A 209363-nucleotide genomic window follows, 5' to 3' on the forward strand; every position below is an offset into this window, starting at 1 on the left:
AAATATTCTCAGTATTATTGACAAACACCACCTACAAATGTGTTCCTCTCCACATCTCCTGATGTGCGCTCTTCGTTTTGTCGCGTAAAACCCTGAAATCCTGACTTGATATTTACCATAAATGGCTCCAGGAATTAAAAAAGGCAGGATTTTAATTGGCTCGCCGGGTTAATTAGATTTCGGATGGCTGAAAGCAGGTGTGTGTGTGTAAAAAAAAAAAAAAGAAATGGCAGCACATGCAGGGCGGGAGTGTGTCCTGTGCAGGGGTGCGGGCAGATCTCATCTGATCTGCTCGTGTTAAAAGAGATAGCCCGCGCACTGAAGGATACATCTGCTGCTGGGCTGTGCGTTCACACTGTCCCCGCTGCTGAGCGCACAAAGGCGGGCTCGCCGCGGACAAAAGATGCGTTGTGGCTGCCGTCGAAATATGAACCACCATTTTGATAGTCATAGGCTGTAGACCGACATTTCCTGTCGGTGCTATAATGGCTCTAGCCTGCACGGTTTGTGTTCAGAGAGACAGATAGACGGCGGGGAGAGGAGGCAGCCTCGCCTCGCCTCGCCTCGCCTCGCCTCGCACACTGCGGTTCTCTCCATATTTGGCTGCGACTCGATGAAAAGTGAGTCTGCAGGAGCCGCAATGGCGACAGCCGTACATGAATAAACAGTGCTGGCTCTGTGAGAACATTATTGGCTCTCTGGTTTCTGGGCAACTGCTGCACACAGCTCGCTGTTCACTGTCCTACTTTACCGGGGCGACATTTTTGTGCTGAAGGTGGCTCAGACAGAAATAACAAAAAAAGACACAAAACCATCGAGCTTTAAAGTGTGCACGAATTAGACAGCATCCTTTCTACAACCCCCCACCTCCACCACCACCTCACCACCAGCTCTCATTTCTCACTATAACTATTCTGGGTTTTTAGGTGAGGTCTATTTGTGTTTAGATAAAGAACTGAAAGCAATCCCTTTACAAAAGCCTTTATTTGGAGAGAAACCCAGCAAAGAGATCTCACAATTAACGGCAGCCTCCTTTCATTTTTTTATTTTTAATTTTAAAACATCTTTCTCTTGAGAACCATTTGATTTTGTGAGTCACAGGCCTCCGCCGGGTCACACAACAGGGCTTTAAATCAGCCAACCGATCCCGCTTGGTGACACGATCCTGCGAGGCTGCACTGTGTGTAAGCGACACTGTGCAGGCTGCTGGTGGGCACGATGATAAAGGGGGAATGTGAAACATCACACTTGGTCTATAAATATGTCCCCCTCCTGCCCAACGATGTTTCAGTTTCCTACTGCTGCTTGACTGACTCGCATAGTTGGTGCACGGCCATCAAAGGCCCACAGAGATACAGCCGTCACACACACACACACACACACACACAGAGAGAGAGAGAGAGAGAGAGAGAGAGAGAGAGAGAGAGAGAGAGAGAGAGAGAGAGAGAGAGAGACGTGCCATATCGAGTGATATAGTTTTGGAGAAAATGTGTGAAGTAATGCGTGGCTGTGGCTGGCAGACAGTCTCCCAGGGGCCCGTTTGGATTAATGTCGTATTTTTTTGCTCTTTCTAGACTCCAGCAGCTCACACATCCCAAATAACAACGAAAATGCGTTCTTTGTTTGTTCATTCATACATTTATTTAGGTTATAAAGTGGACACTGTCGGCGATATTCGTAATGTAAGCGGGTTATTCTAATAAACGAGTCACAACAGAGAAGAAAATGAGTTCAGATGTATTTATTCAGCGGTGAAATGAGTTTAAAGGTCGAGAATGAGTCAAATGTAGAAGTTAAAGTGATTCTTGTGAAATCTTGGATGATATTCAGATCTTTTAAAGTAATTGGCCTCCAGGAGCAGAAAATCATTTTCTTTGAATGTCGATTTTTACGCATTTCCATGCCAAGGAAACCTGCAGACGCAATTTCTAAGAGAAGTGACTGAGCTGGCAACAAAATCCAGATCACAGAGGAGTTCAGAGAGAAGATTTCGTTTGGAAAATAACTGGAAACGCTCGAAAAACTGTGGCGTGCTTCGTTTCACTTCAACTCCTGAAGCAGCACTGGTGATTTATATAATTTAGAGAGTGTGACTCAACATGTAAAACACTTTACTCCTTGTTTTATTACTTGTAAAGATTTCCCTGTCCGCATTCTTTGATAGGCAACTCCCATGACACACACACACACACACACACACACACACACACACACACACACACACACACACACACACACACACATTCCTGGGCCTTTCTATCATTCAAGTCATTCAAGACTGCAGCTTGAGATTCCAGTAGAACAGCACAACAAGTTATGTCTGCATTTCCACAGACTCCTGCAGCCACAGGCCTTCCGACGATCCTCCCAAATACTGAAAGAAGGTCACACGGCATTTGGAAATGTCATGAAAAGTCTATTTAAAGATCCTTCACAAAGGCTGAGCCAGTGTGTGTGTGTGTGTGTGTGTGTGTGTGTGTGTGTGTGTGTATCTGCGTCTTCAAGGTCTGAATTTTACAGTTTGATAACCATGCTGGGAGAAGTGCTGTGTCATGGTGACACACGCCTTTTAACGAGAAAAACAAAGCCTTTTATAACAACTTACCCAATGTTCTGGACATGCCACGAAGCATATTGCAGACACATTATATTTAAATGGCACATAATTGACGCCCTTCCCTGGCGCATTGTGCAGCACTGCGCGCACTTGTAAAGCCGAACATTCACCCTCCATGAAGCCCTTTCTTCTCCATACAGCCTGAGAATTGCATAACGGCCTTCCCCTGCCCTCCTCCAGTGATGTTGTGTGTTTACATTCCTGCTCGGGGTCGAGCTACAATAGAAAAATAATGCATGGGCAGTGTTTTAATAATACAAGTGGCCGGTGCAGTTACGCAAGACAGAGGGCCCTTTGTGCAGGATCGTTTGTGATTATGCAACTTGATCTGTTTTTCCTTTTCATGGTTCACAACCATGTAAGTTTTTCTAGTGTTTAATGTTCCATTCTTTGTCTGTAGGGCTTCAGAACAACTGCAGGAACAATGATACATAAATCTGTCACTGGAAGGCTGGAAAGTTTTTGTACATTCAATATATCAACACACAACATGACCAGCTGTGACAGCCCTGTGGCCAGGATAAAATGTCAGTTAACCAGTTCACAAATGTGCCATGTCATGTTCATATTACATGTTTTTTTTACCTGCCTTTTATACTAGGTTGTTGTGGAGTCACATGTGACCAGGCAGCCAAACGGGTGACCTCAGTTCGAGTCTGAGTTTCGACATTTGCAAGTGTGAAACCGGGAAGTCTAACATCTCCGATCGTGTACGTGGCAACAAAACCAGGTGTTTTTGACGAGGTTTTGGGACAATTTCCAGCCATGCCTGTGGTGACAAAATGTAGATTTTTTAGAAGGGAAGTTGGACCATCTGCAGCACATGTTTTGTGGCGACAAATCCAGGTGTTTTTTACAAGACTTTGGGACACGTCATTGTGGTGTCCAAAAAAAGAGATTTTAAGCCAGACCATGATGTTTTACTAACCCTAACCAAATGTTTTTTGTGCCTTAACCTGACCAGAGCATAAGCACAAGCATAAGAAATAGCAAACTGAGCCTTAAAGGTCCAGTTTGCAAGAAAGTTGATTTTTTAATCGTATTCTCAACTTCTCACATCCTTCCCAAAGCTTCAGAATCTTACTATCTGGAAATGAGGCTCAAAAATCAACTTGTCTTACAAACTAGATGTTTAAGAAAAGTTGCAATGTAAAGAAACATACTACATATTTAAATGTAAATGTACATATTTATTCCAGTAGTTGAGTTGGTTTGCACCCACCACATATCAATGCAACAACACGTCAGAGGTCATATCTCATTCTTTATTGTGAAACATACCATCCAATAAGCTGTGCCAACGGCAATAAGTCAACCAACTCGTGGTATAAGATCCTTTATAACAATCGTTTCGAACCAAGTGCAAGAAAGAAAGAACAAAACAAAGCAAAAGATCAACAAAAAAGAGCAAACAGACCCAAATTATCTTTCAAAAAGGGCAAATTACTTGCAGCTTCTGATGCAAAGAACATCTTGTCAAGTTTTATGATCAAATCAAACATAAATATGCATTCTTCACTTTTATCATCATAGCTTTTTAGCATTCTTACTGGTTTTGTATTAAATGTGCATGGAAGGCAATTTCGACTCAAATGTAGGTTACATCCAACAGCTTTGACGTGTGAATTTTCAGCAGCATAATCAGAACAGCCTGCACTCGTTGGATCGCTTGTAACAGTATACAAAAGTCAGCCTCGCAACTCACATTTAATCTGCATAACATACTCATTAATGACCCTGGTCACCTTTACTAAAGCAAGTAGCATAACGTGTGTTTCAGATCATATAATGAGCTTCATTAGCAAAATGAGATGAATATCGCTAATCTGTTTCACATTAGGAGACTCCGAACAAGACTAGCATGTTTTTATTAAAGTAACTCCAGCAGTGTGTGAGGTCAATAATGAATGAGGTCATAAATCACAACCTAATCATGGTATGAATCAATAAGTTGTCCTAACGGGAAGTCGCACGTTTTGATGAATGACATCATTTTCTTAATGGCGACTGACCTTTTAGAAAGTACATGTCGCGTGTTAATCCATGAATGTTTGCTAAAGGTGAAATGTGCAATATACAGTAGATCAGGTTGCAACAGCATATTCACTGACGGCTTTGATGCACCTCAAGAGAAAACATTATCTTAAAGGTTGTTGACATGGCATAGTGTGTCCCGCAGTTTGTGTACGCTGTATTCAGACACACCTGTAACATAATAAACCTTCCAACGATATCTGTCTGGAGTAACAATCAGTAAAATAAGACTTTAAGGGAACAGCTGTTTCAACACTAGTAATGACACAAACCAACGTATGAAAATGTAATTAAGTGCTTTCATTTGATCTTCGATCACATATACCCAACAACTTCCTTTCTACCTTGTATCAGGACCAAAATAAGTGATATTATTCATACAAAATATGTATAAACCTTCATACATCTCAGATTATAAGTTTGGTACAGTTATGAAACAACAGCAAAAGTATCCCATTAAGCTCCATCTGACATAAACAGATTTTTTTGGGGGGGTGGAATACATCCACCTGAATGCATTCGCTCAAATCCTCGAGGGCACTTTCTTGGCTACAACGTCATAGAGTTACAGTATAAAACATTATAAGAAACATATTGAATTTGAATGATAAATTATAAATTTCCACATATACAAAATTCTGATGTTTTTACATATGCACATATTAACAGGTAGTCCCATTTTACAAAAAAGTTTCTCAGAAAGACACATATTCCTTGAAGGTGACGGTGAGACTGTTCGTTGTGATATCAGTGATTATGATGTTTCCCATAAAAGGGGAGATTTTTTTCACAGGTGCTTTTGTAGATTTCTCTGTGGATGGCTCTGTGTCTTCTACCACAGGAGGTGTGTCTTCGACAGCAGGCTCCGGCTCCGGCTCCGGCTGTACCTCCGGCTCCACCTGCTTCTTAGTCTTTGGGCAGCTGAGATCCATCGGCTCCTCTTGGCTGCCAGAGTCCTCATATGTACATGTACTGCTGTGGCGTGGGCCACTACAGTGGAGGTCCATCGGTTTGTCCTGAGGCGGCGTGAGCACAGTGCTGGGGACACTGAAGCTTCTGGAAGTCAGGTAGGCTTTAGAAACACCCCTGTCCTCGGTTGGATCCGTTAGCTTTCGCTTGCGGTCGTTGGGAAAAGAGGGGATCCTGATCTGGTCGACGACTGTAGGGGTCAGGATATTGGAGTCGACGGACCACGACGTCATGGGTGAGCTAGCGGTCAGCTGAAGGGGTAGATCGTCCGGTAAATCCGCCTGACCACGAGCCACCTCAGTGTTGTATTCCTCTGCTGTGCTCGGTGAAGGTTTGGAGAAATGTCTGTCCTTTTGGGAACACTTCATAGGATGGTCTGCAGCAGGGAGAGAGCTGCCGTTACAGATCTCTTTGGGGATACCGTTTTCCAGGTACTCCAACATTTTGGTCGTGTGCGCTGGATTGTTCTCCGATGGTTTGGTGTTTTGGGGTTTCTCTTCGCTTGACGATTCCCCGTGTTTACCCTTAGCTCCCTGAGCCTTGTTGTTGTCCATATATTTGCTCATGACAATAACAATACGTCCATTCTTGTTCTTGTTCTTGATTATCTTCATTTTGCTGCTAACAGAGCTAGGTAGGGTTGCGTCTTTAGGATTAGGCTTAAGGGCATGTTCGCTCTCAGCCTCTTTAACAGCTGGTTTCCTCACCTCCACTGCCAGCTCTTTGACCTTGCTCAAGCAGCCTGTGTCTTTGTCCCGAACCCATTTCTGCTGCAGGGCCAGCGGTAAGTTCCAGCCAGGATTTGCTGGTTTACTGGCCGGCTCTTGAACTTTGACCACCTCTTTGAGCCTCGAAGCCTGCGCGTCGTACATATTTAGGTGAGGCTCGTAGTGGTGGTGCTTCTTGCTGTTAAGCTGGTAGATGAACTTCTTCTTGCCGTTGGTTAGCTGTTCAGCAGGCACCTCCTGGCTGCTGGGCTGGTACTGATGGTGCTTCTTGCTGTTCAGCTGGTACTGTTGAGGCTGGGGGCGCTGGACCTGGATGGGATCAGACTTGACGCTACACTCTGCATCCTGAGATGATTCCTCGAAACCTGCAGGGATACTGGATCTTCTGGCAAATGAGGGCACCTCAAAGAAAGAGACGACACACCAAGTTTAACATGTTGTCATCAAAATCTTACTGTCAACTCAGTATAATAGGCCAAATAAAGAAAACTTAAGGAAAAGAATTGACATTCTCAGATCTCTTTTAAGGTAGCCTGTGAAGTTCTTGACCACTAGTAGCAATATGAATGCAAGGCTTTTATGAATGGGTACCCTTTTTCTTTTCTCTTTTTTTTGCACGAGGATGCACGTGACACAATACACATTCCTGTCAATGGTTTTACCCTATTGCACTGATCCACAGGTTGGCAAGAAAAGCAGAATTCTGCCTGCAAGGCAGGGAGGAGGAAGACTGCTAGCAAGTAAACACGTGTGCAACCAGTTCAGGTTTCAAACTTTCAATAAGAACAGCCGTTTGAGAATGATTTATGATCACGGAAATGCATTCAATACATTTTTTAAAGATTCACAATGCCTTTTGACTAAAGTGAAACAGAAACTTTGTTTACAAGAAAACCCTACAGGGCACCTTAAAGGTCCTATTTGTAAGAAAAGTTTATTGAGTCTCATTCCCAAATCATCAAAAACTGATGCTTTGGAATGGCAGCCAACCCAAACTACAATCCCAAAGCATCAGTATTTGAAAAGTTTGGACTGAGGCTCAAAAACAGTTTTCTTACAAATTGGACCTTTATCCTTTAATATAAATAAAACGTGGCCATGTCTTAAAGTGGTACTCCAGCGACTGGGTATTCCATAAAGTTGGGGGGCTCACAGGAGACCGATTCATAAAAGAAAATTTGAAAATCAAATCAACAGAGGCCATCAGGGACATCCCAATTTTTAGGCAAAGTATATATAAAGCTCTTAACGATCAAATCCAACATTTCCCATGATGCAATCACGTGCACCAATCTGTTTGACCCTCACTACCTGAAAAATGCCAATGTCCCGCAAACTCCTTGTCACAATTTTATAAAGGGCATCATGGAATAATTTTGCGGTCTCCCAAGTCAAAGCTGGAAAAAACCTGATGACATCACTATAACATCATTTATCAGACTTCAGAGCCACCGGATGCAGAGCACGATGAGTCAACTGATTTTTTTGAGTAATATATTTCGTCGGCTAAAATATGCAGACCTGCACGCTCAAGTTACAAGATAACACTTTTTGTGAGAAATTGAAATAGACTATCCAATAAGTGCCCGGCTTATGACCTCCCTCCCATCCGCCTTGCCTCATCCCCCTCCTCCTCCCCCTGTACAGACTGACCCCTCGGGCCGTCAGAGGGGCACTGCAGCGGAACGCTCAAGACGCTTTGACTGTGACCTGAGGTCAGAGAAGTGCCACCAGACATGTCACGCTTTATCCCTGATCGCTGGCCACGTGTCACTCTGGCAGAGTGGTATGCCTCTTAAGGAGTGACACTGCATAGCAATCAGCTCCGAGTCTCTGGAAATATATAATCACATTTGGCTCAGAGTACAGTCCTGTAAAGGCCTCAGCTAAGATAGTCAAAGCGCTACTACAGGGCTACTTTCAGCCATCTATTTTTGTCTTGGAAAAACATTTGCAAACAGGGAAATGAAAGAAAACATTCCCTGGATAAAGATTCACTGGGTGCCTACGATAATACACTCTCTCTCTCTCAAAAAAAGTAAAGAAACAATGCATATAAAGCTATTGACTAAAGAAATAATGAACATGCTGATAAAAATGAAAGCACTCAAGCAATGCTAGCGTAACCTCAGGCAACAAATCCAGTTTCACAATGAGTGTGGAGAGAAATCCAGCTGCAGAGCCCCATCCTCTCTTTGGCTTTTACTCCACCTCTCTCATCTAAAAATAACCCCGACCCAAATGACGGCAGCTCTAAAACACCTGACAGGACCCTTACCCTCTTGCCCTCTCACTGACTGAAACTTACATAAAGGCTCAGGGAAACCAGGACATTTTCCACAGAAGCTATTATGTCTGCGGTGACTCATCGATGATGAAGAAGATAATTACCTGCAGTAAAAGATGTTTTGGTTTTGGCCCCCGTTTGCGGTATCCCATCAGCTGCTCCTGCCTCTCTCTGTGAAAACAAAAAGATAATTACATTTTCATGCACCATGTTTACCTTCTATACAACATCTCATTTGACAGACAGTGATTCAACGCTCTACATGAAAAATCTAATTAAATCTGATAGCAAATTACAGGTTTGACATTTGGAGTATTCATTCGTTTTCTTCAACCTGTTCAAGGTCAAAAGTGGAATTTTGATTCGAGGACTAATGAATGCCCACGTGTGACCTGCTGCAAAGCATTATGGTCCTTATTTGCATCGCTCTCCATGGTAATCGGCCCATTCCATATTCTCATTATCCTGGAGAAATTCAATTAAGGCTCCAGCAGGGAGATTCTCTCCCTGTCTTAAACACCCTCCCTCCTTCAGCACGCCCTGCCTCTTCTTACGTTCAATCTCTAATTAGGGTCATGAGGTACGGATAATATGGGATAAAAACAACATTGTGGAGGACTTCTGGGATGCATGCTGCTGTTGAAAACATGCAAACCACCACTGCTTGAGCAACACGACGCCTACGCTTCGATTAATATCCAACAAACATCTCATGGAAGAGTTTTGATTGAGGGAGGAGAGAGTGAGATGTGTTATTGTAGCTGTACTGACTAGACTAAGCACCGGGCTGTCTCTGAAATATCCCTGATATAAACCTTGACTCATCATTGGCTCATAAATAACCAGCGGTGGCTGAAGGCCGCCTGCACTCAGGCTGCGCCGGGCATGCGTAAAGCCCAGCCCATTGTTGGCCTCTTGCTACAGATGTTCAAACTATCAGGGCTGCCAGAAAATTGCCACAATAAACAGTCGACATTTTAATGCTATAATGTGTGCGACTTCCAAACAGCATCCAACGGGGTGACCCCCTATTCACAGAAGATTTGGCAATTACAGCCTCCCTTGTCGGATCCCCTCCCCCATCCTCTGGGAGCCGAGAGGAATCCACACACACAGCGCAGAGGCAGCACTCCATGACCATCACACACACACACACACAGCCAGGCAGGGAGGCAGGCAGGCTGTGGGGGAATATGAGAGCGGTACACTGGAAACGCTGGAGAGCCCTGCGTGTCAATTAGCCTTTTCAGAAATGCGAATTCCTTTCCCCAGCCATCATGTCTTTACCCAGAGCGGCCTGATGGCCTACAGAGAGAGCGTACATCTCACAGGCCTCATGGGTCCAGACGAGATGTGGCAAAGCGAGCGCCACGGGGCATTCGTATTCATTGGCGTCCCAACCTTTGAGATTGGCATGCATTATGATTATTTCGCAAGCCTCCACTCTTGACCCAAGACTGAAAGCAGGTTGAGCATTTTCTGCGTCTGCTTCCACAAAGTAAACACTGCCGTTGCATGTCATGGTTTTTTCTTATACTGATAATGATGAGGATCCCAAGAGGCAGCAGCTTGACCTTCAAGAAGCTCAAATCTGATCATTAACAGATATTTGTAGCTTGATCCGCATGAGGAGCATTGCTCATTGGTCCACCATGCACCTTCTGGCAAAAAAAAAAAAAAAAGGCAGCTACTTGAGTTTTCCCTTTGAAACTGGGTCAAGGCAAGGCTGTCTAATTCCTGACGCAAAATCACGCAATGAGACCATAATAGTCGATGATGTACATCCATGCATTTTTCCGCCGATTTAGGAATTCTCACCACCTACATCCCCAAGCTTTTCCCCACAGGAGACAAGTCCTGTGGGGAAGGGGGGAAGAGGAGGAGGAGGAGGAGGAGGAGGAGGGGGCGGGGCGGATCAGAGTCACTGGAGCGCCCCTCCTCCCATGCCCATATATGGCCATGGCTGAAGTGGGGAGGCTGCGCGGGCCTAGTCCGAAGTCCACATCTCTCTCACCTGTGTTGAAACGCGACGAGGAGGCGCGGGTCAAGGATGTTCTCCTCTGGCTCCCATGTGTTGTATCTGGCGGAGAGAAGCAAACAACTGTCAGAGAGACATCACGTGCACACTTCCTATTTTGTAACCGACACACAGGCCTCACACACACACACACACACACACATACATGCATTCCCACATCTTCGCCCATAACTGTGCAGTCGGAGCAGAGTGCACACAGGTAAGGCAGTCCGGGAATTTAACGTCAGAAGATGCAGATGTTTATTCACATGCACATAAAGGACATAAAGACCAAATACTATCCCGCGTCCCCGCGGTTGAGTGCGTGCAACTGCGGAGCGAGAAATGTCAAACAAATATTGTGCGTATATGCTCTCCAAGCGGTCCTCCAGCACCAACATACAGTCGGCCATTTTAGCACCACTGTCTCGTAAATTCGCTGGCAGAGCAGAAATAATTAAAACGGGATTACATGGCTGTGCCTACCCCCTTCCCTCGCATAAATTAGTGAAGGCATCCGCGGATACACTGAAACACATACCGAGCGCGCTCTCCCGGTACACACACACACACACACACACACACACACACACACACACACACACTGTGCGCGCACGTCCTTGATGATTGGCATTTCTAACTAACAACATTTTCCCTGCAAAATGACGCGTCCGTTCATTGCACTGATTGGGAATGTTGCATGGAGACTTACTTGGGAGACCATCCTCGCCACTTGACCAGGTACTCTATCTTGCCCTGTGATGGTGGAGAAGGAGAAGAAGAAAAAGAAAAAAATTAAGAATTGAGGCTCATGTCAAACGCCGATATCTCAACGTCCGGAGCGCGTTTGCAAAAACATGCTCCCTTCTCTGTTACCTTGCGGATGCGCTTCTTTTCGATGCCCTCCACCGCAAAGACGTGCTCTCCGGCGGCGGGGAGCTCCATTCTCGCCTGGATCCGATCGCAGGGGGACGACGACGGGGGGAGTAGGTGAAATGTTGGCTACGGCACCCGTCGATGTGCCTTCCGCTCGGTGCGTGCTGTGCGCGCTTGGTAGTTTTCCAGTTGTGTCCAAATCCAACTGTATTCCCTCCACCTCCTCGCTCCTCGCTCGCTCGCTCTCCCTCCCTTTGCACACTCCACAGTGCTGGCTACGAGCGTACAGATATTCACAGTGGTGCGGCTGCGAGCAGCTCTTCTCGCGCAATAGCTCCAGCTCGGTGCATGACGTCAGGAGGGAAGGGGGAGGTGGAGACCTTGCACAGAGGTTGGGGTTTATCCCGTGCGTACTGGACTGCAGGAGGGATGTCTGGAAATTCAAATCAGCCGCTACGTTACTGTCAAAGCACAGATGCATAAAATCCACTCGTGCAGTTTTATCGTTTGTTTCGATGGCGGAGCTGCTGGGGACTCCTCCTCCTCCTCCTCCTCCTCTCCTCCAACAAAAAATACTCTGAGTGGTCATGTGTGGATGTTAATTAATAGTGCAATAGATTCATACTCTGCTATTAACATGAACATATGGAGAAGAATCTGTTACAACTGCTTCAGGCATTTTAAAGCTGCACAACTGCACCTGAGGCGACTGGAAATGACTAGTCTTGTTTAATCTTCAAACCCACCTCCACATCAGTGGGAAACACTTTTCAGGAGACTTGTTCAACAATGCTCCAACAAAGACACACCACTGTGTCACCAAAGCTTGTTTTTTATCACTTCTAACTGAGGCTGACGCGCTGATGAAAGACTAGTTCCCCTTTTATTTCCGATCCCCTTAACGCAGCACAGTTGTAGACTCGGCTCTTGTTCGATCCGCTTTACCGCGCTGTGCAAATATAGGTCACAGTCTCTGATCGTCAAACCAGTGCCGTGTCCCCTGGGCTCAACTGCCATTAATCTGACACACGGCTTCAGTCTACCTGTGGCAACTTTCTAAATGCTCAACTCCTTCACTGCCAGGGCGCTCAGCTTGGGGTCCCCTAAAAACCAACATTACAGCCTGTTCCTGCTTCTAATATCTGTTGTCTCGTCTGCAGCTTGACAATTTAAATCCAATAGCATAAACCACAACACCGACGAGTGTGTACTCTGTGCTGTAAATGTCACCCAACATTGAGTCAGCTGGATTTATGGGCGCTTAATTAGAAACATGAGGACAAAACTGCGTCCCAGCGCATCAAATGCGTGTTTCTGTGCGTAAATTGCGATCCGTGCGCATGGCTGCCATCAAAAAGGCGCAATTCGTTCGCGTGTCTCGCAGCGTGGGCTTCAAAAGGGGATTAAACAGGCGAAAAACCGACGTTTTTACTCGCTCTAAAAATAATTCAGCACCACAAGGGTTAAAATGAAGCCTCTAAGCAGAGCGGCAGCGGCCAGCCTATTACACACAGGCACGATATATCTCTGCCCTGCCATATAAGGCAATGGACAAAAAGCGCCCAAATAACGCATTTTGCACTCATCCATTCCCGAGTTTTGCTCTTGAATCGGGTACATGAGGGGGTTAGGAGTGTGTGGGTCGCGCACATGCTCGATCAAAACTCGTGCTTTTCGCCCTATTCCTGTTTTTTTCCTGTGCCCTTCAGCCGCGGCCAGGGAGCGCATACGCCCTGCTTCCCTAGCAACAACAGCATGAAAGGAGAGAGAGGGAGAGAGACGTAGAGAAAGACACGGAGAGAGAGGAGGAGGGGGGGGGGGGGGGGGGGGGAATTTAAGTTTGTGACAAACAAACGAGCTCTTGATAAAATGGCACCACGCAGCCGTCGTTTCCTCCAACATTTCGTCTTTTCAACAGATCTAATCCAATCGAAAATGCAAAAGACAAACAAATGAGAGCCTCACAATGCAACACCCCCCCTCTCCCAAATTTTTTTTTTTTTTAAATGAGTTGGAGGTGTTCACAGTCAGCGCTGTTTACTCAGCAGGTACCCAAAATACAAATTATGGATCATTATGTGTTTGTATACTGACGGGAATGACGCTTGTAATCTGCGTCAAGAGGGAGATCATCATTTGGAAAATCCTCTGACTCAGACTGTCGGCGGGATTTGACCAGGAGAATAAACACGAATATAATTGGAAACACCTCCAGAAATCGATAGAGTTTGTCAGAATGGGGTTTGAATCATTTTTCAGTCAAGAAAACGCAGCATGACGAGGTTTTTTAAATTCATTTACAGACTCCAAGGAGGAAGGTTTGAGGAGTTAGAAACAGATCCATCGCTCTTAAATTAAATGTTTAGTCGTCTATATATGTGTGAGATCTCCATGAGAAGTTATCACATCACAGATCCTCTCTACAATATGTTTTAAATAATATTTACAGTGCTGTCGATCCTCTCAGGAACGCGCTCAGGTGAGTTCACGTCCTCCTCTCTGCACTTTGTTCACCTGCGACTTTTTTTATGGTGATAAAAGCTGCTGCCTGCACGGTGTGCTGCTGTTTTTTGATTTTCTGTTTTTCGATAAAAGCAAAAAAAATCTTCAGGCGAATTTTAAAAAAAATCAAATCAACAAAAAATCAAATAAAAAATGAGCGCGATCTTATCAAAATCGACCGTAGCGATCAGTTCATTTGCCTGAGAAAATATCTGTGAAAACTTCTCAGCCCCGGCTCAGAGTCGCTTCTCCCGCATTCCTCCAATTCCCCCCGCAGTTATTTGCGGTGTGAAAAGCCTCTAAACTTTATAAATGTCCGCATATCTCTCAGGGCTGTCCTTGTCTTCTTCTTTCTGCGCTTGAAATCGTTTTTTTAACGCTCCGTGAGTGCTTTGGCAGGAACCCTCTCCACTTTTATTTCGTCCTTGCTGCAGCCTGTCAAGGTCAAACGAGCTCTTATCTCCAACATGAGGATAAACTCAGGGTCAGCCTGGCTGCTTTTTTATCTGCTGCTGGAGGGGGGACTCTTTGCAAACAACCTATGGCGTCATTTTATTTAGACACCAAGGCTGTGCCATTATTTGGACACGTGAAAGCAGGAATATTGCGAGTTTTTTCCCCCTTTTTCTGTGATTCCTTGCGCAGTTTGGGGTGCATGAAAGTGTCTTCGTGTGGGTGTAAATGTGCGTCTGCAGGAGGTGCAGGGTCAGGTAAAGAGCCCTCAGCCTTGTGACCTTTTATTCTTCACTGCAACACCACTTTCTCCCCTCACATGAACACAGCTGGCTCTCACTCGAGGAGCGATCCACAAAATGGTGGCTCAGGCCTCCCCTCCTTGGCACCCGCCACCCACAGTGCCAGGAGTGCCAACTGAGGGAATGGAGAGATGAGATGGGGGGAGCTTGGGAAAGTGTGATTGATGCAGATAGGGGGGAAAAAACGAAATGAAGGTGTGGTGGGAAGAGGAGCAGAGAGTGGAAAGAGCATCCGATTCATTCCTCCACATGCAGCGATGGAAGAAGAAAAGAGTTGATTGGTTTAAGGGACATAATGCAAGGAAGGAGTGGAGAGGAGGAGGAGGAGGAGGAGGAGGGTGTTACAAAAATGTTAAGAGGGCCCTACAGCCATTCTCACGGCGCTCAGCGGGCGGTCATTAAGCTCCACTATCAAACAGGCTGATGATGGACCCGCACATGAAACACGCAGGGAGACACGAGGAGGCTCACACTGTTGCTGCAAAACAAAAGATTGGAAACTCACACTGAAGCCCTTCAACGCAGGCTCCTTTAATTAGCTACTGTAAATACATGCGCTATGATTGCAGCGTACAAGTCTACTCGGGCTAATTAAGCTGTGACAATAGACGATCCGTTTTGCACTGGCTTCTGCTTCAGGTGCCAACACAGAAATCTCCCGTTTCCTTTGTCTGCCCCTGACATATGTTTAATTATGATAATTGTAACAAATGAAAGCTATTAGGAGGCCATTCATCTTGGCGCTGCAGATTTTTTTTAATGCACTGTGAAGATGAGGGTGGGGGGGTGAGGGTGAGAGCGGAAATTCCTCCTCCAGTGTCATTGTCACGGCCATTGTTGCACCGAGGCGACAGGTCTGCAGAGAGGGGTGCTCCTCTGCCAGGGTGGGCTCTCCAACCCACCCTCTCCCCTTCTCCATCCCTCCCTCCTCTGCGCCCCACCGCCTGCTTGCCTGCAAGGCTGCCGTCGTGTGGGGTTCACCCCTCTCCACCACCACCACCACCATACGCTTCCCCCCCCCCCCCCCCCCCCCCCCCATTGATCCCCCTTCTACCCACGAGCGAGAGCAGGAGGTGCGGGAGGGGGAAGAGGATGAAGGGGGGCCTATAGGCAGAGCAGCAGGCTTACAGGGGGCGAGGGCCGAGGCCAGGGGAGGAGGAAGGAGCTGGTGCAGTGGAATTCTTGTCGATACTGTATTGAGCTGCAGAGGTGGAGGAGAGGCATGGATGTTTGCTGAGAAAGGGGCTTCCTGTTCCTGCGCGCAGCACGGAGCTGCTGCACGTTGAAATTATTCATCCGCAGCCATCAATGATAGATACTCCACACACAGCTCTGTGCAGGAAATCACAATGGAGAGCTTGTACATGACGCACAATAGTGAGCACACAATGGTGCGCCTCAGAGAACAATGGCTGAATAATCCACTGAATAACTGTGTGGATTTTTCCTCCAACAGAAGGCAGAAATGATTCCCTCTGTGTGGTTATTCTCATCGGCGTGGAGACCTCGCAGCAGCAGACACAGCTCCTGCTAAACGTGCCCCTGACCCAGCCTTCAGATTTAGCTCCCTCCAGTCTAATGCCATGCTAATGATGAGTGACGCAGGCCCCTTATCCTGAGAGCCCTTGCCTCCTCTCCTCCTCCTCCCCTCCTCCCCATCTCCAGGGAACAGCCTATTTGCCTGTTTTTAATTGCGTTTTAATTTACATGTAAGCCTGGAAGCACCATGATGAGGAGCCGGCTTTCTTCCCCCCACTCTTGTTCTTCCCAGAGCAGTCGCCAGGGTAAAATGTTAGCAGTTAACCTTTCTGCTAATCAAAAGGTCCATAAGTACGTTTGTGTAACATATTGACATATCACATGATGTTTATTACCTGACTTTTAGGCTGCCAAACCAGTGACCGCAGTTCAAGTCTGCGTTTCAACATTTGTAAGCTTCACACCGCTGGATCGAAGAGCTCGTGATAATTTCTATCCGTCTCTGTGGCGACAAAATTGATATTTTTGACAGGAAGTCAGGACATTTCTGTTTGCGTTTGTGGCAACAAAACTGGGTGTTTTTAACAATACCTCAGGACATTTCCATACGTGTTTACGGCAACAAAAAATGATATTTTTGATGCGAAGTTGGAACATTTCTATCCGTGTTTGTGGCGTCAAAACTGTGTTTTTGATGAAACCTCAGGAAATTTTCATATGTGTTTGAAAGAACAAAAAGACCCCAGATACTTTTGATGGGAAATTTCTATGTGTTTGTGGCAATAAAGCCGGGTGTTTTTAACAAGAACTCAGGATATTTCCATACACGTCTGTGGCAATAACCTGTGGATATTTTTGATGAAAAGTCGGGCCATCTCCGGCCATGTTGGTGGCGACAAAAACAGGTATTTTCAACAACACCTCGGGACCTTTCCAGCTGTGTTTGTCGTCACAAAACCCCCTAGATATTTTTTAAGGGGAAGTCGTGATCTGTCATGATCTTTACCTAACTCTAAATGTTTTTTGTGCCTAAACCTAACCAGAGTATACGCACAGAATTGTCACAAGAGAAAAATTAAAAAACTGAACCTTAAGAAACATACAGGTGCAACATAAAGAAACGTAAAGTTTGAACTTTACTGTGGTTTTGCAGGAGCATACTTTGCGATTGGGTTGCAGCACCTTCTTCCACTTTTTCCTCCTCATGGAACTGTAGCTTTTACAGGAGGAAGAGGAAGGAGAGGCCAGATTGAGCAACCTCGAGATTACAAATGAACACAACAAACCGTGGCAGGAAAAGAAGTGGTTCCTCTTTATGGGGTCAGCACCGGTTCAGAACCAATCAAGTGGCCGGGGCAGACAGAGAGAGAGAGAGCAGGGAGAGGGGGAAGGGGGTGTTGCAAGTTGATGATGTAGATGAAGCGGCCATCTCGCCATCAAAATGTAATAAGCGGAAGAACGGACAGTGAGCTTGCAGATAGACAAGTTTAATGTGCTCGTCTATCTATATGGAAATGCAGCCACGCAGGCGTTCATTCGACTGCTGCTGCTTCTTTTTTTTTTTTATCATAATTCACTTTGGGGTTTTGATTGGCTGCATGAAGAGCAAAGAGAAGGAGCTTCAGAGGGGGAGCTGAGAGATAAAGCCAGCTTTCTTTACTTGAGCAAAAGAGCACAACGGGGATTTTAGATTTGTATTAAATTTAGAGAGATAATCGAGCTGCCATTTTCTGCAACAACAAAAAAAAGGAAAGAAAAAAGCGGTGACAATCACTCAGAAACTGCCATGCACAGCACAATATAAACAAAGACTGCAGCTCAATATTATCTATTGTTTTCTCGCTCGTGCTCTTATTCCTTCTGCCGCTCCTTTCCCCCCCATTTTCTGTACATCCCTATTTGAATAAAACCATCCGACATTATAGAAACTTTTCAGACTATAAGCCGTAGCGCCCGCCTGACTGTCTAATCACCTCTCACTCCCACACTGATGGCCTAAGGCGAGCCTGTCAGGACTCATAGCAGGCAGAGTTGGGAACCTGCGTCTCTCATCACCCTGCCACGTGCACCAGACATCATACACTCAACACAGGAACTCGGTGTGTCACAGGTACTGCAGCTCACCACATCAGAGCCACACAGGCCTCTTCCTGAACACAACAGCACAGACAGCCCTTTGTCTGCTGCATGTCCTGTACTGTCCCCGTCACTTGTTGTCACTGCACCGTGTGTACAGTCACACATTAGATGATGGGCTTACCCTAACACGGATACGTCAATGCATTGATTCAATGTGGAGGGAAAAGCTTCTGCTGACACTTTATATTAAAGGTGAAGCTCAAACAAGAATGAAAATGTAGTCATTATCTACTTTAACCGAGGTAAATGGGGACTTGTTTCGAACGTAAAAAAAACCACTTGTAGAAAATATAAAATGGCTCCTCACAGGTCATCCATTGTAATCCAAGTCTCTTTAAGCCCTGAGATCCCAAATTAATTTGAAAAGAAGTTATTTACATCCGTTTCAAAGATGAAATCTTCACTGTAGCTGCTAAGCTAAAATTGATAGCGTGCAATCCGTCAGTGGGGTAAATAACGTCTTTTCAAATTAATTTGGGATCTCTGGGCTCCCAACGACTTGGACAAGCTGTAAGGAGTTTTTTTCTGTTGTTTTTTTACATTTTAAAACAAGTCCCCATCTAACTTCAGTTGTTTAGGAGAATGCTGCAATGCTGTTTTGCTGTGAAGCTCCAGAAATGTTTTGAGGAGTGCAAAACTTCAAATGACTTTCCGTCGGCATGGGGGGAGAAGATGATGACTAAATTTTGGTTTTTGGATGAACTTATCCTTTAATGTCCTTGTAATAAACGTTAATTAATAAATATATATAATATAATAAACGGTAATCAGGCCTTTATACGTCCTTATGAGATGCTTATAACATAAACACATTTATGTTGGACTATAAGACATTTGTGAGCACTTGTTAACAGCTGATAGACTGCTTGAGAACATTAATGCCTTATGAGTTTCTTATAACTGATCATGTTCGCATCACAAACAGTTATTGAGTTTTACTCACTCACCCTTCATGTCATCGTTAACTTTTAGCAAGCTTTTTTAGTTGCTTTGTTAATATTAATATTGCTGTATTATGTGTTTATTAGCAATTAACTGAGCTTTTTGCAGGCATCTGATCCAAAGTAAAATCGATGCCTTATTAGGGTTCATACATTTTTTATTATGCACTTATTAACAGTTTTTTAAGATTAGTTTTTGTGCCTTTATTGGAAAGTACACCTTAAGACAAACAAGAGGGGAGGGGAGACAGGGTATGACGTGCAGCAAGGGGTTTTATGAGTAGAATTGAGAATCGTACTGAATCATCATAAGTTCACCCACCCACCACTTTCTCGATGTGAACACAATTACTTTCAGTATGTTGTATCTGTCAGGTGAAAAATGCAATGCTGGAAAGTTTTTTGTTCCTGATGAAGGACTTGAAGGCTGGGGCTATTTTCTCAGTTTGACACATACATGAGCACACAGTTTTCATGCCATAAAAAACAAGAAACTTATTTCTCATTAGAGATTTCTGCCTGTGAGATGTTGAATCTGTGCTCCTCTGGCTGGTTTGGCTCAGGTGGTTAAAGGTGACGTCATTTATGTCTGTGGCTTATTTAATAATAATTCATATTTAACGTTATAGAGAACCACGTTTTCTGGGGACTTACATGTTTCTGTTCTTCATATTTGGGTTCGTTTGAATGAATAAAAGCTTTTAAAAGCCAATTACACAAACTCAAAAATGCATGATTGTCTGACTAAACCAAAACTTGTTTTTTCGTTCTTTATGAAAATCTGTCTCTTAAGAAAACCAAGCTGTAAGCCATCAGAACCCTGTGAACACTGACTTGGTGATTTTCAGGTCAAAAACACATTTTTTCCTCTAATTTAAAACTGGGAAGAATTAGGTTGAAAAGTGAACATTATTAGACGTCTGTGTGTTTTAACAGCATTTCATTAAAGGATCACATTAATCCAAGTCTGTCTTAAAATACTCACATGCCCTGACGTGCATTGAAAGAGTAATTGGTTGCCGTAATTGTTTCTCCTCTAAATACTGGCTCTGAAGGGAGTTAAATCCACAGCGAGAAACCATTCTTAAGTTTATCCACAGCTAATAGAAAAGCTTCAGCAGTCTGAGTCAATTCAAGTGGGACTCTTCCAAAGTTAAAGTCTTTTTTAGTGCAAAAGTCCCTCTTTTGTCTCCAGTGGAGATACAGTGACACAAATATTGCAGTAATTTTTGGAAGATGCCCATTTTGTCACGTGTAACAAAAGAGGACCCAAATACAGAACTGAGACAGGCAGGTTGAAAATAAAAAGTCCAAAAACTAAAATCCAAAAAACAAGTAACAAAAGAAATGCAAGGGAAAGTCCAAGGGAAAAAAAAAAACTAAGGATGAATAAAAAACTGAGGACAAACCAGAACACCACGAGGAACAAATCAGGAACACAGGGATCACACGAGGGCTGGGGAACAGGCACAGGAGGACAGGAGACGCACAGACGAAAACTTTAACCAACAAAGAGTGAGGGAACAACACAGGCTTGAATACAAACTAAACTAACAGGGGGCTGAGGTGCAGGTGGAGACACACTGGGAACAGGGCAGTGCTATCGAGGCTGATGTGAGACAGGTGTGTGGGGAAATCAGACGGGGGAGGAGCACAAGGAACACCGGAGGGAAACAGAACACTGGGAGCACAGGTGAGCAGGAAGTGACAATTTAATTTGACCAATCAGACCACTGAAGCCTTCTATTAGTTTTTTCTGCATCTCTTTTTGTCAAACTACTTTTTCCAAGGTCAAGAATGAACTTTAAGGCTTGAATTGAGCCCCCCAGGTTTAAAAGCCGCCTACATCACCAAAACCACTCACTGGGTCATGCGAACACATGCGGATTTATCGGCGGAGCCTCGATGTGAAGAGGAATCCCTCACAACAAAACCCTCAGACGAGGCTCTCTAGAAAAGCCTGATTCAGCAAAGCTTAGGATAATTCACCAGCTCCGTCTTTGTCAGACAGAAGACACACGGTGAAGATTGCCGCGCTTACAGCAGGCGTCCCATGTGTTCCAATTCGATATGGTTTCTCCATGATATATCTCTCTTGTCCTCATGTGATGGTTATTTAAAGGGAGAGCCATGGATTTTCTCCCCCATGCAACATAATGGCAAATCAATAACGCAGAGCATACGGGGGAGAGTGGGCATTTCATAGAGCCGGTTAAAGGATGGGAGGCCAAATTGGAGTGGAGTTCTGGCAAAAATGAATGGATGGATTTTTAAACTGCATTATGAAAATAAATGTTTAATCATTTGGATGCAAAATTTCTCATCATCATGATGCCACACAGTGAGATTCGTGAATAAACCCGCAGCATCACTTATAAAAAATGTCCTCAATGGGCTTCCTCTGACGTGAGTGAGGTTCAATTACAGCTGTGGTTGTGTATTTAGTCTGTGCTCACACACATGTGGAGCGTGAGGACGAGTGCGCCGTTGTGCCTCGAGGCCCCTGTGGTGTGCGCACACACACTTAAACACACTTATGCATGTTTTTCCCATGGCAAGACCTGTCAGCCAGCAGACGTCTGACATCATGCTCTGAGCGAGGAGGAGGTTTTCCGCCGCCAGTGTTACAGTGTGTGTGTGTATGTAGGAGGAACACGGTTGTTATCATGACTTATGGATTGGACAGCAGTTTCCTACTGGGCAGAGAAGACAGGAATGGTTACACAGAGGAATGCAGCAGAGGAGGGCTCTGCAGGAAGGAACGAGAGGATGACAGGAGGACAGAATTCAAGGAAAACAAGGAAATGAATCTCCACCAAGCAGCAGCAGCAAAGGCAAAAAAAAAAAAAAACAGGGAGAAAAGATGTCAGAAGACAAGACGCCCGGAGGTCCTCTGTGTTTACACTTTCCACTCTGTCAGTCAGTGCCTCCTCCATCGTTTTTATCTCTGACACAGCTGGCAATCCCTCAATGACTCACTGCTCTCTGAAGTGCCGCGAACCTCATTTTGCTTGGGGAGGAGGTGGGGAGGATTGAGGATCGACAGCAAATCCTGCTTAATCATCCCCGCCACCACCACCACCACCACCACCGCCGCAGCCAATAGCCTTTAGGGTATGACAGGATGTGGATGCTGTGAGTGGGAAACACGGGAGTAACACTTCACATCCAGACATGGTGACAGCTGAAGTAACAGTTTGTGACTGCTCGGCTTTACCCACGCTCCCACGCTGACAAAGGGAAGGTTGTCTTCCTTGTGTCCCCGAGTTGGAGAGCCATCGTCAGGGCGAAGCTCCAGCCAAACTGCTTGGATTGGGACGCCTTCAAAGAGCCTCTTTTGTGTCGGTGCAGCCTGAGAAGACAAGCTGTCAGTGTTCTCAGTGCAGTGTGATCAGATGATGGGACTGGTTATGGCTAAAACATGCAACATTTCTGCACATGGAATCGAGCCTCACTCTTCTCAAACCATACACACACACACACACACACACACACACTAACACAAACACACACACTCACCACAGCGGCGAATGAAGAGCTGAGGTGTTATTTTTGCATTGAGTCACTCTTCACACCTTTGCAGAAGCTGCACGCATGCATACACTGTGTGCAGGTGTAAATTCATGCAGACACACAGAGATACTCATTGGTGCTGCAGCTAAAAGTGAATTATGGAAGAGATCACACACACACACACACACACACACACACACTTCCCTATAGGTTTTGTACTGCCTTGGGTGGGTCTATCAGAGCAGTGGATGAGAGAGGGCTGGGATGTGCGATGTTAATCTAACACTTTTGAGCTGGAGAGTGAGGACAGTAGCTGATCTCACACTCACACCTTTCTATCTTCCCGCTGAATCTGACTTATCACATATACTGGCACATGCACACGCACATAGAGGGCTGCTCCTAGTGTTTTTTGTTGCTCAGGTTGTCATTACTCAGCCTCAGTTGCCAGGATAAAATGTTAGCCGTTAGCGTTTCTGCCCCACCACATATGTTCACATTTGGCCGCGTACCATGGTGACTTTTGCACAAAACTGTGTTTCAGCATTTAAAAATGTGAAATTAAAGGATATTTTTGATGAGGGACCTCAGCGTTTCAACATATTTGTAGGCGTGACACTACTGAATATTTTTATGGTCAATTCCCAGCTGTGTTTGTGCTGAAAAAATAGGTGTTTAAAGGCAAACCATGATGTTTTCCTAACCCTAACCAAATGGTTTTTGTGCATAAATCCAATCAGGGCATATAACACAATGGGAAAATGGGAAAATTGAACCTACAAGACCATAAAGTTGCAACACAAAGGAACTTAAAGGTGCAATATGTAAGAATTGGCCACCTCTTGAATTCATACTCTCAAAAAAATAGAGAGAAACCACTTAATGCTGTTAACTGTAGCTGCTGTTGGCTAGTTAGCTCAGTTAGCCGTGCAGTAAGCAGTCTGGAATGGTTGCTTACTGTGGTTTTACAAAAAGGAACAGGCCGGGGCTAGCTGTTTAGCATGCTAATATCAGTAGATACCTCTGCAATACAATACATAGTTCTTTGACATGATGTTAAAACCCCTATTTTATATTTTTTTGGCATTTTGTTGATCATTTTGGCAGATTTTGGACATTTTTTAACTAACATTCTTACATACAGCACCTTCACAGTTTTAACGTATCTGCAGTTTTGCAGAAATGTACTTTACCAACATTTATTCTGGCAATTGGGCAGCATTGCTCAGTGTCAGTGGGGCAGAAAAATAGCTGGTTGAAAATACACAGCCAAATTTATGCAAAGAGCTGGACGAGCATCCTGCTGTATCTGGATGCAGCTCACTGATTGAACTGAGAGGTGTGGTGTAAAAAACTCCAGGCAAAATTGCACACACACATCCTGCAGGACGATTGATTCAGCTGCAGAGAAACAACCAAGCAAATGGAGAAAAAAAGGTTTCATGCAAGGGGGGCCCCCCAAGATTAGCAGGACCCCGAGGCAGACCCTATCCCACTATCCATGCCTGCACACTATACACACTACAAACACTTAAGTCTTTGTGGCTATCAAGCACACAAGTGCAAACACACTTCTCACGAACACACACACGCCATCCTCTTTATCATACGAGTTGTCATCTGCTCTCTCATATTTCTGCAGGACTGCCAGATCGTGCTGTTTATACCGGCTCAGCTCGGCACACACACACACTCTGAGCTACGAGCACATGTTTGAAAGCTGCAGAGAAGAAGACTGTGTCAACGCCACATCACACACAAGTCTGCTCATTTTCTGCAGGCCTCTTTGAAAAGTCAAAAGCTTCCAATCAGAAAACCAACGCAGGCTTTAAAGTTGTGAGGAAACAGAATGATTCTGCACACGTTATAATTATTTCCACAGCCGCTCCAACCGAGTGATAATATCTCAGTCGAACGGCTTCCTCAAGATGATAGCAGCCTTGTAGATGTCTCCCTGAAGTCCCTTAATGTGGCTGTTTTTATTCTAAGAGGGGCTACTTCGGAAAAACGATTGCTGTTAAGAGCAAAAGCGGGAAGGTACACCACTGGGAATGAGATTAGAAAAAGTGTAAAACTAAAAGAAAACATGGCAACTATAATGGATGCAGAAATACAGCAGGAGGGACTTGGGGAATACACTGAAATAGATTTTTTTGTTTGTTGATTTGTTGGTTGGTTGGTTTGTCAGCAGGATTCCAGAAAATCTACTGGAAGGATTTCCACAAAACTTGGATGGAGGATGGATCTCTGCCCAGAATAGGCCCCATTAACTTTTGGTGCAGATCCAGATAAAGGAAAGGTTCCCTGGGGCCTTGGCAAAGGTATTCACTCTACTGCCATTGTAGTCATATTGGGGATTTATAAAAAATATAGATACAAAAAAATCTGCTACAACATGACACCAGGCACAGCTGAAATAATAATTAGAAAACGTAAGCCAGAATTATCACTGGTACTGACCAATGACGGAATGTAACTAAGTACTATACTTGAGTTTTAAAATTTTAAAATTTTGTACAAATATTGCCAGATAATTACTTTCAATACAGATTTTGTCCCCCCCAGTGCGGACACCATGGCTAGGGCCCTGCATGAATCAGTCATCTGTTAACTTAATCCGAAAGCTCACTGACTGAACCTACAAAAGTAAAGGCAACTGGCACGTTTTAAAATTGTACCTAAGTGGTGTTATTGTTGGCGCAGCTGTCGCAAAAAAACAACTGGATCACTTTTTGTTTTCCTCTGGGACTAACAATTACCACCAGCACAGTGCATTTCAGTGTAGAAGCAATTAACACCATTTTGGAAATAAGAGAGAAGAAAGAAGCATGTTGGCTGAAGAAGTGAAGTGAAATTGTCATAATTTTAAATGGAGTATTGCTTTGTGCAAACAAGTAACTACAGCGGGGGCTGAAGCAGAAGAAGGAGGGGGGAAGTAGAAGAAAACAAAGCGTCAGTTTACTTATTCGTTTAGTCTATAATGGAGACACGGAAGCAGATAGTGTTGTGTCATACATCATGTCTTCATTTTCTCAGGAGATTTCATATCTGGTGGCAGACAGAATTTGCATAGTGAAAGCGAAGCATATAAGAAACCAAACTAAACGCAGGCGGTGTCATCACTCTAGAGCCACTACACTGCGCTGTGAAAATGTACTTCATAATGATGAGTTAAAGCAAGAAAGAGAACTGTTGCTGTTTTTTCTGCTTATCAGAAACAACTTTGTATTCGTAAAAAGTCTGAGGAGCTTCATGCTGTTTCTGAAGCTGCAAAATGTTTGTGAATAACCCTCCAACAGAAAGTCCGGTCTCTACATAAAATCGAACAAACGGCCCAATTAACCAACAGATTGATAGTAAATAGCTGGTAAACTCCAGATAGTAAAACGACCGGTCTAACGATGCCATAAAACTGTTGTTAGGCCTTGGTCGCATGACCCCGGAGTTTGACTGCATTTATCTTGACGTTATTGATTAAAATGGCCACATGAATGATTGCATCAGTTGGATTATTGATGGACACGTGGAGAAAGAGTGTGTAATTAAACCATCCCTCGTGTGTGCTCCGGTCACCCCGATGGCTATCAGCAATAAACACAAGACGGACACAAAGAGGACAGAGATCAATGTCTGGGTCTTAGATTTCAAAACAGGATATCATGGCGTGTGACATGAGTTCATGGAGAGCAAGGTCCATTCTGGGGGTTTTCTGGTGTGTTATCTCGAGCAGAATTTGTAAATACGTTAATGTAAATCTGAAAAATTCAACGTGTCTAGAACTAATTTTCCATCATGTTTTCATGTCTAAATCTTTTTCCCTCCGGGCCCGTGTGCGTTGACCTCTTCCATCATCTCCAGCCGAGAATGACTTTGATTCCCATTTCGTCGCCTCATCCCATCCATCTCTCTCGAGCCCTCCATTGTCTGAGGCGCGCATTTAAATGACATTGATACATACGACACATTACAAAGACAAAAGGTCGACAAGGCCCCAGTTTTTGCTCGCATTAGAAAAAACACACCGTGACAATACCTTCCGCCACGGCTCGCCCTCGTGCTGCTGCATAAAAAATTCACGCGGGCCAGGAATTTTATCTGCTCCCTCTTTAACGGCAGCATCCGGAGACTTAGCCGGCTGAGGTGTGTGCGTGGATCCCATTAAAATGCACTACAGAAAATGAGATTTGGGGGAGCCCTGTGAAAAACCATGCATGTAATCATCTCTCTTCCCCTCTCAGTTTATCTGCGAAGGATTTGGAGGAGGCTTTGGTTCCCCACCCTCAACCTCCCCCTGTACCACACATTAATATTCATAGAGAAGATTCTCTCCTTGCTGTCTGTTGCTGCCTGTAGCCCACAGACTTGGCTTATTAGGACTCTAAAATATGGCTAGCTGACTCTCTGTTGGGAGAGGCTATTGTGTTTTTCATGCAGACTTATAATGTGAAGGCAATACACGGCACAAATCAAGCGAATCTTCAGTTTTAGTAACAGATTGGACTTTATTTGGCTAATTAGCGCATTTGTGAATGTGTCGCCTTGTGCTGAGCGATAGCAACTTCACGAGTCAGTGCTGCAGTGCGAGTTCACAGAGTGACTCGGTTGATCTTGTGGCTTGTTTTGGTCAAAGCCACCATGGTGGAGTGAGTCAGAGTGAAACTGAGTGCTCCACTTTGCCTTTCCTGCTCAGGTTCATCATGAACATTAAAGAGAGAGAGAGACAGAGCGAGGAGGTGACTCATGCCTACCACGAACAGCCTCGGTAATTACATGCTTAAAGTCATTAAGTCCACCTTGCAGATCTCTGAAAAACAAGCTCCACAATCACTATGTATTACAGAATTTCCTTTCCTCTCAGGGTCACTTTCGTGTTGTGTATTTTCTCCACACTCACTGTGTAATATAAGTGATTTACAAGTTGACTTCTCTCCTCAATTCTTTGTCTTTCTTAGAGGATCAGGTGTGACAGGATGCCAGATGTTGGCCTACATGCAATATGCAGAACTTCCACCTGTCTCACACTCATAAATACAGCACACACACCATATGTTTATATATATTCACATTAAGAAAGGTAACACTTTAAAACAAGGTACAGAAAAAATGTGAGTTGTTACTGAGGACAGAGTATGAACCAGGAATGAATCAGGAACAAGTTGATATTGAGTAATTCATGCATTACTGTGATTCGAGGATAATGATGAGTTAGCAAAGAACAAAAATGATTACTTAATCATTAATTCCTCTTTTTTTGCCCCCACAAGTAAAATGACACATCATACTGATAATACATAATGACTCATCTTAGTAACTACTCAGTTTTATGTTTGATTTAATGTAAAGGTTCAAAAGAAGAGTTACTAATGATTAAGTAATTGCTAATTAATGAGTCTACTTAGTAACTACTCAGTATTCAGTTTCACTTTACTTGAGGATTACAAAATGAGTAAGTAATGATTAAGTAATTAGTAATTAATCATTTACTTAGTAACTAGTCAGTCTCATGTTTTACTTTACTTGAGGGTGGACAACAAGAGTAACTTGTGATTAAGTAATTAGTATTTAATGAGTCATCGCTGGTGCCACTCAGGAATAACTCATTTGGAATTGGGTCAGTATGTCGATTTACAGATATTTATGAACTAATCATCACCTAATGATTCATGAACATTGTATCTTCCAGTCTGTTCTCCAGTAACTCAAGATTATCTACTATATAGTCCTTGAATCACGGTTATTCAGGACTTACTCATTAACAATTTGGTAACTATCAAGTTGTTCCTGATTCATTCCTCACTTGCTCCTTCGTATTGACTCTTTTTGTGTATTATTGTACAGTGTTACCATCTCAAAAGATCCAGAACTTTAAAAATAAAGCAAAGGATTTTAAAATGCATATTTCCATGAATACAATTAATAGAAATGGTTTTAAAAGCTTTTCACAGATTTTTGGGGGCATTTGACACAAACACGTCAACAGAGGAAGATTGTGACTACATGGTGAGTGTATCTCAAGCTACAAGCCACACTCAGAAGTGTGTTTATGCACACTTTTGGCTCAAACTGGTTAAATGTACTAAAGTTGTTTTATAAGTGACTTACTACAAGTCAGAACCCAGGTTCATAACAAACGTAGATGTACATAAATGGTCAAAATGTTGGTCAAAGCTTCTGCAAACATTTGCCTGTACCCTATCTGACCCTCTTCTCCAGAATACACTAAAGTGAGTAGAGTGCAGTCTCCCCCTCTCTCTCCTCTTTCACATGTAAATTAGTCTTTAATCTCCGCTGCTCTAATAGACAACCATGGCAACGGAGGCAGGCCTAATGAGGCAGAGGCGCAGGTTAAAATCTGCCTGCATGCTACCACCATTTGCACGATCAACAGTTCAAATGAACGCACACTCTGTCATGCGCACGCACATATTCTCACGTGCACGCAATTGCATGCATACTGCATTATCGCCGTGCACAGGAGAATTACAGTTCAACATGAATGGTAAACTTCTGTTGCTCAAAAGACAGATCAGAAAGCCCCAGCAGCTTTCATAAATGTTAATGTTGTGTGCTATGAACTGAGCTTCAAAATTCAAAGCTGGAGCCTTTAGAAGCTGTTTTTGCATGAAATTAATCATAGACTGACTCCGTGCGATGCGTATGAAACAAAGCATGAAGCGTTTGATGGAAAAGAAATCATAACAGGAAGTGAACCCAAAGACATGACAGAAAAAGTATAACCAAAGACATAACTGACCACAAACACACTGAACTGAGATGACTGATAGATGCTACAAACATACGCACGCCACTGATAAATCTTTGAATGCAGCGTTAAAAGCCACTCAAGTTGTGCTCATTTCCATGTGAGTGGTACTGATGCTCCAGCACTCTGTTGACTGTAATTTACAGCCATATTAAATCCATTAGACAACATGTGTTTTCAGAGCAGTTCAGCCCACAGACAAGCATCTCAGCGTGCTGCAGTCCCAAACCTCAGACTCACACACGCTTCACGTAGGCAGCAGCGAGTTAAGAAGAACATTGGGGGATGTGTGGCTGTGTGTGTGTCTTGCATGAGAGCCACAATACAGCAGAAGTGTTATGCAATTATTTGATTGTTGTTCTTAAAAACAATCCTGTTTTACTGGTTACACGTGGAACAATCTGTTTTCAGCTTCACAGGTTTCCTGACTGTCACTTAGTCACATTAAGGTCACACTGTCTCTGTATAACCAACAGTCTGTACTGTATGGGACATTTGTATATAATTATAAAATGTATTGCTGACCTGCTGAAGTTGTGTGTGTACACAAATTTTGACATGGGTTTTCCCCATATCTTCAAAAAGTTCCTTTCCTTTTCCTGCAAACCACAGATATATTGTATTGTAACGTTTCACACTATCATATGAAGATTTCTACTTTACGTATCATATTACGTTCAAATCACATGTACGAGTTGCTTATCTCACCAGGAGGGGATCGTGGTGGTGTGACAGCCAGGCGAGAGAGGTTTGAGTCCAATTCACCAGACAAAATCCAGGTAATTTTACACAGTCAGGACATTTTCCAAATGTTTTTGTGGAGACAAAACTGGATATATTAAGCCAAAACATGATCTTTTCCTATCCCTAAACAAGTGTTTTTTTTGGCTAAACATCACCAGATCTCAAGCACAGCGCTGTCACAACTTATTACTCAAGTAATTAGTTATTAATGAGTCTACTTAGTAACTATTCAGTATCAAGTTGAATTTTACTCGAAGGCACGCAAAAAGAGTAACTAATGATTAAGTAATTAGTAATTAAACTTAACCAGACCGTAAGCACAGCATTGTCACAACATAAAATGGAAAACTGATACGTAAAGAAACTTAAAGTTTCAATCAATCAATGACATCACAGGGAATATATTGTGGTTTTGTGTGTGTTTTCATTGGGTTTTTTTGTAGCTCAAAATACATTGCTGACCTGCTGAGCATCTGTGTGTGTATGTGTGTGTAAATTTGGACATGGGTTTTCCCCAGACATTGCATTAGCTCATCTTCCTGCAATAGGCTTCTTTATTTGTTATTGCTTCATATGACCTTTAAAGCAGTTTTTAAAAAAAACCTGCACAGAAATCTCATTAAAAAAAAACATACATGCAGATGTAAAATGATGCAAGCTGTAATTAATAATGCAGGTAGCTATTGTATGAGCTTTCAAGTAAAAGAAGAGGAATGTATTTCATGAACAAAAAGGCTCATGAAATTTAATATTCTCTCAGTTCTTGCTCTGAAAATCTCTGTATCAACTATGGTACCAATAAAGAACAACCTGTCACATCTCTGAGAGCTCCTCTCACGAACCTTTTCTTGTCTTCCAGCCACACGGGGAGCAGATGTTGACACGCTCCTCCAACACCTTTCATTGTAATTATTCTGTGTACACCGACACAGTGCTATCACCTCACACAGGGGTCTGTTGCTACACCAGCCTAATTAGCAATTAACAGTCATATAGTCATGAAAACACTGTCTTTTGGGATTCACTGGGGGATAAAAGCTGTAAATAAGAAAAGAGGGAACATTTGAACCAATGAACAGCATGAATATCCTTTCCATAATATATAAAATATATAATGAGTAATAATTAGTGTATTCATGAAGGAGATGGAGTGTGTTTTATGATTGTAGCATGATTGTGGCATTTTGTTCCCATAGAAAGGCGTAGGCTGCTGAGAGACAGAACACACTCTCTGTCTGTCTTTGGTGCAATGTTATTTTTGCCCTGAGGCCCAACACAATTAACACCCACTGCCAACTGGTAGGCTCTGTGTATATGTGTGAGTGTATGCATGTGTGTATGTGTTATAAGCACGTGCACGCATGTGTGTGTACAAGTATTAATGTGTCTGCTCCAGATACATAAACCGGTTTAATTTGTTTATTCGTTCAGGCAGAAATTACTGTTTTTTCTGACAAACTGTGCCTTTTGCCGTAATTACAAACACACATACATGTCTGCAGATACACCATGAGGGTAATTTCCATTTGATTGATTTAGATTTTCATAATTTCCGGCTCCTAATTAATTGCTCTTCAGAAGTTAATTTCTCAGTCAGTGCAAAATAAACACACAAGAAAGCTGTGTTTAATTTGGCACACAAAGAGGGAAATTGCAGCCACGCGCTCGCACACAAACATGCTCGGCTTGTCGAACAGCATCTGTTAAAAAAGCACAAATCTCCCCCAGATTGATCACTCACAAGCAAATCAATGGCATTTGGACATTTTGGAATGTATCAGTAAATCAATTCAACCCCCCTGCAACAAGAAACAATAAACCTTTCTACAGAGGTAATAAAAGAGTACAGCCCATTCCATTAATTTATTGCCCTCCTTCTGTGTGTGTGTGTGTGTGTGTGTGTGTGTGTGTGTGTGTGTGACTGAAATATGAGTGGATAATCACAGGCCAGGAATTCTTCCGATGGTCCGTCAGGCAGGTCGGTATGCCGCGTGGAGGAATGCGGAACCTGGTAAGTCAAAACAATGTCGGGTAATGGAATGAGGAGGAAAATGACGAAGGACGTGAGGAGGACAGGAGCGAGGGAGAGGGGGAAAAAGGAGTGGCCAAGAAGTGGTGGAGGGAGGGGGCGGAAAAGGGAGGAATGAAGTGGGGGGGGTTTTAATCGCACTGGAATGAAAATATTCCCAACCTTTTTGTGCCATCCAAATCTGTCAAAGTGAGAGTCCAGATTTGACAGTCCTGGAGCCAAAAAAAATCCACCCTCCTTGAATGAACATGCTTTTCAGGAACTAAAGACATGCTCTGTTTAGGTGTTCTGGTTATTATGAAGCTCCAAAAATCCCCCCATAAAGGGGGTTTACCACAATAATCACTCCTGTTCTCCACCTTCTCCCTGCCTCAAACCTCATCCATTTTTTGTAGCCTCCCCTGGCCCTTCCAGAATCGCTCTAAATCTGTGTAAATAAGGAAATGCTCCAATTTCGATGCAAGCCACAGAAGAAAAGATGCATGAAAAGATGCGTGAGCCCCGTAACACAATACAATTCAGAGGTGTGGAAATCTCCCCTCCTTAATCCAGAAATCAACGCTGTGGAAAGAGGGATTTGGGGCTGTCACTGCTAAGCTCCTTGTCCCTGGTGTATTATTGGAGCTGTGGCATAGAGGAGAAACACTGGGAGGATGATGCCGCCGCTCGCTGCATTGTAAACAGGTTTCAGTGTTTGGGAAATAAGCACCTTGCCATAACAGAATTTCCAGGAGCGACGTGGGAAGAACGATGGCATCGGCGGCAGGGGACCCTTATCTGTGTGCTGCATCTGCGTGCATGTGCAGCTCTGACTGACTGCTGAGCTGCAATCTTTGGTTGACAATACAGTATGTGGTGGTGAAAAGTGGGAGAAAATGTGTGCAGAATGCAAATGAGTGTGATTATTTATTAGTTTGACGTTGTCTTTTTCAGCTCGAGCAGCAGAAAGACGATGCACGCCACCTGGGATGATAAACTGTGCTCACATTACTCAAGAACTTTTGACAATCTGCACTCAAAGCATCATTAAATACTTGATATGGTTTGTAATTCTCTACAATAATCCTTAAAGAAACTAGGTATCGTCGCAGAACAACAGGAGAAAAAGCGTTTGAGAGATTCTACATGCATAAGACATGAGCTATGTCGGGGAGGTGAGTGGGTCGCAGCTCCAACCCTGAGCTATTCATAGACCCTGCCGATAACAGGTTGACTTCTTTGGGAAAGCAGCAGGCAGGGAGAGGGGGAGGAGGGAGAGGGTTTGGTAGATGAGAGACAAAGGAGGGAGAGTGCTAGAGAATTCACCTGTGGAAAGAAACAGAACAGAGCTGCAAAAGAGAGGAGGATGTTTTAGGCTCGGAGCGAAAGGATGAAACGGAGGATAACGAGGAGGAGGAGGAGGAGGAGGAGGAGGAGGAGGCATCCTTGCATCCACACACAAACACCTGCACATGACAGCTTCACGTGTGATTCTCAATGACAGCGATGGAGGAAAGAGGGATTGCCAAAGAGAGGGTTGAATGGAGTGGGGAGAAAAATGGGAAATTGGTGAGTTTCCATCCTAACAAACATCCTCATGTCTGCTGCATCTCAGCGCGTAGGCCCGGAGGAAAAATGCTCCATCGCTCCGTAATGTGCGAAATAAACTTGTGAAATCACATGACAGCGACGCAGACACATGCCACATGTCAAACCGGCCTCAATCAGCCGCGGCTGCAGTCATGTGGCCCGGGCGTGACTAACTAATATCATGTCATCCGTCAGCCCTGAGACTACACCCAGTTTGCCTGCAACATATGCTCCAATCTTAGACCTGAAGACAGGATGGAAAAGAGAAACAAGAAATACAGAAAATACTTTTAATGAAGCACTTAAAATGGTACTTTTACTTAAGCTAATGATCTGTGTGCCTCCTCTACCACATGTGCAATGCCGATCCTGCATCCATCATCATTTATACTGTCTCAGTTCTAGTCAGGTAGTCTGAAAACCAATGTTAGAGAGTGGGACCCACTCGCCAGACATTTGACGTAGCAGCCGTGTTCGTGGCACAAAACTAGATATTTTCAGGACATTTTCTAGCCGTGTTTTATTCTAAGCCCAAAGATGACCTTTTCCGAACCATAACGGAGTCATGATTTTGCCTAAACCTAACCAGACCTTAAGAACAGCGCTGTCACAGCATAAAATTGAAAACGGCAACAAAAAGAAATGTAATTTTGAAATGTAAAGAAATATAAACTTAAAATGTAAACTTGAAATGCAAAGAGATGTAAAGTTGAAATGTAAAGTTGACATGTAAAGAAATGTAAAGTTTCAACATATTCCTGGTTTGCAGAAATGTACAATACCAACATTTATTCTGCAAACTGGGTTCCTCCTCGACCAGTGACGTCACCTTTAATGATTTTTTTGGTTCCACACTGCGTTCCTCACCTCCTTCAGTCGGTATCGCAGGGTCCACGGTCTCCCCACGGAGGACCTCTGCCAACGTAGCCAAGCCCTGATGCCAACGGAAATGGCTGCCTCTAATTTAGCTGAACCGGCTGCATTCCTCGCCTAAAACAAAGCCGTTGCTGTTCACCATATTAAGGCGATCTTGCAACAGATACCAGCTCCATGTTGAAACGGACTCTAATCCTTCTTTTCATGCTGGCCTCTTGGTTCTCATCCAGTTGTGCTACAATTGACAAGTGAACTCCCTCGGGCACTATGCGCTCTCTTTTCTTTTTTTTTGTTGGGCCTTACTAATAATAGTGATAATGCATTTTATAAATAACACATGTTTCATTAAATGCAAATCTCAAAGGGGAAATAGGAGGGTAGAGCCACTCCGTAATTAAAAGCAGGTAAAACAACAGGGAAAAGGCCAAATCTAAAGCAGTGGGATCAGAATTAGCGGTTGGATTTTTAGTAACTTCAGATTGGAGTGATAATTTATAAAGAAATGTTTTAGGATTGCTGTAAATGAGTGTCTGATGTGCTGTTAGGTGGTCGGGTCGGTGTGTTCAAGCACTACAAAGCCGCTCCTCTGGAAGTCGAAACCTCCTGTGGTTCATGTTAGACCTCGAGGCCTGAACCTGGTGGTGCAAATGGAGGTTTAAAAGGTTATTTTCTTCCTTTCCCTCATGCTTTAATCCATCTAGCTAAGTTTCACCCTTATTTCTCCTATGTACACTTCTCATTTTCCTTCCCTACCCTTTCCCTCTCAGTCTCTCCCACACTCTCTCTGCCTGAGCCTGCCCTGACCCAGACGTCTGTTCCTGTCTGAGCTCCTGCCAGATTCCTGCAAGGGGAGGAATGTGCGAGAGGGCCTCGCCGAGCCACAATTAACATTTCGTCGGTGCAGCGCCCACACCTATGCAGGGTGCTTAATGATGGCATATTCATGAAACGCAAATATTTGCACAGAAAAGCTGTCTCCCAGCGACCGCAGAGAGGTAGGGGAAGATAATTGAAAGGAGCTCGCGGCACTTCTACAAAAGCGAGAAGGGGAGATAAAAAAGGGAAAGGAGAGCTGAGATAAATGGAGGGCCAGGCTTTAAAGAGACTGTTTGGTAGCAGGAGGATACCCTGTGAGGAGTGTGTAGTGACAGGAGAAAACCCACTCTGTGGGGGGACAGCGGCTCATGCTGTGAGGACACCAGCAACAGTGAAAAAAAAAAAATCCTGTGGCGAAGGAAGATACAGAGAGAGAGAAGGGGGAGGGGAGGGGGAGACAGGTAGGGTGAAATATATGTTTTTGAGCAGATACAGTACAGCAGGGTCGTGCTTAAAAAAGCAAAGAAGAAGAAATTCACAGCTGACAAAGGGAAGAGAGAGGGGAGAGATGATACACTGACGGTTTTCCAAGAGGAGCAGACTGCATACCGTCCTCCATTTCCCCAAAGAACATCCCCCCCTACTGCTGCCCCCAGCTGGGAGCGCACACACACGCACACACACACACGTACGCACACACACGTACACACACATCCATCCAGCCCGGCTGTCTGGTTGGGGGAGGGGTACACTGAGATGCAGGGAGAAGGCGAGGGATAGTGATGGAGAGAGGAGCAACAGAGAAGGATGCAACAAGAAGGGGAGGAGGCGGGATAACGGCAGAAAACAAAAGAACAGAAAAATTATGTTACACACGGCGCCTCTGCGTATGTGTGTGTGTGTGTGTGTGTGTGGCTCCACCTGCTCTGCAATGCTTACACTGTAAATCACCAACCTGACTCAGCATCCACACACACACACACCTCTATTCATCATCCATGTTCCCCTGCCTGCCGCCGCCACACACACTCAAAAAATTCCAACAAAATCCCCCTGCAGAGAAGTAATTCAGGAGTCAATAACACGTTACACGTGCACACACTCTCCCCCCTCACACACACATGCACCACCCCCCATCCAAACACACACATATATGTACACACACGCGTGCACATGCAGTCCTAAACGAGACAGCTGGAGCTATCAAACCAAAGCCTGAGAGAGCCAGCTTTCTTCAGATGGATTTGAGATGTGGGCTTTACCGTATCATCTGCCAGCACGCTGCTGGGAATGAGACGTCACATTCATAACAGCCTACTGCCTTATAAGGCAATTATCTCTCTCTCTCCCCCCTCTCTCTCTCTCTCGGTCGCTCTCTCTCCCCTACAGTGGGGGGAGGGATGAGTGGTTTCAATTATGTGCGACAAAGACCAAATTAGGCACCTGGCAATTTCAATATGGCCCCTTTCTCTGCATTAAGTTGATAGGATGTGGTTTTGATGGGGAGGTAATGTGGTCGCATGCATCTCGGTGAGCAGCGATAAACACATTGCTTTAGAATTCATGAATAACAAGAAAGAAAACCTTGCAACGTCTCGCAGACAAATGGACAAAAATGCTTTACATAAATAAAAGGAGATGTTCTTTTGTTCTTATCAAGCAAAGCAAACACTGCTGTGCAAATTCCATTATGCCGGTCACACAAAGGCCCAGTAGCAGGCCGTGATCGATCCGTCCGCAGCAGCTTTGAGGGCACATTGAGACTATACTCTCATTGACTACTTCACAATCAATAGCAGCTGATTACTGGCTGGAGGAACTAGACGGGGTATCTGACGCTGCTCTGCTGCTGCTGCTGCTGCTGCTGCTGCTGCTGGTGCGATCGTGCACTCTCACACAGACCACAATGAACACAAGATATACAACCAGTTGCTGCTCACAAAACACACTGCACACTGCAGAAATGCACACTGTAATGTAGATAATCTCTCTAATGAGGGATGGCAGGTTGCAGCTGCATGGAAGCTGTCATCTGTCGGGCTGTGAGGCCTGCACACAGGCCCGCTGAGATAGAATGGCTGCAAATGTATGAATGCACTTTCATTTAAATTTTCCTCAGTTTAGTTTAGCACCATCCACCCGCAAAGCCGGCCATTATCTCCTGACACCATATTTGAACACCCCCAAGTCAAGAATGGAAAAATCAACTCTTCATCGTGTGTGAGTGTGCACTCGACCATCCCCTTCTTTCCATCTCCATGTATGGTGCTGCTGTGTAGCTGCAAGGGGACCGGCGAGGCTCGCTGTACCTCACAGGCAGCCTCGGCTCTATAATCCACTGAGCTGCTGGGGAAAGAGTGCTGACAGTGCCCTTTTCCACCGACTATCTCCTAATCCAGCTGGCTTCGGGTCTGGGGGAATAATCCAGGATTAGGTATTCCTCCCCATGGAGCGGCCATAGGGTCCCTCATGGGGGCCCCCCCGTCACAGTCAGCTGTGCCTCGAGGCGCCGCGCCTTTCACATCGTGGGAGCACATAACAACCAATCGGAAAACAGGCAAACAGTGTCTGATTAGGATTGAATTGCACCAAACCTCGCCTTGTCGCCCTGAGGGTAGCTGTGGTGCTTATTGGAGATGAATAATAGTAAAGAGGGATCATGGCGGTTAGGTCTTGTGATGTTACAAGCGCTTTTCATGTGAGGTGACAAAGATTTGGATTCAAGAACGGCAGGAATTGAGCCCCCAACGAAGCACTTTGTCAGCGCCGGATACACTCTAATTAGCGCATTGTTGGAGACGACAGCTATTGTCTTAAAGAGAGCACTGACGTGTGTGTGTGTTCTCATCTTAACCTTCAATGTCAAAAGCTAAATCAAAACGACCTGAAACGACTCATTACACAGTCTCGGTTATGACAAGTGGCTTATTTACGCACATATCAGACATACCTCAGCCCTGAGTCGGATACAAACATGGCTGTCAGACAAATAAACATGGTACAAAAACAACTAAAGCTGAGTTGTTCACAGTTCGAGGCGACCAAACCGTCTGCTGAGAGGCCACAAAGATTCCCCAGACATTAATAAGGAGTTGATCCAACACAAGAGAGCTTTCATGATCGAATGTGTCAGAGCCACAGACTCACTTGGCGGCAATAAGAAGCAGAAGTCATCCACAGCACAGGCAGAGAGCAGAGCTGTTAGATATTAAATAACAGGAGAGTTAACATTTCTTTAAATTGATCAGTAATTAAGGTGAAAGGCTATTTTCATCACCTCATATATTGAAATCGATGGCTCGCTGCCGAGCACACGCAATTAAATGCAAATGAAGGTTGGAGGAGAATTTTCTCTGCGTTTGTATCTCATTCACCAGATTGATCCAGAGCTGAGAGAGTAAGGACACAGAGCGTTATCAGCGTCAACCGGCCGATCAGTAATCAACAGGCTTTTTCCTCTGTGCACGTGACGCCCTCCCTCAGCACACAATCACCGGCTTATTTACCAGCACGGCTGCCCAGAGAGAGGAGAGCTTGCGTCAGTGCACATATCCCACGGCCCCAGTGAAGCACAACGGGGGACAGCAGGGGAGGTTTAATGCACCGAGACATCGTGGCAACATCACTAATGGTTGTCAAGATGACTTTCAGCTCCAAGCTTTGAATTTCACATGGACATTGTAAGGCTTATGTCAAATAGGTGATTTTGTTTTCACTAGCTCAATTAGCTCTTTTTGTAGCCATACCCACTGGTGTTATTTTATATGTTTCTTACAGAATATGCCAACAAATCCCACGAAAAGATGAGAACCAAGAACGTGTTAGTTCACCTCTCAGTTCTTTCTGAAGCACATTCTTTCTTTTTGAGGACATAAATCTGAAAAAACAGTTCAACAAGGATGAGTGATTTCAGCTGGGCACTGTGGTTTTTAAGCAAAGCTTACTCAAACAGGAGTAACTTACAGTGAAAACCACAGAATCAAAAGCAGAGTTATTGCACGTAATACTGAAAAGCTCTACTTGTCTTGTTGTTAGAGGGTAAGGCTGAAAATAATTCTATATTTTTCATGATAATTCAAGTCTGTCTAGATAGATAGATAGATAGATAGATAGATAGATAGATAGATAGATAGATAGATAGATAGATAGATAGAATAAGCTATAAAATATATAGGTATCTAATAAAAATATATATGGGTGTGCAATGTGCAACAATGCTACCTGTATTATTTAAAACTATAGAAACATATTTAAAAAAAATTTAAAAAAAACATAGAATACAATATAATACTGTTACTGTTTGACTTTCTTACCCTGTTTGTAGCACTCAGACTAATTGATTCTACTGAAGATGTATAATTTGAAAGAAAAGGTGAATGATTTTCTCAAACACCTGGGCATTGTAGTTTTTAGCAACCATTACTCAAAAAGGAGAAAATAGTTTGTTAGGGACTATTTTCAGCAGCGGATTGATACACATTTGGTACTCTGGTGAGTGTTTACAGCAGCTGGACGGTGAGTTTGAGCTGGAGTCAAACTAAACTAGAGTGCTCCTGTTCATCATAATGAAGGAACATGTCATCCAGTGTGGCTCACTGATGTTCTTTTAATAGTTTTCTGGCAAACGACGGAGCTCTGTGGCACAGAGGAAATTGTTTAAGCATACTCTATATTTTTATTACTAATTTGATCTGTCTCTCAATACTTACCAACTTCCTTGCCCTGTTTGTAGCACAGAGCTTGGTGGTCTTCAAACCAAGCTAACAAACATAAAGAGCAATTTGAAGAAAAGGATGAAGGATTCTTTCATAAAAGCTGGGCATTGTAGTTTTTAGCAAACATTACTCAAAAAGGAGTAAATGGTGAGTTTGTTAGGGACTATTTTCAGCTGCAGATTGATACACATTTGGGGCTGTTGTTTATCATAATGAAGGAACATGTCACCCAGTAAACGGTGTGGCTCACTGATGTGTTTTTAATACATTTGAGGCAACAATGGAGCTCTGCGTCACGGAGGATAACACGTATCAGGCTTCGGAGAAACAGACAACACTTGATAGGAGGATCAGACATTGCCAGATTTTTCCTTTCATACATCTGAGCAACAAAAAGCCACAAACGTACAGCTACAGAATAAATTCAAAGCACAGGGCAGTCCCACAGTATGTGATCAAAGCGTGGAGCAGCAGCTGTTAAAATATATTTACATAACTCGTTGTTGGGTTTTTTTGGGCCGCGATATTAAAGGTCATGTACATAACAATAAAACATCTTCCATAAGTTGACTTTATAATGCAAAAAGCATCATTTCAGTCCTCTATGAATCATAGAGCTTTTATATTAAGAGAATAAATGCAAAGCTGCGCCTGACTCATTCATTTCCTCCCTTGTTCTGCCTCCAACAAAATATGCAAACACTCACACGCACAGTGTTTCGCACACACACCCTTGCAGCGAGATCGTGCGAGGGAGGGGCCCTCGGTCACACACAATAACACAGATGTGTGTTTGCATTCACAAGCACACGCACCTGCACCATCTATCTTTCCGTGTGTCTCTCTCTAACACTCACACGGTGTAAACCAGCATACCACGCTCCAATCCATCATAACACCTGTGACATATCTCAGAAGCATTCAGCACGGCAAAGACTCAAAACAACCCGTGAGCTCTAAAACACACAGAAAGTCAGAACATATATCTTCACCCCTGTCACCCTCAATCCTCCGAGCCTCGCTCCTCTCCCCGGCTGCCTGCAGCTATTTTGAGGAATGCCTCATTTTCATTTCAATCTCCTGCATGATATAGAGAACGGCTGCCATAAGCTGACTCCTTCACCTAAACGCCGCTAACAGTTGAATAGAGCGCAGACGAGACGGGCTTGAAAGAGCGACTATTGTGACGATAAGAGGCCGAGTCAATCCATTTGCATTCGAGGGTGCAGAGACATCTATTTTTGTGTCTTGTCTCATGAATAGAGAGAATAGAGCGGAGGCGACATGAAAGCAGTGATCTGTGCACACTTCATCACTTAGTGTGTGTGACGATCAGGCGTGGAAGACCTATTCAGGTGCTTCACTTAAGAAATAGTGCCGATAATACACTGTGAAAATACTCGACTACAAGTGAAAGTATGTGAGTTTTATCAGAAAAATTGACTTGTGCACTACGTAGTTTCGGGGGAAGACATTTTAGTCAGAAGAGAAAGATCTTCATTGACTGATTTTTTAATGCCTAAACAAACAAACTCTTTGTTTTCATGACTGAATAAACTGAATAAACAAACTGACCTCAAAGTTCAACACATTTTCATACTGTTTTGCTTTGTTTATATTTGGCGGACCCTGCCACCTTTCTAGCTTCAAACAGTGTTCTGGGGACCTTATTTTCCTCTGAGAACAGCTTGTTTATTCAGTGATGGAAAAAAATAAATATCTCTGAGTTTGTGTCATTACCTCATTATTATTTTAACTATTCAAATTCTGAGTTTGAATTTCGTCTTAAAAACTGCATAGTGCCCCTTTAAGGGTAACATGCAGGTTGATTTTTTTCTGAAATTTACACTTGACCTTGTTTGAAAATGAGCAAATCTCCTGAAAACATCGCGTCACACTTCGTTAAGCTGAAAGGCTACATGACGGCAAACCTAACAGTGTTGTGATGTGAACGTATGGTTAGCTAGCTATAGATAATGCTCATAGATACACAGTATACAGTATATTCCAACTGATATATTATATAGGCCACACCCTAATGACACATGTGATGGAGATCAGGTAATAAACTACGACGGTGCTTTGAAAGCAGGTAGTGACAGGATACAGCTGATCAAAGCACTCCTAAAGTGAAAAGAAACACTGCTTTGTTCAACATGCAGAGATTCAAATATTCATGAATACCTTCCAAAATGTTAAGATAGATTTCGAGTCCACTTCCTGCGATCAGCACCTCAGGCTGGCCTCGGTGTGTGTTACTTTCCTGTGGCATTTCTCTGGATTTGTTGAAAACATTACAAATCATCGTTTTCATACATTTTAATGGAGTAGTATTATATCTTTAAGTTTGCCCATTTAAGTTTTAAATGTCTGAATATGGTCATTATATTTTTTAATGTGGTTATGTGCAAGGATGTCACTTTGTGTTGAAAAGTGGTGGGACATAAGGGATTAGAGAAAATGTCACTGACAACCTCAGTTAATCCTCAGTTCATTTTTAACACAAAAAGGATTGATTGGTTGGAATGATACAATTCAAGGACTTTGTGAGCACTTTTCAAAGCAAATTATTTCAAAATTGAGGTCTAATAATTCATATAGATGTTCACATTCACTGTTCTAACCCAGCACATTACACAGTGACATCACTTTGTGTTGAAAGTAAGGGCTCAGATGAAAATGTCTTCAACATTTGCAATTTCAGGCAATTTAATAAGGGAATTTTGCGAGGTCAGTGAAGACAACTAAAGCAAAAATAATGCTTTTACAAAATTGGTTATTAAAAAGAGTGACGGGGACTGATCTCTGAATCATCTCCTGAACTTCACATCAGAGTTAAAAGCTTAAAAGTTTTGATCATAAAAATGTGTAAATATAATGCTATATATCTATACTAGCAACAAGCATTGCAGTCTGAACAGCAGTGCAGCATGACGCTCAACACTCTGATGGATCAGCCTGCTCACTGTACCCCTGAAAGGCCCATTAACACCTCCAGAGGGTAGAGCCCAGCCCCCTCCATAAACAGCCCAGCCGGAGGTCCATCCTAATGGGCTAAGCTCATTCCCAGCCTGGCCTGCTCCAGGTGTGGAAGCCGAGCCCTGTAATTGATAATTAGGGGGCAATAACCCAGCGTTCAATGGCGGCCTCACGACAGGAGAGTAGGCACACCGTCACTCAGGAGCGGGGAGAGGATTGAACAAGAGGGGGGGTATCGGTTGGGGGGTTGAAGGGAAAAAGGATCTAAAAACACGTGCACACCGGCAGGTTTTAGTGTGCGATGCACGTGTAAAGTCTGATACGGCAGAGTATTTGACTACAGCGTATGCTCACTGATAGCGATGCTCGCCATGTGAGGTTGTAACCGGGGACAAAAGGTTGGGCATTTGTCTTACTGTTAAACCACAGACCTTATCAATCATAATGGCGTCCTAAAACTCCTCTAATCTCACGCCCTGTAGAAATAAGCAAAGTGCCTCCAACGAGCGCGGCGGCTCACTTTCCAACAGGGTGAAGTTTTTATGCGTTGCTCCATCATCCACACAAGCAGTCATTTGGTTTTCTCTGTGGGTAAAAACTGCATTAGCCTCTTGAAGAGCCCAAAGATTTGAGTAATGAGAAGTGGCGTTTTATTCATTTATGTATTTATTGTCATTTTCCCTTGATCTCGTCCTCTGCTATAGCGATGCATTAGCCCTCAGAGAAGCTATCAATCAGGGGCTAATGGGTTGTAATTGCAGGCAGGCAGGGCCCCACATCAGAGGCAGCGGGGTCTCTGGATGGCAGACGTACAGTAGAGAATCCCCGGGTGATCTCAGGGGGGTTATAGGTTGAGGTAATTTCCGACTCATTCTCCTTTTGAAACCCATTATTCTCATCCCAACGATGTCTTGCATTAATCAACGAGGTTAATATAGTGAAAAGGTTAAAGAAGAGACAAGACAGTCATGAAAGGGCGTATCAGACATCAGTAGGGATAACAAAAAACTCCTGGGTGCTTAGTCACTGGATACCAAAGAACACACTCACTCACTCCAGAGAAAAATGGTTCTTGTTTTGTTTCCATGTAACTCTGAATCACTAAACCAGAATACCTGCACCGCAAGAGCTGTTCCCCAAAGACGACCGCCAGCTCCAGTCTTCTTTCTGCTTTCAAAGAGCCAGCCACCTGACGATGGTGTCTGATGCTATCGCCGCAGCTGTCCGTGACAGTCAGTTGATGGCTGTCAAATGCCTGAGCCAGCACACACACACAAACACACACAGAGCCACAAACAAAACAGCACAGTCTGATAAGGCTGTGCTAGATCATTTAGGGTTAAACTCTGGGAAACACGCCGTCTGCTTTGCCGACTTCTCTCATGGGAGGTTTTACATTGTTTGTCAGAAAACTGGAATGAAAATCTCCCCATGGGGCAGAATTCACACCTCATCGTTTTCATCTTGGCAGATTTAAAGGAAGACACGACACAAAAATACATCTCAGTTTCCGTCAGGGGAGTGTTAGTGGTTTGGATTGGAGGCACCAAAGCTGGTCAGGATTTCTGAAATTTGGGAAGTGGAGTAAAACATTTAAACTGGCAATGGACACGTCTTTGTTTTGTTTTGTTTTTTTTTTTGCTTGCTTGAACAATTATTAGGAAGTGAATGTTGATTACACAATGAGCCAAAAGACTGTTTCCTTATAAACTTCAATTTCACTATAAAATGTTGTGCATTTGCCATTTCTATCTGCTTCACGTCTCCATTATACAATAAAAGAATGAATTAACTCACGCTTTGTTCTGTGTTGTTGATGGTTGCCTCTCTGGAGAAAAAGATTCAGCTGTCTTTGTGACAGCGGCACCAACAATAATACCTCTCTCGAAAATGGTTGTCCGTTTCCACTTTAACTACCACTGCATTTAAATAATCTTATGAAGACAGCCTGCTTTAGGCTTCATATATATTTTGTTTTCAGCAGCTGAGAGCCAAGGAAAGGTCTCAATTTTCACACAATACAATCTACTTACATGTGATGTTTAAAGAGAGATTAATACATGTAAAGTGCTACAAGTTGTTACATAGAGCCTCTTTAAGGCTGTTGTTGTTGCCTTCATTGAAAGGGAATTTGATTCTATTGAATTTACAAGTCGAGTCTCATTATATCAGGATGAGGAGCAGGGCGTGGGTCCTCGAGGAACAGGACTGAAGAACACTGTGTAGGAGCTGCCTGTTCATATGTGGGCACCCTCCATAGGCGGTGAGGGCGCTACTATAAGTTGGTGCATGTGGGTGTGGTGGGGAGAGGGCACGTACAGCAAATACCGTCATTGACCTCAGCCTTACAAGTCATTAAGTTCAAGAACTCTGAAAGACCTGCATCTTGTTTCCATGTTACATTTACTTTAAAATGAAGTTTCAACAGCAGTCGATGGTGGACGCTCCCCGGGTTTATTTATCGCAAGAAGGCTGACGGGCTGCACCCGTCCTCTCCATGTGGCAAAACCAAAAGGAAAAGAAAAAGGGTCGGGGAAAATCCCAGCTTCAAGTTTTTTGCCACTTCAACACTGTATTCAGTGATGAGACATGAGACAAATCCTGCATCTGTTCCACATTTTGTGAAATATAGAACAACTTCCTGGTCTGATATTTGGGACATTACTGATCTCAGTTTTGGGGGGGATTTCCCATTAAAGTTGTTTTTTTTACAACATACAGTTAACTGAACTTTTGGTGACTGAAGACAAACAATGTTGAAAAGAGATGAAAAATATCTTTATGGCTACAAATTAGTAGTACTCATCTTTTTATTGGCAGCAACAATGATGTAGCTTCTGCATATTTTATTCATTGCCTACAATAAAATCTTACTAGCATCATTAAATCATTGATACTTTTTGGTATATTCTGAATGCGTTTCATTTTAATTTGTCATTTATGAAAATCTATTCACATCAATCATTTTCATGATCTTTCTATACTGATCATGGTTTCCATGTTGCATAAATTACAAAACAACACACAGACTTTCTTCTGTTACTTGAGCAGTGTTTAATGATGAAAAGGTGGTTTTGTAAATCCCAGCATTGTTTTTTTTACTTGGTATCAGATCACAATCACAAGTCATTTATTGTCAGAAAGGCATTTATAAAGTGTATGCTTGGTACATTTTGGTGTTCAGTAAACCATTTTCTTGAGATGTTTCTTCAAAGTATGACTGTGTTTTTTTTTTATTAATACCAAGAATAGGCTCTTTTTTCTTAAATCTGAGATGTGTACATTAAAACATCAGCATATCATGGACCTCAACAGCAACATTGTACATTCAGTGACGACTGATCGAAACCCCTTTAAATAGGAGTAGTCATTAATTAGGCTTGTGACTTACAGTGCCTGTGCAGACAATGTGATTCCAATGAGGATTTTAATAAAATTCATGAGTTTATCCAGGCACACACACACGCCACACGCACGCACACACACTTCCATTACTTTCCCCACGTGCATCTCCAGACTTTGCTCATTTCCCTGCAGCCGCCCAATCTTCAAAACTCTGCGGGCATTTCCAGCGAGCAGCTGCACATGATAACTAACAGGGAGAAGGAGCAGTTATGAATGTCATTTGCAGAGACTGCTTGCTGAGTGAGAGAGCGAGAGAGACCACGAGAGAGAGAGAGAGAGAGAGAGAGAGAGAGAGAGAGAGAGAGAGAGAGAGAGAGAGAGAGAGAGAGAGAGAGAGAGAGAGGAGGAGAGGCTGATTGAAGGTCTTAATGTTACATTTTAGCAGCGATTTGAAGATGTTTTCACCCCCCCAGGAGTGTCACTCGAAAGCTCTCAGGGAAAAACCTCCGAGTGGAGACCGTCTTTACATCTGGGACTTGCAAATCACAGAGGCAAGATCAGTACATGAAGCCTAAATCGCCCCTTTCCTCTTCGTCTCATCCTTTTTTTTTTTCTTTTTTTTTCTCCAGAGAGTCCCAGAACAGCTTTTTCGTTCTTTCTTTTCTCTCCCAGGTTCTCCCTCATGATGACTGCTATAATTAAAGAGACTGGTCAGGGGGAGGGCGGGAGGTGGTGGTGGGGGGGGGCTTCTACGGCTGCTCTCCAACTCATTACCAGATGTTCAGAGGTCACTCAAGTTTATACATAAACCCACGCACAAAAAGAAAAGAAAAAACCCCCTGATACATTCATGTGGACTGATTCTTAGTGTTGATAGTGTCATTCATTGTAAGGTGAGAGTGGAAAGGGGAAAAAAGAAACTCCAAAGAAACACTGTATGATGACTTTTCACAACCTGTGAACACAGGTTCAACACAGAAGACAAAACTTCAAGTAAATCCATCAGTTTCTCTTTCGGGATAATCACACGATCTATGCTTTCTTTGGAGGACAGCGCTGTCATATCCATCCAACACCTCAGACGGGAAGCTTACGTCTTACGATGGTGACGTGTAAATGATTGAGCTCGACAGGTAAAAATGAACGTCTGCGCCTGACTTTATCAGGAGGAAACACACGCCTAGCTCCCTCCTGCCTGTCGGGAAACACCATTTTAAGGGAGAGAAATTATGAGAATGTTCCTGACCACAATCTGATGAGGAAATATGCGGAGCCCTGTCATGATGTGTTTGTCATATAAACACATTCTCACCTCTGTTTTGGGCTCTAGTGTTTTCCATAAAACATGTTGCGCCCTCTATAATGTCAAGAATCGCTCATGCAAGGATATAATATTGCTAAATATTTGTAACTTTGCTGATATAAACGCAAACATTCACTTGTTTGAAATGAAATCGAACGAAACTTTAAAGTTGTTATAATCCTATTTGTCTTTGTTAACACGGAGGGTTTGGATTTCATGTTAAAAATGTCCTGCTCAGACTTGAGATATGCACATGTAATTTGATATTCACACAAATATTCCATTGTGAGAACACAGGAACAGTTTTTTTTTCCAAGTTCAAGTTCAAGTCCTGTGAATGAATCTCCAGTTTCATTTGACCCGCAGGTCAGAGTCTGCAAGAACTCAGACTGGTTGCCTCAGACCCTGATGTGACCCCTGCCCACAAAGCTCGTGGAAGTATGCCAAGCCAGCAGCAGACTTGAACCTGAAGTAGCTCCAGACCGACACGGCGCCTGGTGATTGTCCATTCTGCTCTAAGAGGAAAGCAGCCTCTTGTCTTCTGGCTCGTCCAGCAGCGAAACCGTCCTCATCGCAGATTCACGTGATGCCGAACGTTGTAAATAACATTCTGGTAAGGCAGTGTTCCACATTGCACCACAAGAAAGGATCAAGTGACAAACATCCTCAGTAAAAGTGAAACTAGAAGCTGTTGAGAGAGAGGGGGCAGCAAATAATTCAGGAATCCAGCAGATGGATCCAAATATTTGCTGTGCTAACACGAGCCAAGACCAGCAAAGCTCCCCAACGCCTCCGCCTCAGGACTGTTTCCGGAAGGTGAAAATATCCCGCGTTTTGGAGCCTTTCTTGCCCAGAGGTGGAGGCGTGGTGGTGGTGTTTGGTGAGGGCGAGGGCGTTGACGACGGGGAGGGTGAGGAGGGCTGCGGGGTGGAGGTGCCTCCATAGGGGCAGCTCTGCGAGTCTGGATGTTCACCAGAACACTCCACAGTGGGGATGTAGCGGCTGTCCCACATCCCGGGGCCGCACAGTTTACAGAGGTCGTGTAGGCTGCACGGGATTCTGGGTAGGAGGCGGAACTGGTAGAGGAGGCTGCGAGCCTGGAGGAACAGGACGAAAAGTGGCAAGATAAACTCAAATATGCAGCAGATATCAAACACAGTGGATTGAGACATTAAAATAAATCAATACCCCGGACTCTGGGTTCAAATTAAACAAAACAATGTCAAGGTCAGCTCTGTGCCGCGTTACCTAAAGCTAAAAAGCCGGCATGCCCGCCCTGGATGCAAAATCTCGGCCAAACAACAAAAGGAGTTACACCAGCTGCATGCTAACATGAACTCACTGCCTGTGGTTGCAGCAGCACTAACACAGCATCCATAAACATGAGGACACAGACTCAGTAGCAAGGATGCAGATCATAAATCCTCGGCATGGCACGGCAGCATCCCATTTAGCACCTCAAGGCCTCCGTGGGCAGGTTACAGTATATCAGAGCTGCTTTGCTGCAGCGATGGGCAGGGCTGCTTCAATGCAAACACTCTGACTTAGATGAAATGCAGCAGTCTGTGCTCACAAATCACTGACTATTCAGATGATGGATACCCATGTACTTTGACTAACTAAATGCAGCAACGTAAACACAATCGTTAAATGTCACTACATGTCATAAAAGCAAGAAAAACCCTGAGCATTTCACTGTGATACCTTGCGTAGCACCAGCTCTCCATTCATGTGCATGGAGAGGTTACTGAAGTGGAGCAACATTTGGTCGGTGGCGAGCTGCTGCTCTGTCACATCCTCCCCGTACAGAACAATGATGGCCACGCACAGGAACAGGTGGAAGTAGTCCGTCTGTGAAGAGAGGGATCAAGGGTTGGTGAGGGGGGTGATACTGGAAGACAAACGCTCATCTGAGGTGGGTGCATGAGCTCAACCACACATGAAGGGTGTGAATAAAGTCTTCAAATCAATTTGGGATTTTAGGGCTTCTGCAGACTTGGATTAGACCGGATGAGCTGTGTGGAGCCATTTTATGTTTCTTTGTTTTTAAACGTTTTAAAACAAGTCCCCATCTACTTCAGTCATTTAGACTTTTCAAGTACTTTTTGGGACTTTCCAGGCCAAATTCCCTCAAATCTGAGATACGGATCAAGGTTTTTTTCTGTTACAAAGCACAGAATTTCTATGCTGAGAACTAGCTGACTTTACAGAAGCTAACAGATAATGAAGAGAGGCATTCTGCACAACATTTAGAAATTCAACTGCTTTTTAATTATCTGTGTCTACTTATGCATATTTTTCAAAGACTTTCAAAGCCTCGATTTTCACCCTGAAATTCACACACTTTAGAGGATTTGAAGGATCAGTGGAATGAATATCTGCAGATTATCAGATATTTTAATCCAAAATCCACTGACGACATGGTCTCACATGTATTTAGTCAAGCCTTTGCTGCAGGGGACAACTTGAAGGTTACCACAGATCAAAGAGAGCCAGAGAATAGATATGCAGAGAATGCGAATTCACACTGAAAGCCAGTTCAAGGACAATGCAAATAATTGTAATGTTTGACAATTTTAGCTTAAAGACAAAAAGTAAATAAGGGGCTGAGCAGGACAAAGAAAGGTTAAATAAATATTTAAAACCTGGATGAGTGCGACTTTGTAAGTGTCAGTTAGTCTAAATATTTAACACAACAGGAGCAGTGAAGAACGAACTATTGTGGCACAATATCACAAGATGCCTCCCTTTTCACAGAAAAATCAGATATCAATCAGAAATTGTTGCTTCTGGTCCGTGTGACATTCAACTGTCTAAACCGAGGTTTCGGTCTGATATCTCCTCTATCAGCAACTGTAGCTGAAGATCACAACGTGTAGCAGGGAGTCTGAACAGATGTCATAAAGAAGAGAAAGACTGATATTTGACTCTGCCTCAGCGAGAAGTGGTGTTAAGCGCTGTGCCGTTGCGGCGAGCACGACACAGATACAAGCTTACTGCACCCTGAGACAAGACAGACGGGCGATTGATACTCGAGTTCGCCTGCTTCATATATACACTGTATGTTTTACAGTATTTAATGTACATTTGTCAAGCTGTTATGCTTTTAAGAAGTACTGAAATATATCAGTTGAAATGTGGGATTTTATATATGTTAAATCATCTCTGTAGAATTAAACCATTAAACCCCTCCACAACCAAGAAGTAATAAGACGTTTTAAAGGGATTTTAGGAGGATTACAATAGTCTGTGGTGACAGGATTTGAAGGAATAACATGGACTCTCTTTATTGGAGACAATGTTAGCACATTTCTGCACAGCCGCTGGAGGTTCATCAAGAATTTGGTGCTGTAGTGAAACAGCCAAACGCCTCTGTGTGCTCATTTATGCAAAGTTGTTCTCACAAACTTGTGTATGCAAAAAAAGCTGCTCGGACTTTGCCCTGACCTGATAGTGTGCCCAGCAGGCCTCCCACATGCGCAGAGCCTCGGTGTCGGGGAACTCTCGTTTGAAGCAGAGCAGGATCCAGCGGTGGCAGAAGAGCAGCTGGAGGCCGTCCTCCCCCAGTCTGGTCAGGTGCTGGTGGAAGCGGGGCATCATGAGACGCAGCAGCTCCCGAAGGTACATCTGGAGTCGGGGCAGAGAGAGTACGCACTGCCTTAACAATGCAAATATTTCTTAGACACATTTTCATATTCTTAGGCTGGAATTATGCCTCTCCAGGCTGCACGTAAGTGAACGTACACAGATGTTTTATCCTTTAAGGATTAACTAGGAAGCAGCGTCGCTCTTAGGAAACCACGATGAAGAAAAAACATAGAAAACATCAGTAAACTGAAACTAATTTCTCCCCGGTGACAGTGTAACATCTGTTAAATACATGTGATATAATTTGAATTTAATAATGTAAATGGACCATGACAAGAAGATCGACGATTTTAACTTGTAGTCATTTATTTTCCTTTGATCTGTCAGAAGACCACGCTTGAAAAAACAGAAAACTTCCCAACAGGAGTTTGCATCAATCAATTATAGAAGGTGACACAATAATCCAAATCCACTCTACGGTTTGAGTTAAGATTTAAAAGGTCACGATTAGATTCCTTTTCCAGTTTAAACATTTTTTCAGTACTGAATGTCAATATTTGACTATCGCATCCGGATTTGTATAGATCATTAGATCAATGGTTTGAAGAAGGGCGTTTCTGAAGCTATTCGACCAATCGAACAAACACCTTCATGTTTATTTTCTTTGGAAGCATAATTCCAGTACAACCTGACAATTTTGCTCCACATAGAAACATCCTACCAGCTGCCTCTCCATGTCTTCATCTCTTGGCGAGCTGATGAATATGGTGTTCTCCATGAGGCCGACGAAGCACCAGAAGGTGTCGCTTTCATCCTGGATCTCAGTGAGCAGCGGGGCCACCAGGTCAGACATGCCCTGGCAGTAGCCCATGTCTGGATTAAAAACTGCATAGTTGAGCAGAATCCGCCTGTGGAGAGAACAGCCGCGGACGTTTCAGTGCAGAAAACCTAATGCAAATTGACAACTGAGACTCATAAACATTACAATCTTTAGCCTTTTTTTTGGGTCTCTAACATAGAAATGTTCACGACCCTTGAGCTCGGCCAAACCACTGAACTGAATGGTCCCACCCAAACACTCTGAATGATCCAACATGTGTTTCAGCATTACTGGTAATGCCCAGGAAAACATGACAACTAGCTGCGGTAACCGGGGAGCTAATTAATGATCTGGCTTTTCTTTTGTGTATGGATTTAAACAGCAAAAATGGATGTCATCTGGAAAAACTAAGGGGGGGAGCAGACTTTGCAGTGGCTTTGTGTCTGAAATTAGAGATAAAAATGAGAAGAAGATCATGAATGACAGAGAGAAGGTTATCTGTGACATATCAGTACAATAGATGTGAGATATCTGAAGAGGCGTGAGATAAGCGCTGGTATCACCCCCTGCCCCAGACGCAGCATAAGACATAATACCTGCACAAATACCAGGAGCCTCGATGAGAGTCACTAAACTAATATGCTATTTAAATCCTCCTGCTCCTCGTTTAGAAAGCCATTAGCTCTGAGTATGCATCAAAAGTGCTCAGACGGCTTAGTCAGAGTCAATAAAGCATGAAACTCATTTGCGGCTCCCCCAGGGTTCAGAATATGAAATGAATAGGTACGCCTGAGCGTCGGGCTGAGGAATGGGAATGATAAGGATGGATGGGAGAGAAGGTGACAGACGGAGATAGAGATCGAGAGTGGGGGGGGGATAAAAAAAGAGGAGGAAGGGGGGAAATGAACAGAAATAGTCTGACCTCATGATCTCCACATTGGGGTTGTTCTCTCCTCTGAAGAAGTGGTTGCTGCGGTCTGTCCTCACCACGTCTTTGTCCACTGTGAACTGGACTTTCCTCCAGAACTCGCTGTGCTCCTCCGGGCTCATGGATAGCCTGAAAAATACACAAAGAAACAGTTGGAATTGGAAAAGTTAGACCGCGCTAAAGAAGACTAGTTTTCCAAAGTTGTGACTGGTTAGCAAGACAGAAACTTGGGAAAGTTCTGCTGCACAAACTCTAGGGAAATTAAGGTAATTAGGATAAGAAAATAAAGCCACATCAAATAATCTTTACCTCAAATGTTACTCTAGTGTAAAACACTAATGGTTATATTCAAATGAGTTAAAAATGTGGGGGTGGGCGAGCAGTGGACTGAGGGGGTTTTTCACCAGCAAGCGCTCCATTGAGGATACTACCACAACCATAAAACCCCTCTAAATGTTAGGCACTATATTAGGAATGTACTCTGTGTATGGCACTAATGTACTCAAGTCCTAACAAGCAGAGGGGATTTAATTAACACTGTTTGTTTTCCATGTGGGCCCACCAGGAATAATGAGCGCACACCTGATGCAACGCCACGCAACTGTTTAGTTTCAGAGCCGAGTGTTTGTGTCGTTGGACCCTCCCGAGCCGCCTCTCTGTCTCTCCTGAGAAAGACACTCAGGAGTTCAGTACATGTTTTCATCACTTTTTATTTCTGAGGCTTGTATGGTAAAGGAGGAATATAGCTGGAAACATAATAGTGCCACACGCTGCACTAATAGTTTATGTTTATTGGTTTTATTTCCTGTTTGTTCTTATAGGGGCAAATAAAGGGATGACGGCCAAACCACAGCGTTTAAGTGAAGCACTGTTTGTGGATTTCTGGGCTGATATCGATGTTTAAAATAACAATTTAGCCGGAAGCCGATGCTGATACCGATGTGTCTTGTTTTTGTTATTTATTCCCCATTTTGTGACAGGTGGACAAACAAAAACTGAACAGTTTTGAGTCATTTGGCCTTTTAATTACACTATCTCTGAAAAAGCGCAGATTCAATCACACAAATTTATGAAACAACCCCTAATATAACCTTCTTTCACATAAAAAGTATTTCTTTCGAGTGACAGCTACCTTTTCACTGATAAGAATTCTTCAATACCTTCACAACCTTAAAAATTGATGGCAGGGATGTCACGAGCCAGGAGCTCATGGAAAATTGACACAACAAATAAAAATCAGCCACTGCCATCTGTGAGTATCGCCTTTGTGCTCGATAGCAGTCAACAAGGAGAATATCGGTCAATACTGATGATAAGCAGATACAACGGTGCATCGATACGGTGTTCACAGGCTGAACAAGATACTTGATATATGCAAAGGTGTTTTTCTGAACAAAGATCATGTTACAGTCAAAGAGAAGTGAACTCTGAGGCATAAATAGAGCTCTTTTGAATTTTAGGCACTGGTGCAAAAATGAAATATAAGCACTTCCTCTTTAAGCCAGTCAGAGAGGACATTTACTTATGTTAGGCATGCAGCATGTTGTGCATCACCAGGAAACTCACTTACCCAACCTGCTTTTTGTGTTACAATTGAAAAACATGAAAACTAAAGAAAGAAAAAGAAAGATGATCTAAAGGCTGCCATTCATGATATCCACAATAACAATATCCATAATATTCACTCTGCCTGTCGACCTACATCTGCAGTCACCCGGTCTTTGGCTACTCAAAAGTCTATTTACTAGTCCGAGCTGCATTTCCTCCACTTAGATATCACAGCTAAGGAAAGGACACACGGTTAGGAGACAAGGAGCAAAACCACCGACATGTATCCTCTCTCCTAATGATCAACTAGTGGCCCTGGAGGCTGCTCAAGTCAAATGGTCTTTAAAGGAATCCACATCAGAGTCAGAACAAGGGCTCTAATTACCTGACTTGCAGAAGACCTTCTGACGTACTCAAAATGTTAATAGGTCGTACAGATGAAACCTGTCCAAATATCATATTCATTATGGACTGAGCTGCACAATGTGTGAAAATACGAGCACACTCGACCTTTCGGTGGCGGGGTGAAGACAAACAGACTCGGGATGTGCTCCTGGGTGTGTATGTGTGTGTTTTTTCCTTCTGAGGTGAGAGTATTATCTGATAAGCACTGACATGTTTTTTCTCCAGAGACTTTTTTATTTCACACCCGGCACCTCCCCTTCACACTTCCCTGATTGTGGGTATTGATTGCTCAGCTGCTGCGACGAAAACACTCACATATGGTTGAACGTTTGACTGACTGAGCGTTTGGCAGCCGATGGTGCAGCCATGTGACAGTTCATCTGCCGTTTTGCAGTGTCAAGAAGACTGCTGCATCTTTGTCAGAATTTGTTTTCGATTAATTGATTTCCCTTCCCCCCCTACTTCTCTATAAACACGCATTTATTTCTTTCTCCCTGTTCCTCACCTCCTCTGCTGGATGTCATGGTAGTGGGTACGTTTTTGCAGCCTCCAGGCCTCCCTCTCCTGAGAGGAGGAGTCATAGCTGTAGTAGTGCAGCAGGAACGGCCACACCTCGCCGCGGATGGATGGGTCAATACCACCGAAGAAGATGGCCTAGCGGGGAGTGAACATACAAAAGTGAGCGCAAAAGGTCGAACAGGGGGTGCTGTTCTAGCAGATGAGAACAAACTGTGCGCAGTGTTGCAAAATGCTGCATAACCAAATCTCCTAGAAGAGAAACAAACACTGTGTAATGTGCATGTCCAGCAAAAACAGAGCTCCTCTGTTCTGAGGAAATGTCTTGGTCATAGTCTAACTGCCACTGAGTCATTCCGGTAAGATGGTGAAGCTTCAACTGAGTCAAACCGAGACAACTTAAATGAGTCACAGCAGGGGGACACTGGCCAAAACCAGCCCGCTCATTATTCAGAGACTGGGTGTGCTGATTAAAACTGAAAGTTGTACACGCTGGGGATGAGTTTCGAAATGACTTTCAGTTTGTGTGATTCAGAGGGAAAATGTTAAAACAATTTTGACTGTATGGACAGAAGCAGGGGAGACTCATGTAGACCTGAAGACTGAAAAAGTATGCACATGAACAAAGACATACCTTACGTAGTTTATACTCCTCCTCCACCTGCCCGCTGTGATTGAGGTGACGCAGCCAGGTGGTGACATCCAGCCGCCGATAAAGCTTCTCCTCTGGGTGGGTCTCAGCAGACGGCAGGGTGGGCCTCTGGATGGAAAACTGCATGCAGGATTTCTCAACTGACACCTGACGGAAAGAGTGAAAATCTGAATAGAAAATTCCTTCGTCTCTGAGTAAAACTAGACTCAGAACTGGTGTTTCTTGGCTGTACCCCGACCTGGTCTTTAAGCTGAGTTTCCCTGCAGCACTTCCACTGCTGGAAAACCTCGCCCAGCTTGTCCAGTCCAGCATGGTGGAAGTGGAGGATCTTATATTGGCTCTCTCTGCTGGCGATCACCAGCTGGCCACTGGTGCACGCCTCATCGCTGCAACGGCACGAGAGAGAATGAGAAAGACGAGACACTTGTGTGTTAACAGACCATTTTTTACTCCTTACCGAACACATTTCTTAGACTATTTCTAAGGTCATTGTAGGTTAAAGAAATAAATAAATAAGATTTTGTTTATTTTCTTGTTAATTAAACCACTTTGATCTCGAGGAATATCCAAGGTTTGTTTTCCTCGCAAATTAATGACTTTTGGTCTCGTCTTGTGAGTTTTTTTGGTTAAAAGAACCACAATGCATCACTTCGCAAAAATAATCAGAAATTTTAGACTTTTATCTGGGAAATTCAGAGTGTTTTCACTGACTATAACCCCACTGCCCATGGCTCTGTCATTTTTTCCCCTCCACTGTACATCTCTGATCATATCTACAACTAATTTTCCGGTTATCATCAAAAAAACCGAAACATGTCCTGAAACCTAGCACACTGCACGAGACACTGCACAGTAGCGAGACAGCGTGACCCCCTCGTGACTCCCAGCTGACCTGAAGAAGAGCCTCAGCGACCTCATGTGACCCAGGTCCACCCTGAAGACGCCGCACAACTGCTCCAGAGCCAGCACCTTCTGCTGCTCCTCCCACCGCGCACCATGTGACTGGCCGCCGCTCTCTGAGGGGGCGTGGCTGTCCAGGCTGGAGGCGGAGCTTGCGGAGTGGGTCATGGACTCCTCACACAGCTCCCTGCCGCAAAAAACACAAAGGATTTCCTACGAATTACAATTTAATTTGAGTTTTTATTGCGCTAAAGCTAACTGAGTCATGGTTTTTTCCCAATGAAATTCAAAAGGAATGGGACTCTCTCCTTTTCTTGTGCCTCACGCTCAGACACGGAGCCAGTCTTCTGTGTGGAACATTAATAATAAACATCATGTAGACGGCGGCCGGCGGTGTTTAGCCCAGTGATAACTGTGCAGACATGTGGGCTTAACCCGAGCTCAGCTCTGCCCTGTTGTTTTGTGTCTCAATACGGCTCAGCAAAAAGGCTCAGAATGGGAGGAATGCATGGAGGCTTCTGAGGACACACACACACACACACACACACACACACAAGGAAATCTGTACACACACAAATCACACTGTCTGCCGTCCAATTTCCCCTGTCATTCCCCCCATGGCCAGCATGTTGTTCCCGGCACTGAAACCTGAGCCGAGGGTTCCTCTGCTGCGGGAGGAGACACACTACACATATATGTCCAGAAACACACACACACACACACACACACACACACACACACACAAGCGAATGGACCGTAGCTAATGACCATAATGCACTCTCTAACACGTCTCGAGACTCGCTAACGCTGAGAAACAGGCCAACACATAAATGCGTTAAACCCGCTGACATTTGAGAAGCGGACGTCTAAATGAAGTTGTTTGCTGACTGCTGACTATAAATGCACTTATTGCCTGTTTAGAAAATGTACATTTTGTGTATTAAATCTCTAGAGTGCGTGTGTAAAAAGACACGCACAGTTTCTCTCTCTGGTTTGAGTGAATTATTTGTGTAAAATGACATCTCTTCCCTCAGAAATGTAATATCTGTTTAGAAATATTCTACAGGCGGCATGTTGGTGCAGTGAAAGGGAGAAGGGAGGAAGGCCGAGCCTGATCTATTACACCCTGGATCAATCATGTCTGGCTAATCATTTCCCCCGTTAGCAGATGGGAAAATAACAAGGCTGATCAATCCAAGCTGCACAGTTTCCTCTGCTATCTAGTGATTTACTGCTCTCTGTCTCATGTATCATGCCACAAACCAGACTGGGGAGCACAAGGAGACGGGGAGAGAGGCGCACAGGGCTCCGGTAAGACTGCACTGTACTCGCTTTTTCACGAGTCCAATGACTGTCAGGCTCTGGGTGTTAACAAGGCCTACGAGCCCATTTACAGCACACGTTTCCTCCATTCTTGCATGCTTGAAGTACAAGTGCAAAAAAAAAGGTTTTTGCATATTTTTCCACATGGAAATGAAAGTGCACAAACCATGGAAAACGCGGCGAGAAACCACATGACTCTTGGCATTATAGCGCATATTGTCCGCTGTGCTGCATCCAAGCGGAAACCCAACGACTGATTAACAGCATCCGTCAGTGTCGACATGTACTGTACTGCAGGCAGCAGCCAAGCCGTAAACCGTGCAGAGAGTACATTATGTAAACAAGCTGTTTTGATGGAGTCAGGCTGCTGCAACCGGCATATCCCACCAGGCCAGGGTGAGATCAAACTGCCCTGAGGCCCCTTCAAAACACCTCTCCCCCCCCGTACATGAGGCTTTGCCCTGGGGGAAGGTGCTGCCAGGTCACCCTGAGAACCAGGACCAAGGGCTGCATACAGGCCTCCAGGGACTCCCAGGCCCTTCAGCTAATCCCCGGGGGCGCGAGGGCAGACAGATGAGGGAGGGGCTCGGGGTAAAAGGCGCAAGTGGTCAGTGCAGTTTGGAGCTTGGGAGAAAAAAACATCACAATTATCTATGATATTTTTATAATCCCAGAACTAGAACAGCCTCGAAAGAGATTGCAAGATGACTGATTGCTTAATCAAAAGTTAATCGAGGGGGGTCATTCATTTTATCTATCATCTGTTTTCATAGTGACATTAAAGGCTCTTTTTTTGTTCATTTGAGTTAAACAGAAAAACACAATTAAATGTAAGGCTGGGCAATATGGCCTTAAGATAATATTGTTACATTTTTAGTACGTAGAAACGCTTTGAAAGGGCTCAGACTGAGAGACACAATCAAATATCACGATATATTTGACCAAATACCTCGATATCAATATTGCAACAATATTAACACAATGAGATTTTTGATAAATAATCATCAGTAATGTGGATATAATGACTGAGTATTAGAACAGGTAGAACAGTCTTGTAAGTTTCATCACTTTACTGTAACACAGCCTTTAAAACCAGGAAAATACAACCATTATACTGTATATCAATGTAGAGTATTTTAATTTTCTGCCACTTTATACTTCAAATTAACAACATTTTGGAGGCAAATATTGTCCTTTTTACTTAACTACATTTTTTTGATAATTTTAGTTACCAGTGGAGGAAGAAACTAATTACAACTACTTTTTTTGCTGGGGGGTACTTGTACGTAACTATTTTTTTAAGTCTGTAATTTTATTCATACTCTTTATTCATGCATGCATTATAACATGTGATCTACTAAGTTACTTTTAAAATCATAGGCTCTCCCATCAAAAACGGGTAAATTAGACTGAAGAGTCAGAGAAACAGAAACCTCTTTGATTGAACAGATGCTATTGATAATGCACTAAACATCAATGACCAATAAGTAACTAATACTCTGAGTAGTGTTTGAGAAGAATACTCTATACTTTTACTGAAGCATTAATACCAGTAGTTTAATCTGTAATGTAACTGTCCTCATACTTGGGTGCAGATTTTCAGTACTCTCTCCACCACTGGTCTCATCACAATAACAGTGATGAAATGTACATTTACTCAAGTACTGTACTTAAGTACAGTTGAGGCACCTGCACTTTACTTGAGCATTTTCATTTCATGTCACTTATACTTAGAAAAATTGTACTTTTACTCCACTACATGTGTTAACTTTAGTTCCTAGTTACTTCTGCAGGTTGCATGCTGTGTCGGAGCCAAAGCTGTGCATTTTTAAATGAATTTATTTTATCAGCAACCAGATACAATACAAAAACAAAAACATTGATTCCAATAATCAAAAAAATGCTAAATATTGGATCTGATAATCTGCCAGGTTGATAATCGGTTGAATGCTCGCATGCAGGATATAAATATACTGTATGTAAATGTATTTATATAATTTACTTTTGATACTTACATTTAATATCAAATACTTTAAGACTTTTACTCAAGTACTATTCACATGGGTGGCTTTCACTTTTATCAAAGTAACATTTTAAAACGATATCTTTACTTTTACTCAAATGTGACTTTAGGATACTTTTTACAACACTGATGATGACGATGTAAATCTTTGAATCAGTGTTTTAAGTTCAAAAAGTTCCAGTGGGAGTCCAGTGATTGTTTGGCACTATAACAAAATAGTAAAGCAGAAAAAAGCTGTTTCTTGCTATATAAAGTTATTTCCTACTACTTAAACTTATTATTTATGATTTTTTAAATCTTCTTCAGGCCTTTAAATATTGTATATAAATACAGGAGGGAAAAAACAGTTTATAACCAGTGATAAGTGGCTGGAAGAGGACATTTTAAAGGATTTAAAGGCCTCACAGGCCAAAAATACTAGAAACCTCTTATCTGAGATATAATCACGTACTGAAATTCTGCAAGCAACGCCCCAGGAAGGCACAGTGACAGTCGACAGCGGTTTCATAAACTTCTGTTAAACTTGAAAGAAACTTGTTAGGAAGCTTGACAGAGATTGCTGTGGATTTCTCTCCCACCGCTCTCCTCTTTCTCCCCCCGCCTCTTTTCATCCGCTCTCGCTCTCCCATACGCCGTTCTTTCTCTTTGAATGATTCCAAGTGACATGTTTCCAGTTCCTGGCCCCTTAACAGTGTCAATTAAAGCAAGAGAGAGAGAAAGAGAGATTGAGTGGGTTCCAGGGTTTTGGCTGCTGCTCGGCTCTCTTCAGCGCTCTAATCCGGAGAGCTGACATTCAGCCCAGCACAACAACCCCGGGAGCACTGGGAATCAAAGGGCTTCACACAGACTTTAGGGGAGGGAGGGGAGACGGGGGAGGTGGGCGAGATATTTGAGAGGTGGGCAACAACGAATGAAACAATATTGAGGAAAAACTGAGAGAATGAGCAAGGAGAAAAGATGCAGAATACAGTGGGAGGCAGAAAGAGAGAGAGAGAGAGAGGAAGGGAAAACAGGGAAAAAGAGAGGATCGATATGAGTGCCAGAGAGACAAACAGCGAGCAGAGCACAGAGCAGTGGAGGAAGAGGAGGACAGAGTAAAGGTTAGAAGCTGTGAAGCAGAGAGCGCTGCCAAGTCACACACTGACTGCACTTACAGCAAGCCGGGCTCTGAGAGCGGTTAAACACACACTGACTCCCTCTCTCTCTCCCTCTCTCTCTCTCTCCTTGACACACACTGACACAGGCTCACACATTCTGGGCAACATGTCAGGCCAACATAGCTGCGTGAGGAAACGACCACGGAGGGAATCATAAAGTCAAACGGCCGTGAGGTCTGAACAGCAACACAATCGCTGTCCAGATGGCTCGCTTGATTAGAGAACTGTCTCTGGAAGAGCTGAGGTTTTGGGTTTTGTGGGATTTGGGGACTTATTTAGGGCCATCTGTGATATCATAAAACATTTAGATTAAGAGCTGCTTTAAGTCAGTGAACCCGTCTTGAACCTTGATAACGTTTCATGCCTCCTACTGGAGTCATCTACCTGCTGTCCCACCCAGGGGACATTCAGTTGTTGTGCAGTAAGCCACCATGTGGCCTCCGGGCGTAAAACACCCCTCATGCAATCAATTCTTTTCTTTTTGGCTCCACCTTGTGGTTGTTTAGAGTAACTGAAAGTGTAACAAAGAACCATTTGGGTTAGTGTGCTACAATGGGCTATTACAGCTTGTCAATCAAAGTTTCTCAGATGAAATCTGCTGATATTTTGTGTCAGGAAGTGTGGAAGCAACTGAACGTTAGCTCCTCAGCTAATGGTGCAGCTGAGGGCAGATGTGAATATTGACTTATGTGACAGTGTGGTCAGTTGAAGATAAAATCAAAAATAAGAAGATCGTCAACTGAGAAATCTTTGTCTTTGTAGTATTTGAGTTCAGTTGTATCATAACTGAGGGAATAAAGTGTGTAAAGAACACACACACAGCCCGCTCACTCTTAAAAAAAACACACAGTCTTATTTTACAGCACACACAGATATATAAATGTCTTCCATAATCCCTTACATCTGTTTGACAAAAACGCATCCTATAAATCACAACTACGGCTGCAATCAACGATTAACTTCAGTATCCACTATTCTGCAGATTATTTTCATGATTAGTCTGTGAATCGTTGTCAAAGAATTGTAAAAAATGCTTGAAGCGATTCAAATTCAAATTTTTTCTTTTGTCCAACCAACAGTCCAAAACCCAAAGACTCTCCGTTTACTATAATCAATGAGAGCAAATCCTCACATCTAAGAAGCTGAAACCAACAAAAAATGTTTGACATTTTTGCTTGAAAAATTACTAAAACGATTATTCAAATATCAAAATAGTTGCCGATTACATTTTCTTTGGATATACTCATCGATTAATCATTTGATTGTTTGTTGGAGCGATTATATATTATGCACCTGAACCCCCAACATCTCCCTTTATGGCAAGGTGTCTAACCTTGACATGAAACCCAATTTACTTATTTACACAGTTTCATAAGAATATACTGATGACCAGCATTGCTAAAGGAACGTAGGTAACACAAATGCTAACCTGAATCCTTGAAAATAAAAGTCTGTGGGTCGATTTATATCCAAACAAGGGACCTTTTTCAGAAAGAATAAACTTAAAGGGGCACTATGTAGTTTTCGAGAAGAAATTCAAATTGAAAATTGTATTATTTACAATATGAATGAGGTAATAATACAAATCTTGTCCATAAGTGAATAAACAAGCTGTTCTCAGAGGGAAATAAGGTCCCAGAGAACTGTTTGAAGCTAGAAAGGTGGCAGGGTCTGCCAAATATAAACAAAGTAAAACAGTATCAAACTGTGTTGTCCTTTAAGGTCAGTTTGTTTATCATGAAAACAAAAAGAGTCAAAATTTAAAATTAATATTCCTTCCCCAAAACGACATACTACAATTTTAACTCTGCTGTGTAAAATGAAAAATACAGAACGTAATACTCTCACTGACCTGCTTTCACTGTCCAGGAAGACTGAGCCGCTGCTTTCACAGAGGGCCTCGCTGACGGGGGAAAGGCAGAAGGGGGAGGAGAAGGTGTCCGAGTCCGAGCCCATGGTGCTGTCCCGACTCACTTCGTCCGACAGCTCGCAGGAGCCCTCGTCGCCCTCCTCCCCCGCCAAGGGCAGCTGCTGCTGCGGGTGCAAGGAGGGATCAGCTCCTGCCTCGACCGCCAGGGTGTGACTCTCTGCTGAGGTGCTGCTGGTGATGTTCCTCTCTTCATCCTCATCTTCCTCCTGGGCTGCTGGGTGACGGGAGTGGGGCCTGGAGGGAACAGTATGATGTATAATAATAATATAGAGCTGCACACTTTATCACAAATGTTTCAGTGTAACTAGGAACAAGGAGCGTTCTTAATCGATGTATCATGAAAATAACATTAAAAATAATTTTCAAAATGTTTCTGTGGATCCGGTACACATTTTATATAAGAACTTCTGTACCGTCGGCCTCGGCGGCGTGCGTTCCTGCGTACAGGGGAGCTCTCTGGCGTGATGTAGCGCAACGCCTCCTCATCCTGCCTCTGGATGCGGGAGTTGGGCACCCAGGTCAGAATCAAAGTGGTGCCCAGGCTCTCATCCTTCTCCGTGTGCACGCACAGGTAGCCTGCAGGGGGCAACATTAACCACAGTACAGTTAGGAAAGATTCAGTTGAGGGAAAATCAGGTAAGGTAAGAGGAAACATCGAGGCTTTTTATGAGCAGCAGACAGTTGAAACCCTAAGGCAAACATGAAACCTGAGAGGAGGTAAAGACACAAAGACATGACGACACAGAGGGAAACTTAAGAGGTGAGTTACGACTTTGCAGATCGCTCACACAGACAAAAATGAAGGATCGCGGAAGATAAGAGATGGAGGAATTAAGGAAATGCTATTGAACACAAAAAGGCAACTAACGTTCACACTAGGCCAGAATCACACACCCTTCACATGCGTAAAGCAGGTTTAAATAATTTTACTCTGTGCTGCAGCAGTGTTAGTAGCAGGAGGAATCTTTATAGTTTGACGGTAGCAAAAGTGAGAGTGTTGCAACAGCCTGAATGATGCTGACAGCAGAACATCTGGCCAACAGCTGTAACTATGCCCTCTGTTTTAGACTCATTTTTAATCTTAGCCTTTATCAAACTTGACTTCTGTATATTTGTGTTCTGTATGCTGGTTGTTCAGGCTGCAACTAATGATTATTTTCACTGTTGATTCTTCTGTCAATTATTTTCTTAAATAATTAATATGTTGTTTGGTCTGTAAAACGGTGGAAAAGCTTCTAAAAGCCCGGGTAACGTCCTTTAAAAGGAGCACTACGTATTTTTGGAGAAGAAAATCAAACTAAATATTTACAAAATTAGTGAGGTAATAATACAAACTCAGAAATATTTATTTTCCATTTTTTCATAACTGAATAAAAAAGCTGTTCTCAGAGGAAAATAAGGTCCCCAGAACATTCATTCATTATACAGTTTATTCAGTCATGTAAACAAAGAGAGTTTGTTTATTCAGTCAATGAAGTTCTTTCTCTTCTGATTAAAATTTCATCCCTAAAACTACATAGTGTACCTTTAATCTCGCGTTTTGCCCACAACACAGAAAAAGATTTAGTGTACTGTTATAGAAGAGTTAAAAATCCGGAAGATATTCACATTTAAGAAGCTGTAATTGGAGAAAATTTACTTTTTTTCTTAAAATACTTGCAGATTAATATAATAGTTGACAGCTAACCAATTAGTCGATTAATCATTGCAGCTCTACTTGTTATTCTGTATTAATATATATAAAGAAATGTGTAAATGTGTAAATTGGAGGGAATTCACACCACAAAGAAATCCATACACACTCCCTCCATCAGTCCGGTCATACCTGGGTGGTGCTCTGCCAGGCCGGGCAGGGGCTCTGCCGGGTGCACACAAACATTATTCTTGGAGAAGATGATCTCGCCGTCCAGGCCCGAGCGCAACGATGTGCCCCCCGCCCCGGGGTTAAAGGTCAGGAGGTCGGAGGCCTTGGAGGAGGCACGCCGCAGGAGCCGACCCAGAGACATCTCCTCAGGCACCGGGACGCTGGGCCCATTCTGGGAGCAGAAAAGGGAGTTTTAGGCAGCGCAGGGGAGGACGGTCCATGATAGAAATGGAACAGGAGTATGAAAGAGAGAAAGAGAAAAGAGGAAACATGACAGGTTCATATTTTAAAGGACAGTGTGACGAGGCTTGACTGCACAGATCCTCACCTACACTTCACCTCCTCTGTCACACGTGTGCCTGTATTTACTGCAGTGTCCTTACTGCAGAGCACCCTCTCCCCTCTGTACTTGTTCAGCGTTTCACTGTGCCACTTCTTCTTTGTCCCCACCTGCACCCACTAACACAAACACATTCACAGGATCCGTGGATACTGTACTGGTGTGTCACTGAACGCGTCCCACCTTCTGTAAACAGCACACGCACACATACACCGGTGTGTACACACGAGGAGAGATGTGCAAACACACTGCACTCCATCCGTGTGAAATTCCAAGCAGTTATCGGTAGCCAACAGATGTCGTCTGAACTGGGATCAGCATGTCACACCGGCAGAGTTTAACTTGTCGGCTTCAGAGGGAGAGTCTGCTGTGATGAAACAAACTTCAAATCAAGTGAGAAGTAAAGCGGCTCGTTTGATGTTGTGTTTCTGAGGGCTTTCTTCTTTTGAAAGGGAATCTTACTTTTACAGCTCAAAGCACTAAAAGTCAAACTCCTTCTGCTCACCTCGCACAGATCTCACTTATTCATTCCCTTTATCTTGGCTGTCTGTATGTGTGGATCATGTGTGTGTTGCCTTGTTTTCTCGCTGGCTGAACGCCCACACGTACTCCCCACTCCATCTGAGGAATGTTCCCTCCTTTTTCCTCACAGGGCATGTTTACCTCTGCCTGATTAAGCAGGCACCCCACTTCCTGATGCCAGGCCCCAGACAGGAAGTCTGCTGGCACGACACCCAGGCTAACCTCGGAGGAGAGACTTACCGTAGGCCATCATTTGGCTTACAGTTGAGAAAGTGGGTGGTTTATTTTTGTGCATTTTTGTGCAGCACATCTTGTAAAAAAAGGGGGCCGCCATTTCTTGCAGATGTCAGTAATCTTGGGCTTTTATCATTTAGTCGAGGGCAGTAGTTAATGAACTTAAACTATATAATACTAATAATCAAATGTAATCATAACCATAGCAAAACTTTGAAAATTGACAATAACTTTTAAAGCTGATTCTAGTGTAAAGTTCTTCATGTGATTTGTCCAAGTGGTGTTGCCGTACCCCAGCTAAGACCACTGCTGAACTGCTGAGGGTGTGTACAGTTCATTTCAAAAACATCAGCACTTGAGTAATGAGTATACAGCATGAGTGTCACATAACTTATATGACAGACACCTGTGGTAGTTTTCCAAAGGTTTTTTGGAAGTATGAATAAAATAATAATGTCATGCTAAATTCCTTTCAGAATGTTTCTCATCAGTTGTTGATGCGACACTTTTAATGTGACACCGTACCAATAATAACACCTCACGTCAGCCAGGACATGCATGAAAAGGTAACGTTGAGGTCAATACGTCATTTTGTGCTGGGAGTAGAAAAGGGAAAAAAGAAAAAAAAAAAGATCAATGTAATAAAACACCCTATTAGACATTATTGTAAATGAATAAATAAACAGAGTTAATCCTTTGGTGTGTGGATTTTTAAATATTTATATTGAAATCTGAGGACACCCCACAGCAGATTCAGTCCCCTAATTTTGACTACATGGCTATTAGCTATGGCCTGAGTTTATTCCAGGGGTGACCAAACGTTTTCCTTTCAAAGGCAAAAACTGTCCGACTGCCAACCATGATGAGAGTATGAAAAATAAATAATAAATAATAAGAGATCCTACATATTTAAAGAGCATTTTACCTCACACAAAACACAAAAACAGTGGTGTACTTTATAGTTTTTTGATTATTTTTTGCATTTTTTTCGTACAAACATCTGGCAGGACAACTCAGCTGTTACAGTGGGCCAACACTGGCCTGCGGGCCCCACTTTAGGCAGCCCTGGCTTATTCTATTTATTGTCAAAAAACAGTGAAACAGTCTAAAATCCAAAGATGTTCGATTTAAAATGATACACACCAAAAGAAATAGAAACTAAGGCCAGCAAATGTTTGGCATTTTTACTTGATAAATGACAAAATTCTATTGAAATGCTGTTAAATTTTCTGTCTGTCTTTTTAATCTTAATAATCTTAATAATTCCCAAGGTAGACTGCACTGATGTTGTTTTTTTAGACCTATTTCTCCAAGTCTGAAAACCAAGTATTTGGTGGTCAGGTAACCAAACCCCTCTGCTATCTGCAAACCACAACATTAGACTACTACCTAACATTAGAGGCCACTGGGCTATTTGCATGCTAACTGCTTCAGACAACATTAGACTAATACTTATGTAAATATGACTAACGCCGTGTCCACACACTCTGAGTCTGCATTCCTGCAGGACACTCGCTCTGAAAAACACGCCATCTGAACATGATGTGCGTAATGACAGGCTGGTGTCCTACACATGACACACAGCTGTTTCCAGTCGCCTCACGACAACAATAACATATTTGCTGCTGTGCTTCCATCCAGTGGTTATTTTGGTCTGTATGTGATTACAGGGACACTCAGGTCGGGTCAGTTTGATAGGGCTCCCTCGGGCTGGCTGTTAGAGGGCGTTCATCTTTTATTCTGTCAACACCTCAGTGTGCTCACACTCACACCTCTCCCTCTCTGACATTTTATCAAATCACAACCATGAACTCGTCCAGTCTCACTGTGACCTGCAGAGAACTTTGAACAGATTCATTCCCCGATAGAGAAAACATTTAATAAGAACTTGAAACATACACCACGGAAATGTAGCTGCGAGTATGAAAGCCACAAGCTTCCAGGGTCTCAGCTTCTCACCTCTGGGCTAAATTAATTAAGTTGTCACGCTGACATTTGAATAGAGGAGCCAATACTGAAAACCCCCTTTACATCTGCGCTGTACGCTGACGTGCCTGGGGCAGCTGAAAGGAGAGCGGCCACAAAGAAGCCTGAAAAACAAGGTTTTTGTGGACCCTGCAAAGGCTGGCGAAGTTCGGAGGAAACTTTAGTGTTTAGTGACTCAGTGGGAGTGTGTGTAGACTTTAAAGGCTTTATTACATCTGAAGATACATATTAAAGCATGTAAAACTTACTTCTCTGTCAAGGGAAGTGTTATATTGAGCTTCGTGTCATAAAGTGATACACTGCGTGCCCTAAAATTTAAGTACACCTGAACAGGAAGTTCAAATAACCTGTTAAAACACACATACCTCCTGTAAAAGCCAGCTGGTTTGGAGCTTATTTGATCATTTCCATAAGCAAAGATGATTATATACTTCTGCTCCTGTGCAATTGTGCCAACATTTTCTGATTACACTTCTTGCCTTAAATTGTTTTACACTCAGAAAACTAACAAGAGCCTGATGGATATATTCTCTGGGCGGATAAATCGGCCAATATTAGGCGAGCTATCTCAGATATATCAATATCAGCATGTATTTCAACTGATAAGCTACAAGAAATGCTTGAAGTAGTTATGATTTCGGTTGTCTTGCCAGAGAGCACTGACAAGTTTATCTTTTAATGATGAAACGTCCCAATCCATAAATTTTGTAGACTGAATTACTTCATGACGAAATGTAAGGGATCAATGTGGAAGTGTTTGTTTATGGCACATGTTCACGTGAAAATAAGAATATCAGCCTTTTTATAATAACTCTCAAAAATCCTGCTTCAGATAGGCCATCCACCTCCACTTCGTCTACGTACGTTGTAGAGAAAAGTACCCTTGTAAGACTTGGGTGCAGCAACCAAGTTGTTTAGGGCACCACCTAAGCCAAATAAATGTTAAATCAACATGGAGAGCATCAAAACTAACTAAGCAACTTTTCCAAGATCTATTAGTTTAAGTCATTAAGCTCCTGTGTTGTTCAGAGATGTACGATATATATCACGGGGATAAATGATCGTCTCCATATTGGGAAATTTATATTATCAGCTTTATATCATATCGGACAGATTGTATCCAATAATACAAAGCAAAATCGCTTTCACTGACCACAGCGCAGCTCACATGCTGCTGCAGGGAAAAGCCTCCTGGTTTGTACACAACAAATCTTATTAGAGTTATGAAACATTAAATCATCCATCGTTGCTCACTACATCCCTTCTTACCCTCATGTGTGAGCAAGCTACAGGTTAGGAACTTCTTTTAACAATATAAAAAGGTGAAATCATCAGTGAAATTATCAGTATTTGCCAGGAGAAGCAGGTAATTATGGGTAGAGCCTGACCAGTATGCAGTTTTTGGGGCCAATACAAATATCGAGGATTGAAAAATGACACACTTTATACACATTTTTTGCAGTGATCCCTAAAATGTGGTTATCGAACACAAAAATGTACTGATTTTTACAGTTTAACAATAAAATTCAGTGTCTTCACTCAGAATCTAATCAAAATAAATCACCCCAAGCATCGTTTTGGCGCCGTTTTCTTTTCGTTGACAACATGTGCACCAACACCAATATATCTACGATACACCGATATCGTCAGCCAAACGATACATCGGTCGGGCTCTGACTCTATACTTTGTGCTCCCCGAGGTGTTAATTCATGATCTGCTCTCGCTTTTTAAACTTGTTTAGCACACAGATATAAAAATGCTCCAAAATGATGCGTAATTGCATATTTACACAGAAAATTTGAGGGATGACCCTTAAACCCCCCCTGCAAACTACATGCACACTAGTATACACTGCCTATCATGCAGCTCAGTCAGTGTATACTAGTGTGAATATAGATGTAGGGTGTAGGTCAACTCTGCCAAAATAAAAGGGCTGGTTGCAGGTGGTGTGTGCCTGTCCTGGAGGTGCCTGTGTGTAGTAACAGAGCAGCCTGTGCAGCAGAGCAGAGGCGGGCCGTAATGTCGGGGGCTCCACCAGCCCATCATCGGTCTGACAGGCAGCATCCGCCTGACAGGAGAGGAGGGGAGGATGGGACAAGGCTTCTGCCACCGCAGCACTATTCCCACACACAGGCCTGTCCTAATATCCTCATGTGCTTGTGTGTGTTTTCGGCCCAAAGGAAGGGGACTCTCTATCTGTACCACCTAACATACAGCATTAATATTTTAGTTTAGCTGCCGACACCATTAGCTAGTTGCAGCCACGGTGTCCGCCTTCACAGCCAACTTTAAAGTTTGTTTCACCGCAGAAGGCAAATGTTAAGGTCCTGGCTCGAGCCGGACAAAATGTGTCTTTCTGCTGCTGTTGGCATGCACCTGTTCAAGGAGGAGAAATGAATGAATAGCGGCGGCAGTATGTAGAAGGAGAAACGGGGCCAAAGCGGCTCACCTTCAGTCCCGCCGCAGAAGTCTACAGCCCATGTCGGACATCCATGTCAGCGAGCAGCCGGGGACCGAGCAAGCGTGTACCGGCGTCCTTTCACCGCCTTTTCTCCCGGATTCAGCTGACCTGTTACGAGCGGTAGTCTTGTTTGTATCCTTGTGTTTTCCGACAGTGACACCACACGTTTGACTGCTGCTCTCTCTACAGCGAAAAAAAAAAACACACTTCCGGTTTTAATTTTCAAAATAAAACCTCCCCCCTTTGAAGAGCGTGTTGTCAGCGCTTTAATTTGTAAGCCGGACTTGTCCTACTTCCTGTAACTACTCGGTCGTGTGGGTCTAACTTGACTAACCAGACCAATCCCCCAAATTTCGCTGCTTCCGGAATATCAAGGAATTTTCTATCACACACACAAGGAATTTTAGATTTCAGATAGAAAACACGAGCAGCACCAGGACGTGACAGCAGTTTAAAATATATATTATATATTGTAAATATATTTACAAAAGTGATCATCCTGCCTCGAAGATATGACCCCTTTTCATCATTAGTGACGTTTAAGGGTCACTGGGAAGCGCCTGAATGCATCATCAGGACCAGAGCTGGAGTCAAAGCATCCCGTCACACAGCAGCTGAAGGCTTCACCTCTCCATTTAAACACCTGATTTAGGCAGTTCAGGCATTAAATAATTGCCCCAGTGCAATTTATTACCTGAAATGGAAAAAATAAAAATAAAAATAAATAAATGTCTTTTTTTTTTCTTAAAGAAAATCCTGTGAATTTTTCATTAGTGGTAAATTTGACGATACAAAAACTCATTTATATATTTATGTACATACTGTACAAACTAAAAAACTGTATGATGAACCTGAAGCTAATACAGCAACAGTATCCTCATCATATATTTGTTGCCAAATAACACATTTTTTCCCCACAATTTTGTCAAACTGTTATTTACATAAAAGTAATATTTAAGTTGGTGAAGAGAAAACCTACAGATCATCTTGCAATGGGATCACACCAGCCACAAACACAAACATACAGACTCACAAAGTGAAAACATCACCAGCCGACACTGTTGCTGCAGGTAATAAATTAAAACAGCATGAAGACGTATTTGCAACATCTTAGGAGAATCATTGTAAACAATAAGAAAACCGTCTAATGAGCACTGCAGACAAACAAATCTGTTTTCATCATTTTTATTTATAATGCACTAAAGTATCAATTACACATAAACATGATTTCAAAAATACAAAGTTTTCTCAAGCTAGTGTAGCAGTTAGCAGCAAAAAATGACCTGGCAAGAAAAAAACTGATACATCAAGATGTTGTCTCCCTTTGTTTGTTATCACCACCTTTTATAAAACCTGCTGCTTACAAAGCTCTACTTTCTGATTTGGACAAAGAGGCAGAGCAAGCGTTAAGTGCAACTTGAGTCCTGGGATGGTTAGGACGGCTCAAGGAAAAATCAGCTGGCATTTATCAGCAGCAGAGAACAATCCAAAGGCTTCCAAAGCGTTTACTAATAAAGTTCAGTGCATCAGAGAGCCCATTGGACTGTAAACACCTCCGACATGGGCAAAGCCAGGCTGGTCACTGTCAAAACCTGAGGGAAAAGACACACAGCAGTAGACATGATGAGTAAAAACTGAAGACAAACACACTGATACTAATCTGCAGAATGACATCAGTATCTTTCTGAGAAGACAAACAACAAACGAAGTGGTGCTGAGTCACACTGAACTCACCTTGGTGTCACTGCGGTATGTGAAATCCCTGACTTTGTCCCCATTGGCTAACACATAAAGTGGTGGTGAGGGCACCCCGAACACCTGCAGCCCTCCCAGCACCAGACCGTCAAGGGCACCATTCAGTCTGAGAGGATCACTCACCACCTGAGACTGGAGAAGAATTTAAGGAGCTTTTATATTTTCCTTTTGTCTAAATGTATCAAAGCAAGAGATCAGTAAGCATTCAAACATAATGATATCATTCAATAAATGGACCTGTGAATGAAGTAGTAAAATGCAAAATATCGCCTCATCTGCTTTCCCAATGCAAATACCACTCGTCTCGTCCCTACCTGTCCAGCAATGAAGATAACGTAACAATAATTTCCCATTTCGAAGGTGTCAAGACTGTCCCCGTCATCCCAGAACAAGTCGCCCCGGGCCCAGCCACCTGCTGACAGTGCCACCGTCAGGAAGAAAGGGTTTCTGCGTGAGGCTGTGGTCGTCAAAGCTGGCTCCTTCACAGGAAAAGGCAGATCAAAGAAAACATGAGGAAAAAATGATGAAATCAAGTGTTTCAGCTACGTTTCAACTTTAAGACATCAGTCAGAATGTCACGATAGTTGATAGTTGACAACACTTGATCTTACACATCCACTTCTGAGGTTGACAATGAATCGATTATCAGACAAAGCCTAAAAGTGTGAACAGATGTGCTGCACTGATGACAGTAATGTGATGTAATATGCTTGTTTATCTTACACCGGCCTCAAACATGATTAAGTTAAGTAGAAGTAGAAATTGGAAGTAGGACTTTGAAGCACTTGTTTTACCTGTTTCAATTATATATTGCAGATTTTTCCCATCCTCAAACATTTTATTAATAATTCACCTCCCACATTTTGTCTCCTACTGAACCAAAAATTATACAGAAAGGGCTAAACTCAGCAAAATGAGGAGCTGCATATTTGCAGTTTGTCCAGAGTAGATACTCACCTGCTGGGGGATAATGTGTCCCTCCCTCACATGGACGTTGATGGTGTCCAGAGGGGCGGGCAGGAGCAGGTACTGACCCTTGCTGTAGAAAGGCTGACCCTAGAGCACAAAACACAGACGACCAGGGGACAACTTCAATCATGCCATACAACATTAAAGCCTCAAACCCAACAGTAAACAAACAAAAACTGATTTGAACTGTATGATGAATTTTGACTTAAAGGGTTCCTTTGGTATTTTTCTACCTGTACCCTATTATTTTTCTATGCTTTTGTGTCCAAGGGACTATTGGGGGCAACAATTTTTGAAATTGGTCCAGTATTGAGCGAGACTGCTTCAACCAGCAGCTGCGAAAGAGGCTGCAGAACGATGTCCATCTGTGCAATTGCGCACCATCAAAGTACGTCCACTGAAATGGCCTGTGCCTGACAAGATTATGAAAAGAATCCCCAAAGAGACTGCCCTTTTTCTTAGAGTAAGATCCTTCTTTATCAGAGACAACACATCGCTCTCACCAAAGCCAAAGTTAACCTTTGAAAGTGCAATATGTAAGAATTTTCAAAAACTAAACTAAAATTCATGAACAGAATGTAAAAAGTAACAGTTTTGACGTCATGATGTCTATGTGTTGTTGTGTTGCAGAGATATCGACTGAAGTTAGCATGCTAACCACCTAGCCTCTTCCCATCCTGGACCGAAGCTCCTGTGCTATCGGTGTAAACACTAACACTTCCCCAGTGCACCGAGCTCCCAGGCAGGACTGCTAGTGCATGGCTAACTGAGCTAACTAGCCTCAGTTAGCAGCAGTAAGTGGTTACTTTGGTTTGAGAGTGTAATTTCAACAGGTGGCCAGTTCTTACATACTGCACCTTTGAGGCTCCTATGTGCCAGTGGATTTGTGAGATTGTGGTAACTCACATTCAGCAGGCTGTACCAAGTGCCAGGGGGCAGGTAAGCAGCCAGCTCTTCCGCCCCTTGCTCTAAAACTGGGCTGATGAGAAGTGAACTCCCCCACAGGAACTGTCGGTCTATGGTCTGACTGTTTGGGTCAGTGGGAAACCTAAAAGATAATGTTATAGAAAATGAAGCATGTGGTCGTATTCATTTCATTTCAAGAGGATAGAGAGTAGAGGACACATACTCCATGAAGAGAGGCCGGGCCACAGTGTCAGCAGAAGTGTGTGCATGATGGAGGAGTGTGTAGAGGAACGGGAGAAGAGAGTAACGAAGGTTCAACGCACTCCGCATGGCTGCCTGGGCCTTCTGCCCAAATATATAGGGCTCCTGAGGCTGCAGGACACAGACACATAGAAACACAGAGACAATGAGGACATATAGAGTTACTTCTATTCATAATACATGAAACAGATGGACTGCTCTAGGCGCAGTGGAAAATAACATCAAGAGTCGACCCCTTTGTCTTTGTCTCACAGCGTTCAGCCGGTCATTATGATTTCTCATAAATGGGTAGAAGGCCCCGAGCTGCATCCATCGTACACACAGCTCCTCAGTGGTGTTGCCTCCGAAGCCACAGATGTCCGCCCCCACAAGAGGCACCCCGAACAGGCTGAACTGCAGCACCGCTGAGGGGGTGGGGGGACAAGTCCAAAAGGTCAGTCAGAATCTATCAGATGATCTGTGGTCACTTCAAAAAAACAGATCTGTCACATTCAGATCTGTCGAAAAAAACTAGATCAAACTGAATAACAACTAAAGGATCACATGCTTTCAAACAAAACAGTGTCATGACCTCTGAGGAACTTCTCACCAGGGATGGAGTATTGAAGCTGCTCCCAGTCACTCCTGACGTCTCCTGTCCACACTCCAGAGAAGCGTCCGATGCCAGAGAAGGAGGAGCGAGACAGGACGAAGGGTCTCTTCCCTCGTACTTTCATAAGAGCACTGAGGATGGAAGCCAGCCCCGGGGGGGAAATGGTGGACAGCACAAATAACAAGAGCACAAAGATCAACTTGGTCCATATGTTCTGTGGTGTCACACTGGGCTCAAAATTGAAACGGTTCAGTCTAACAGCAGTAGCATAACCACTACCTTACACCGCTATTTTACACTGTGTTTTGTTCATCTGACCTGTTGCGTCGATGTTGACCTACTTTTAAGACTTTTTTTAGCTTCCACCCGAGACACAACTGCTCTGAATCAGTCCAACAAGAATCCTCTAAAAACAGTTCGACTGTCTTTAGATGAACTGTCTACACAGGGGTCCACTACCTTGTATTCTTTATTACTATCCGGATAGTTTGTTAATAACGCTGATGGCTTGCAGAAAATAGACATTTTTGCTAATTGCTGCTTTTGCCTTATTGTAGGGCTGCACAATTAATCAAAATAGTATCAAAATATCAATATAACGCATATAATGCACTTTTTTGATCAAGATAAAATGTGAGACAAAACAGCATTAAAATGAAGTACTGTAGTGCTGCAGATTGCCCTGGCTGACAGATTTTGTTCTCCAGATGTAAGAAAACATGTTTGGTACAGACTGAATCATGTCGCAATAAATTTCAAAATGAAAGCAATATGATTTTTTTTTTTTTTTACCATATTGTGCAGTCCTTAATACTTCATGTTATTCTGTTACTAACCATGAAATAACTCAAGCTCTGCAGGTTGCATTTGATCGAGGCACGGTGTTACCTGTGCGTGGCGAAGGCTTCTGTCAGTCCGTACATGTTGTGCAGGTTGTAGTGAGTGGACAGCTTCTGCTGAGCTGACATACAAAGAGTTCCTGAGTTCAGCTGGCCTCCAACCACCCCTGTTTGTATGACAATCAGAGAGACATGCAGGAACTAATTAGTGAAATATAAAGTATGTTATGTACCTAAACTATATATATAAAGCAGAATTATAATCGCATGTTTTTGGTCCCATGTTTCACAAGTTTAAGTAAAAGATCTTTTTCTGTGCACACAAAAGGCAAATTTTGAGAAAAAAAATGTGTTAAACTATGCACTTCTTTGCCAATATGAGTAATAAGAGTAATAAGCCTTTTGTGTGCACAGAAAGTTTTTGAAGTGGTGCATTTATATTTTTGTTGAATGTATAGAAACTGATTATAAATGTTAAACCTATAATGTTTGTATGCTTGTAAGATGCAACACCGATCCAGTACACTCACTGGGTGTGTAGGGTGGGTGCTCAAGATCACCCTCAGGACAGCCCTCCACTGAGCCTTGCACAAAACTGGCTGGTTCATTCATATCCTGGGTGGAGCGTGAAAGAAAAACAACCAAGGAAAAGTTCTTCTTTATGTAATTTGAAGGTGATAACAAACTTATGACACCATGGACATGTTTTAGAACTGAAAACCTGACATACCTGATGCCTTAGTGATAGGATTGGTGGATAAATAACCTCTGTGCATGTACATAAATACTCACAATCCACAAACCATCCACAGGAACTTTAGAATGAAAAGCTCTGATGCAGTCCTCCCACCACTGTCTAGTCTCTGGGTTGGTGAAGTCGGGAAAGGCTGTTGGTCCAGGCCAAACCTGGATATACAGTATGGGATATGCATGAGAAACACACCTGACAATAGGAAAGAAAAGCATATATCCCCAGAAAAAAATAGAGTCTTACCTTCCCTATCAGGATGTGTCCTGTAGCATTTTTAATGAAGACGTCTCGTTTAAGTCCATCATCAAAGGGAGGGTAAGTTCCAGGAGGGCTGGTGCTGCTGATCCCCGGGTCCTTCAGGCAAAAACCAGCAGAGCACAACTCAGTCAGTCAACAAAGAAAGTTAAGAAAGTTTTGCTGCCATCTACTGGAAAAAAACATTGTTAATGCTCACTTCACACATCATAATAACCAATTTAAACACATGCACTACGTGTGCATTATGTTTTTCCTTTTTGAATTAATAGTTAAATCGGCCTCATCTGTTTGTTAAACTTAAAGATGTCACACCAGGATGAGGATGTACTTCATGCCTCTATCGTGGAACTCCTCCACCATCTCGGGTAGGTCCCCAAACCGCCAGGGGTCAAAGGTGAATACCCTGCGCTTATTTGCATAGTCCAGATCATTCCACTGCACATCCTGATGAAGAAAAAAAGCAAAACACTTTCAGAAAACGAAGTGATCACCTGTATGCTCTAATTTTAATTTTAATTTCTAATTTTAACTTCTATATTATAGAGCTTTGTGAATATTTCATTTACCAGAGGAAATTTAGCATTGTGCATGCGTTGTGCCACACGGCGGGTTGTATTAGTGGTGGTGTAACCCCAGCGACACAGATGAAAGCCCAGTGACCAATAGGGAGGCATCATAGGATATCCTGGTGAAAGACAACACAAAAACACCATTTTCCAGCACACATAATGACATTTCACAGGTGTGAAAAACTAAACGTCTTTTCTTGCCATGTTCATTTGCCTATTGCCTTTGCTACCTGGAGATGTGTAACTAAATAGGGTGAAGATACGTACCAATGACCTGCAGGTACTGGCGTGTGACACTTTGAGGGTCAGGACCCATGAAAACGTATAGGTCCAGGATTCCTCCGATAGCCACCCAGGTGAGAGCAGGGGTCGGCTGCAGCATCACCCCTACAGAGACATTTGGAAAGATATTCAGCAATAATAAGCATTCTCATATGTTAGAAAAGTTCATTCTGTATGAAAAATGGGATGGTGTGTGTGTCTTATAGGAACAGATAGCTTGGTACCGACTGCATTGCTGTTGAGAAGGAACACTCCATGTGCCAAGCCGTCCTCCTCCTGTACTATGTAGAATGGGTGGGAGCCATAGAGGTTAGCATCGGCCTGTAGAGAAAGACAAGTGTCAACATTAATTTAGGATTATAACCCTGGTCCCGACTCTCACGTTCAGATCCACTGCAACAGACTCACATGAGGAGCCATGTCTCTGTTCCACAGAGTCAGAGAAGTCCAGTTCAGGTCCAGGAGGAGGGAGGTGTAATGCTCCCCGAGGCCAGACACAAGGGAAGAGGCCAGTGAGGTGGACAGCTGCAGGTACTGGTCAGCAAACAGCAGAGGAGCAACCGTGGTGTTCATACTGGACGGACAGGACACAGAACAAACAAACATGCACTATTATTTAAGTGTTGTGTTAACTACTACAGGAGATGGGAAGATAAAATATTTTATTGTGGGTCATTATAAAAACACTCATTAATTCTACATCTTTTCATTATTGGGACAATCGTGAATATCCTCAGGAGTGACTTGAAAAAGCTGTCTAGCTCAATAACACACAGTCCTATACGGATTGCCTTTATTTCAACTTGCCACAAGAGGGAGCCTGCATCCTTCCAGTTGCTCCTTAGCCAGTCTCAATGGCTGAAGACTCATCTTGCACATTGAATCCCCCACAAAAAGAAGTTAAATGGGATGTGTGGAAATATCAAGTATTAAAAACACAATAATGACCATTTATTTACTCTTTATTTATGCGAGGGACCTTATGGTCAATTATTGCTTTATTTAAGATTTTTATGATGATGCTTCAATGAAAGTGCACGGTATCGGATACACTGAGGTGCATCAGCGGTGCTATTTACTATGTTAAATTAAATATAAAAAACTGAATGTATGTTACTATGTTAGAAATGTTAGAAATTACAGGCATCAAAATATATATTATTAATGTGAAATTGAAAGAAAACTAAACTGTGTTAACTGAACTGTATGATGTGTGATCACACTGCAACTTGAAAATGGCACAATAACAGTCGAACTATTCACAAGCTGACTAATTCACATATACTTTTTTTATTTATTAAAAAATTTATTAAAACTTAGCAGAACTCACATCACTCTTCCATTAGATTTCCGCCGCACTATGAAGCCAAATGGGTCAGACTGGTACTCAGTGGTATAGAGGGCATCTTGGGAATCAGCTTTGCTCTGAGGGACACCACCTGGGAGCTTAACTTCATATCGCTGAGATGATGGATCCTTTAACTTGAGAGAAAACAGATGTCAGGTCAGGTTTTTACATGCACGTCCCAATGAACACTGTGTATGGATAGTTAGGGGTCTGATATGTGGATCTCTTACATATGAATGAATAACTCATTCAACTTCTAATTGGCTTACAACTTACCACAAATTCATATATACCCAGTGCTGCATATACATTTTTCAAACAATAACACAACTTTCACCAGCAGATCTTTATTTGTGTACAACAAAATCATAAAAGACTTTCTACAATATAATAATGGAAATCCCAGTAATTACTAATTAAATCATGTGTTCTTTTCCAGGAATTCAGACAAAGTTAGCAAATGTAATCAGATCAAAAACGAACAACCATTCCAGTTTTTGGTCACTGTTTACCAGAATATTTCAGGGGTTTGTTGAGCCAATTTATGGAGAATTAATTATGTTAAATCATCATAGAATATACATTAGAAATGACAATAAAAAGACAACCCCACACATTCTGTTTTTCTCCTGAATGTTTTCAAATCTGTCTTTTTCAGTGGTTGCAGTAGAATAAATTGAGTATTGTGGGTACTTACAGTGAGGTGTAAGCAGCCTGCAGCCTCCTCAATGACTTCTAGGTGCAGAGTGGAGATATCTCTGGGGAGATAGGAGGGGGTGGCACGAGTCAGGGTGGCAGCCTGGCCTCGTGTGGTGGGTGTGAAGGGACCCATTTTGTAGCCGGGGTACAAACTGGGATAGAAGCACCAAGGTGGTCCTTTGGCGTCAGGCAGAGGGGCGTAGCAGCATCCCCTCTCTTCACACTCTCTCTGGCTGAGAAGCTGGTCCCTGGCACAGTCAAACCGACTCTCTGGGGCCATGGTGCATTTAATATCTCTGGAAACATCAGCATCTTGGGAGTTTTCTGGATGCACACCCCCTGTCCCCACTGAATGGTTGTGTGGTTTTGCTGTATTATTATTGTTAACAAGCCTTTCATGTGCTTTGGTTATATTTTGCTCATCATAGACTGATCTAACCAGTGTGGCCTCCTGGTTATACAAGTGGTTCATGTGCACACATGTTGAAAAAACAAAGGCGAGGAGGAGCAGAGCCACAGTAAAGCTGGACAGTCGACCCATAACTTCATCACAGGTCAGAGGGCACTTAAGGTGAGCGCTACATTAAACGTCCTGTGACTCGTCTGATGTAAATATTCAGTAGCAGAGTAACTTATAGTTTTTTATAGAAAGCCATCATGAACAGATAGCTAATGGCGAAGCATTCACACTCACAGTTTTGTTCATTTTGTGGATGTTGAACCGTTTTTTCATTACTGTTAGCTAGCTCAGTGGTGGCTGCATTCATAGAGATATGTCTATGGCTGAATTAGCTGTTAGCTAGCAATTAGCTAACGAACAGTGAAGTGTCGGAGCTATTAGTCAGTATTTACCTCCTAACAAATAACGTGCGAGCAGTGACAGAAAATAGTTTCTGTTCAAGAAGCGTAACGAGCAGAATTTCAGTGGAATAAGATGACTACATCGAAATAACATGTCTGTAGAAGACGACAAAGTGCAGGCTAATATCGAACTATGCTAACATAAAACTAGGGCAAGCCTACTAGGACAAAAGTGCTCAAAACCTACCACTGACACTCATCCTATTCATCCTCCTCCTTTCTCCTCTGCTATTTGTTTCGAATGAACCACAAAAACAACGTTTTAATCACATTATTTCAGTCATAAACATTAAAGTTTCAATTATGTAAATAGTATATAGACTAGAATAAGAATTGCTGTCAAAATTAATGAAATCCAGATCTTTGTGTTTATTTTCCTGATACACAAATGACAACAGTAATGTAGTTTCCATCATTTCAGACTAAATATTATCAAATATTTTGTGTGCTGTTGCTCTAAAATTGTGTAATGCTTCATTCTGAATTACCTACTGATGATCAAGTTCTAAATGTAAAAAAAAAACAAAAAACATTCACATATGTTGCAGCATTATTATGTGCCATTAATAAACACTATTTGATTAGTCAACACCTATAAATCTGATTATTTCCCACTAAATAAATTGAGGTATACACAATGACAGAACATTCCCTGATTTGTTCAAACAAAATCAAAATCACAACCTCGAAAATCTCAAAATTAGGCTGTCTTTATATCACTCTGCATTGAAATTACATTCATCCTATATTTATTTACTACTCAATCACAAAGTCCGGTGTCCTTGTCCATAATTCTTTAAACTTGAACTGAAATCAGACAGCCACCATTGTGCACAACTTTCACTGGTTTTCAGGTCATTTTATCATTTCTAAAGCTACATGGTTTTGCTCCAACAATATTGATACCTATCTAGTATTATGATAAAGAGATGAGCAGACATGGCTCTTTCAACTGCTCTCATGTGTAAAATAAAAAGATAATGAAGCAGTTATGGTACAACTTTAAAGAAAAAAGACGACAATCACATTATTTTCAGCTGCAATAATTTTTTTAAGTTACTTTTCCTGAATTTGCCATATCATGTGCCCATATAACCTTTAGCCTATAAAAAATATTCAACTCCTTTGGCTGTGTATAATGTAGTACAAAAACCTTCATTCATTTTTCAAGTATAAGCCTAACAACTCTGACATATAAAGTCTGATAGTTGCTGCACCGTAAACTCATATCTTCTGAAATTACTCTCACCATCAGTTGAACTTGGAAAGTTGAGATAGTTTGTTCAAGGAATGACAACATGAAACTAATCGAAGAAAAGATGATTTATTGTGTTAAGTGACATATTTTATGTATTTTACGTAATGTTAACATGGTCAAATATTTCTTCATCACAAATCCCATTCAGTGCAAGTATATAAAATAATAAAGCACATTCATGCACAAGAGCCTGACTGACTCCATTTGTTTTTAAGTAGAAATGCTCAGTTCATAATGTATTTTCCATATCTATACAACTATAAAATCTATACCACACACATTTTTCTGTTGCACACCAATATGTAAATACATTGTTCTCTAACTGTACAATTGTTGCTGTTTAGCTCTTAATACATTTATTGTTGAAAGTGAAACACTGATTCAATTCTCATGAACATAGATGCATTTGATTCCATTCATTTCTACATTGTATAATGGAAAATAAAGAGGAGTGGGTATAAGAAAAAAAAAAAAGATCTACAAAAATGTGAACAGCAGTCCATCTGAACTTGAAAGGTCAATGTATTCAAAGAAAGACAACATTAAACTAAAATTAAAGAAACAAATAGTTTCAGCATTAGTTTTAATTGCATACATGTTTTACATATATTTAAGAAGACTTTGCATGGTCAAATACTTCTCCATCACAAATCCCATTCAGTGCAAATATATTAAATAATGTAAAAAAAACCCTCTTTACTACACATCATAGAAAATAAAGAACAGTGAGTACAAAAAATCTACAAAAAAGATCAACAAAAAATGTGAATTGCAGTCCATCTGAACTTGATTTTCAAACAATCTAAAAAATGATAGGGTAAACAGGTAAAAGGTCTAAACAGGGAATTATTTTCATATATACACAAAAAACTTTTTTTTTTCCCTTGTGTACACAAAAATATGTGGCTATTTATATATAAATTATATATATATATATATATATATATATATATATATATATATATATATGTATATATATGTAAGTGTGTAAGATGGAAAAGTGAAAATTGGAAATATCTCTTACATATATATCTTAGATTTTACAAAATAAAAATCCTCATAGCGTGCTTGAACATTTTTAGTTTTGTCTTCTACCTGCTTGACAACTGTTACAAGAAGGCTTGTGTCTTTTCAATTGATCTTGATCTGTTTTTGCTCTTAAAAATGAGTTGGATACCAGTCCAATGCTTCAGCAAGCTGGCATACAGCCATATGTGACATGATCATTGTTCAAAGACAAACTACTTTTTCACAACGATGTTGCAGGCAACAGGGCCTCTGAATGTAAACCCCAGGTAGAACGTGATGTTTTCATTACCATGAGGCACTGAAGGTACATGAAGAGGCAGGATATTGAACTTCTTTTTCTGAGGTCCCTCAAGGTACACCACTCCATCTTCAGTCCATCCAGAAACACGTTTCAGTATCTTAGCAATCTCTGGCTTTTTCCATGCCTCACCACTAAACCATTTCATGCGTTTCTCCGAGACTGAGAACACCTTTGTGAGTCTTTCAAACTTTCTCTTGTGGACAAATTTATCCAATCCATTCCCACTGCCCAGAAAGAAATGGGTGTACAGCCTTCTCTTTCGCTGAGGAATGTCCTTCATCTTAGTCCAGTAGCCTTTTTCCAGGTGTTCAACAGCCGACTGCACAATTTCATATTTCGATTCAGTCTCAAGTTCTGTGTCATGATCCTCGGGCCAGAATAGCAAGGTAAGCAAAAACAGGGCACTTGGTAAGCATTTCTTTTTTTCAGATGGGAACTGACGGCAAAGTGCCTGCAGATCTTTCAGTGGAGCGACCTTCTGAGTCTGTGGTGACAGGCAGTTCAGAGAAATGTGGGCCACTATATAATTGACAATATCCCTTTGACCAAATTTGGCCTTTACTGGATTGCTGGGGTAGAGAGACAGCATGCTCTGTAGAAGAGGTACTACATTCCTCTGGTCAGTTAGCTTGGAGAGGATGGATGTTACGTTCCCCCCACCAAGGTGATAGATTACCATGCGTTTTTGGAAAGGAGTTAGATTGGCTGGGATTGACTTCCCTTGTTTTAGAAGTCCAGTGCAGTAAGATTCACTGAAGTACTTCCCATACTCTGAAGATTTTTTTGCCAGCCATGTCAGTGGATGACTGATCTTCTCCTCAGGACTTTCAGGGGTCTCTTCTTCATCTGCACCAATGTCTGTCTGGAAGTAACTGAGGTCTTCTGAAATCCATTCCAATGCATCTTGCATTGTCTTGTTTAGTTTTTTCAAACGGCCATGAAATGGTTCCCAGGGACCTTCAACTTCCTCTGGAATGTAATCTGTTAACAGGTACTTCATACACTCTGAATGACCATTGGCTCTGTTTGCAAAAACATCCAATGAAGTGATCAGTTTGAGAAGGCTGCATCCAACCTCAACTTCAGAAAAAAATCCTGAGCTGTTGACATTGTCCATGTCTGCCTCAGCTGCTTTCTCACATTCCTGAAAACACTCAATGGCTTTCAGTGCAGTCTCCACAGCACCTGCTGTATTTTGAGCTGTCTTTGGTATGTTGTCATTGTCAATGGCCTTGCATTTTGCTTGGAACCATTTTTTGTACACCTGCCCTTTTGTGTCGAGTATGTATGAGTTGTTGGGCAGCTGTTTAGCTGCTGTCTCTGCCCAGTGTTTTGCCTCTTCAAACTTTTCATAAGTATAGTGAAGACGAGCAAGTTGTTGTGCAAAGAATGGATCGTTATGGAAACACTGGAAGGCTTCCTTGAGTAACCCAATTGCTATGTCTATGCGTTGCTCTTGACAACACACATGTTCAATCAAAGGGGAGAAAAAACTATCATATTTGTCCCCTTTGCTTATTCTGGCTCTCCGAATGAAAAGTGCTCTCAAAAATGAGAGATATTCGTCCCTTCCAAATCTGTGCTCAAAAAGCACATTCTCGTGGAGCAAATCCATGGCCAAACTGCTTTGGGTCTGTTGGTTTCCCAAAAGTTGTTGGAGAATTTCCTTTGCAACAAGTGGGTGGATGATTCTGATCGATTCGATGTGCGTCTTGTCATCTCTGAGGTGAAAGAAGACTAATTTAGCCTGAGGGCTGAGTGATTTCTCAAACTCATGCTGGTGAAACCTTTCCAAGTGAATGGTTAAAGCAAGCAGAGCTTCACAATGGGACTGAGAGATGAAAGAGTTCTGAACGTAAGTGTTCAGCAGTGCTACATAGAGAATGAGGCGAGTGACAGCAGATTTATGCTCAATGCCTTCAAGCAAATGTTCCACAAACTGTTGAACATAATCCACATTGAATTCTTCACTCATCAAAACAAATGTCAGGATGAATTCGTGCTCATATCGCTTCTCAAGCATCTGCCGTTTTCCAGAAAACTTTCTCTTCTCCTTAGCAGACAGTTTGTGAGTGACAGACACATTCTGTAATGGAGACTCCTTGCATTTCTTCTCTGGCTCATGGGATCGTCTGCAGCTCAACAGGATGAAACACAGAGTTCCAAACTGGATTCTTTTGGTGTTCACAGCAACCTCTAGTTCATTCCTGAGATCATTTAGGTATTCTTTCTCTGAGTCTTCAATGAGGAGCAGCACAGGAAGACACCTCTGTGGATCGTTTTCTTCATATTCTCTTAGTTCAACTGCATGTTGTGCAACAAGAGGAGCTGAGTATGAAGGCTTCACAACTGCACACCTTAGATCTCTTCTGTTGTTCCACAGCACTTGTCTTGCCACAGTGCTTCCACCACTTCCTGGGTGATGGTAGATGTTTATATTGTTCACTGGAGTTTCATCTGCATTCCATTTCAAAGCGTCATGGAGAAGTTTGGAAACTTCTTGATAAGCATCTCTTTCGATGACCTCCCCAACATACTTGTGCTCAGCAAGCCAGAAATTCAGCCAGTTCACTCTCCCTCCGCGGTAGAACTGCTGTTCAATGTTTGCTTTCTCCTCATTGATGAAATCTTCGCTTGTTTCATCACAATGATTGACTGTCACAATTTCCAGAGAATACATCTGTTCCTCCACCTGTGTTTCAAGAAGACATGTCCCTTTCACAAAGACTGGCAAGTGTTTGCTGGCACAGGCTTTAACAGGTTGTATCTGCTGCAGAGTTGCATTAATGTGACTCATTTTCATCCCAACAACACTTGAATTGTTCACAGTTTCTGTTCCACATGAGCCTTCTGCAAAGCTTTGCCACTTCTGGAAGTTTTTCTGTGATTCACAGATGCAAATGATGTCTTCATGGCCTTCCATGTCTCTGAAAAACTCATAAAAGGTGTGCAAGAGTGGTTTTTCAACTGGTGATGTGAGAAGAAAAAGGACCTGGAAAGTCCCCTTTGGCAAGATTTGTTTACAGATTGAAGACACAGCTTCACTGAAGAAAGTCATTTTTGTCTTGATCCAAGTCATTTCATCACAAGGAGTTTCATTTCCTTTGAAGTCAGTCCGGCCATTACAAAAGATCCAGCTAGTCTGCTCGAACAGATGTAGGTTGCTTGTAAATTCTTTGATGGTCATGTCACCTGATTTTCTATAGCTCTGCAGAGAATGCATGTTTGCAGCGTGATGCTCAAGGTATTTACTGCAAAGACCTGATATCTTTGAGTCTGGGTCAAAGTCAAACACACAGAATATGTTCATGTTAACCAGCCAGTCAATGTTGCAGAGGTCTTCAGGTTTAAATCTGTTGGTGACGAGAATGAACCATTTGTCCTTTTCCATGAATTTTTTCCCACTTGTCATTAGCATTGTGAGTTTTCTTCCAAGGTCTTTGCAGAAGTCTGGGGCACTGAGGAACTGATTCTTCTCTGCTTCTTCTCTTAAGGCATCCCGATCTTTCAGTCGCTGGTAAAAGTCACTCAGGTCTTTGTCACTCACTGGCTCTGTTTTTGAGCCTACCCTCCGCAGAATAGTCTCTTTCTCATATTCTACTTTGTTAGTTGACTCCTTGAAGTTTGGCAGGCGAACTGCATACACCTTGCTCTTTACAATACTTAACAAAGGCACAATGTCAACCTCAACCACGTACCTCTTTTCTGTGCTTTCTTGATCCATAACCTCAATGAACCTTGGTGGCCGCACACACTGGCGCACATGCTCCTTGTCAGAAGAGATGCTCTTTTCAATGTAGTCCAAAGCATCTACATAGATGTCTTTCTCTTTTACAGGGATACCAATTATCTCACCATGCACATATCCTGCATCCTCCTTGCTGTCCATCACACCAAAGTGTATTGTGCCATTTGATCTGATATTCATACAGCCACAAGCAAATTTAAGAACCTCCTTCGCAAACTTAGCTTGGAGTCTTGTGCGATCCAAACCAGCAGCTAAAGAAAAAGACTTAAATTCATGGCATGGAGACGTCAGGTTAAAAGCACCTGATTCGGGCTGCAGGACTCGGTGCTTTACATAAATGAAATCGATCTCTTCTTGATCAAATGGTCGTGGTCTGCAGTCTTCCTTTGATGTCAACACACATTGTCCCTGAGCAGTTTGGCTCTCTTTTAAGGCATCTTGATCTCTGTCAGGAGTCTGTGCTGGAGGACCTTCACTTGTCGTAGGAGGACTTTGATTCTGATTGTTTTTCTGCTCAAACTCAGTTTTGGTGGGCTTTTTCTTCTCTTGAGACTTTTGCTTGGGGTTGATGAGCTCATCTCTCTTTTGAATTATTAAATGAGCAGGCCCTGATTTCATGCAAATCTTTGTCTTTAAAAAGTCCTCATTCAGTGTAACAAGGATATGTCCATCTACTTCTTCCTCATAGAGTTTATCTATGTACTGCTCCTTCACTCCTATAGACCTTAGCCAGGTGCTTACTTGAGATTCAGTCCAGCTCTTGGGGGACTGGTCAAGTTTGTCTGCTGTATAGTCGGGGGGGGAGAGAAAGAAGCAATACGTTTGATCAGAATCAAAGAAGCACTATAGTTCTTTTTCACACTTAAGGCATTTGTGGTTTGCAGTACATAGTTTAAACGTCAACAATATTATACATTTTCCATTTCGTCAACAAATCCCATTAAGTCTAAAACCAACGTGTCACCACGAATCTCACTACTTTTCAACTCCACTATGTATCATCTCTCCAAACACCTGCAATAATTCCGATACTAAAGAAACCTGGTGCAGGTTCCAATTTCAAACATACCTTTTCTCTCTTATATACTTGAAAAAGCAGTTGCTACTCATGTTCACAACCACTTGACTGACAACAATCTGTTCGAACAATTTCAGTTTATTTTCCCCCTTTTACAGTAGAGAGGCAGCCTTGGTAAAAATCACTAATGATCTGCTGATGGCAGCTGACTGTGGGCTTTAAACCATACTTGTCCTCCTTGATCTGAGTGCAGCCTTTGACACCATCTCACATGCCATCACCTGAGAAAGGCTAGCTTCTATTGGGATCTATTGCCATTTTTCCACTAGCACTTGTGGCCACGCCAAGACAAACCATTACCAGAAAATGCCACATTTCCTGTAATGCTGCTTAATAATAAAAGCTTTTAAATGACTTAATAACGGGGGTCTCATTATTGTGAAGAAGTTATAGTAAATGAAATGTGTAACTGAATTAGTGGAGCCACTTTGTTAGCAGTGATTCTTCGATAGTACTGCAGGGATTGGATAAGCGCGGCATTGGTTTAAGACACACCTTCAAGCAGGTAGCCCAGTTGTGATGGAAATGCAAAGCCCCAGCTGCTCTGGGCTGCCGTGCCGAGTCAAACCAAGTAGAGCCAGGCCGGCAGATGTAATGGAAAAAACAGCAAATGGCACCTCTCTTGACTGGTTCAGATCCTACTTCTCTGGCTGCACTGGGTTTGTTCAACTTAATTTCAAATCACAGTCCTTTCCAGTATATTTATTATTTACTTTCTATCTCTTTGCCTTATATTTAGAAAATGTGATGTTCCTTTTCACTGCTACATTGCTGACCCAGCCATCAAGCCTACCTTCACTCTACTGCGCACCTCCCTTTCTGACTGCCTACTGGAAATTGAATACAGGTTTTCTCGCAACTTTCTCAAACTTAACAGTGATAAAACTAAGGTTCTCCTCACTGGCTCAAAATACACTTTGGCTAAAACTGACAACTCCACAGTACTTCCTTCCCCTCAGATAAGGAGTCTGGGTGTGATCCTGGACAGCACATTATCTTTCAAACCACACATCACCAATGTCACTCGGCCTGCATACTTCACTTACGACAAATATTAATCATTTTCGCACATTACTTACACAGAGCAGCGCCGACATTCTCATTAACTCCCTGATTGCTTCCCATATTAACTACTAAAACTCTATTCTCTTTGGTCTCCCTCTCAAGTGTCTTCATAAACTTCATTAAGTCAAAAACTCAGCAGCCTGTATCATTAACATAACCCCCTCCATAGTGCATATCACTCTGTTTCTTCAACCGCTTCAAAGGGGCAAAATGTGAACATTGACGGGCGTCGCAGCTGGTCTGATCCTGTCGCAAGATAGTCCCTAGTATGTTGCTGTGCTAAATCTTTTGTTAATGCTGCTGTAACATAATATTCCACACAGGATCAATAAAGTATGGCTGTCTGTTTGTATATCTATCTAAATGCAGACAGTTCAAACTACTACAACTACTTTCAAATACTGAAAAAAGGGCATTTCATGAAAACCAACATGTCACTCCACTCACCCATGATCTACTGTGTCCTTTCCTCACATCATCAGCAATTACTTAATTTCAACTTCCATCTGCAAAAGACAATGTTACACAGTTACAGTCAGTCCATTGTGCATGTCCAGTTTCATGGTTACACTACTGAAAATTAATTATTATTGAGCAAATAATATGAGTTCTCCCATAACCAGTTAAACTGATGAACACATCAATACATTAGTATATTATTCTGAAGTTTTCACTTTTATGTTTCGGAAAACTAAATGATAAACTATTTCTATTTTAATTGAAGATATAAGCATTTAAGCACATATAAGCAGGTCCAAACTTGACAAAACCCGTCGCAGCTGGTCTGATCCTGCAGAATGGTCTCTAAATGCACAGTTCAAACTAGTACACTACCTTTAAAGTATTGAATAAAAAAGGACTCACCTATGATTTACTGCATCCTTTCCTCACATCATCAGCGATTACTTATTTTCACCTTCCATCTGCAAGAGACAATGTTACACAGTTACAATCAGTCCATTGAAATCTTGCTTACGGAATAGAGGTGTGCCACACCCTATTGTTCTCAATATTACTGGTATAATTTTTTGTTTTATGGTTGGTTTGTAGAGCTTTGCTAAAATCACCAACCTGCTGCAGCCAAATAAAATGCTAGGAGAGCACTGAGTTAACTATAACAGTAAAGTTATGGGTTGAAGAACCAAAATAAATGACTTAAAAGAAGGTTTAAAGACCCATAGAGCTCAGGTGAACTGCCAACATGGACAGACAATTCTGTTTATCACCATGAGCAAACTCTCTAACATGTAGTCTGTGATTCATTGTTAATCGTAAATGTATAAATTCTAGCCATAGCAGTCATTAGGCCTGGGGGTCTGAGGCTACAGCCGCACATTTTTTAGGAATAGCCCAGGATCAAGAAAGAAAAGATAAAGAAGAAAAACAGCCTCAGGTCTATTCATCTGTCATTCTGATCAATTAAATCCACAAAAATAATAATATGATATTGTTGATCAAAAACAAGAACGTTTGGGGTCCTCAGCGTGTCATTCAAGCAAATCTACTTCACACTACTGGACACGCATGTCAGCACGCAAGAGATGAAGAGAGAAAGCAAGAGAGGGTGCATCTGGTGGTAGATTGCTATGTAATTTAAGACTTGAAGGCAACAGATAGAAGAAGCTTCAAAAAGGAAGAAGGGTGATGGCAAAAAGGTGCAGACGAAGCTCGAGGAGATGCAGGAAGGAAGTGAGTCAGGACGTGAGAGCACCGCTGTCTCATCTACAGCTCAGGTTGGTGAAGTAGAGGGCTGTTTAGATGTTTCTAGTTCAGTGGTTCTCGAACGTTTGCAAGGCATACCGAAGTATGAAGTATTTCCTAGGTACACCTTTACATATAATTACAACCAGTGGTGGAATGTAACTAAGTACATTTACTTAAGTACTGTACAATTTTGAGTTGCTTGTGATTTAACTGGGTATCCATACTTTATGCTTCTTTTTTACTCCACTACAATTTTTTGCTGCGTGTCGTCGGCCTCTCACTCATCCCGTTTCCTGTCCCCTCTCTTAACTATCCTCTCAAAATCTCCTCAGGACAGTTTATGTTACTGTACTATTAACTGCTGACTGGAGCTCGAGGGGAAATGTACTTTACCTCATGAAAAACATTACAGAGAGGAGAGGGGGAAAGAAGAGAGAGAAGCAGAGTCTCTGGTGAGTTCCTGAATTTAACTACACACCCACACTCTGTGTGTGCTGTTGTTCACATTAGCTCACAGCTACTAAATTTGCCCACTTCCCTATCTTGGAAGTAGCGTCCACAGCCAAATGAAACACACTGTTACCTGGAGTAAACTTGTGGATTTCTCAGGGTTTGAACATTATTGCAAGCGTTTGGGAGGTTCTAAGTACAAATGTACAAAAAACAAATACAAAAATATAACAAGTGGTTTTTAGACATTTCTATGCAGAATACATATTATGTCTTTGATATATATTCTTCTGAACTGAGACATTCTGCAATGAATACTTATGTACTTTTGGTACTTAAAGTATTGTTTAATGCTAATAGCACGAATGAAGGCTACTTTTACTTAAGCTACAACTTTTACTTAAGTGAAAATCTGAATAGGCCAACTTCTTACCCCACTATTTATAGGTAGGCCTATGTAATTTAAGCCTTCAACTGGCAGGCTCCCAAAGCATATCAGTATGCAGCAAGTTTGAGAAACCACTGGTCTGGATAGCATGCACTCACTGATCTTAATGTGGAGCATAGGAAAGAAACACAGAAAGAAAGTAGGATGACCTGTGTGGAATCACACTTATATTTTTAAAGTGAGAGATACTTTTTTTATGACCAGGACAGGTAAGACCGAGGAGATGAGACACACAGATGAGACACCAAAAACACCAAAAGAGCTACCAAAGAGTTGAAGAGGAGGAGGGTGTGAGATACAGTCCTTCCAGAAAAATGCGGAGTTTTTTTGGTGATTGTTGTGGGCATTTATGCGGCGTCTTTGAAAAAATGCAGCCCCCGCATAAATGTGCGGACTTTGGCTGATTATGCGTTGAATTATGCGATCGTATAATCGCGTTTTTCTGGAGGGACTGGAGATAGATGAGACATTACATTAACACAGTTTGTCAGAGCATAGTGTCTCATATATTTATCATTAAAATAACTTCAAAATCCTACCCGGACACACTGAAACATCCATAACACCGAACTCATTTGGTCTATATTTACGGGTATTTAATATAGTCCAACCACAGAAAATCGTCGGGCTTTATGTCAAGACATTTGTTTTTGTACATTAGTATTACCATGAGTGAGGCGAAAACCACGACACGCCCTATAAACATTGAAAGAGGCAACCATTGTTCTTACCTTGGATAACTGCTGAGAAGTCGGCATATTCGTGCAGTGAAATTTGTCAGTGCCTGTGGGTGCAAATCGCAGCAGCTCCTCCAACTTCACCAGACCTCTGTCGTCTGAGCTCACGCTGCAGGACGGGAGCTACTGCGCATGCTCAGTACCTCCAAGTTTCATTTTTGAGAAAATGGGAAATAAGGCAGTTTCAACTTGCAACTGGAAACCCGAGGGAGTCATGCACATAAAACAGGGATTCATCATTTAGACTGGAGGAGTTAATGAGATGGGGAGAAAAAAAGGTCAGGGTTTATCTGAGCAGCACCACCACACCGTGTTATATAACTGATGAGCCACATATCAGCATTGACCACAGAGAAATGTGCCAAGTCATTGGGTGTTTACAGTTTTAATGAAACATGAGATATGTCTCATGAAGGGTGGGGCATCCTCACCAGGTAGCTGGGCCACTTCTACCGACTCCTGTTTCCAGCCTTTGGGAACAACTTACAGTATGTTTACATATATCACAAACCTCCTGCACTGAATACAGAGATAGGATAGGGATAGTGTTTCACTTGATTGTTTATTCTGAATTTTATTTTGTGTTTTGTGAATATTTTTGAATATTTTTTTGTACGTGCGTGAGTAGTGTATTTCCCTCTATGTTAAGAGTGTTCCCTTTTCTTTGTTACTTCCTGGCTACATCCTGAAATGAGAGTCTGGTTTTTCCATATATTTACATGTTCGTATGTTGGTGTGTTACTGTGCTGGGTTTTTTTTGGCAGAGGCCTGCTGCAGTTAAAATTCCTGATTTTGTTAAATAATGCACCAAACTCAGAAAAAGGTTACACTGTAAGCTACTCTAACAAATGTTAACTGGAGCAATAGATGACCCAGACAACACATTGCACTGCACACCAGCTCCTCTGAGCACATGTAAATAGAGCTGCAAGATTAATCAATTAGTTGTTAGCTATTCAATTAATCGCCAGCCATTTTGATAATTGATTAAGAAAAAAGGGGTCGAAATTCTCTGATTACAACTTCTTAAATGTGAATATTTTCTGGATTCTTGACGGTGTTGGCTGCAAATGTGAGAATATAGAATATAGACTCATCTGGTGATGTAGAGGGCACTGACTCAGCAGGCTGTGAAGAATGTGTGGGTTCATGAGGGTTAATATAAACACTTGTAAATCTCATGACCTCCCACTAAATAAACTGAGGTACACACTGACAGAAAATTCCCTTATTTGTTCAATCAATATCCAAACCACAGCTATTAACTTTGGGAGACATTTTTGATTCCTTCTGATAAGTTGTTTACCCACTCTTAGACATGAAATCTGTTTTTATATTAATGTGCATTTAAAATATATTTATCCTGTACTAACTCATCTCAATCACTAAACTTGCCAAACCATTATTCTTTAAACAACTAAAATCAGACAACCACCATTTTGTACAACCACCGGTTTTCATGTCATTTTAAAATTTCTAAAGCTGCATGGTTTAGCTCCAACATATCTAACAGATATTACTCTGAAGAGATAAACAAACAAACCTCTATTGACTGTACCTATGTATAAATAAAAAGATAATGAAGCTGGAAAATATGACCCTTAACCTTTGGAACAACTTCACAGAAAAAAATAAACTTGTATTTTCACCTAAACCATAAACAGTGCAAAGTTGAAATGTATTAGCTTTTTTATTTGAAGTTACTTTTCTTGAATTTACCATGTTATGTGCAAAAATGTTCAAGTTCGTCAGACAGTTATAATAGTCGAACAAAAACTTGATGCAAATTGTCAATTTGTTTGTTTTCCAAGTATAGACCTAACAATTCTGCCATATAAAGTCTTATCTTTGCTGCACTGTTGACTCATGTCTTCTGAAAAGACTATCACTATCCGTTGAGCTTGAAAGGCAATGTATTCAAGGAATGATGTAACTAAAATTGTAGAAAAAAAAAACATTTATTGTATACAATATGTTTTACATGTATTTAAAATAACTATTGTTAACATGGTTATATATTCCTTAAACATAAATCAACATAAAATAATAAAAAAAAATAAGGTAAAGTAAAAGTATAGCAGTAAAAGCACATTTATGCACAATAGCCTCACTGGCTCCATTTGTTTTTTCATTTTAAGGACATGTAGAATTTCATAGTTTGCGTTAAGTATTTTCAATTTCTATACAACCATTAATTCTATAAACACACATTCTTCTGTTGCATATCAATATGTATATACATAGTTCTTCAACTGTGCAAAATGTTGCTGTTTAGCTCTTAATTAACTGTTGAAAGTGAAACACTGATTCATTCCCATGAACATAGATGCATGTGATTCCATTTCTTTCTATATTGTATCATGGAAAAGAAAAAAGGGTGAGTATAAAAAAGATTTACAAAAAATGTGAACAGCAGTCCATCTGAATGTATTCAAAGAAAGACAACATAAAACTAAAATTAAAGAATCCAAGAGTTTGTTGTATATAACATGTTTTACATATATTCCAGAACAATGGTCATGCATGGTCAAATATTTCTTCATCACAAATCCCATTCAATGTAAAAATATAAAATAAAAATAATTTAAAAAATAAATCATGTAAAGAAAAAAAATAAAAGTATAGCAGTAAAAGCATAATTTATGCACAATAGCCTGACTTGCTCCATTTGTATTTTCATTTGAAGGACAAGTAGCTTTTCAGATTTTTAAAGTATTTTCAATACCTATACAACCATTTAATTCTATACTATACACATTTTCTGTTGCATATGAATTACATTACATTTTACATTTACATTCACATTTCGGGCATTTAGCAGACGCTTTTGTCCAAAGCTACTTACAATAGGTACATTTGTCACAAGAAAGAAACCACAACATATCACCGTTGATAAAGTAAGAATGAAAAAATAGAAACAATTTTCAAGCCCTCGTCTGAGCATAGTAGCTGCTATTTATCAAGGATACCTTAAGTACATGAGTGCTATGATTTAAGTGCTAAGGGTAAGAACATCCAAGTGGGGGGGCTGACAATTATGTCAGTCCTTGTTCATATATACACAAAAACTAGTTTTTTCTGACACTTGTGTACACCAGTGCTGTATTTTTTCTTAGCACACACATATGTAGCTTGTATACGTATTAGAGGGAAAAAATGCAAAAGTATAAGAGTGTAAAGTGCTAAACGTAAATATCAAACTATCTTGCAAAACAATAATGCTCCTAATATGTGCTTACAAATATTACCTGCTTGACACTCTGTTACAAGAAGGCTTGTGTCTTTTTAATTGATCTTGATCTGTTTTTGCTCTTAATAATGAGTTGGATACCAGTCCAATGCAAGCTGGCATTCAGCCATATGTGACATGATCATTGCTAAAAGATGACCTACTTTTTCACAACGATGTTGCAGGCAACAGGGCCTCTGAACGTAAACCCCAGGTAGAATGTTATGTTTTCATTACCATGAGGCACTGAAGGTAAATGAAGAGGCAGGATATTGAACTTCTTTTTCTGAGGTCCCTCAAGGTACACCACTCCATCTTCAGTCCATCCAGAAACAGGTTTCAGCATCATGGCAATCTCAGGCTTTTTCCATGCCTCACCCCTCAACCATTTCATGCGTTTCTCGGAAACTGAGAACACCTTTGTGATGCTTTCAAACTTTTTTTTGTGGACAAACTTATCCAATCCGTTTCCACTGCCCAGAAAAAAATGGGTGTACAGCCTTCTCTTCCGCTGAGGAATGTTCTTCATCTTGGTCCAGTATACTTTTTCCATGTGTTCAACAGCCGACTGCACAATTTCATATTTTGTTTGTTTCTCAAGTTTTGTGTCATAATCCTCGGGCCAGAACAGCAAGGTAAGCAAGAACAGGGCACTTGGTAAGCATTTCTTTTTGTCAGTTGGGAACTGATGACAAAGTGCCTGCAGATCTTTCAGTGGAGCTACCTTCTGAGTCTGTGGTGAGAGACGATTCAGAGTAATGTGGGTCACTATGTAATTGACAATATCTCTTTGACCAAATTTGGCCTTTTTTGGATCGCTGGGGTAGAAAGAAAGGATGGTCTCTAGAAGAGGTACTACATCCCTCTGGTCAGTTAGCTTGGAGAGGATGGATGTTATGGTCCCCCCACCAAGGTGATATATGATCATGCGTTTTTGGAAAGGAGTTAGATTGGCTGGGATTGACTGCCCTTGTTTTAGAAGTGCAGAAGAATGAGCTTCACTGAAGTACTTCCCATACTCTGAAGATTTCTTCGCCAACCATGTCAGTGAATGGCTGTTCTTCTCTTCAATAGGTTCAAGGGTCTCTTCTTCATCTGCATCGATGTCTGTCTGGAAGAAACTGAGGTCTTCTGAAATCCATTCCAATGCATCTTGCATTGTCTTGTTTAGTTTTTTCAAACGGCCATGAAATGGTTCCCAGGGACCTTCAACTTCTTCTGGAATGTAATCTGTTAGCAGGTACTTCATACACTCTGAATGACCACTGGCTCTGTTTGCAAACACTTGCAATGAAGAGATCAGTTTGAGAAGGCTGCATCCAACCTCAACTTCAGAAAAATACCCTGAACTGATCAGGTTTTCCATATCTGCCTCAGCTGCTTTCTCACATTCCTGAAAACACTCAATGGCTTTCAGTGCAGTCTCCACAGCACCTGCTGTATTTTGAGCTGTCTTTGGTGTGTTGTCATTGTCAATGGCCTTGCATTTTGCTTGGAACAATTTTTTGTACACCTGGCCTTTTGTGTTGAGTATGTATGAGTTGTTGGGCAGCTGTTTAGCTGCTGTCTCTGCCCAGTGTTTTGCCTCTTCAAACTTTTCATATGTATAATGAAGACGAGCAAGTTGTTGTGCAAAGAATGGATCTTTATGGAAACGCTGGAAGGCTTCCTTGAGTAACTCAATTGCTTTGTTTGGGCTTTTCTCATTTTCAATTGCTTTGTCTGGGCTTTTCCTTTTTCCACACACATGCTCAATCAGAGGGGAGAAAAAACTATCATATTTGTCCCCTTTGCTTATTCTGGCTCGCCGAAGGAAAAGTGCTCTCAAAAATGACAGATATTCGTCCCTTCCAAATCTGTGCTCGAAAAGCACATTCTCATGGAGCAAATCCATGGCCAAACTGCTCTGGGTCTGTGTGCTCCCCAAAAGTTGTTGGAGAATTTCCTTTGCAACAAGTGGGTGGATGATTCTGATTGATTTTATTTGTGTCTTGTCGTCTCTGAGGTGCAAGAAGACTAGTTTCGCCTGATCACTGAGTGATCTCTCAAACTCATGCTGGTGAAACCTTTCCATGTGAAAGGTTAAAGCAAGGAAAGCTTCACAATGGGACTGAGAAATGAAAGAGTTCTGAACGTAAGTGTTCAGCAGTGCTACATAGTGAATCAGGCGAGTGACTGTAGACTGATGATCGATGTCTTGGAGCAAATGTTTCACAAATTGTTGAACGTAATCCACATTGAATCCTTCACTCATCAAAACAAATGTCAGGATGAATTGAGGCTCATATTGTTCTTCAAGCACCTGTCGTTTTCCAGAAAACTTTTTCTTCTCCTGAGCAGACAGTTTGTGAGTGACAGACACATTCTGTAATGGAGACTCCTTGCATTTCCTCTCTGGATCATGGGATCGTCTGCAGCTCAACAGGATGAAACACAGAGTTCCAAACTGGATTCTTTTGGTGTTAACAGCAACCTCTAGTTCATTCCTGAGATCATCTAGATAGTCTTTGTCAGAGTCTTCAATGAGGAGCAGCACAGGAAGACACCTCTGTGGATCGTTTTCTTCATATTCTCTTAGTTCAACTGCATGTTGTGCAACAAGAGGAGCTGAGTATGAAGGCTTCACAACTGCACACCTTAGATCTCTTCTGTTGTTCCACAGCACTTGTCTTGCCACGGTGCTTCCACCACTTCCTGGGTGATGGTAGATGTTTATATTGTTCACTGGAGTCTGATCTGCATTCCATCTCAAAGTGTCATTGAGAAGTTTGGAAACATCATGATAAGCATCTCTTTCGGTGACCTCCCCAACATACTTGTGCTCAGCAAGCCAGAAATTCAGCCAGTTCACTCTCCCTCCGCGGTAGAACTGCTGTTCAATGTTTGCTTTCTCCTCGTTGATGAAATCTTTGCTTGTTTCGTCACAATGATCAACTGTCACAATTTCCAGAGAGTACATCTGTTCCTCCAACTGTGTTTCAAGAAGACATGTCCCTTTCACAAAGATTGGCAAGTGTTTGCTGGCACAGGCTTTAACAGGTTGTATTTGCTGCAGAGTTGCATTAATGTGACTCATTTTCATCCCAACAACACTGGAATTGTTCACAGTTTCTGTTCCACATGAGCCCTCTGCAAAGCTTTGCCACTTCTGGAAGTTTTTCTGTGATTCACAGATGCAGGTGATGTCTTCATGGCCTTCCATGTCTGTGAAAAACTCATTAAAGGTGTGCAAGAGTGGTTTTTCAACTGGTGATGTGAGAAGAAAAAGGACCTGGAAAGTCCCTTTTGGCAAGATTTGTTTGCAGATGAAAGACACAGATTCCCGCAGGAAAGTCATTTTTGTCTTGATCCAAGTCATTTCATCACATGGAGTTTCACTTCCTATGAAATCAGTCTGGCCATTACAAAAGATCCAGCTAGTCTGCTCGAACAGATGCAGGTTGCTTGTAAATTCTTTGATGGTCATGTCACCTGATTTTCTATAGCTCTGCAGAGAATGCATGTTTGCAGCGTGATGCTCAAGGTATTTACTGCAAAGACCTGATATCTTTGAGTCTGGGTCAAAGTCAAACACACAGAATATGTTCATGCTAACCAGCCAGTCAATGTTGCAGAGGTCTTCAGGTTTAAATCTGTTTGTGACGAGAATGAACCATTTCTCCTTTTCAATGAATTTCTTCCCACTTGTCATTAGCATTGTGAGTTTTCTTCCAAGGTCTTTGCAGAAGTCTGGGGCACTGAGGAACTGATTCTTCTCTGCTTCTTGTCTTAAGGCATCCCGATCTTTGACTCGCTCGTGAAAGTCACTTAGGTCTTTGTCACAAACTGGCTCTGTTTTTGAGCCCACCCTCCGCAGAATTGTTTCTTTCTCAAACTCAACTTTGTTAGTTGACTCCTTGAAGTTTGGCAGACGAACTTTAAACACCTTGCTCTTTACAATACTTAACAAAGGCACAATGTCAACTTCAACCACGTACCTCTTTTCTGTACTATCTCGATCCATAACCTCAATGAACCTTGGTGGCCGAACACACTGGCGCACATGGTCCTTGTCAGACGAGCTTCTTTCAATGTAGTCCAAAGCATCTACATAGATGTCTTTCTCTTTTACAGGGATACCAATTATCTCACCATGCACATATCCTGCATCCTCCTTGCTGTCCATCACACCAAAGTGTATTGTGCCATTTGATCTGATATTCATACAGCCACAAGCAAATTTAAGAACCTCCTTCGCAAACTTAGCTTGGAGTCTTGTGCGATCCAAACCAGCAGCTACAGAAAAAGACTTAAATTCATGGCACGGAGATGTCAGGTTAAAAGCACCTGATTCGGGCTGCAGGACTCGGTGCTTTACATAAATGAAATCAATCCCTTCTTGATCAAATGGTCGTGGTCTGCAGTCTTCCTTTGATGTCAACACACATTGACCCTGAGCAGTTTGTCCCTCCCTTACGATATCTTGATCTCTGTCAGGAGTCTGTGCTGGAGGACCTTCACTTGTTGTAGGAAGACATTGAACTGATTTCTGACTTATATCTTTCTGCTCCAACTCAGTTTCAGTTTTTTTGCCACTGGTGGGCTTTCTCTTCTCTTGAGACTTTTGTTTGGACTTGATGAGCTCATCTCTCTTTTGAATAATCAAAAGAGCAGGCCCTGATTTCATGCAAATCTTTGTCTTCAAAAAGTCCTCATTCAATGCAAGAAGGATTTGTCCATCTACTTCTTCCTCATAGAGCTTTTCTATATAATTCTCCTTCACTCCAAAAGATCTTAGCCAGATGCTTACTTGAGATTCAGTCCAACTCTTGGGTGACTGGTCAATGTCGTCAGCTGTACAATGAGAAAAAACAGAAAAAGCAAAAAGTTTCATTTTAAATTACACAACAGAGAGGCACTATAGTTCTCTTCCATACTTCATGTATGTTTCATAGAAGCGCAAACCTCAAAGGTACAGTGTGTAATAAGTTTCTTTCTCATTTCGTCACATTATCAACTTTGTTGTTTACTTATTATCACCTTTCATCTGCAATGAAAACATTACAGAGTTACAATCCAATACATTATCATCTATACAATACCCATTCAGCCCACAGCTTGTTCACCATGCTGCCCACTGGCAAGTGATACCGAGGCATCCCTCAGAAGTATCCATAATCAATAAGCTTCTTTTCACAAGGAATATGCAATATACAAACACACACACAGTAGGGTAGGGTCAGAGATCACTTGTCAAAATATCTTTTTTTTTTTTTTTTTAATATAAGACTATTTTTCATTACAGATAAATTGGTATGTCCTCCCTTTGCTTTAATGACAGCATGCACTCGAGCTGACATGGACTCCACAAGTTCTCTTCCATACTTCATGTATGTTTCATAGAAGCGCAAACCTCAAAGGTACAGTGTGTAATATGTAGAGGCATCTAGCAGAACAGACTTGGCAGAAATAGAATATAATATTTATAAGTACGTTTTAATTAGTGTATAATCACCCAAAAATAAGAGTCATGTTTTCATTACCTTAGAATGAGCCATTTATATCTACATATGGAGCGGGTCGCCATGTTGCACTGCCATGTTTCTACAGTAGCTGACATGGACTCCACAAGTTCTCTTCCATACTTCATGTATGTTTCATAGAAGCGCAAACCTCAAAGGTACAGTGTGTAATATGTAGAGGCATCTAGCAGAACAGACTTGGCAGAAATAGAATATAATATTTATAAGTACGTTTTAATTAGTGTATAATCACCCAAAAATAAGAGTCATGTTTTCATTACCTTAGAATGAGCCATTTATATCTACATATGGAGCGGGTCGCCATGTTGCACTGCCATGTTTCTACAGTAGCCCAGAACAGACAAACCTGGCACTAGTGAGAACTTTTCGTGTTTTTAAATTTAGTGGGCGGCTGCCAGAAATTCACCAGTTAGAAGACGAAGAAGACGAGCGAGTGGCTGCTGTTTCCTGCCAAACAATTTGTATTGTGAGAAGTTTGAAACTACAGTCTGATCAAGGATGGATGATCATATTTATTTTTCACAAGAAAAATCATAGTCAGCTGTCTGCTGTCACCTACTCCAAAAGTGTCCCGTGCCGGGCTTTGCGCGAGCTTCACAGTGATAAATATGGAAACCCATTTACACAAGTTAAAGAAAAGTTGAAAACAAAGCTTGATGAAAAAATATTCCCATGGTTAGTCATGCAGGTGTATGCATGCATGAGCACGTTTTAGGTGCGCTCCGGTACGTAAACAAATAGCACTACGCCCCTGATTACAACCGACCGTAATATATACTTCCCCTGCTGCTAATGGTACAAAACCTAGATAATCCATCCATCCATTGTCTGTAACCACTTATCCTTTTCAAGGTCAAGGGGGGGCTGGAGCCAATCCCAGCTGACATTGGGCGAGCGGCGGGGTACACCCTGAATAAGTTGCCAGTTCATCACAGGGCTGATAGGGACAAACAACCATTCACGCTCACATTCACATCTATGGACAATTTAGAGTAAACCTAGATAATGTACAACGTATATTAGCAGTACATTAGTTTCACTGAAAAGTAATGCGGCCAAGTGTAACATTAAATATTAGCACACTGTAGCCTCGGTTTGTGCCTGGTGGAGCTGGTGGTAGTGTAGCATTAGCAAGATTTATTTAGATTTATTCCTTGTCCGTTGCAGTAAGACAACACATGGAGAGGTAACTAAGATAATTAGGGCAGGGAGTTTGCCAAAGACAGTCAAAGTAATGACAAGTCTGTATTTAGAAAATTAGTTTCTTGTCCGTGAGGGCCACTGGAGCTTCTGGAGCTTCTCCAATGTCTTCGGAAGGGTGAGCGAGGTAGTTTTGCAATATAGAACTTCACAGCTAGATGTCACCAACACAATACTCGATATATTACACAGTGTACCTTTAAATGTGGACAAATATGCCGAAAGTCAAAACCAATGTGTCAGACCTAGGGTTAGCCATTGTCTACTGAACTGGCATGCGGCAATGTCTACAGTGAAACATTGTATAGGACAATGACATCTTTTATTTAATTTTTTTATAAAGGTATTATAACTTTAAAAGCAGTAAAAGGGTGATATCGACTGCACACAGCTCAGACCGCTCAACTCCATTGCAATCCAAGTTCTGAAAAAAGCTGTCTTATTACTCACCCATGATTTTCTTTGTCCTTTCATCTCATTTTCAACTTTGTTGTTAATTTATCACCTTCCATCTACAAATGAAAACATTATACAGTTTCAAACAGTCCATTATCATCTACATTCCATTCCATTCACAGCCTGTTCGCCCTGCTGCCATCTGGCAAGTGATGAAGAAGTAATCTCTGCCTTACCACCAGACTACATGCATATCAAATCTCATATAGAAGACCAAATTATAATTCATAATACAGTGTTTGTAGAGCCAAACCTGTGGTGCACGGGTAATATTTTATGTAATATCACTTTAAAAGCAGAAAAAAATCAAGATAAATTTCAGTGCACACAGCTTAAACTATCACACTATATTGCAAATACCTAAAAAAAAAAAAAGACTTGTCACTCACCCACAAGTTTCTTTCTCCTTTCGTCACATTATCAACTTTGTTGTTTACTTATTATCACCTTTCATCTGCAATGAAAACATTACAGAGTTACAATCCAATACATTATCATCTATACAATACCCATTCAGCCCACAGCTTGTTCACCATGCTGCCCACTGGCAAGTGATACCGAGGTATCCCTCAGAAGTATCCATAATCAATAAGCTTCTTTTCACAAGGAATATGCAATATACAAACACACACACAGTAGGGTAGGGTCAGAGATCACTTGTCAAAATATCTTTTTTTTTTTTTTTTTAATATAAGACTATTTTTCATTACAGATAAATTGGTATGTCCTCCCTTTGCTTTAATGACAGCATGCACTCGAGCTGACATGGTACCACCTGTTGACTCATGTTATCCCAGCACGATTTGAAAGTTTTCCACAAAGCCCCCATCAATGTTCAGTTGGGTTGAGGTCAAGTGACTGTGGAGGAAAGTCCATGACAGTCACTCCTTGGTCTTCTTTGATTCCTCAATTAGTTCTCGCAAAGCTTTGAGGTGTGTTTGGGAGCCTTAGGGTGCTTTTCACATCAGGGACTTGGGCCCGGATCCGAATACACTGAACCCCAAAGTCCAATTTGTTTGAACACAAGTGTACCGTACCTGGGCACAGGTCGCAATCAGTGCTCAAGTACGGTGCACTATGCAGGTGGACTCGAGTTAGGTCCATGTGTACCTGGGTACGGTTTGCATCAGGTGTAGAAGGAACCAAAACACGGAAGTGTCTGCTATGACTGTGTTGGAGACACAAGTGTTTGCTTCTTTTTCTTGTGTATATTGGCGGATTGCAAACCAACTAGCTGCATACACAAGTGTACTCAAATACGGAATAGCGATACTAATGTGAAAGTGGACTGGCAGGGGAGAGGGGAGCCGATCGTACTCAACAATCCTACCTAATGTGAAAACACCCTTAAGCACTTAACTTTCACTGACTTTGCTGAATTGGCAGATGTTTTGCAGAACTTTGACGATGAGCAGTTTAAATGCCAGAGCCAAGAAGTTTGCATCGCCTGGTACCCTTGTCAAAAAGTATGACATTTAATGATGTATTTCATGTTGTAGAACAAAAGTGTAAATATCTTAAGCCTGTGGTAACCACATAACTTATTTCAGGCATTTAACCAGAAACCCATTCAGAAACCTAATAGGCTTTGAGACGAGGGAACCAGACGTGCAAAAATACTAACTGATTTCCGTGTTTTAGGACTACAAACTACACCACTCTATAGTGCAAACATTTATGTTCACACATACAGCTCCTCTGGGTAAACTCTGAATAAATCCAGAGTTACAGTGCATGCGTGAAAGGGGCTTTCAATAAAGAATCAGTTCTATTAGAAAATGTCAGATCTTAGGTGGTGATTTAGAAAATGTATGTTTGTGAATGAAAAACGTTATATAGAATAGAATAGAATAATGATATCAATCAGATATTCAAGAGTGCCAGCATCTGGATAATCATTGTTTTTTTTGTGTGTTTTTTTTAGGTTTTCGGGCATCCCATTGTAACCCTTTATTTCACGTTACAATGCTATGAACTGTGGGTAATTCCCTCAGGCAAAGAAATGTGGACTTTCCGAATGCCCTTGTTAGATCCATGGGACTTGTGACAAGTGTCATTAAAGGGCAAAAAATTTCTGAGAGACAGCCCTTGTGCAGTCGACGATCTAACAGAGCCCTAAACCCTCGCGGACTCACGCGCTTCAGGGTGTGGATATTGAGATAGAGAGTCGAAGTCATGCCCCTTTCAGTTTCCCTCATGGGACCTTATTTCAGAAAAACTCCGCTCCACTACGCTTTTCCACCGAAAATGATTGGGTCTACACAGGTCTTTTAAAAGTGGGTCAACCTGCTAAAAATCGCCTACTGACCCCATTCCCACTTCCCGCAGGCAAGGCTGCCCGTCTGTGATTTTTATCTTCAGCGTTGCGTTGTACGTCACTGACGTCATGTTTCACGTCACGAACGCGCCGGAAACAGTTGTAACAAGAGCGGAAACAACAATAGACCCATTGTGAAAGAAGCATCTGTAAAACGATGGATAAATTACTTTGACCCTGGTGTAAATGCCGAGTTTACAAATTCCCATTGCACAAAAAAGTCTGATCTTAGCGGGTTCAAGTGGGATTTTTTGACCAGTGGAAAAGGGTTATATGGTAATGAGTGGAGAAAGACAAATAGGTTTTGTCAATTGAAAAGATCATTTTTCAACTTGAGAAAGTCTCAGTTTGTCATTAAACTAATGAAATATAAGACTGTTAAAAATACGTGATTATGAAAACTACATAGCCAACAGTCGCGTTAGTGACGTCGTCTCGTTGAACGGACCCCTACATGAACGGGTTGGGGGGAGTGGGTACGGCCCGGACTGGACTTGGACCTAAAGTTGTACCAACAACTATAGACTATAGTTTCAGTTATGCAACTAAATTGTCCGTTATCAGGTCACTAGCTGTAAGTTCAGTGAGTGGGACAGTCTGGGTCAAGCTCTGAACGACTCGGTCAACTAATATTTTGTCGCCAACCATCGTTTTAACAACTGAAAAGAAAGAACCGTTTTGCTCATTACGAATCAGCAAGGCAAAAAATAAACACTTACAAAACGATCATTGTCCTTACCTTGGATAAATGCTGAGAGAAATCAGCCATTAAACCTTTTCTGGTCTGGATTTTTTCAGTCAAATTGTTCAGAAGCTGTCAGAGGAGCAGGACTGCTGTAACTAGTTATCTCTCTGACGTAGTTACCTACTGCGCATGCTCAGTTCCTTGAGTTTCGTTTCTCCCGCAGGGCGGAAGCAGCAGCCAGGAGATGGACTGCTGAAACTCTCCAGATCACTTCCCAAATTCTCAGTTTTTCTGTTAAACTAACTTAAATCACTTAAATTAGTAAATAACTGTAAATATATACATTTATGAGTTATTTCGAAACATTTTACCCTGATACCTCTGATTAGTGATATCTATATATGTACCCATCCGTCTGTTACCTTATTTTATTTTGTCTTTTCTTTTTGTCTTTTATCTTCTTTATTTTACACATATTTATTTGTATTGTCATTGTTTGATGTCCTCTATGTAACCTTACTTTCACTTAAATTTGATTATATGTGCTACTGTTCAATTTACCTGAACTTATTGTAAATTGTTCTTTCCTAAATAAAAGTTTATTATTAAAAAAAAGGAGATGGACTACATGATAACACTCTGAGCCTCTCATTTACTTACCTAAAAGTAGCAGTACACTACAACCACAATGTTAATCCTGTTCTATTTAGAAGGTGCACTATGTAGTTTTTGGGGAAAACATTTTAATTAATGGAGAAAGATCTTCATTTACTGTTTATTTAGTTTGTTTAGGCATAAAAGTGAATAAACAAACTCTTTGTTTTCATGACTGAATAAACTGAATAAACAAACCGACTATAAACAAAAGGACAACACAATTCTATTACCTCGTTAAAATTCTGAGTTTGAATTTATTCTCCAAAACTACATCATGCCCCTTTAAAGGTCCAGCAGTCAAAAAAGCAACAAAATACCTGACTTCTGTAATAGTTTATATGGTTATTAGGGCCCACAGAAGAAGAAACCACAGAGCTTTTGAAGTTGGAAGGTAAAGGAAAAGGGGGGTAGAAGAAAAAAGCTCCATGAGAGCCACATATTAATCAATAATGAAAGTTACCATAACTGCAGTCCTACATACTGTATTAACAAAAATATTTATTAAATGTACATAGTTTCTTTAAGGCCCCCGCTGTGGTTCAATATATATACACATGTACATATTTTCCCAATCCCCATCTTGAGATGCAGCAATCAATCAACACACAATGTTAGTATAAAAAAAATAGAATTTAATGTGCAAGTCATTAACTTCACTTTGACACCCTTGCAAAGTTATTATACATGAGAGTCCTGCAGCCTCACCTCTAACCTCGTCTTTGACTACATAATCACATGAGAATAAAATCACCTACTGTATTCAGAGGCCACCCTGAACAACCTTTGGAACAGTCCACTCTTACAGAGTCAGCACAATAGTCTTGATTGACAAAAGAGAAGCAGTCTAGCAGCATTAACTGGAATCAAGCACATTTAGCATAGTCAATTTTAAAAGATCTGTACCCATACAGCACAGTGATATTTTTTTAAAAAAAGGCACATCGGCCACATTAAATGATTCATCAACCATGATCCAAATTCTGAATCCCTCTATACAAAAATATACATACAGTATCTGTGCAGTGAGCAGGCTCACTGAGAAATACAACATTGCACAATAAAACTACACAAGTGTTCAACAACATCCAGACATGTTTCCCACAATAGAGGCCAAAACATTTCTGGGACAAACACTTTTTTGGACATGCCGTTATAAAATAAAAAGTCCTGCTACAAGATAACGTCCAACAACACCCTGTTGGTTATCTGACTTCCTCGAGGCCATGGACGGTTCTGTCGGGTAACGTTAACCCAGGTGAGCAGAAGGCACTTAACTAAGGGCACAGCTGCTGCACCTGGCAGTGGATCCCAGGCACTGCAGGCCTGGTCCTCACCAGCTCACGGCGCAGCAACTGAGTCCCACTTTGTGTCCACTCTCGAAGGCAATGCTCCCGTCTGTGCTGGCTCCATCTGTCTCTGCTCCTGTTCACACTGGTTCATTGTCCAGTGTAGAAGGATCTGCCAGTGTGTTTCTCTCAGGCTGGTTGGATTCTCCGTGCCTGAGAGGATCTGTAGGTGATTCTGAGGCAAATGTGGGGTTCACTGTTTGACTGTGGAGGTCAGTCTGTGTGGACGGTGCTGGCTGCACTGTCTGAACTGGCAAATGTGAGGATACAGGCTCGTCTGGTGATGTAGAGGGCACTGACTCAGCAGGTGTTGTGTGTGAAGTATGTGTGGGTTCCTGTGGTTGTGAGGGGGGTGAAGATGTGTGTGTTGGCAGCGGTTGAGTGCATGGCTCGTTTAGTCTTTGCGGCCCGAGATATGTGTGCTGGGTCTGTGTTTTTGCAAGCTGGTCTGCGGCGGAGTAATAAGGCAGGAATGGCCTCTCAGATGCACAGGTCCGCATGGCCAGGTAGGTGTGCATCAGCAGGTGAGGGAAACGGGAGGTGAAGTAGGACACAAAGTCATCAGGGATGGAGCCCAGAGTCTCCTGTACCTCAGCAGGCAACTCTCGGTAATGGTGTTTCTGTTGAAGGAAGGTCAAGAGTTAACTCTAACAGGAAAGACCAGTTTTCTTTAAAGACATAACGTGAGAATTCATTCCTACCTTGTTTCTCATTGCACGCAGCAGGTCTCTGACTGATCCACCTTTATAGGAGCGAAACTTCCGCAAATCTGCCAAAAGAAGTGAGAGATAAAGCCTGATGCGTCAACCACAGAATAATATCCCTGATTATTATCCAACAAGGAACCATTAAACAGGAAGTCCTGAAATAATGCACCTGTTTTTGTGTCTGTGTGTGTGTGTGTGTGTGATTATTATTTTAACCCTGTGACTGAGGTACGCAAACATGGACTGATCAGTGCAATTTTGGAAATATAACAGAGGTGAGAACAAAACAACATCTTGACATCTGGGCCCAGATGTATAAAAGATGCGTTCACACAGAACAATGCAGAGACTGTTTCGCAAACATAAATTAGTATTCATAAAAGAAGAATGTGCAGTGAGAATGTGTCACCTCATACAGACTTAGACACCTTTTCCTTGAGATAGCTGCAACTGATATTCTAAGTGTTGATGAAATATCAGGTGAGAGATGCAAACTTTTAGTAAAAACAACTTGTCTAACTTGCACTTCTTTGTTTTTCTTCTCAGTGACAGGTCAAATGAGTGGTGGCACAAGTATTGATATGCCAAGGATGTTTCTACATCCATTTAAGTCTAACTGTCGAGGTGGAAAAGAAGCCTACGACAGTGCGTCCAGCTCCACAATGACTGAGATTTATAAAAAGAGAATCAGACGCACACATGACTTTGTAAAGTCAATTTGATTTGGTTTTGCCTGCAGTCTTAAACACAGAGTTTTATGCATCCAACCCCTGGTGTCTGACTTACTGACTTAAGTGACTGACAAACAGTCAAAGAAGTATGTCAAACTGTTAGTAACTAGCTTGTTTTTAAAAGGGTAGTTGTTTTGTAAATGTAAAAAAAAAAAATAAAAAATGGCTGACTCAATGCACTACTATGCCGTTTGCTTTAATGATCAATTAAAAGACCAAAGCATTGTGGTTGTATTTCTCAGCAGGTGACAATGCTGACAGGAAACAGCAGGCTTATTTAACCACACACTGCATCATTTTATGATGACAGGATACAGCGTTCAGTGCAACTATGAACATATGCACGTTGTGTGAAACACAACCTGAGTCAATTTGTGGAGTGTTGTCCTATAACATCATAAGATTCAAAAACAAAACGACTATTTTACAAACCAGACTTTGCCAGAAGCTTCTTTTTTTTATCATTAAATTTTAGCTGATGTCATACCTGTCTGCAGTGGCACTGTGATGTGCTCTCTCCAGTCACCCTTGACAACAGCCCTCCCTCCCCTCTCCAGCTGTCTCACGATTGGTCCGTCCAGCGGTTCCTTTTCAATTCTGTCACTTACATCCTGCAAGAAACCGCAACAAATGTCAGTGAAATTCAACTAATATGCCAGGCAGCCATCATATCAGTACACATAAAACACTCTTATTATAGAAGTGAATGGGTCTTTTTTGTATAAATCAGGATGCAAGCACAGCCCCATGTGAGGTGAGTATTTGGATATGACAGACAAATCTATTATAAGTTATGCAGGTTCATTTGGCTGTAAAGACTTAATGTTTGCATGTTTTGAATGGATGGTTTTCATACATACTACATATATTTGTAATGAACGTCCCGAAGAATCATCTCTTAATATTGTCCAGTAAAGACAACCTGGTATTATTGCCCAAATCATAATTAGATACTAAAATGTTCTCAGGTTTGACTGCATTTGTGATGAAGTTTATTCATAAAAATTGAACAAAAATGAGAATATATACACAATTACAAAGTTGTTGAGTGAAGTTCAAGAGTGTGTGTGCAAGGACCAGTCTGTAACAGCACAGTACACTTGCAGTCTGTACTGCACTAAGATGTGGTTTGAGTAAGAAGAGGTTTAAACCACATCAGGGGCAGCTGAGATCATGTGATCTTTATAATAAGCAGTGAAATTGTCAGGTAAGAAAAAAAAAGAGACAAAAAAAAAAGGCTGACCTGAAAGAACTGCAGCTCCTTCTCCAGGCTCCAGAAGAAAGGGTGTTTGAGGACACTCTCAGCTGAAGGCCTCCTATGTGGCTCCATACTCAACATCTTCTCTATTAGATCTCTGGCTACAATGTCTCCTAAATGACACAGACATGCTGGTTTTCACGGTGTGCTCACAAGGTATGATTTCACAGCATATTTAGTTAAAAAATAACTTTTTTTACTTAAAACTGTAAATAACTGTTCAGAATTTAGAAATTTCCACCACCATATAACAATCCTCACAACTGTACCTTCTGACACCCAATCACACAATCATCTTCACCACCTGTCCTTAGTGATCTAACTACTTCACTATTTTTGTACACCTCAGGAAGTGATCTGGGGAAAGAAAAGCAAAAGTTAAGTCCTCACCGTGTTTGTCGGTTTGCAGATGGTCGAGGCTGTATGTGCCCAGTAGGATGTTTGCCTGCCTCTGCAGAGATTTGCCAAAAGGGTGACTTCCCTGAGACACCACGTAGTAGAACACACACCCAGCAGAGAAGATATCAACGACGCAGGTCTACAAGGGACAAGAAAGGGGAGGACGGATGTCAGAGTGTGGAAAATAATGAAACACACATAAACCACCAAGAATGTGTGCATGCAGTGGGCATGTATTGGTATGTGCATTAATCCTTAACAGTTACAGGTATAGGTTGTTCTGTTAGCTACGCCCTGTGACCAAAACAATTACTGTCAAAATAATCTATTTATGTTCGACTCCTCGCACAAAAGGAACATTATGAAGAAAGATTTGGCAGCGCACCAGTTGTTGTCCATCACCTGTAGAATGCCATTTGGCTCAGTCAGATTAGTCAAGTTCAAGTGCTGCCAGCCAAATGTCAATTCAAATGAGCAACGAGAGCTGGAGAGTCCTCCCATGACATTCAAATCCACAGTATGGTAGCATTACAGTTTCCAGTGGACAAAGATTAGATGATCTGACAAAACTGTCAACGAAGCTTATTTCTCAAAATGAGGTGACTGCACACCTTTTCAAAAAACATAGAACTTTGTGTTTATGTTCTGAATCCTGACGACCAACAACGCTTAAATCCACAATGAGAGAGCTGCTATTCTGCCACCGTCTCACCGGGTTGTCTTTGCAGTCCTCACTGAGAACCTCGGGGGCGATCCAGCCTTCAGTGCCCGGTACCCCAGACCTTCTGCTGAAACTGTGGCGGCCCACTGCCAGCTTCTTACACAAGCCAAAGTCTGAGATCATGGCCCGGACTCGACCGTGGGCATTGGGCATGGAAACCAGGATGTTGTGTGGTTTCAGGTCTCTGTGAACTGAAGGAAAAATATGAAGGGGAGAGGAGAAAGAACACACTGTTAGATACCTTAATGGTGTAGATTTTATTACAGTCTGCTTTGATTTACCAAACAATGAGAGCAAGAAAATGGATCTGTATTCAGTGATGCATACCTATGTTGAGAGAATGCAGATGGGCCAGTCCTGACATGGTCTGCTGAAGAAGCATAACTGGCTCTAGTCCATGACGATCGAAATCCTTCCTCTCCACATACTAGAAAGATGAAACCGCAGTTGGTGAAGTCCATGAATGAAATAGGGCAACTCTTTTTCACGTAGACTGAAGATGTGTGAAGCATCAAATTAATTTTAGCATTGGGAAGTGCTCCATGGTCCCAGTTATTTCCTCCACTTATTGTCAAACTTTAAAAATCACATGGAACACTTAGCTTACAGTACAACTGCAAGCTAATGACACAAAAAAAGGTAATGCATCATTAAGGAAACTAAATTAGCAAAATACCATTGTTTTGCCAACAGCAGAACACCACACAATTAACTCAACTTTTCCCAGACTAAATGGTGCTGGAGTGATCTATCATTCATTACCTCCTGAAGTGAGGCAGCACACAGCTCAATGGCGATGTACTGGAACTGACGGTCCCTCTCGGTGCAGAAGTAGCGGATGACATTTGGGTGCTCGTCTGACTCCCTCAGGAGCTGGACCTCCCGGTCTGCAAAGCTGAAGCATTCTGGGAGAATTCTCTTCACTGCCACTGGACGGTTGTCAAACTGACCCCTTGTGGAGAAACAATGGAAATACAATGTTGTAATATTTCTTTAGTATTTTACAAATCAAACATCATGAATAATTGTTTACTGGTTGTTCAGACTTACTTGTAGACGATGGTGCCCTCAGCACCATGACCCAAGACCTCTTTTGAACGGAAAGTTATGTTGCCCACTCTGACAATATTGGAGTCTTCCTCTGATAAAACAAACACATCATTTTAACAATGAAACATAAGTTAAATTATTACCCAGGTGTTTAACAAGCACCAACAAAGAGTGTGAATGTAATTTTATTTTGCTTAATCCTTACCTCCATCTTCGTGCTCATTGGCAGAGCTTCCCAGCTCTGACACAGACAGGTTAGAGTGGTTGGAGGCGCGGGGGGTGATGTTGGGGCTGCTGTGGTCCGAGCATTCGGAGCGAGTGCGGGCCACCTCCAGATAGTCACTGTCTGGGACCAAGCCCAGGCCCACGTCTGCAGGGGGGAACGGCTGCTGCCTCTGGAGGAGCTCCAACCTCTCCTCCATCTGCCTCTGGAACTCCTGGTGCTGGAGCTGCTGCTGCTTGTGAACGCTCTGAGGTGAGAGGAAGTATGTATAAAGCTTGAAGAATAACAAAACTCTAAGATTATGAAGTTGCTGATATGTTGGTATGATCCATCCAACACTTTGATATCGCTTGAAGTCTTGTTTCTGCATATGACAGATTTTCTGTTATCAATGGGTAGTTGCAGGCACTCAACAGTCCACTAGGTGGTGTTGTTCTACTTACTTTGGGGTAGGTAATCACGAAGGCTACCCAGCCAGCCAGGAGGAAAGTGGAGAAGATGATGGTGGCCATGTCTTTGAGCATAGTGTCCACAGGGGCCTCTGGACGTGCAGGGCGACCACTGGTCCCAGGTTCTTGAATCGATGTTTCAGGCAGAGGAGAAGGTGGCCCATCATCCATACCACTATCATTCACCTTCTACAGCAGGGAGGGAGGAAGAGAGTGAGAAAATCTGCACAGATATTTTAATGAAAAATCTTCTAAACAAATGATCTCATCAGTCACGCACCTCCTCAACTTTCTTATCAGTGGTCGGTGGGATGACGTTGCCTTGATTGCGAGGGAAGCTGTCGGGGAACTTCTCCAGGATCTTGGTGTGAGCTTCAGGTGGCGTCTCATGATGACCTGAAATGCAGAAATTAGTGAACTTTTTAAATCATCATCATGAGAATCACAGCCATTCACAAAAACCAAATACTACTTAAGCAATGATATGTATATTATTTATAGTTTTCTGTTTAAATGGCAAGTTAACACTAAACAATGTTTTTAAACTTACAGTATAATCAAATGATTAATTTTATCCTCCAGCAGAGGGCAGTATCAGTGCAAATGTCATTCAAGGCAAAGAGGTACTTTCAAGGCCCTGATGCCTCATTTATAAACAGGTTCTTATATTCATACTTGAACTTAGTCTAACGGACGGCTCGTGACTTATCTAATGCCAGCACAAATGAGGGTTAAGTCAGGACTAGCCTTGGACCAAAAGAGAAAATCAAACTTTTTGGAAGATGAGATCACAGCGATGGAAGGAGTTTGAAACCAGGCAACACTTTTTATTCAGTGGACTAAAAAGTGGGTTAAAGCCAAACACACACGCATATGCCTTCCAAACTGCAATTCAGTCTACCAAACCAGCAGGAAAATCACTTACGCCAGATCTAAGCTGTGCTTAGAGATCATTTCCTGATCAAAGTAAGGTTTTATAAATAACTAGGTATAAGTTGTTTTCTACTTGAGGTTAAAACCTCATTGTGCGTTTTATAAATGACACTCCTTGACATTAAACTGCTCAGAAGACTGAACAGTACTGAGCATTCTTAGTGCATGACTTGTTAGTGAAACTATGACTTCTTCATTTTTAGGTGCTGGCCCTGAAACCCCCCTCTCTCTCTCTCCGTCTCAGGAAAGGTCACGTGAATCAGAATATTTACTTTTTTAGATATTACTTTAAATTATGTACAAATGTAGTACCTATGAGGAGCAGGTAGTTCCTCATGAAGTTGATACGGTTTCGCTCCCGGAGTGCAGCATTGAACTTGACACTGGTGCTGGGTGTGATGACACACTCCTTGTCCTCTTCAGTCTCCTGGCTGTCGGGACCCTCCAGCATGGGGAAGGTGCTGCCACGAGGCTGTGCACACACACACACACACACACACAAAAACACACATGGGAAATTACAGGATTACATATGAAAAATTTACAGGGTATCTAGAAGTAGAGGTAGGTTTTATGTAGGAGTGAGTTAGGTTGAGTTAGGTTTTTGCTTTTCTGGTTCCCTCATCTCAGATTCAATGGGTTTTTTTGAATGGTTTCCAGTTAAATGCCAGATAATAAGGCTTAAGATATTTACACGTTTTAATCTACGACGAATATGGAAGAGCCTTTTATTTATAAAATTGTATTGAAGACATTTTAAGACTTTTTAAGGCCCTGCAGACACCCTGACTGAGCCTGGCCAGTAAGGCAAAGTGACTTGATCTTGGGCAAGCTAAGACACAACTGGAACAGGATGTATTCATGCAAACTCACTGGCATGCCTTGCAACCACTAACCAAAAACGAAGGCGGATTAAGAAACCATGACAGTAGATAAACTGCAGGGAACATTTGACTCCATACAAAACGTACACATATTTTAACGGTAAACCTTCATGCTTTATGTTCATGTCTCACTGATAAGGATTGTGTTTTGCCTAAATGAAGATATACATGTAACGGTCACTCACCACCACAGTGACTCCATCGTGCACCAGGGAGGGAGAGGCATACAGGCTGGTCGAGTATTTACCCACATACAAAGTAGCCCTGAAAAAAGGGAAAAAAAGTTCAATTTCCAGCTTACTTTTAGAAATACAATTATGGCAACACATGTGGAGTGTGTGTACCATTACAGTGAACTTTCAGAGTTCTCCGTTACCTCCAAACAGGCAAACATTTAAAAAAGGATCAACCACTGAAAGTCCCGTTTGTTCTTTTCAACAGAAGCAGGTGTGAACACAATGAATATAAAAATAAAAACAATACTGTAGTGTGAAACCAGAGCTGAAAGCAGGCTTGTCGGCACCCACTTGTTAGTTATTACATGTCTAGACACCATCTGAACATTAAGCAATCTCACATATTACAACAGCATATCTGGATTTTATCCACTCTGTATTTTATGATTAATAGGCAGAAGGTTTGAAAGAGGGTTTGGCCAGTGTTTGTTCTCTGAATGGTATTATATCACAAGTCAAAAACTAAATGAATCCTTCTTTAAAAAGGCATCAAAAAGATACATGTCAAAGTAGTACCAATCATCAATCATTAAAAAATCCACCCTGTGTGCTTACATGAACTTGTTTTTAGGCTTCTTCTCTTTGGGAAATGGGTATTTCCATTGGGTGATGCGGCCAACCTCTCCAGACATGAAAGTGAGGTAACGCAGGGTTTCCACAGCCACATTCGTGTGGGCAACTTTGCGGAGGGCCTCGCGTTGCCAGATATACATGGCCACCACTGGAGAGTTATAGTTCTGCACCCACTGAACGTCTCCTGATTCGCTGTCCACTGTCACCACAAGGCCGTCACCGTTGGACACAAAATGAGCCATCTCTGTGTGGGAACAAAGAGCAAGTGGTTACCACTGTGTCAAAAACAAAAACAAAAAGAGCCAGAGTGTTTATTTATCTTACTGTATTTGGTGTCATCATCAGGAAGGGTGGAGGCGTAGTCAGAATAGGTGGCATTCCAGCGTAACTCTCTGCTCTTGGTGTCATACATGGTGATGGTGTACTCTGACAAGGAGGTGAACAACAAGAGCATATTCACACAGGAAGATATATGTGTATCACATTATTCTCCTTATGTAACATACACAAAAGCCAGGCATGAGTATCCATTCCTGGGAGTAAATACTAAGTGGTGTTGAATTTCTTTTGCTTTATAAAACGGGAAACAAAATCCAGCTGTGAGTGTAGACTTGACACCCAGTTAAGGATTTATAGTATTCACTATGCAGGGATCTCATGTTTTAGATCCTGGTCTACAATTACCACCCCCGGCTTCTCCAGCCTTAAGCACTACAGCAACAGACTGGGGGGGTGGGGATAACAGGAGCTGAGCAATAGGTAAATAAGGGTTTGCCAACACTTTGGGGTTAGAGCATGCAAGACAAATAGGTCTGTTGATCAGCAAAGATTAAATCAGCAACTGAATGGGATGGGGTGCAACGATGATCTGATTAAGATGAGACTGGCCAGGTTAGGATCGGTTTGTTTGTTTACCTGTGCGTCCCAGATAGAGAAGAGATGAGGAGGGACACAGCATCTCAGCAAAGGAGGAGGTCAGGGTCTGCTGCTTCTCGCCAGTCAACAGGTCCACCACATACCACAAGTCCTGCTTCTTACCTGGACACGAGAACATAAACACACACAGACAAAACAATCATCTTCTGCCATGATTACTGTTTACATGCTTTATATGTTACTAAACTTAATGTATTCTGTATTTGTGAATTCTGTTACTTGTACTTTTGTCATCTCTACAAATGTGTTCCCCGTCTCTTTCAGTTGCTTTTACAAGCTTGTGGGCGATTTGTTGCAGTTGTTTAATGCTGCTGGAGTCTGGATTTCTTTGTAAATGACTCAGGTCTGATTTCCGTGACAGTCCAAAGAATGTGATTTTAATGCACATTCTCGAATGCCTCACCTGTGCCTCACTCTGCTAACAAAGAGCAACAATAGCTAACATTAGCTTAGAAATGGAGACCGCTAACATAAACCAATGACCGGCACCTAACACACAACAAAGTTCCACAGAACCCCTTTAAGTGAGTATAGCATCTAATGATTATCAAGACAAATTTGTGATCATGAACATGAAACATGAAATTACATGAAATCGTCAAAATTACCAAAAGGTGCACTAGTGCAAGCCTAGTCAAGCAGAATAAAATGCAGCTTTTTAATCTCGACAGTGATGGGTGTTACCATTCTATAATTAAACGACCAACCCACCATGGTTTCTTTGTTTGGGCATCTCACTTATTTTATCAATGCAGGGTGCGGTAGTAATACCGTAATCATAGATTATTATAGATGAATGCAAAAACCATGAATGCCTGCTTCAAATCAGAGAATCCAGATGATGATTCATACATGAACAGATTTAGAGTGCGAGAATTCAAGTCTGTAGCACTCTCAGACCTTTTTCTTCTCCATTATGCTTTGTGCCAGCAGCAGCTTCAGTTGAATGAAAACAAAAGCTTCACTGATAATGACTGTGGGGAGGCAAATGTCACTCGCTTCCCTTTAAACAAAGCCACGCAGTCTCTACGGTAGATTACCTTTCTTTCTTAACTGTTGTAAATTCAAAAGAGAACAGGCTGCGACCGCTGGTTGAGTGGAATTGAAAGGTGCTGGAAGATAACACCAGCCCATTTAGGGGAGCAGACAGACTGGGACAGGGACTGCACATGTTTGTGGAGAAGAAAACTACAGACAATGTGTCAAATCAAAAGGTTTTATATAATCCCCACTTGAGTTAGCCTTACCCATGTAAAGGACTCCATCAGAGCTGCGACAGGGAGAGGCTTGGACCAACTCAGGAATAGTGAACGGTAATTTCTGTTTGAGAAAAAGGAATGAATGAAAATCTGATAACCTTTACATGCTGCATGCTTTGACATATGGCTGCAACTTCAGAGTGATGGTGCATTATTTTAGCATTGCTTAAATACACACACACAATATGTGGTGAGTGATTATGGTTTTTTTTCTGTAGAACAGGGAACTGAGTTGTGTTTCTTAAAAAAAGAGGGTAGATTACGGGTTGTGATAAAAGTGATTTCCTCTTACTGTGAGGCCTTCGTTGTTCTTTCCTCCCAGAGAGTACAGGCTGCCATCATTGGGGTCAGGCAGAAAGGCTGGTCTAGAGTAAAGATTTAAGAAGATGCATTACATTTATAGACCAGTAAAGGGAGTGACAGATAAGACAAGCTCAACCGGTCACCATCTTTTGTTACAGACAGGTGCAGTACACCCATGTAGAAAAGAAACTCAAAAGGTACGTACTCTGCCACATGTGTGGGGACCTGAAGAACTGGATCTGTAAGGAGGGAAAGAGCGACAAAATGAAGTTCAGGACTGACAACAATTTTAACCAACAATGGAGAGCACGGCCAGAAGCTGTTGAGTAAGAGTATGACATGAGCAACGGTTACATTCAACTGCACAGTACACAAGGTCCAAACAAAAACGAATTGCCCTAGGGCAAACATGCAAGGAAAACAGTCTCTCATGTCTGCAAACAACATCAGGCATGTAAAACCAGTGATGGGAACAAACAAAAAAATGACTATTTGATGAGCAAATACTGGATCATATCCTATAAAAAGTGATAGAAAGTTTTGATCTGTTCATGAGCTTCAGTATGATACCGAATGTCCATCCAACAGACTAATTAAAGCAGAAGCAAATTATAATATTATCCTGGCACAGTAAAAAAAAAAAGAAAAAAAAAAAAGAAACACATTCTGCTCTGTATTTAAATATTAGAAATAAATATGAAAAATGACATGGTTAAAATGATCTAACTATGCTGTGAATTTTCCTCCCCGAAACGCCTCCCGGGGACAGGTGCTTTAAAGGACATGATCATGTTTTTGCACGTTTAAGCCCATTAATTACAACGTTTTTACATTTTACATGACTGCCTACCATTATCCAACGCATGCAATCATATTCCTCCCCTCTGGGCAGCTATTAGCTTCCGTTCAGCAGAGAATGAAAATGAGATTTTGGCTGAAAATGAACTTAAATAACTGGAAACTTGTTTGAGATACAGTATGTTAAATGTAGGTGATCTAAAGCTTTTAGATTTTGACTGATCTTGAAGGCAAGGAGATTGTGGTATTTAATGTCCTCTTACTTCTGTAACCAAATTTCACATAACCACATTGACTAGCAAATCTGCAGTATTTGAAAAAACCAACAGAGTGAGTAGCGGACCAACGCTACGTTGAATGGACAAATGACTTCACAGGGATCTTCCCTGGTTGACGTAATTACTGCAATGTGAGATATAACAAGCAATAATGCAATATTATGTTTTAATGGAGCAAATGGAGAAATTCATCAGCTTTTTCGGTCCACCACATTGAATGTTATTTTCATACCATGTGGCATAATTAGCAACTACAGTAGTTCTTTAAGCCATGAAGGCCCAACTGTCATTGCTACAAGACAAACACACCTCCCTACAGTGTGAACATACAGGGCGTGGACCAGATGGTGCTGATCTCTGTGGAGGTGCCTGAAGGGGTCAACAATAGGAAGGGGTGGGGGGAAGCGTAGGATTACCTGAAGGTGGTCAACAACTCAAGAAGCATCAGCATTCATTATGTGTAATTGCAGGGGGTGAAAAGAAAACAGTGGTTCTCTATGTTGCATAGAAAGACACTAACTCTGCTTGGCTAAAATGCAAATACATGTTTGCAAACTCAACATAGAGTGAAGAGCAAACAGTAAGAGGATATACTGCACAGGTGAACTGAGATGTCTTGGTCCAGGGAAAAAGATTCCCGCCTCCTCCTCATTATGTGGGTGCACAGTAGCCTGAGTGGATCAAAACAACAGGTGTGCGGAGCCTGGTACAGAACTGGTCAAATTTATATTCAGCAGTTCTTCCAGAAAAACAGATGATGCGGAGGAAGCAGCCTCTGCCTCTGATTATTATTAATGAATTGGGTATTAGGTCCACCTAACCAGCGCTCTTAGGTTCAAACTACAGTAGTTTTTATTCTTCTTAAAAATGTGAGAAAATATATATTTAGAACATGTCTATGTGTCTTACTCTAAGAAAGATACACTTCACCAAAAAAACTGTAAATGTCTTTTTCAGGACAAGTTTTCCATTAACCCTTCAGTGTATCTTATCTAGCCTAATGTATAGTGCCGACATTAGCACGGTAACCATAGTACATGCTGTGTGTGCAGGTGATACTACAGCTAAGTTGCTTACCCTTGCCAACTCTGACCTTGATTACAGGCTATATTTGCCCCTCTCTCAGTTAATAATTACCCAGTTCTCGTGCCTAACAGAACATCTACCAGCATTTTCCTGAGCTTAAGCCCAGAAAACATTTCTTATAAGACAATAATACCAGTAAAAAAGCCCCATCAGCATTTGACCAGATTAATTACATGTATATGCTTTTAAATAATCAGTAAGTGTTTTTTGTTTCTCAACTGGTTATAATTATAATCAGCCAATTTTACTCCTATGTTTAGCATTATCACGTTTAGCGTTATAAAAGTAATATGACTTTGGTTTAATTCTTGTCTATTATTAATGGTGGTAATGCATTTGAATCCTTGGTTAAAAATGTTGTGGTGCGAACACATTTTTAGGAACACAGCAGGTACTTTTAATTAAAATCGACTGATTAAGATAACAGTCAGTCAGTGGCACAGTCTTGATATGGACTCAGACATGTGGCCCCCAATTTGTAAATTGTTAAGTTAATTACAGTGTTATTTTTGTGTTATACTAAACCTTTCATGGCATAAATTAATGATGAAAATAACAAAACCCAAAATGACTTCATTGTGGTTCAAAAACAGCAGTGGGACCTCGTTGTTTTCCCTGCGGCAACTCACAAAAGCACTTTGTTTTTGCTAATGTAACCTGAATAAGGAACACAAAAAAAAGGCACACAAACAAAAACTCTAATCAAATCCATCCCTCTCCTCTTACCTTCTTTCAGAGTCCATTTGATAGAGCCTGACTTCTTGCTAACAGCGTGCAGGTTTCCATCCAGGGTGGACACAAAGAGCAGGCTTTCAGGAAGGGAAACTGTGCTGGCACTGCATAACCCCTGCAGAAACACAACACAAAAAAATCCATGTGATGTTCGGTAATGACCACATCTCTCCACTATCAGACAAACTTATTAATAATGCACATGAATCAAAGTGATATTAAACTCATACATAGGCAAGCAGGCTGCATGTGTGAGCATGCATGCCCCCATTTAACTCACAGGTTAGGTCAAAGTGCTGCCTGTGCTCCTGCATTGAGGCTGTGAATAATGTCATCAGCAACTAATCACTCAGACATTAAGTATTCCTCACACACACCTGGACCAAACATTCATAATATGTTGAATAATAGCATGCTTATTATTCAAATTATTCGCACACTGATGTGAAGAAATCTGCAGAAGATGATCCATTGTCTGACAAAAAAGGAGAGGCCTGTTCTCATATTCACCCCAGTATAGTTAGCCTTTAGCTGAAAGGGGTTGGGGGTAGTGGGTAGCCCCAGGGAGTGTGTCACCACGGCCCACTTTACAAATCAATACCTCACAATAACAGCTGAAGATCAAAGTAGGAGGGGGCTGACTAGCTTGCTAACAGAGGGCAGGAGCAGAGGGTTGCAACGTGGTGGAAGGTAAACAAACTGGGCACTGGGCTGAGCACATGTACATGTCCTGGACTTCAGCATTACACTTGTGCTATCACCCAGCAGGCCTTATAAGGTTGGTTTGGCTCCTTCTTAATTTAAAATGAACAGAGTGAAGAGGGTGCTTCAACTCCTCTCTGCTGCACAGATGAATAGTGGGCCGACGGTCCATATGGGAACCTTTCTTTCCAGAACCTTTTACTCCCACGCAGAAATGTGGGGGGGACATGAACAGATACGGGAACACTTGGACTGGTTCACTATATGCCAGACAGTGTATGTGACAAAAGCGCCGTACAATGACAGCCACCAGATATACAAAGAGAAAACTCAGAGGAAGATGCAGTAAATACAGTGAAAACAATTAGGCCCCGTAACCACAACAGCAGCTACACGACCCGGCCTCATGACTCAGCTTAAGCCAGAATTAACGGCGCTGTGGGTGATGTGTGCTCCACTCACCCACTATGGAATTCTAAAAACGCCGCTCTTAAAAACCAAGCTGTGGGCTTCGTATGGTTTCTGGCACCAAAATGCAGGAAGAGCTCCAGTGGGGGACGCGTTTGAGAGCTCTGACTGCCCAACAACCCCGAGAAGACTGTATGAACTCAGCTTGACCGGTCTGCGTGCTTTGATATGAGCTGCAATGATTCATCAATTATATCAAGTTGTTTCATTACTCAAACTAATGGATTACCAAAATAGTTGGTTATTAATTTAAGTTGGCAACAAATTAATTAATTAATTAATCGTTGCAGCTCCATTTTAGACTGTTGGTTGATCAAAAGAAGACATGACTCTGGTCTCTGGAAAAAAATTTATTTGATTTACAGCCATTTTTAATTTATTTCTGATGGAGCCAGGATCAGGGTCAGACTGGGAATGAAAAATCGGGGCCGCAACGAATAATTATTTCATATTATAGACAAAGTGACGTCTCCAAACTGCTTCTTTTCAACCAACAGTCCAAATCCAAAATACTCTTCATCTACTGTCATAAAGGTCAAAGAAATGCAGCAAATCCTTACATTGAAGAAGCTGGAACCCGCAGATGTTTGACTTTTTTTTTTTTTTTTCAAAATGGTTGGCAAGGAGGAGTCTTACAACAGCTAAGCAGCTAAGACAGACCTCGTTTTCCTCCTAAACCACAGTGATATTGATCAACATCCCGGACTAATCCCCCTGAACAGCTCCCTGGGGGCAGTGCAAATAGCCCCTACATAGAATGCAAATCACCAGTCCATAATCATGACCACACTCTTCTGAGCATTTAGCCACTTCTGGGGAGGTAAGGAAGGTGGGGGTTAAAGTGCTCTTAAGTCACACAAACCACCAGTGTGGAGGGCAAATGCAGTCACTATCCCTGAGTCACTCAGGATTTTCCTCATGGTCAACTTGCATTTCCTTACAAAACCAATAAAAAATGATCAGCGCATGACAATCAGAGAGGACCAAGCTGTTATTTTACATCTCTCATTTCTTTCTCCCTCAACTTAAACTGAAAACAGGAAAACACTACCCTGTTGTAACTGACCAAACAGAAACCAAGGCCAAAACAACCCCATAAACTGAAACTTTCCCATTTGCCTACTGCTCCTCTGCTGTAGTCTCACAACTTAAACAAGCATGTGTGTCAATATTGTGCACCTGTGACTGTTCCCACTGGGCTGCAAACTCCCGAGCATCACACAACTGTACTGGGAGATTCATAACCAGCTTGTTTTTGGGCCCCCTGTAACCTCTATCAGGGTTCTTGGTTTCGCAAGCAAATAACTTTCTTAACATCTGTTAGCCTCCTCGTTTTGGATGAACGCTGTTATTGAACAACTGTAGAATATTCTATAGTGTTAGGCCTCAGGAGCATCTGGTTTACAATGCCTGGCTGCTTTAAAGCTTTGTCAGAATCACACACACATGTATCGGGAAATTTACCTCTCATTTCCTCTTTCTGTGTAACAGAAATGTTTAGTTGTTGCGTAAGCGAGTTACATAATACGACAGAACTGGGCGAAACCAGAGTCTTGGCAAGTTCTGAGGTCTTCACTTTCCTGTCTGCAATGAAGCCAGGCATAGCTTAAAGGGACACTGACTACAAAGCTCATGATCTCACTGGTTACAGTAAGTCTGGAGTCCTGCATGGCAGACCAACCTGAACACAGGACAGGCTGTAACTGCCAGCTTTTCCACGGACTGAACACAAGCACTTCAGTAGTACACCTACATTATAACCACGTTGTCAGATACTGCGATATGCTGTCAACAGGATGGTGACGTATTACATCATAAACCGACAGTTGGTGGTATTGGGGTTTGAACCAGAGCAACTGGGCAAAAGCTGTAAATTTGCTATCACTTGTCAGAAGGAGAATTGCTAGAGTAAAAAGTAAGAGACCGATAGACAGGGTCTCTTTACATGAGGGAGACTGGATTCATACAGGAGACAGAGTAAGGGGACAACTCGGGAATGAGAGGAAAGTAAAGATGTAGAGATGCTCCAATTGATAATGCACACATTAAACAAAGATAAACTTTTTAAGTATCACTTTTATGGTGCATCAACATCATATGACAGTGTAAGCACCATGTCCAAAACAGACTTTGTGCAGGCTCTCATTAAGGTCTGCGACTGCGAACTGCAAACAGAAAGACAACATCAATGATGGACCAGATGAATTGGTAGTTTCATGTGAAACACTGAGTCAGTCTTGTTTTTGAATGTTTTACTGGGTGTGTGACAAACACAAAATTTTCATTTATCGCCTGACCGTTTAAAAGCATAGTATGTCATTTCTGCAGCTAGGCGTCTCCCAATCAAAAACAAAACAAAAAAATGGCAGGGTCGCTTATGTAGGATATTTCTGTGGAAATGCTTAAAACAGGAGAAAAAAAATCAATTGTTGATTGGGATTGGAAATTCTAATGACAGTAAACAAGTCTTCATATGGGCTCTAAAAGGCCTCAATACAGTGGGACTTTAATAGACAAAAACTGATATCTATAAGTGAGACTATTATTACAAAAATATGTTTTCTAGTCTGAACTCTTGCATGTATTAATTGGGCCTAAACTACCGGATACTGCTTTCCTGTTGTAAAGTGGAACACTCTCCTAACACCAACTAGTTTGCAGCCAATAGTCTGTTTGCAGAAAACCAACACAGGAACCAACAAATACTTATCTCACACCTCATGGGAGGTGTAGAGCTGCAGCAACAGCTTCAAGTCGTCAAAAATATGTTTTGAAAATCAATCTAGACATCCCTAAAAAATGCAGCTTTAAGAACAGCCTTAAACTCCTACATTAAAGCAATCATTAGAGGTTTTCCTTCAGGGTTGTATGAGGACGACACAGACAGGTTTGATTTTCTTCACTGCCTCAAACACAAATAGGAGATTTGAATGATACCATAGTAAGACAGGTGGGGGGTTATACCTTGGGGAGATAACTGTCAAACAATGTGTTGACACATTTTTAAATTTAGCATAGGTTCGAGAAACATCTTAATAACCTTTCTTGTCAACACTGTGTATCAGCTGCACTCTGCATGGTGTTGCTTCAGTGGGGAGGATGTCACGTGTCGGCTCTCGTTCAGGCACACTCAGTCAAAGCACAGCCAATCTACTGTTGTGATAAGATAGTGTATGATCACAACTTTTTTTGTTTTTGAAGCAAATCGACATGCCTTAGTTCAATGTGAATCATGTCTGCACAGGCAGGAAAAGGAAATAAAATACGGTCAGCGCAAGAGAGCAATGGAACAAACTACCACTGAGGAACTTTAGTCAATTATCAGTCTTATAAGGAATATTAGTGATGTTATAAATGGCCTACGGATGTGTGAACAATAATAGCTGCATAGTCGCTGACACATCTTTATAATGGAAACTGTGAGGAAGAGACAGTGACGAGAGACACATACGAGTCATTTTCTGTTGCTCTTTCATTGGTATATCTCTCTCTCATTCACACACACACTCACACCTCTGTAAAAATCTATAGATAGCCTATCATCATTTGGAGCCCCCCACTGCCCCGGCAGACGGTCTAACAGGCTAAGAGAAGAACCTGAGACATGATAGGGGATTAAGAGGCTACTTTAATCTGCTGCTTAGCTTAAGTGCTTCACTAGCCTGGCAGTTAATGTCTCTGCCTAGAGATTTTCTAGGGATCTGGCTCAGTTTCAGCAAGTTAGCTAGCTTCATTCTGTGCCAGCCACTAATACTAGGGAATCCATTCTCTATTTGGTAAACAACACAGAGCACCACAATGGGATTTATATTTTATTACAGCCTTCCCCTGCAAAGTAACTGGTACTTCACAGACATAATGTTTGGGTATCACACCACAGAGGCATAGATGTTTGTATGGTCAGTTTGTACTACTCTGGCGCAGGTTGTGCATGATTTAATTAACTTAACTACAAAGACTTATTGTGCACAACAATGCCATGCTTTGGCGTAAAAGTTTTTAAATTAGAGACTACAGATAAACTCATACACATACTGCATCTGTCCTGCTAACTTCAAATGGTTGTAGAGATCTAATCAAAACACAGAGGAGGGCTCTCATGAAGACAGATATTGGTAAGATCTATCTAAATGTGTCAAAACTGTTTCAATCACATTTGCACAATGCATTTTGCAGGACCCAAAAAATACTAAATGAGTAGTTTTAATGATGTTCAGTCTTGTGAAAAGTTAATAAGTATTGTGCTAACATGAAAGTTAGGATGGGGGGGATATAAGATTTTGTTGCAGATTGGGACAAAAACACTATATGCTGATTTATTTTGAATTGCCACAAAGGAGAGCCTGCATCTTTCCAGTCATTGCAAAATCCTAAGCCTGTCACCATGGATGAAGGCTTTGCTTTCCCTTGTATCTCCCACAAATAAAAGTTACAGTGGATATGTGTAAATACTGGATTTCAAACTAAAGAACAACAGGATTATGAGGTGACCACCATTTATGTATTCTTTATTCATGCAGGAGTAACCTATGATTTATGACTACCTTATCGTTACCTCTTTTTAAGACCCATTTTCATAAGAACACTGCTTGCTTATGAATGTTTTCTCTCATTGTTTTGGTAGGTTTTACATGTTTTATGCATTTTATTTTGCTGGTTTGGGTGTTGTAATTGCATACATATTTTATTTAATTTCACTGTACAAGCACCATGTAACCAAGTGAAGGAAGGTGCCATATAGATAACGATTATTATCATAATTTGAGGATGTTTGATTCTTTTTCACAAAATGTCCTGTCTGTAATATAATTAAAATATTTGTTTCTTACCATAAAGTAATTACAGTATGTTTTGTGGGTGGTGAATTGCAATTATTATGGGCATGATAGCTGTGAAATAACACTGTCACATCACCCCATATCTACATGCAAACAATGGGAATATTAGCATATTACCAAGCCTAATCAACACCAACACACTGACCTTTTTATAAAAAGGTACAAAGCCTAAGTTTCAGTTCAGTTTTCTGAAATTCACTACTTTGTTAATGTGGTTCTGAGATACGTGGGGGGAAGTTGATGAAATTAAAATAATAATAAGGTTGATGAGAGCCTCGCTTCAAAGCAAAATAGCAAAAAATACAGCTAACACACTCATGAGCAAAACAAACTCTCATAGCCCCCAAATAGGGAGACGTTTATTACAAATTCACCTAGCTACCTAAGTGTCTCATCAAGGCTGGTGTATTGGACATGTTCAACGTGGACACTGAAATGTTGGTGAAGTTAATAAAAAGGTTTCTGGAGCACATACTAGTTAAAAACGAGTGCTTTTAGCCGCCAAGCTAACGTTAATGTTAGCTTACTTCTGTCATGTCAAGACAACACGCCGCATGCAGACACAGTCAAAGCTCCGCTGAGTGACACATATTGTAGTTTGGACTTCTGATACTTGTGGGGCTAAAGGCTGGAAATCATTAGCGCTGACTGAAAAGTGTAGTTTAGCGTCTAACTCCGAGCTAATGTCATCTAACTTAAGCTAGCTTATCCAGTTAGCCCCCCTCTTACCTTTTGTGGGAGAGCAGCGCAGCAAAGCAACGCCAAAATGCACCACAGCCGGGTCCGACTGCTCACTGTCCAGTCCATGTTTTCTGGTCTCAAACCGGGATAGACAGCTGGTCCGGACGGCCGCAGACTACATAGAAAACGTGTTTAGGCTAACAACCAGACGTGACGATTTTCTTCTTCTTGTTTTTTAACAACGTTGCAACATTAAAAAAAAGGCACTGAGCCAGCAGCAGCAGCAACGAGCACAACGTTAGATCCTCTTCTTCCTGAAATGATGAAAACTGTGGGGGCTGGACTTTGGGATAGATATCCACGACGAGTGGAGGAGGGGAGACGTAGCGCCGGTGTCAGCCAATCAGAAGAGACGTACAGACAACCGGATGTGGTATAAATCACATCCGGGTGACATTTTCTTCTGAGGTCCGGTCCGCCCCGTGAGAGCATGCTTGTTGCAGTCATGCGCCGAATATCTCCATTTAACAAGACTGGGAAAAGATTATACATTATTTAATATTTATATTTTTATATAGTAGCTGCATCTTTTTTTTAAGAGTTTAATATGAAACGTGAAATGACTCCCCACTTTGGAGCATCCTTGCAGAGGGACTAGGCCGCACCGGCGTGGAAATGTGCAGGTAAGTTTAAAGTTTCACAACATAAAATGGCAAATTTGATGCATTATTTTGCTCCTACTAACATATTTTATGTTGTTTACAGGCCGAATGATTAACTCGGATCGATGCAGTGTCTTTGAGTTGATTGCACGTCCACACGTGGGCAGAAGGGTGGTGCTCAGATGAAGGCCAAACCAAGGCCCCTTTGATTCAAGACAGTGAGTATTAATGCTAAAAACCCTCCTTTAATCTCGTGCTTTTGATTCATGAGTGATGATTTTAGTGCGTTAGACTTCTGATGTAAAAATGAAGTCAACATTCAAATCTGACTTGACCCAAAAACTCCAGGATGTTTTATGTGTTTTTTAAATAATCAAATTAACAGATATTTTCTATTTGCAGGAATGCAGTAAATGGGCTCTGTTGCAGAATGATCCCAGGATTATCACCATAGTAAGTATCTGGAGTGAGCAGACAGGCTTGTAATGGTTATGAATGATGATCATGATGCGTTAGACTTCTGATTTAAGACTGAAGACAACTCAGATCTGACATAACACGCATCCACTCTGACATGGATGGTGTTTCAATAAATGAGTTTACTTAAATTTGTTTTATTTCCGCAGAAATCGGACTGTGACGCTGAAGGAACGAACACGCTGGTGTCAATTTAAAAGGTGATATAATAGGTGTGGGTTTGCTGTAAGTGTGTTTTTGTACCAGAATATTTATTTTTGCACTGTAGGATGTATCGCGTCCCGTCTAAATAAAGCATTTGTCAACAAACACAGAATTGTTGTCCATTTCATTCTTTTATTTGTTGTATGTTTTGGTAGATAAATTTTCAGGCACTTACTTTGAACCTGATTGGCCCATCTTTGCCACTCAGGTCAAGAATAGTGCAAGATCATCATGTCTTGTTATAACTGGAGTTTCTTGGCAATCTCACCAAGTTGCTCTTTTAAAGCAAGACACAGAATCTGAAGACATTTCACAGCCATAACTTTGTGCAAGAAATGCACTTGAGGTATGCACAATTATTGTTTATCAAATAATATTTAGTTTTGGGAGTGAAGAAACCAGAAAATATTCACATTAAAATTGACTCTTATTTAAAAAATTGCTGAGAAATCAATTAATCTTTACTGCTGAGCAATCACATGTAAATAAACTGTACAAATCAAGAGAATACAATTTTTAATTTGTACCCATGTAGCTGATTTATTTGCCAATATTGAAAATATAAAGAGCTGCAACAATGTATTGCCAAAAAATTACTATTCTGATAAATTGTCTTTTTTCTCCCTTGCAAAGTCACAAACGGTCCTTTTGCAGTTCCTTTAATGTGAGAATTAGCAGTTTTTGGATCATATCTTTGTAAATGGAGTTACCTTACGGTATTGGACTGACTGATGGACGAAATAATATTTGATGACATCCGTTAGGACTTCCTGAAAAATGTTTTCTCACTTTTTATAGACAAATTTAATCCAGTAGTTGGAAAAATAAACGGCAGAATAATCAATAATGAAGATAATTGTATATGGAATGCCATTTTAGTCAATATTAAATAAATACATGAATAAATATGCTTTTATCTATTTAATATTGACAATAATGGCGTTCCATAGCCCTAAACGCAATTTAGAAAAGTAAAGAAATCTGACACACAGATCGATGCCTCGTGAGTGAGATCTGCTATCTTCTAATTTTCTTCCTCTTCCCCTTACGACCACAAGACAGCACAAATTGTTTCCAAGCAAAAGGTTTTATTGATCCACAACGATCAGAACCAGAACATTCTGTGACATCACTGAACACAACAGCAATGTTTTCATATTTTCATCACTGTGCAAATGAACAACATCGAAAAAACCTGTGAAAACAAAGGGCATGTCCTGACAGACACATTAATGGCACAAAGACGTTTTTCTCTCTTTGATCCTCAACTGAAGCAACAAATGTGGTGGCTCACCATGGAGGAATGTTTGATTATTTTAAAGGCACTTTCTGCCTCATACACTTTGCCAACACACATTTGAACGAAATGCATGTAAAAAAAACCAACAACAACAAAACACCTGTAAAGCAGCCGGGTTGTCTTGGCAGATCACAAAGTTACTTTTGTAGTTTATTGTCGTTTTACAGAACAGCAAACAACAGCAAATCAATAAATAATCCAACAAATAAGAGCATTCATTAGCTGGGTGTCTGCTGTCAACATTAAATAATATGGCTAATATCCAGTATGTTATTTATTCAAATAAAACAGGAAGAGAGGGCATGTTTCCCGCTCTTTTCGTGATTTTCACAGAAGGGTTTCATTCCCCTGCTCCACAAAAAAAATCCTCCCTGCAGGTTACATCTTCATCAGGTGAATTCCCAGCTACAAATATCCAAACTTTAGCTCTACATCGCCGCCTCGATAGGAACACAAGATAAAGAACCGATTGCTTCACACAGTAGCCTTCGAAGAAGAGGACTGAAAGATTGCTTTGGCAATAAAAACAGAAAATTATTACTTTTGCTCAACTCTGAATATAACATGAAGAGAAGTCTTGAAGCATGTCGCGTGAAAGCACGTCGTCAGTGAATGAGCTATTCCTCGCACAGCTAGGGAGCTGCATTCCTAATTATACATTCATCAGACCTAGGCAATGTTCAGCTGCTGTGTTTGCAGATATGTTTTAACTCACCCCATGTAGTCAGTTTTTTAGCTCTAGTCCCTACGGTTAAACGGACACAGGCTGTATGATGATGTGTCCATAGTAGATTCACCAGTATCTCCCATGGACACAGCGCCGTTGATCAGTTGCATATAGGTACCAGGCGGCTGGCACAGGCAGCAGTGTGGATGGGTGGAAAAAAAAGAGTCTTGATTTCCCTGTGAAATGTGTTTTAACGGACGCAGGGGCTTCCAGCAAAATCATCTTCCAGTTCTTCCTTCAAACGTTTGCTCACTCAGACATACGCACTCTTCATCGGCGGCCTCAAAGTTCTCGTGGAGTTGTAGCAAACGGTAAACCGCTCGATTAGAAAGGTCGCACAAAAAGTCGACACTGTACAACTATCATGTTTGGTGCAGCTGTACATCACAGGTATTATGGTTCTTCTAGTTGAATCTGATGGCTATTTGTCTGGTTGAACAGTCTCGACATGCCCCATGTGGAGTATTTCATCAGAGAGTTAGTCGTAGCGTTTGACGTCACACAAATAAAGCTGTGTGATTGGATGGCAGTCTATGAGTCACAGCTCGCCCCAACACTTCCAAGTTTTGCGAGTGCACTTCATGACTGGTGCAACAATGGGATTGGACCGTGGGTAGAAATATTGGAGGGTTGGCCCGGCCCTGTTGCTGCACCCATGGGTGCCTGAGGGCAGGAGCAGGGGGTCTTTGTCATATTGCCACGGTGATAAAATGTCCGTCTGTCCATCAGTCTTCACATGTCCGAGACCTCAGACTCCTCAGGTTCTGGGTCCTTCAAGGCATCATTTGTCACAGTAACCAAGTTGGCATTTGAACGCGTGTCCATGGCAGAGTGCATTATGGGTAGCCATAAGTCGTCCATGTTTGGCATCACGAATATTTTCTGTGGGAGGACGAGAACAGCAACAAGCAAAGTCATCTTCAAGTAATAAAAACACGGAGAGGATACTGAAACGCAACATTTCAACATTCCTTTTTTTATTATTATTATTTTTAAAAGAAAATCAGTGCTCATACTTTTTTAGAAATTTGGCTTGGAGCACTGGGGGAATGTTGGTGTTCATGAGGTAAAAAGTGCTAGCTAGTTAGCATGTTAACTTCAGAGGATATCTCTGTACCACAATATGTAGATATCTCTGACACATCAAATATGTGGTCCCTTCACATTCTCTTGATAATTGTAGTTCTCACATGTTGAGCCTTTAAACAAAGAAAATATACCTGTTCAAAAGCTATTGTGTGTGTGTAGTGGAGGAAATGGAGCAGAAACTACTATGTAGTGTCAAATAAAGACAGTAGCATGAGAGTATATCTGTTTGAAGAATTGCTAAAATCGCCCCAAGTAACAACACCCCATGTGAGTCCCGCATTTATTGAAAGCCAGATGTACACACTCACTCACAAATGACAACAGTGTTCACTGCAGCACTGTATTTTACCGGAGGAAAGGTTGAAGGGGGGCGGTACATAATAATAACCCTCAGAGGAGTCGGACAGGGATAAATGTAGATGTGTGGTAGACCTGACAGGGACACGGTAGTTTGCAGGTGTGCCTCAGGGCGGTTATATAACAGCAGGCGTATCATTACTTTGGATATGTATATATGAGGGGTGGGAAAGCCACAGGCTCACTGCTTTGAAGTGTGTGTAGGTGGGCAGCCATAAATGAATCCTCTTTTATCACCTGAATTTTCACCCTAAAACATCTGATGGGGGGCAATCTTTGTCCTTTTGAATAAACATTTGCATGCACAGTTTCCCGTTGTTCTCACCTGGAACTCCTGGTCCAGTTTCTTCTCAATCCAGTCAGTCACATGAACCAAAGTGACCTCCCTCTCACCCAGTTTAGGCCGAGCTTTCAGCTCTAAGTGAGGCGGACTCCGGAAACCGTACCTGACAGCCAAGAGGAAACACTGACAGTGAAAAACCAGATAATTTTATCAAACTGATTTGTATTCTGCATTATTGGACTCTCAGAAAACAGGCATATTTTCTTTATTCTACTAAATTCAATTTGTTTTCTTATTTTACAAGATGAGACACTTTGTTGAGGAAATGGTAGAAACTGATAAAAGATCACGATGATGCCGTAGATCAGTGGTTCCCAACATTGTTTAAAGGGGCTCAATGTAACAATTTGTCACTATTTACATGTATTACTCACTTTTTTTATTGACCACATGTGGGATTCCTCGTCTGGTACAAGCCTGTGGACAATTTTTTTAAGTAAAGCTGCTGGACTGTAGATTTCTTTGTGAAGGACTCCGCGACAGTCCATAAAATGGGACTTTAATGCATAATTTAGGGAACAAAGTATGCATAATTTTCTTTCTTTCTTAAAGGTGCTGTATGCAAGTTAGCTAACTAATGTTTTGCTTCTCCTTTTGTCACTTCTTTCTTTGCTGCCGAACGTGGTTTCTTGCCCTCAGTGGGCTATTTCTTCATCCTCTCAGACTAGATCCTACAGTAACTAACCACCATAATATATGGTATTACGAGGCAGAATTTTAGTTAATTTTTAATTGTTTTAAACTTAATTTTGTATATATAGCTCCTTTAATCTTTTAATCATCTGGTGACACTTCTGATTTGTATTGGTCCTGACTCACAGGTTGGGAATCACTTAAGTAGATGCAGATGAAAGTGATCAGATTAATTAGGGTGATTAGATGAATTCGATATTCATTAGAATTAAACTTAGTGTGTACTTAAGGATTTAATATTCAACATCTTTAATGAAAATATACCTGTGTGCCCTCATTTTAAGTGTAATTAGTCCACTTGTGATTAAACATTCTTGTTATTTTATTCACTTTACACCCAGCAGAGGGTGCTGAGTTATATCCTCAAGCCAGGAGCCCTGACTTCATCCCACAGTCTTGACTGCACTCCTCCCTGGAAGTGAACGTACCATATCCTGTCCGTGGGGGGAGGTGGGATGTTGACAGCCAGCGTCCCGCGGCACTCCTGCACCTCCACAGTCAGCAGCAGCGGCGTGTTGGACACCTCCTCCATCTTCTTCTTAATGAACTCCGTCTCTGTGGCCTTCTGGAAGTACTTCGACTTGGCTATCTTGTCCACGAAGCGCATGATCTTGCTGGGCCTGTGGCCTCCCACATAGCTACGTGAGCAGAGGATGGAAACAGAGGAGGGGGGGAGGAGGAGAAGGAGGGGAGGCAAGGAGTGAGTCAGGTTCATCATTTATTCATAACAGCATCTCTCGCTACTCAGCACCCACGATGGAGGGGAGTGACCAGGTGCTACATTAAATCAGCAGCGAGCTTTCGAACGTGTGGGACTGAGTGGGCGGGTGGGTGGACTGAAAGGGCAAAACATTCTGCTTCAACACATCAGTGTGAATCTGTTTCTGCCCATTTTCAATTCAGACGCTGTTGTAGAGAGACAGTCGCTCACCCCTCGGCTCCAGGAGGAACGGGCTTGTCACTGAGGAGTTCTGGGGGATCCTCCTCATCTGATGAGCCAGCACTGGACGATTCCTCATCGCTGTCTGCCAGGCAGTATGTCCGCGGCCTGGGCCTGTCACACACACACACATAAACACACCCTCACTGCTGCAAAGTCTAATGGCTTTACCCAGAACCATTAAGAATTAGAACTAAATCCCATTAAATGCATCTGATATAAATCACAGGAAATGAATCTCCAGTGCTTCTACAATCCAGAACAAAATGTATTGTTTCAGTGACAGGCATCCGTTCCAAAACTCACCAGTCAAATTGGACAAATCCACAGTGGAAAGCATCCAGAGAGAGGATTAGTAGATTAAGAGGAGGGAGGAAGAACCAACAGAAAAAGGGTAGGGATTGTGAAAAAAACAGATTGGTTCTACATGCAAATCTACCCAATTAACATCCACTTCAGAGCTGTTTGTTTAGCAAAAAAAGTTAATCCTTCAAACATCCACTGAGAATGTATTATATAGACATTAACAAGAAAAATGAGGACAAGCTGTGAAAGATCACTCACAAAAATCTGTCAGATAGTTTAAAAATCAGGCTGAGCTTCATTACAAGCTGTAAAAGAGGAAATTACTGGGTGTATTTGAAAGCCTCACCACTCTTTCCCGTGCTCCCCGAGCCCCTCGCCTTCCTTCCCCAGACGGGCCAGGTTCATCTTAGTCTCTAGCGTCATGAGGAAGGAGCCCGTGTAGGAGACCTCCAGATCAAACCACAGACCTAGACACAGACATGTATTGTTTTCAATATTAATAAAAGCAGCATCATAGATGGAAAAACTCTGAATGAGCTCCTGCCAGGTTTCTAATTGCCGTGAAGTCCCCCACAGACCCGCCAGGAAGACGACCTATCCTCTCGCAAACACTGAAAAGGTCAGCTCTATTGGCTGACTTCATCAGGCTACTTCCTGTTTACGCATCACACTTCTCGGGAGGCGACGGGAGAACTATTCAGATTTCGATCCCCCTGCTGTTTCCTCATTGAGTGCTAACCTCTGCAACTGATAAGTGGTGTTTTATTAAACCTCTCCCTCGCTCCTTCCCCCACAAATGCTCATTGATTTGTGTGTGTGTGTGGCAGGCGGCCGCGTCAAAGAGGCGCTAAATGACGGCATTAAGTCAAGTCGTGTTAGACGGTGTCCCGTTGTCCCTGTCTAGAAGGAGACACACAGGAGGGAGAGACGGTCTGCAGTGAGTCAATATAAATAAGCATGTGTGTGTTTCTACATAGAACTGGGAAATATATCATAATAACTGCAACATCATATGAGACAAGATATTACTTTGAATCTAAGTTATTGTAATACACACCTTATATGTTGTTTTTTAGCATGCTCACACTAAACTGAGATGGTAGCAGTGGTAAACGATGATAAAAACACTGATGATGTTTAAACTGCACAGATGTGGCAACCGTTACTTTACATATTACAACACTTCATGCCTTAACAGTCTGAAAATGACTTTATTTGACCTCTCTGGCTCATTTTTTACATCCAAATGGCCCTTTATCAGATTTAATGGTTTGGTTTTCTGTTCAATAAGCGTTACTGTCTCACAGAGCCACTAGTGTGACTGTAGATCCCACTTTATGTTCAATCTTCTCCATAGTCGAGTATAATGGATAGTCATACTAAAAGTGGTTACATTATCAATGTCTAGGTGCTGGATAGAAAAATGATATGTAATTATATCAGCCGTGTGCGTTTAGTAGTTCCTGGAGCACAGGCTTTATATTATAAATCAGCTCATATATTCCCATCGTTAATGAGTCAGGAAGCACTCTCCCTCTCCTCCTTCTCATCAGCACTAGAGCAAAGAAATATATGCAAGATACGAAATTAGGTGTGTTACTACCGCAGCAAACGCCTCCCGTCAGGTTCACGCAGGTTTACAGTGCAGCACTTTCAGAGACACCGTTCCCACAGGACTGATTATGTGCTGGGATCAACCGATGATGCTCTGTGAGTATGTTTCTGTGGGTGTACGGGCTCAGACAGAGCACATTAATGAGCTTTGCAGACTCAGCCGTGGAAATGTGGCTGACAGGAGAATGACTCATGACTGGCTCGTTCAGCCGAATAGAAAAAGGTATCACGTTGTCAATGCTCTTATATCTTTAGACGCGAGATCAGATTGGACGAGAGCGTCTTTGGAAAAACCCTGAATATTTCTAAAATAAAGACGGAAACCGCTCCTCCCTCACCCTGCGCTCTGCTTAAAAGCACCACTAATGATTGAAACACACCTCCCACGACCTGTTCCCTTTCATCCCCTTCTTAAGCTTCTCTTTCCACATTTTCTGTCCAAACCAACCACCACAGTAGGAATTAATATATCCATCGTGTCTGTATTGTCTCTGTGTGGCAGACCAGTCTCTTCGCAGGGGCTCAAGGCAGGCGGCAGGCAGGGTGAGTCAGTGTTTCAGTAATGGATGTGGGGGACGCGAGACGTGAAGTTTAATTACTGTGGCCTAATAGAGCGAGGCGCACAGAGGGGCTGGACTCCAGAGGAGAGAGGAAGAGAGGGTGGAAGGGAGGGGAAAATGTCTTTATCCGGAGACAAGAAGAGCAAAGCTTAAGGAAGATGGAGGGACGGTAGGAGATGGATAGATTGAGCTGAAAAGTAAAGTTTCTCTATTCTGTCAGAAACGCGAGAGGGGGAACTGATAAACAGCCTGGGTTATAATGAAGGATAGCAGGGGAGGGGAAAGACGACTGGTGGCAGGAACATAATAAATCTCCATTGTAGCAGACCATCCAGAACACACCTACCTTGGTGGTCCACAGATGGTGAGGAGGCATGGAGGATTTTAGGAATGGAGAAGCCCATGTCGAGCTCCGTCAGGGTCAGCTCATTCATAACATACGGCAGCTGAAGACCAAAAAATACAGAAAGAATACAGAGAATCAAAATTATCTCTTGAGCTGATCACACTTGTGATACGGCAGATTTGTGTCAGATAGTACGAGTACCCACCCTGATCTTACTGAGCTTCATTTGGATCTTTTTGGAGACGACGTTGGCCCAGTACTTCTCTCCCAGGAAGTCCCAGAATATCCTTCCAAGAAAAGCATTAACCCAGGCCTCAGGCTCCACAGCCTCCTCTGAACTCCTGCGTATCTGGAGGGCACATATACAGGTTTGTTCTGTATCTTTAATCTTTCTCACATAAAATTAAGTTGATAGGTTCAATTCAAGTATGATAACAGTCTATTTCACATGGCCGGATTAAACTGTTAGGGCACAAGCTTAATGTTGGGTACCTTTTGCCTGAGAAAAGGGACTGGGAAACAGTCATCGACACCATTTTCTTACAATTTATAGACCATTATTCGATTAACCGAGAGGATATTTGACCGAGTTTCCTGGGTTTCCTGCGTCCTTCCTCTCTTTCCTACCTTTTTGGTAGTTTTGGGGCTGCTCTCGGGACTTTGACCAGGGCTGTCAGTGGCAGTTGGGCTTCTCTGTGGTGCCTGGGGGTTGACGTATTTAGCCATGTAGACATTATAGTCCAGCAGCATCTTCTGCTTCATCCCTCCAGTTGAGCCACAGGGGAGGGCAGAAGAGGTCTCTCTGTGGCGAGGCTGAGACAGCTCCTCCAGGCTCCCTCGGCTGCTGCTCCTGCTGTCCGCCTCCAGGCCTCCGCCAGATTGGGTGCTGCTACTGCGGCTGTGGGAGGGCAAGAAGGCTAAACGTGGAGGGTGGAGGGGAAATGCAGGAAGGGATGGTTAATGTGACACGATTATGCATCATTAACATTTTGCCGTAATTCCAATCGAGGCATCATATTTCACATACATAATGTATCATCAAGATTTTTTTTTGGTTTTTCTCGCAACTATGACACAGCGCATCATCTCTCTGACTCATATTAGCACTGACATACTCATTTTCAACATAATTGCTATGTATATCCAGGAAAACAGCTTGGTATTTAAATCATCTTTCCAGTAATCCTGTTCACCCTTCCAACGCCTTTATCACCGGACCCGCACAGTGCTAGTGTTTCCCTTTGAATCGAGCCTTATCCTTACAGGCTTATATCCCACAGTGGAGACCAATACTATAATATGCTGCTTCTCTGTGCATGTAATCCTGCTGACCCATTCACACTCATCTGTTCGCTCAGTTGAGGGGATTGGCAGTCCCTAAGCTGGGGCTTATGCACAGATCTGATGGCTGTGCAGTAACATACTCAAGACTAGAATGGCAATTCTGACTGCGGGAAGTGGTTTGTGTCTCTAAACCTACTGTACATGGCCCAGTCTTAAACTTACCACTCTTGCAAATGCCAGACAGACTGCCACCTCTCCCCTCCGACTTCATCCGGGACGCCAGAAGAAATCTCCGGAACCACTCTTCCTTTTCCCGACCCGTCCTCCCAAACAGGTAGATTGTCAGGTCCCCGCCTCCAGAGGTCGGTCTTTTGGGTTCCTCCGCCGATCCCGATACTTCAACTTTCTCGCATTTGTCCGTCCGTTCCAGCTTCTCCACCAGCCCAGTTAATTTGTCCTCCCCGCCTTCAGGCTTCTCTCCCTGGGCTTTGGACATGAAGTCCTCCTGCTTGGCGAGCTCAATGCAGATAGGGTACTTCTTGTTCCAAACTCTCTTCCGAGCCAAGCTTTGGGGCACCAGCTGGATCTTTGGGGGGAATATAGAGCATGGTCAGATAATCAAAAGTATGAAAGTGATGATGTTATCATGCTGTTGTTGTTTTCGGGGGGCAGCAGAATGCCCACATTGAAATGAGGACAAAAAAAATGTGGAGAGCACGTTGAAGCTATAAATACATCGTATGTGGCAGACTTGCTCGAGGGTGTGAGACAGCAACTCAGGGCTAAAAATGGTTTGAAAATAGAACAAAAAAAAGCAATGCAGGGAGGATCGCAAGTGCAAGTGACTCATCTATTATGTATTTATATTTATCTAACCCAAAGCTCAATTTGCCTTTGACCCATAATGTAAGAACGTGTCTTTTGTTTTGTTAATGATGAAAGCAGCTGGCAAAGTAGCTAGCAAAGTAGTAGTAAGGGGGCAGCAGATTACTGTGTAACAGACAACTACTGCTCTTTGCTAGCTGTTCTTGGCTGTAGTTAGCTACTATTAGAAAGTGCTACAAAGCGGTATTACAAGACAGGATGGGCCAGGGCTAGCTGGCTAGCATGCTAACTTCAGAAGATAACTCTGCAACACAGTACGGAAACATCTGTGACATAGCGTCAACACTGTTTCTTCACATTCTGTTGATGTGAGTTCATTTTTTTAATGCTTTAAGTTAAAATCCTTGCCATATCTTACAAAGTGCCCCTTTAAGGCTTAAAGTTATGCATAGTTAATGGTATTGTGGCTTTCAGTGACAGCTAGCTGCTAGTTGTCTAGCTAGCCGTCAGCTTCATTTGGCCTGCCTCAGCTCCACCACGTTCCACATCTTCACACCAGGTGTTAAGCTGAGTCAGGCGCTGCCAAGATAGTGATGGCCGGAGCCACCACACTGAGCTTCACATTACAATATTTCATACGGTCTGTGAGTCAACACAACTCTGCCACAGATTCTATCACCAAAATAACAGCATCACATGGTTGTTGTGTCAAAAAATCCAAGCTTGACTATGAATGCATGTTTGAGGACACTAATATGCGTAATCTGGCGGCTAAAAACATAGATAGCATTCAAAACAGCCTAAACATCCACATTAACGATGGTGAAATGACATTAGCGAGCCATTCAACTCCAGAAGAAAGAGAGCACTGTAGTTGCATGGTGAGGACGACCGTGATGACCTCTTCCCTCCATGATACAATGACATGAGCGATGTCCTCTTACTGTCCTGCCTTCAGACTCACAAAACCATGGAGTCAGCACACAGTTGTGTGTACAGGGTCAGTGACCTGTGATATTCACCCCATGTTTACACACAATATGTGAGTCTGAGTAGCTTTGTCACTGAACATGACCTATTAGCAAGCATGCACTGAGGCAAAGACAAATATGAGGGGACGTGTGCTTGATGTCACTATCTGTTAAGCACACAAATACACTGGAGCCAGCGGTGACACACACACACACACTTAACACATTAATGCCCCTCTCATTGTGTCCTTCTCTGACACACATGACAAAGCTTTCCAGCATCTCTCATTGCCCATGACCACCACACCTTGCTGTCAGTCAGGTCATAGATCTTCTGGCTGATGTAGGTGACGTCGGGTTTAGGCTCGTTGTGTGTGGCACGGCGGGAGATGTTGCGGTTGGGCTTGGACAGACGTAGGACGGAGCCTTCCAGACGGACGTAAACAGAGTGGGTCAGGGTGGCGTGGTACATCTCCGGGTCGTAGCTGTGTATCTCATTCATCCAGCCCTGAGAGACAGAGGGGGTGGAGAGGGGTAGAGTTATAAATGACAGTGACTCAAAATGTATTCTCATCAGACTCCCAGTCAAAGTCAGGAGAAAACTTACTAGTTGACTTTCCATGCCGTTACTGTTCAAAGATCTATTGTTTTGTTGTGTTTTTTGTTGCATGTTAACCCAATTACCATGTTTTTATGTTTGTACTTTCCTCTGTCAAATGTTTATTTGTGATACGTTGTCTGAAGGACGACAGAAGGTAATAAGGTTTTCTTAATATCAATTTAAAATTTTGATTCGATATGAGTATTAACCACAATGGCACTCAGAGAGTCCAATATCAAATAAAATATATTTAAATCTGCTGGATCCAGATTTTTATTTGGCTCAGAATCTACTCACTCATAGATACCAGCCATCTAAATAATGAAATGTTTTAGAAAGTCCCTGGATCCATCCATTTATCCGGATCCGCACCACAAGTTAATGGGGTCTATTCTGGGCTGAGACCCATCCTCCATCCAAGTTTTGTAAAAATCTGTTCAGTAGTTTTTGTGTAATCCTGATGACAAACCAACCAACAAACAAGCGGACATGGGTGAAAACATAACTGAAATCAAAACTGTTATTCCTCCACATTCTGATGATTTTGAATGTTCTCAACCAAATTTCTTACATATTGCACCTTTATTGTGGATCTCCCCACAAGAGTAGAGCCACAACAATAACAATAATGGATATGAAGCTAAAACCAATATTCAAAAATATTTTTAAAAATCTTATAACAATATACATCCATGTTATTCTTTATCACAGAAAAACATAAACGCACTAAACCAAACTAAACTATATTTTATAAGGACCCCTTAAACGAACTATGTAATGGCGACCACAGACATCTTTGGCATTCTTTGTGCTGCAGTTTCTTGTTAACTATTTCTTGTTAACGTATTTGCAGAAAGCTTATATATCTGTGACAATCTCATATCATTGTTGGGCCCTTCTCGTAAACAGAACTGATGAAGCCTCTGCGAAGTGCAGCAAAACACCTCCAGGACCAACAACAAGTCGACTTAACTTACTGTTAAAACATGAAAAAAAGTGTCAGGATTCAACAATTTCTGTAAATATCCCTCCTCGCAGTATTTTCAACAAAACACAACAAAAGATAAAGTAGCACATCTGAAACAATCTTTGTTGATCGTCAGAGGAAATGAAAGATGAAGAGAGAGAAGAAAGTTTGTCCCCACTGCTGCTGCCCTGCACTTGTGTGCTCCAGGGTCTATCATTCATCTGTGTGTATCATGTTCTCCTCCTCTGGAACAGCTGTGCCCTCTAGTCATAAAGCTCTCCGATGCAACAGCTCGGTACCCACTAAGGCACACACACATACACACAGTACACATCCTTACATAACCCCCTCAAACTGCTGAACATTTCTCTTCTGGGAGAGCTTCAACATCACGGAGAGAGGTTAGCTGAGAACAAGGGGGGCAAGTGTGGTCATGCTCTCATCTGAATGTCTCTGATTCAAAGCTAAACTGTGGTCTACAATCACCCCAATCCTTACTGCTGGTCCCCATGAGGCTGCATCGAGTTTAACTCTCATCCAAACTCCCACCTTATCAGTCCCAAAGGAGGCTCTGAGAGCAAAGCCAATTCAATTGAAACAACAGGGGAAATTTCAGTGCTTGGCTAGTGCGAGAGGATGTTAAAATGCGAGAGCGAGGAACATGTTGTCAAAAGATACAAAACAAAAGCTCTTGGGGACAACAGTCCAACCTACTTCAATTTAGCTAGATAGTAAACAAAAGAATTGGCATTTTCTGTACTGTAGCATTCTCACTTAGGGTAGTTTCTCCAAGGCACAGTAAGACAAATGCACTGCACTCACCTTTTATCTAGCTGATGTTATCAACTACATGTGTAAAACTTCTACAGTCAAATCTAATATATCTAATCTAGATTAGATTGACTCTTTGGATACAACAAGGCCCATTCATGGCACGCTTTGTCTCACCTTGAAGATTCCTGGTTCTTTGATATCCAACTGGGCCACATTCCAGGGATCCATCCTCCGCCTCCCTGTTCTCGTCCCCGATGAGGAGCGTCGAGGAGAGGACAGCCAAAGGACCAGCAAGGCCAACATGAAGCCAGCAACAATCCCGTGCACCACCGCACCTACATATGGTGGCACTGGAAGGACTAAATACCAGTACACCAACTGTGCCAGGAAGATGAGGCCAGTCACAGGCACAGTCTCAAACTCCTCCTCCATTTTCTCCTCCTCCTCTGTGTCAAGTTCACTGCACAGCCCAGTGCTACCAGTACGGGGCAGCCCGGACCTGGGATGATCCCCATCTGGTGTTTCTGTATCGGTACATATTTCAAAGTCTTCATTGTACAGTTCACAGAAGTCCTCGTCTTCCTGCCGAGCCACCAGGGCCGACATAGAGCAACGGCCCAGAGTGAGAGAAGGAGATTTGGGGAAAGTGGAAGCCTGTGCGAGGGCTGAAGCTTGTGCCAGTGAAGGGAAGGAGAAAAAAACGGAATCGGGGCCCTTTCCCGTTGGGGTTTCTTCCTCTTCTTCCCCTTCTGCACCTTCCTCCTCCTTGATGCTATAGTTGTTACCTTCTGCGTGTCCGTTTACTGCTGTCACTCCACTGAGCTCTGACGCACTGGAGGACAGCGATTTGGCACGATGAGCCGCAGTTCCAACAGCTCCCACGCCAGACTCATCCCCCATGATCTTACTGAAAAGCTGCAGGGGGTCTGACATCACCTCCGACAACCGCCGCTTTGTATCTTCTATCCTCGCCTCCACCTCTTGGACCTTGAAGAAAGACCTACCATCTGGGGACATAATGGGGGACGAGGGTGCTGTTTTGGAGTCTCCACCCGCGTGAGTGACTACGACGGGGCAGGAGGTCAAGCGAGGCTGGGAGAACTGTTTGAAGAGCTGCATGTTGCGAGGTGGCCGCTGGGAGGACTGTACTTGCTGCTGAGGGGGGTGATGAAGGTAGTGATGAAGATGCCCTTCCTGATGTTCAGCCTTTGAAGTGTCAGTAGAAAGAGACTTAACAAAGGATTTCATTAAGTGACGGTGGCGTGCGTGCGATGGCGCAACAGAGGTTGGCGCAGGAGCAGTCTCTCGAGACTCGATGTCATTGGACAAGGACCTGACCAGGCTGAGGAACGGTTTGGAGGAGGATAGCGTTGTGGACTTGCAAGGGGAGGAGGTGCTGGAGCTTGTGGATGGGGGTGTGGCTGATGGACGGTCTAAGGGCCAGGAGGAGCTGGCAGGAGGGTTGGAGCTCAGGTGGGAGTGGGTAGTAGGAATAATAGTCATGGCTGCAGAGGGTGTGTGTGGGTGAGAGCAGGAGGGCTCCACAGACAGATCGGTGGAGGAAACAGGGAGCACAGCAGCTCCTGAGGAGGTCTCCACATTTGCAGATTCAAACAGCAGCTCCTCTTTTGCCTCCAAGCCCGTGGCCACAGGCTGGTCATCAGCCCCCGAAGCTTCTAGACCTTGCAGTCCCCCTGCACCATCAAGCCCAGATTTATCCCCAGCAGCTCCAACCCCGTAGAGCTCCTCTTCCTCGTCGTCTTCCTCCTTCCCCAGAGCAGAGAAGTGGATGGTGATGGTGTCGCGAGAGAGGGAGCGCTGCACCTGCAGCTTGGGTCCGGGGGCCTGGCGAGGGGGACGAGTGTCAGCATGCTGGCCACTTCCCTTGCTGCTGCTGCCCTGACTGCTCATCACCACCCTGCACAGGGCTCACAGCCTGGGGGAGAGAGAAACACACTGTTGACAACCACAGAAACACTGAAACATTGGAAAGACGTCAGGAACATGACTGAATAACTTCCGAGATTCTCACATTCTCTACACACCCTCCATGCACACACACACATAGGACAGAAGAGAACAGCCTCGCAGCTCTTTATTCATCCTAATGTGAGTAGACTGGACAGGTATGTCCAGGCTCCCCAATCCATTAGCCCTCATTATGCAAGGCTGTAGCTGACAGACAGAGTCGCTCTTGGGCCTGGCCTCTCTCTGTCTTACCAGCATCCTACTCACTCACTCACCCCCACTATGGCAACATGATTAATGGGTTATTTCAGAACACATGAGGCTCAAGGAGCAAGGCTGTATTTAACTCCACCCTCCACAGGGGGCAGCAGCCTTCAGCTGGCTAATGCTGTGAGGTGCTGAAGATGAGAAAGGAGAAAACAAGGAGGGGTGCTACTCTGACTAACAGATGAGAAAATCAGCATTTTTTCAGGGGGGATTATTTTTTGTATTTATTATTATTATTATAATTTCTACTTAAATCTGCATTAGTTGATTAATGTGTCCACTTGGGGGCAGCACAACAAGGAGAAAACATAACTGACATATCACCTTCTAAAATTGAACAGTTGTTGCTTTTACTAATGCTATTGCCGCTAAAACTGATTCTAATTTATATTCACACATCCAGCAGCAACATTAGCATTCGTTCAGAGTCATGTTTCTGGCCACCCGGTGAATCTAAGTCCAATATTCCCCTGTTACCTCTCTGTTTTGGTCTCTTCCAACTCCTGAGGGAAATATCTGGCTCTTTAGCAGATGAATACTGTGGATGTATGTATCAGCATACTGTCACATATCAGAGCTCCACTGAGGAAACGGTGATACTGAGAGCCCTGTAGCCCTGAGCCAATACAGTTAAGTTGTTAAACAAAACAATGAGCTGTAAGATGCTAAAATGCTCTCACTCTTCACATCATGTATAATCACTTAACCCCTTGTTAAAAATCCTGACTTGTGTGTACTAATTCATTTAAAGGAGAAATATCAGTACATATTAGGTTCATCATTTTATTTTGGTTACAACTAGAACAGGTTTACATGCTTTAGTGCTCAAAAAAACATCAGTTTTCTCATACTGTCCAGTGCTGCAGCTCTGTATTCCCCCTCTGTCTGAAACACTCTGTTTTAGCTCCTGTCTCTTTAAGGCCCCCCTCCTGAATACCCAGTCTGCTCTGATTGGTCAGCTCACACACGCCTGAGCCAGCACAGCTAACAACAACTGAGCAGCTGTGCTAAATCATTGTTACATGCCAGGCATCAATTATGCAAATGTGTGAGATTGTGTGTGCAGATTTTGACCTTTTAAACTTCTGAATGTACAAAAACCTGTATAAAACACTAAAGGGAAGGGAAAATAATGAAAAAGTATAATAGGTCTCCTTTAAAATGATGAACCTCAGGGGCTAGTATTCATTTTACTTGTTTATACTTCTCAAATATTGTTCTGATGCTGCTCATTTCATTTGTTGTATTTGTCATTCAGTCGTTAAATCTAGTCTTTCACCAGGCTGTGACTGTCATGTCTTGCATTATTTCTGTGCTTTATGGCATCTCTAAAAGACATAAACATATACATAAATATAACAAACCGTCCCAACCCACACAATCATAACGATATGCAGGACATAATCACACCACAAAGAGGCTGTTAGGCTCCAGTGATCACAGGAACAAAGCGTCTATTGTACAGTCTCAACACAGCAGAACCAAAGTCATTCATCATGCAGTGATTTCACTGAATGTGGCCTCCACTTGTTATTGAGTTATTGTGCCTGTTTATTCTTCCACATCGTATAGAGTCCATCCTCCCTGGTTAGCATTATCAAACAGGCAGAGCAAATCAAATACACACTTACACACACACAAGCTGTCTGCACACACACAGAGTCACTCAGGCTTGATAAAAATGGCTCGTAATGGAAGAAGGAGAGACGGAGGGAAACAACAGAGCAGTTAGTTTGTGTGATTGTCTGCATTTCTGAGAAAGCCCCGGCGTCCCTCGGGGGCTCTCTGGTTGGCACTGCATCTCCAGAGATTGTGTTTGCTGGGATGAAATAACAGAACATTTGACTTTCCCAGCCAGTCATTCACTCGGCTGTGCTACAATGGGTTTTGTGTGCGTCATTTTGAGTATGTGTGTGCGCGCTGCTCCTGCCATGGCTGTGCTAGGGGCACGGCAGATCGAATAAAAACACGGAAAGAGACAGAAAAAAAGAGCAACAAAAAAGAAGAAAGATGAAGAACCCCGGGGGGTCTGTGGAAGCTGCAGACGACCTTTCAGAGACTGGCTTTTTGAAGTGGAATTCACTTAAAGACGGCAGAAACGGAGAGAGAAAACAGGGAGGGAGACACAGACAAGAGAAAGTGTCAGAGAGGAGGGAGGAGACAAATGAGTGGGGAGACTGAGCCATGGAGATGGAAGTGGTTGTTGTTGTCATCAAAGCCTGAAGGACGGATTCAAACATTGTGGAGGTCGAGAGGGTGAGCAGAGAAGGATGGTTCCAAGTTTTATTGAGTCAGGTATAATGAGGACGCAGAGACACAGCATCTCAACCTCAAATTATAGGACTGTCTGGTTAAAAGGATACTATGCAGGACAGGAGTGTTGAGCCTTATTCCCAGGTCGTCACATATGTGGCTCGTGGCTAACAGTCCTCCACTGATTATCTGTTAAACGTACAATATGTACATTTGTAGAGTGTTGTGTGGAGGGCCAGGCAGAGCTGGGGGAAGAGCTGCTGCTCAGCTGCTCAGAGTCGGCTAGAGAGTTGGGTGCATAGCAACACCTATGCACAGTCATAGGAGAAGAGTTCAGAGATTACTTTTGGGATCAAAAAGTGGATTTAGCTTCACTCCTGTTTATTAACCTGACTGCAGAAGACATGTCTGTAAGTACTACTGTAATGCAGACTGCTGACTGGAGCTGGAGGGGAAATGTACTTGTGCCGCTGCTCCCCAACATTAGCTTACGGCTAATGTACAGTGAAGTAATCTGGCTGTTTGGGGCGGATAAACACTGCGTGAGTGACCTGAATACACACAAATGATCGCTTCGATTGGGGTGAACACACCATTAAACAACCACCACTGCTGACAAGAATCTAACGTGACTCAGGCATAAACATTCACAGACGAGGTAAGTTTTATTCATGTTTCGTCTTGTTTGCCAATTTCCCAGCCCTGAATGTAGCAATGACCGACACACTGAAACGCACCGTTACCTTGAGTAAACTTGAGGGTTTCTCTGTGTTTGAACATTGTTAGAAACATTTGGGATAATGTTTACACAACTCAACAAAATATATAACAAAGGTCTAGTAGTTTTGAGACATTTAACTCCTATATATGCTCATCCTATTCTTTATGAGAGCTAAAAACATAGATGACACATTGGGAAACATGTCAGGTGCCTCTCAGGTTGAACAAAGTCCAACATCCACAACGTTTGCTGACACAACCACAGATTTAGTCATTTCAATGCACCGCTGCCATTAAAAGGCCTCTGTTTGCTTTAGCTGATTCTGGATGTGGAGGAGAGGAGGGGGAGAGAGGAGAGGAGAGGAGAGTCTGGCACGGAGACAAGGCTCATCCAATTAATCAAGGCGAGCCGTGCCACTCTAATCAGCTAAAGCCAGCACCCCAGGAGACGAGAGAGGAGGGGAGGGAGGTTAAAAGCAGCAGGGTAAAAGAATGATATAAGAGGGGGAACAGACGGTGGAAAGGGAAAGGGGGCAGACTGGAGAGAAAATGTAGAAAATGGCACAGAAAAAGCTGCACGGTGAACTAAATTTTAGATCCTTATCCACAATCTGTAATCCCTTATATTCTGCTTCAACTCGAAGTACATTGACACCATTAAAATGTACATGTGTCTTCATAATTGGGCACAGACGGGGAGAAATAGATGAGAATGAGTGGTGAAGAGGAGGGAGGTAACAGAGTGGGCATAGAAAGAGAGACGGGGATGTATTTATGGTCAGTTTGTGCCGCCTTCAGCATATCGTGTCTCTCCTCTCCCAGCTGAATGAACCACTGAAAAGCACTAATTTAATCACATTTTTAAGAGCCAAGAAGCGCTCTTAATTGATTTAACACATCCAGCTGCGCGTCAAAAAAAGCAGCATTCGCCACACTCTCCTTTATTTTCTGCTCGTTTCATTCCAGTTGACATACTGGGCGTGACAGATGCTGAGACAGATTCCATATGCGCCTTCTTTCAGTCTTTCTTTCTTTCTTTTTGTGACAGAGCCTCACCTGCTCTCCCTCTCCTCTCTCTGCATTTGATGGATGGGTAGATACTTCTCGACTGTCACACACCCTGACAAATATCAGGCCCCGAGGAGGCGTCTGCAGCGGGAGGGGTGAGTGTGTGTATGTGTGTTCCTTCTTGCCCTGTGAGCACCCACAGTCCTTATACAAGAGTCACACAAAACCACAGAGCATGGACCAGGGTACATTTTTACATTCATTATGGATTATGGCTGTTGTGATGGTTAGAGGAATGACGGGAAGTCAGGTGGAACATCTGCAGAATTGTAGTAAATTTAAAGCAAAAGTTAGTAATTTTGGGAGCTATTCTCTTTCTGGTGGAGAGAACAGCTAGCACCTAGTTAGCATAGCTTAGCACAGATAGTGGAAATAGGGGAAAACAGTTAGCCTGGCACTACCAATGGTAATAAAATCCACCTACATGCACCTCTTAAATACAAAAACTGTGCAAAAACTAGTTTTTTTAACGAGCAGGAGAGATAATAGTATAATAATAATAATAATAATAATACTAATAAAAATAGTCATAATAACAATGTTTATCTGGGTAGCACTCATCAAAACTGGTGTTAAAAAGTGCCTCACAAAATAAAATACACTGTAAAAAAAGAGAAATAAAACGTCTAACAATGGATGATTATAACAATCCAAGGACAAACCCACTTGGGACCCATTTTTAAAAGCCCTCAATTGACCCATATGGGGCCCAAATGGACATGTTGGCTGGGATTAAGCCTCCCAATATGCTGCCAGTAGAGGACTGAATAACAGCACGTACACCATGAGAGAGAAAGGTGAAAGTAAGAGTGTGTAAAAGAGTACTCCACCAATTTAGCATTGCACTCCAATAACATTGTCTGATTCACTATAGAGAGTCAAAAGGATCCGAATAAATGCAGAAGAAGCAGCAATAGTCTGTTAAATTCCCATAAAATGAGTTCCCCTCAAAAGACCTTTATAGTCATTTAGCACAAAATGGTGAGATATCTGTATTTCTGGGAGTTATTTTAAGTCATGGATCAATACCAGTGACTCAACAGTTACTTTTGCAGGGGCTTAGATTTTTGACTTTGAAAAAGCAAACCTCCAAGCCTGTGCTCTGACTTGGAAATAACACATCCTTAGCCCTGCAATGACATGGATGACATGGGCTAAGCAAACCACAGTCAGAGAGGGATCATTTGCATGATATTTGATAGATTTTGCTTCAAAGAAACTTCACCTTTCTGTCTACTTATGTCATTGTTTCTCCTTGTTTGATACAAATCCCAAAGTACTTCTCTTTAAGTAACAGTCTGCTGATGTGATTGGATGCGTCAGCAGGGGGTCCTGGACAGACTGACACGACCTCAGCTGAAGGATGTTAATAAGTAAGCATGCCAAATTCGCACAGGAGGAAGATCAAACAGAAAAGTCAAACGAGGAGGAAGAAATGAAGGCTGGCGTCTGGAGCATACCCCCCAAAAATGGGGCAGGAGGAAAACGGAGAGCAAGTCAAGTAAGAAGCAAGTCGGCGAGGCATTAAAAAGGGGGAGGGTGACAGTGGGAAGACAGATCGGGTGAGACAGAGAGATGAGGGATGAACACAGGATGCGCAGAGAGAGAGCGAGAGGCTGACGGAGCAGTCGATTAACAGCCCAGAGAGATGAGCTCCTTGGTCACGTGATGCATGCCGGTAATGAGCAGAGAGCACCTAAAGCAGGTAGAGAGGAAGGAAAGACACAAACGCTGAGGCCACAGACACCAAGAGCACATAGACGCGCCACAAGTCTTATATTCTCATGCTTCACTGCTCTCTCAAGGGAACACTGGTCCCAGTCACCCTGGTTACATCACACGCATGTACAGTGCTGTATATGTAGATGTACTGAAGACTAATACCAAGGAATGAAGCAAGGGAATAAGAGGAGAGATGACAAGGAAATACAATGTTCAATGGTTGTTTTTATTGTTTTTAGAAGAAATCATCTTGTGACACAAAGGCCAAACTACACCCTCTCTTATTTACCACAGAAAGAAACTCTGACCTGACTCTGACAGTGAGGAGGCAACACAGGCAGCAGTTCTTAAAATAGCTCCAGGGAGGGTTGTCGAGGTGTTAGTCCCCTAACACTGAGACTGGCCACTTAAAGTGCTCGCTGGAGGACAGATGGATGGAGGGAAAAAAGAGGAGTGCAGGAGGAAAAGTAAAGTAAAGGGAAAGGACAGAGGCTCGAGGGGAAATGACTGACTTTCCAGGAAAAGATGAGAACGTTTTGGGCACGACTGCACAGCGACACGTGCCGCACACCAGCCAGTGCTTATTAACGTTTGATTAAAACTGGTTTTTAATTAAGTTGCAGGACAAAATTCAACATGAGGGCTGCAAATTGTGACTATTTTCATTATAGAGTAAACTGTTTTTCAATTAATCAGTTAATTTATTACTAAAAAACATCCCATTCCTTAATCTGAAAGTGTTCACATCAATGAGACCAGAGAATTGTTGAATTAGTGATTATTTATATAGTTTCCAGTAGATTTTTCTGATTACTAAAATATACAGCCCCTATTTCAAAAAAAGTCTGGATGCTGTGTAAAAAATAAACAAAACAGCAGATAATTTGTTAATCCTCTCTGACATACACTCAATTGATAACTGTACAGACAATAAGACAATATGTCCAACGCTTTACTTAATCAACTTCATTGATTTTTGTAAATATATGATGAAAAAAAAAACACCTGTTGGGAACACTCCACTGGTAAACAGGTCCATTGGTAACAGGTGATAGCATCATAACTGTGAATAAAAGGGGCATGGGCTTAAGGCTCAGTCAGGATGGAGTGAGGTTCACCACTATGTTGTATAAAGGACATTACGACATGGGCCCAGGAACACTTCATTACACAGCGTTCCATCTTATTTGGTTGTTTTTTCTGTTTTACTCAAATCAATCTGGGATCTCAGGGCTTCCAGACCAGGCCAGATGAACTGTATGGAGCCATTTTAATGAGATTAAAGGGGCACTATGTAGTTTTGGAGAAGAAACTCAAACTGAAACTGTGTTGTCCTTTAAGGTCAGTTTGTTTAGTCAGTCGTGAAAGTGAAGAGAGTTTGATTATTTACTTTGTTTAGGCATAAAAACAGTCTTCTCTTTAACATGTCTTCCTCAAACTACATAGTGCACCTTTAAGCAGAGAGGAATCTCTACTGTTGAGCGTCTTTGATAAACAATGACTAATACAAAACACAATGAAACAGTCAAAGTAAGCACAAAAAGGCAAAGTCAACATCACATCAGGCTTCATCAACGGTCTGTTTTGATGTAGCTGTTCCAGGAGGAGACCTCCATCATATTGACAGTGAACAACACTGACTGCCCGATACTCAATATTAATGTGTGGTGTGTCAATAAGCCTGTTGGACCAATACATTTGCCTGGCAGCATCACACACATGCACATGTGAAACTGTGCACAGAGCTGCCGCAGGCTCTGAGCCCATCGATCAGAGCTCCAGCAGCATCAGAGGAGACACGGAGCCGAGGTTTGATGGTTGAACATCACTGCTCTGAATCACGCAGCCCTCTCTTAATGAAAGGAGAATAAAACAACAAGAAAACAACACTCTGCGCTGGATCAAACCGGTTCCCCTCACCTCTCTCTCTCTCTCTGTAACCCAGAAACCACCGTCAACACGTCAAACATCAAACCTCGGCATGCAGATCGTCGGGTTGGTTGCCATGCCAACAGAGAAGCTTTCATCTTGTTCCACGCTTATCCGTGCATCCTTTTGTTCGGCAGGGCAGCTTCTCCTCGCTGTGTAACCTTGGTCTCCTAGGATGTGTGTTGAGTGTTTGTTAACACAAGATGTTCAGTGAGGGGTTTTCAGTATGTGTGTGTGTGTGTGGGGGGGATGCGTAGGTGCCGATCCAAAGCGCAAAATAGAACGTTGAAAGCTCAGATCTCCCTCTTTGAGATGGGTGAGAAAGTGTGTGTTCGTACATCATTCAGCAGCATCTCAAAAGATGAAACAGCACCTGATCAATTAATAACCTCTAATTACAGTTGTCAACATCAATACGCTCTCTCCTGACAACTTCAGCTGTTGACTCCGATCTTCTCTGCGAGACAGAAACGCTCTCGTTTTCATCATTATGAGCGGCTGATTTGCTCAAGCAGTGCCATACGGGTTTTAACACTTCACTTCAATAAATATCGACGTCTGGCGCCGCCTAACGCGATTTGACAGTTTAGAGATCAAAAAGGTGGATGAACGCTCAGTCCTGACTGAACACACACAAACACACAGGCATCCAAATATATTAAGCAATTTATAATCTGTGTAAAAGCTGCTTGACAGCCCGCAAACAGCCGGTGGGTTCGGTATTAGTCATAATCCACCCAATTACATGATGAATGGAGTGATGGAGGGAGGGAGACGTGGGGGGCAGAGACAGAACGATGGAAAAACATCAACCGTGAGCGTATTTACAGACAGAGATTAATATTAGAAATGTTGTCACGCTTTACTCCCGTATGAATACCAGGAATAAGAGGGCTGTGTTACTTTTATTAGAGCTGTTATGCAGAATTGTGAGAGCACAGGGAATTCAGTACAAACCTGTGGCCATAAAGAAAATAAAGGAATCTCAAAAATAATATTTAAAATGTGTATTCATGGATCACAGACCGACATCATTAGAATATTCCAGGCCACTGAAAGTAGCTCAAAATATCAAAGCCATTTATATTTCTCCCCCCTAATTTATTTCTTTTTTGACAGCGATGTGCCACAAAATAGAGGCGTCAGCACCAAGACAGAGCAGAATTAGCACGTCAGTTATATGATCACACAAAGTCAGCGGTGCTGGTGGTAAGTGAGAGCTGGTCGACGCTTTTCTGAAGCAGAAAAGCCACAGCGATCAGATAGTAACATCTGAGGTGATACAAGATGAGAATCTCACAGGAATCCACCTGATAAACCTCATGAAACTAAGACAGATGCAACAGCACTGTGTTGGCATACAATCTAGCTGAATGGTAGTTAATGAGGTGGGTGGTGCAGGAAGATAATGTACATAGTCAAATAAGACACGGACACTCAAGTTTCATATACTGTGTCCTGTGTTTGTCCATGAAATAAGATCTCAGGATACATAGACGGGCGGCTGTAGCTCAGGATGTAGAGCAGGTTGTCCAGTAATCGGAAGGTTGCTGGTTCAAACCACCATGGCTGTTGTGTCGTCCACCTCTCAATACTTCCTGACTTCTGTGACACTCAGCTGCGTAAATCTTTTTAAAAAACAGGGGCGCAAATATCTATTCAAATAAAAAAGTTATTTTCTAAAACAGCTGGGCACTGTTGCTTTTAGCTAACGTTACTCAGACAGGAGAAAACTGCATTTGTTGGGGACTATTTTCAGCCGTGGTTTAATACACGTTAGGTGCCCTTGTGAGAGTTTACAGCAGCAGGACCTAGTGCTCTTGTTGTCAACATGCCAACAGTACAGTGATGTGGCTCACTATTGTGTTTTTAACTGTTTTTTTGAACAACAATGGAGCTCTATGGCACAGCGGAATAATACATACCACGCTTTAGCAGAATGCATTGTTGGTTTTGCTTTGGCGAGGGTGAAGTGCAGGCCCGTATCAGTTAACCAACAATTGCCGTGTGTGTGTGTATACCAAGTGTGTATTCAGTGTGTATGTCAAATCTGTGTGTGTGATCTGGTAAACAGAGACTTCCTCCTTTCTCTCTAACGCTAACTTCCTGTTTGGCGAGATAGCCGCAATAAGAGGAAAGCACCACCCATTACTCGCTCTCTCGTTAGTGTAAGCACAAACAGATGTATCTCCAGCAGCTGTGGAGTAAGTGCTTTGTCAGTGCTCTTTCATTAAATTCATATCCTGGTGAGTAGTGGGTCAATGAGTGCACACAAACACACACACACACACACACACACACACACACACACAGACACACAGACACACACAGAGTCACGGCAGCATCAGAAGCCATTAGCTGTGACACTTGTGGCTGCTCGTCACGGTGACAAGCGCCAATGGCTACTCCATTTAAACAGTTAGTGTCATGTAGGATAATGTGTATGTACAGCACATGTGTGGACGCATTCACGCATGTGTGCACGTGTGTCCTTTCACATCGAAAACAGCGTTGTGTATCTGTTATCTTCCGAACATTATCTATAAGCAAATTTTCTGCAGCACTCTCTCATTTATCTGATCACATTTGCATTTTTGTCACCAGAACTCTGAGCACAGACACAAGACGTGGCCAAAAGTATGTGGACAGAAGCAATAAGCAGCAAGTAGCAATTGCTGTTAAGTGAAACACTTGCAAAATCTTACTTAAGTAAAAGTATGTAAGTATTAACAAGAAAATGTACTGAAAGTATAAAAGTAAGGAGTACTCACTATGCAGCCAAAACTGACTCTGTCATTATGCCCTGACAACATTTACATTTACATATTTGTCCAGGTGGCTTTTTGCAGCTTAGGGTTAGGCTAGTTCAGATAGTATGTACCAAAAATAAAGATTCCAGAGTTCAACAAAAATGATCAACCTTCAGTGATTCAACAGTAAACAACAGAAGATAGTAATTCAGTAATTCAGTTTGTCGCAAGTAAACCATCTTCCCAAACAAATCAATGAAAGATCTTTGGCAATCACTTTAGTTCAGTTCAGTTTTTCCCTAACAAGTGAACCCTCTTCTCGAAGGAATCAATAAAGGATCTCTGAAACCTTCTGTTATCTTCATACCAGTTGCATATTTTTCTTCAATGGTCGTCGATACTGCATTTGAATTCCGGCCAGGCTTGCAGAAGGGGCAGCTCATTGGATGGGGTTTAGGTCGGAGCTCTGTGCGGACAACTTATTCCACGACAAACCAACATTACATCATGAACCTTTGCTTTGTGCATGGGGGCATTGTCATGTATAAACAGGAAAGAGCCTTTTCCTGAACTGTTGCCACAAAGTTGGAGGCACACTATTGTCTAAAAGTATCATTGTATGTTGTAACGTGAAGATTAGAAACTAAATTTGAACTAAAGGATCAAAAACTGCCAAAGGGCCAAAGATACAGAAAAGTATCAGCCTACATACTTTGGATGATTGTGTACCTCCAGTCCAGACAGAGCAGTTTAAAGACAACAAACTAATGCCAGCAGGGGGTTAATACTTCACAACATCCTGCAAGAATCTGCTTTCAACCTTAGATCAAGACAAAAATTAGATTTAATTTCACCTTTGAGGACAAACCTCCTGTCTGGGAAAGAACATTTGAAAATGACAGTGACAGTTGGCTGCAGTTTACAAACTCATTTCGTTATTCATAAGGAGAAGTTGAGGTCTATTAACAATGAGAATGCCGAAACACAATCTTAACTTGTCATGTAACAGGAACAATACACATATCCGGTTCTCTCTAGTCTAATTCAACATCTTCTACTCTGTCCCCCTGCCTCTGATGATTCTTCACACATACATTGTTTTATCTGACTCTGCTTCATATCTGCTGACATCCTACCCTATTAGGAGGAATACCCCTGGTAGTTATAGATATCTAACATGTAGTGAGCTGCAGCAGCTACTTCTGGCACCTTCCTCTTGTACAAATTGCTACAAACGTTGGACATGTCACCAATTTGTCTTATTTCCATATTTCCTGCTTATGGTACAGCATTATTGTAGTCAAATCAAGTATATGACTTTCAATGTCATATACAGCATCACTGTACAATCAGATTATTTACATTTTGGTGGTGGTAGAGCGAGTTAGAGAGTGAATGAAGAGAGGGAGCAGCGTTAGCAAGAACCAAGCAGTGAATGAGTGAAATAAAACATCCGCACAACCCTCCAGATTTTGTGTGAATGTGGCTGAATTGCATTCTGGCCACTTTTTGCCTCTGTGCTCTGTCTGTGTGTGTCTGTGTAGCTCAGCCCCACCCTCGGTCAAACACACAGACTTGCAGCTCTTTATGACAGAGAGATACAGCAATTGTAACCTCTGGCTACTTTTTTATAGACTCCCGACCTCACAAGCTGCACATTGTTATTGGCTACACACCCACTGCCCAAAGGTCGATACCCAGAAATGACGCGAACACAGTAAAATCCTAAGAAAATAGAAGATAGAGGCAGAGAGCAGGGTCTACAAACACTAGTGGGTCTACTGGAGATTATCGATTTTTTTTTTCAGGAAAATCCTGCAAACTGCACTTTTCAAGTTAAAAAACATGCCAGCAACACCAGCCACTGTTGAAACCATGAAGGGGGAATATCAGGGTCTGCTGAGTCAGGCAAGACAACTCTGGGCTGGATTATTTTTAACTTTGATCAACTTGCAAGTCCACAGTAGATTGATTTTTTCTTTGTATTTTTGGCTTCTCTGTGACTCTCCAGTGTGCCATCAAGCCCCTCTCTTTATCCTCAAACAATAGCTCATTCAGATGGTTCAGCTGCCACTGTTTGTTTTTACCCTCACAGCAATTTGTCTAATTAGGCTAAAGAATGAGTATCCCCTTTAGACTTGCTGACACAAGCCCCCTTTTCATCTACTGACAAACCTCAGTGTTGGACAAAGACGTCGGCATAAGGATAAAAGTCGTGCGGAAACGTGAACATGCACAGAAAACACACATCTTTGAATTCAGACAGATGATGTGAGGTGAAGTAGAGATGAGGGAGACACTATTAAGTGAGGCGGGGAGCAGCTGATCAAGGCCATGGATCAATTCCAACACTACCACCTCACACACACACACACACACACACACACACACACACACACACACACACACACACACACACAAGGTCAAAGGAGGAGAAGTCTTACCTTGAGATTTTAGAGGCATTCAATCTCCTCTTGCAACACAGCCTGCACCGACGCACTGCACACCAGAGCCACGGATCATGGTGCGAACATGCCTAGAAATACAGAGACAACAACCGTTATCTGTTCTGACATCTTACACTGATGTTGCAAACTTGTGTCTTGCATGTTTCGGACAGCCGCAACTTCCGATTTGAGGGGGCATCATGCAACGTTTTCCTTCTACAGAAAACACATCTGACCAATCTTTAAGCATATTAGTCCACACATCTGTATCAGAAGCCACCTTGGAGCTCTTTAAAGAGCCAGTTCACATGAGGACACTGGGCTCAGTCTCTCTAAATGATCTGTCACACAGGTCTACAGTGATCTATCCCTGGAATAAAGAGGCGGTGTAATTAGGTGACACAGATGATGGTCTGAGTGATCAATGTCTTTTATGGCTGTGATGCCGTGGGCCTGCAAGTAGGAAGGGAACCAAGAGGAGAGGAGGGGCATGGACACTTCCTAGAATAAACCCATTTCACATGGATGTATTAGACAACATGATCCAAACAGTGGTGAGGCTTATGAAGCCTAAACAGCCACAGAAATGTGCTTTAATCAGGAAGTACAGCCACTGTGATGAGGCGTCCTGACAGCTTTATCTAACGTGGCTGCTGTGAGCAGACAGGAACATCTCTGCTCATGCTTTCCTGTTCTGTTAAAGCGAATAATACAGAAAATATAAAAGATGCGGCTCCATCCGCCCCTTTGTCCTCCGCGCATCTCCATCCCTGCGTCTGTTTATAAACCATCCGTGGGGACAACAGCTGATACTGAAAGCAAACCGACAAAAAAAAAGAGATAAAGAAAGAAAGAAAGAAAGAAAGAAAGAAAGCAAACGCACCTTTAATCTTATCGCATCCTCACGGGCAGGCTTCGCTCTGCATCCAGGCTCTGAATCTGCGTAATGCGATCAGGATCCCTGCGTGGAGCGGCGCGCAGCCCGGAGCCTGCGGAGGGACGGAGGCACGGCGGGCTGCCGAGGGGCTGACTGACTGACTGACTGACTGAACTGGCTGGATGGGTAGATGGACGGATGGGCTGACTTGGCCGGCCTGTGCACCCAGCGAGAGTCGGGCAGCAGACAGTGAACGAGCTCCTCTCTGGGCGTGTGTTGCTCCTGGTGAATGGGACGGTGAGACAGTCAGCGCCACACCCCCTCCTCACCATTTAAATGACATTTACACCCAAAGATCCCACCGTCGGTTCTGTGGCGATTCATATTTTATTGTGTTGCAGCAGCGGAGTGTGAGTTGCGTCATGGCGTTGCGGTACGCCTGGAAGACGCGGGTTCCCCTCCGCAAAACAGCGCTGACAGCTCCCTTACATGCAGGCTGCAGACAAGTGGTCAGCTGGTGAGAACAGAGGAGCTCATCACACACTGATGGTTGTTTTGGATACAGTGATGGTTTTTATTTAAAGGAAAACTATAAGGTGAAACAACCTACCGCTGGATCAGATCCACCAGGTGCTCGGTGTGGCTGGTGGCCGGCGGAACCATCCGAATTTCGGCTGATTTAATCTGATTATATTCGCTTGGACAGGCTGCCACCTACCGGGCTGGCGCGATTACGTCAGGGGAAACTGTCCACGTGAGTCCCCGCATCTCCTCAGGGAGTAGGCCTGCAGCAGAGAGTACATCACCTGATATCACCTGGGGGGAAACAAAAAATAAATAAATAAATAAAGAGGCTATTTATGTACAGATCCACTGTTTTGACTGATCTACAAGTGCTGGTCGATGCTTCTGAGATGATGCTCAGCTGAGGTCCAATCTGGGTGGTGAAGGGGTCCATCTAGTGGCACATACAGCAAATCTCCTATATTCACACTACTCAACATGAACTTTGGGGATGTTTTAGTATTTCACTTGTTTATTCTGTCACATATCTGGATTTAAATTTTTTGTGTTTGGTGAATAGTTTTGGTCCACACACCCCTGCCAACATCCCTAACTCATTTTGAGGAGTGTATATTTTCTGACAGGAAATAAGAAATGTAATTTTTCTGCATTTTCTTCTTGATTTTCACTTTTGTTTCCCCCCTGCTCACAAAATGTTCTCTAATTAAAGCGACCAGCACCCTAAAATCAATCAAATCATGAGTATAGACCTGATTAAAATGTTTTTAAACACAATATTTATCTAATTGTATTACTATTTATTTTCTACTCTTAAGATTAAATAACAATATGCAATAATGACTGTATGTTAATTAGCACCAAAAAAGCACTTTTTTTTGTTGTTGATGAAAAAGTGTGATAACACAGAAATAACAAGAAAACAACAACAACAGACAAAACAAATAGAAAAAAAAACATACATTACATTTACTGTGATCAATAATAATATTTGATGGGGTCAGGATTATTTAAATTAGGTAGGTCATGTGTAGTTAGAGTGTGTGTGTGTGTGTGCGTGTGTATGTGTGTGTTTGTGTATTTGTATGAGAGGCAGTGACATGTTTGGTTCATGGTTGGTGAAAAAAATCTTTTTGAATCATCATCAGTTTCTTGTTCCAGTGAATGTGTTAAATCTATTGAAAAGCCTTTCAATTTGAGCGCTATTACAACTGTTTACTTGAGTATTTCCATTTCATGCATCTTTATACTTCCACTCCATTTAATCTCAGAGGCAAATATTGTCCTCCACCACTACTCCACCACATGTGTCTGACAGCTTTAGTCAGCCAGATTACGAGTTTTTATACACTTGCTTGTCTGGCGAGAACCAATTATCTCCAGGAGTTTTTCTTCTTTTTTTGTGAATTGATTTTGACAGATAAACTGAAGGATTAATTGTTTACAGTACTTCCTCTGTAACTGTTTTGTAGCAGCGACGGCAGTGAGTCATTTTATTCCACTTTCATCCCTGTTGGTCTTCGTTTTGGTTCCAGTGCTATAAGTGACTGCGGAGATCATTTGGTTCATATTCTGTTACGTGATCATAAAGGACTGCTTCTATGCACTACTCCTAATGTGTGTGTGTTTTTTTTTGTATGTTTGCTTTGTTTTGCTATCTAGATCATAGTAATGTTCAATTTCCCACTCTATCTAGCTGTGGTGGCCCACCACTCCTGAATGGATCTACAGAAAAACACTCCTCCTACTTCTTAGATTAAATAAACTTAATTAAACTGGATTAGCTGGAAAATGCATTGTCACATGGTTCTCACAGTGACGCTACAAACATGATTTCACAGAATATGATGCATGCAGATTAAACTACCCACCAGTACATAAAGTAGTTTAATTACCTCAACCTTAAACATTTGGTAAAATGCAACATACACATTATTACAGCAGTAGTATTAATCCTAAAACATCAAATATAATAATAAAACACTGACAGGAAACATTTTACCCCACAATGAGTACTTTTACAGGGTGTTGTTGGTACTTATTCTTTACAAGTATCTGAATACTATTACAAGGTTTGCTCGTCAAACCTTGTTTCCTGGTATTTGGATCAGCAGCACCACCCTCAGGCCATAGACAGCCATGTTTATGAGTGTGAATATCAACATGTTTTTTTTGTTGTAGTTGTAGAGAGTGAAAGTAATGAGATTCTCGAATCTTTCACAGTTTGTTGTCCACATCTGACCACTGATGCTTCAGGGTGTAAGCAGGACACTGTCCCGGCTGAGAACAAAGACTCGTTATCTGCTCCTCACAGCGGACACTCGCTCCACTTTTAGAACAGGCCACATGATCTAATAAGAATTAAACCAGTCGCACAAATCAAACATGACGAGAGAACAGCTGTGTTTCATTTTCTTGTCTTGTTTTATGTCTGTGTTGACATTTTTAAAAGCATTTTTGGGCATTGTTATACACTTATGGAGATAATTAATAACCAAAGATCAAATTAGGCTGAACCATGCATTTATGTTGAATGTCAAAGGTCATTCTTGACTTTGGTAACCGCAGTTGAGAATATATTTTTTTCAGTTTCATGACAACTGGGCCGACTCCATCTGTTGATGAAGATCATGTCAGATGATCAAACACTGCAGAACGGCTCCTAAATTGACCTTTTGGGAGATTTTGTGTTAGCAATTTTAAGAATGAACTTTGAACCTCAGCTTTCAAGTCAACAAGTCTTTAGAGAACTCAGAAAAAAATTCAAATGTGACCTTTTACAATTCCCAAATTCATCTGCCGATGAAGGTCATGTGAGCAGTGGTGAGTCTAGAGTCTGTTGGGGCCCAAGGCCAAAATTAGTAGAATTTTCAAATATAAAAAAACATTAAAAACAACAATTAAAGCCTGAATTAATAACTTAACAACTTCAATGTGGTCAGGATGTAAACAATCCACAATACAAGGCCAGTGATTGTCAACGAAGTACATGCCTTCATGTGAGGTTTAAGGAGTTTGTCATTGCAAAATACGCCAATATGAGTTACCATCTCATATCATATCACATGCAGAGGAGCACTGTCAGAAGAGGCAAACCATGCAAATGTCTGGGGCCCCTCAAAACATTTGGGAAAAGGGGCCCCAGACATTTGCGTGGTTTGCCTCCTCTGACAGTGCTCCTCTGCATGTGATATGTTTAAAAGCTCAAGAACACCTGCTCAATGGTCCTCATGACAGTTTTCACAACTGTTATGTCATGTATTATTAAATCCACGATAGTAAGGTTGTCACGATGTACAAATTTAAACTAACAAACTAAACTTGATAGTTCTTTCGTTACAAAAAGAAAAAAGTAGGCAACACATTTGTAATAATATTAAAGGTGCACTATGTAGTTTTGGAGAGGAAATTTAAATTGGAAGAGAAATTAAACACTTTTTTTTTTCTCTGCAGAAACAAACTGACCTTAAAGGACAACACAATTTCATACTGTTTTACTTTGTTTAGATTTGGCGGACCCTGCCACCTTTTTAGCTTCAAACAGTGTTCTGGGGAGCTATATTAAAATTGAATTTCCAAAAACCACACACTGTCCCTTTAATATTGGTCCAGACTTGGATTGAAAACCCGACTGTAAGTCTTTTTTTTACTTAATAGCTACGGTACTTCAATACTATAAAATGTGGATATCGTATCGTTTCTAACACGTGGTATCGAAAAATATCGATTCGTTTGGCGACCTCATGAGAGAGCGAGTGATGTTTTGATGTTGTACCTGATGACGTCTACATGATGGGTACATCTGTATTCATGTGTTGTTGTCCCTAATGTGCGCAGGAGGTGTTTAAAAAAAGAGGAAATAAAGAAAGAGAAAAAGAAGTGGTTCAATTATCACTTATATAACAGGGCCACAGCCTTTTGTAAGGTTTCAGTAGCTCCCGCCACCTCTCAAAAGTTATTTAACAGTATGATTCACATCAAAGCACCCGGGACCCCTGCTGCTTAACTCAAAGGCCAGACAGCCCATCTCCACTCTGACGCTCTATTAACCATCCCTTTATGAAGTTCATAAAACCCACTCCTCACTAGATCACTGCAGATGGTGGGGCCAGGCTAATAGCTGGAAAAGTAGCACCGGCCGCCACCTCGCTTGGACTCCTTTGAACTGAACCGTGCGCAGATTGAACAGGGGGGCAACCATATGCATGTTTCTGTGTGTATTTGAAAGGACTCTGAGTGTATACGTGTGTGTGTGTGTGTGTCCTCGTCCTTATCCTGTCACAGCGGGGGAGAGACATGAAAGCCTTTCCACAGTGTTTGGTAATTGCAAAGACCTCCGTTCTGCCTAAGCAGCATAAGAGACGACAACCTCATCAGGACACGGTCGGATCCACACGTACACACACATTGTACAGATGTGCACACACCTTTGGGGCAGCTGACCAATCAATAGTCTTGACTGTGTAAGAGTACACAGAAGAGTGTACAGGGTGCTTTTTCTTTTCCACACAGGCCTTTCTTTGTTGTGTGTAACCTTTTGATCTAAATGAGAAAAAAAAAAAGGAGGGGGCTTAGGTAGGCCGATGTGTTTGAGAGGGGAGGTTATGCTAAAAGGGGTAGAGGGGGGTGAGTTGCCACCTTTTCATCTTACCTCTCCTCTGTTCAGCTTTATAACGAATGTCAACGCTGATAACAAAGCCTCATTTGCATATCATAATCCCCATCTCTCGACCTTCTGATCAGGTGTACTTGGAAGCACGGCTGTGTTCTTTCAAAAAAGAGAGAGCGAGCGAGCGAGAGAGAGAAAGATAGAGAGCAAGAGAGGAAAAAACTCTGCTCACTTTGAAAGCTGTTTGAAGTTCTCTGCCAGAGTTCAAATAACACTAAAACATGTGCATGGCATTGAGTGGCTGATTTGTATTAAAAAGAAGAAAGGCGGAGGGATGGAGGGATGAAAGGAGGTCAGGGAGGGTAGACTGAGGGAACTTTCTGGAGCTCGTAAGGCCAAAATCCTCTGGATCTCCTGTCACTACACATACAGAGGAGCGGACCCTTTTACTTTCAGGCTTTGAACTTAAAGGTGCAGTTCGCCACAGAATCACGAATACATATTTTCCCTCTTACCTGTGGTGCTATTCATCGACCAAGGTTGTCTTGGTGTGAATTGCCGATTTTTGGAGATATCAGCCGTAAAGATGTGTGCCTTCCTTGGTTTGTGGGGCTCAACAGCTCAACAGATATGATGACCCAGTTACACAAGATCATCCTAACACCTCGTTGTGAGCAGTTTCATGTTTGTTTGTACCAAACGGGATCACCACGCAGGAGGAAGCGTGCATCTGCTCACGGACGAGAGGCTAACTGAGCTAGCTAACGTTACGGCTCAGCCTCTTGTCCATGAGTAGATCAGTCTCCCTCAGCAGATGTAGACTGTTGGTAACAGAGTGCTGTAGGGATGAAGTATTTTTTGTAGGCTAACCCGGAAGTTAGCATTGTCCCGGTTCCTTCGACAAAAAGCCAAGGGATTTTTTAATTGGATTTTGGGATATCGCCGAAAATAAGCTTGTGATACTTCAACAATTTGTTCAGCAAGATAATCTTCACAGATAAACACCACTTTCATGATTTTTGACACGTACATTCAATCGCTAGAAGTGAAAGGCTAACGTTAGGCTATAAACAGACACTACACTGTGGTCGCATGATTCAACGTCACTAACACCAAGCATCTTAGTGTACACACTTTATTATAAATTGATAGATCTATAAATTATAAAGTTAGAGTTGGAACAGCTCGCAACTAAAGTCGGCCTGTAAAGACTAGTGAATAGATGAGTCTCCGTGTCCGGCATGACAACGTCCGTAGTCTAATTTAGCCTCTGGTTAGTGTAGTGGGTTGGAAATGCCACATTTTAAGTTTTTGATGTAAACAGACACCCCCCTAATTTTTTTTGTAAACATTTGAATGATCTAACACTGGTTATACAGACTTTACCTAAAGTTATACCCAAACTAGTCAGTAGATGGCGCTCTGGTGCTACTGTGGATCTGCTCTGCTCATGCGCAGCTCAGAAATAAACGAGCACTGGCTTGAGCAGAGATGAAAACTTTTGTCCTCTCCCTATATCATCCACAGGTACGATAAAACTTGTTTTTCTATGTTCAGCTCTGTTTGGTATCTAATATCAATACTGTAGTAACCGTTCTTGAACGTTTTTGTATGTTTTGGAGATGTTTACAGCGTGTACACAGCTTAAGTGTAAAGCTTCGTATCGCGACGGGCGTCGCCATGTTGGATATGTAGCTACTGTCTGTGAATTTCAGATGTCTATAATAGTTTTTGTAGTAACAGACATAAGTATCAGATAACGTAATGTTCAAGAGTGTTAAGAGTTTGAGCCAGCCAGTTGTAAGTAAACGGTGAAGAAGGACACTGTTTTCAAATGAGTTCGCTTTTGAGTTGCTAGCTAACATGTGTGGGGTCACGCCACACGTGCTAACCGCGGAAGTTAAGTGCAAGTGTAAGAGAGCAGTGTGTATGTGGTAGAAAGGTCTTGAGTATATGAATCAAGTGTAAATGAGTGTGAATTAAATGTATGTGTTAAATATGAATGAATATGAGAGTTTAGTGAATGTGTATGTTGAGTTATATTATTTTTGTACATCTTAATATATTTAAGTTAAGCCAATTCTGGTTGTGTGGAAAATAAGTGAGATTATTTTGAGTTCATGTGTACTTTTGTGTACTTCTATTTCTTTAGGCAGAATGTTTATGGCGTTTGTTGTCAGTCTGGTGTTGACATTTGTTGTTTTATTTGTTATGTGTTTTAGTGTTGGTATGAATGTAGTGTGAATTTAAATCAGAAAGCTAGCTGATGTGAGAGTTTTATGTTGAAATGTCAGAAATAAACGAGCACTGGCTTGAGCAAGACGATAACTTTTGTCCTCTCCCTATATCATCCACAGACAATGTTTATCGGCTACACAGTGCTTCCTAGCCTGTGTATGCTTTGCTACTGGTCCAGATTTCCCCTAAGTCTGGCGCCGGTAACATTAGCAACCACTGTTTTTGAGTCATGTAAACACTTTATAATTCAAATGTTAAGTACATTAACTGATGTATTTTATGTTACGGCCAATACCTTCAAAACTTGGCAACTCACAATCAAACAATGTACATAGATAAATAGCACTAGAGGTAAGAGGGGGTGAACTGTCCCTTTAAACATGACAGATCCAGGACTCCAACCTCAACAAAATCACATATTTTTTTCGTCAAATTTTGTGTTTTATGTTGCATCAAAAATCCTGGCTCTGACTGAATGGCGGGGGACTGGCGGTTGAAATGTTATCTAATGTTATCTTGATCATCACAGCAGCTCCTTTTCCTTTGTGTCCCATTCAGGCCTGACACAAACAGCTGAGCAAAACTCCTCCGCCAAGCTTCAAAGGAGCTGCTGCCGGGTGATGGCAGGCCGGGAGAAGGAGGCGTGGACTTGTGGCACGGCTTACTGCAGAGGTCAAGGTGTGTGTGTGTGTGTGTGTATGTGTGTGTGTGTGTATGAGTGTTATTAGCAACTCTGCATGTCATAGCAACAAATCCAAAGGTCACGGACCACCCCAACTGTGTGTTCACACACTTCATCATCTACCACTGCACTGATCAATAGTGGCTGGACTGTTCGTACAGAGCAGAGGGTTTGGATGGAGACCAATACGCTATGTTTCTGTCCGATACTCCTTCTTGGCTTGAACACACTGTTCTCAGCAGCCTACGGTTTCTGAATCCCGCTTGTGAAGACCAGACGTCCTTTCCCATGAGTGAAGAGGGCCTCCAGCAGAGCTGCTTCAGCTCCTCCACATTCTCATAGTCGTCCGTTTGGCCGGAGTTGTAAAGCTGGGCCCTGGGAGTCGCCCGCCTCCACTCTGATCCACTCAGCCCGGCTCTGCAGCAGAGGCTGTCCTGCCAGCTCCTTTATCCCAGCTACCGCACACCCAGGGCGGGCAAAGCCAGACTGACAGTCCCCCGCTGCCTCCAGAGCCTCCGTCTCATTTCCCCCTGTAGCCGCCCACCGCCCCTCTCAGCTTTTCAATCTTCGAAGCAATTAGAAGGAGATCCCTTTCTTTTGTCGTCTATCCGTGGAAAGAAGAAAAGCGAGAGAATGAGAAAAAAAGGAGAAGGAGGGCCAAGTTGTTGGTGGTGGTGGAGCTCAGGCCTAGCCAGGAGCCACTTGTGAAGCCCTGGGTATTAGGACTCACATGGTTTGTTTGGAAAGGCTTCTCCAGGGGCCAAAGTGGGATTACGTTGCAGATTGCAAGTTCCCATGGAAGGGGCCTATACCAGCGAGGGCTTTGGTGGGTGGGTTTCAGGTTGGGGGCCATAGAAGAGGTCTTTATGAGTTTGGGGTCTGTCTGAATGGAAAGGGCCAACTCCCAGCATGCTAGCCCTCCATATTAGATGGACACAGAGAGGCTATTGAAGTTACCCAGACATCCCCCCTTTATTTCTGTCCTTTTCTCTCCCTCTCTCTCTGCTCTTGAAGGCTTAGCTGTTTGCCAGTCAAGAAGAGAGTAAAGGACTGTTCTGGGAGCTGAAATGATTCTTGTGTTCATTTTTCGGATGAAAATACCATCTGTGATTTTGAGCAAACATAATATGATATGACTGATCAAACCGCAGTGTCTGACGTTAAAGCCGTGGCTTTTACAGCACAAGATCACTGATTTCAGATGAATTTAACTGAGATTTATTGTCTGAAATCTTACAATGATCTTTTTAGAAAAGACTTTAAATCCAAAAGCTGACCCCTCAGTAATCCAAAAAATGCTGGTAAATAGATAATTACATCAAAAATTACACCAGTTTGAAAGATTTATCACTCATCCAACTTTCGTTCTTCAACAATTGATAATAGGTTTCAAATATGGGTGATATTTCTCTTGCAGCTAAGCATGTTGTGTGTGTTTTTTTATTAATCAAGTACTAAAAAAAGCCAATGTTGGATCACATTTCAGCTGAAAGAACCTCAAAAGGAAAAGAAACAAGCACAACAGACAATCGTATGAAGACAGAACAAGGATGAGAAGGACCCGAGGGACCCCGGTGAGGCCTTTGAAGCTGCATCATACTGTTATTTTTTCTAATATGTGATCAGATGCCGGAGAGCATCATTTAAAAACTGTGAAAGAAAAACAGAGAGCCTTTAACGTGATGATTTGGGTTAACATAAAGCGCAGCGTTTGGAAACAAGACCACAGAGTCCAGATGTAGTTGTGTGTAAGGCTCGACCTCCGGTAGTGTCGGATGCATCAAACTTGGTGGCGTAAAAAAAAAAAAACTGACCTTAAAGGACAACTTCACATTGTTTTACTTTGTTTATATTTGGTGGACCCTGCCACCTTTCGAGCTTCAAACAGTGTTCTGGGGACCTTATTTTCCTCTGAGAACAGCTTGTACATAAACAATGAAAATTTCTGAGTTTGAAACTACATAGTGCCCCTTTAAATTGATTTTGTGAGCTCACTGACAGTCTCCCAGTTTGTCTACTCATACATGGATTTAGTTTTATATAATCTCAATCAAACTTTATTTGTACAGTTTAAAGTACTTTACAGGTGACTGACAAGCTTTAATATGACAAACAGAACAGCTTCACAAAAATACAATGATCTTTTTTTAATCTACCCTCTCAGTATATAATCAGTATATTGGGTCTTCTACCCTCTAGTGTTGACTTTTGGTACTACATGCTGGACACTTGCTTAAACTGAGTTTCTTTCAAATCAAAAGCTGAAAACTTTACTTGAGTATATCCATTTTATGCAACTTTATACCTTTACTCTGCTACATCTCAGATTCAAATGTTGTACCTTCACTCCACAACATTTGTCTCACAGCTGTAGTTACTAGTTACTTTACAGATTACAATTTGCCCTTCATGCCAAGTGAAATCCACACATTTCCACATGTTCCCATTTGGTTTTGATTTAGTTATTGTTCCCTGTTTTATTTTGTAAGGTTCGTCCTTGTGTCATTTGTGTTACTTCCTGTCTTCCCCTTGTTTTCCCTCCCTTGTGATTGTCCTGATGAGTCTCACCTGTCCCTCATTAGCATCATGTGTGTTTAAGTCTTCCCTCCTCTCTTTATCAGTTCGTCTGTTCTGTATCCCCACGTCAGCTCACCTCCTCTGTTTTGTTCCTGGTTTCTCTGTGAGTTTCTGGTTTGTATTTCTTTTGTTTGTTTTTTTCATTTCTCTTACTTTTTTTCTTTTTGTGGATTTGCCCCTGCCTGTTTTTGTTAGTTTTGTTGCTCGCTTTTTGGACTTTCGATTTTAGACAACAGCTTCCTTATTAAAACTTACTTTTTGTTTTCAGGCTGCCTGCCTTTGTGTGTCTTGCATTTGGGTCCTCGCTATTTTTGTAAACTCTAACACCATTATTCTTAATAAACTGTTTAAAAACCCTCTTGGATAAGCTGGAAAACACATTGTCACAAAACTGAAAACAGGCTGTTTCTGTCATGAAAAGTTGACTTTTTCAAGACATGTGGTTCTCACAAAACAGCAAAACTACAAACGTGATGATCTTGTAGAATACGATGATGCATTGCTGTCGATAAACTATCCAACAGTATATAAAGAAGTTCAAATGAGCTCAGCCTTTGACATCTACAGCAGTAAAATGCAGCATTATATTAATTTAAAAAACATCCGACAGGAATAATTTTACTGAATAGTAGTAGTACTCCCAGTATTTTTACAGAAGTATAGGATCTGAACACTTGTAAGATGTGATTTGTAATTGAAAAAGATGATTTTATACCCTCACACTCTGATGTTGCTCTTAATCTGCTGCACTCCACATATTAAGCAAACTGCTTCTTCAGTGTAATTATAATCAGCGCTTAGGAGAGCGAAACAGCTTCAGTATGAAGTGACAAACCCTCGTGAAATTATGATGAGAACGTTTCATTTCATTTAACCTGACTATTAATTTTTGTGTGAAACGCTCCCGTTCAGGCTGACTATGTGGAAGCCCTCAACACTCGAGCTTATGAATCAGCATCATCGCTCTCCAGATGTCTCCCTCCTGCCCTTCAATCTCTCCTGTCACCTATAGACTGCTTTCCAACCCCCCCAGCACCCCATCAGTCTCTGTCTGCAGACCAAACAGCTTCTCTCCCCTTCTACTCTCCCCCAACCCCCTCCAGCCATGTCCCTTTGAGCTGTGCCGCCGCAATGCATAAATACATAAATCTGGTGTCAGTGTATGCATGTGTGTGTGTGTGTGTGGCGGGGGATGTCGACATATAGACGACGGGACGGCAACCCCACAGGCAGACCCCCTTTCATGTGTCACCAGATCACAGACGCTCAATGTTTACACACCAGACCCATCCAGACCCCTCCCAACTCTACCCCAGCCGCGTCCCCCAGAACCTGTCACCCTGGCTGGGGAAGCTCGGGGGACAAAGGCTGGGAGTCAACCTGAAGGTGGTGGTGCCAGAGCGGCTCTCTGATCTGACCGACTGCCACGGACCTGATGGGAGATACGAGCGGAGGTCAGGGGTCAAAGGGGCCATAAAAGAAAGTCAGCTGACCTCCTATAGTTTGGCTCCATCTTCAGCTGCCCTCCCCCAAAACGAACTTGATTTAATGTCGTTAATGTCAGCGACTTGAATTTCAAGTCCCTGACAGATGTCACAACACTGAAACGCATCATTATTCATGTGCGATGTGATTCACAAAATATTCTCAGCACATTACACTTGATAAAAGTGTTTATCGATGGTTAGCCTGTTCTTATTCCTGGAAATGCATGTAAAATTATCTGAAAAAGGCTATCTCAGTGAATTCAAACCATTTGCAGTACAGGCATGGTCTTGGGCTCTTTTGAAAGTTATAAGCTGAACTTTTTCCCCAAGCTGTCAGATGCTCAGTAAGTGCTTCTGGCATTAATCCATAGGAGTGTGAACACTGAATTATTTATTTATTTTTCTCACCTACATTTTTTCAATGCTTAAATAAGCCTGTAGTATAACTGTAACTGCCCCTTTTAGCTGGAAAACACAATGGGTCCACATCATACAGTCTTACATGGTCCAAGTTCAAACTGAATAACATTATCACTGAAAATGAACACTTAACACTTGATTTTCTGAGATAATATCCAGGCAATTGCAAATGCAATTCATGACCTCAAAATACCCGTCTGAGATTAACGGGCAAAAACTCATCATAGTTCTATATTTACATTTTAACACTAGCTTTGTGCGTATAAAATAGTCAAAAACAAGCGTGTAGGTGGAAAAAACAGCCAATTCAAAGAGCAAAATGCATAAAACTACATAAACTTGCATAATTTCTGAGTTTAGGGCTTTAAAACCTGATATATCTGGAGGCTGGCATGTAAGTGGCTCAGGAGAGAGGAGAAAGAAGAGAGAGAGAGACTCACTTGTCTACACGGTCACTTGTTGGCTGTTGTAGGCTCTAGTGCGGGCATAGAAGCTCATATCTGCTCAAATGAGCTATAAATTAAACGGCTGCCATCTCAGGATCTTCAGTGTAGAGTTTTTTGTCAGATAAAACAAGAAAAAGCACGAAACACTTAAATGGTGAGTTGGCTAAACTTTGTACATGCTAGTTTATAAGCTTGTTTTTTTGTTGATTGTACCTTGCTGAAGTGGTTTTATCTTGAAATGGTTTGCATGGATGTAATCACGAGAATCTAAGCATTCTAACGATATATGGCACGACTATACACTTAAATTCAGGCCTTTGCCTATTTGCTTAGCCGTGTTTGTAAAGTTTAGCAAATTAGCCGCTAACTTTTGACAGGTTAATAGAAGAATGTGATCACAACGATGATTTGAACAATGAGCTTCTTTTAAAAATGTTGTCAACTTTGACTACTTTCACACATGAAAGATGTATCTCTCCATCAGCGCATTCAAAAGCTATGAGAGAAAACAAGAGAGGATCAAAATCGAATCACGACAGCATGAAGATAACATCTCCACGGATTCATTTCTGCTCTCCATAAAACAGCTGAATTCAACTTAAAGTTCTGCCGTAACTACCGTGAATCCTTTTTCTTCCAGCCTGAGACAAAAACAAAAAAGGTGAAAGAAAATGAGACGAAAGGGAAAGAGCAGAAAACAACAAAGCTGAAGGAAGCATTTTATCCTGCTGCGTTAAATTGGGTGTGACTATGAACGATTGCGAGGCCCGGAAAAAGGATGAGAAAATACACCCACACACAAATGCACACACACACACACACACACACACACACATGCACACACACAACAAAAACAAATTAACATCTAAAATGCTCCGGCTCGTTTCAACTGTTCACTTCAAACCGTCATCAGGCCTCTAATGGGGGCCAAGTTCAAAGCTCCACTAGACTCCCGCTGCTTTGCTGAGATGGAGGAACAACACTTCCGTCTCCCGCTCCCTCCCTATGTTTGTTTATCCTTTGCTTTGCTCTCTTTCCTCTCGTTCTCTGCTTCGATCTCTCTTTCACTGCTTCCCTGCTTCGTCTTTCATCCCCCTTTATCCCCTCACTTTATTTAGCATCAGCTCCTCTTCTTTTTTTCCCCCTCGCACTGTCTCCTCTTATTTTACTTTCTATATTTAATTCCGCGGTACATTCGGTTCTCCGCAGACCCTCTTCGTTCTCTCCCCCTCTTTGTATCTCAATCCGGCTTTCATCACGCATGCCAGTCTTTCAAATCTGACAGACATTGATCAGCACGCAGCAGTGGGGATGCTGTCCTGGTGCAAGTTTGTTCAGAGAGCCCAACATCTAACCCTGGAAATCCAAACAGAGCCTTGAACAGCGAGCTCTCAAAAGACAATCGCTGGTCCGAGATAGACAGTTGCTCAGCACTGCCCTGCAGATATCTGCCAGGATCAAAAAAAAAAAACCTCCCCTCCTTCCCCTCTCGCCTCTCTCCCTCTCCTTCTCCCCTCCTTTTTCTCTTTCGAAGATGGCACTTCCACAAATGTTTAACTCCAGCTATCTGCTCATTAAGAGGTCTTCAAAGCCTTTCATTGATGTAAAAGCATCCATTTGAATTTGTAATCACCCTTTGCTGTACGGCTGCTGCGCTCAGCGTAATTTCCCCCGGATTTTCTGATAGCCGGCTCAAAGAGCTAACAACCCGTTTTTCTCCTCTCTGAGTAGCGGGGGAAAGAAAGAAAAGGAGTTTTATCGAACTTTTGGAGGCAGGGAGGTGCGTATTTGTGAAGGCCTTGGGTTTGTTTATATATGCTGACAAAGAAAGTAAGAATATATAGAAATTCAGTCTGCCGACAACGCTTGAAAGAAGATAAGAGCGGTGAGAAAAAACCACTAGAGCTGGATAAGGTTTGTTTGAAGATTAAAGTTCTGTCGTCATCACAGAACAGGCTATTTTTCTTGAAAGGCACTTAAATGGCCCAGAAATTGGTGTGTCTATAGGGAGCGCCTTTAACTGATATTGACTTTAATGGTAGGTGTATTTTTTTTATATTCCACCGCGCAAACTTTAAGGTGTCTGCGGCTGTGAGGAAACACACTTTGCCCACATGATACATTTTAAAAGAATGCCAAGCAACACATTCGGTAGCGACCTGCATGCATATTTAGCTCAAACACCCTCTGTGTGTTGAGATGATGGAGAGCCAAACTCTGTCACTCCGTCGCGACACCAAGAGGAAGAAAATATTGAAAAAAAAAAAAAAAAAAGTGGCAGAAAAAAGAGGAAGAAATCCGTCAGATCCTCGAGGCAGAAGAACATACCTTTACATCTGGATTTCCTCACAGGAAGGAAGTGTTTGAAATCTAATACATAAACATTATTCCCCCGACTCGTCGGTTTTCCCTTCACCTGCAGAAAAACAGGCGCTTCTTCTGAGCCACTTTGGGGAACTTTTCCACAACACAGTCCTCCTTCAGTAGGTTCAATAAGAGGGCTGACTGGGATTTGGCTCCTGCCATGTTTCATCAAACACACTTGTCTTCAGCCATCGCAGGCCTGTCTGTCAGTCAAACAGCTGCTCATAAATAGCACTTCCCTCAGGTTTCCACTGCTGTCTTCTGAAATGTGGATATTAAGTTAAAAAGAATTTACAGTTGAATTCTCAGGACTCAGAGCTATAGACGACTGGGAAATATGCTAATGCTAATACAGAACTACTACTCCTATGCTAATACAAAGCTAACATTAAAAAAAACTCTCTTACAGCATTGGCTTTCTTTTGTGGCTTGTGGGAACGTTGTACCTTAAGGTAATTTCTGAGGTCTCGGGGTAACAAAGAGCGGTCAGACGATCATCACGGTTTTAAACAAACCTCCAAGCTGGTAAAATGTATTTGGAAGAGAAAACAAAGGTAAGCGGTCAGATTACATCCCACACTGCCCACAGTAAACATCCAACACAGTTTATTGGAGACTCTTGACAGACAAGTCGAGGGTCAAGTGACTGATGAGGGGAGCCAAGCAAGCATTGCTGCTACCCAGCTTAATTTGCTAGCATGCACCGTCAGCTGACCACAGTGACTGTGAGTTTTGACAATGTTATTTTTAGTTTATACTCTCTTTCAAAAGGTTACAATGAATACATTTCAGTATGTTTTGTTTTAATACAGTAACACAAATGGCAAAAATACTCATAAATGAAAATAAACTCATAATGATGCTAATACCCATCCAACATGATGTCCTGCTAATAACAAGTCACCTCCGGGTAGACAGCTGGTGGTTGATTAGCATTGTGGAGATTGTAGAGATTTCTGTGATCATTTTCAGACGTAACTGTAACGTTTTAAGTTATGTAATATAAAGCAAGGATCTCTGTCTGTCTGTCTGTGGTTCGCATATCTCAAGAACCGTTCATCCGATCTACTCCACACCTGACATGTTTTTTGCTGACGATCCAAGGAAGTGCAGGGTCAAATTGGTGCTATTTGAACATGAGACACATTCAATATTAATACATTTTGAACACCACTCTGTACAAAAGCTGGGGCGTGGCTTCAACGCTCTAGCTACATGACTCTACAAACAAACAAACAATCTGGGCTCACACGTGATCCCTCTCACGTGATCTCATGGGGAAGCAGACATAAACAAAATGCAGATTAGCTAGCTGCAACAACTTCTTGTAGTAACACGTTGCTGTGAGAAAAAACAAAAGCAGAAGGTTGAACGAGTCTGGATGAGTAGGGAGAAGCAGTCAACACAGGTTTAAGTGAGAATGAGAGGTGATACTTTAAGTCTCTGTCAACAGTAGTATGCTAGCTAACATTAGTTTCAAGGGTTAGAAGTTTACCGTAAACAAAGTGGTGTTTTATGTGTTTTTTACGTACTTTTATTGTGTCTTTGATTAACTAAATCTTCCCAACAGATTTAGTTAATCATCCCAAACTTCGACTGTAAGGCTCAATGCTAGATTTGGGTAAACTCAAGCTATCAGTTTCTTTAGTCTGTGGCCCAACAGGTAAATTAGGTCTGCATTTTGGATGAATGAAATGTATACCCTTTGAAATAATCATACAAAACAGCCTGTGCAAGGGAAAGCCATATGCAGACACTTTAATGTTAATACTAATTTGAATACTAAAACGCCAATACATGCTTAAAATAATATAAATATTCATATCAAATGAATGCTGTTGCTAACAACAGTCTAAACACTGATGTTCTTTTGACTGTGTGTGTGTGTGAAGTGAACTGGTGGCAGACATGTCACCAGGACCATTGACTCCAGTCTAATCCCTTCCTGATGGCCTTTTCTTCAGGCGCAGATGGAGAGTAGGGGCTCTTGACCTTTGACCCGCACCACTAAATCACATCAGTCGCTGGCTGCGAGGGCCACAGGGCCCCAGGACTCCACCAAACATATGGGCAGCTGCCCCCACACATACACACATACAACTACACACATTTGTGCGCTGCTCTGACACATACAGAAACAGAAATGCTTTCATGCACGTATCTGTATACGGCCACGTTTTCACATATATGACACACAAGAAAACACACACAGGTCAATACGCTTTCATGCACTTGAGAGATACAGATCGATGGGCGTGCACACACAAACACACACACACACACACACAGATGCACACAACACCACTAAATAATGTTCTTTTTTCTTTCTTTTTTTTTTAAAGTATTCTCTGTCATCTGTGTCCTTTTACTCAGCCACATCACACGCTCTCTCAAGCTCTCTCCTACACTTTGTTTGAAACTTTTCTTCCCTTCTCTTCTCTTCTCGTCTCATACTCCTCTGGTCTCCCTCTGATGTGGCTTCTCTGTTTCAGCTGAGTAAAACACAGACTAGAAGAGAGCGAGGGAGAAGAGAGACATGTCGACGGCAAAGACACAGAAAGACTACGAAAGAAAGAGAGAGGTAGAGAGTGAAAGAAGAAGTCTCCCTTTTTTTATGTGGTAAAAATCAACAACACAGCCCACCCTGCTATTCTTTGTTACAAAAATATGCCTCGACTGTGTCAGATGAGGTCACGTCTCTGCAGAAAGTTTCCGTCATGAGCAGTTTGTTTTTCAGTAAATCGGCTAATCTTACTGCATGAATTTGCATTGTAAATAAATATTGTAAATAATATCAGGCGGGTTTTTTTAGAAAGCTGGATAATCAACACACGTTTCCTGCTGTCACATGGTGCCTTGAGGAGCCTCACACGGTGACAAACACACCTTTGAAACTCAACTTCGAGCGCCTGCTTTGCATGAGAAGCAGGCGAGCGGGGTTGAAATGTGGGCTGGGCTCCCTCACACCGACGTGCTGCTTGCCCACGCTGCGCTCCTACGGAGGTCCTCCTCACTTTGTTGTCCTCACAGCAGGCACCTGCATTCCTGGCATAGCTGTCTCCGAAGTTTTCAAGAGCAGCTCACTATCTCTCTGTCTGTCTCGCTCGCTCTCTGCGCTCAGACCTCCATTGCCGTGTTGCCTAGAGACGAAAAGGAGCAAGAATGGGGACAACGGAGAGAGAGGAAGAGGGGGCCTTACCAGAGGAGGATGAAAGCGGAGAGAGATCAGAGGGGAGGACAGGCCAGCAGGGGAGTGATGAAGTTTGTTTGGGATGCTTTGGATTTTTACGGCCATTGTGTGGTGCCAATATCCTCTCTTTACTCCCTGGCTCCCAGCTGAAAGGGAAAAGGGGTAGTGTGCAGGTGCTAGTTTACATTTTTTCAAACAAAAAAGGTGGTTTAGACGATAGACGGCAATGTTCAGTTTTGAGTCGTGTGTGGATGGATGTCGCGTGTTTAGATATCAGATCACAAAGAAAACAAAAAATATGGATGACGAGCAAAAGGGCTCATTATCGGCCACTGGAACCAACAAAATCGCCCAAATAAGTGTTGACATAATGTTGATACTTTGCATTTCTTGATGTTGCAACTTTGTGTTTCTTTAGAATAATTGTTTCTTTTTTAATTTTATGTTGTGACAACGCTCTGCTTATGATCTGGTTTGGTTAAAGCACAAAAACCACTTGGTTAGGGTTAGGAAAAGATCATGTTTGGGCTTAAAATACCTGTTCTGGTAACAACAAACAGGGCTCTAGATGTCGCAAGGTCTCATTAAAAATATCCGCTGATGTCATGCTGACAAATGTTATAACACCGTGGCCCCCTGAAAAAATTGAGGAGCTTCCAGTCATATCTCACGGTCTTCTTGGCATCAGAGATCATCTGGAACCAGAAGCATCATCAGATGTCTGAGATTAACTTGTTATTAACGAGCATTTGTACGACTAAAGACATCAAAACTGATTATTTGAGTCACATAGCTTCGAAAACACATTTGTCTAACAATTTCTGTGACTTTTCCAAAAAAACGATAATCCAACCTCACTTCACACTGTGATTGGCCGGCTGTGCGCAGGTGAAAACATATTCCAGAGTGCTTTGAGTTATAACCTTGTTTTCAGGCCTTTGTTATTTCAGCTTATCCTGTGTTAGATTGGTGCATTTTATCAGTATTCTGATAAAGTTATCACACACTACTTTCATTTGCTTAACAGTGCATAGTGTTTTCTAATTTGCAGAAGATTGCTGTGATATACAAACTCCTGTAAAAGCTGATAAATAAACCTCAAGTTTAGAATATTTTCTCATATTGTTTCACATCAAAATGGTGCAAGATTTTACATTCCTGGGTCCATTTAGTTGTAGAAAACTAAAAAAATTAGGATGTTTTCATCAAAGCTACAACGAAAAATTGGTTTGGGCAGCCCCGCAGAATGAAAGCACAAGGACTTCAGCAAGTATTACAAAATTAACATCCCAATCTCAGGGCATGTTACAAGGCATTCTGGGAATTGTTGGAAACAGGAGGACACAATGACGGCAGAGGCAAATGGTTTTAGATCAGAAAAAAATGAACATTAAAGCTTTAGGATAAAGTCAGACTGTGAATCTGTAAAAAAGTTGATTTTACTTTAGGATACAAGCCGGCACTCCCATGAAAGAAGGGTTACTAGGAGATATACAGTACGGCCGGATCGTTTGCTGTGAGCTGATTTCTGACTCGGAGGCAGCAGAGTCATGATGTAAAACATACGCTCTCTACTGGCACGCAGCAGTGGAAGAGTTGTTGTGAAAGCCTGTCATTTTGAAAACAAATCCATAACAAACTTCTAAAACTCATGTTCCATGGTTACGAGACACACACACACACACACACACACACACACATGTCTGTTTACCACTTCACTCCATCTGAACTCGTGTGTGTGTGTGTTTGTGAGAGAGACACAGATTTTCCCTTTTGGAATCTCAACATTCCCGTTTCCTCCTCGCCTCTCTTTGTGCAGCCGTCCTGGCATATTTATCTTTCCCTCCTATCCCAAACACGGGAACGTTCCCCGTCGCTCTGATCTCGCCTGCCACCCTGATGTGTGCACACACCGACCCCCTTGAACCCTCGTGCTCTCTGTTTTTCCCTCTTTTCCTCATTAAACCTCAACCCTCTTCTGCGTCTTTGTTTTTCCTCCCCCTTTGTGCTCGGAGAACTGCTCTGGACTAGCGGAGAGGTTTGGTTAAATGTCCTGTGCCCTGTCCTGTGTGACGTCATCGGCTGTTGTTCTCTGTCACAGCGCTTGAGGTTTTGCCTTTGAAGCCAAAGGCTGCTCGTGAAGACGCATCTGATGGCTTTTGCCCTCTCTTTCATTCGCCTGCTTTCATCCCTCTGTGCAGCATCAGACATCAAGGGAGATTCCTAACAAGCATGTTATTTAGACAGTGATGTCATGGCCACGGGGATGTTGTGTTATGTCTGAGGCCGAGCTGCACCGGAAGGGAGAAAACACAGGATTTAGACGTGGTTAAATCTGGCTCTAGCATCCAAAATATAATGACAGTAGACGGTTATATCATAAACTGCTCAGTTCAGCCTTTTTATTCCGCCATCTCTGAAGTAAACGTGGTGAAGCCATGACACTAAAGCTGCAGATAAAAGTAAAAGCTCACGTGCTGCTCCGACTGAAGTACTTTTAAGTAACTCTCAGCAGCGCTGTGGTCTTTGCAGGGCAGCCGCCCATGTCCAGATCACAGTCTTTGATAGAGCGCCGGCTGGATCAGCAGTGTGCCCACCCTGAATAAGGCCTCTATTGTTGGCTGCAGGTGTGTGTTTGTGCGTATCAGTGGTACTTGGCAGAAAGGGAAGGGAGCAAAGCGAGGAGGGTAAGTGAACACCTTGAGTCAGCATGTGCAGGTGAGGGGTCAAGAGGGCAGAGATGGAGAAAAACCTCCAGAGAACGACTGGAGATGAGACGATGGGAGGATAACGCTGATGTGTACGTGTGCTAGAGATTTAACAAACATGAAGAACCAGGAGGTTATCTATTTCTCTTTCTCTGTCAATGTCCTCTTCGGTCTCGTCACCTCTGCTCATGATGTCCGTAGAGGCTGCTGAGTCTGATTACGTTGCCAGCTCAGGTCCTGGTGCCCAATTTTCAGCTCCGGACCCTGAAAACCTCCTCTCAGCTATCCAAAGCAGTTGTGCCAGCGGTGTAAACACAACACTCCTCGTAAATCACAGAGTTATAGTGATAGAAACTTAGAGAAATGATGACCAAACCTACAAAAAATAAATAACCCAAGCTCTTATAAACCTGAAACATCCTCTAAAGGCCAAATACCAGTGTTTTTTCACAGTACTGTCATGTAATCCATCATTAAAGATAGCGTCTGTTTTACATTTTCCTGCTTGGCTGTTCCTTTAAACACTTTATGTGCCGAGGTCTGCTGTCAGATAATAACCCGCCAAAGCTGTATCCCATATGTTTCTGCGTCTGCTGAAACAGAATGTAAAAACACAAAAAAGTACAAACACTGAATCGGATGGCCCTTTCCTGTAAAACTTCATAAACAGCACGTACAGCTGGACTGCAAGCATGCGCTGTGAGATACGAAACATGAAAACAGGTCTCAGGAACAGATAAAAAAGATAAAGAGGATATGTTTACAATCCTGCGGAGAAGAATCAGGGCCAAATATCTCCATGTAAGCGACACCGAAACGTGTTGAAAAGTGTGCTGCTGAAACTTGGTATGGGCTGGCCCGGAGGAGGAGGAGGAGGAGGGGGATAGGGGGACTAATTTGAGAAGATGAGAGGTGACAGTCATCCTATCTGGCCAAACAGGTCTGGCACTGCTGCTGACACACATACACACACACACAGAGGTAATTAAAGTGTTGGGTGACAGAGTGTCGCTTCCTTTGGCATCTCAAAGTTGGAGCCGCCATTGGACGCTCTCTCCGACTCTGCCTGTCTTTTTCAATTCTACGTTTTCCAGAGTTTGGAGTGTCCGGTTTGCTGGCTGACTAAATGTTTGTCTGGCTGCCTGTCGCTGATCAGTCCAGTGACTGACAAGCCGACCGACTGTTCTTTCTGCCTATCTGGCTGCCTGTTTTGCCTGTTTCCATCGTAGTTAGTTTTTATGCACACTTTGAAGCATCGGATTCAGAAAGGCTGATGAAAATTTGCGCTTGCTTGAGGTGTTTTTCAAATCCAAAAAGTATAATTCAACTTAAAGGGGCAATATGTAAACATTTCTAGTTGAAAAGTAAAAAAAAAATACAGAAATTACCAACAGAAGGTAAATAAATTGCAATTTTGACTTTTTTTTTTTTTTACACTATGATGCATTTGTATTATGTTGCCGAAATATCTACCGAAATTAGCATGCTAACAAGCTAGCCCCAGTCCTTTCCAGTCCAAAGCTCCTATGCTGGCCATGTAAATACTTCCCTGGTCCCCGAGCTCGCTAGCTAACAGCTACAGTTAGCAGCAGTTTGCAGTTAATCTGGCGATATGCTCCTTACATATTGCACCTTTAAATCTGCTTGTATAGAGACAGGGATTAACACATGTAAACTGCTATGAATTGTTACTTTAATGCGCTTATGGGAGCTGGAAACACATTTCCTGAATAAGTTCTGACGGAGCCAACGTAGGGAACCTTTAACACACATTACTGATTAGCTGAAGAGGCTAAACCTCATTATTTTTCTCTTGCAGACGGCAAGGTGTCTGTTTTTGTGTCTTCATATGGTTTCATTTCCAGTGGGCGAGCTCTACCTCTTCTACACTGTTTATTACAGCTGTGTGCGTAATGTAGCAGATACCGCCAACTTCTGGAGAAACTCAATGCGCAGCCTCGTTGGAAATGCGTTTAATCTGCATTTTCTTGGAAACGTGGCTATTGTTACATCCGTCTCACCTCTACTGATGATTCGGAAAGCTGAGAGCAGAATGTATGCTTCCTTAAAGGCTTAAGAATTTGTAGATTTTTTTGAAGGCGGAGGTTGTGCCAAGCCCCAACCTGAGCCAAGCCCTCGAGCCAGTGTATTCTCACATTTCAGCCACTAGGAATGGGCAAAGGTGAGACAAGAGGTAGATTCACTACAAAGAGTTGCATGTGTGTGTGCGCACATTTGTGTGTGTTCAGTTTGTAATCCAACCCTGCCAGATAGCTCCAGGGAGAAGGACATTCTCTGTTGTTGTTTCCCCTTTCCTGCATTCCTGCCTCCTCTTGACGTGTGGCACCAGAAAAAGTGAAGGAGGAGGAGGAGGAGGAGGTGGTGGAGGAAGAGATGTAACAGGTTGTTTCATGCCAAACTGATCGCCTCCGTGCTCCCTCCCAGCAACGAGTCACATTCATTCCAGCAGGCACCTGCTCTCATCAAGGCCTGAAAAAACACACACAGACGCGTGCACACACACTTGGTCTGCAGTGCCTCCTTTGAGCCACCTTCCAACCACACTGCTCCGCTGTCAGGACTCCGAGCAAACAAGAGTCTGCCCCGCTCTGAAGTGAGAGCAACACTCTATTTCTGAGTACAGTGGATGATGATGAGGCCACACAGAAGCTTTGTGCCAAGCGCTCAGGGCTGGGGAAGCCAAGAATATACAAAATAAAAGCAGAGCGTGACAGCAGGAAAAGAAGGTATGCTCAGGTATTGTTTGGAGTCGAGCCTACTGTGTGTGTGCAGCGGATTCAGAAGTTTGTTACAAAGAGCAAAGTAACTCTGCTCCTGCGGGAAGCTCTACATCAGCCTGCCTGCACTGAATTCTAATATCAGCCTCTTAAAGTATGTAAATACACTACATACAGCTGCAAATAGTATTCAAACTGTGCACATACTACGCCCGATGTGAGCAGACATGTGAAATCTAACACCATTTATAATCAGGGAGCCAGCCAGGATTTTAGAGATACTGAGCTCCCCACCTCCCTGAGAAAAACGTAAATCTGATTGGTATTATTATATTGGAATCATTCATTTAATTGGCATTGTTTGTTGTCGTCTGTTCTGTTGACCTGGTTTCCTTTTACCTACGTTCGTAAAGCACTATGGTCATGTCGTTTTAAATAGATTTTGTACATTTCATCCTACACTCCCTAAAGATTAGGCTTTTTTTTATTCTGCAGCGGAGGATTTGTGTCCAGCCCCATTATTCACTGCCTTTGTAAGATCCTTAACGTCATGCTTCCTTACCTATTTAGCTGGTGTCCCCTTAAAACAAAGGAATGTTAAGCCTTCTGTATTGCGACCACTTCAACCATTTTTCTTTGATTGGTAGCCATTTTTTTTTATGGTAGCCAGCTACATATAATCATGGATTTTCCGAGCTTACTGCTCGAAAAATGAGGAGGAAGAGGAAGCTAGCGTTTGTCCCTGAATAGTAATGAAGCCCCTCTGACATCACCATAACCCGTTTTAAGATGGCCCCCAGGAGTTGGTCCATCTTTGATGTTCATTTAAAGTCATTTAAACTGGTACTGGATACACAAATTAACATAGTTTGTGACTGTTGGAAAGGTACATGGGAGAGTAAAGCACCAGACTTTCATGCAGTAGACTGGAGTTCGCATCCAGTCACAGTCCGACTGTTTGTGTTTGATCACAATCTTTTTCTAACCTCAGGTTGGTAGAGTGGTCGTCCCGTCCACCAATCGGAGGTTCGGTGGTTCGATTCCCGGCCCCTGCAGTGTACATGTTGAAGTGTCCTTGGGCAAATTACTCACGGTGGCTTCTTCGTTGGAATGGGCGAATGACTCGTGTTGTAAAGCGCTTTGAGTGGTAAAAAACGTTAAATAAATACCATTCACCATTTCCATTTTAACTGTACTGTGGTTGCCAGATATTGTAGAAATAAATCGTTCTCCAGTGTATGGATGATAAGAAATGTTGTCATTAACGCTAATCTTTTGCAAGATAAAGTCCAATATCGAGCTTTCCTGCCAGTTGGCTTGTTTTTTGGCCTTTAACAGTCACATTTAAAGTTAGAAAGAGTATCAGAATCAGCTTTGCAAACCAATACTGTGTAATTTGTCTTTAAATGAAAAACATGAACTTTCAGAAACAGTATATGTAACAGTAAATATTCATGAACAGAGAGCAATAACCAGATTTTTTAATCTGTTTTACATTAAAATAAAGTTCTAGTACAGCAGCTTTATTCTCTTAAATCAGAAATAGGGACGCTGTATTTGTGGAGGGGGTTGTTGGTGTTGGAGTCATAGCTTTGTGTTGCCGAGTTGTGGCCTTGAGTCAGACGAGACCTTAGTATGTGTCCCAAACACACACACACACACACACACACCATCATCACGCCTATTGCCCAGCTTTCCATCCAGGGTTTAGACGAGCTTTGTTAACATGATGTCAAGCAAACTTCAAAACAACCCCCATCTCAATCCTCTGCTCTCCCCCACCCCCCTTCACGCACACACACACACACACACACACACACGGTCTTCCTCCTCTCTCTCTTAATCTTTTCCTCTCACACACACACTCTCTCTTTCCTTCTCTTTTAAGCGTCACTGTCAAGAGAAAAAAAGTGATCAGAAGCTTGCAAGAAGAAAAAATCATGGCAAAGACTTCTGCTCTCGCGCTCTCTCGCTCTCTCTCACACACACACACACACACACACTTATGTCCATTGGCACATACACACTATATAAATCTCAACGCACACACTGAGCATGTACGTTACAGTAATTAAGTCACAGACATTAGACAGCTTGAGAGACAACCACAGTTTGATATCTATCTGAAGCCACTCGAAAAGTAGGAGGTTGTAGTGTGTATGTGTGTGTGTGTGTGTGTGTGTGTGTGCAGTGTACACTCTCCTACGTTAGCTAATTAAAGCAGAGCGTGCTGCAGGGGGTCAGCAGACCTGTGTGTCGCATCCCTGACATGATTGATTGTGACTGTCAGGGCTCTCAGCTGGGTGTCTCCCTGCGTCGGGCCCCGAATAAAGGATTACACAGGCCCTTGGTAACCTTGGCTGGCTTTGTGTGCCTGGGTCCCGCATCAAAGACCCGGCGGGAGACATTAGCATTTTTAATGAGCGGGCCGGGCCCCGTGCTGGCACAGGATGCCTGATCACTTTCATCAGAGCAGCACAGAGCGGAGACGTGATTGAGTCCAAGAAACTACATACATGCAGGCAGACAGACACATAAATGTATATACTTAAAACCACATCTTTCCTGCTCATCTTCATCGCCTGATCACCACAAAGACATTAATAAAGACATAAAGCCTCACATCTCCCCATGATTCAGTCCTCTCCCCCTCCTCTGTTCCTTGGAACCACGCTACGAAAGCCTCTTCTAGCAGACGTAAAGCCAGGATGAGGCCCGTTTTGTCTCAGAAAGTGCTCCATGTTCAATTAAGCTGAGACCTCTGAGTGGCCTTCGAAAAAGTTCTGATAAAGACGGAGGCTGATCTGCATGTACTTAACTCTTTAACCCAGTGGTGGAGGCGTCTAAAACAAACACATGCTTCGCCATTCTTTGGGAACAATAAGCTTGAAACAGACTGGAGTTTAAGAAAAGCCTGGCAGAAGAGAAAAGTTAGAAAGAATGACGAAAGGAAGCGCCAGATCGCCTCGAGCGGAGGCTATATGTTCAAAAAACACTTCCAACATGGTGCCTAACTGTATTTTGCTCATTTGCTCGGGACACCAACACCAGAACCTCTAGGAAATGATGAATACATGCATGTCGTCTACCTTCTCTCTGGCTGAATACTGAGAAAGCAGCAGCGGGGGCAAACATATGCCATTTGCGCCATGTGACAAGCACATTAAATCTTCATCACAGGAAAAAGCCTCTTTATTGGCAGCTGCAGTTTCAGCACGACGCCAAGAAAAGCCAGAGGACAAAAACAACGAAGAGAAGAAGTAAAGACGTCACCAACGACAGCCGCAAAATTGATCATAAGCAGCAGCAGCTACATGGAAACAGGAAGTAGAATATGAATAAGAGGAATCGTGGATCAAATTCAAATCCAGTTAGGTAACATCATCAGTCTATCAGTCTTTGATGTTCCCTTTTTGCTCTCAGTGGTGCGCTATCATCACAGACTCCTCGCGAGCCCGAGACAGCTTGGAATAAACCCTAAACAGTTGCTCCAAAGCCTGAGATGCAAATTCGCCACAATAGCGAGGATAGCGGCTAAATCTCTGCCCGTGAATAGCCCGGCGAGAGACTTCCAAGACTTAATATCCCTTTAGAAGTCTATTATCTCTGCCTGGCAACTTGCATCTCGACAAAACACACAATCCCGGACGCGCGGAAGTTTAAAGTAAACTGCAATCCCTGCATCTGGCACTTCTAAGTAAGTAAACCTTATCAACAGCTAAAACAAAGCAGGCTGTTTATATGTCTTCATGAGCTGTTTTTATTTTAGTTTCTCTGACACACATACACACACCTCCCCCAGTTTTTCCTTTGAGGATGACGTTTAGATATGGACATCGTTTGATGTGACTCATCAAAGCAGAGATCGGGGTGTGACAGGAGCGTCTCCCGATGTTTGCCTCGCTCTCCCGCTGTCAGCCGAGCGGACACACAGTCAGGAGCCGGGAGTTGACCACTGGAAACTTTTCATTTGATCAACTGATAGGCGCACACAGAGCCTCTCCTCGGCTCAGTTCAAAACAGAAATCAAGGATACGGACATGGCAGGACGCATATGCAGAGAAAGGTTCCCTGATGGGCTCCACTCCGTACGCAGAGCATAAAGGTGATAAGGACATGAAGGTGTGTCAGAGCTGTGTGTATGTTGTGGTCTTTTCACAACATCTGTGCTGGTCTGCAGTCTCTCCGAGGGGAGATAGAGGGAGATGAAATGAGAACAAACAAGTGCAGCAGAAGAGAGGCAGCTCTCAGCAGTATCCTGCCTGTTGGACTTTAAAGAGCAGGAAAGAGACTGCTCGGCCTTTTCTCGCCTGCTAGCTCCTACAGATAAGGAGAGACGCACCAAAAGGAACATGAGGGACAGAAAGAGGGAGAAAAATAAACTGACAAGCCTGTGCAAGATGATAACAGTTGTGAAAAAAACAAAACAGACTCATTAATCTGTCAAGAATCCATGATGGTAATTACCAACAACGTTTGTGTTCAATCGGTGTGAGTAATCAAAGATGCTGCTTGGAGATTTACAGACATGCTAGAAGCTCCGTGAGACTGTAGGCACAGAGCTAGCATGCTGATGCTAATTAGCTATGGGAAGTGTTAATTTTAAAACATAATAGGTTACAGATTACTAGTCGCCCTGTTAGATATGTAATGAGCAATGTAACTATTTTAAAGCTGCCGTAAGCATTGTCGCTGTTTTAGCTAACTTCCTGACCGTTTTGTAGTTCGCAATCTCCGCCTTCCTCTCTACGTCACCACACGAATGCACAGTGGGAATCACCAGACGTAGCAGCAAACAGGAGGATCCTGCTCCTGACAGGACCGCCTCTTTATGGAGTTCTCTGTCCTGATTGGATGAACCGGGCAGGGATACCAGAAAATGAAGAAGACATTCCTGCACAGCGAAAAAATGCAAAACAAAACAAATGTTACAGTCTACATATATACTTTTTAACATAAAGAATTCACATGTAACCCCTTTCTAACCCCCTTTGTAATTAGTAACTGTAATTTTAATTTAATATGTGCTTATTAAATTACTCCCCAACAATGTCTAAAAGGGTAAAATATTTACAAAGTGCACCATCTTAGTTTAGCTTGTTAGCATGCTAGCATTTGCTATTTAGCATAAAAAACAAAACACAGCTGAGGCTGATGGAAATTTTGATAGTTTTGCTGGTATTGAGTCAGAAACCAAACAGCTGGACATATACCAAATTTAATGGCAATCCATCCAATTTCACTATAAACTACAAATTCCAACCTCATGGTGGTGCTAAAGGTTGAGGACCTACATCTACTGGGGAACATGAATGCCTGTACAAAACTCCAAGGCAAACCTTCCATTACTTGTTGAGATATTTCAGTCTGGACTGACCAACATTGCCATCCACAGAGCCACACTGCTAACAGGGGTTAAATGAATAAACCTTTCTTCAGTCCATTTTGGAAGTTGTTTACTGCAACTACATTAGATCGACTGTCTTTCTCCGAAGGGGAAAAGTTGAGCCGAGCGACATCATGTTCAGACCAGTTGTCTGTTTTTCCACATCAAAGGCAAACCCCTGCTTTTATAAACGGTGCCGAGCGCCTTCGCCCGCTGCTATGCAGTTAATGTGGCTGGTGTGATGGTTTGTAATGGCAGCAGCGATAGGGCGACAGGCAGCGCAAGGGCAACTTTAGCTAGTTGAGCTAAAGTGGTGAAATGACTGCAGAGTCTACAGCTGCAGTTCAAAGCCTATCAGCGTTTGAATCTTAACAAGAAGGAAAAAAGGCCCCTGTGCATAGGGAGAGAGGGCAGAGCCTGGCTTAGATCTTCAACCTCTGTGCACACACACACACACACACACACAAACACACACACACAAAGTCACGGCTCAGGCAAACTCATACTGCGACATCAAAACACAAACATTAAAGGGCACACAGACAATCACATCAAGAAACACAGCAAGAGCCACAAGAGTGCTGACACACAAATATACAAAAAGCAAACAAGCTCAAACGCACACATCAAGAAATCACCAAACACACACACTCACACTCGGCATGAGCCCTGTGTTCCTGGCTGGCCAGCTGTGGGAGGTCACACAGACATGACAGTTCTGCTATCAGGCCAGCATTAAGGCCTGCCGCTTTAAACACAGCCTTTTGAAGTCACACCAAAGTCAGACACTAGGATCTCTCATCTCCCATCTCCCTTTTAACACTGCAGTGCCGACATTTCATTCTGCCACCCCTTTCATGCTCCCAGCTTTGAATTCTGCCTTTTAAAAGACTAATTTTAACTTCTTCAAGGCTGGAAAAACAGGCAAAGGCGTGTCGTTAAGATTCTTCCGCCTGACGTGCTTCTTTTTCAGCCAAGTAACGAGTGTTCAAAGGTAGCCAAGGTCCACCAAAGTAACGCCGTGCCTCTGATGTTCAGTGTCAGCCGGCTGATAAATGGAGCATTATGCCTTCACAGGTTTTGCACATCAGCTTTAATCTTGAGGGTATCACGTTTAAATTATTGTGAAAATAGTCGTGATACCAAAGCGTCACAAGAAAATATCCTCACAGAACATTTAACAAATGTGATAATGAAGGATTTCTTCTGTGCACCACTGGCTTCATTATTCAAAGATGCAGCGCAGACTCAACCCAGGGCGTCAAACACCAACGTTTTGTCACATCTCACGCGGCAATGTGAGCAATACGAGACGATCGGAGCAACTGGTCGACCCGATGTAGCATACAGAGTCACAAGAGGAGTGGAGGTAGGGGTTGACCTTCACCCTTTGGTTGGTGTCCTGTGTGAAACCGAATGTCAACAATCTTTTTCCTAGACCTAACCAAACTGCTGTTAATTTTGTTCCGGGATTGCGTTTTAATGCGGACAAGCAGACATTTGGAAACGATGACACAGACACCTACGCCACAACATGTCTGTTCTGATTCGTCACGCACCTAAAGACTCATATATGCTCCCTTTACGTACGAAAATAGATATGTCCATTTCAAACGATATAGCCATCACTGCCCTCATACCTCCATGTGTCCTTCACGTTGGCATGGATGTTATGCAATGCAACCACTAGAGGGTGCCGCTCAGAGTCTCACACGGACCTCCGCTTGTACTTCGCAGCGGTCCATTCTCCTCCCAGCTGTTCTGTAGCAACTGTTTGTCTCTGTGCCGGTGAAGTAACATAATCCAGATTAGTACAGATGATACCGTTTCAAAAAGTGCCGCCATTTTTAAAACTTGTCCTGTGGTCATGTCTCGTCTTGTACTATTGGTGACACTGCTACACCGCCCCCCCATGACTACTGGAGGTACTGCTCTGTTGTTTCGTATCCGTAACATGATGCCCTTTTCCAGAAGGAAACAACAACACTACTACATTCAACATGATAATGATTTGCAGGCATTGCTGACCTATTTGTCATACTGAAAATGAAGTTGTGGTTTCTGGCGAATGGTAAAAAAGATCTACCTGTTGCCTCGTCTGATTTTCTATAACGCTGCTGGAATAGTAGCTGCTCCACAGTAGAGATGCAGCATGGATTGCTGCCATTCAAGAGAGAGCGGTCAGTAAAAATGCATCTTTAGACTCAGCTGCTAGCCATGTGAGTAGCCACTATGTCATCAAGCTTTCAGCACCGTCTGCTTTAGAAGGGTAAATGAATCTCACAGTGCCACTTTCTGGTCTAAATAAAGCTTAAAACTGTTATGAAATGATTTTATCTTTCCGCACAAAGGAGCCCAAAGTTGACTGATGACAGGAGATGAGACCACAGGCTGGATGAGATGTAAATGCATAGCTTGGTGTTCAAAATGAAAAAGCCTGCTGTCTTACCTTCCCACACCTTACTGTTTGATGTGACATCCTAAAATCTTAGTATGATCCATTCACCTTGATCTCCTCCTTAAGAGTCCTGAAGTACCAGGCAGACGGGGTCAGCACGGAGCCAAAAGTTCACTGTGATTGGCTGTTCAATCAGAGCACCAGAGGAGTGACAGAAAAAGAAAAACCCTTGAGCCTGTCGCTGTAATATCCATGATTTCACCCATTTAGCGCGGCTTCTCCTTATTCTTTGCCTCCGCCAAGTGTCATTTGCAACTTTTTATCAGACGTACAGAATGCCTTGAGCGGTATTAGCAAGAGCAAGAGCAGTGTGAAAAATACTGCGTTTTTATAACAAGACCACAATCTTTCAGTTTCCCTTTTGAATGACAAATACAGACTATACTGCTAAGTGGTGGTATGGAGTGTTTCCTCTCACGTAGTTGGCTGTCGGGGCTCTTCCCAAAGCTGCAACGATGCCCCTATGGTAGATGGTAGGCATGATATGATACTGAGCGCTGGTGGTGCTTTATTAATGTTTTTTGACCCTGCTCCTCAAACACGCCACTGGTTCAAGTGCAGCCTTTTGGCTTTTTGGCAGCTTTCATCACCACTTGTTGGCCCAAACATTGGTTTAGTGCGTCTGGCCCTAAGTATTGTAAGATGTTACAAAATGAGCAAATAATGTTGTTTTTCTGGTGAGGACAGTCCCCATAAACAGATTATAGGAGATATATATATATATATATATTTACAGGAATCCGTCCATTCCCCTGGTAGAATAACTTCCTTGTCTAACTCAGAAGGTTGGACGGCGCCGTATTTCATTGAAACTCCAAATAAGAGACGACAGGCTGAGTTTGAGGTGTTGAAAAGTGGTCATCAGGGAGCAGGGTGAGAAGCCTCGTCCGTTTGCTTTTGGGTTGGAACAGCTAACTTGTTTTGGTGTGTATGTTACCCCCCTCCCTACCAAACACACACACACAGACACACACACACATACCCCTCCACAGCCCTCCTCTGTAGCTGACCCAGTCTAATTTTTCTGTTTACTCCACTCAGTGTTTCACAGTTGAACAGATCAAACGTGCTGCTAAGCTGTGGGTTTGTTTACTCCGGCTCTGACCCACGCCCAGCCAGGGACGCACAAGCACTGCAGCTCTTTTTCCACATTTGGCATTTTTTGCTTTTCATCTGGATCACAGCCCTCTCCTCCCTCCCCTCCCTCATTCCTACTTCTGATGACTCCCCCTGCCCTCTTTGCCCCTGAAAAGTTTTGTTCGGCTTGTTCACCCACCGTTTCAGTTTTAAATGTAATCGATAACCCCTTTTTGCTTCTTCTTCTCTCGTGCACCTGTAGAGCCTTCATCCATAGTCGCACTCCTCATCTTTCATCACATCTAAGACGTGTTTTTTTATTCAAACACACCCTCTGCTTGATTTTTCCCTGCCTTCTCACACGTTCCCTGTTATCCTTTCTAATTCTCTGCTTTGAAACAGTTCTCCCCTCTTTGTGCGCTCTCCCAGTCACGCACAAGTGCACGCACCGCCTTGCAAGCAAATGCGCTCACATGCATGCTCACACGTATGCTGATGCGGGCTGTGTGTGATGTGAAGCCAGGTCCGTTCCTTTCCCAGGCAGACCAGCAGGAGCGAGGACCTCCAGCTCACAGCTCACCTCCCTCCCTGGCTCCTTTTCTTTCTCCTTCCTCCCTTTCTTCTCTTTTCATTCCAACAAGGTAAAGTCTGAGGACGGAGTGATTACATCACTGAAGGGGAGTCCAGGAGGACGTAGAGCTGCGATATAATGAGAGCCAAATAACCAGCACTGATGATTGTGTAAGGCCACTTGATAATCATGTAATGACTTTGACCTTTATTATTATTCATATTAACACGACCAGCACGGATCTTTTTCAGCTGTAGTATAATCCTTGGATACAGGATTAAGACAGGTTTGTACTTATGGTTTCTACAGCTCAAAAGAAAAGGTTGTCGTCCAGGAAAATTAGAGAAAATTGTAACTCCATGAACACTTCTTCTGTCTTAACCAGTGTTTCATATCCATTTTTGCACATTCACATCTAGGGGTGTCCCTAATCTTGTTGGGATAGAGGCGTAGGACGAAGTGTTAGGGCTCCTGTACACAGCGCTCCAAATGGACGTTTTTCAGCGCGTTAGGAATAAGGGTAATTTTCTTTATAATTAGCATAAAACAATCACGCCTAGTTTGCTGATGTCTCTGCAGCTAACTAGCTAACTTTACATCGTAATTGCTGATTTGCTCCACATTTTGATGTATTTCCAGGCTGCAATCCTGCCTTAGATGGCATATGACGCCCGAAATGTAACCAAAGTCCAGCAGCGAAGTTGCAAACGATCCAACGATAGCCGATGGGTTCCGAGATTGGTCTGTAGCTCAAGAGCAACGAATGAAGATGATATATGAAATGAAAAATGCAGCTGAGGGGACTATAGTCATTGTGGATATTATATTAAACTATAGATATAGATATAGATATAGATATAGATATATAGAACTTTAATTCTCCATATGTATTGAACTGTTTTGTTGCCGATCGGACAGATTTCTGTTATCAGTCCAACATACATTAGCTACTCATAATAGTTAATTAACTGCAAGTGTATCACTGTCTAAATGTTCAGTATAATCAGTTCCCAATTACTTAATTACTTCCAGGTATCTTCCTAGGAACTGATAAAGAAACTACAAACCTATAAAATAGAGGATTACTGAGATGATATATCCTGATAAAACACTTTACAATGCACTTCTTGTTATGAAAAGAATGTATTACTTGAAGTCATTGCCCTTGCATCTTGGCCTTTTAGTGTTTTGGGGGTGTGTGAACATGTAAAACAGCTCATTACCCAGAGGGCTTTGGAGTTGTGGGTGGGTGTTGCTTGTATCTAACAGACTGAAGGGGGGCTGTGGTTTGGTGTTCGCTTGCTTCACAGTATGACTTTACTACAGTACATACTGTAGTGAATTCACTGAGCCCAGAGGCTTCATGCTAATATGCTCCCACACAGTTACAAGCACCGAGAAACATCGCAGATATAGAATATTACAAAGGAAATGTGATGGATTTGTAATGTGAGAATGTGCGACCGTACTTCAGTGAAGGGTTTCGACTTCCTGATTTGAAAATGAAGAGCTGATTTTTTGAGATCCCGCTGTGTTTATGGATGGGGGCATGAGAGCATCCTTGTTGTTTAATAATCAGTGGGATGTTTAGATTGTAGATGCAGGTTGGAGCAAAGAAAAGCCAGACTCACCATCTCTGCATGCAGCGCCCCAAACAAGAACCACATGTCTGAGTCCTGGTTGTTTAATTCTCTCTCTCTCATACCCCAGCTTCACGCTCTCCGCCCCGTCCTCATGCTACACACTCTCCCCAGCCCCTCAACCCTGGGAAAAAAACGAAAAAAAAAACGTGGAAGCTCAAAGATTCAAAAACACATGTGGTTAGCCATAAAACTTCACATGCACTCTGTGTACCCTAACCCCTTCCCCTCCATCCCCAGAACCCCACGCTCCCATCCCCTCCAACCACCGACACACACATCGACCTACAAGGAGGAGAAAAGTCATACATGAGAGGAGACGTGGAAACAATGGGACAAGGAGGAAGCAACATCAGGCAACAATCTGAGCTGTCTGTGGCGGGGAGCAAAAACAAAGACGTTTTGGGGGGTTGGTGGTGGGACAATGGCGACAGTCAGCAAGAAGGTGACTGCAGGCTACCATTCCTGCACGGGCCCAGAACAATGCCTATCCTGTGGCTTGGTGGGGCAGCGCTGTGCAGTAGGTGAAATTCAAGACAAACGTAAACACCAAAGAGAGGACAATGGCGCTCACTCTCTTTTTACAAAAGATGGTTTTCCTTCAGCTGCAGGGAGGATGCACACAGAATCCCCCGGTGCAACCTGGCCAGCTATCATACCTCACATCCTCGGTGCCCTTTTAGCAGCGCGGCACCCGACACCGCCGCGCTGCACCGGCGGCAGATCGGGTTTCTGGCCCTCGATGTCAAAACTTTTCGTTTCCCAAAGCATTTGTGAGATAAATAATCTCTTCAGATTCTTGCCATGAAATATAATGCCCTTGTTTCTATCAGTATGCTGTTGGAAAGAAGATTTGTTTCAACCTTCAAATGTTTTGGTCACATATGTTGGTCATTAGGCGTTTGTCTTTCTAAAAACAGGAGCAATCAAATGTATTGTTCAAGCTTATAGACATCTCTAATGGTATCCTGTACGACCTCGCTCTCCTTTAATGCATATCCAAGTGATGCCTATATGTCTGTGTTTCCACAATAATAACCCTGTTAATTTCTTTTTGATGGATACGTTCTGGTTCGTCTTGGCCAGGCAGCTGTCATCTAAACATGTCAGCAAATTTGGCATCGGTTGATACAGAAGGCGCGGGAGTCTGTCATTGGTTAGAGCAGTATATCAGACGTTGTAAGGTCACGTGATTGGTCACATGGTAGGGGGATCAGCTACCACAGTGGCGCCTGGCCAGCTTCCAGACGAGGCCCCCTGGTTGACCACAGTCCCATGGCTGTCTGGGTCGATGCCTGTGTGGAACAACTCGCATGGTTGATCCAGGTCCCAAATGAAGGGGTTCAGGACCCAAAATTGGGGGTCTCACTTTCTCATATCCGTCTATGGTGGAATGATTGGAGTGTATTTAAATGAGTTTGAGGTTCGCGGTGATGGACAGTGAGCAAAGTTTTTTCCCATGTCTTAGACGCTCAGCTGTGCTCTGGTTTGATGTTTTAGACTCTACATATAAGGATCACTTTGTAAGAAAGTTGATTTCTGCGTCATATTCACAAATCATCAAGTACTGACGCTTAGTATGGTATTGTAGGTCGGGTTGGTCGATTCCAAAAGAGTCCATATTTGACGAGTCGGGAATCAACTTTCTTACAAATTGGACCTTCAACCTGTTTAAATCCATATTGCCGTGTCTATTTTTGTGATAAAACCCCTCATAAATCAGTTTGTAACTTCTGAAAAAGCCATCTCCGTTTCTTTGTGATGGATTTTCTTTGATGGTGGTCAAGGTCACGTCTTTTGTACCACAACAGCCCATTTGGAAAGCAACTAGCACAGGAATGACTGCATTATGGACGTCAAAGCCTTGCCTCCACCAATCAAAGCGCATCTGTGTGATCCTGGTTCCACTTCCTGTTTTCCTGTTCCTGTGTGCGGTTGTTCACAGTCAGAGCCTTTGATCTCGCCTCATGTGGGCGGGACAGGTAACAGGCGATGGATATCATCGGGGGGGAAACAATAGCAGGCAGCAGAGATGTGGACGTGAGGGGGCTGAGGTGGCAGGTTGGCACAAAGCCGTGCCAATTCATTACCGACCGCAGCTGATTTCTTAAAGCGGTGAACAGTCAGAGGCTCGGACAGCTGTCAGTACGTGTTGTATAAGACGAGTGCCTTCTGAGGGTGAGAATGTATGGATGTGACATAAAGCTGGAAACCACTGTGTGATTATGGTGCTGACTGAACTTGCAAATCAGACTGACTTGCTTTAGCATTTCTCTGGAATGATCTCAAGGTCAATTTGCAAGCTTTTTCCAGAGCTTTCAGCTGCATCCAGTGGTTTTTATCAAACCATTCAGTCGAACTATGTAGGGCTGCAACTAATGATTATTTTCATGATTGATTAATCAAGTTAAAGAGTCTTTAAAATGTAAAAAGAAAATGTGAAAAAGGCTCATCACAACTTCCCAGAGCCTTCATTGACTATCATAAATGATGAAGAGAAGCAGCAAATTCTTACATTTAGAAGCTGGAATCGGCTAATGTTCGGCAAGTTTTGCTTGAAAAATGCACCCTGGACCGGTCGCCAGTGAAATGATTTAATCGACTCCATATTAGTTTGGAACGTATTTTCTTTTTTTCTTACTAACTGATTAATTGACAAATGGGCATTCCGGCGCTGAAGGCGGAGGAGATGTTTTCTTCTCCCGATTGACTTCAGTTTCTTTTACCAGCTGGCTAATGTAGTGGTAGGCCTCTCCTAATGTTGATCTAATTGTCTGAAGTCAGCCCATGATGGATGGTGATAGACAGATATTTCGTCCAATCACCTGCCAAGGACTTTTTGAAAGTGCCTTCCCTTTTCCAAACAAATTTCTAGTGGGTCCTTTCCAGCTGGTTTTGTGCAAACTGTACAAGGATTACGACTATGAGATTGGTTTAAAGCTCTGGAAAAAGCTTATTTTGTCAGATTTATTTTGTGTTTTCTTTTTTTACCTCTTTGCTGAAAAAAAGCAGCAATGTGGGCAGCATATCAGAGGACTGAAACCAGACTTGGGAAGATATTTATTCCTTTCGTACACTGCTTTTGCTTTGTGTGAAGAGAGTCCTTGATGATCTTCAACACAAAAGTGAGCACAGAAACAGCTAAATAATGTTCTGTAACCTCGTGAGTCATACGAATAAACTCCTCTTTGCCAAAGCCACCCTCAAATCTTAATGCCCACCCAAAAAGCACCTGCATGTTTGAATAGCAGTCGAGAGTCTACCAAACCGAGAGCACTCTTCAAAAAGATGACCCCATCTAAAATAGCCCTCTATACAAAGATCGGTTCACAAGGTTTTCTGACAGTGGAGCGGCGCTGAGTGAGAGCCTCTTAGTTCTAAAGAGTCCAAAGGATGGCCTTCAAGTGTATGCACTGACCTTTGCTGATGAAAGGGCTGAAAATGGTATTTTAACAATATCATGATGCCCTTTCAATATGAAAGGCGGCGTAAGCAACACTCTTAGCCAATGAAACTTAAAAGGAGAGAGGGTGGCCGAGGGATGTGAGCCGGCAAAATGCGTGTGAAGATATCAGTGTGCACGTGTGTGAAGCTATAAGCTATTACATATTTAAAATTCAATAAGGTATCATGTGATGTAGCCTGGTGTCCACTGTGATCCTGGCTTTATGTCTCACACAAGTGCGTAAGGGTCTCGGCTGATACCGCACAGAGGAAAAGACTGACAAAAAATGGATGGATTTAATTTTGTTTTCTTTGTTGGCAAGAAATCCAATAAAAGCCAAAAGACACTGATCCCTTTAACAAGTGTGTGGAGCCAACACCAGTCCAGATCATCCCTCTGTGCCATGAACCTGCATTTGGTCCAAAAACATGTCAATGAGCCTCATTGTTGCTACTCACTAATGTACCAGTGTATTAACACACATCTGAAAATAATCCCAAACAAATGCATTATTTACACGTGTTTGAGTAACATTTACTAAAAACTACAGTAAAACAAAACTTGTTTTAATGTTAAAATGATCACCTAATTGTTGTTTTAAGACAGGTTTGAAAATGTGTCAACCTATACTTTAAAGATTTTGAGAATATAATCTCAAAACGTTTTACTCTTCAGACTCCCTGATGGTCTTTACCTGTAATTTACAGTCATGCAGCAGTATGTGTGCAGCCTAAATGAGTCTGAGCTAAAGACCAAATTACTCTGACACACAGTTAAATGATTAACTGTGTAAATATCTGGTTTGGAATGTACTTATGGCATATATTTGCAAAATGTCTCATTAACACACACACACACACACACACACACACACACACATAGATACACATCCTCTCTCTTTCTCACACTAAAACACACAGAGGCTCTGGTGGCCAAATTACTGCTGCATGTTTTAATTTCCAACAGGGAGTAAATTAAGAGCTGATAATAGATGCAAATCTGGTGGAGATTTCTCACTGGATCCAACGAGTTGCACTCTCCGCAGCGGGGTGTGTGTGTGTGGTGAAGTTTGTACAACACACACACACACACACACACACACACATCCTAACATCCCAATTAGAGGTAGACAAATCCATACACCCCATCACAAGACACACACAGACACAAAACCATAGGAAGCCATTTGCTAATTTGAAAAATAGAACATTTTAATAAAGGCTACATCTCTTCATAATTACAATAATTAAAGTACCGAGGCATCTTTTCAACTGAGCTCTATAGAACGCATAATTTACAGTTTACAAGTGTGGAGCCGAGGAAGCCATGAAAAATATTATAAAACATAAACATGATGAAACGGATACTAAAAGGCATAAAAATATCTTTTCAACATAAGGCCCCTTGTAAAAACCAAGGGAGTAATAGGACCCTGAAAACTGGGTAAAACACGGCAAGAATCCATGTAGGCACAGCTACTGTACTCAATTAAAACACTATGGACATAGTGTATATCACCACCATCGTTATCATCTGCAGCTCATAGTGCAGGCTTCAAATACACACAGAGTAAACCCTACTCAAAAGCAACTCAATCACACAATCACATAGGTAAGCACGTTGGGGAGCACATTATAGAGCTTTTTGTTGGTAAATATTAATATTGGTGTAAACACATTTCGGGGACTCGAGGAGCTGTACGGGGCAGTTTCCTCTTAGTAAATACGTAGGCTATTTGTGCGATGCCTGCGCCACTGAAACAAAGGCACTAAGACGCGACAGATCAAGGCTAGCTGGGCAGAATCCCAGAGTTGGGAATTAAACATTAATAGCATTTTTTCTCCTTTTTCATCGTACAGTCAGGGCCCTTCAGAGCAGATGGGGACACAGCCACAAATAGCACTGCAGTAGTAAATATATTATCAAACTTTTAAGTGATAAGAGAGCCATTCTCAAAGCTTCAGCAGTAAGCTCTCCAGCCAAGAGATCAGAGATGTCCCACTAAATCTCCAGGAACAGGAGTGAAGTTTTTGAAGAGGTATTTTTGAAGTTTACAGTTCAATATGAGGGGCAGAAAATGAATAGAAAACTCATTTCCTTTTGCTTGAGAACTGACGCTCAGACGGAGGGGGGAAGAAAAAACAAAAAATCACGGATGTGGAAAATTGGAGAAGTTTCTCCAACTCCAAGCAGCTTGTCCATGTAAGAAGAACAGGGTTGGGGCAGGGATATTTCCAATAAATAGCAATAGAAATCTTAACACAGCAATACGAGCATCACGATACAATGCAATGTACATGTATATCTGCATATACATATTAGCGGCAGGGTCAGGTAGGCTGTCAGTCTCAGATTTTAACCCACCGCCCCGCTTCTTTGAGGAGTGGTCATTCACCTAGAGTCTCTAGAGTTTTCTCTTCCGGAAACACGGAGATGTTTCAGTCCAGCAACACACAATCTTTTATTTTCTTCACTTCAAGGCGGGCTGTTCACGTGGTAGTCCTGTAATAGCGATAACTTGTCCTCCTTCCTTTTTCCATCTTGTCAACATTCCTTCAACAACATCTCCAGTCCTTCAGTCTTAGCTTAAAAGAGTACATCCATGGAGGTGTGAAGTGTCCGTCGGAGAGTAATCCACAACACAAGCAGGTCCTCAGTCCATCCTCTCCACCTTCCCCAGGATCTTGCCCTCGTAGGTGGGCAGCAAGGAGCCGTCGTCGGACACCTCCTCAAACACCGCACCACACTCGAACTCATCGCTGGCCTTCTTGAAGTAGTACCTACAAGAGAGAGACGCGAGAGAGTTAACATCCGAATAAAGTCTTTTTCAAGATACATAAAGGCTTAGAAAAGGCAAAAGAAAGACCCTAAAAGTCAAACAGCTTGTTGTCAGCTCTTTTGTTCGACCTTTTTAAACATCAGGCCTCATTTCCGCCGGCCATGAAAAGCCACTCGGTACACAAGCAGCCGAGCCTGCTGCGCCTACAGACTCTGGCTTCTCAGGGTGGGGTGCAACCTGCTGCTAAAACGTCTTGGGTCTAAAATAAGAGGCTCGCCCTCTGCATCCCTCCCTCGCGTCCTTCTCTCCATCATGTTGTTGTGAGTTTTGCCCCGGCTAACAGGGGCCAATTAGGCCAGCGTGCAAATGAAGGGGTCCTTTGACAAAGGCTGAAATTTTGGGTGCCTGCAAGTCTGCCTGTCATTACCGCCACCAACCCCCCCCCTGACTCCTACACACCCGCACGTTAGAAGACACACATGCACGGGCTTTCACTCGCTCCTCATCCCCGTTTCATTATTACAGGACAAAGAAAAGAACAGAGACAAAGTGGAGGAGGAGAAAGAGCAAGTACACCGTGTCCTTCCTTCTTACCCCCGTTGATAGCACGAGCTCTCGCTGAGTGCTATAGGAAGGGCAGCCGACGTAAGGAGGGGCTTCTCGTCAGCCATGACTTCACTGGGCCATTAATGATGCAACCCCCCCATCCTCAATTTTTAGAGGAAGAGAAACCAGCAGGGGTGGATTGGCTAGGAGGGAAGGGGGGGTCTCAGAATTCACTCATTAACTATGTAATGGAAAAATGCCTCGGTTTGCTCCATGTGTGGGGCGGCTGGAATGCGGGTATGTTTGTGAGCATTTGTTTTTAATGAGATGGGAGGCTGACGAAGTCGAATATGCAATACTTTTAAATCTCGCAAAAAGGTGCCCGCGTGCACATGCGCCAATTAGCGAGAAAGCGGTCACTGATAAAAAGCAGTTACATTTAAAATACAGGAAGGAGTACAGGAGTCCTCTTCTGTGAGTAAATAAGACAAATAAGAGGACATTAAAGCGAAAGACATGTCCAATAATTGTATCCTACTTTTTTATCTGGAGGAGGAAGGAGAGAAGAAAGAAAAAGTCAAGCTGTCCTGCTGTTAAAAAAAATCTTCAAAGAGCCCTGATCTTTTTTGCTGAGAGAGACAGACAGAGACAGAAAGAGCCTGAATTTCCACTGGAACATGTTTTATGTGGCTAGATCTGTTTTCCCCCTTCTCCCCTTCTCTCTCTCTCTTTCTCTCTCTCTCTCTCTTTCTCTCTCTCTCCGTTTGCACTGACATCTGGCACCAATATCGTCTGGCAGGGCCCAGCAGTACTGTTCTTTGTTGAACCGCTGCCATGTTGAAATGACCCAACTCCACACATTCTCTGGCTGCTATTAAAGCGCCGCGCAGCTCTCTTTCCAAAAAATGTGGATGGTATGACACAGGAACTGAGACAGCGAGCCAGAGAGAAAAGAGGAGAGGTGGGGGCAAACAGACAGATGTGGAGGACTCGCAGCTAAGTGTTTGTCACATTTGTCGATCCAAAAACGCAGCGCACATCTGGACAGGAAGAAGTTTCAATCAGTTCTTGTGCTTATTTTCCCCTCGAGAAACAGTTTGATACCTGTAATTATTAACACAATACCCAACCCATGCTTATCCTGTCGGCCACGGCAGCCTAAACAATAAATGTTTGATCTTTTCCCTTTAATGCCCACTGGAAAGGAGCAATCAAAGTAAAATCTCGCTCCGCAAATACACATCGAAGCTGCGCGGCCTCAGTCAGGGCCCTGAAGTACAGCAAACAAGCGAATCTGGCGTTTAACAATCTGCCTTTCAAAAATATCCATAAAATGATTACAACATGTGTAAACATTGTGCGCGTTCAACACGAGCACACATGTACACACACACACACACCAGGGAAGGGAAAAAAAAGGAGCCCCTGATAGCATCAGTGAAGAATTTGCACGCTGGCCATTTGTGTGAGTCTTTGTTGGTTGAAATGAAAGGGGCCGGGGCTTCAAAGCCATGTGTATTAAGTGTGCCTTAGCATGGAAATCAATACCAGATGGGACCCAAATCGCTGCAGTTCAAACTCTTCCACTAACCCCCGCACCACCCACCCTCCCTCGCTCTTGTCCTTTCCTTTTCATTGCACCCCCCTCAACACACACACAAAGTACAGAGGCCTGAATCTGACTGCACACACACACACACACACACACTTAGAAACAAACACTGATAACAGTGCATAGACATAGACATGGATAAAGATAATAAATGTGGAGAAAACACATGAGGTCACACAGGCACTGAGCACAATTCAAAGTAGCCTGTAGCTGCTTACATTAGATGTTCCCGCTTCAGTTTATAGTTTCCTTTAGTCCGGTCTTGTTTTCTTAAATGTCACCAGGTTTTTCTGAGCCTTACAGCACCCATCTCCTACCAATTCCTTCACTTCCTGCATGTGTGATTGCCACTTTAGGGTTTTGTAGTTTTGTTTCATAGTATTTTAACTTGTTTATAGGTAAAGTTTAAAGTGTTATTATTAAAGGTGTCACCTTTTGAACTGCAACCTGTAAACTGTCTGCAAGAGGACTTGTGTCGATACGGCAAGAGACGGTCAACTAATAAATTGCTTGCTCTCAAACATCAAGGCCAATGAACTGATAGCGTTTTATTGCCGACATTTGCAATGTCACAGAGGCGCCGATGGCAAAATGTCACGTCCGATTTCCATCTTTACACACCTGTAGTTGCCCTTCTTGCTGAGCTGCTCCTTGAAGTGGCCCAGGGTGAGACTGTGGCTCTTCATGGTTCTCCGGTAGGGGATCTCCTCACCACAGAAGAAATACGTCACCACTGTCTCGCCACTGCACATCCCGTGGCTTCCTACTGCCTTTTTACACTCCTTCATCCTGAAAGTAGACGGAGCAAAAGGCTGCGTTAGAATGAGCGGACATCCTCGTGAAGAAGAAGAGAAATCAGAGAAAAAGCCTCTAACCATCAATCTACTACTTCCAGCAAGAGTGTACAGAAGACAGTACTAGACTAGAAATACAGTAACAGCACTCTGACTGAAGAATAACACTAGTGAGTGAGTGAGAGTGTGACCCAGTGCCATCACTAAGTGTGTACTTGTGTTGTGTTTGTGTGTGTGTGTGTGTGTGTGTGTGTGTGTGTGTGTGTGTGCATGGAGAAGGGGCCCAGTATTATCAATTCCCCTTCAGCTATGTCCAAGGCTTTGTAGGCCCACTTCAGAGGAGCTCTCTCTTTGCTAAGCTCTGCTCGCCCCAGCCGACTGCCAGCTCACTGAAGGACAGCCAATAAAAATGATACATATATATGAAAGGGATGTCTCAGTCAGGTGGTGCGGTGGTGACTACACACTCCCCACACACAGCACAAATACACAAGATTCATGCAAACCGAGGCAGAGCCAGGCATCTGTGCACAAAGCTTAAAATAAGCTCTGTAAAAAAGGGGGTCACCTTCTCTTTCCAGTGACTGTATGTGGGCATGTGTGTGCACACATGACAACATGTCTGTCTCCCTACATGTGCAGGTGTCAAGTAGAAAGAGTTAAAAGGGTAGAAGTACACTGCAAGGTGGAGGCTATGGCTGAGAGGAGGAGGAAGAGGAGCAGAGAGGAGGAGAGGAGAGGGAGGGCAGGATGGTAGAGGCATCGTACTCTTCTGATTGCAGACTGGTCGTGAGGAGGCTGGGATTGGCTAGAGACGGAGGGACGGAGCCCTCACTCTGGACAGGCACTAGGTGGCTCTTCTCTTGCTGAAGACCGGACATTGAATGCCTGCGAAGAGATATTACAGAGACTTTATTACATGGATCAACAATAAAAGCTGAGGAAGCTGAACAAAGCTAAGAGCAACATTCATCAACTACTCTCTCGTTTCTGTGTACCTTTGCTTGGTGGTCTTGGTGGAGACCTCCTCCAGTCTGCGGCAGGCCTCCTCCAGCTGGGCCAAAGTGTTGGGAGGGGGCAGGGGAGGCATGGCTGGGTCCTGGATGAATGGCTGGGCTGGCTGGTGGCTACGTAGGTGGCCACAGCTTCCACCACCACCCCACGTGTGCGTCTGGGTAGAGGAGCCTCCAAAGGATTTCTTGGTGCTCTGGTTACTGTGAGGGAGAGAAAAAATGAGACGACATGCTTTAACAACATGCAATGGTGGCACATAAATTAAAACATTTTGGACTAAAAATAAAACTCGTGTAAAACCAAAGCATTCCTGCTCACCTATGAGACTTGTGCCTGCCTTGACGTTTACTTTCCAGGATCCACTGCAGCACGTTCTGGGTGGGGTCTGTCGTGTCGCTGGGCAGCTGTACGGGCCCACCGTCCTCCATACACCTCTCTGCAACTCCATCCTCAGCCCCTGAGCGACACACACGCCTGGACAGAGAGCTGGAACGCCTGGAAGAAAGAGAGAGTGTTAGCAATGTTGATTTTTATACAATCGAAATGAGAAAACAGGAGATTACCGGGACATGAAATCAAAGAAGAGCTTGGAACTGACCCCGCACTGCTGTCTGCTGAGGTGGCCCCACACATCTCTCTGCCCAGGCTGCGGCTGCGCTGGTAAGGCTGGCAGGGCTGGCACTCGCCACTGCTGGAGCACATGCCGTGCACCCTGAGGGCTGCCTCCCTTTCAATCTGCTCCTTGGTTTTGGGACTGGCGTGATGGTGGATGTAGTGGTGGTGGATGTGTTTTGTGCTCTGCCTGCTCACAAGGGTCCTGCTGGGGCCCAAGGCCAGAGTGATGGCCCCTTGGTCAGGACTGGACACCAGGGCCTTCATCCCGAAGCCTGCCCGTGTGAAGGGCTTGTGGTCTGGGGAGGTGGAGCGAGGTGAGTGGCGGACAACAGCGGGGGATTGGCAGCCGGGGGTCTTCAGGACACGAGAGAGGTGATCGTCCAGGATCGCCTGGGGGTCCTCATCGGAGGAGCCAGGGAGTAGGGTCAAGGGATGGGGAGAGAGCTGGGGAGCACTGACCACAATCTCTGTGTCTTCTCGCTCCTCCTCCTGGTAACAAAGCACACAAAGTCATCAACTGAGCAATAAATAAAAAAATAAAATCATGATTGACCTTTATAGTAAGAAGAAATCTCACACAAACCTCCTGAATCTGCTGCAGCCTCTCCTCCAGAGAGTTGATGGTGTCCTGTTTTCTCTTCAGGCTCTCCAGGCGGGAGATGAGCTGGGCTGCAAACTCTGCTGGCTCCATTGGGACCATCTCCTTGGGAGGACGGCGAGTACGCTTTGAGGAGAAGGCGATAAATTAGCCATTGTCATCCCTCCGTGACCAAGCCCCAGCCCTCCGCAACATCTACAAAGATACTCCTTTCCCCTCATCTGTCTACATTCATGCACTGTCCTCTACCAGCGCCTGCTCCACCACTGGTGGCACTGATCAGGGCACTCTCATAGGCACCCAGGGCTACGGGGTTGTTCCAAGGGGTGGCAGGCTTGGTGTATGGTCATGCTGGGCTAGGCCTCGGCTGGTTCCCCCTGTCATCATCAGCAGGCCTCTTTAAAGTCAGCTCACTTCAAAGGCTTCCTCGTCAAATATCAAACACTCAGTGGGGGGAGAATAGGATGGTGGAGGGAGGGATGGAGGGATAGATGGATGGGAAGCAGTGGCTTTACATCTTCGAATAAAAGCCACATATCGACAGGGGGTGGAAGAGAACTCCAGGGAGGAAAGGACGAGGGATTAAAAAAATAGGGAGAAGTTGAGATGCAGAGATGTGTGCTCGCAGGAGGGCAAAGAAAGAGAAAATGAAGAGAGGGAAGGATTGGAGGAAAGAGATAAAGGGCCCAAAAAGGGTGGGAGATCAGACAGGTTGCGGTAATTTATTCCCCCCCTTGTCACACTGGGCACCTTTGAGGTACAGTATAGTTACAGTATGAGAATCTGTGTGTGTGTGTCGCACACATCTTAAATTATTTGCATTTTTGCACTGGGGCTTTCTTGATTTTTCTTTTTCTTTTTTGTTTCTCCCATTCCTTTGTAGTCGGGATGAAGGGGAGAAAAGAGTGAGTAAAAGAGGCGCTGTCTGATGGAGCCTAGGGCTGGTGCACCATGGGAATGGCAGCCATTGCCAAAAATCAGACGGGAAACAAAAACAAGAATAAAAGCGAAAATAAAGCAAAAGCAGGACAGTGAGAGAAGAGTGGCAAGAACCAATCTGTGGATCTTTTCCTCATACAAGTAACACTTGCTGCATGTCTCATAATGTTGAAAAAAAAAAGGGGGTTACATTGAGTTTATTTTAACAAGCTGCTTCTGTTACTACTACTACTTTTGCAAGATGTTCCCCTGACTTCTTTTCCTGTTCTTCTCTCAACCTGGAGTTCGCCTCTCTAAAGCCTTAAGCTACCAGCTCCCCTCTGACCCACTGAGAGCTCACATGACATGCTCAAACTCTTCCCCAAGATCCCTCACTTTTAGGGGAGGGGGGCTGGCTGAGTGTGTGTGTTCATATGTATGTAAAGGGGGTAGGGTGGGGTGGGGGGCTGCAAGGGAAAAAAAGGGGGCCAGCTCTGTTGGAAGTTGTCACTTCCCTGTGCATTTTCTCCATTCATCCTTGGATCAAAGCACTGCGTGTGCGTGCATGTGCGTGTGAATGTGTCTGAGTATCTTTGTGTTTTTGTTGGGAACCGGGCTGATTTCAGAGCCCTCGGGATAAAGCGGCAGAGATCTTCCTCATCTCTCTCTATTCTCCATATTTACAGCATCGGTAGGGAAGAAAAACCCTGGTGTGTTCCGAGCGCTGCGGCGATAAACAGCTTAGAGACCTCCCCGTCTCCCGCAGACTTCAAGGAACCCTAATGGGGGTGTAGGTGACACCAAAGGTAGCGAGGGGGCTCATGTTTGTATGTGTGCATGTGCGCTTATGTGCAACTGTGTGAGTGTGTGTGTGTGTGTGTGTGTGTCTGAGAGTGGGAGGCTGGATCTTTGACGTTACTCTTCAGATCTTTGCTGGTGTTGTTGAATTGAGAATGCCGAATACAGTTTGTGCGGTACTATTCATAGAACCAAGAGAGACCCGGAACAGAGGGTGGTATGGAAATTACACTGTGGGACCCAGGTTCAAAAAGACTTCAGAGCGTGTGTGTGTGTGTGTGTGTGTGTGTGTGTGTGTATACACTTACAGGGAAAGCAGGCAGAGAGACTTGGCTGTTCATCCTCATGTTACGCTGCATCTCTCTCTGTAGATGTTTCTTGGAGCCCAGTTTGTACGGAGGGATGCCATCTCTAGGGGTGTGCAGAGAGATCACAAAGGTCAATTACCCAATCAGATGAATCATTTAAGACCAAACAGCCATTCAGGAAGGAGCTTGTTAGCCAACTGCGTAGATCAAACGCAGTCCAGGCAAGAATAAATCTAATTTATTAATCCTATCATCAATTTTGTTTTTCATCTTTTAGACTCAATTTGGGAACAAAAGAGACACTCAGACGCAAGTCATGGCAGCGTTTCACCAGTCTTGTTCATGTGTCGGAGCACACCAGGTTACATGGCTCTGAGTGAGGTGGAAGAAGGTTTTGTTTGCCCTAGAAATGACACTCATATTCAGCTCCGGCTCCAGCGCAGCACTGGGAACGCTGCTGGCCACTTCCTTTCAACGACACACACACACACACACACACACACACACACACACACACACACACACACACACACACACACACACACACACACACACACACACACACACACGCACACACACGCACGCACACGCACACGAACATGCTCTGCAGTCACTTGCACACGAACATGCACTGCAGTCACTTAGTGCTCTGCTCTACTGGCCAGAAGTAGTGTCAGCATTAGCATTCCCCTACTGACTTTAATGTTGTACTGAGGACACTGTTAGCATTAGCTGCTCATTATACTTATTCAAAGAGTTACTGCAGGACAGGACCCAAGGGTGTAGCTAACCTGGTTAAATCTATCTGAGGGACTGAACGGCTGACTGGCTCAAAAAATTAAATCAAACAACAAACAGCAAAGCTCGAGCTTCAAACTGAAGCACTTGACAGTGTAAAACAGTGTCTTTTCTCCATGCTAAACAGCAGTTTCCTGGTGACCTAGCCTAACTGAGGAGCACTTTTCCACTTTTGCTTTGAAATGCCACAGTCATGCGCATAAGCACCCCACCCCCCCTCCTCCC

General features: G+C 42.7%; 8 protein-coding genes, 1 long non-coding RNA gene and 1 other non-coding gene across 10 annotated transcripts in view; 2 read left to right on the forward strand and 8 right to left on the reverse strand.

The window, feature by feature from the left end:
* Positions 1 to 3868: 3868 nt before the first annotated feature.
* Positions 3869 to 11961, reverse strand: cbx4 (chromobox homolog 4 (Pc class homolog, Drosophila)). The gene is made up of 5 exons (XM_073494459.1): positions 11529 to 11961; positions 11365 to 11408; positions 10650 to 10715; positions 8740 to 8806; positions 3869 to 6750 (listed from the first exon to the last, which is right to left on the reverse strand). Exons 1-5 carry the CDS (start codon positions 11595 to 11597, stop codon positions 5347 to 5349), a joined length of 1650 nt encoding a protein of 549 aa, XP_073350560.1. The 5' UTR covers positions 11598 to 11961; the 3' UTR covers positions 3869 to 5346.
* Positions 11962 to 46393: 34432 nt separating this feature from the next.
* Positions 46394 to 71306, reverse strand: tbc1d16 (TBC1 domain family, member 16). Its single transcript, XM_073493652.1, has 13 exons — positions 71183 to 71306; positions 65612 to 65822; positions 64200 to 64362; positions 63709 to 64020; positions 57346 to 57540; positions 56692 to 56839; positions 56436 to 56600; positions 55791 to 55939; positions 53327 to 53461; positions 52306 to 52492; positions 51444 to 51623; positions 49701 to 49847; positions 46394 to 49093 (listed from the first exon to the last, which is right to left on the reverse strand). Exons 2-13 carry the CDS (start codon positions 65790 to 65792, stop codon positions 48794 to 48796), a joined length of 2262 nt encoding a protein of 753 aa, XP_073349753.1. The 5' UTR covers positions 65793 to 65822; positions 71183 to 71306; the 3' UTR covers positions 46394 to 48793.
* A 1057-nt stretch (positions 71307 to 72363) lies between these two features.
* On the reverse strand, positions 72364 to 81649 carry gaa (alpha glucosidase). Its single transcript, XM_073494888.1, has 19 exons — positions 80422 to 81649; positions 79707 to 79858; positions 78785 to 78950; positions 78601 to 78697; positions 78362 to 78481; positions 78092 to 78210; positions 77838 to 77969; positions 77511 to 77621; positions 77309 to 77422; positions 77047 to 77131; positions 76566 to 76683; positions 75675 to 75808; positions 75338 to 75489; positions 75048 to 75196; positions 74825 to 74966; positions 73907 to 74005; positions 73264 to 73428; positions 72929 to 73081; positions 72364 to 72786 (listed from the first exon to the last, which is right to left on the reverse strand). The coding sequence occupies exons 1-19, from the start codon at positions 80962 to 80964 to the stop codon at positions 72721 to 72723; spliced, it is 2817 nt and encodes a 938-aa protein (XP_073350989.1). The 5' UTR covers positions 80965 to 81649; the 3' UTR covers positions 72364 to 72720.
* Positions 81650 to 83542: 1893 nt separating this feature from the next.
* LOC141020158 (sterile alpha motif domain-containing protein 9-like) lies at positions 83543 to 93175 on the reverse strand. Its single transcript, XM_073495222.1, has 4 exons — positions 93097 to 93175; positions 90628 to 90686; positions 90211 to 90269; positions 83543 to 88405 (listed from the first exon to the last, which is right to left on the reverse strand). Exons 3-4 carry the CDS (start codon positions 90212 to 90214, stop codon positions 83784 to 83786), a joined length of 4626 nt encoding a protein of 1541 aa, XP_073351323.1. The 5' UTR covers positions 90215 to 90269; positions 90628 to 90686; positions 93097 to 93175; the 3' UTR covers positions 83543 to 83783.
* Positions 93176 to 96397: 3222 nt separating this feature from the next.
* Positions 96398 to 106668, reverse strand: LOC141019524 (sterile alpha motif domain-containing protein 9-like). Its single transcript, XM_073494469.1, has 4 exons — positions 106566 to 106668; positions 103899 to 103963; positions 103504 to 103565; positions 96398 to 101164 (listed from the first exon to the last, which is right to left on the reverse strand). The coding sequence occupies exons 3-4, from the start codon at positions 103505 to 103507 to the stop codon at positions 96492 to 96494; spliced, it is 4677 nt and encodes a 1558-aa protein (XP_073350570.1). The 5' UTR covers positions 103508 to 103565; positions 103899 to 103963; positions 106566 to 106668; the 3' UTR covers positions 96398 to 96491.
* A 1111-nt stretch (positions 106669 to 107779) lies between these two features.
* ern1 (endoplasmic reticulum to nucleus signaling 1) lies at positions 107780 to 129080 on the reverse strand. The gene is made up of 22 exons (XM_073493959.1): positions 128808 to 129080; positions 122065 to 122185; positions 119382 to 119415; positions 119166 to 119238; positions 118862 to 118934; positions 117594 to 117716; positions 117003 to 117104; positions 116661 to 116922; positions 116055 to 116133; positions 115298 to 115457; positions 114333 to 114448; positions 114047 to 114241; positions 113586 to 113850; positions 113381 to 113471; positions 113093 to 113282; positions 112658 to 112757; positions 112322 to 112521; positions 111601 to 111748; positions 111196 to 111323; positions 110440 to 110563; positions 109216 to 109283; positions 107780 to 109134 (listed from the first exon to the last, which is right to left on the reverse strand). Exons 1-22 carry the CDS (start codon positions 128883 to 128885, stop codon positions 108595 to 108597), a joined length of 3270 nt encoding a protein of 1089 aa, XP_073350060.1. The 5' UTR covers positions 128886 to 129080; the 3' UTR covers positions 107780 to 108594.
* Positions 129081 to 129261: 181 nt separating this feature from the next.
* On the forward strand, positions 129262 to 130198 carry LOC141020157 (uncharacterized). The gene is made up of 4 exons (XR_012180799.1): positions 129262 to 129442; positions 129525 to 129639; positions 129824 to 129874; positions 130048 to 130198. It is a non-coding gene; the product is annotated as an uncharacterized lncRNA (long non-coding RNA).
* A 69-nt stretch (positions 130199 to 130267) lies between these two features.
* On the forward strand, positions 130268 to 130400 carry LOC141020283 (small nucleolar RNA SNORA50). Its single transcript, XR_012180811.1, has one exon. It is a non-coding gene; the product is annotated as a small nucleolar RNA SNORA50 (small nucleolar RNA).
* Positions 130401 to 131176: 776 nt separating this feature from the next.
* Positions 131177 to 160154, reverse strand: tex2 (testis expressed 2). The gene is made up of 13 exons (XM_073495060.1): positions 159807 to 160154; positions 158921 to 159012; positions 143974 to 145735; positions 141765 to 141965; positions 139884 to 140247; positions 139005 to 139294; positions 138583 to 138726; positions 138378 to 138477; positions 136204 to 136324; positions 135543 to 135665; positions 135040 to 135249; positions 133901 to 134021; positions 131177 to 133011 (listed from the first exon to the last, which is right to left on the reverse strand). The coding sequence occupies exons 3-13, from the start codon at positions 145708 to 145710 to the stop codon at positions 132862 to 132864; spliced, it is 3561 nt and encodes a 1186-aa protein (XP_073351161.1). The 5' UTR covers positions 145711 to 145735; positions 158921 to 159012; positions 159807 to 160154; the 3' UTR covers positions 131177 to 132861.
* A 39400-nt stretch (positions 160155 to 199554) lies between these two features.
* axin2 (axin 2 (conductin, axil)) overlaps positions 199555 to 209363 on the reverse strand; it is a 16145-nt gene continuing 6336 nt past the window's right edge. Inside the window, exons 4-11 of the mRNA XM_073495217.1 lie at positions 208341 to 208443; positions 206302 to 206442; positions 205702 to 206207; positions 205422 to 205598; positions 205088 to 205303; positions 204858 to 204977; positions 203917 to 204084; positions 199555 to 201138 (exon numbers count right to left, since the gene is read on the reverse strand). Of these exons, the coding sequence (XP_073351318.1) occupies positions 201012 to 201138; positions 203917 to 204084; positions 204858 to 204977; positions 205088 to 205303; positions 205422 to 205598; positions 205702 to 206207; positions 206302 to 206442; positions 208341 to 208443 (1558 nt within the window). The 3' untranslated portion in view covers positions 199555 to 201011. The remainder of the gene's footprint in view (positions 201139 to 203916; positions 204085 to 204857; positions 204978 to 205087; positions 205304 to 205421; positions 205599 to 205701; positions 206208 to 206301; positions 206443 to 208340; positions 208444 to 209363) is intronic.

This window comes from Pagrus major, chromosome 23, assembly GCF_040436345.1.
Source record: "Pagrus major chromosome 23, Pma_NU_1.0".
Classification (NCBI taxonomy): domain Eukaryota; kingdom Metazoa; phylum Chordata; class Actinopteri; order Spariformes; family Sparidae; genus Pagrus; species Pagrus major.

Excerpts from the sequence above, each read along its gene's own strand:
- cbx4 (XM_073494459.1), bottom strand. The coding sequence starts at position 11,597 with ATGGAGCTCCCCGCCGCCGGAGAGCACGTCTTTGCGGTGGAGGGCATC. Across the intron at positions 10,716-11,364 it reads TGGCGAGGATGGTCTCCCAA|ATACAACACATGGGAGCCAG; the intron begins GTAAGTCTCCAT and ends TCTCTCCGCCAG. Across the intron at positions 6,751-8,739 it reads CAAAACATCTTTTACTGCAG|GTGCCCTCATTTGCCAGAAG; the intron begins GTAATTATCTTC and ends TCTTTCTTTGAG.
- tbc1d16 (XM_073493652.1), bottom strand. The coding sequence starts at position 65,792 with ATGTCTCTGGGTCGGCTCCTGCGGCGTGCCTCCTCCAAGGCCTCCGAC. Across the intron at positions 56,840-57,345 it reads TCGCTGAGGCTCTTCTTCAG|CGATGAGGCGTGCACCAGTG; the intron begins GTCAGCTGGGAG and ends GTGCCGTTGCAG. Across the intron at positions 51,624-52,305 it reads AAGACATGGAGAGGCAGCTG|ATGTACCTTCGGGAGCTGCT; the intron begins GTAGGATGTTTC and ends CCCCGACTCCAG.
- gaa (XM_073494888.1), bottom strand. The coding sequence starts at position 80,964 with ATGGGTCGACTGTCCAGCTTTACTGTGGCTCTGCTCCTCCTCGCCTTT. Across the intron at positions 75,197-75,337 it reads ATAATGACCGGCTGAACGCT|CCTCAGGAGCCCTATATATT; the intron begins GTGAGACAAAGA and ends TGTGTCCTGCAG. Across the intron at positions 74,006-74,824 it reads CTTGGTACAGCCTGCTGAAT|GGTCAGCCTTTCTACAGCAA; the intron begins GTGAGTTACCAC and ends TTTGTGCTCTAG.
- ern1 (XM_073493959.1), bottom strand. The coding sequence starts at position 128,885 with ATGGACTGGACAGTGAGCAGTCGGACCCGGCTGTGGTGCATTTTGGCG. Across the intron at positions 113,472-113,585 it reads CAATGAGCACGAAGATGGAG|AGGAAGACTCCAATATTGTC; the intron begins GTAAGGATTAAG and ends TTGTTTTATCAG. Across the intron at positions 111,749-112,321 it reads AGGACTGCAAAGACAACCCG|ACCTGCGTCGTTGATATCTT; the intron begins GTGAGACGGTGG and ends TGTCCCTTGTAG.
- tex2 (XM_073495060.1), bottom strand. The coding sequence starts at position 145,710 with ATGAGCAGTCAGGGCAGCAGCAGCAAGGGAAGTGGCCAGCATGCTGAC. Across the intron at positions 139,295-139,883 it reads GTCTGGCATTTGCAAGAGTG|CCTTCTTGCCCTCCCACAGC; the intron begins GTAAGTTTAAGA and ends CTCCACGTTTAG. Across the intron at positions 136,325-138,377 it reads ACCATCTGTGGACCACCAAG|GTCTGTGGTTTGATCTGGAG; the intron begins GTAGGTGTGTTC and ends GTCTGTGTCTAG.